Source organism: Acanthaster planci, linkage group LG04 (assembly GCF_054643075.1).
Source record: "Acanthaster planci isolate LZ-2023a linkage group LG04, COTS_SCS, whole genome shotgun sequence".
NCBI classification, from domain to species: Eukaryota; Metazoa; Echinodermata; class Asteroidea; order Valvatida; family Acanthasteridae; genus Acanthaster; species Acanthaster planci.
Genome location: NC_141780.1, coordinates 1,956,407 through 2,240,522, shown reverse-complemented (window position 1 = coordinate 2,240,522; position 284,116 = coordinate 1,956,407). Strand labels below are relative to the sequence as shown.

Sequence of the window (284,116 nt, the reverse complement as noted above, 5' to 3'; positions counted from 1 at the left end):
GGCGAATACAACGAAGCTAAAGAAGAGTGCGTTGCACACAATTTGCCACACATTCCTTATAGAAATTCACATACATATTTTAAGAATTTCTAATAAAAATAATTTCTAATAATTAACGTTTTAACGGTCTTGTCCTTAAGGATCTGTTCATCTCTTTCCTTTTAATGAGGTGTCTTTTGGGATAGGGTAACTTTGTTTCGGTGTAACTGTTTTTGCACCTGTGTGCTTTTTATTCATATTTTCCACGGTTTGTATCGTATATCTTTTTGTAATGGTAGTCTGTAATAGAACCAATAACCTGGCTTAAAGTATAACCTTTAAACTATCTTGAACTAAAGATTTGTGTGTCCTCTGTATTACATCATACCATAATATATAAGCACCATGGTTAGAGCATGGCCATTTAGCTGCCCAGGCCTCACTTAAAAGTAGCGGTAGGTAGTCGGATCGGTGCCTTACCACTCTCATTTTGAAGGAGGTCGTTGATTCATTTCTGTATCTGGTCTAGCTGCAGCTTGACGCCTTCCAAATCCACGGACACACCTACTTTGGTATCCACGGTTGCTTCTAGCTCAGCCAGCCGGTGGGACGTGTCCTGTAGTTCGTGGGAAACAATTCCGCGGATCGTGGAGTAGTTGCAGCCCGCCGTGTGATCATCTAGCGGGTTGTTGATGATTTGTTGCTGGTTGGGGGCTTGGTTTTTCTCCGCTCCTCTTTCAAGGATGGGGTCACCGATGAGCCCGCCGCTGACTAAAACCCCGATCGCAATCAATGTAAGGACGGTTAAAGCTGAACCGATGTCATGTTGGAAGCTGACTTCGCAATTTCTCAAAGGAAACTTGTTGCAAGCCTGAAAATCGTGCCAATGGACAAAGGCCTATGCCGGGCCTCACACCATCCCTCGTTACCTTTAACTCGAAACAGATTAAAAGTGTATACATTGTATAGTCGTGGGCAACCGTCGATCAGAAATGTTTATCTTGATGTATTAATTAATTGGGCCATCCAATCAATATGGACTGTCCACCACGATTAAATGGATGTCTGTCAATCAAAACAAAGCATTTTCATGATGTAATGGCTACCATGCACCAATAGAGGGAGTTACCACGAGTCAGCTCTCAGGCTAGAAGCTCTTTCCAGACCGGATTGCGAGCACTTGCAAGAAACGTTTTTCCAACTGTGCCTGAACTTGTCATTCTCAAAATAAATACAAGCTGAGCAAATTCTGGCCCATTACTATGGAAAATTGGCAGACGAACGGATTAAATTGCTTTTACTTCAATGATGTGTTTGTTTATAAGTTATAACAAGAAGTTTCAATGGGGTTTTCCGAAATAAAACCTTATCTGTTGTTGGAATTATAGTTTACAAAGCCAAACCTTATTCTCTGACAGGAGCAATATGGCAATAACCTGTGGGCAGCGGCGAATCTAGCGTCTGGTGTAGGGGGGGGCAAATTCAAAAGCGAATGCAGCTTCGGGCTCATTCAGCATGATGTTCGGGGAGAAGAGACTATCAAAAACGTTCGACATCCTTGCTTTTGGTTCTAATATGTGATAATTGATATGCCAATTACTTTCTTACCTATGAAGTATACTTTGTAAAAAACAAATAGGGGGGGGGAAGCAATTTTCCGGCGGTCTGGTCCTTGTTGGTTCGACAGATACCGGCGGTGTTTTCAACGAATAGTTTTCCACAGTGTGGCATCATGGCGGCTTTTCTTATTAATTTCTATGAGATTTAAAGTGACTCTCATGTTGTTTATTTGCGTCATATACTGTCAGTAGTAATGTTATATAAAAAACAAAATTTAATGAAAGGTTCATCATGTTACAAATATACATCCTTTGGACAGAGGATTCTTATAATGCTTCACCTAAATTGGCCGAGAGGGGGCGTGCATGAAGTCAAACTCAACAGACTGGGGACCTCTCCTTGGTCCAATGTCTGGTTATACATCATACAAATGCCATGCCCCCTGATTTTCTGTCTTTTGGATTGCGCCGCAGTGCACGCTCGCTCGCTACACTAGGCCTGGTTGGATCTGAATCTCCATTAGTGATCCTTACGCTGGTTCGGACCATCCACTACTTGGTCTTTGTTGTCACGGTAAATCAACGACGGATCGCTGATCGTGATCCAGATCCGGGTTAAACAAACACGGCCATAGCCTATAATATATATAAACATGAAAGGCCTGACCCAGTAGGCTAGGCCGGCTTGTGTACATACCTGCAGATCTTGCAAAATCAAGGCGAAGAGCGACCGCACGCGGCCTAAAAAATATGCAAATCAGCTGAACCAGGACGATCGTATCATGGAGGAAGGCTCTTATCCTTCCTGCATGATCGTGCAAACGCATTTCCGAATCCCCCCCCCCCCCGATAAATTTGATCCAATGGGTATAAAACTAACTTACCGCCGTCACACTAGTCCACACTATAGGTGTGTGCAACATGTCACAAGTTCCCTCGCATGATACACGGCAGAAGGCTCGATACGCAAGGCAGAATTAAATAGATATGAGTATATCACGCAAGTTGGTAATGAGAACATCTACACCACCATGCGTATACGCATCCATAAACAAAAGTTTGCGTAGGGGCCTAGTTCCATATTCTTTGATGCGTATACAAGCCTGGATAGGTTTGTTTGTTTGTTTGTTTGTGTGTTTTTTTAGGTGAATTTTTTTTCTCCTAATATTTCATTCTCATCACCTGAATCAATAGACATAAGCTGCTTGACCTTTAGAAAATGTCGAGTTTTGCTAAGTTACCATCTCGAGGTGTACAATTTTACATTGGAAGTATGAGTAATGCTGTCAGTAACCTTTGCCCGGTTCAGGCCAGTCGGGCAAACCAAAATTAACTGTAGGCCTACTGAGGCAACTTGAATGGATCCAGAGAATTTGGTTTTACTCACGCAACTAACCTTTTGCTTCGTCATTTCTTACGGCAGGTTTGTTTGTCAATATGTTATGGGCCATGAATTGAAAGCCGTCGAGCAAAACTAGGGTCACATTGCTGGATCAATACACGTGTAATGGGCATTTTGGACTTGAAGAGAATATGCGTACGAAATAAACGTGAAAGCCAAAGCGAGCCAAACGTAGGCCATGTTGACGAAACAATGCACGTATACGTTGGATAAAAGGACGAGGCTGGGGAAATGTTGACTACGGAATATGCAATGACGTAACTATGAGGTGGACATTTCTAGGGGGCACACATTTTTCAGGGGCACCAAAATCTGAAAAACTGCGCGACTGAGACCTGTGCATAGGTTGTGTACATTTCCAAAGTTCAAGGGGACACCCAGGTGGTGGGGCAACGACCTGCTTCACATCCTGCCCCATCAGTGCTGCGTCCAGAATTTGAGAGGGTTGCCCATACAACAACTATTTAATGTTATCACTATTGCCTTTCAGGGCCTGAGGACAAACCAACGGCTATTTCCTGACTCTGACATACAATTGATGAGAGCTGGTAAGGCAAGGTTGAGTGATGCCTAACGTGGGTATACACTCTTAATATATGTTGGGGTCGAAGTTGCACCGACCGTTCACCAAGCACGGTTAAAATGCGGCGGCAGGGGCAGACTAAACTCGACCAATCACCGACTTGATCTCTGGGACTGTCATTCCAAACCAGGTGCAAAAGCTGGAGTTTTGCCATCCCTGTACGTACGTTGTCGGCAAGTTACCCACACGAAGGGCCAATTACTGATGAAATGGAGTCGGACAGTGTGACTATAGGGGAACTACAAGGTGACAACCAACCTGACGTGCCTGAGGTACCTCAGCAACACACCAATGCCGCTTTGGATGAGGATGTCTCATCGATCGAGACAGACCAGAGAGGCAAGATAGACACCCCGTCGCCTGTGATCACGGAGGGCGTTGGTTGTAGGTCCAGCCACCGACCTCTCCCGGTCCACGGTCTGGTGTACGCTCTTGAGGACAGGCCGCCCTGGTACACTACCGTTTTCCTCGGTATTCAGGTGTGTTTTACTGCATTTCATTCTCGAAGTGTTCGGAGGGTTTTTAGTTTCTGAGGGGCCTGCAACTTGACTACCGAGTTTGTCATGAATTAGTTGTTTTCAGACAGGCGTAACGTGACCATGCCGCTGACTTAAATAACAAATGAGTATAACTGAGGGTCTTAGTATTAAATTTTCTTCTCTTATCTTTTCCCAAACTAGCATTTTATGACCACTTTTGGGAGTACCATTTCTATTGCGTTTCTGCTGACCCCGAGCCTGTGCATTGCGCACGACGCCGTTACTGTAGGAGAGCTCATTGGTTCCCTCTTTGTGGTTAATGGCTTGGTGACCGTCCTACAAACCACATTCGGCATTAGGTTAGTGAAGCTCACTTCAGCTCCTATCATTTGTAGTTTGAGTGCACTTACTCTCAACAAAACAGTCCAAATCAAGGGCTAAACACTGCCGTTTGTCCTATTGCATTATTCGTTAATTCATCATTTCGCAATCAGTTAACCAATAAAGTCCCAAAGGTGAATGGCTTTGAAAGTCAACACAAGTAGTCCTTTAAATTTTCTTACCTTTTCTTGCCACGTCCACCAATTTCTCTTTTAGTGGCCAACTGTCCATCGGTAATACTTTGACCGACGATTATACCTGCACACAACTTTTAAGCATCTTATCCATTAAATTTCATCATTTCTCATTTTTTTTCACAATTAAGTAGAAGCAGTCAGTATGTCACTCATTGTCTGTGATATTTGGTTCAGACTTCCCATCATCCAGGGGACTTCCTTAGCCTTCCTCGTGCCGTCTTACTCAATCCTCAACCTAAGAGGAGAATGTCCGCCAGCACCAACTGGTATGTCTCGGGGCTGCGTCAAAAACGAACTTAGTGCAATTTTTTCACAATTTTTTTTTCTCACCCGGCGCATGGTTTTTAATGTTTAGAATTCATTCTTTAATTTCCTTTATAGAGAAAGGACTACAAATTACCTGCCAAACAAACAAAAGTAATATGAAATCAATGTCAGTGATATGTCTCTTGTCAAAGTAAACATGTCACTTCTCTTCCACAGTAAAGATATGTTTAGTACAAACATTCGTATTCCCGAGCAGTTTCCTGTGGTTAGAAAACGTTATGATAGAGGCAACCTTCAATTCACCCACACAAGTGTGTAAACGCCTCCAATCGTCGACTCCCTATTGTTCCTCTTTTGTTCATACTTGAACTTTTTCGGAAGACCTCCCATATGTTTTGTACACGTTTTCCAACCGTGGACTGATCGGCAACCGTGGACCCTATTGTCTCCTATTGTTATAGGTCCATAATTGAAGGCGTTTACACACTCAACATAACCCCAATACTATACGAACGCAGTGTTTATTCATTACGCCCCTTTGAAAATGCGTTATTTGTGAATGCAGGGAATTCTACAGCAGAAGAGGTCACTGCCGCTGAAGAGGAGTGGTTGGCAAGAATAAGAGAGGTGGGCAAAGACAGACAGTTATAACAACCAGACGATGGAACTTTTCCGCATTACTTTAATAAAAGGAGCCATGCTGAAGAGGATTAAGTAGATCAAATCGTGTCACTTCGATCCAACTTAAACGATGATTTGAGTGCCAATAACTGATTTTTTTTTCGTCAAGTCTGGTATGTTCAGGGAAGAAAATCTACATCAGTGTCACTTGCGATATGACGAGATGAAGTGGGCGACAGACTCAAACTGTGGCTCCGTTTGCAACACGCACTGACCGATCTGAGAACAAGATCAAGGCGTGCACTTGCGCAGACAGCCCCATAGTGGGAGCACAGTGAACTATAATAGTAGGCTTCTGGTTGGTAGCTGACTTTTCCTTTGTTTCCCCAGATCCAGGGCGCCATCATGGTGGCCTCGTGCGTGCAGGTTTTTATTGGTGCGACGGGCATCGTGGGTATCCTGATGAATTTTATTGGTCCGCTTGCAATCACACCGACCATCACGCTGATTGGTCTATCGCTTCATAAAGCGGCCGCAGCGAAGTCAGGGGCGCACTGGGGTATAGCATTCATGTGAGTATCGGCCAATGACGGGTCCGGGGGAGGGGGTAAGAGGTAAAGAGGCTTTGGGCGCTAATTCAGTTCACTTTGCAGGGGTGTACAAAGACCCCAAATTAAACCTCACTCCTGGGGAAAGCCTGCAAAAAATTGCTTATGAAGAAATCCTGAAAATTTGCCCTTCTGCCTCCCAAACACAAGTGTTCCCCAAAAATGTGTTTTTGAATTTATTTAAATGCCAGCAACACTGCATTCAGGACATTTTCTTCACCTGGATTTCTGTTTTTGTTCTTTCTGATCAGGACAATTGTCTTCATCGTCATATTCTCTCAATATCTTCCCAACGTTGGTGTCCCCCTTTTGAGCTACAACTCTGAAAAGAAGTGTCACGTGAGCAGATTCAAGCTCTTCAAATTATTCCCGGTACGACACAATTTATGGATTGGGGTTTCGTTTTGTTTGGTTTGGTTTGGGTCGGTGCTTTTTGTTCTATTTAATCATTTGTTCTACCTTTTACAAATGTAGCAAGCATTTAAGTACTTTTTGGCATGAGATAATCCTTGTTATAAATTAATCATGTTATACACTTAGGACGAAGATCAAATTAAAAACATAAGGACGAAATCTGTCAAATCATGTAACATGAATAGCGTTACAAAATGTTTAGATTATATCTTATACACACACAGATCATTCTAGGAATCGCTCTTGCTTGGTTACTCTGCTATGTATTCACCGCCACCGGCGTGTTCCCTGACGACCCCAACGTGTATGGATACGCCGCTCGTACCGATCTGAACACCATGGTGCTGGAGCGCGCACTCTGGTTCCGCTTTCCGTATCCAGGTACAGAATTGTAATTTGCAGAATAAGATAAAACTTAAACATTTTTATTTTACGAAAACAGAGGAGCACTCCAGGAGTTCTCCCATCTTAACGTTTGCTTGAAAACAAGTATAAATTGTGTTGCAACCTTGGCTCGCAGTAAACAATACCACACGTGAGGACCGTTGGCATGTTGAAATTTGAACAAAGTAGTAAAAGCAAATTCATTTTCGAACAGGGCAGTGGGGCACGCCCACTGTGAGGCTGTCCAGTGTACTTGGCATCACGGCCGGCGTGTTTGCTTCAATCGTCGAGTCCATCGGTGACTACTACGCATGCGCCAGAATGTCTGGTGCCCCACCCCCTCCCCAACATGCTATCAACCGGGGCGTGCTGATCGAGGGCATTGGGTGCATACTGGCCGGGGCATGGGGATCCGGAAACGGAACTACGTCACACAGTGAAAACATTGGAGCCATCGGACTTACCAAGGTGCCGTCATGGCTTTAATATATAAAGTGAACTGAATCACAACATTCAAATCAAAAGTTACGAATGAATTGTACATGCGGCATGGTTTATCCTGATGATTTTTGTCTTTCCAGGTCGGCAGTCGTGTGGTTGTACAGGCTGCTGGTTGCGTCTTGATAGTCGTCGGTGTTGTTGGTAAGGTTGGTGCCCTTTTGGCCACTATGCCCGACCCTATCGTTGGTGCCATCATTTGCATCGCGTTTGGTGAGTCCTTCCTCGTCTTCACCCAGAAGCTGCATAATCCTGTCCCTGACACGGTGGATATCTGTATGCGACAAGCCATGACTTAGCCATCTGTCGAGAGATTTATCATATGCACACACAAAAGCGTCAATATGGTTGAAATCAACGATCCGAGAGAAATAGTCAGGGCTCCACGTTACCACAGAATATGTTAATACGCTAGGATTTTTGCTGGTCTTTAAGATGTTAGCGCTTTAAAATACAGCTATGTGTCGTTTTCCGTCGTCTTGCCTTGCAAGAGGGCGCAATTAAACAATTTTCACATTGCGAGCTGTGCGCGAAAACGCCCCAAGGCATATGGTTGCCATCTTATATCCTATAACGTTTTTACAAATTGCCCGGTGTGTGAGCGTCGTGGCACCCTGGCAAGCCAGATTGAAAAAAATACGGTTAACGATGGAAAAGCAAAAGAATATGGGAAGAAAATGAAATGGGATGAAGCTTGTCGGTTTTGCTTGGAAAAACCTCGAAATTGCGTCCTTTCACTATTATTTAGTTTAACAGTTCGTTGATGATAAGTGCTTTGACCCTCTCCACCGGAAATCAGCCCCCTGCAAAAAATTAGTTGATTCCCTCCGGATAACCATCGTGGCGACATAGATTTTTCCCGTGTGTCGCTTCTGAAATTAAGGGCTTCTAAATTCGGCGTTCTGTCACTGAACGTCGTATAAATGCGGACCTGATGCTGGTTCGTGTCTTTTTGCACGTAAGCGCTTAAAGCGCACCATGACCTTCCTCTGTGTTGTTGTAACTTGAGCAAGCTCATAACATCATATGCCATATCATGCTTAACCCCAACAGACAACTCAAAGCATTGAATTTCCTTTTTTTTCCAAAGCAGGTGCGTAAAAAACACGGAGACTGTTGAATAATTATCAATCAAACTTGCAATTATGTTGCAACAACGATATTCAACTTTAATTACGGCATGTAAAAAATAATTAAATGCCTGTCAAAGGTTGTGTTTGAAGATTATATTTGCGCGTGGAGCATTATTGTAAGACAATAGTCACAACGAAGGGAAGTTTTGCTACGTTTGTACAATAAGTTATGTCTGCCCATCCTTGAACAAGGTGTTCCATTGTGGCAGCCCTATCAAACCAGTCATTATTCGTTCGCTTGAGCGTATACAATATAAATTAACTAGGATTATTTTCAATGAACGCACTGCTTTATGTAGTAATAGGTTTTCCTCACTTCATTCAAGAATGTGGCATCTCTCTTGTATGTTTGTTTGCAAGTGCTTGTGGGCTATATGATCTACCAGTTTTCAATTATTTCTTCATCAATAGTCAAAGAAATGACACACTTCATTTTACTCATCCATTTGCCAAAACTGATGCTTTCAAACATTCGGTTTTCTTAGATTTTCCCGCACATGGAGTTTGCTCCCCCGTCAAGTTAGAGATGAAATTGCTTAAGCCGGTTTTAGACAGTTTAGTGGTTGTATATTAGTTGTCATTCTGTGGATGGACCATGCAGTCACTGTTGGAGCTGGGGTTCCTTGGTTTGCTTCTCTGCGTGTGTTTGGGTTATTTGTGGTTGGGTGTTTTATCTTCTACCTTCCTTTTTGTATTGTTCGTGTCGTCTATTTCATGGACAGAACTTGAGACCATCTTCAATGGGTTTATAGCCTATTTTAATAATACAGTGTTTCTGCTCCTTTCTTTTTTTCATTTTTTTTTAATTTGTGCTGGAGTCGGATAGCCTCTTGATAAGCCTTAATTCGGCTTTTTAGGCAATCCTACAGGCCTGCATATGGCATATTTTTGTCGATCTGGGTTTGTGCTATTCGAGAGATTTTGTTCGGTTTCCTGTCTTTGCTGTATATATTTACATGATTTTGTGTGCAATCTCCTTTCGTTGGTTTTATCTTATAATTTGTAATTTTTGTAAATGTATTGTCATTTGTCCATGTTTCTTGCCCGAAAATTATTTATATAAAACCAGACCGAAGAATCTGGGCATGTGCATCAAACATTTGTGATGAAAATTATAATATATATAATGAATGTATTTGTTTACAGGTATGGTAACAGCGGTAGGGCTGTCCAACCTCCAGTTTGTGGACCTCAACTCATCCCGTAACCTCTTCATTCTCGGCTTTTCTACCCTGATGGGCCTCGTGGTGCCGTATTATCTTGAACAAAACCCAGGCCTCTTGAAGACCGGTTAGTTGTTAAATTCAACAAGGTACACGAACCAATTGCATTGCTTTGCAATTCAACACGTGATTTTTTTCGGCAAGCAAATAATTTTTTTGTACAAACATTGTCCTGAAAAAGTCCCCGTCAACATTGGATGCCACTGTTGTCTGCTGCTCGTGGGTTGTTGAGAACAAAGTCTGAACTTGTCCCAGTATGAGACAGAACAGTCAAATCCAGAGCACGTTTATTTGGTTACATAGGCCTGCACATCGTGAATCAAGCAAAACACAATTGCAGATAATCTGTGGACGAAGACAAGGGCAGTTCATGTAGCGAATATTAAACTAAGAGGGGCATTGTGGGTTTCAGAATTGATCCATTTGCATAATTCAACTTGAAAAGGAAAGTGCGCCGTCACGGAATGAGACAAAAATCAGGACGGTAAAAATTGGGATTGCGAGTATGGAAGATAAAGGCACCGGCACTGACCCAGAGGGGTGGTTGGGGTCAACCAAGGGTTATTAGGCCTATTTGTACATCTGATTCAGTAACATTGCAATGCAATATGTGTCCAGCTATCCGCAACAATCGAACATAAAAAGGAAATCTGAGGGGCCTAATCTCCGGGAGAAATTCTTGGATGTGCCCTTAAAAATACCACATACTTTCTACCAAAAGTCTTACTACTTTCTTCATAGCCACTCCTGTAAGGGCATCGATGCTGAGTTCTCTTCTGCAAAACCCTAGTTATGCGCACACAAGAAACGTGTACTGTCTGGGTTTTATCTTCCTGCTTACCAACATCAAGAAATTTTCCTGTCTCTATTCAGGATCTTTTGAATTGGATCAAATCTTGACAGTCATGCTCACCACCGGCTTGTTCGTTGGTGGGTCCCTCGGACTCCTGCTTGACAATACCATTCCAGGTAAGACTCGACGTCAATTTAGCTTAATGTTCAGTTCTTAAATTTCGAATTTTTAATGAATTAATTAATATTTTCTTTCAGTATACTTTACTTATTCAATCATGTTAAAAATCTAACCACTCTTGTTTACTACACATATCAAATTAAGCGAAACTTTTAATGATGTATTTTAAATGGCATGAAATTTTACAATTATGCATAGGCGTCACCTAGATATTTTTTCCTATGGGTGAAGAGGTACATTTTCAAGGAAATCGGTGATTCCCCCCCCTGATTGTTTTCCATTTATTTCGCTTTTCTGTTTTAACTTGGTTTACACCTTGCGACGCAAGGAACTGACAAAGAGCGTGGACTCCTGTCCTGGAGACAACAGTTCATGGGCCAAAAAGAAGGGGGAGGAGAGAGCAACGCCGAAAGAAACGACCAAAAAAGACGACAAGATAAAAACGCAGAGACAGAAGACATTCACATGACCGAGATAAACGATTGCACTCACCGAGATGCCGAGGAGATCGTCGCCGGCGGATCGCTGGACTCTTCCCTTCCAGCGAGCTGCTATAACCTGCCGTTTGGGATGAGCGTCATCCGGCGATGGGCATGGTGTCGATATCTACCCTTCAGTCCAACATTCCAAGGATTTCACTGGAGGAAGACATGCAAACGCAATTGTGACAATCCAAGCGAAAACAAGTAAATGTTTTTGGGTTTTTTGACAACACGGGAATAAAACTCCATTTCGTACGACAATAGAACTAGTATGGAATGGGACACGACCTGGACTAAGAGAGGGCGCTATTTTCTTAACAACGGAGGCTCCTTTGGTGCCAACTGTTTATCGCTAGTTCCGACACGAAACGTCTGGGAAGCGTTGCACTATCATCGCTACCCACAAAATGAGTCCCGCCCAACGCGGCTTTTTTCAGCTGATGAGGGGGTGCTTCTGCTCGGGGCGTTATCTGCAATTTATCATAATGACCAGTAACGTATCCAGGGCCAGAGGGTAGTGTCCTCTTTCATTGGAGACGCTTTGCCCGCTTCTGTTCATTTGTTTTTTAGTTTTTAGTCAGTTAATTCAGTCTTTAGGAATTGGATTGCGCCAACATTTTAGAAACGCACCACCTTTCTTTGGACAAGGGATGATTATTTTAATGGGGGGGGGGAATCGGCAGACTAACACTCGTTCTTAAAAAAATTTCCATCTACTTGGGCTATACTTTGATAGGCCACTGACGATGACCCCAGTTTGGTGTTTCAAAAAAGGAAAGTCTTCCGAAAGCAAGGAACCTCACGTCACGCCAGTTTGACTACTTCAGTGCAATGTGAGTTTCCTGCCATACGGCCGTTGTGATTGGGCCGACCTCCAACCATATTGATGGCTTTCATTGTGAGCAAAATGGCTCATTAAATACAGCACTCTTCATGCCATTTAGATTTACATTGTTGCGACTGTGATATTTAATTGCCTTTCTTTTTAATCATTTATCCTGACACTGATGGAATAATGGGTTGTAGATATTGCCAAAATTTATGGTAAGAGTAAAGTGCACATCTAAAATGACTAATTTGCACATTATTATTTTACCTTTACAAATAAATCGAACGACCTTTATAACGCCAAAGGATATGCAATTTATTAAACGTGGAAAAAGTCTGAAGCAACTGAAGAAAGGAAGAAGGCAGTTGAAGTAAACAAACAAACAACAACAACAACAAAGCAGCACCCTCAACGTCGGCATCGCCGCTCACTCGGCGCCCACACATGGAAAAAAAACAGGCCAAAGTTACATTTTTCAACAAGTGAGGGCGCGCTTTCAAAACATTTCGTTCTAGTCTATCTAGTTGAAGTTGAAACCTACCGTAACCACTAAACCACCCACTGGCACTAACATAAGGTAGAGTAGCAGGTCTGAAATGGCAGGAATTCGAGCGGCAAAAGCAGCATCGATTTTGACTAGTCTCTGCCGACAGAAAAGGATAGGGAGATGTTCGTTCACCTCGAAGCGTTTCCGAAGTGACCATGTAAGTCGATTGCTACCAGAACTGTATACAAACCAGGCTCAGTCACAGGAATAAAACACACCCATGGTCACAGCTATGTCAGGTGTAGGTGCAAACTTACAATATAAGTTTACAGAGCTAGAGGCCTAAACATAATTCTGTTTTCGGGTGAATGAATGGACATATCATTGCCGCTCGTTGTCGTCCGGTCATGACGGTGTTGTCACTTTTTTATTTAAATGACAAACTGTAGAACCAAAATTTACTTCTAAATCTGAAAGTTATCTTGAATGCAATCAGCCAAACTACATGATCACCACATTTGCTGACTTGGTCGAGCTTCTTAGTCCTGTGCCCTTTTTTGAAACAATTTTCCACAACCATGAATTAAAAAGGCAAGGCAAGTAGAAGATGGCAGAATTATTGATAAATCATGTTACAAGATAGACTGGTCATGCAATGATAAAGCAAGGCCATAGGTCAACCAATCATACCCAACATGCATACATCATTTAGGCTACAGTGGCTGAGCAGAGCTATATTCTCAAAAAGTAGTTTTAGAAGTAATCGATCACACTGTGCAGTCATCTGTTTCCTGTTGGCATGTTTAGAAATCTTTCAACCATAGTCTTCCCCAGCTGTAAGTTGAAAAGACAAGATTATTAGATGATGGTGGAGAGATTGACATATTGTGCCACAAGATTGACCAATAGTGCAGTAATCAATAATTGATCATAAAGACTGACTGATTGTGCCCAACTACCATAACTGTGTAAATACATGTTTCTGTCTTGCATAGGAGCATCGATCAGACTGAGGTGAATTGTGGTATATTTTTTCAAAAAATTACAAGTACATGTATGTGACTGTGTATGACTCGTTGCAGGCCAATTTGAACAAGACACCTCTCTATGACTTCCACGTTGCTGCCGGGGGCCACATGGTGCCGTTCGCTGGTTGGTCCATGCCTGTCAATTACAAGGAAGGGATTACCAGTGAACACACAAACTGCCGGACTAAAGCTGTCATCTTTGACGTGTCGCACATGCTGCAGAGCAAAATTCACGGCAAAGATCGGACAAAATTTATCGAGAGTCTTACTGTGGGTGGGTTTATGTTTATCTAGATTATATTTCAGGCCTCTTAACAGTTTTTTATATCAATTGTGCAATGATTAAGCTGTTTGGAATCACTTTCCTTTGAGCTGTATCTGTTTTCTACCAAAGTTGGAGGTCGCCCTACAAAGCCCCAAAAGTTTGAGCAATGTCTTAAGATTTCACTTGGATACAACAAAAATTTAGCAATTTGGGAAGTGGTGATTTACCCAGTTTTCTTGGGAATTCAGGATTTTGCATTAAATACTCTGGCATGGTCAATTTTTAATAATTTCTTGGCTTTAAATAACAGAAATTTACCAAATCAATAGTGCTTTGGGTTGATCAAAATTCCTAACTGAAGATCCATTTGAGGAGCAGGATTTTTTTTAATTTTTACCCTTGCGACAGCGGATATCGAGGGCTTGAAGGAAAACTCTGGAACACTCAGCCTCCTGCTGAATGACAAGGGAGGAATTATCGATGATCTGGTGGTCAGTAAGACTGACCAGGGACACATCTACATGGTGACCAATGCTGGGTGCTCTGACAAGGACACGGCTCATATACAGGTCAGTGGGAACCAGCTGACAACCTTTGCTCAGTGGAAGAGTCCACATCCTGCCCAGTCTGCAAAACTTTCTCCTCTGAATGCCGTGTCTTGGTAGTCTTTCCTGTAAGCAAGAAACTTACTGCGCTAACTTTACCAGAATAGGTAGCAGGTTTCACAAGTCTGTAAGAAATTTGGGATGATTAGCTTACGGACAGCTGAGGATTTGGAGTTCTTAGCGAGGCTGTAACCACACAGTACTGATCATAAATACCAAATTCTACAACTGGAAGAGCTGTGAAAGTCCAACCCTGCTTATGACAGAAATTCTGTAATTTCTCATCCCCTGAAAAAGAGAAAAAAATAAAACCAAAATTTGTGCCAATTCTTAGAAAGCCTGCCAAACAAGCAGTGCATTTGTTCTGGGTTGAAAAACATGTTGCATGCAGCAAACAATCCTCTTCTCCTTCCTCAAATCATCGATGTACTTTTTTTTTTCTTGTCACCTGTTCCTGAAAATTATGTGTTTACCCCGCTTAGGGCAAGCTAGAAGAATTCAAGGCTGCTGGTCACGATGTCACTTTTGAACCTCTTCATGACATGGGTCTCCTAGCTTTGCAGGGTAAGATTAAGATTAAGTTTAAATATCACCAGACAATCCCATGTGTTCAACTTGAATCTTTAGTGAATTGAATACCATTTTGCCACCAGCTGAGACGTGAGCAATTTCCCATGTGGTTTGATCAGTGAGTATTTTCTGGATAGTTGGTTCACATTGTGGCATTTTTTGGTGAATAATATGGTGCAACCCATTTCCTAAATGCATAAGAAACTCCACTCAGCTATTTTCTTCTAGGAACTGATCTGTAACACAACTTCAATGCAAACTGTTTTGCTTTTAACATTTTGCTTTGAACTGTATGACCTTTCCAATCTTCAGAAATGTTGTCAAGCATGATTACGTATCTCTGGAAAGACAAATTAGGGAGGGGAATTTAAAAGAAAAATGTAGGTATTCTGGGGTCTTCAAATTTTCGAAATTCTTCTGGAGAACGTTCAGCTGGAAATTGAGAAACTGAAGCATCTTGATTTGTTTAAGTAACCCCCCCCAAAAAAAATAACCCTGCAAACCTGTTTAGCGGCCATGTTTGTTACCTGCATAAGTTCCAGCGTGAAGCCACTCACAAAACAAGACCCGACTTCATTTTGTAGGTCCCCTTTCAGCCAAAGTCCTGCAAGCTGGCATGTCACATGACCTGAGTCAGCTGACCTTCATGACGACAATAACTGCCGACGTCTTCGGTATCCCGTGCCGGGTGACGAGGTGTGGCTACACGGGAGAAGATGGTGTAGAGGTGCGTGTTGGAAATGCGCTGCAATGTGAGATGTGGAGTAGTTTGATACCTCGGTTGCCGTGGCAACTGGGGCATAACCAGGTCCCACATCAATGCAGTAAATTTTAGTTTGGATAAGGAGGTGTTCAGAATGGTTACAGAAAGAACTTCAGTGTATGTCACACTCATTTGTGCACTTGACACAAAAACACTTGTAAACCAAGAAATGTCGTATTCCATCAGAAAAAATGGCTACCGTCTAGAAAAAGTGTTTGATTTCAGGAAGAAGTAGTTACAAATCAGCATACAAAGGAATTACTCACAGATTTATCTGACACTTTAAACGGATTCTGAATTTTCAATTTCTGCATTCCTTGCTGGTGTGAATCAAAGTGTGGTATCTTAACTGTCTAAAGTTAGATCTTACTGCATGTGTTTAGCCTCGGACTCTCCATACTAGCTAAGTCGATGCATTTCTAGTCACAAAACTCTGAACTCTTATCTGGAATTGTTGAACATGTCTTTGTCATCCAATCTACTTTTCTGTTTCTTGTGCTTCAACCGCATTGCACACTTCCTCAAATCCTGGGCTTCCTTTGTAGATTTCCGTTCCAGCCAGTAGGACAGTGGAGCTTACCGAGAGGTTGCTAAGCTCCCAAGAAACCACTGTGAGCATGTGCGGACTCGGAGCAAGAGATTCGCTCAGGCTGGAATCGGGGATGTGTCTCTATGGCAACGACATTGATGAAACCACGACACCGATAGAGGCCACCTTAGCATGGACAATTGGTGAGATGATTAAGAAGATTTTGACTGCGTTTCTACTTTGACTGTTGATCTTGCAGATTTGGAACTCTTGCATTACTAAACCAAAGCGTTTTGCTAGTATAGCTGGCGTTAGTCTGCTCAGAGTAAAACAACAGATGATCGATTGCATCCAAAGCTTTGGCAGCAGCTGACAAAAACACCTCATTCTATCCAAGCCTCTGACTTCCTAGTTAATTATATTCCATAAAACAGTGCTGCGCCTAGCCACAGCCAAGACATTGTGGCTAGACTTTTGTTCACAGCCAGCGTTATTCTCCTTTATAGAGCACAAGATTCCAGACCATCACAGCTTACTCCAAAGCTAATACCAATTCATCTATTGAATCAGTTCATATCATGGAACTGATAAGATGTTGACCTTCTCTTTTTCCCCGTCTTCAACTCCTCACCTGTCCTTTATTCCTTCCTCTCATTATTCACTCTTGACCTTTGTGACCAGCAGTATCTTGGGGTATCTTGTGTCCGTGACTTGAGGTTTTTTCTATTGGCGAGTTTACTTGTAGCTGAAGACAGCAGTGCCTGGCTTGGACACAGCTGTGCAATTCTTAATCTGTTCTGCCGAATTTAAATGATGTGATTTGACTTGCAACTTGTTGTAAATATCCAAATGGCTTGGATCTCATCTCATCTCTTCTTTCTCAGCCAAGAGGAGAAGAGAGCGGAGGGATTTCCCGGCGGCAGATCTCATCTTGAAACAACTCAAGGAGAAACCTGAGAGAAAGAGAGTTGGCCTGATATCAAAAGGAGCCCCACCCAGAGGTATGGTACAAAAACAAATGACATATCAAGGAAACCGTCTGAGTGCTAGCCGTCAGTTGCCGAGATGAACAAAGACAAGAACTGGAGCAGGATTTGGAAACTGCAACATATTGAACAAAAGTTCAATATTCTGGATACTAAGCTAAACACCAGACTGATCTGACCTGCTGTGTGGTCTGCTTTCTCCAGATATATTTATTGTGTGTTAGTACAGGCATGTCAGAATCTGTCAGAAAGTTGGCTGCAGCCCTTCAAATGTAAGAGGACACGTTCTGTTTAATGGCCTTTTAGTTATTTTGACTTTTAGTTGCAGGCGTGTCTAGACTTTGTGCCAAACTTAGCAGCAAACACCAAAAATTTTGTCACCTACTCATTTTGCAACTGTTCATATGTCCTTCCTTGGCCCAAATGAGAGTAAGCCTAACAGTTTTGTGTGCAGCTTATCAAAGAGTTACATTGTTTTGAATTAATCATTATTCTCTTGTCTTTGTAGCGGGTGCCAGCATACTTGACGAGGCAGGCCAGGAAGTAGGCCATGTGACCAGCGGCTGCCCCTCACCGACTCTAAAGGTCAATGTTGCCATGGGTTACATCAAGACGCAGCTCTCCGCAGTAGGAACCGCAGTCAAAGTTCAAGTCCGGAAACGGAGCGTTGACGCTGAAGTTGCTAAGATGCCTTTTGTCCCCTCCAAATACTACACCGGCAAATGAAAACCCTGAGTGGTATAAAAAAATATTTTTGAAACTTAAGATTGGTTTGGATGTAAAAATGTCAAAATCCTGAAGTGCAACAAGTAATAGTCGTACAAAAGGTGGAGACAAGTCTGCAGGTGTTGAACAAAGCTTAAGCGACGGTAATACATATACAAATGTTCAGGTACTGCTGCTCTGTTGGCACAAAGTTCTTTCATGTCTACATAACACAAGAACAGATAACACAGTGCATGTTCCGAGACTTACTGTCATCCATTCAACCTACTAGGAATGGCGGTTATCAATTTTTATGTAGGAAAAATCCAAACTGGATGGAGATTGGAATTTTGGCATTTAGAATACCGCAATAATTACCGATGTGGACAGTCTTTTCGTTTGTCTGTTGGTTCCATTACTCAGTTGTTGCTCTGCAGAAGTCAGCATAGTATTCTGAGGTGCAGGGTTGGAATCTTACTGGAGTGTTCATTAAGCTGGATTTTTAAAAACTTCATATGGAATATGTTACTTAATTTATATTTTTAATGTTATGTTTTATTTTATGCCTCATTTTAAATTCCTTTTCTCGAATGCTTAGAATTTGTTTCACCCCGTTTACATGTCAAATAGATCTCAGTACTTTAGTTTAACTAAAGTAGAGTTGATTGTAAGAGGGAAATTGAAAATTTACATCTAGACAAAGATGTCTAATGCCCGTCAAGGAAGTTGGTTTTTGAAGACTAGGATGCATGTTGATTTGCGTGCCTTGCCTTGGTTAATGTAGCATACAAGACATGAGGCAAGACCACCTTTGAGGTAAACTTGTTTCACGTTTGGTGTTTGTTCCGTATAGTTATACACGTGTCTAAATAGGTTGAACCTCGTTAATAAGAGCAGTTAACACAAGATTCTGCTAATAACAAGGAAAGTTTTGGGTCCCAATCCTTTCTTTTTCATTGTTTTTATTCCTGATAATACAAGGTTCCTGTTATAACAAGGTAATTTGCCAAGTCCGAAGGACCTCCTATTAACGAGGTTCAACTACTTAGTTTGGAGGATCCATTGAATGGGATCGTGGTGTTTAAGAATCGGAGGCAAATGAATGACTTATGTAGCACAGAACTATGCATAAAACATGTCCAGAAGCAGTGCTGCCGTTATCAGTAATGTGCAGTATAATCATCGACAGTTGTACATTGTGTTAACTACATGTAGTTCTGTCGTGTTCTCCTTCTGTCGACCTGTGTGTGTGACAATGAAGTTTGGTTCATACATGCATCAAGTTGATGTAGCCGTGATCCCAGTATTAATCAGTATTGCCCATCATTTTATTACTGGTTATTCTAACTGCCGTTTGCAAATAAAATTTGAATTTTGAGCGAGCACCGTGACCATCATGTAACTACTTTTGAACAATTCTGTCATTACCTGATTTAATATAAAAAAACTTCCCTCCTTTTTTTGATGTTTGCATTTACATTTTACTGAGATCAAGGACAGATCCTATGGAGGACGAAAAGTGGCCATCTGGTTTTCTGTCCTCAATGGGAAGTGAATGGGGTCATGAACCATAGGTTACGACCATTTCCTTTTGGGGGGAGTGAAGACGTATGGAAAGCAGTACGTAACCCGGAACCATGCTCTCTAGGGACCAATCCCATACGGCAGTATCAGTGTCCCTGTGAGGCAGAGAAAACAGCATCTCAAAGGCAATACAGTTTTACAACTATCATCCAATAGAAACACAAGCTTGCTTGGGCCAAGGAAAACGTGAATCTTTCCTCCTAAAAGATAGGGTGGACTGTAGTTATTGGTTTATATGTCTTCAATCCCCAAGAAAGGAAATGGTCATAACCCGAGGTTCACAACCCCATTCACGGCCCTTGGAAGGCAGAAAAGCAGATGGCCACTTTCCGGCCACCTATGTAAAATCTGCTTATCCGGTATTACAAAAGCAGAAAAGCTTAATTCACGGTTGTCGTCAAAATGTTCGATCCAAATTTCTGCCTGCTTGAAAGTAGAAAAGCAGATGGCCGCTTTTCGGCCGCCAGCGAAAGAAGAAAAAGTAAAATCTGCTTTTCTTGAAGCAGAAAAATAGAAAAATGCATAACCAAACAATGTTCGTTCTGCTTTTTGAGTTAGCAGAAAAGTCGAAATTGCGCGTTACCAGAATATAAAATCTGCTTTTCTACCATTCTGATAGCAGAAAAGCAAATGGCCACTTTTCGTCCTCCATACAGATACATTCCTTCCTGCATGGTTGAACCGCCCATGTTTTGGGGGGAGGGGGAGAGGATTTTTTTTTATCCTAGCAGACAGAGGGCGGCAAACAGCATGAACAAGTGTGGAGATGATTCACAGTCACCGGGGGTTGGTTGCTATTGGCATGCCTCGAGTCTAAGAATCTTGGTGCTCCAGCATGCCGTTACAGACACCTCCCAAGCTAACAAAATTCCATTCTGCTCTAGCATGGATGAAGTCTTTTCCTTCATGTCCTTGAGTGTCCTTCTTTCACCGCACTCTGACTCGCTGGCTTCCCGAAATATTTGTGGAGGCTTCAAGCCCCTGAATGGGTCTCCAGTGGTGAACCAGCAAGGCTATTTCTTTCCATCCACAAAACTGCCCATCCATTATGTGCCTGACAACTTGAGTCATGTACAGTATATCTACCCCGGTCTTAGGTCCGCTACGCGCCGGTAGAGGTCCGTGCAGCCCCCTCGCTTGGCCTTGAGGCCTCGTACGCCATGGCCAGAACGTACTGTGCACGTTATCTACATGTACATGTACGTGTACGTGCGACACCCGTGCTGCATGCATTTTGCACGTACGTGCTGCACTGGTGCTGCATGTACATGTACATTACACGTGGGTGTACGTACACGTACTTGTACAGTGCTGCGCACATTGTACATAATCATGTATAGACTGTCGTCTGGGAATCAGACAGAGAGAGGTATCACATTATGAGACATTTAGGCAGGTACCTTCTTAAAATTATTGAAAATAACAATGGGCCAAATTGCTTAAACATTGAATTAAACTATGATCGACAGTGACGGTTAGATTATTATTAAAAATACGTAGTTATATTTATTTTTTAAGGAAACGAATTACTTTTTATAAATGTATTATTTATGTATTATTATGTGTACTTTATCACTCAGTTGTCAGGATGGCCGAGCGGTCTAAGGCGCCAGACTCAAGGTTAATGACCTTCCGCTACACTCAGTGGGAATGGGCGTTCTGGTCCCCGAATGGGGGCGTGGGTTCGAATCCCACTTCTGACAAAGTTTTTTTTGTCTTACATTTTTCGATGGTTCGATCTTGTTGAAGTTGGTAAAATACACCAATTTATGCATTTGTTTCCTCAATAAGGAAACAAAGTTCACTTTCCTTTCCACAAAACTGATATCTTGATAAAAGTTTCAATAATCATATACTTCATTGATGATTCCTACCCAACAAGCATTAGATTCCAAGGGAAAGATCAACCACATTCAAGTCAAATTTGCCGACCCATGATGTTGATTCTTTACTCTCAGTAAGAGAATTATAAGCTCGTAGAAAAGCATTTTCTTAAAAATATGGGGAGGCCGATTCAATGTTCTCTTTCATGATCAAATCCCAAAGCTTTCATGATCATCTCTGCCACACTGACAACTTGCTTAAGAACATCACCAACTGCACTGTGAGAACATCTTTCATTCACAAGTCCTCATAAGAAATTAGCCAGGTGCACTCGATTCCATTTGTCCCCAAGCTCAAAGACAGCAACACCAAGCCACAACCCCACAAAGTATATCAGGCAGCATCACTGACATAAAAACCACTCTTATTTTTGAACATGCTTTAATCTATTTTTGCAAATACATTCAGATTCAAATAAAATGTACCCCTTTTCTCCAAAGCTGCTCTTTCTAATAACAAAATATAAATACAGTAAATATATCAAGTATTTTATACTTGTTAAAAATCTGTCAACTAAATAAAATACAAGTACACATATAAGACAGGATATCATGAAGGTATTTTACACAAAGTGTCTGATAAATTTTTACCCCGTTTATCCAGACAAAACATGTGAAAGGTACTCTTGATACTCTCACACAAAAACGAAATTACCATACTAAATATTCACTCCTCTGTATTCTTATTTTTAAAAGACAAAGATCATTTCATGCTTTTGAATTTTTCCTTGTAGGGTTCGAAAATGTACATGCTCTGTGTTTTGAAATGGTATTTTCTGCAACTATCCTTGTGAAATTCAGATATTTCCTGATTGTGACTACCTCATGCTTCCAATTCAATTTATTTTTACCATAAAATTCTATGCAATTATTGAAGTTGTTATAAATAACACACCTGTTCCTGGCTTTTATCCTGGTTCACATGTGCAGTTCACAAACATGGGCCAGTGAAATCTGCTTCAGTGTGAACTAGACACACATCAAGACCTCAAGTAATTTTCCAATCAGTCACTCTACTCAAATTTTTTGACTGGTTACAGTGCCCTAACATGATGCCAATAGTGACCAGCAACAAAAATTTGAAAACTAAAAGCATTCCATATGACTAAGTAATTAAATCAAAACATATTAATGATAAATTTTGAAAAGTTTCTTTTCAAAAATTTCTGATTTTGGACAGGGGTGTGTACAAAACAATAGGGACTGGCGATATCCAACACCCTTATACATCTACATGTATGCACCCGGAGGGGCTGCAAGTGACCCCCTTTTCGTCAAACTCAGGGTGATTGGACGTGCAAAAGTGACCTCAGGGCCATTCCACTTTTTAGTCTACATATTTACAAACCATGAACTACACATTATATACAGACTGGCTAAGAAAAGCAGAATCATTGCATGCAACATACCAACAATATGTCATTGTTCATGTCAAAATGGGCAGTTCTAAGCAAAACAGCACATAACTTCCAAATTTCAAAATTTCGGTGGTTACAGACCTCTGTGCCCAACATTTAACCCCCACTGTGTGATATACATGAAGCTATTTTTACTGTGTTTAAACCATAATTCATACTTTATGGTTAATAATTTGACATTCTGTGTCGTAATCAAATTATTAAAAAAATAAAACTAATACACCCATCTTCTGGCAATAAAAAGAAATAGTCTACATATGAAAGCAATGTCATACCCTCTATGTGAAGTGAACTCTTTTTTATAATGATTGGAAGTACTCCCCATTCCGTGTAAACACAAAGTAAGATCCTTTTTGCGAGATTTGCTTCAAACAGTTGCTGGGACTATTACGAGGCAAACATAACAAAGTGAAATGGGCAGACAGACACAGCCTATCTTTCTTTCGGAAACACCCTGTCAAGGCACTTTTGATCCACAACTGCAGGGCCTTTCTCTTTGAACTCTTCCTTGGAGATGCACATGTTCTCAAAGTACGACAGAGAGGCAAGAATGGAGCCCCCAATCCAAGCCATGAACTTCCTTTCCGGTGCTGCGATGACCTTGATCTTCATCACTTGCGGCGCTAGGGCCTCCAGCTCTTTCAGCAAACGGTCGGAGAAACCCGGGAACATGGTGGAGCCTCCAGACAACAGCACGTTGCAGTACAAGTCCCTGCGAGTGTCCATGCCACACTCCATGATGCTCTTGTAGACCGCTTCATGGATACCAACAGTCTCCAAACCAATGAGGGAGGGTTGGAACAGCGCCTCGGGGCAGCGGAACATCTCACTGCCGACACTGATCACCCGGCCGTCGGGAAGTGTGTAATTCTTATCCTGGTTCCAACCATACCGAAAATTATACAGCTCCATCTTGAAGTTTTGAGTTGAATAGCAAAGCTTCTCTTTGATGTCACGCACAGTCTCTCGATCACCTTAAACAGAAAGAAAATACATGTAAAATCACCGCAAAGTGCATTCACTTTACCCTATTGATGGCACTTTGTAGCTAACATAATAATGCTATTATCATGCTTTGACAAGTTCACATTAGCTGATGTTGGTTAGATTAGGCGAGTCAACTATGTGGGCCATCCTGCCAAACAAGGTCCCCTCATATTGCACAGAACAGATTAGTGAGTTGTAATAATTGGATTTAAGTTTGGAAACAGGGATTTTCACATTATCGAGCATGTGCAAGAAACGCAAGAAATCAAGCAAGTGCAAGGTACACAACAAATCAAGAATTAGACTTTCCTCAAAATAGCTTGTTTATGCTGACCAAACTTCTATGCTATTTTTCATTCTTTATTTCCCTGCAAGGGCTCACCGGATGATGAGAAATCGAGTGCCCGCTCTGCTAGCATGTCTACAAGGTAGTTGGTGAGGTCTCTGCCGCCAACGTCAAGCCTTTGGATGGGTTTGTTCAGTATAAATCCTTCGTAGACGGGCACAATTTGTAAAACTCCATCACCGCACTCCACAGACAGAGCAGTCCCACGGCCGTACGACAAGACAGACAACACGGCTTGGATCCCAATGTGCAGTGAATACACATCGAACTTCTCAAACATGACCTATAAAATGGTGCAATAAATAAAAGCAGTGTATTACACATTTTACATGATTGTATGAGTCCACTTGTTTGCAACTGTCACTCGGTGTTTTTTCTGTAGTTCATTTGATCACATGGATTGGTGTTGCATTGCAACATTTCCAATTCAACAAAGCAACAGTTTGCATAACGTTCTCCCTTCCAGAACGTTACTAGGGAGTCTCTTTGAAAGTTTTTGTTCACCTTTCAAATGCTGTTCAACGTACATGTATGTAATGTTCCAAACAAGGAACTCTGGAGTTCATCCGTGTAAACTGTGTCAACCGTGTAAACAACGTTTTGGTAATCAACAATAACGAAGCAGTAACCCCCTTTCAAACTACAACATTCAAACACCACTAATTGTTTTGCAAACAATTATGTTTGTTACAATCAAAGATTCCAATCAAATTATTCAAATCATTGAATTCTCTCCTAACATATTTTGAGATTAGTGCTTTTTTACAACTTTATACTCAACTAGCTTAAGTTTAAACAATTTTTGTCAAAGTGGGTCGCAAGTTTGTCTTCCAGTTCAAACTCAGAATCAGGAAAATCAGACAGTTCTCAGGTAAGACTTGAATGGAGTAAATACCCTTCCCAAAGGGGTTATATGGTTAATGAATAATGTTCAGCAGAATTCCACCAAGACATGGGGGAAGAGCTACAAACTCGGATGTTTAACAGTCAACGTTACCTCAGCCATCTTTTCCCTGTTTGCTTTCGGATTGAGAGCAGCATCGGTCAGGAGCAGGGGATGCTCTTCTGGTGCCACACGCAGCTCATGGTAGAAGGTGTGGTTCCAGATCTTCTCCATGTCATCCCAGTTGGTCACAATGCCGTGCTCAATAGGGTGCTTCAAGTCGAGGATTCCTCGCTTCACCTGGGCCTCTTCACCAACATATGAATCTCTGGGCAATCCTGGCATTTGACAACCCAACTAGAAAATATGCATGTGTTCATTTATACTTTCTTTTCATTCTCTGTAAAATCATCCATGACCATGGTAAGGGTCTCCATCAGGCCCTCAATCACTGAGGTCAGGAACCAGTTCCAACTCGTGGGAACCGTGACTGTAACCAACTTGGTAACATTTCAGACAAAAGAAAAAGGTTTCTAAAACCTTGGGGGGGGGGTTTGTTAATAAAAATCAAGCTACTTGGAATACTACTTACGCAAAGGTTGTTAACTTGTTGAGAACCATTTTCGGTACAGTGTAGTTCCACATCAACAGTTTCTTTTTCCTTTTTATCATTGCTTTCAAATAACTTTTTTCTTCGTTTTTATTCTAGTGTTCATTTGCATTTTTTAATTCCTGCTCATTCATTTTAATTGTATTAGGGTCTAGTTACATTTATGACTTGTTTTTGTGTATAATTGTACTGCGCATTTGAACATTGATGGGAATTTGCGCAATATAAATTAATCTTTATTATTATTATTATTTCTTTGAGTTTTGAGGTTAGGTTTATATTCCGCATACCTCGGGACCCATGTTTTACTCCAATGAGCCCAGAGCCAGACCAAGAGAGGGTGCAATTTTCCAAGCAAATGGGGCTCCTTTGGTGGAAAATGCACTTTGGCGATTCACAAACGAATACGAAATACCCATGTTACGGTCGCTTCACCACCAACAAAATGAACATTTCCACCAACATGGAGATATTCACCCAATCAGGGAGTGCTTTTGCTCAAGGCGGCGGATAAACAGCATAGGGTACCCAATTTCAATACTAACTTCAAATGTAAAAAGAAAAGCACAAAATATAATTGAATTCATTTAGTTTTAACTTCTAGGGTTTAGAGCAGTTCTTACATCAGAGCGAGGTCTGCCCATTACTGATGAAAAAACGGACTGTGGTGCATCGTCCCCAGCAAATCCTGCCCTACACATGCCTGAGCCATTGTCAATGACAAGAGCGGACATGTCCTCCATGGTGACACTTGAATTCTGGTCAGGGCTTTGCGACAGTAGGGGGTTATTTATCTGTAGCCAAGAAATGGATAAACGTCAGTCAAAATACTGGACTAAATCTTGAGTGTCATGTTCATGGTGAAGCATGCCATCTACATGTTAGCTCTAAGAAAAAGTAGAAATAGAGAAAAAAAATGAGAAAAACGTCAGAGAACTGTACAATTCTTAACTCAAAAACAAATAACATTTAAAATTTCATACCTTATGTAGGCCTAGGCTACATAAACTTCCACGAATTTTTCATGATTGAATTTGACATAAAAGCGATCGTAAGGGTGTATTTGTGCGTAATAATGAATACTAAGTTCCTCCATGGCTTGAGGAACTCCAAAAATCTTTCCTCTATACTCGAACTTGATACTTGGTGATATCTCCCAATGTCTGATTCCAGTGACACAGCTTGGAGCTAACGTTAGATACTCATCAGGCGAGGCCGCGCCCGCCTGCCTAATTAGGTGATCCCATAGTGATCCACAGTACAATTGTTATGTACATAAAATATAAAGCCAATTACTCTTTCCAGGACCTTTTGTCGCTTTTAGTCTCCACCACAAAACAACATCTAATGTTTTAGCTCAACAATCCCTTACCAACTTGTAATACTGGGGCTCATCTTCTTCACTTGGTAGAGAAAAAGAATCTGTTATGTGATCGATCTGTCTGTGATCCCCTTCCCAGCGCTCAACTGACCCGTCCGAGCTGGCTAGGACCGCGATATGGTAAGCCACACTGCACTGTCGGCGGCCATATGTATTATGTGCGCAGTAAACTGTAGACATGCACAAGTCCCCCACTAGTCGTCTCTATTTTGCACGCCAATGTGGGACTCTTTTGGAAGAACAATGGAATTCTTTATCGAAAAATTGTTCAAGCAACAAATTTTTATCAGAATGCGTAGAAAACAGTACTGTCTGATTCTTCGGACAAGGCTTACAAACAAACAAAATTATAATGACGTTTATCGAGAAATTCTAATATTAAGATAATTCGTTCCTTACAGGTGCGTTGTGTGTAGCCTTCAGAAACTTTGTCTAGACTCATCAAAAGTCTTCATTTGGCATTTAAGTTGGCATACATGGGCGTATAACCCGGAGGAAGGGGGGGGGGTACATCACACACACCCCCCCACACACACTTTCTTTTTTGATGGGGAATATGCCATCTAGGATCATCCTTTTAGCCTCCACTGGCTACGCCGCTGATTGGATCTCCCCAGTCACTTTTAGGCATCATTTTAGGCTCTTTTACACCTGCTTCCAAAATATAGATGCGTATATTCTCCTCTAAAAAAAACTCGCTGGATGTCATTACGTGTTGGGACGTGAAATTGAGAATTCAAATAGGCCTAAACACGAGGACAAACGTTACCCTCAAGTTAAGGATACAGTGCGGCAACATAAAACTTCAGGGCAAGGGAGACGAATAAACCCAGTTGACAAAGATTCTGAGGACGTCTTTAGTTATGCTTTTAACCACCAGATTAATTTATTAGACGGAACGCAAATTGTTTAACTAAAACAAATAAAATAAATAATTAACTAAAAATATGAATACAAAATTGAAATTAAAATGCTAACTTGCATTAACTTTAGCGTGTTCAAAGTAACCCATCACTCCATCCAGCCTGCGGAGTATTTCTTTCGGAAAGAATGCTGAAATGTTTATTTAAGACGTAAACCCGAGAGTGTTGTGAACACAATTGTCTACTTCATTATAAACAGATATAACAAGATAATGAAGTTTAAATTGGGAATCAAGGAAAAACTGGTTTTACAAAAATATTTTCTTCACTATGTGGATGTGGTTACTTATGTGCATTAAATACATTACGCGTCTATAACTAAAAACTACAGTTAAGCTCAATATTACCCTTTTGAAAAATGTGGCCGCTATTTTACTAATAACTTTTGAACTGGACTGATGATCGACACAGGCACACAAAAACTAGCATTGCCTTTGTAAGAGCTATTCGTGTAAAGATCAGGTGTCCGGTCTATGGTCTTTTGGCTTTAAACTTTATGTTACCCGAAGTTGGAATGGGTACGAAGTTAATCATTTTGGGCTTAACTGTAGTATATATAAAATATGACTAATTTTAACGGTGTTTATTATACAGAAAAATGCGAGACAAACAATTGCTATGTTGCCTGTAATTCACATTTGAATTAGACTTCATTTTTAAAACTCGTTGAAAAGTCCCAATGCATATTTAACCAATAATAGTCACATGCGTTTTACTATGTATCAAGATTAGAACTATTTTGTGTTTTATAACAAAACGCTCTTCAGTCAGTCTTGCAACATTAACTAACAACAGTTGAATTTTCGCGCAAAACCTCAACATTTCAGATGAAAATTGATTAGAACATATTTTCTGTAAACACAAAAATTGTTTCATTTGTGTATCATACGCACGCCCAAGACTGTATCTAAACCGAAGAAAGCACATTTCGAGAAAATAAAGTTTTGGACTCCGACTGAAACCGAAAATAGACAAAATTTTCTTCTGTGAACTTTCCAAACTAGAAACATTTCCGATGAACGATACCAGGTCCGTTCTCGTCGTACTCCTGCTTGGAAATCCACATTTGCCCAAAGGTGGAGAGCGAGGCGAGTATAGATCCACCTATCCACACCGAGTACTTCCTCTCCGGGGGTGCAATTATCTTCACCTTGGAACTGGGCGGGACCAGGGCAGTGAGTTCCTTGCTCATCCGATCAGCCGTGCCCGGGAACATGGTGGAACCCCCAGACATCACTACATTGGCGTACATGTCTCTGCGGATGTCCATGTCGCATTTCATGACGCTGTTGTACAGTACCTCGTGGATACCAGCCGACTCCATCCCGATGAGGGAGGGTTGGAACAGTACCTCTGGACAGCGGAACCTCTCGTTGCCGATGGTGATCGTCTGACCATCGGGAAGCTCGTAGCTCTTTTCCACGCTGGAGCTGCTTTGGGCGGTCACCATCTCCTGGTCGAAGTCCAGAGCTAAGTAGCAAAGTTTCTCCTTGATGTCACGGACAATTTCCCTCTCAGCTATTGTGAAAGAGTATCGAGAAATTGACAAGATGGTTTTATATGCAGTACCTGCCGTTGATATCGGGAAGTATGGTTGGTCGGAACAATGCGTGCTGGCTTCGTTTCATGCTGACCATAGCTTACTGGACCCAGCTCCTCAAATTTCATTAGAAAGACAAGCGCAGCTACACGGAAAATATTTCTATTTTGTCTCCAGGTGCGAAATGGCCCGTCAAAATCTTTGATGAGTGCAGACAAGACAAACCCAAAGTCAAACTCTGAATAAAATAATGTTGCAGATTTTGTAACGATCAGTCAGTCAGTGAAACTCTTTCAAGACTCACCTGACGAGGAGAAGGCGTATCCCCGCTCCGACAGAATGACCATGAGGTAATCGGTCAGGTCCCGGCCGGCCAAGTCCAGTCTCTGGATGGCGTGGGGCAGTGAGTAGCCCTCGTAGATGGGCACAACGTGGGACACCCCGTCACCAGAGTCAAAGACCACGCCGGTGGTTCGGCCGGACGAGTACAAGGACAAGACCGCCTGGATGCTGACGTACATGGCAGGGACATTGAACGTCTCGAACATGATCTACCAAAAATGGATGTGCATTGAATTAAAATAAATTAAAATATAACGAACCGTTTCGTCAATAAATACAATTCATCCAAAAATTGAATTACCTCAAAATTTGATCATGAAAATTTGAAAATCGAAATTTCGGACAGTGAAAATATGTTGAAGTTAAAAAAACTGTTTAAACTCATGATAACTTGATTATGTGTCATATAATTTTTAACGTATGCTTGTCAGTATGAAATGAACAAAATATTTTCAATTCTTTAATTTTCCTATGCAAGTGTGGCATCTTAATACCAAAAGAACACTAGGAAAATGGGTTGTGCAAAATATATTATTATTCGGAAGCATTTCAGGAAACATTGTGATCCATTCTGTCTGTTGATAACGTCACAACCGGCAAATTTGAATTGGCATGCATACATCATTGACATCTTGAGGACTGAAATGAAATTGTTAATTGTTGCATTGCCACAATTGTTGAATTTCCCATGAAGTTTTAAAAATTTCAAAACCCTCATGCGCCCGACTTCTACTTACTTGAGTCATCTTTTCTCTGTTGGCTTTTGGATTGAGTGGGGCCTCAGTCAGAAGAACTGGGTGCTCCTCTGGTGCCACGCGGAGCTCGTTGTAGAAGGTGTGATGCCAGATCTTCTCCATGTCGTCCCAGTTGGTCACTATGCCGTGCTCTATGGGATATTTGAGGGTCAGAATTCCTCGCTTGCTCTGGGCTTCGTCACCGATGTAGCTGTCCTTCTTGCCCATTCCCACCATCATTACCTGAGATTTTTAAAAAATAAATGGGAATGTGTCAAAAACTAAATTTAACTCATTTGTGTAAGAATAAATTTAAAGCATGTCTTGCGCGAAAAATATTACAGAATTGCTAACTAAAGAACAGTTGAGGGATAAGGGACAGATCACATAGAACCCCCCCAATTTACAATACACAGGAAATCTTGCGAATTTCTACGTCTCAGTAAGGTGCGCAAGTATTTTGTCTTGACTTGACATCAACTTTAATTTGTCTACTCTGGGCCAAGTGCATTTTTTTCTGGGGGGAGGGGGGAAGCAAAACAAACTCCAGGAATTACAGAACTGGTCAAAATTACCCAAAACACAGAAATTAAGATCTTTGATTACCTCGTGACGAGGTCTGCCCACCACAGCTGGGAAGACGGCTCGAGGGGCATCGTCCCCAGCGAAACCAGCCTTACACATGCCGGAGCCATTATCTACTACCAACGGGCAAATGTCATCGTCTTCGAATGCAGACATGATGCTGTCGATTCTCGTTAGTTAGGAAAGATTAGAATATCACCTGCCAAATAGAAATAACATTAATCACATTTAAAGAATTGAAAGGAAATTGGCCTAGCATTGTGATTTTTTTTTAATTTGAAAAGGTGCTTTCCGCAGACTCGATTTGTATCTTCAAGAATGCAGTACCGAAACTTTACCTTTTTTGAAGGAAAAAGAACATGGTTGTCCAGAAAAAATTATGAGTCTTTCAGCTCTAATTGAATTTTCGCAATCTGCAAGTTAAAGCAGGCTTAACCACGGCGGAGGTCTTGGTAATTTCAACTTTTCGTGTGGAGTTCCAAATAATATTGTACTTGGAGACATCATATATACTTTTATCTTTACTGGATCCCATGTTAACTGGGAAACCTAACAGAAATGTTTTTACCGGAGTTGTAGCAGCTCTGTCGATGTATTGACTTGTGCCGTATATCTCTTGAGGGTTTTATCGAGACGAAAATGTAGCTGTCAGTACGACTGTCGGCTCTTGTTCCGTGCTTCAAATCAGTCAGAAGGTCTCTCTTTCATCGCAGGTGGTTTTCTTGGCTGGAAGGGAGCAAGGTACCCCTATATATACAGTTGGTGGCAGAAATCTTGCCTCCAAATAAGGAAAACTTGAGAGCAAAGTCATTACATCAGTTTCTGAGATTCTCCCCAATGATATTTGTATTTGATGAGTAAGATGTATTATTCATGAGTTTACAGGAAGCCCGTTGACCTGGCAGTCGATGGAGCACGTTAGAACTATTGTTTACATTTACACAAGGTATCTGTGATGCCAGGTTTTATTTTCGGCGATGAGGCTTTGTGCGCAGACGTACTAATTCCAGGGGCAGCTTATTTCAACCTTCGCCAAATAAGGCAATCTTTTTTACTCAGGCCAATCCCCTAGGGTGGGGCCACGAAGCGGTTAGCTTTCAAAATTAATGTGCCCCCCGCACTACTGCACAGCTCACATCGAATAATAGAAGGGGTTCCCATGGGTTTCGAACGTACAGGTGATTCGAAGCTGGCAAGTACGTGGTAGACTCCATCTCCAGTCGTATGAACCAAATTACATGCAGTTAGCATACGAGTCAAACGTCGTACGCGACGCACTGCTCATCAGGCCTACGTATCCCCCGGAGCATGTGGGTGATTCTGTTTTTTGATCTTGAATTAAAAGTACCAGCATTTTACAAACGGTACCAACAACTGATCGGGGGGGATGGATATGGGGAGAATTCTTACTGGTGAAAATGGGACCACAGTTTTGGGGAAAAACACATTTTGCCCCTTGAGACTAGACCTAAAGACACCATTTTTGCAAAGTGTGATAACTGCAGACATTATCTGATGGAGACCACTTAAAATAAAATATCCACCTGAACTGCAAAGAAGATTATGATAACAAAAAGTACTTAATTTTTTTAAATTTCACTATAAGTATAATTTAGTGAAGTATCTTATTACCAAATTATCTTGCATTTGCAGTGAAACACCTTTCCAAGGTGAGCTAGGGACACTTCTTTTGTCTAACACAGTGTTCACTAATGTGGATTCACAGGAGGCAACTTAGGACAAAACCTAGGCCTATGCTTTCAAATTGTACAGAGTGCAAATAGCACAAAATGGCTGAATACACGTCTAAGCGACCAGAGCGCTCTGCAAATCCATATTTGGTAATATGTATAATGCGCATGCGCTCAGTGTGTAAACAGTGTAGAAGTGAGTCAGTGCGACAGGGCTGTGACGGGTTCGTTGAAGGTTATTAAAAAAATCAACGTGAGATGGAATATAGTAAGATTGCATTGGCCAGTCGGTATAAGAAATTGAAATATAAATGCGAAGTTCATTGTTAATGTTTTCATTCTTAAAACAAGTTTGACTTTCTCTAATTACATGTATGTTTATTTTTTTCGGTTTCTGTTTTGGTGTTTCAATGTTTCAATTGCTTTACTAAAAAAAACGGTCGTGGACACGTACGTTTGAGGTGTTTTCATTGGCAAGTGCATTCCATGGAGTGCTTTTTTGGCATGTGGCCAAGATAGAGTATTCAACAGCAGTTCTTGAGATGCTGAAAATAGATCATAAATGCAAATCCGGTAGGTTGTGAATAGGGACCGATATCTTATTTGGTTCATTTTCATGTTTATATATGTATATGCTTTCATATTTGTAATGTTTTATATATATTTGTCTTGGTTTATCATATTTGTTTAATTGTACCTTTCTTGTAAACAGTGATTTTACTTGCTGTTAGAATTACGTGTTTAATAGATAAAAAATGAATAAATGAAAAGGCATTGAGTTAAGTTTTTCACATGGGTGAAGGGAGGGTGAACAATTCCCAAGCCATGCGGCTTTTGGACTTGCCGCGGCGAGCTAGCTTCTGGGCGGCCAAACGGGGGGGGGCATGGACTTATAGGGGAAAGGAACCCGAGTCAAACATTAAGTAATATTTTTCTTCAATGAAACACTGTGTGAAAAGGAGATGTTTCAGTTTAGAGTATTTTGTGAAGTTGGGCAATTCCAACTCAAAAGTGGGGATTATGTTTAATCTTGGGAAAATTAACTTCACACACTCAAATAAAGTATTAAACATAAGACAAAACCCTTTATTTCATTGAGTTGTTGGTGAGTTTTGATATGAGTAAGTACATTTTTCCGTTCAAACTGTTTCTGGGCTAAACGTGTGAAGAATTTTGCAGCATTGGAACCTAGTTTTCCCATTCAAAATGGAAATAATTTAGGAACTTTTAAGGCAGAAGGGAACGACCATGCCAAAAGAGTTCTTTGTTGAAAAAAGAAACTCGTTTAAAACTGAATATCAATGTCGTCAGTGCTCTTTCTAGACACCACCCTTAAAATTTACATGTTATCCATAATATCACAACAGTAATTGTAAACCGTCAAACGAAGTGCACGCAAAGTTTGTTTTATTAACATTGGACTGTAGGGGAAAAAAACACTTTTAAAGTTAAAGCAATGTGAAATTAATTCGCACCCGACAATTTGTAATTATAACATGAAAAAGCACAGAAAAAGTGCCCCCACGAGAGCCTGTTTAGAGTGTAGATCATACAAAAAGTTGTCATAAAATTGAACAAGTTGCCTTGTAAAGTTGCACTGTTTTGAATGACCAAGAAGACAATCTGTAATCATACGGTCTCGACGTAAAGCTTGAAGAAATATTATGGTGGCGCTGTTACTTTCGCTTGTTTGCGCGCGCCTATATGATTGCACATTGGGGGAATCCCCGCGATTTCTCATCGCACAGTGCAGCTCACGGTTCCCGTACGTGCGAAGGCTTGCGCGCTATGGAATAATGTGCCTGTGTTATTTCATGAAAAAAAGTGATACGCACTGCCGATGGTCATCTCTTGGATTGCATTGTTGCAGTACCTTCAAAACACCATTGTCGCAGAAAGTTTGCTGGTTGACATCATTTCGATATGATATTACGGGCGGATGGACGGGACCTAACGTCCTAAAAAGCCGCCTACGTATCGGGCACCATGCCGCCATGACCGCTCCGGGTTCAAACAAGAATAATTCACGATTGTCAGGTACGTATCCAGTGTAAACTTCCGTGCGTGGTATGTGCCAGATCTCAACACTGACACTGTCTAAGCCTTTTTTTAGACCATTCTTTTTTGGCAACATTGGGTTTTAATTTTGCACAGGGTGTCAAATGATGTCCGTGTATCAAACTCTCCAAGAAATTAGCACGAGGAAACAGATTTAGGCTTATGCCTTGTAACTATCCGTTATCAATACTTTTCGGTCTAGCTTGAAGTTGAAACTTAGGCTGCATCGGAATCTCTTGTCTAGAGCTAGGTCTAGGTCTTCGCTCCATTGGAAATGCATGGAGATGCGTAGACAATAGACCTAGCCGTAGCTCTGGAAGCCCGTTTTGGACACGGCCTAAGCTAAGGTGGAAGCTGATGGATCCCGATGCACAAAGAGCAGAAGATTGTATGCTAATAAAAATCTTATGGCCTTCAGAAATTTAGGCCAAGGTAATAATGCCATGAAGTTCATATGGAATAAATTCCTGACTCTAGGGCCGGATATAATCCGAGTAACTCGGACTCTACAGATCACCTGTTTTAACATTTGGACATGGTCGGGCAATCCCATCCAAGTTACTCGGACCAGGTTGGACAGAGCCTGATTACTCCATTCTAGAGGTCAGGATGATGTCACTGATTCTTGATTCTCTCTCTGATTGGTCAGTTGATGGCTATTCCATATTTCACACTCAAAACTGAAAGGGGCAAAAATAGTGTTGCAGTCTAAGGGGAAAAATCTGAATCATTGACTAAACTCTTGACCTTTACATCAAACGTGTCTGAAAATTCACTATTTATGCGCTATAAACATCTCCCACTCTGTACTGAAAAGGTTTCAGTAATTTTTATCATATTGTTGCCAAACAAAAGAAAACATACGAATCCCTGTAGAAAGTGAATGGAGAGTTGTCCCTTTCCCCAGACGTCAAGTGCAATAATGGAACAATCTCCGACCTCAAGAATGAAAGCAAAGTGAGTTTATGGCTGTGTCCGAAACGGGCTTCCTGAACTACGGCAAGGTCTATTGTCCAATGGAGGGAAGACCTAGACCTAGCTTTAGACAAGAGATTCGGATATAGCCTATGCTGCTTCCAAGAGCAGATTCAGAATTAATTTTCGTTGTTGTTTTTAATTTTGGGGAAGGCAGTTTTTATGTCGTGTCTAATTTAAGTTTAGAATTTCATTATGTAGGCTGATTACCTTCCTGCCTCTTTCTTACGGGTGAGACTAAATTCCGGGACTTTTTACACACTTGGGGAAAGATAGGAAGTGAAATTGTTCCAAAAAATCTCCAATCACTATATCTCAAATACAACAAATGGACCTTTTGGGGGCATTCTTGATCCCAGACCCTTGCCCCCTCCTAGGATCTGCCAATGGATACTTTGACGTGATGATTTTTTTGTTTGGTTTGAGTCATAGCTCCCCATCCTGAGCAGCAGAGTTTATTAGTTGAAGGAATCACTTTTGGTTTTTGAAGGACACTTTTGTAATGCATGATGGCGGCTCTGAATCAACAGAAGTTCAAGGGATCTGGAGATCCATCATCAGCCAATAATGGCCTCCTAACTGTTGTCTTCAGGGCTCCGCTTCTGAACCACCTATCAATAGACTCTGGTTTCCTGGGTGCACTGGTGCAATCATGTCTCATTTCAGTTGGTAGGTAGACTTTGTGTTGAACTTGGTTGCTGAACCCAAGCCTGTGTGGTAGCAAATATACATGTATCACTCTGTGGGCATGCTTTATTTTGTTGAAAAAGTAAGAACTTGTCATCAAGCACTGTTGCACAACTATAGTTTCAAATGACTCTTGTAATTCAGGATTCATGGTGTTTGGCCTGTATGTCTATCAGACATTGTATTCTTCAAAAATTGATATTTTCTGTCAAACATGATATCGTCTACAAGTGGTTAATTCCTTGAATGACTGAACTTATGCCCCAGCTTTACACTTGCAGATAGTCATCAAAGACTGCTTAAAAATTGCTGGTTAACAAGTTTACCAGTCCACAGTTAGATCACTACTAATCAAATGAATTATACAGTGATGCAAACAGAAAGTCTTACGTCTTGAAATTGTGAAGCATGTAGACTTGTTTCCAGTTGCTGCTGGTGCGATCTGAAATCTTTCCATTCGTAAATGTACCATATTTATTGTGCAACTGATTCGTTCTTTGGTTCTATCGTAATGATCGTTCTCCTGTTTTTATTTCCACAGACGAGCAAGAAAGCATCTTAAGGAAAGAATCAAGAGAGGACAGGATCCGGTTTTTATTGAGGATAATTGGGTATTATCCATCAGATGTTGTGTCACAGTTCATTTCAGCTTTGAAGCAATCAGGTAGAAATCTAACACCAGGGATCATACACACTCAAAATCGCACATAGTTGTTACTTGGACTATCCGCACATGTTGAATATAGACATTATTTATTGAGACTAAAATGTTACTCTAGCATATGGGGATGAGTTTTTCATTCACTACCTTGGATACAGATATTGATATCCTCTGTGTAATTGGCACAGGAAAATCCCTGGACAAACTTAATTGCTGACATAAATAAATATTTGCGTCTCATAAAAACTGGTTCTTTGTTCTTCAATCTGAATACTCTCATATGCTTTCACTGATGTCAACATCTGTCCGGTTTTAGAGCCATATTGTGATTTTTCCTATTACTTTCCAGACGGCGATACCAACAGGCTACTGGCTGACCACATCGAGGGAGTCCGCAACATCCCCCAATACGACAGAGAGCGTGGACTGATAAAGAAGCATTATCAAAGACTCGCACAGGATATCGATCCTTCTGGCATGATTCCGCACCTCACATACATTCACATTGATGATAGAGAGCGCATTATGGCTACATATGCCAATGGGCACCTTGATCTTGCAAGGTGTGCATTGCTTCATCTGACACTAAGAACGCTTGCTCCAGAGTGGTTTAATGAATTCCTGACTGCGTTGGAAAACACTGGCCAAGGAAACGTCGCAAGGCAAATGCGAGTGGACTTTCAAAATGAAGAAGGTATTTTTTCTTATGGTGTCTTCTGCAGAGATATTTTACAGCATTAGTGCACAGCATGAAGAACAAAGTTTGAGGACTGAAAAAGACCTGGTTAGGGGGATGGAACTCAAGTCCAGAATCTTTGTTTTTGGGTTGTGGCAGCTGGTTTGATAATAAAACAAACTGCCGAAACAGTAGATGGCTGGCTTTGTAAATTCAGAAATAAACATTTAACCACTTGCTGCTGGGTGCTTTTAAAAATGTTTTACACCCACATGAATGACTGTTTGGTGGCTACTCTAACTGACAGGCAACCTCCATTGACTCCTGAGTATTTCAGCGAGGCCTGCCACCCTGTAAAGAGAGCCCAAAATTGTGAGGTGTTGTGTAATTCCTTTGTTCCCAGGGAATGCGAGTGCTGTCTTTTCAAACGCACTGGATTAGCATGCAGCGGTGCTGTGTTGCTCATCAATGGGGCCCTTATCCGTGGGCACACTATGCCCAAAACAGTGGTACATCCTGTTTAAAAACAGTGACTGATTACCTTCAAAAAATGCAAGCCCAAAAATTATGGCGATTCCCAGCAGCAGGGTCTTTTGTTCCAAGTACTATCTTTTGTTACACGCACCAGCTCTTTTGTCTAATTTTGGGCAGCCCGGCTCTGCATATAAACCCATGGTGCTTGACGGAGGGTTTCCTGGCAGCAAGTGGTTAAATGACTTACAGGCAACCTTTGATTATCTCATTTCCTAATTTTAATCTGCTACACTTTTCCTATAACTCGACAAAGAAAATTACCAAGAAATTTTGGAAATATCAATTTTGCTCAGAACGTTTTTAGTACTGTCACTTTTTCAAGTTTCTGGGATGCTGCAAGGGTTAAGAATCAAACTGTCTTGTCAGAAAAGTCACACTTTTTCTTGGATTGCTTTGCCTCTTTGGTAGAAAATGCAATGGAGACACAAGCATTGCGAGCCACGACTGAAGCTAGATTCAGTGAAGAGACCAGTCTTGGCCTTGCTGCTTTGAGCTTGGAGGATTATCGGTGTCCAGACAGGCATAGACCAATGGAACAGAGAGTGTCAGGTAATATATGGTGATCTGACTTACATCACTGTCATTGTCATCGTCACTAACTAAATGACCATGACACAAATGATTGTACTTGGCAAACCATTTAAGGAAGTAACCTGATTATTGATCTGAACGAAGACATCACCAAGTCTGTCTGGTTGCAAGACTCTTGCAAGCTATGGACAGGACAACTCCAGAGTAACGGAATGGTGCTAAACAAATAGATAGCATCATTGCCTTACCAAGCACATTAACATTCATAATTAGCAAAATAATTTTTCTTTTTTAAGTGCTGCAAGTATTAGTTTAGTGGTCCTTTCTTTATTTGTTTATATTCACAATTCACAACGTGTAAGGGGGGTCAAACTATGTCCAAATCATCTCTCTGTTACCATGGAATCGCCCAGTATGTTTACCTTCTCTTTTTGTGTGCTTTAAGGAGAAGGTATGAGCGGAATGCAATACCCTAGTCATCAGCAACCAGAGAGACGCTCGCAATCAATGGGACCGCCTACATCGTAAGCTTCTCCAACCATGCTCTCCGCAAGCAGCAATATACTTTACGGTGTGATGTTTATTCTGGTGTTAAGACTATGACAAGTGTCTGAAAAATTAGAATGAAAATACAAACACATGATGGAGTCTGGATGTGGTTGGTGTTGAGCAAAATAGTGTAACTGATGTTACTTGTGGTAGCGCTGCATGCTGTTGTGTACTCACCACAGAGCTGAATTCAGGTTCATCTCAAGTCTTCATCACAACTCTAGCATAAGTTTCGGCAAATCAAATGCACGTCAGAGCCGAAGGCCCGGCACAAATTATAAGGAGGAACTGAATAGTGACATAGACATGCCTTTGTCGTGGTTCACCGCAAAGCTTAAGATGACTTGAAATCGAAAGAGTTGTAATGGACGTGTGAGGACTTGTTGACTCTTGTGAAGATTTGATTAGGGACTACATTGCCAGGTAATGGCATGTCATGAAAAAAGGCAAAGTGAGGTACTTTGTTCTGAGTTTTTGTCATAAATATTAAATTTGACTTGATCCTTGCATTGTAGAACCTCCCGGACACGGTCACGCTCAGAGAAACGGTCAAGGCCAGCTTCTTCTCGAGAATCCTCCAGAAGCCCTAAGAAACGAAGAACCTTGTGCAAGAGAAATAGAGGTAGACCAAATTTCGGGCCAGGTAAGCAATTATGTCCGATGAGAAGTAATCCACTCTGTAACATTGCAGTGATGGTTCCTCTTGGTGGAAACTCACCTCGTGCTCGGGTTTCAGTGTTGGACGCATAGGTCCATGTGACCATCATACGTTAGATTGTATGGTCTCAACACCTGTGCCGGGCACCCAGATGTAAGGATTCACACCAACATATCTCTCATTTGTTGATAAGGGGGTGCATCAGGTCGGGGGTGGGGATATGACTTTATACCTCACTGGAAAAGAGTTCAGTTATAAATACTTGAATTGCGATGTAGAGAAAGTATATGAATGATTAATTATGGACGAAGTTGGCACAATGTTTATTTTCCTTGTACTTCATGTATCTTGTCTCTTACTCTAAAAACGGGTGTGTTTTTTACTTTAATTGCTGATTCACTCATTTGCATCCGGTTCTTTTCTCTAATTCGTGTGCAGTGTACAATAATATGGTCATACAACAGAATGTCCAGAACATCTATAACAACACCACCAATAACAAAGTGAACATCATCAACAGCCAAAATGTCAAAGCAATGGTTGGTGGCGAAAGGAACACCATGAATATAGGAGAGCAGAGATGCAGACCAAATCAGATGCCAGGCAAGAATGACCAAGCTTTGCTTTTTACATTTTGTGCACCGACCATGTTCGTGCACTGTTCAAGATCTTGAATTTTTTCAAGTGTCATATTATAGGCCACTTTTAATTGATGTTTTTAATGCAGGCACAATGCCAGGAAATGGTGAAAGCCTCATTTGAAAATCTGTTCATTTGTACAGTTTCTTCTTTTTTTCCTTGTAATGTTGCAGTTTGTGCTACTTCAAAAGTCTTTCATTCATAATAAGTCAAAATCTTAAAACCCACTTCCAATTTGGGGATTTTCCCTCAGAAATGTTATAGCCATGTTAAATCTTTCACATAGGATTTTGAGGCAAGTGATGAGATGTCCCCAACTTGCATGATTTTACCGATTTAAATTGGCTCACCTTCGATATCCAAAAGGGTGATTTGTATGGATATCGCTCTCATGGTCAGAGTCCTTTTATCCGATGTGTTCAGACGGAGAAGCAGATTTACAGCAAGATGACCGGTGTAGAGGAGATGATGAGCCTGACCACGCCAAGGTACCCAGGCAGGAGGACGTACGTGATGTGTACGGAACACCATTGAGCAATGTTGATGACACACCACCAGGCATGGGTAAAATCGTTTTGTATAATAGCCTCTTCTATATGCAGAGAAGGTTGAAGAGACTTGTATGGCATTATTATTGTCAAGGAGTGCATTATTAAAAGATATATAAACAATCAAGTATTTCTACCTTGATAAAGTTTAACTCTACCAACAGCAGATGAAGTAAGGAGATACAAAAATATCCTGAATTGTCAGTCATCATTCATTCTTATTGTATTTACACAAGAGGCAATCTTTCTTTTAGTTCTGTCTTACTCTGAATCCCCTGACTCTGATGTAACAAATTCAATTGCAGTTGTTTCAGATGACCACTCGCTACAATTCTTGAAGATGAATGCTGATGATATAGTGTAACCAAATTGTAAAAAAAGATCAAGTGAGAATATAACAACATTGTACTTTCTTCAGGAAAATCAAGCATGGAAGGTATCGAGATAAAGAGACCAAACTTATATGAAGACCAACTGGAGCTTGCTGAAAATGCCGTGGCAGGGAAGAACACTGTCCTGGTAGCCCCTACGGGATCTGGCAAGACTCATGTGGCAGCATACATCATCCATGATCACTTTATTGCTAACCTACCAAAACCTGTAAACAAAAGACGTGCCCTGTTCCTCGTCAACACTGTAAGTGGAAGGTTCTATTTCTAAAGATTTGTCACTGAAAAGCTTCTGTATTTTTATTTACTACAGATAAGTTTAGAACATAATTAAATTCAGCTTTATACAGTCTTTGTAGTAATTGAGCCACACTCTTAAATGTTGGAAAATTTGGTTTCATTGTGGACTATAGCTAGTGCATATATTTTCTGGTGTGAGTCGCAGATTTTTTCTAAATCTTCCATTTTTAAACATTTTCTCGCAGGTCAATCTAGTCGGCCAGCAGCAAGAAAAACTGAAGGAGGTTCTTGAGCCCACAAGCTTTTTCTCCGTCATTGGAATCCATGGGGCTTCAGAGTTGTCCTTGAAGGAAGAGGTAGCCAGCAGGAACGTCATCGTGCTGACGGCGCAGTTGTTAGAAAATGCCGTGAAGCAAATTTCCCTGGAAGAATTCTCTCTGCTGGTGTTTGACGAGTGCCATCTCTGCCAAGTAAGGGTTTTTTAGCTTGAGTCTTACTACAGTGAAAAACACTCAAACTGTTGAGTTGTACTTGATTGTGTCAGTGAGTCTACTTTTTCTCTTTTCCAGTCATGACAGTTTTAAGAAAACTCAAGATGGACGCTTTTTGATATCAAAGGTTTTCTATTGCAATAATGAGTCATTGAGTCTTTAAAGATACATTGTTTCAATCAAACTTGGGTCAACAGCATGCCGTGTGTGCTGTTTTCTAAAGATAAATGTCTGAGTGGTAGGTTTACTTCTGTTCCTGGAAGCCTTAACTGCAATACGACCGTTTCACAATAGGGCGCCTCCAAGAGTTTGCAACACGTTGGCCAATCACAACGCTCGAAATTTGTCGACTTTTTCTAAACGCGCTTTGGGTCAACAACTTTCGCGCATTGTGATTGGCCAATGCGTTGCAAAATCTTGGTGGTGCACTATTGTGAAACGGCCGTATTATTCTGAAAAAAACCCAACATTTTTTCCAGAGAGAGTGGTGCAATTAATAGGTTAGATTCTTTTCCATTGGCTGGTTCCCTCTGTTCTCATAACATAAACAACTGTCAAATTTCTTTAGCAGAGTACCATTTATTTATTACCCAATGATTGACTTTCATATGGTTGCAGAAAGGTCATGCCTACAATACAATTATGGCGCGCTACCTAGATGAAAAACGGCAAGGCAAGACAAACTTACCACAGGTAAGGTCACATTAAGATCTAAAAGTGATCTCTCTGAGGCTGAAGTAAGAATATTCAACACTGCACTGGAGCTTTCATCTTATTGTCCTCGCTGAAGTACAACTTTTTCAGTGTAAACCTGACAGCTAGGATTGCTGCTTTACATTATAAATGATTCATCAGTAGTGGTAACCGTGATCTCTTTGACCGTTCACACAATTGACCTTGAGAAAAGATCATTGACCGATGCTGTACATCACTTTCATGGGGTCTTGCAGATCATTGGTATGACAGCCAGCCTGGGGACTGGCAAAGCCAAGACGCAGGATGATGCTGACAATCACGCCGTCCAGATTTGTGCCAATATGGGTGCTGAGTGCATCTCCATGGTTATCAGAAATGTAGCAGTGTTAGAATTGCGGGTCAACATCCCTCAAGAAGGTCAGTAAGCAGTAAAAATAGGCAGAATTTAGAGTGAATCAGAATGATTGGGAAAAACTTTGATGGAAAGTTTAATTGTGAGTTTTTTTGAAGCATGTCTGTAGCACTTCATACATGCAGATTAACGTGTCATCAATTTGCAGGCAACAATAGTATTGAGAACCTGATAAACGAGTGACAAAATCACTGATTCTAGTTTTCTTTTCATTGGCAGTCGAGCCCATTGAAATAAGATGCAGAGAGAAGGATCCATTTGCTGAAAAGATTAACCAGATCATGGAGAAAATTGAAAAGATGCTTAATGAATCTCCAAGTAAGTTGGATGGGGTTAAATGGTATGGAAAATGTTCGTAGACTGTTTCTAAATGACTGACTACGTATTGATATAGCAAGGTCATGTTTTTGTTTTCTTCCTCTGTGCCAATTTACGACTGGTCTAAAGTTCTTGGTGAATTTTGATTATGTCACCATGAGTCTAATGAAATTACGATAACTCTTGGTTCCTTGACTATCCATTACTTAACAACACAAAAACTAATTACATAAGGTTAGTCTGGGGCTATTGTAATTTAGGATTAAAAAGTAAATCTCTCTCGCTAAAATTGAGAAAATTGTCGTATCACCGCATGGAAGCTGACAATGAGCATTTCATTTGATCGATCTAAAAAAAAAGTATTAGCCAAGAATGTTTGTTTTAGGAATCAAGTGTACGTACGTTTTCCTATAGGTCTGGACGTCCAAAAATTCATTAGGTCTGCGTGCATCCCCAGCCAGCGAGGTAGCCAGGCATATCGTCAGTGGTGTGACCGAATGAAGCGCAGTGCACAAATATTCATCAAGAACGGGCAGGACGCTGTCTACCGCATGCTGCAAACCTGTATTACTCATTTAATGGTATGGGAGAGTGTTCTCTAATTTATGAAAGTATAATGAATTGAGTAGGGAAATATGGAACAAGCAGATGGCACTTAAGGATAAATTTTTGGGAAGTAGAAATGTTCTTTTAATTCCATGCAGTGGTGGATACCTTTTGATAAACTTAGTCTCCATATAAAAGAGTGGTGTAGTAAAGTTTGTGGAGAAAGATTTGTGTGATTTTAATGTTGTGGTTATCGACAGGAGTACAATAAATCTCTGGTAATCAACAAGCAGGTGCGAACTGTGGATGCTTTTGAATATCTGCACAGGATGAAGGATGCCATGAATGATAGAAGTAGCTGTTTCGATGAAACTGACCTTCAACTCTTTAAACTGTTTATCGGTAAGCATGGCCAGATTTAGATCCACAAAGATCAGGAAGGATTAACAACAATTTCAGTGGATGAGGTTTCGCACAGTCCCTCAGAACAAAGTGGGGGTTTTGGGTCTGATTAGTGCAATGCATACAGATTGATAGAACACTTGCTCTTGGCAGTACACTTAAAGTACAGAAAAAATGGATATCGGATGTTGTTTATATACATTTGTGTCCTGTTCAGGAAATATGATTTCATTTTCTTGATGTGTTCCAGATGAAGAGAGAGCGTTGATGGAGGTAAGCGAGGACCCAACCAACCAGAACCCTCTGCTGGAGAAACTCTCTGAGATCATCCAAGAAGAGTACAGAATCCGTCCTGAGTCCAGGGCCATATTGTTTGTCAAAACCATCGACACGACCGAGGCCCTTCACGACTGGCTTACCCAGACGCCAGAGCTGGAGTTTTTGACTCCCGGACGAATCGCTGGGTCAAGAGGTCAGTGCAGTTATTCCTTTTCAAAAGCTGGTGGACTGGAATTTAGATGCTTGGACCAGGTTTTGACTTGTGTTTCATGGTGTGCTACTTTGTTAAATCACTTTAAATTTGTAATCTTGATAAAATGTCTTGATGATAAGTTTTTGACACAGTGCAAAGAGTTTCTGAGCATGGAACTAAAATGTTATACTCGTTGTCATGGCAGTGGTGTGAGTAAATCTTGAGATTTTCTCCAGGATTCATTTCCCCTTAAATTTATTCTGTATTTCATGTTCAAATTTTCAAAATGGTGACCCGTACTCCAGTGTTTGGTGCTCCTATTATGGAAGGTCAGTGTTGTTCTGGATGGTACCTGGACTCCTTTCATACTGAATTGTCTGGATTTACTTCCTTTCTCTCTATTTCAGACATGAACTCAATCCAGCAGAACAAAGTGATTGAACAGTTTCGCAGCGGGGAGCACAAGATGTTGGTGGCGACCAACTTGCTTGAGCAGGGTACCGATGTGCCGGCATGCAACCTTGTCATACGACTTGACTATGTGCCGAGCGACTTTGGCCATGTTCAGATCAAAGGTAATCCTGAGTCATAAGCCTGCCCCCCTGTTGGTATCTTCCCCTTTGTGCTTCCTCCCTCTGTTTGAAATCATGAAATGAACAAAAACATTATACTGCCAAACCAGTTGACTGAATAAAGCAGGTGTAAGTTAGTGGGAAGATTGTACCAGTGTTAGGAAGCAATGTGTATAAGAACTTACGGAGACCCTTGATGTAAAAAAAAAGCAGGAATTAGGAGGGCATATTGAATGGAAAATGTTTCAGCATGGTGTTTTGATGAGGTGTGACATGTACAATTGTGACTTGAAGGTTCATTGATTGAATGGAAGACGAAGAACAGAAACTCCCAAACAATGCAATTTGATAAAAGCTGTGTTGCAGACGAAGTCCATTTCTGACAGACACTCTTCAAAACTAATATGAATTGATTTGGAATTGTGCCTATTTTCTTTTAATGTTTTGCTTGATTTTCAGGCCGCACAAGAGCTAAGGACGGACGGAGCTACCTCATCACGTTAGTTGAATCAAAAGGTGTCGTCCGCGATTCCGCTAACCGCCAGCGAGAGATCATGATGAAGGAAGCAGCGCAGAATCTGATGGCAAAGACGCCGGGCCAGTTTGTCTGTGCAATGGAACGCCAGCAGGACAAAGACAGGCTGGAGAGACAGGCTCGGCAGGAGCAGAAGAGGGATATTCGGCAAGACAACCAGGGGGAGACCTTCGCATTCTGCTGCATCAACTGCAGCATGGTGGCTTTCCATTCGTACCACGTCGGCATCTACGTGGAGTCGCAGTTCCTGATCTTGGACCCTGACTTCGCGGGCCGCATGGAGATCAAGGAGCACCCCAAGCCCAAGAAGGTGGGCAAAGATGTGACAGTCGTTGGCAAGATGTTCTGTAAGAGGTGCGGGCATGACTGGGGAGCGCTGACCCGCATCCAAGATTCCTACTACCCTTCGGTGAGAATCTGCCGCTTCAGCTTGAAGAACGTCAGTACTGGGGAGCCACACACCTACAAGAAGTGGAAAGAGGCACCCTTTGAAGTTGAAAAGGTGGCAAAGCTTCCACCGGAGGCAAAGGTCAAGGTGCCCACTAGTGTCCTCAAGAAATTACGAAAGCTGTGAACTTATAATTGATAGATTTGGCCCAGCATTTTGGCACACTTCCAGTCAAGTTTCTTGGTCTTTGAGAATTTGGTAGTTAAGGATTCGGGGGAGATATGACAGGTTGCTCATACTCTAACTAAAATCAGCTACTGCTCATTAAAATATAAATTATATTACGTTCTTGCTAATATTCAGTTGTACAACATTCCTTCATTGCAACTATACTGAGGTTTATATAACATGTACATGTTTACCCAAAAATGGTATCATTAGTTGTGTCAATCAGTGAAGTCATTGTAATTAATCCAAAGAAAATTGTGAAGTCCATGACCATCAAGTGTTTAAGCCTGCGTCACTGTATCTTGTGAGGTTTGAATACCATTAAATTACTTGTGAAACTATTTCATTTCAGTGCCTGTTTGTAGAGGAAATATTATGGAGCTTTTTTCAAATATGTAAAATGGTTTGTTGTAATTTTAATGTCAAGATGCAACTGAACTGAAAGCTATTTGTAATAGATTGGATTCAGTACTTACTGTAATTATATTACTTATGTAATCATTTGGCAAAGTTTACTTGAATTTCCCAAATACTGTATAAAAGTGTCGGCAAAATGATTATGCACAAGGGTCTGATCATGCTTCCTGACAGAAAATGATACAACAAAATGAAAATCAGGGCATGATGGTCATTTCCTTGTGAATTTTAATTGCTGTAAGCCGCTAAGGGTGGAACATTTACACATTTAAACAAAAAAGTTCCAAAACCGTTTACAGAGTTTCCCAAATGTTCCAAACAGTACCGCCCCTTTAAGAGGTTTGACATTTTGATGGACGCAATCTTGGTATCAGTTTTATTGTAAATGATGATGCCTGTAACATGTAAGCAGATTTTCGAAACACTTTACTGCTCAGTCACATCAGAGGAATAGCATGAATTCATTACCCTGTACACAATTTGTTGTGTTTAAACTTTTCAATGACACTGTGGTAGGGGTGGGACGTTGATACGTTTAACTGTATGGGAAAGTTTCCTAAACGTTTTTCATATTAAACATAAATTCCCACCGTGTTTATGAGCCCCATTAAGTGTGCTTACTTTTACAATACTGTTAGGACTGACTTGACACAGCCTCTAACGTTTAAAGTTCATTTGAAATTCTAGAGGCTTATGAATTAATTGAGCCCCATTGGTCTTTCAAAGACTGCAGACAGTGTAAAAATTTCCAAGGAGGTAGCGTAACATTCAAGGACATGACTCAGCCAGTGTAGTGATAGAATTCCTGGCGACAACCATCTTGTTTAGGTTCACTCCAAATATTTTTTTTCAAGAAAAAAGCCCCCTCCCACAAGAAAAAGATTCAACCTGGCACTGCATTCTCCAACTTGGGCCACACAAACATTGATGCTGCACATATCACTTGATTATCCTCCATTGGGATAAATTTTAATGACACAGTTGCTAAATATGGATAAATCTTGTGCTAGAGTTTTAAATTGTATCAAAAATAGTTATATAGTGCATGTGCAAGTATCTCAGAATCTCTGAACCTCCAAACGGTCATAAACATCAATTTAAAATGTTCATATGACAATTTTGACAAGAATAAGTGGTTACTCAACATTGTAAGCATGCATGTGCCCTAGAAACAATGGATTTTCAACTCCGTCCTCAGGCTTTAAATTTCACGAATGTAATTCCCAGTGTTGAATCTTTTACAACCATCACATCCCCTTTTTTATGGTATAAAAAGAATGTTTATAAGTGCAGTGGTAAAATAGAATAAGTTTACAAGTTGACAGATTTAACAAGGAAAAGCAGAATGGAATGGAACATTGTTATTCATGACATTCACTGAATGAAGCTGTCACCGATTGTCAATTATTCTTTCCATTTCACAAATATGAAATATGGTTTCAGACAATGCTTGAATGAATCTTCATCTGATTGGCAACTTCAGTACTAACCAGTTTCCCTTCTCATTCGGCAGTAAAATTGCTATGAAGGATTCCAATTACTCAGTAACGATTGCTTTAATGGAAGTTACCTATTTATTCAGAAATTCCCTTCACACATTTGATGGTTTGATGAAACATTTCATTTGTCTTTGTTTTAGCAGTGTCAGCATCCCGTACGGCAGAAGTTTCCGCATGTAACGGTGCACACAGCATGCATTAATCATCCAACCAAAATTGGTTTGCATCCTAAATGCCTGATGCAATTGATTCATGGTGCGTGCCCAGTCTGGTGGGACAGATTCATGTCATGTGATCAACAATTCAGCAATCAGATGACAGGGATTCATTCAAATTTTGTATAAAAAGTGTGAAGTGACTAAATGTGAAATGTGAGGACAGTAGGTCTTGAAAAATATTCATGTTCCCACAGTGAATATTTGTAACTTACAATGGAAGAATCCAGACAAAGAATTGAGAACGGCCTGACACTTCCTTATAGACAAACCATTAAATCTAAGTACTTAACATCAACTGGCATCTTCTAGCAAATTTATAAATATATCAAAAATAATTATGAACTGCATCTTATAAAGTACTATAAGTAAATCAACCAATCGTGTCATTCCAAATATTTTGAGAAATTTCCTGGCTGAGGTACAAAAACGAAATTGCAGTATTCAGCAGGAATGATGAAGTTGCCCGAAGTGTTTGGAGAAACTTGTATTGTCCAACAGAGTAATCAGTGGTTGAGTACTTTCAGTAAAACTGTTACGTTTAGACTTGATGAACTTTAAACCAATCCTGTTAATTAATACTCTGCTCATGGTTTCTTGAGTGCATAGAGTTGGTTGCCTGTGTGTATGCGCATAACTCTACCTGCTTCAGCAGGGATATTGGAAATGCTGTCTACATACGTTTGAAACAGTCAAGTTTAACTGAAACAATGACTCGATCAGTTTCAATAAACGAAATATAGGGCTGCTCTTTTAGTAATGGTTTAGTAACGAAACTTCTGTTCATGCATGTAACGCTAAAAGTGCTACAGGTGATGTCGTGACCCGAACCAAAGTAAGACTATATTGTCAATAAAACCAACAGTCTAGGATCATGTACAGGGAGATATCTCAAAGATGGCAGAAAGGTAAACATTGATCATTTATTCAATGTGACCTAAAAGTATTGCGCTGCAACATTTTCCTGCATCTGTGAGTACTGTTGGCAACACTCAAATGCAGCCATTTTTTTTCTGTTGGTAGCATAACTTAAACAGCACTTTAAAGACCATCCCAGCCCGCTGGGAGATGCACAGTGTAGCTTGTGCTTAGTTGACGTAAACACCTGGCTAAAAAAAAAAAACTCAAAAAATTTCCATTCCCTTGTGTGTCGGTATACGTTATCCCCTGGGTGGGGAGACTAATGGCCCTTTTTCTAGGGGGCACACTGTGTATCCCAACACTACTGGATGGACTCCAACTCACAATATGCAGCACACCGTTTGAAGTTTGAGTTGCCAGGCCATGGCAAACATGCAGCGGTAATCAGTGCAATTTGTCACAACAATGTGATCAGTATAACACTTCTAGAAAAGGATAATAATCCCCAGGGAGCCGCTTATTAGAACAAATCAAATCCAGGGATTTTATGGTAGTTGCAGCTGAAAGAAACTCCCAATTGGGTGTCTAAAGCAGTTACTTTCTCCCGTCCCGTTCTGATCCGTGATGGGTGATATCGTTGGGGCTCATGATGGCTCGCATCCATTCCGTCCTCTCCTCTGGGCTGCCTGCCTGCATCACGTACATCTTACCCTTCTCTGTTGTCACACTGAATAGGTTCTGCCGCTGTTTGTTCTTCAGGGAAAGGTCTGCTCGAACAATCAAAAGTACAGGTTAATCGGCCTCTATGATCCCATTAAAAACTATTACTTGTGTGATCTTTAAAGGGCCTGTGCACTCCTTGAAAATGCACCTCTGTGATTCAATTAATCTTGCTTTTAATTTCTTGAATTTTTATATTGTATTTTTAGTACCTTTTTGATTTTATGCTAATGCAAATGTCCATATGCATAAACAAAACTGTGATGTCACCCCAAAGAGAAAACCTCAATGTTCCACTGATTTGCACTAACTACTACTGGCAATTTTTCCTTTGTTCTGAATTTCCTTTTCTATTTTGATCTATTTTTGTTCAAGTACGCAGCAAGAAACCAACGAGCACACTATTCTCAATGAGCAATTTTGGGGTTCACAATTGAAAACTTGAAAAGGATATGGAATAGTTTCATATGGTGTACATTAATAGAGTAAAAATTCAGTTGCACAAAGAAGTGGTTCTATCAAAGCTTCCTGGCCTGGAACCTTTACGACCCTGGAAAACCCTGGACAGGACTGCCAATTGCTAAAATTGGGAGGGATCTGCCGTTACCAGTAGTCAAACCTCGATAACTGGATGCCCCTTTAAGAGGACCATGTATCGGTGCCCCAATGAAAGTCCTGAATGCTTTCCGGCCACCCATGACCTTGGCTCAAAACCGTGTTTCTGCATGTGAGGGCAATGCAGGAAGGAGATACAGACAGATATCACGTGCAAATCTAGTAAGAATGAAAGCAACTCTAACAAATCACTTCCAGCAGCTGAAGTTTGAATGCAGTTTCCTTTTAATTTTTATGAAGTAATATGCAATAAGAGAATGAGTCAAGCTGGAACTGATTCTCAAGCAGTTTTGGCCATGAAGAGACAGCGGAAGTTGTCTTTAAATTGAATAAATTTTTTTTCACAATTCAAAGACAAAAATACTTGTTTACAAATTCTTTTTTCTTCACAATTTTTTTTTATTTCACACCATGCCCTAAAAAATAACCTGAGGTTCAATTAAGCACATTTTGGAATTCTACCTTTTCTTCTCGATCAGTTGCAAAGTAGCATATTAGACAGCTAATGTGCCAAAGATATGTCTTAACAGGACTGAATGTTCAAAACATATCCAGGTCCTAGGAAATGTTTGTTTCAGGGAAACTGAAGACAGCAGAGCCTCAAAACATCCAAAAATGCAGATTTTTGCTTCATCTTTAAATTAGTGTCTGCATGGGTGTATAGATTAGGAAACATCTGTTTGCTTTAAGCAATTCGTTAATAACGAATGGGTGGTAGGGTCAAAGAGATGTAGAGTTTCTACCGGAATGATCCCGACTAGCATCCACGATGTCAACCTTGCACCATCGTAGTGGAATCTCACCCAGAGGTTTCTCATCGCCAGCCTAAATAATAAACATAAACAAAAGAAAACAATTTTTAAAAAAATTGGTATGCTCTTGCTCTAAGTTGGCAACATGATCTGAAGCCGCTTTAAGAAATCATTGTAATTTGCTACACATCTCTCTAAGTTACAAAATTTATGCATAAAAGAGTGAACTTTCTTTTCACCAAGCAACAATCCCCCTTAGGCAATGCAAGGCATGCACATGCTATACTCAAGCACATTTTATGCTGTGTAAGCTCGATTTATTTCACAAGTCTGCAGGAGTGTCAGAGGCACAGTGCCATGGTATTGGCTATTGTTGCCTCATCAACCTCTCCATTTGTGACCAATGAGGGGGTACTTCTGCTCTGAGTGGATAACCCGGGGCAAAGCTAGGTGATCATCTTTTTTTTCTCAAGAAAGTATCATGAACTTGAGCCAACATAAGACGCCATGGTCGGATAACTGCCCTGGTCCATATAAGCACATTCTAAAGTCCTGACGGATGCCTGGTCATTGGTCACCGTAGACACAAAATGTATTCAATCAGAATTCGCAGAAACTAGCTCTGAACAGTACTCTTGACTGTCTGTGCTGGATGGGAAACAAAGGTTCAATCTATCACCACAGTGGGGCTACAGCACTTTTGCTTATTTTCAGTTGCTTTGAGAAACGTTCACATACACGAATGATACCAATATATTTCAAATTTGTAAAATAAAAGCCTGACATCGGGTCATTTGGGCATCATAACTCACATAAGGCAGAGAGATGTCAGTGTACCAGGTACAATGACAACGGAAGAGCATATGAGACCAAGGGCACTGTCCATGAGCTACTTTGACAGGAAAAAACTGTGAAGTAAACACCCAACATCCTACCAATCCAACATCATGTTTCTTCCCCTCAAACACAACTTATCCCCGTCTGTCATTAAACACCGCAACTGAGAAAATGCCTATGAAATGAAGGTTTTACTGAAGTATTTTGGGTTCAACAAGATGTTATTTCAAACCAGATTTTTCCCTTGATTGGCCACATGAAAGGCATATCCATGACAAAGCGCTACATGGCACAACACCCACCACTTCCTACGTTGTCATTCTTTCTCTTCAAACAAAAACAATGAAAGTATCGTTCTACTTTGTTTTTAAAGCTATGGGCATGAGTCCTACATTTTGTGCTCACTGACCTTTGACCCTCTGTAATACATCAGATAAGGTGGTTCGTCCCATAAGACAAACAATCGCGCTTTCCACGTGTGCCTTACATGGCCCTGAGAATGAAAACAAGATCATGGCAGACAAAGGAATAGAACAGATTTAGAAAATCATGTTAGAAAACTGAATCCAGGCAACATTTCTGCAAAAAAACTAATTGCATGGAGGAGCTTGGTCAAATATAGGCCAACTTACTTGGCTGTGGCTTACACACGAGTCTATGTTGGTGGCTGTAGCCATTCCGCATAGAGTGTATAGTTTCAAGGCACAGCAAAGCATTTCGGACATAAAATCTGCAGAGCAAATCTGTTGAGCAGATTAAAGCCAGAAGGGGCAGCAGGAAACCAGTCAACAGCAGTGTACAATCAATGGCTTTTTGACTGATAACCTATCTTGCTTGAGATTTTTTTTCTATATTCAGCACAATTATGCTCTTCCAATTCCCTTTTTTTTTGGAAATGTAAAATACCAAAACTACAGCCGACTGATTTCTGGCCACAGAGACAGGATACACACAACTCGGAAAAGCCAGATGTTTCCATCTCTACAGAATCTTTCTCAAAGGCAAAACAAAAAAACGGACAAAATAAACAAAATTCGTCCAGTTTTAATCTTCAACTTCCCATTGCAGAAGCATGACTATTGTGTTTTCTTACATGCTCACAGGAAATGATTCGACAAAACCAACATGTGATTATTTTGAGAGTGATAGCCACAATGCACCCATCAACTGGTCTCAACATAATTTGGTGACATCCTATCTTGTGCATGCACACACACAGTATAAAACAGGCAAATGACCCTGGGCCAACAGTCCCATCGATCCGTTTGACCTCAAAACAATCGTGTCCCTGGTTCCAGAGCCATGTCCTTGGTAGTGACAGGGCCAAAAGCTACTATTACAAGTTGAGTGCATATGCACTTGCTGGTGTTATTGGTGAGCATTGTGCACATTCCACTGAAAACTAGTTGCTGCCCACAATATAATATCTAATTGCAATCATGAATTAACAAAGAAACTCAGTTTCTAACACACTAATTTAAAATACACATATGTTTAATATAAATCCTGAATGTACTTCAGGTTTTTTTTCTGCAACGACACTTAAAAAGAACCTGGTCAAATCCCCATTGCTTTCCAGTATTTGGTATTCAATATTTGGGTGCCATGCACCAGCAGATAAACTTTAAGGATATCGCATCCTATACCAGAAATTTTCTTTAACTTCACCCATGAACGAGTCTAAGATAGGTAGAGTCGTGTTCTCTTCAGACTTGACAGGAGGTCAAGATTCCTGGTTGATTCCTACCCTTTTCATCATGAATCCTTGCTTGACCGGCTTGCCTCCGCGACCCTTCAAAGATTTGATGGCAGACACAGAGACTGGTCTGGACTTGGCTTCCGTGTCTGAGTCATTGCTGGAATCAGAATCGCTGCTGGATGGTAGAAGGGCCTTGATGGCAGACATGTGGAAAGCTGACTGCAATGCAAACCAACAAGTAGGATATTCATGACAATGTAGTAAAAACATATTAATCCTGCTTTAGTTCTAAAAATGTCATACAAAATGGAGGCAATAACACAATAAATTTAGCCTGGAAAATCTAAGACACAAAAAAATCCATGCTCAGCAGTTGAGAACATAACACATACTTGCAGTTGATTTGACAGTGAATTTGGTCTACATGCATCTACCAAATAAAGGAAGCTGCCATTACTGAAGGAATGTTCAAGACCTCCTTTCAGCTTTCCATAAGAGATTATAAATAAATTAAGAGCAAATGGTTAAGTAGAGTACAGGTACCACTGATTCGTAAGTACAAATGAATTTCAAGTTTTATCTTCTCAGTGGGTAAAATGGTACCCTCTATAATTGTAAAATAAGACATCGCTAATTTACAGAAAATTTCAAAAGGGCTCACGAATTTATAGAATGCCCTGGGTTCATCCAGCAGAGCCTGTCGACAGTTGGCGAGGGTCCGACATCTGACCAAGGGATGCAGATGAGCTGCAATTACCAGATCCGTTGCTATGGCAACAGCATCTTTTCTAGTTTCGGCAAAGGACCATTTCAGCAGCCAATCAACAAGTTCTTGACCTGAGGAAAGAAAAATAACTTACATTGGGGACTAAAAGGGATGCTATATAGTTGTCTGTATCTGCTGCGTACACGCACTTTAACTATACCATGATTCTAATAAAGATTTGTTAAAAAGCAGGATTTGAGATCAAAAGGAGATCCCAGGTAAAGTAATTAAGACCATTTGTGACCCGCTCCGTGAAAAGGGGTATTAAGGGTAACTGTGCTATTTCACACTAGGGGCTTTTGAATGTGGACAGGGTGATTTTTTACTTCTTGGTTACATCAGTAATTTCACAATTCACACAAGAAACCTAACTGTTGCTATGGGTATTAAGAGACTTTCTTCTTGGCTGATTTCTTTTCCCACTTCCTGTGTTTAAAGGGCATTATTTCTGAAAGAAATTCTGTATGTATGATATGATTATGCAAAAATCAATATATCTCCAGATTACAAAATGCCGCCGGGTTCAAACTTACATGTGCACCAAATTAAAGTTTATGATGTAACCAATTCAAATGTGTGTGACTCATTTTGAAAAAAGTCTCATAATACCCATTTTTGTGGAGCTGGTCACATTTGACGAGATGAAACAAACCGTTCAAATGTCAAAAAAACAAGACGATAACAAAAGGAAAGTTTTAATAACAAACCAAAACCCAAATGTTATCTTTAAGGAAAATTATAACAAAATGGATTCATAGTTATCATACATGTAATTCAAATAAAATGAAATGACAAACCAGGTTCCAAGGCTATTGATACAAATGTGAATGGATTATAAACAGTGAATGTCCCACTAACATAAACATAAAAACCTAAAAAGCCACTGGGTAGAACTTAAACAAACAGGCATGACAGGAGCAGTGTTGACTTTTAAATAGCATGAACAGGCAGCTGACTCAAGTTCATCTGCTATTGTTAAACAGTTATAATCCAAATTCAATTTGCCCGGTTTCAACAGGAAGTGGTGCAGGTTTCACCAGCATACACATATCCCAGTTGGAACAGGAAAAAAAGACAGGCGGCAGATGATAACTTTCTGACCTAATATCCTGTAATTGTGTGTAAAACCTGCTGCCCCTCACAGGGAGGAGAGACAAGTGATTCAACAGTGATTCAACTCTTACCACATGCTGAAATTTCCTGTGATAAGTTGGATTATTTTTCTTGAAATGTGGTACAGGAATTATTGTAACAATTTCACCTTCAGCTTAAACAATAGCCGATAAATGTGTGATGTCGATGAATTTAGAAATTGTCACAATACTGTTGGGATTCCAAAAGTCACCTGCCTCATATCCTTTCTAACCTTAAGGTGCACTGACGTCCAGGTCTTTGTCAAGCAATTCTACGCAAGACCGTGGAAGTGAAACAGTGACCGTCATCAAAGCTTTATCAACAAGACATAAATTGTGTGTTCCATATGATGACAGTTTCACATTCGGTTTGTTTACAGGTGAGAACTTGTACAAAATACGCAATACGAAAAATACGTCAGTATATTTGTTGGACTTTGTGATACAAGACAGCTCCTTTGTAAAGATCTGTGGGGTGGGGGGGGGAGATCCGCGGGGGGGGGTTAAAGAGTACCTGAGAAACAGAATTTGTATTCCGTCCCATCCAACGTCTTGGTTTTCAGTTTGATACCTGCTCCTGGATCCTGCATGGCTTGGATGATTTCCTTGCTGTGTTGAAACCAAACCAAAACAAAAATCGAGAAAATGTTTGAGCGGTCTACTCAAACATTTGCTCTATTGTTGAACCAACTGATTCTGTGAAAGTAACTGTTTTACTCAAGGGGAAATTCCATTGCAGGCTTCAAAAAAATGGATTATATTCTGACAGCAACAGGTCTTTTTATCTGTTTCCAGAAATAAAAGGATTAACTTTGATTGCATTAGTAATTTTAGTCATGTGTTTGAAAGGAAGTAGTTAACCTGAATACTTTGGAGAAAGCTAGTTTGTTGAGAGAACAGTTTTTAGAAGAAGCATTTTCAAAATAATCCATCACTTCAATGATACTTGAGAAAAAAAGAAGGCATACTGTAATTTGCCCTTGTTAAGTTTGTTACTTGAATTAAATTCCCTCAAACAGCTGCCTTCTTGTGGTGGAATTAATTGATAATCCAACTAGAGAAACCCACATATTACAATTCTTTGAAAGTGGTATTCAGAGAGAGAACTATTTTGGGAAACATCGGTTTGATCAAGGCAATGTTGCACACTTTCAGTACCGGTACATTATTCTGGATATAGGGACAATGTGTGCTGTGCATTCATTAACCTACATGTAACTGGCACTGAGAAAGATGAAGGCCACAATGGTTCCAGTCTACTGAACATGAAAAAGATGCTACAAATGGAACCCTACTGATAACAGTAAATGCTGCTTTTTGAATGTGTACACATGGCAGCAGCATGCTGAAATTTTTGAGAAAAAAAGGAATTTACTTAGTACATGAATTTCATAATCTGCAACATTACTTAAAGGATAAGCTTGATGCTTTGGTTACTTGCCTATACGAGGAAGGCTCCACTTCTTAAAAAAAAATAAGGATTTCAGAAAGGCTCTCCAGTAGTGGTCTATAAAATCATTTTTCATGTTGTCTGGTTGAGCTTTTCATATGAAAAAGTTCATTTCTAGCATGTCTGAGCCAGTTCATCATTCCAACAGCCCACGCTCAAAATAAAGCGCCTTTGGGATCATTTGGGAACAAAAATATGCACGCACACAAAGTCTGCCCTATTATTGCCGCCATACACTGACTTGCTTTTTGAAATACCCGACTGACTCACTGACAATGAACAGCTCCACCCCTCCTCACCCGCTCCAAAAGGCCACACACTGGACCAAAACAAAAGAAACTGTACGAGTTTTACTACCTGCGTTTAACCTGCGCCTCAGTGAGTTCGGACCTGCGTCCGTTCTGCCCTTCGGCGCTACTGCACGTCCTGATGGCATCTCCAATTGCCTTAGCCCACTCATCACGTTCTGCCTCATTGGATGCCTGCATTAACAACTCCAAGCCATCGAGCGTCGATAGCTGGAATACACCCTCAAATATGGACAAGAAAAATCCAAAACTACAAACACTGCTGCAGACATGCGGTGTTGAGATACATTTTGTGACTCTTTTTCGGTAACTGTCACGTTTTTGCTCTATTTAAAATATGTAAAAATTCAGGATATCATATTTATTCCTGAGATGCAAAGTCAAGTTAATGGCAAAGTATAATACGATGTGCAAGAATTAATTAACTTCAGCCATGGTTGGTTGACCCAACACCCTCCAAAATGAAAAATGAAACGGCGTGCTCAACCTACGTCTGACATGGAGATATGGAAAATGCAGTTCGCACATTAAACTTTCAAACAAGCTACATGTAAGGTCGTCTAAAGCAGATTGAGACAATCTTGCGGCAGCTTCACTTACGGTTTTCTTTGTGTACTGAGGGCACGGCGACAGCACAGAGCAGCCTGCTAAGAGCACAGCACCCGCGGCATATTCGTCATTCTTTTTCTTGTAATAAGCCAGGGCATCGTTAAACAACACAAACCATCTCGTCCGCCAGTTTGTTCGCACATGGCCCTTTAAGTCAAAATTAAATAGAGAAAAAGATCTTCAGATCACAGATTTTCTGGCAGGTACATAGAAAAGGGAGACTTAAAACAAACGATAAATTGCATTTTTTGAAACAGTTTTGTACAAAAATGCAATTACAAATTCAAGAGGGGGTGACAGGTTACAAACACAACAGGAAGTTGATAATATCATCTAACGTCAATGACAGTATAGTCCCCAGGTTCCTTATTTGCCACCTACGTGTACTGAAAACCAATCAGACTTGACAATACATGTAGATAGCGAAATTAGGGGCCTGGCGTCTATACCGTCATTGATGTTGATTACATTAAAAAATGTTTCTTCTAAGAATTCCAGTAATGGGTGAAGCATTATCTAATTAAAAGAAAAAAACAGGCAATAGACCATGACATTATTCATTATTGCCAAAAAATACACTTCTAGGCTAATTATAATGGGCCAATGCCAAAATGATTAACATTGATTAACCTAAACATTAAAATCTGCATGATATGCAATGTGACAAAACCCATCAAAACGGAAAAGTGTTACATGTCTCCACTTTTTTCAGTCAGTTACATGTATTATCTCAGTGAAGGTCACTCATCACAAAAACGTGAATACGGGACTGAAAACTGTTTCAATTGTTCTTAGACAATGCTTCGATAGTGCACAGATTTTGTACACAACCAACAAAGTGGAGCCAGGATGCAGTTTTTCCCTTCAAAACTCCAATCGATAATACATTTAAAAATCATGTAACTCACCTTTTTCACCAAGAAACCTTCTTTTAATCTTGTCGTTTGACTGCTCGGTTCCATAACTTCAGAGTTATCGCCTCGAGACTTTAAAAAAAAATTAATTCCTTCTGGAGCTGGGGCTGATCAGCTGATGACAAGCAGAATTCAACACTTAAAACATACGTAGGAAAATTCCTTTGCAAAGAGGAGTTTTACCACTCATTACGTAAATTACTGTTTCCTTTCAATCGGCCTGTGCCAGTGCCTATTTGTAGCCAACTGTACTCCGAGTCCCACTGGGGAGTCCCAGTCGAAATTCCAAAGTCAACGACTATAGCAACTTCCTGTTTTGTAGCTTGCGATAGCCCCCTTCGTTTCGACGGTGCGGGGCAAGGACGGTACACCCACTCGCGATCGTTTGCTACAAATAAAAAGCTGTAACAAAAGATTACAGACGCGGATAGACGTAGCAGGAACTGATGAAGATTTGCCTAATACTAACCTTGACAAGACGAATAGTCAAATAGTGTGATTAGTACATGGAAAAAAAAAAACAGGTCTGTACCTTCCTTGTTGACATAAGCTAAACCTAACACATGTATGATTAGGTAGGTAACCGAACCGAGTACATTTCCGGGTCTGTCGATACCCTGTCAAAATGTTCGCGAAAACCGGCCGCGAGTGCTACGTTTGCGCCCTCTCTTTGAAAGGCATTTCATTTATTTGCTTGGATTAAATTTCCAAATAAACTTGCGCGCAAGTGGAGGGAACAAAGGGCGAGATTAATATTAGTTTTAAATCAAGGATGGGAGCCTATATCATCATAGGCACAAAATGAAATGGAATAAATTTGTTCAAGAACAAATAATTATTGGCCGTGCAATCTCAGAAGTAAATTTGACTATAAGGACTCATCAATGGATACGTTTATTACGACCTCAACTTCCAGCAGCCAATTTATGTGGCTGTACATTGATTAATAATACAAACTACTTTAACAGAATTTTGCTCACTAAGAATACACAACAAACGGTGAAAACAATTACTCAGAAAACAACCCACAGTTCATACGTGCATGAACAACCTGCCAATGGCGTAGGGGAGGGGGTAAGTTGCCCCGGGACATGGTGCAAATTTTTATTTCAAATTCATATTTTTTTCAAGGCATTGAAGGCACCAGCATGTTAGAGAATGGCAATCTTATCTGAGTTAGGGGAGGGTATCTTTTGTTGGTGAAAAAATTAAATCATTTTTGAAAGAAATGAAATCCGTTTTGCCCCCCTTCAATCCACTGAGACCTAGATACGCCACCACGTCTTAATTATTTATAAAGCCCACAACAAACATATTCTAGTACCTGCAGAAGTTACTCCAACAAGAGAATACAGATGTTACTAGACCAGCAAACAGTGATCAACTCGCCAACCTGTCACGTTAGAGAAAATGACAATTTCTTAGATAGGCTTGGATTATTTTTCCAATCAAGCTACAAGAGATGGATTGGGTTAACTTGAGTTTCACCTTGGCTAAATCCTCACTGAGATGTGGATGCTGTCCACATTGAAAAAAAAAAAGAGGAATCTATTGGTAAAAATGATACACAACTAATAATAAAAGTCAAATTATGCTGAAATTATCTTTCTCGAAACTTTCCACCACTGCTCCTAATCTGAAAATGCTGCCGCAGCATCATGAATTGTACGTATGGCTCATCTTCATTACCATCAACTAGCTGTCTGCAACTTGAAACTAGACTACTAACTTCATTAACTCACCAAGCTAAAATAATTAATAATTAATATTTCCCAAATCCCACATTTTCCCCAAGTATTTATTTACATGGGATAAAAATCTCTTCAAATATCCTTATTCATCAGTGAGTCTGACAAGCTAAGATAATACAATCTTAATTTAATTATCTTCCTTGTCAAGTATGAAATATGTATAAGATATGCATCTTCAAGAAGCTGTGTATAGAAAGCCCACAGTGAATAAACCAAATGACTGTCTTTCCTGTCGAGAACGAACAATGTGTCAAGTTGGCTCTAATAATTAGGAGTCCAAAAGGAATGGGCTGGTCTCACTTTCTTTCAGATAGAACCTATGACTTTAACAAACCTTATTTACTTTGAGACTCAACAATCTTCACTGAATAAGGTGGTTTTTTGTGTCAGGGAATTTCATACTAGGTTCAGCCCTTACACCGGTGTATGATTTTTTTTCACACCTTTTTTCATTTTTTTTCTGAGATTTCCTTTTGCTACTCTCGAACCACGCTGAGAATATACATGTAGTCCGATAAAAGTCAGTGTAAGGGCAAAAATTAAACCTTGTTAAAGAAGTTTATTTTACTGTACATTTGTGCATAAAATTGTACTACATGTAGCAATGTTGGAGTCGTAAGTAGTAAAAAGGCCATATGTTATAGTAGTGCACATGCATAAGGCAAAATCCATTTTTTTACATTGTATCAAGTGGATTAAATGCCTTTGGTTTTGTAGAAGTTTGACTTCTGGGGCAAAATGCAAGTAGTTGAATTTGCACAGTGTAGGAATTGATCACTGCAATGAATATCAGTTGTCTAAGCAGTTGAAATTCAGTACTGCTGAACTGAAAATATGAAATCTAATTCTCCAGAACTCCTTGGTTTTATCCACATCTTTTGTCCTTGTGGTCAAGTTCAAGTGCCTGAATTAAGGCAGGTTGATTTCCAACTTTCTCAAAACATCGGGGGCAACCTCTACCGCAGCATCAGGAGGCAAAGCCACCAAATCTTTTACTTTGAAAGTTGCATCTCTCCACTTTTTGAAGGTGTGAGCTAGACCTGTGTTGTAGCTTCGGAGGGTGAACTGGGAAATTTTTGCCGATGGGTAGTATAGTTGTTTGATATGAGTCAAAGACCCCCAGTCATGCCCGCATTTCTTACAGAACATTTTCCCGATGATGGTTAGGTTGGCCCCCAACTGCTTCGGTTTTGGATGAGGCCTTATTTCCATGTGCTGCGAGAAGCCCACATCTAGGACCAGGTACGTGCAGTTCTTGTACCTGCCAACGTCACGTGACAGGAATGCAGGTTTGCTACAACGGCTGCAGCAGAATACAAATACCTCATCACAGTTGGCTTCCAGGGCAAGTCTCTTCTTTTCTTCTTTGATTTGTCTCTCTGAGCGATTACTCCTCTGCCAGCTCTCCATGTGATTTTTAAAGCTGCTCTGTGTCATGTCTTTGAGATGTTGAGCTGCCTCCATCATCATGATCTCCCGCTGGCGGTTAGCGGAATCGCGGGCGGCACCATTAGAATCAACCAGAGTGATGAGGTAACTCCTCCCACCTTTCGCTCTTGTGCGACCTGAAAGAATAAAAACCAGCAAAACCAAAGCCTCCGGTCAAGGAGAAACATCCTCATCAATTCTGGCCGTGCTCCATTATGCAAACCATCAAAACCTTGGTCTCAGTATCTCAGACTAAATTTGTTCAAACATTATTTTAATTCGTAAAACATGTTTACAGAAATTCAGCAGTCAATGACAAAGAAACTTCATCATGATTTTTTCCTCCCTTAAGTGCAGCATACAGGTACAGTTTACTTTTGAACGTAAATGACGTAGATGTTCTGATCGATCAGTTTACAGAAAAAGGCGTACGTATCAAGTCTTACATGTCAGTGATATTGTTTTCAAAGTGCATGTAAACCTTTCACCCAGCTGTGTATTACTTTAGCAAAATTAATTCAGATTACAAGTAATTACAAACCACAGACCTGTGAATCAGCACTAAATTGATGACTATAAGAGTAATTTATTAGGACTTGCCATGAATCAATTTGAATCAAGACCATAAAAGACCAAAGTACATGTACTCAAGACGCCTTTATCATTTAATCATTCATGAAGACAAATTCACCTTTGATCTGAACGTGGCCAAAATCACTTGGCACATAGTCAAGTCGTATGACAAGGTTGCATTCCGGGACATCGGTGCCCTGCTCAAGCAAGTTGGTCGCCACTAACATCTTGTGTTCACCATTGCGGAACTTTTCAATGACTTTGTTCTGCTGGTTGGATTTCATGTCTGAAATGAGCAAAATTGATCTGACAGCTGTCAAAATGTTGGTGGGGAATGGCTGCCAATCGACACCAGAATTAGTACTAATTAATAATAATAATAATGGCTATGTTTTATAAAGTGAGATACATATCCACCCTGAAGGTGATCAAGGCACTGTTGTTACTATCCCTGCACACTGGACTCACAACATCTGAACATTCCTGAAACCTCAGCGAGTATAGTAGCAGTAGCTGCCGTTAACAGGCACAAACGGGCAGCCATAACCGTATCACAGATACCCATTTACCCCCAATGGAGAGAGGCACACTGATTTCAGCTTCTTGAGTATGCTGCTGTTGCAGGTTCTTTTTTGTGAGCTTAAACTGACCTCTCGACCCTGCTATCCTGCCGGGATTCAAAAATTTCAGTTGCGGTGTCTCAGTTATCCAGTCTTGCAATGCCTGCGTTGTGTCTATGGTCTTCACAAACAGGATGGCCCTGGAATGTGGACGAATACTGTACTCCGCCAGAATGATCTCACACAGCTTCTCCAGCAAAGGATTTTCATTGTTTGGGTCATCCTTAATCCGTTCTAGAATTCTCTCTTCTCCTGTTAACATACCAAAAATGTGTGCAAAACTGGAGGCCTGTATCCTTAAAATGATATTTGGAACACAAAATGATCAATAACTGCAACTCTGGATGCTTTCCAACTTTTTAAATCATTTACAGTTTGCAAAGGGTCCTGAAACTGTTTTGTCTCTTACTTGATGGACAAACTGTCGAGTATTTCCAGAAATAATATCAGGCTTTGCAACTCCAATCTGCTTTTCTTCTACCAGTGGAAATTAGTTAAATGATTTTTTTGGGGGGGGGGAATTTTGACTTAAAAACTGCATTTCAATCCTGGAAATGTCTCAGGAATGACCTGGACACAAACTTAACAACCAAAATACAAACTCTGATCTATGATTCCTAAATAATGTCCAAATCCAGCTTTTAAATATGACGCCAGAGAAGAACAAATACTGGAATTTGAATTCATTTCCCTGATTCTAAGTGAGAAGAGAACAGCAGAGTCTTTAGTTAGATCTGCACATTTTAGGCAACAGAAGTTCCAAAGTTTAGGTATTATCACCAACTTGAACGCGGATTGGTTGTTCTGAAAACACACCAACAAGGTCCAAAGTAGACATCACAATTACGGTATCGTATGGTGGGGGGGGGGAAATCTCTAACTGAAAAATTGTTGATAGAGGCTTATCAGCTTACTGTTATACAGTAGCCAGAGCTCCCTGTCATTATCATCAAATTTCCTCCTCCTGTCGTTCATCTTGTCCATCATGTTAGCAAGGTAATTGAAGGCATCCTTGGTGCGCACCTGCTTGTTGATAAGCAGAGCTGCATTGTACTCCTGTAAGATGTTTCGAAGTTACTTTTCTTGAGACTATGCATATGATACAGAATTTTTTTAATTGTCTGAAAAGTATTACAAGCAATCAGCCGAAGGTGTAACCTGATGAAATATTTTTTAAAAGTGCACGTAAGTAGAGAAGGTGGCTTTTCTCTCCGCAAACCACTGACCCTGTATTTTTGCTCTTGACAGGAACCAAAGTCACAGTCTTACAGCAATCTGACACAGTTTTGAATCAAAATTCAGATAACGTATAGTGCTACTTACCTTTAACTGGCTAATGCAGGCCTGCAGGATGCGGTAAGGGACTCCTTCATAGAGCGTGATGATTTTCTGGCTGCAACGTTTCATCCTGTCGCACCACTGGCGGTAAGCTTGGCTACCCAGCTCGCTGGGAATGGGCTCACTGTTGACAGACATGCGGACTGCCGAGTCTGTCCCAGATAAGTTTGAATGTTTGCATAATGATATTGAGCAAAATCTCATGTCACAAAAGTCAAAGATCAGCCATGCAGTAGGTCAAGATCAATATGTGTGGTTAGACATGCTATATTTTGCATTAATTACTACCATGTGATGAGAACTCAGCCAATCAGATAACAAGGTGGTTCCCTCATTGCATCCCATAAAAACTCAACAGCAAGGAGGCTATTGCCTATTCTCGTATGAAAACAGAGCCCCCAACTAGCTGGAACGTAGAAGTCCAGCGTAAAAACAGCAAGAAATTCAGAGGTCATAAAGACAGTTTCACTCACAAGGGGAATCATTCAGCATGGTCTCAATTCTCTTCATGATTTCCTTGATTTTGTCAGCGAAAGGGTCGATCTTTCTGCAACTGACCTCAATAGGTTTCACTGCAAATAAGAACAGAAATAAAATCATAATGGATACACGCAAGGACAATTTAAATATTAAAGAAATTATAGAGAATATATATTCATTTCTATCAAAAAATGAATGGACAATAAATCTCAAAAGATAGTTTGTTTACCAATTAAGGACACACGTCATGTGGTACACGAATCTTTATTTCTTCTATTGCGTTCCACCATTGCTAATAACAGATGGTGCAAATCACATTAGCATCAATTTGTACACTGCACAAGTTTGCTTTTGCTTGGGCCACTGCCAAAAAAAAAGAACCTTGATGGTATGCCCTTGGCTAAACCAGACATTCTTAAAGTGATTTGGGGGATTCTCTCCGACAAGAGTTCCTTGCCGTGGACATGCCGTTCACTTCCAAAACACACCATACATGACTGTTCACCTTCTTTTGGAATTTGGAAACCAGACTTTCTTAAAGTGATTTGGGGGAAACTCTCCGACAAGAGTTCCTTGCCGTGGACATGCCGTTCACTTCCAAAACACACCATACATGACTGTTCACCTTCTTTTGGAATATTGACCCGTGATTCCAGAGCTGTCCTATTCCTGATAACCAGGGAGATACTCTGAGCATCCATATTGGCGCAAATCTGGATGGCATGGTTGTCAGCATCCACCTGCTCCTTAGCCTTGCCAGTCCCGAGACTGGCAGTCATACCGACAATCTTTGAGGAAAGAGACAATATAGTCTGTAGGTGGATCTTTCTTTGTATGCTGTGGTGTTATTCTCCACCGTCCACCTGTGTGGTCCAGGTTCATATCCCACCCACACATCTGAATTGGTCGGGTTCCCAACCCCTGCTTCATTCTGCAAGTCATTCTTACAGAATCATGCGCCCCCTACTTTTTTGGGAAAGACTGCATCAGACATCTGAGCGGTAAGACCTATGCACGTCTGAGGATCTCATAGTTTTATTACCAGAAAGACTTAAAATGATCAATAAATATCTAGATTCCATGTTTTTTCCTGTCGGGACCACAGTCTTGGTTATTGGATTTCTTGTTTTTTGTTTAACCTTTCTCTCCTTACCTGTGGTAAGTTGAAGTTTCCTCTGTCTTTCTCATCCATATAGCGAGCCATGATAGTATTGTACGCATGGTCCTTCTGCACAGCAAAAAGATGAAACCAGATTCAATTTATTGTCCGGACATTTTGTACACTCTAGGCAGCCAAAAGATTGATCAATAAATAAAGCCTTACTTGATAAGATACTTAAATAACTTTACTACCATATGCATCTTGTTCCAATATGGTCAGGCGCATTCTTGTCGCAAAGCTGTGATGTAGTATTTATTTTTGTGCACATTCAACTGAAAGTGACTGCACTGAAAACTTGCCATTCACAATTATGAATTCAGTGAACTTAGGATATGCCCTCTACAAAGCCATCACTAAATAATGTCAACAATACTGACCTACACTCCGTTCACATGGGCTCTTTCCTATGAGGCTTCAATTTATTGTAGCCCACGCTTACCTCACTACCATGGAAAAGCAAATTTACAAACAAAGTGTGATGATGATATCATTATGTTTAGGTCTATTATGATGTGGATTCTTGTCTTCAAGTTCCCCCTAACCTGGAGCATCTGTCAAATTTGTCGTTGCACCCCCAATTCAATCCCATCTACCAAAATGCTATTAATTCCTTGTTGCCGGCTAGACCATTTTCCAGTCTCACCTGGCAAAGATGGCACTCATCAAACACCAGCAGTGAGAAGTAGTCTAGCGGGATATAGCTGAGGGCATTCTCCAGGAGCTGAGCTGTCACCACAATGACATTTCTCTTCTTCGCTTCTTCTTTCAGTGACAACTCGGAAGTGCCATGGATGCCAACAACGCTGAAAAAGTTGTCACGTTTTAGGAGAAGCTTTAGCTTGTTGCTCTGCTGTTCAACTAGATTGACCTGCAAGAGAAAAATGAACTCCTAAATAAATGTTTTCTTACATAAAAGTTACTAGCACAGGTTGGGTTATTTTTTCAAATGAAACATTTTTGCAAGCTTTAGAGTAACTAACCGAAAAAATAGAAACCACAACATGAGAAAATGTGCCGCTACAATGTGCATTGTACCCAGGGAAAGATAAGAAATAAGGTACAAGTCATGGGGCAAATTTCTTGAGACTTTCAACAATTCACGAGCGGAAAAATGGGGAGGCACAGCAGCAATATATCATACTTTTTCAGGAAGGGAAAAAATCCAGTTCTTTATCAGACTTCAACTTTTCACAAAGTTCTGCAAACCTTTTTGAGTGTGCAAACATTTTGTCTATATCACTGAACCACACAGAAAACAATTCTACTAAAGCAAAGCGAATCGAGTGAAATTAATTTTGACTTAAGAGAAACATGAATCTTGCACAATCTGGACACAGACTTCAAGTCTTACACCACGTTGCACCAATTTTCCTGTGCTTTAAGCTGCACTCAAAGCTATAAGTTCTTACGACCAGAACAACTCACGGTGGTGACGAGGAACAGGGCACGTCGGTCCCGAACAGGTTTTGGTCTCTCAGCAATAAAGTGATCATGGATGATGTACCCTGCCACGTGAGTCTTACCAGATCCCGTGGGGGCGACCAGGACCGTGTTTTTCCCCTTTACTGCATCCTCAGCAAGCTCTAGTTGGTCTAGGAATAACTGCGGCCTTTCTGGACTTGGTGTACATTCAACTTGCTCTGCTGTTAATCAAAAGCAATACATTGTCATTATTTTATTTCTTTGTTAAGCATTATCTTGGATCTAAAGTTGCCAACTGGACTTGAGAAGACAATTACATCGTTTTTTAAAAATTCATTTAGAAAAAAGGTTTTAAGTTATTTTATTATTTGAGAAAAATGAATACCCATTTGTTTATCAAAACTATCAATGAGCCAGTAATTATTTGAACTGCGACACTTTATTGATTAAATTTCTCACCAAAATACAACCAACAATTGGCCTGTTATAAGTTCAAATTATCACACAATTCTTCGGTAAGAAATAAGTTTGAGGGTTCCTCATTAATTCAGCAAACCTTATCACTCAGCTTGAGCACTGCATGTGTTGGCCACTGGAGGTAGTATTTTACTTGTCAAAACTGGAGAAGCATAGCTGATCTGAATGGGCTTATTTTGCATTTCCAATACATGAGATTTATCTGAAATACGCTACCATGCAGTGATGCACTGTCTTCATCAGGAAACTCTTCTATTTGCACTCCACACCCCATCTCTGCTCGGTTAGATGTATGACGGTTTTGCTGTCTGCCATCTTCATTCTGGAGAGGTAAATTTGCTTGTGTTCTCCCTGGTGGAGCAGCTGAATGGAAGCAAGATTTTAAAATGCACAGATCTGGTTTGACTGATAAGAGAAACATTCACAGGGGTGAATGCGATTATTTTCAGTTTTAGAGAACTTTCAAATCAAATTATCTATGCTAAGGAAAACGGAAGACTGCAAAACACTGGTGGGACCTTGGACAAAAATATAGTGGTCAAATAATGTGCAAATCTTTATTACTGTCCATTAATAACAGACATTAATACATGCTGGCAACTATTTTCACTTTTTACCAATTGGGAGTCCAAAGAGTACTACAAGGATCCTAAAAGGGTGAAAGGTAGGGTTGTCTTTGAATATTTAGAGGTGTTGGGATGAAAAAGGGATGGGGGCATGGGGAATAGAATTACCCACGGTGAAAATTTGAGAATTGGATTCACGAAAACAAAAAAAAATAATTACGAGTGCCAAAGGAGGCCCAAGGGGCTAAAATGAATGACAAAAAAATGAAAAAAACCTGAGATAATTAGGCAAAAAAGACGGGGATAAAAATCCCCAGTTTGCTGGAAAATATCGCAGAATTGGCTCCTTCCACCATTACTGGCTAATCAGTTTGCTGTTGACAATTGCCGGAAAATATCGCAGAATTGGCTCCTTCCACCATTACTGGCTAATCAGTTTGCTGTTGACAATTGCCGGAAAATATCGCCCAAGCCTTGAAATAAATCCCGGCGACACCCATGAACATGGACAGATTTACCGGTGGCTCCTGATCCTTGGAAGATGTTGATTGTACCGGCATGAAGTACCATGTTATTGTTGCCACTGATGAAACCGAGTTGCTGCGTATTACTAGTTGATACTTGCAGGGCATTCACTGTACGTGATGAACGATGTGGCACAAGTTCACCAGGCGGTGAGTACGGAACCACACCTTCAAATTGAATCCAATTAAGAAATATTGATTTCCGTAGGCAATGCAACTTAAAGTCCATGAAAGGAGACCAAGTCGTGAATGGTAAAGCTAAAACATGTTGTTTTGTTGTAATCTGGTTCGTTGATCAGATTTGATTACTTAACATTGATTAATCAGATATACAATTAAATTAATTAAAAGCATACACATGTGAATATCGTAAAATTCATTCTCAAGTAACATCTCATGTTACCTTGTGATGTTCTTGGGTCTTGCATCATCCTCTGTGACATCACCGATCTGCCCTCAGGCTGCAGGTGCAGATGCTGCAGTTCACTGGCTGTTGCCATGGTTTCTCCCGCATCCATTGCTGTGAAACAACTCTGAAAAGCTCACTGCCTAAACTCCTATGCAGACCACAAGTTGCTCTAGCCCAAACAAGGCTTTTTAAAAACCCACTTCATCAGCAACCATTTAATAATGTTGCAATCTCAGTTCGTGTGAAAAGAGATAACAAATAGGCAAATTAAAAGAAAAATGTAATTGAAACCAGGAACATCCTCATGTTACTGAAACCATGCTGAAAACAAAGGTCTTTAACAGAGACTTAAAAAATATGCAATGTAATATATTATCAAATGAAAACACATAATTAACTTCACTCATCAGTTTAGGGCATTAACTCACAATCCATTTAGAGTTCTTAACGAATCATTAATTCTGTGGTATTCCCTTGAAGTCAAAGTACATCATCTTTCTTGGCCAAGTTCAACATGTTGCAGTTGGCTATCATGCAAACCCGCTAGTTTATAATTAATGTTAATGCATCAACGTAATGCACCGTCAAACCAGTGACCGTCAACTTGCCGGTTGCGAGGTAGACTTCATTTTCGAGGCCTACTTAAATAAAAATAAGTATCTTGACCAGCACAGAAAGACAAACAATTTGTGGCACAAGGATCCTTGAAGACGGCCTGAAGTCACTCAAGGCTTTTCTTACGGCTCTGACGTCAATGGGCGAGATTTAAGGGAGAAATATCCTTGCGTGTTCGGTGACAGTGATATTTCTCCTTCACGTAGGGAAAACCCCTATTCCGCAATATGCACAAAACCTAGACTTCCTCTAGTCACATTGTTTTGGAATAATTGTTGGCTGTTCGGGTTTAAGAAGTTTACAAACGAGCCCCGAATACTCGAGACATTAAACAAGAATTGGTTACTGGGATTTTTTTAAATTGATTCAGTTGTTTATCGTAAATAAAGGGGTCTACCTGGTCTTGTGTAAAGATGGGGCAAAGCAGGAAGGCTTTACATTAAAAATATTTCCAAAAACAACCAAGGGTCTAACTTCACGTTATGACACACGTAAAATAAAGAACATGCAATTTACCAGATTTTTCCACTCAACTTCATTCAGAACATTTCTGCTTAATACCAAGGTTGACCCTACAAATAAGTGGGGTTAAAATAAAACGCTAAATATCACATTTTAATGATGACAATTATGCTAGAAAAATGATTTTTTTTCCCTACAAAATTAGAGGGTAATTAATGAATACACTAGACTAATTTTGGCCCCATTCTGCAATACAGCAAAATGACTAAAGCAATTACCTTTCAGACATATCCATTTTAGACAATTTCAGACAGTAGACAAAGTTTTCAGTATATGCCTCTGAAAGTAGTTGACATCTTTATTTACATGGACAAGACAACAATTTGGGCTGTTTCACCCACATTTCTTAAACTTTTAAAAACCTCAATATACACTGCTTTTAGAGCTTCTGGTCTACACAAACTCTAAATGTGTCATAAAGTTCTGCTTTTAAACTTGTGTGAAGCATCAACTCAGACCTCAAGTGCCACTGTGTGTGAACTGAACATACAACTTTACTACTGCACATGTTCTCAGGAATTTTAAAAACAGCATTTTCAAAGCTTTTTTTTTTCAAACTTGACGAATCAAGCAAATATGTCAAAACAAAAACTTCAGGTTTAGTAGATAAAAGATCAAATCAGACAGATCTTTTCAACGAGTGGCTTAACGTTGTAATGGGGTATAGTTTGAAGTAAGTCTGGCAAGACATCCTGCTTGAGCTAGTCAGTTGATCATTATCCGCAGCTAGACAACACTGGTGGCTTGAACCAAGTCTAAGCAGATAAACCGAATAGGGGACTTTGGTGGTCAAATGCAACTACTAATAATGCCAAGTGAGGAAAAAAGCTCTCATCCATTGTCGGCCAAGTCTGATTGGTCGAAATACCTCGCTACTAAGGAGATGAGAAGATTGAGAGGGGCCAAGCGCTGATCCTCCTTAGTTTCCTGGAAAAAATAACAAGAACAGAAAAATACGAAAATGGTAAAAGGCCTTGTGATGGTGGAAAAATCCTTCCAGTGACACCTGAAATGCATGCAGTGGAGTCAAAGCATATGGCCGGAGAGCCAAGAACCCTTCTGAATATGATCTTAGGGTGCAATGCAATATCAATCACAAGGTGTCATAGTCTCAGGATGTTCGGACAGGCAATTTATTCCATTTGAAGTACTGGGATTGTTCAACTGCCAGCGTAATTGCGCCCAATTATCTCTATCTGGATGCAGCTTCCATTTTCAACACTGATGTATAAAACTGAATGTCTGCACATTTAGGCTCAAATACCCTTTTCAGACCCAGTCTATGAACACCAGCTCCATCGGCAGACTAGAAAATACTCACTTGTTAATGCATCAATTTTGTTTGAATGTTTACAAAAATGCACATGTAGGCAGTGTAAGTTACATCTTTGACTTATTTACAGCCGTTCAGACTAAAGGAAAGGTAAAGAATTGTCTCAGGGCATATCAACCACTGCAATATCAGAAACTGAGATGTCACTGCTTGTCTTTGTCCAAAGAGGGGAAACTTCCCATCTCCTTGGCTTTGCTTACCAGAGAGGCACGTATTGCTGAGCAGTGCCTGGCTAGGGTTCGCAGCATTGATGCTGCCTCAGGGAGCAATGGTTTCTCAAGGCAAGCCAGCAGAGCAAAGAGCCAACATCCCTGAGAGACACTGAAGCCAAGGTGGTTCAGCCACTCAATGTGGTACTCCAAAAGTTGACAGACTGTGGGCTGAGGGAATGATACATAAGAAACGGGGAAAGGCAAAGTCAGGTCTGTCACAAAAAGCTAGATTTCTTTCAATCCAACCATACAAAATCAACAGTAACTGCAAAAACAATCCTTTCAATCTCTGGCTGTGCTCTGTGGTCAAATATGGGCTTTTTGGCGACCGCTTAATAAGGCTTTAAGTACTTTCAACATGATCATGTTGCAGTTAGGATGAAAAGCCTTCCACTCACATTTAAAAAAAAATAAACTTTACAAAAAAAGTCATTTCAAAAGTATGGTCACAAGATCATTCACAATAGTCTCAAGGAATAGAACGAACATGAGTTCTGCTACCACAGTTCACATGACTATCTTGGATGGCTTACCGTGGACCTGTGATGGACTTGCAGAAATTTGTAAGAACTTGGGATGTTTCATAACAGAAACAGAGACCCTACGGCCTGGTAGCACTTGTTTTCTTAATAGTTCTTCAGTAAGCTAGTAAATAAATTGTTCGTAACACTGTGATCTGTCAATAGAAAGAAACTGCAACATATTCCTACAGATATACAGGCCGTGTCCAGAAACGGGCTTTCAGAGCTACAGCTAGGTCTATTGTCTACGCATCTCCCCGCATTTCCAATGGAGGGAAGACCTAGAGATTGTCTCTAGACAAGAGATTCAGATGCAGCCATAGTGTGCATACCTGTTCCATAGCGGAGACAATGCTCAGTAGGGGAGGAACACCTTTATGTGTTCTCATTTCCTGACCTGGGGTGGCTTCCTCGATATCTTGATCTGCCCTCGTTTCTTTTCCTTTCCGTGACAGCAACCTCTGCCAGAAGTCATTTCCAAAACAGAGGACGCACCAGGCCTCTTCTTCTTGTAGTCTTGGCTGAATTATAGAAAGACAATACCCCAATAATTAAATCATTTTCAAACAATGAAACAACAACATTTGTTAGAGCAAATCTACAGAAGGTGTTTCAAGAGCCATGGATTTTGATGGACAAAACACAGTCTCTCCAAGGATTCAGGAATGTTCCTTGAAAGAATGGGGGGACTTGGAAGCCTACCAAGGTGGGTCTACTGCTCTTGGGTTGGCTTGCAACTTTCGACCGGTGATGTCCTAGCTTCTGCCTCAGCTCTGAGAAGGATGCTGCCTGGTATCTCTGCCACTCAATGGTTGGTGCGTAACCAGCTGGTGCAGGGCTAAAACCTGTGGACTGCATTTTTGACACGAAATCTGCACATTTTTAGAGAAGTTGTCGGTGAGAGTAGGGATTTGGGGGACAAAGACCGGGGGAAAATGGCTGATTATTTAAAGACACTTGACATTGTGCCATTGTAAACATCATCTGCCAAGTTTGTAAAAATCACAGGCCTACAGAATACAATGCCGCTTGAGGTTTTGTATATCGAATACAGAATAGGACATTTTTTTCTTGAAGAGGGCTAGTACACAAATAGCCTCATTAACACTATGCTGCACACTAGAAATAACAAATGCAAACACCTGCACTTGTAAGTCATTTTGAAAAAGTGACAATGATATTTTCTGTTCTAACAATATTGGTCAGATTTACTGACTACCAATTAAATTTCCCTTTGGGATGTTGGAAGTATCAAATTCATTCAATGCTAACATGAATGTACATCAATAGCTGGATTATGTAATTACCAATAAAAACCAAAAGGCAACTTTGCAAGAAGCAAGCCAAGCGACATGAAAAAAAACTTCATCTGAAGTCAGTGGGAAACCAAGAGAGTGAAATTAAATACTTAAAATTAGCCTTACTCAGTTGGTATGGGCCTGAACATGATCAATCCTACATTTTAGGAAGTTGGGTACTCCAGGTAATAATGCTCAGGTACTCAATCCGCACTCTTTGAAAACGCAAACAATAAAATTGAAAAGCCACTAATTTGCGATACTTACGTTGGAAAACATGACAGTCTGCTTTCCTCTGAACATATCTCGGTCCACTTCTGCGACGACAGTGCTTGGGCAACTCTGAGCTTCCAATCTTTGAAAGGAGTATGGTTTCACGAACAAGTCACTTACAAAATTAAATTTCTCAACAGGAAGAATCACACAGTTACACAGCTTCTTACAGAAAGACACAAGACTGAGAAATGAACGTTGCCAACAGATTACGCCAAAGTCTGTTTTATAAAATTAAGTCCTCCAACACGAGCTCACTGTTTTAAAGCAAACAGCAACAATATATTTTCAGGAGAGAAAACTTTTTCATGAGACATGTTTCACAATCACAAACATGTATTTGGTAACAAAACAACCTCACTCTGCGAAGATACTCCTCAGCCGATGTGGGTGGACGCGACATGTCCACCTCCTCATCTGAGCTGTGCACGGAGACAAACAAGGCCGGCCTGCAAAGATCATCCATTGTGGTACATCACAACACAAACAGCTCCCGATCGCATAAGAATATCTACACAAACATGGAAATTTGTTGTTACTGTATGCTGTGCCAACCCAGCTTAATACAATCATGACAAAAGCATCATGATAACGACGTTTCAGGAGAATTACAGATGACTAATCTCTGACTGCCTAGATGTATGTTGCCTGTTATGGGTAACCATAGTAACTACATGCAGGACTCTACATCACCTCTTTTAACATTTCAACATAATCAGGTGATAACCCAACCCATCAAGTCCTAATGTTACTGTTATTGTAATGCATGTGAGGATTGTGTCACTGAGGACCATGCTCCTATTAACAGAACAGAAAACGACTTCTAACTTAGATAAGAATAACAAAGATGCAGGAGTCCACAATATAATTCAAAAAAATGTTTAAGAATTGCATTGGTAGGAGCCCTCTAATATATGTAGGCCAAATCTGACTGGCCCTCCCGTGCCTCTAAAAACAGTCAAACACATGTCACCATGATAACTGACATGAATGACTGACTGCTAGGCCCTAACTTGCCCGTTTTATCTAGTAGGATGACTGGGCAGCTTTCAAAATGCCATAGCGTTCGGAATCATCAAAAAGGTAGAGTGCAGTATTCAGTAGCTTACATGCCAGAAATTGTTCAGGAAGTAAGAACTGTATGGCCTAATGAGTTAGGCCTCCTCCAGAACTGTGAGGTCCAACTTTCGCCCCACTCCCATGAACACCCGCCCCCACTCTGACAAACGTTCTTGGGAGTGGGGAAGACATCGGGGTCTAACCCCACACTTCTGGATGGGTGTCGGTCACTTCGCCCCATTTCCACTTCGCCTCATCCCCACTTCGCCCCATCGATTATCGTTCGCTCTATTCTTTAGTAACAGAGGCATAGGCCTAGAGTGGATGCAACAAGTAAAAACATCGTTTGAATACCCAAATAACGACCACGGAATCCAACTTTCAGATGCTAAAATAATGCTTCCGATTTCTCGACCGACCCAAATTTTCGGTGATACCCTAAAATTTTATTGGCAAGTTAGAAAAAAAAGTGAGCAAATGTAAAGCTTCTGGGGTAGGCCTAGGCATGCTAAGTATCATGCCTATTGTTGTTCGTCCGGAAATTGGACTAGCATTTACTGGACCAGATAATAACACGTTTCTCACAAAGCTAGCGACTCAATGCGTAGCATGCAAACTTAACGAGAACGGGAACATTTGTTTTACTGAACTTTACCCAGGCTCTGCTTTATCTGCAGTTATTTGAATTGCAATAATTGCGTCAAACGTGGATTGCATCGGAACCAAGGAGACAAACGTACCATGGGCGCTGCCATTTTAACTCTGCGTCACAAAATTAACATAATAGATAGCCACATTGCGCATGCTCAGTGTAATCATCGAGGCACATTGTTTTTGTTTGTCCAGCATAAAACATTTAATCGGGTCCTTTGTCTGCGACCCTCAAATCCCGTGTAGTGTTTTATGGGCGCACAGCCCGGAATCAGCTGGTTCCTTGCTCTATATGGTGAACATGTGTGCTTTCTATTGTTTTGTTGAAGGGAATTTGTGAAACCGCAACACGGGCAGTCAACATCCACTATCATGGATGAGAGAGAAGGATAAACTCACAGCTCAGGATATCTCACAGTGCCAGTTTTATTTATTTCCTTGTGCGATATCGTTCATTCAAGGCAAGCTTAGCCGCTGCACCGCACGCGCGGTATACGTGGACTCCTGTACCGGCGTCACGCGTGGACATTCGCCATCGACGAGCTTCAATTAGTGCCGACAATGGAAACATCTCGGTAGCATTTCACTGCTCACCGTGAATTGAATTCAATCGAACAAAAGAATTCACAAATATCAACAGTGATTCTGCAATCGATGGCTCCACGGTGCTGGCATTATTTCTGTGCTTTGAATTAGTCTGTGGTGCAGACCAGCTGACCAGTCTTTTTACGGAAAATATTTCTTTCTACGTGGCTGACAACATGGAAGGCAGTTGCTATCAGGTAGGTATGCAAATTTTGTCAGTTTTACCATGGAGACTGGTCTCATTTCCTTGTTGAGAACAGTTGCATTTTTGATGGCATCGCACCTTCACTGTCCACCCATAGAGCTACATGGTCCACCATATTCAAACAGACAAACATGACATGTATCATGCTGTATTATTATTATCAGAGCTATATATCACACTGAATTTCATTTTTACCATATATACTAATTACTAATACTTAGCGGCTGTAGACCTAGGTATTAAATATGCAGATTCAGACCATCGTACACGATGGGAGAAATCAGGAACTAGATAAACCGTTTCAAATTATTTCGCGCATTACTTTCATGCGTGCTGTTTGCCGGTACATGTTCCATTTTACTGTTTTAGGTTCAAAATCAATGTACTTCACATTATAATTTGGCCGGCAACCGTACGAGGAATACTGGTCGTTCGGTTTTCGTGCCGAGGTATCGAACATTATGCGGGTGGAATTTGACCCAGCAGCCAGCCGGGTCCACAGCTGCTTCGATACTCGCCATGCACTTCTGGGCATACCTGCACTTTCCGCACGGGAATTATGACAGGGAAAAAAAGCGTTTAAGAAGGCGAAAGAAGGGCAAGGCCACTGAAATTGTACTTTATGATGAAAATGCATTTTTAGTTCTTTATAATGGCATAGTTTAGGTTTTTTTATAACAAGGTTATTCTGCAGGAAGGGGAAATGAACGCATTTATGTTTAGTTTTATAGTCCCCTCCCTTTTTGAGTTTATTTTTTGTTTCCTTTATTCTCTACCTCCATCCTTTATTGGGAGGAGGTCCAAATCTATGGCTTTGTAGACATTCTGCCAAGGACCGCGTGAATTCTTTTACGTGATGGACCAAGATAATGCTTTCAGCTTCAAGTTATGATGTGCATTGAATACTGACTACATTGCCGTCAATGCTGAAACGATTTCGCGCTGGGACATTCAGTCTCCGTGGCAATTTGACGATGGCAAGAATTAACATTATGGATTGCTTAATCTTGTTTGCTTACCTCCGTGCCTGGTTTATAATCATGAAAGCACGCGAGGCAGTGGGATGAATAATGGATCGGTGTTCCTCCAGTACAGCAATTGTGCACATCATGATTCTTTCCGAGGGGGGTACGTAGTGCATATGTCTCGGTGTGGGTAAGCGAAAGAGATGCGATAGGGACCACAGTTTTCAACCAAACTGAGGCTCATCGTGCCGTCTCTTGGATCGATGAGCGCCCCACATAGTTCTAGGTGTAAGAATTGCCCATTAGCTGCATCGCTTTAATGTGTCGAGTCATCTGAGGTGATCAAGACGATTATTTATTAACGATCAAAAGAAATCTTGATTTATCGCATAGTTTTCAATATTTGAAGCTATAACTGAATGCATGAAGCCTTTGTCAAGGTTTTGAGCCTGTCTTTTCGTAACCACACTTCCTGTCTTCAGTACATTTGCATCTGTGATAAACCGGCAGCAACCTTGGCCATGTTGTCCCACACCACCACCAAAATCCCCCCCTTCAGTTTCACGGCCACCTTTGTCATGTTCTCACTATCCGAGCAACAGACTGAGCATTGCCAGTCGCTCTCGGACCGCTGAAAAATGCAAACACCCCTTCCCAGCCGTGACAATACATGTATAACGAGATAGCGCTGTATATTTGGGCGTATGTACATGTACGTGTACCTATCTTGTTTATTAAGGCTCTGCCCCAACGGTCCCCAATTAACGGGTGAAGGACCGAGGATTGTTCGCGTTATCATGGATAAGGATAACTGAACAGTTCAAGGCCCAAGCAAAAAATTGCGGCGCGAGGATGTGTAGGATTTGTAGGCCATACTAAGTACAGTCATCTCGAAATGTTCCCATATACCATGCACCATGTGGATGCACCATGTGTTCTGTAGTGTTGAGCACTGCCGACGGGTCAGCGATGCGCGACGGTTCAGCCTCGGCTCTTACACGATCGCCGTCCTCTTACGATTGTGCATGCAACGCCCATCCGCGGCCGCAACGTATCTGCTTGAGAAGTCGAAAGAGGAATTTTGCCGTCCAGTTTCGTTGCATCTTTCATTGATTCTGTGGTTTTCATTGTGCAAATCCACCAGTAATGCTAAACAGAGGCTTAATACTGCCAGATCGTGTGAAATGTAAAATGAATGACCAATATCGGCTGTTCTCTCTTGATCAGGATAAAATCTGCCTATAGATGCAGAAGGAGCCTAGGCCCTCCCAAAAGTAAACTTACGCTTCAAGTACTCAAAAGAACGATACGGGCACTTGATATTGCTTGGTCATGTTGAAATCTGCAAGCTGGAAACAAATTTCCACTTGGGAAGTTATAATGCCCCCACGGATGGTCGGAATGAAATTTCTCTGGGGCATTTCTCCCCTGTCAGTTAGTAATTATTACACGGAGGAACTGCAGTGTTACAGCTGATAAAATTGTAATGTACACTTTCCTGTGATATTTGCTTTGCAATTGTCCTGGGACGTTCCGTGATGCTAACTATCACTTTTTCCCTTGAGCACAAGGCCAGTGCATCATTCGGACTTAAGGTAGCGCCAGTTCGCCATTGGAGATATCCCACTGCTGTACATGCCCCCAATTTCACTGCAATCGAGACTCGCATTTCATGTTAAAGCTAAGGGCTGCACTCTAGCCGGTCTAAAGTCGTAGCTTCAGGATAGCCCAAATTTCCTGTTATCTCCCTCGGAATCAGACAGACAAACTTTACACGTTGATATTCCTTGAACATGTTTTACAGCGATATGCCAGTGTCAGGTATATAAGTTTTCCCAAGCTGGTTTCTGCATGCCAAAGTTTGCAGAAAAATTAAGTTGCTCTCCTCGCGTGTCCTTCTTCGCGAGCCGAATTTCGGAATAGCATCAACATTTTCATCCGTCCATTTCAGCTTCTTCAAAAGTGTCAGCAATGGTATTCAAAATCTGGCTGCGGTATTGCGTAGTGCTTAGAGCCTACCTAGTCTGAGAACAACGGTACCGCTGGCTGATGGAAATCATGAAGTTAAACCTTACCCAGGTTGTGAGAAGAAAGGTATTTTAGTGGATGTTGAAAGTTTCTAGTTAAAGGACACTCAGACTTATTTCTCAGTGGATGTTGGTTGACAGAAGCAAGTCAACAGTCTCACTAATCACTAACGGCGGACGTTACATGTTCCTAATTATGTGAACGTGACGCTTCAATTTAAAAATTATCTCCCCCTGTTATATTCCTTGTTTTCAGTTGTTGAAGACGCGCAAGGTGCGGATCTCTGCCCGAATTTTCAGTCTTCGCAGTCCTTATCCCCACTGCTCCTAGATAGCCTTAAGATATAAGGCATTGATACTTCCGTGCGTGGAGCAAATTGGCTTCCCATATCGCTCCCCGTCCCTGAAATGGGGTCTTTCTTTCTTCACACATTGCCGGCCGTTGTTAACCTGCCTCGTGTTCGTTCCCAAGTGCCTTAACGGAGGCGGGGCAAGGAACACCCCCTTCCCACTACGGGCCCGTGTCACAGGAGGTTTACGATTAATACGTTATAGACAGTTCTCGTGCACCTCAAATTGGATTGTAATCACAGCGCTTACGATGAGCCGTATCCGTCTCCTTTCCTCTCGACTGCATAGGCCTACGTCTTGAGCTCATGTCCTTGTGCATGCGCAGTGGAATATGTAATTTAAGAAGCATGCACAAGGCTGCTAATTATACTAACAATAATGCTCAGTCTAACGTAATATGATACCAAGATTTGGCTAAAATTTTACCTACGTTCTTTCCCTACGGTTACCAATAGGCAATATTGAGGGTATCTCCCACATCATATTACATTACTCATTTATTTGTTATTGGTACCGGCATTTTAGTGCGTTCAGGCGTGGTACAAGGTCCCCGCCTCATATATCACCACACAATAGGCAAACGGTAAGTTTTAGTCGAGGTTCACCTTATTAAATACGCAAGCTGAAGTTTTCATTGTTCGAGGACGCGTCTTTATTTTTCAAGGTTTATTGAGTTGAAGCACGATGTTTACCGAGCACTTGTATGCTGGGAACAAAAAGACCCTTTTTCGGCTGGTTCAAAAGTTACACAATACAATCAAACACCAGTCCTTTACAACAAGGTCGTTGTAATTCCCATTTTAGAAGAGGAAGCTTTTTTATTAGCATAAAGAGAATAAGGAATACAAAGGTTTGGGGCGTCAGATTTTCTTTGTTACAAGCAGGGCGGTGTATTAAAAAGTGCTTTCAATACGTCAGGTTCACTGTATCCTATTGTTCGTTGGTCAAAACTGTTTCAATGTACGAGGAACATATCAGTGGAAACAGTTTGCGGTAGCCGCCATTGCTCAGACAAACACTGAGCAGACGTCATGAATGCGTCGGTACAGAAAGGCAACACCAATAATTAAAATAATTATCAGAGCAGCTGACGTTGTCACGAACTAAGGAAGTTGTGTGACTGGAACAATGGCGACGATTTTGCCTCGTTTTTCCTTCCTCTGGGGAAAGGGGGGGGGTTTGCGCAGGTCATGCGCTAATGTTGTCCATTCTGTCACACAATAACTGATGGTTGGTCTGTTCGTCCATCGATCCTCAAAACTGACAAGCGGCTTTCACTGAACCGACCGTCTATACTATAGCTGTTCGGTCTGTTTTGTCCTCAGCAAATTTTTTCATCGTGCGAAAATCGGCAGTGCAAGCAGAACGATTCCTTCGGTTGTTTTTCTGAAGTAAAGCTTTTTAATCAACCACTAGAAGGTAATCAAATAACCGACTGACATCAAGGCATGCATTATTAAATTGATGCCGCATTTAGAATTGTGAATTTAAAAAAAAAAAAGAAAAAAAGGAGACGTGGACAGATCTAGTATCGCCAGATTAACACACACACTTTTCCGGTTTGCAATGACTCGAGGTTTAGCTGAAAGGGATAATTGTATTCGCTGGCACCCAAAACCAGCTTACTGGGGAGCCTAATGTCTTTCACAAAAAAATTATGATAGAAAAGCAAGGTATATACTTGTGGATGCCTTGTCGCTTTTTATCAGCAAACTTATAACATTATGCGTAGTGACTGACGCCGCGTCACATGCAAACGCAGTACGAAGGGGACGATTTTCATGGAGCTGCTGAGAACACAATTTGCTAAGCGGAGAAATATCTTTGCTCAGAAAAAGTAGGTTGCCAGCCAAGATGCAATTTTTTATATTTCGTGTGACGGGCTCTCGACTTAGTTTTCCCAACACAAACACTTGTTCTGTTTAGAGCAAGTTCGATGGAGGACTATTTGCTAACAACTGGTCGATTTTACTGAGACCTAAAATAGTACCCGCTCGAACTTGACCTAACTTAAGTTGCTCCATGGGCCGGGAGCTGAGTGTGAGAACAAGCAGATTGATTGGTTACCGCCCCTCTTCAGTGGTGGGTCTACGGGACAACGGAGGGCCATGGCCCCCTCCCCAACAGGAACAATTTTTGTTTTCTTTTTGAGAAATAATGAGAGAAAAACGTGTGAAAGCCCCAAAGTTAGTCTCACCTCTCAGAAAGGCCATGAAAGCACATAAACGCATCTCCGCGTTTTTACCCCCATCCACAAATGCCCCAGAAAACTTGGTTCAGGATCCCCCCTCGATTTCCTTTGCTTTTTGACGTCGAATTTGTGTCTCAACATGTCTTCTCTCAATCTCTGATTTTTCACCAGAATGAAGGTTACATGGACAACGAGCCTGGTTGTTCCTCATCGACGACGACCCCTCCTCCAGGTGACCCGTTCCCGCTCGTCACCGTAATCGTGGAGGAGACGGAACCGCCCCCTAAGCCTCCCTCTTCGCCCACCTTCAGCTGTAAGACACAGCTGTCTGTCCTGTCGCTGGACACGCCCACATGTCGAATCTGCCAGGACAGTAAAGGTTGGTGCCCTCCGTTCTTGTGAGGAACCGTTGGTTATAACAGCACGAAAAATATAAAGGGAAGCTTAAGATGGAAAAATAAGAAGAGTGATAAGAAATAAATCGAGAACTTTAAAGACAATCAGGATTTTTTATAGGATTTTGCAAGAATCAGGAATTTGGATCGCAGCCGCAATAGAGTGTGCTTTGAAAGTTGAAGTACAAAACTTGCGTCACCGGTTTCCACTACAACAAGAGATCCTTTTGAAGGCCGATTTCAGAAATATTTATCCCAGAAATGGGGATACTGAAATGGAGGATTAGGGCGACTGACTGTCAAGTTAACCATGTATTATGGCGACTAAAAGCTAAATAAATCAGGGCAATTATAATGACACGATTGTTAGATAAAAACCAATAGGTATGGTATGGTCTAGGGCTAAAGATTCGTTTTGCTCGATTCTCCCAGCACCGTACCGATTAGTATCACCGTGCGGCTGTTCAGGGTCCTCTGAGTTCGTTCATCGGCGATGTCTGCTGAAGTGGATTACACTGAAGGGGGCAGAGGAATGTGAGATATGCCAGAAACCTTACAACAAGAGGATATTGCAGGGGGCGCACTTCACTGTGAGTATCAATGAAAACTCATCGGATTAAGGATGAATTTTAGTTAAGCTGTTCTCTAAAGTCATTCATTTCGACTATCATAGAATCAATTTGCAGTCTCCGCAAATGTATCTCAAACAATGGTTACTGTACCAGTTTTTCATTAACATTGCTTCTGACATATTGTGCACCGCAGTTCAAAAAGCAAGAAATTAGGAATGGATCAGCACTAGTGAGTAACCACACTGCTCGATATAAAATACATGTTTAAGTGATAACTACATCTGGATCGTTTGTAACGGTACGCTCCTCGCTCCCCATTAGAACATCGAAACATCAGCCCAGAAGGGAACTCATTTTGGTCATGGATATATATGTTTTCATTGGCACAGAACACTCGAAAAACCAACATGTTAAATGAAAGTAAAGGTAGGGGACGAGGCTGAATCTCCTGGTTTGTAATTCCAGAACGGGGCCTGAGGTTTCGATCCCAGGGGTATTTTTCTTAACGGCACGGTAACCTGTGATGTGTGTATTCAAGGCCATTGTTATCAGCAAGCAGTTTGCAGCAGTTTTGTGTTCGACATTTCTGATTTGTAAGGATCTCCTCAAAGAAACTCTTTCTTTCCCTCCTATCTTTGCAGCCATCGGAAGAGAACACCATCGCTTCCTCCATCGTAGTCTTTCTCCTGCTCCTTGCCGTAACTGCTGTGGGAATATACCTCCTTGTCGATCACTTCACCTACTACCAGTCCAACCTGTCGGTCAGTATATGGGTACCCATCAGCCTTCTGTGCGTGGGTCTAATGGGACTGTCTGCCTTCGTGCCTTGGGTCTTGCTGTTCTGCTCTCGAATCAACAGACGTCGCGCTCGCTCCCATCAGTTTGAAACGCCCATTCAGCTGCGTCTATGATGCCTCCCCAATGCTTCGTACCCCCTGTGCTCAGATTTCATTATCCCCCTTGTTTGTGTACGCATGCGTACTTTAAGTTGAGGTGAACTCATCATGTCTCTGTCACAGCACAAATCGTGGATTCAGTGGCCATGCACGGATTAAGAGTGGCATGCTTTTTTGGTTGTTTCAAAACTTTTCCAAGAACCAAGAAAAGAAAATTGATTTGGATTTATGTTTTGAAATGGTGTACGATATCGTAAATTGTTTCCCTTGATAATGTGTTTTGCTGTGCTAACATATCTCAGTATTCCGCCGTAGACAATGTCACAGACGCGGAATTCATCGACAATTTCCTTAGCTATTCCAACACAAGTACGTCGGAATCACTAATATCTGAAAAATTATGAGAAATACAATCATTGAGATCCATGTCTTTGAGATATATATGTTATCATTGGAAATATGTGTTTCCAAAAGTCTAGCATCTCGGAATCACATGTTTCCCAGATAGATGATGAAGGCCCTGCTTGTTTCTGAGGTACATTTGTGGTGGCTATGAATTCTGCCTTTCTACGGTAAACCATCTGTTGTCGAATTACCTTCTCAACTTTGAGAAGGTAATTCAATTAAATCGTGAGTGCACGTGTGCGCTTCAGCGTCGTTCTTAGCAGGGATTACAGGCTTACAGCGAATACCGCGAGTAATGGAATAAAACAGAGAACTGTATGGAACTGTATGACGTAAACGACCATCAAGGAGGGAATTACCCGTTATTCTATGTACCAAACCATGGTTAACGATAGCTAAGGATACAGAAACAGCATTTGTAATAAACGATTTACGATACAAGTTCACCAGCAAAGATAATGGTTTATCTATTAAGGGGGGCATGAGGGAAAGCCCCACCCCCACTCGAGAAATGTGCCCCTCCATGTGCCCCGATTCCCCACTCAGAATGTAGAGAAGGAAAAGAAATGGGGATCGCATTGGTGATGTCTTTAAAACTATGACCGAACTCACTGAATGTTCCCTTCAGAAAATGAGGCCCCCAAGTTCATGTCCTGTGCAGTTTTACTCCAGTTACGTTACTGGTTTGAATGCAAAGCGAGACTCGAACTTCAAAGAGTCGGATACAAAATTGCAAAAAAAACAGATGTGGGTTTCACATCCAGGCATTAGATCCAGCGACCTCGAACTTTTCACCTCCAACGGAATAAAAATGACCGTCCGTATCCTGTTGGTTAATGTGTGACACGAACAAAATAATGTCTTACAGGTTGGGATGTCATGTCTGTGGTCGATAATTATGTTTGTGTGACTGTAAAGCCGGTGTAATCGGTAGTTCTCAATGTCAAGTACACACTAAGAAGTGTTGAACTAACTTCACGTGTGTCTCTCTGTGTTTAAAATACGTAGTATTTGACTTTCCATATGCACGTCAACCCTAAAACCAAGCGTTGCGTATCCGTCATAATCACTCCCGGGGAGATTTCGAAGGCCGAACGCAACGCGCACGTGTGTTATGTTCATGGAATCGATTTTTTTGTCCGTGAAAGTCAAACGCATCAACGCCTCGTATAGGCCTACGCAACGCACCTAAAAAATGTACATATGGAAAGGCGCCATTAATCTTGCAGGGTGCATTTAATACGGTACCTATTTTACCATGTAGTGTTATTTTTGCCGCTGATTATAGTTCATGGCAATGTTGATCTCGAGGCTGAGATTGAAAAGTTGGTGTCGTTTTGGCAAAAACATTAACCCTAACACTCCTCAGTCCTCCAACAGGTGAAGGATTGAGGAGGGTTAGGGTTAAGATGCATTTTTTTTCAGTTTTCTGTGATTTCTCTTAATCACATTATTAAGTGTAATTTAACGCTGATGTCACCGAATCGTTGCGTACTTCCATACACTGTAAATACTAAATCTGAAATCCAGAAATTAATATCGTGCAATTATGTTTATTTCCTCACATTTCCTATGCATGCCTATTTCGTGTTATGTCTGGTCGGAGTTGTGCAAGGTTTTCATAACATTAGTAGAGTAATGTGATTTTATTTATTTAATTTATCGGTATCTGATCGCAGATCGGAACTGAAATGTAATATAATAGTCCTAGATACGATCAAAGAAATCAAGTACACCGTGCTTTGACCTTTAATGAGGGCAGAGTTAAGGAGATTCGAAAGAGGGATGATATTACAAGAAAGAGATCAAGGGATAATCAAATTTTTCGCTTGATCCCATGGATAATATCGTGGCGGGAAAACTCATTTTTTTCCCCAAGTGATGTCTGCTGGTTCAGACTGTAATCACCTCGTGACGAAAGTTTTCTCAACCAGAACCTTCCTTCGATTGTTTGAAGTGCATAACTTTGACAAGGGATTCCAAAGGGGGTAATTTTGACCGGGCTCACCGGACCACTGGCCACCGTAGGTAGGGATCGGAGAGGTGCGCCCTCAAAAATCGGCGACGGAATGGGATAAAAGATCAAACCAAATTTCACTAGATCCGACACCACCGATGTTTTGTATTAACCAATCAGATTCACGAAGAAAGTTCGTCACTTGGTTCCAAATGAATGCCCCATAGAAACAGACGGACATTATGACATGACTGGCCACCAAGTGATGTGTTAACATCCAACTGATTATCAATTAGGAGTCCAATTCATGATCAGAATCGGACGTGTGCAAATGATGTTATAATTATACTGTTTAACGAAGCAATGTTCAGAGCTCTCCTGGTGACGGTGAACCGGTCAAATCGGAAGGGTGTGGCTCCGGGGGAAAATTAACTAGAATAGTTTCAAGCAATGCCATCAGTGTATTTTTCATTAATGATGTTGTGATTACCTTGTTCGTAAATGAGACTTTCGTTAATAAATGCACAAAATCTCATTCATTCTTTTCAAATGCGTGCATAGTTGATTTGTTTTGTTGTTTTGTTTTATTTTGACAATCTCCACAGTTATTTTGCAAAGGACAAAGATTGCGTAACACTATCAATTAAAAATATAAAATACACTTAAAGAAACATATTATTATTAGGACATGTATATTCGAGATATTGGTGAGATAGCTCAATGGACAACCGTTTAACTTGAAATTCTCATCACAGACAGCGGATTGAAATTCATTCTATAAAAAGAGTTTTTAAAGTAATTGTAAGAACACAATTACGAAAAACTCGTACATGAAATTTCATCTGACAAAATTCCAGTAAAATACAAAAATTTCACCACATGAAAGAGGTAGGCCTAGTACTCTAAACCACCATATACCCCGTGTCAAATGCTCTGTAGGGGAAGTTTTATATAGTGTTTGCTTGTTTAATTGAAGTTAGTCTCGGCCCAAGACTGGATTTGGAATTTAATTCCCCTATAGCTCGCCGGCGCGCACTAATGATGTACTCCCTGTCAGTGCAAAAGTAAGAAGTTACAAAACGGTAGAGTCACAAAAATGGCCCTACAATTTATGTTTGCGTCTGGGGGTTGGAATGACTATCCACATCTAGTCTTGTGTCAAGACTAGTTGAATTACATTGTGGCAGTATAAGGGTAAATGGGACGTGTCATCGCCCTTCAAGAGACCAGTTTAAAGACAGACTGATTAATTCGTACCCCTATTGTTTCATAAATGGCAATGGGCTTTAGGGTTTTAGCGTAGGGGTGATCATCTTTGGAAAGAAATTTCTCCAGAAGTCATTTACTTACCCACCAAAAATTGAATAGAATATGAAAGGTAATAATAATCATAAGATTTGTGTTTATAATGGTCTGAGGATACTACTCATCAACTTCGGCATTAGTTACAGCGCCATCACTTTGTGCGATCTAGGTACATGTACGGAGCCGTCAAAAAGAAGACAACAGAGGGCGCCTGACTTTCTACACCCGGGGAATTTTTAGGATTATTCTCAGCCGTCGTCAAAGCTAGGGATGAAAAACTTGTTCCGAGGCTTTGTCAAATGTTTCCCTGGGTGGCCTGCCTTCGTGGACCACTAGCCTTTCAGGACACTACCGAGTGCACGAAGTTGCCTTAACAGAGCCACTCCATTATGGTCATTGAATTTTGCAGCAAGGGCCCACATATTAATTTAGAGGCAGAATTTGCCTTAAGTGGTGACGCAACCATCTAAATATAATGCGCTCGTAATCGTTGGCCCTATAGCTTGAGCACGTGGTCGATTTATCAGAAAAGCATATCTGCTACAATTGTGCTAATCGATAAGCAACGCCACGAAATAAATTTGATCATGAGCATGATCAGATTTGTCCAACAGTTTCAATTTTACCATTATAACAGTCAAGTTTGGGGGAATAGTTTTGCCTGACACTCTCGCATGCGTATCATAAGAGGGCGCCTTAAGATCCCATGCAGTTTCCCTTCTGCTGTTGCTAAGTACTTGGATTTGCCAAGACCTTGAAGTCCACCATGACAGAGCTACTATTCACACCCTCCTAAAGGCTGAGAAATATTCTATCGGTGGGTCATCTGAGAATTAAAGCATAGTTATAGTTCATCATAAATGATGGAACGGCATGTATGAATTATAAATGACTACTTCGAAAGGCCCTGTTGAAAAGTCAGATGCGTTTTGATAGTTTGAAGGTCGATGTTTGATAAATTTTTAAAGATATCTTCCCGTGGTCTGCTATTCTACTGTGCTGTGGTATGTAGATGGTGCGTTAATCATGACTAACTGATGAGCGCATGTGGGCGAGGAGCACAAGGTTGAAAAATAAACGCCAGGAATAATGACTTGGAAACCAGCCAACTTTGTCCAGTGAAACTGTATACCAAAGATTCTGCATAGAATTTACAATTACGCTGTGTTTTTGCACAGGATTTGATTGGAGGGTCTGAAGAAGCGCTGTATAACGAGTGGACTGAGGAAGCCCTAGGCCTATGGCGAGGATATATAAGCCTGCAGTTAAAAAATACGAAACTTTGAATAGAGGCTTTGCGTGGCAGCCGTCTTGGAGGGCAGTTGTTTTGTTCCACAGGAAAACCTCCTTTGTGCATACCCTGTGGAATAAAAGCACTGGCCTGCAAGATGGCAGGCATGCAAACCCTCTATTGATAAAAGTTTGGCCCCAGATTGGACGCATTTGAAAGCGAGAAGGACTAACAATTATCGAATAGTCCGGCAACCTTCTACTCACTAAATGTAACCACCGACCATACAAATAAAATGGATTTGAGGAGCATTACCTTACATGCATCATCTCATCTCTTCTCTTTCAATAAGGAGGACAATTTGCCTGCTCTTTCCTGCTTTTTTCTCACTTCGTAAATAGAATTAATGTAATATACAGCCATGTGGATATCTACGACAACTCTGGTTATACACGTTTAGAAAGAAAAGTCAAAGACAGCTGCAACCACAAGGTATTTATTTCACCTCGTCAAAGTTGCCTTGAATCGTTACGCGGGTTGGGTGCATGCACTTTGCCAGTACAGTAGATGCACACAATTCTTGATGAAGGTCATTCAGAAAATCAATCATTAGGCCTTTTCTTCCTCACTTCCGAGTCCCGAGAAAGCACCAAAATTACAATAAAAGCTGACTGTGAAGGCGGGAAATGAAATCTCCCTCGTCCGGACACAGGAAGATTTGCACCGTGACGGAATGGCTGAAAATACATGGGGTGCATGTGTAAATTGCGCGCGGGTCCGCAATCCATTTTGCCGTGAAACCTACCTCGTGTCGATTCCACAGGGACGTATTAATTGATATTCAGCTAGGGCAGGCCGCGTCCCAGTGGGTTGCCACAGTTAATTCTAACCGACTCTGCTTTGACAGCAAAGCATAGCGCTTAAGACAAAGACCATAAAATTCAAGGTGACGATTATGACAGGCGTATCCAGCCGGTTAAAAGTGACCGTCTGGAATCTCCAAGTAATCCTCTCATGCTTTTACCAATACTTGGTAATTTGTAAAATTAACCCGAGTTTGAAATTTGGGACATGATAATTCGTGTTTTCTTCATATTTGTAGCGCATCAGGAGTGTACTGTTGATATTCTTTGCCTGAAGCTTTTGTGTAAATAATTTTCTGTCCTTATGGTGCTGTTTCCAGACAATAAATTAGCAAACTTCTCTTTATTTAATGGGTCACGTATTTTGTGTATTCTAGTGTGTTCGTGCATTTTAGTATTTCAACCTTTCCTTAATCCTACTCGGGCAAGACTAGCTGATTCCACTATAAATGGTTATGCAAATGTTTCAGAACCAGAAAAAAAGGTTTCGTAGGTATTTTGCTACGAGTATTACCCGTTTATTGGGTTTTCATTTTGGAAGCTTATTTTTCTCCTGGTTGGGCAGCTCTTCCACGGCAGCACAAAGGAGGGGCGTTTCTGTGGATAGGATAATTAGACATACGTGTTCAAGTGATGAGCCAAATTCACAGTGGAGCTATAGCGATGTATCGTGCGGGAATACGCAAATCGCATGAATCGGCTAGCGATGGTGACCTGACCGGCCTACTATCCCACGGTGTACTCAGTGGCGCGAGAGAGTAATGTGCTGGACTTTCCTCATTACGATATGATGGACCTTCCTGGGGAGACACCTAATACCGCTGGCCTATAAATATTTCAGTCTCGGCCGTATGCTATCACGAGCGAGAGAGAAATGTCAAGATGGATAAGGTCGAGGGCAGCTGCTCCTGTGGATTAAAGAGATTAGGTTTTCACTAACTCTTAGATAGGTTTACCTTTATCCAAATTTAAGACAGAACAGTGTTGACGTTCACAAGCCATTTAATGTTCCCTCTTTCCCGAATAGCGGATATAAGTGGCGGGAGATTTAAAAACAGACAAGGGGAAAATTGAGTTAGACTTAATCTAATTTCACCTACTGAATTTTTCGGCCGTATACTCCCTTTTGGAATTCGCATCTTACCCCCTCCACGTTCACCGCTTTCTTGGCACCAAATGCTAACCTTTATCTCTAACCCGACCCTAAAAAGAGCAACTTCAAGTGGCCCGTGCAGATATGCCAAAAAAGGAATGAATTCATGTGTTCTGTGAGGCACTAGAGGAACGGTCGCATGCATGCATGACGACCGCTTGAAATGCTCGCCTTGTTGGCGATCCAAAAAATGATTTGGGGTGCCTTCATCGTGGTTTTTCTTATTGGCGTCACAATCTTGTTATATGCCCCTCGCCGGATGATGTTTAATGCGCGTGACTGCCGAGTTTCTGTCTGTTCGTCACTCTACTTTTTGGCTGGTCGGCAGGCTGTCTAGCCGTTTGGTTTCATCTCAGGATATGGTTATTTATTTTAACGCGACTCACGTTGTCGCGAAGACGCAGAAACATCCACATCAACATATCCGCCCTTGCCTCGGTGACAAAAACCCGTCAAAAATATCCCCCAGGCTTGGGCCGCTTGGGGGGGGGGGGTTGAGACGATCACGTGTGTCCCGTTTCCTTAAAAGACGCCAAAGTAAAACAGCCGCTCCATCACTTTTTTTTTTATTTCACCATACACAATTACATTCGTGATTTTCTTTTTATTCTCGACATACCGCACACATTCCCCGCGCTGCGGGCAATGTCTGGCCTGCGATTTCAAGAAAAAATGGTTTGCTTTTCTTAGTCTTTACATATGGTGTTGGAGAGGCAGTCAAAAATAAACATCTCGCACAGTCCTGCTCAATATCCTTTCGTCAACACTCGCCACTGATCAACCAGTTCTAATGTTAAATTAATTTTACAAAAAGCTGAACAGAAACCTGAAATCCACAGCGGGTTGGGTTAATTTCAGCCGTGTTTGCAGTGTAAGATGAACAAACAGGAAGCAATAAGTGAACAACTTGTTTTATCGTCGGTCAAAACATTACCCAAACTGATAACTTCCTGTTTTCCAGGCATTTGTGCAGTTGATCAGTGTTCAGCATGGTTACGTGAGAGACTCTGCGAATGCATCGACAGAAAAATCATTCAGATTGTCCATGTCTGTGTCGAAGAAACTGCCTCCAAAACCACGCAGAATAAATGTTACATTACATCCGTTTAATAAAAGTAGAGCACAAGATTAATTGTCACCGAGTTTCAAATGCCTCAATGCGGGGTGATTAAAGTTGAGGAATTTACACGCAGACGTGATTTATTTCACATTTTTTGTCTGCGGGATCGCATCTGTACTCAACTGATTGTACTCGAGGACATGTTGGCTCTATGATGTGAAGTTCTGGCGAACATCTCGCCTACCATCACCTTGATAAGTAGATTTATGTTGCAATCCATCATATTAAGAACAAATAAGCGTAAAGATTCCCGCCAAGTGAACATACAAGTCAAACGATTTTGCACGATGAATAAAACAACGAATTAAATGGGATTACCATATACTTAGTGAAATAAATTTCAACAAACGTGCTTCTCTTGTCCGCTAAAAGGTTGAATACTAACCGCTTAATGCGACTGTCAAAACCAGTTATACTGACATTGTTACTTTATTAACATAATGAACAAAGAACATAAACAAAACGGAGGTAGAAATGGTGCTTTTATCGTAATCATTTAAATAAAATGGGTTCTGATGACATAATACATATCGCGGACGAGAATTACAGATTTAATTTCAATTGGTAATTATATAAATTCAGTGAATTGCCCTATTCAGATTAAACCACAACAGTAGTTGAATACTATTTTGATTTCAAATGCAAGTTAGTTACGCTGTGCCGTAATCGTTCATGACTACACAATTTCCACATAATTCTGAAAAGTGCACTTAACCCGCACATGGATAAATGCTTGTAGCCTCGACAAAATAGTGGGGTGCATACCACGGATTGTTTTCTGTGAAAGAAATTATCAGAAGGCTTACACAATTTAAAAACAAAAATGATACCTGAACATAATCAACACTCAGAGGCTCCAAAGAGTGAGTGAAATTTAACACCCCCGGTGTTATCAGAGGACTACACCAACACTTTTCATAGGTGTTAAAATTTTTGGTGTTATTTGGTGTTACTTGTAACACCCTCCAGTGCATTGTAACATTCATAGGTGTGTCAAGTAACACCGGCAGTGTTGAAGTAACTCCCTATGGTATGGTCATCTGATAACACCTCAAAGTGTTAATTTTAACACCACAGTTTTTGCAAAGTAGAATTATCATTTTGTTCAATAATAATTGCACATGAAACCTAACAATGACATTCCTGTCAAAACAATTAACGCCCAGTCTTGAACAAAACAACAGCCAAATATCAACTCCAACCTTGCTTAATTGAAAACCAAAAGAAAACAAAAGGAGACAAAACCAACAAAAACACATTCCAAATCCATTTCAAAGTTACAATCGTGTACCATAGCTTCGTTCGAAAATCACCATGGGTGCATTCGGTATATATGCATGCAATCAATACCCTCTTAATTTTCAGTGCCGGTTGTCAGAATTTCAGTGGGGTGTCTTTTTCCACGAGATATCAGAACTTACACATTTAAGAGTAAATTGGAGGGCTTGTGACAAAGACACATCTTTGAGAGAGCATCTCGTCGAAATGGCATTTCGTAAGGAAAGCCTTGCGAGGTCTGAGGTCATATCGACTAAGTGTGCATTTTTTTCTTATCCAGACTTTCTAATGAATCGCCTTTCCCTATTAAAGGGATATTTAGAAAAAGATTCAGTAGTTACAGTTATCACCGGATCAATATCAGTTTCTTTCTTTGGTTGATTATGAAAATTATTAATACTGCTTTGCCTTTTTATGAATATTGTATTAAATTACACATTCATTTACACCAAGTAACAACGATTACCTTATAAGTACATGAATACTGCATGGTATTTCATTATACACTGGCGTTGACATCAAGCAGCAAATCCTATTGCTGAACATTTTGTGAGCAGTTAACTGCACGTGTGACTATCTGCGACAAAAATAATGACTCCTGTAAGTGAGACTACAGGGTGACTTGTCATTCCAATGGTCTCACCAGAGGCCTTTTCAAAGGGGGCTTCATCACATGGAAATATGTTCAAGATGTTTTGTTACTTGCACTTTGCCGTTCTTGGCGTGGTGTACATACACACGCTGTGCCCTTAGGCTATGCATGAAACGATGCTGGTGCATTAGTTTTATAGCTCACGTCCAGTGAATAAAAATAATACAGTCTTGGTTCGCCTTCACACAATCTGCAGTGTGACTTTACAAACCGTTCGGGATGGAGAAAAAGGCTCGAATCAAATGAATAAGTCGACCCCATCCAGCGTGGTGGATTGCTGTCACAAGGCACATGAGCCTTCGCGCGTGTATGCTAATTCATGAATGAACGGCACATAACACACCGTGGCCAGCCTCGGGTTACACCAGTCGTCAAGGACGTTTGAGCGTTTTGATAAAATACTTCTGAAATTCACACGTCCAAAAGAGCGGAAAAACACCGCTTTAGGATTTTGCTCGTCGGTCAACCTCCATGGTCTGTCCTTCTGTTAGAGATGCCTGGTCTGTCTCTCTGCATGTCGGTCGGGTTGTTCGTCCGTCCGTCCGACTTTGTTCGAAAGAGTGCTCGTTTTTCTGGCAAAGATCACAGATCAAAGAAGTCTGGCCGTCTGTCCAGAGTTCTGTCCAAGCAATTTTTCTTGAGCTTTAGCCCATGTCTACAATGGTCGAGTTTTACATGTTTGTCGATAACTTATAAATTAAGCTTTAGGCCTATATATGCTTCGTCTTTTCATTAGTTGGTCCGCTCGTCTGGACTTTTTTTTTCAATTCGAATTTCTGTCCGTCCGTTCGTCCATTTTTCAGTCCATATACAGTCATACCTAGATCTCACTTGGAGAGAACACCCGAAGAGATATAAAAAGAGACCACTTTCTCCCTTGCTACAAAGGAAGACTATATTTGTAGAACTGGTGCTCTGGGTCACTAGTAACCATGCGCTGCATGTCGTCGTGATGTGCAAATGTTTATAAATTTCATTTTCAAGAGAAAAAAAATTCTGGACGCAATATTTCCTCACATTACTACCGACTTTTTTTTTTGAAGAACGCCTCCTCGGTACAAAATTTACGACTGTGTTACGCGCTATGAAATTCCAGAAATTGTTTCATATCACAAATATGTCAGTCAGAATCGGCTTGTGCTCCACCGACGGAGCGCAGTTTTAGAAACATGAAAATATTCAGCAACACATCAGAATCTTGGTCCATCCTTCGGCAGAAGGTATCATAAATCCAAGGAATTTTTGTCGCGAGAGTCAGACTGAGAGGCTACTTGAAGTGACTGAAATCCCTACTTTAATTTGGCCTCAGCTTGGCTGAGGACCGGACCAACAAATTTCACAGAAAGTTCAGTTGGGTGAAGTTTCCCGCTCATATAAATGATTTTGCCCGTTCTCATCGAGAGTCGGATTCCGTGGGTGCGGTATATTCAGGCTAATTTCTGATACATAATATTTTCATGCTGGGCTCTGGACAATACTTCTAATTGCGAGCCGATTAGAAATCAGTAACAATGATGACTTCGTGAGCGGTTATAAACTTCAGAATCGATCCCTAGCATCTAAATTTCATCGGATGCAAATCAATGAAGTATAAATCAGTGGTGGACCACTATAAATAGAGAAAATGGCGTGTAATCGATTTCCTTCTACTGTTATTTTTGAAATTATTGTAAAGGCCATTTACAACATTTGCGAGCAGACTCAGTTAATTGATGGTGCTGTGTAAATGGTTTTGTTCAGAGAATGTAACAAGAAAACAGTAAAAAGAGTTGTTTAACGCGAATTCAGCAACAAATGTCAGCGGTATCTTTTTCACTAAGACTTAGGTTTGTTCATGACAATTTGAAGATTTGGTCTGAGAGATCGTTGAGAATCGCATATGTTGTGATTTGCCTTTACGTCCTTAAATCATAGATGGCGGTACAACTGGGATACCCCGGGGGGTCTCCTCCCGTGAACGACACGGGAACAGGTTTCGCTTACAAGCGCGTTGGAACCTTGGATTGAACAAGGCGAAGAGGATGGGGTTACATAGCGAATGGGTGTAACCTAGAAAGACAGCAATAGTCATGGCAGTGACGTCACCACATTCGGAACAGAAGGCATAGATAAGAACCTGTAGGAAGTAAGGTGTCCAGCAAGCGACCAGACAGGCGAGGATGAAGCCAAGCTGTTTGGCCGCTTTGTCTTGCTTCTTGAGCAACGTGAGGGCCTTGGTGCCACGCCCACTGATGGCACTGAAGGAGTTACTGACAGATGTCCTGACCCTAGACGTCAGTGCCCCCATGGTGACGCTATCTATGGGGAAAGAAAGAGATGCCCTGCGCTCTTTCTTGGTGACAGTAACGCCCAGGCTACCGGGACGGCGGAATCCGCAATCACTGGCGTAGCCGCTGTCGCTGCGAGGGCCTGTGATCACGTCCAGGGAGTAGGAGGCTCGGGTGTTCTGGCGCCTCTGGTTCAGCAGGCGGTTGCTCTGGAAGCTGTCCCGGTAGAACGAGCCAGCGCTCCCGGACGTCTTGCGCTGTACGGTGAGCAGGCTCTCTGTGTCGCCCGCTTCCTCCTTGCGGGCCAAGCGAGGAGAGGCGCGGCGAATCATCTCGCTGGAGTTGGCCCGCAGTCGTGCCAGGGCGCCCTCCCCCGAATCGGCTCTCTTCCGCTTTACCGCCGCTGCCAGGTCCTGTAGCGGGTCCATGTCGTTGTCGTCGTCGTCCTCGTTCTCCTCAGCAGCTATGGCGTCCTCCGGCGTCTGGTCGGTGTCGTCTGGCTCTGACCCTGGCTCGTCTACACAGATCGGCGGTGAGCTCCATCTCTTCTGGACATCTATTGGCACGTCTGGAGACAGAACCTGCAGAAAGTTGTTGATGGGATCCGCCGCACCGCCGATACTGAGATGGTTTGAGCCCGTGGGGCTCCGCTCCTTGGGTGAGGAACTCATCAGACCTAAGGTAGGAGAGCTGTTCTTTCGTCTAGGCGATACGGTGCCTATCATTTCTTGGGAGTGAGATGACCCGTTGTCCGCGGCTTTCTTGTCTTCGCTCGCCAGTGATTTGTTAGACTTTGAGCTGCACCAGCTTCCGTCTCGCTCGCGGATGACGTCCATGCTTGCCTCGATCCCGGCCAGAATACGCGGCACCTTAATCTTTGGCAGCACGCCCAGGCCTTCGAAGGGGCTAGCAGGGCTCTTGGTGATCCTACCGTGGAAGATATCGTCGGCGGACCGGGCGACATGAAGTGTGTTGACCATGTTGGTCACTCCTACCTTGGTTTGGTGGTGGGGCCGACTGTTAAACGTGCCTTGGCTGTCTCCAGTCTCTGAACTGAAAGGATCGTTTTCACACGACTCGTTGACTCCTTCCTTCTCTTCGTCGATGCTCTCGTACCGTTTCAGGTGAGTACCGGGGGAGTACCCTTTCTTCTTCCTCACCATGGCGGTCAAGTGTCTCTCGCCTCGTTCCCGGCATATCGCCTTCTCGTAGATGTTCCTCAGTCGTTGTAACTCCTGCTCGCTGATGAAGCCGTGCTGGTTCATGTCGCTGCCGCGTTTGGAGCCACCGAACCGGTTCGACATGTTGCTGGCGATGCTGGACCGGCCCAGGTCCATTTTGTGTCGCCGGTGTATGGCCCTAAATATCCGCGAATAAATTGCACATAGGAGGGTGAGCGGAATGAAGTATATGCAGACGGCACTGGCTGCCATTAGCCAGCCACTCGAGCCGAAACAGACGAAGCGAGTCTTGGTGGGCACCAAGACGTCTTTGAAGGCGTAAGGCCAGATAGCGACGGGGACCATGGTCAGGACGATGGCCAAACCCCAGACCAGGGCGATGAGGAGTAGAGCCCGTCTCTTAGTCCGCTGTCGCATGTACTTCATGGGTGAGGTGATGGACCAGAAGCGATCCAGGTTCAGCAAGACCAGGTTGAGAATGCTCGACGAAGTCAAAAGGAAGTCCAGTGTCACCCATACACTATGTGCTGGAATGTGTTCGTGCCAGCGGTCAGACACGTGGACGTCCAGCGCGTAGAACGGCACCACCAGCAGGCCGACGAGAAGATCGGCCGTGGCCAAGCTCATGGCAAAGCAGTTGCTGACCGTGTGCAGCGTGCGATCGGCCCGTATGACATGGATGATCAGTGCGTTGCTCAGCACCGTGCCGAAACTCAGTAGGGCCACCAGGAACGACAGCGAGATGACGACAGGTGTATACCCGTCCGTGTCCGGGTCAATCTGCAGGATACTGACACCGTTGCCCGACAGGCCACTGCCACACGACAAGGACACCGCTGTCGCGAGACTCAAGTTGTAGCCGTCAGCGTTTACCGACGCTCCAATGGCTAATTCAAAATTTGACGGAACGGAGTCATTGGCGATGATCTCTCCTGCCATTGTGTGTGTGTATCAATCCCTCACACAGTCCTGCGTACTCTTGAGAACAAACTCAGGCGAAGAGTGGACTCACAGCATAAACGGACAGGCAGTCCCATGGTCCTTAGTGGTTAAATGTTCCCGTCGAGTTCATCTCTATTTAAGCCTCATCCGGAGGACTGTGGGGACGCGCTCACATCTCGGGAATACGAGTCTGCAGGTGCAGTTGAGGTATTTGTAGATATATATTGTATCTCCCAGGTTCCATTTACTACAGGAAGACGCTGCGACCGTCGCTACAGCCGACTTGCAGTCAGCTCGCTGCAGTGATGTCTGGTTGGCTGGCTCGCCGGGGAGTGGGCGGGATTCAAACTGACAACTCGAGGCACGCTCAGATCACTCACGGTGCGACGCGGTACGGAGTTAGCACGGACGAAAAAAAAATGCTACTCTGGAGGAAGTGCCTCGATAATGCGTGCCTAGGTGCATAGTGTGCAGTGGCGGAGACCTGCGCGCGCCGACCTCAACCCGCGCGCATCTATAATGAGTGACATTATTAGGAGCTAAAAATAACCCCGACTTGCCGAAAAGAGAGACGGTGAAGGAGAGATGTAGCGGCAGCTAGCTCATAGCAAAGGCCGGCATTGAATATCACTCACGAGATAGGCGGGTCTATTGTCCGGGCTTGGAGGCTGTGTTTCAATGAGGGCAATGCTAGCAATTTCTCACTGGTTGCTTTGAATGTTAACCGTCTGCTTCTGTGGATGACCAAATGACCGCTGAAATATTTCGCGCGTTTTTTCCCCGCTGTCATTTATCAAGAGAACAGTTGCACTTGCACTTGCTACGTATAATGCGAAAGAGCTAAGGAAGCGATCAGATCAGAGTTGGAAATAATTAAAGGCCTCCTGGCATCATTTAGGATTACCAACTGAAACTGGACTGTGAATAGGAAATCGCTCCCGTGTGGATGTCTGCACGTTTGCCCAGCGATTTAATTTCATTAAATTTCGCTTTGTCATCCAGATTCTACCAGCCTGACTTAAAGTGATTGTACTGAATTACATGGCATATAGGTATTAACAAAATTATGCTTAACCGCAAGCGGTGCTTAAGTTGCCGTATCCACTTTTTTTCAGATAATAAATCAGTCACTTATTAATAAAATATAAGAAGCAGACAAAATAGTTGGTTTGGAGACCAATGCAACATTGTGTTACATGTACATCAAGATAGTTGAACATCACCTAGTCACAAGGCATTATCAGCTAAGCATTCAAGGCATTTTGTGAATCACTCGTCGCACGATCACACATGACTAATACGCCTCCGTGGGATCTTTCACCTGTGTTAACTAACGTATCTCGTGCTCTTGAATTATTATATTCCATGTTAACAATTTGTCATGCAATGAGGACTTCAGTTAATTTCGGTGCAAAATCGCGGGGAAGCGCCCATGACCAAAATGAATTTTGGCATCTGTTCCAGATATTTTAAGAGGTATGTGAATGAATAACAAAGTGAATGTGTCTGTAGATTTCCAGGCTCTCAGGTTTGTGTAGAACAAACACAACGTTCCTTCGACTTTCCCCGGCAGTTACCTATAAATTATCTACAATAGCCTTGCTATACTTCTGAAACCAGAAAACGATATTGTGGCGTCAATGTGGGCACTTACCATACAAAATAATTAGAGATGCGTTCTGTATGTTGTTGGATTATCAACTTAAACATTGTCGTTTACACATTGATTGCTAAGCTTAGGATGAACAAAGACATGCAACACATTTCTTGTATCTTCACAGAGAGGCTGGATTGGCAGCTCAGAATGTTACTTAATAGCTTGGTAACTTACATATAAGACTGCGTGTGCTTCTCTCAGCACATTTATTTATCTATTTTCATATCTGTTCACTCAACAGCGCATATAGCGCCAATTACACGAAGTGATAATTAAGCAGAAAACGAAGAAAAATGTTCAGTTTTAGAGGTGGGAGGAAAACTCCACATAAATATTCAGGGAAAACCCCACGGAATCAGGCAGGGACTGAAAATTCAATCCACTTGCTGGCCTAGGTGGGATTCGAACCTGGGTCGCAGTCGCAAAGGTGAGGAAAGAGCCACTACACCAACCTGACTCCCCAGTAGAAAATGTTGCGTGCGCATTACCCTTGGAAACCTTTTTCTGTCATCTTGAAATAGCCACCGTGATATGACGGAGTACAGACCATGCCCCTTTGATCTTGGGCTGTGCTGACTCCTTGTGTTTTATAGCTTCATGGACAGACCATGGAGCTATAAATCGAAGTCTCCGATGACATCGTCTTCCGTCCCGATAGCGGCCATGTTGAACACGTCAAACTTTACGGACACGCATGTGCAGTACCCATAATCCTTTGCAAATGCGACTCCCAGCATTCCTCGAAATTCGCGAGCGGCGCATAATTTGATTCGCACCACGAGCCACCAGTGTTTATTTTAACTTCCCTTGCGGTCGTAAAAGTGCTGGCGGTGGCCATCATTGCCCCCTTTGATCTTGGGCTGTGCTTACTCCTTGTGTTTTATAGCTCCCTGTATAGACCAACCGGATCGAGAGCACACTCTCGCTTATACTAGCGGGTCGCAATCTTGTTCGCGCCCACAGGAGTATAGTTGTGTTAACAAAAACAATACGCCCGAACGAACCCGGAGACACAAGGAGTGCTTGTTGCGCAAGCGCAGTCGTTACAGTTTGGTAAATACTTGCAAAGGCAAAAAAAAAATCAAACAGATCTCAGCCTTGGTTCTTAATTCATGAAAATGTGGATTGTTTGGGGGAAAAACACGAAAGGTGAAAATTAGGGTACTTTTGACACTCACAATCTTGTTAGAAATTTACAACAAACGTTGTACGCTGCAAGCCCTTTGCAAAGCCCGCTCATAGTCTGCCCATTGAAAAATACTGTTTACAGAAGTTATTGCTTGCATTACGCATAGATGGGGCGGGGAGTAAATGACATTCGAAATACAATATCGACGAGAAGCTTGTTTAATTCAGAAATTGATGCGGTAGATCTCTTCAGGTATAGGCAGTAAAATTTGTCATAGTCCGGAGGCCGGACTGCCCCTTTAAAAACTGGAATACCCCAATTACTAATTACCCGCTCCACCTCCAGAAACTTGCTAAATATTTTGCCTCATAAATGCCTTATACGCTTATCAATACATAACTTGTTTTTGCGGTAGTATTCTACCCCGGTGCCTTTCAGGCCCTTGTGCACCTTTGCACCCGAGAGCTCCCGGCGGGTAAATACAGAGAATCCGGGGCTAGGTCCTTAATTTCATTTGGTGGCCGCAATAACGCACCATGATTGCAGCTGTGAGGCACGTCACACATGCAAACCTTATTTCCATCTGACCAAGGTATCCCGTACTTCAGCTGCTGCCTGTATAGGGTCGAAGATGTGCCCCAGCACTCTGCAAAAATATTTCCAACGAATGCATATCTATGCTATGAGAGTTATTGTCGTGCGTGCCATAGCATTTAGAGAGATGTTCATCACTTTACCCTCCACCTAAACTTTTTTAACACTGTGCACTTATTTCCAGCAAAGGTAAGGTAAATCTTTAGTTTGTTTTCCCAAGAAATCGGCACTATTTCTTGCAGTTCAGACGACAAGGAATGTCGATTGACTTCAACCGCTTAAAAACTTCGGATACAGAAACGACCCGACCCTTCATAAAACTACTGTGCATCAAAGCGACTGAACACAACGACATTTCGTCATAAACGAAGTGACATCTTAACCGATGTTATGCCTCGTTATTAGATACAATTTTCCAGGTTTTGTGGACAACAACTCAGCGTACATTACAAATGGTTGGAAGTGCATCCTGCAAGATAAAGGAAAGTTATTTTTCAATACCAGTTATGAAATACAATCAATGAAAATGATAGCCTTGGTACAACTTTAGATATTCTTTTTACAAGGGTTGAATGAATAAGGGTGTGCGAGTTCTCGATGGGTAATTTTGAATTTCAAAAGATCCCGCACGAGACAGAGAACTTGAAATAAGCCGATGCAGGCTTTTTTTCCTTAGGAATACGTGGCCTCAGGCTGTCATTCCAACTCCCTAGGAGTCAACGACCGCACTCTATTGGAGAAGATGCCGATGATATCGTCTGGATGCCTCCCAAAATGTGTAAAGGGACAAAAGAGCTTCGATGTCATTTTCAGAATATCACCGGGATCTTAGTTACAGCTACGATGTGGAAGGCTGAAAGCTAATTGTACCATTATGGGGCCCGGTTGATACCTGGATGTCGCGCGGGAGTCGACAGAGAGACGAAAGTGCAAGTTGGTATTCGAACTGGTCTGCTGGATTCGGTAAATTTAGAAAAATAGTCAGTATTTGGACAATGTTAATACTACATGTAATAATGGTTTAAACTGAATCTATTTCTTTGGGGAGGGGCGGCGGCTTCAATTTTGCAGGAGGTCAATACAGGATCATCTTTTTCCAGAGTTGAAATCTACAAAAATGATCTGAGTTCAACAAATGGAGTATGGATTCCTTAAACTGTCTGTAGTGTCTTTGTGGCAAAAAGGCTCAACGAACATATTTAAAATACGTGTAATGAGTTGACACACGAGTAGATAATCCAGCTGGTTAGTCGTGGCAGAATTGGGCTGCATTAAACTGAACACACAACTTACGCACCCCGTCGTTTAATGAAACACCGACCCAACACAGCTGGTGAAAGACCCATCGATCTGTTTCAGACAGCCAAATAAACAACGTTGTATATCCGTGCGTTCTCGCCTCTTCCGACTTCTGTGCGAACTCACAAAAGCGTGTAAAATGTCTACCAACCGTCTCATTATTTAATTATTCCGGTGGGATCGCTGATTTCACGCGGTTTTTCTTTCTGCCTGTAATAGCAGAATTGTCGTCGCGTCCTTGCTTTATTATAATCCGTTATATTCAGCGAGACTATATAGGATAAGACGCCGTGTCATGTGAAGACGATGGATTTGGAGACGGAATATTGACACCAGTAGGGTGTCTCCCCTAATTCATGCAACTTGAAGGAACTCGAACTGAGGTGTGAAGTCAGTGCATCGGTGTCTGTCCTTTTTGCAGTCCAAAAGCCTCGTTTAAGTAGCCTTGCTGCCTCGCGGGCGGGGTGCGATGCTTTGACTTGAGCCTCAAAAGACGGCCTCCGCGTGATGCACGTTTCTTCCCTTGTATTAATTTCACTGTGTTGAACAAGACCTCATGCACATCAGCCTTGCTTGTGTACGTTATGTGTATTTTGACTAAGTCAGGACCACAGGCTGTGTTTACAAACGTAAACACCAAGTGGGGGTCATTTGAATAGAAGCTGTAAGAAAAAACAAACAAACAAAACAAAACTGATAGCTTATTGAGTATTCAATTACATCTGTGGAGCAGATATAGAAGACTTAACAGTCTTGTCTCGGTTACTCTTTGACCTAATGTGAGTGCAGCTGGTAGGTTTCAAGGTTCTCTAAAGGTTCAGGTTGGATAAGTCAAGTGCGACATACCATTGCGACACTGGCGCATCACTTGACCGTACTAGATCAGAACATGGAGCCTATAGTACACCAACTCGCTGGAAAATCGGTCAAATTACATTGACAACAGAAGACACTATCGCACCCGAGACCTCCGAGTACAGGCCTTCACCTTTGCTGAACGAGAAATCACAGCTTGGATGACTCAGGTTGTGTTAACCTTACCTCGGTTGTGTGACATGAACGGGGATTTTTATAAATTAGCTGACGAGACGGATTTTTGAGATTACTTTCGGAGAATTCTGCTATTGGCGATAGAGCTGCTGTCGTGTTCATGCCAATTTTGCCTTGTCACGTCGTCAGTCTCCTAACAATGCCATGCCATTTCTACAATTGAAATTATTCCCCGATCGAAGGTGATTACTTAAATTCATTCTTGATTCATCAACATTTGTTAGTATAGTATCTGAAATAATTGTTATCAGGAATACTTATCCTTTCTATCAAGAGGACACAATGAATATGCAGTTCATCACATCGTCAACTGTTGGTAATCCTTAACCATCACGATGCTCTTGTACAAAAAAAAATCCACAGCCGGATGGAAATTTTTTTCACAAGGATTCTGCATGCAACGAGTGAAGCATCCATGCCACTCGAGTTTCTATGGGCCGTTAGTGTGACTCTATCTCGCATAATACATGTACATTTTCCCGGGAAACATTTCGCGCCAAAAAGGCTGTGCAACCAGCAGAGGACAAATCGTTGCGGCCCCGGGATACTCATTTGAAACACTCACTGTTGCGTTAATGAATCCATATGCCAGCGTATTCCTCAATTTTATTGCTTGATTGCTCAATTTTTCATTTTTATCCATATAAAGAAATGGTCGGCTTTGTGTACGAGTACAGATGAAAAGGAACTTAAGTAGTTTTGTGAGAGCTCAACAATAAAATCAAGAATAGGCATTCTTGTAGGACTCCTTCGGGATGAACAATAAATCAGAGAGCACTGATTAATTATTTGGGATTATATCGACACACAACAGACTCTGTGCATAATTTCATTCGCTTATCGAGAATCCAAATTGGTGGCTGTCATACCTGGTGCTTGATTAGTTTTCATTTGAGTGAATTGTGATTGTGCTCACCACAATCAGACTTTATTTCAGGAAAGGACTGGGTTTGTTTCGGGAAATAATTACGTTTCAATTTAATACTGCGTAACATCCGAACGGTCAATGACACGAGCGTACACAGCGCTTATTTCAGGGTAGCTGTTATCCACTCGAGGAACTTTAGCAGTGAGCTCTCTCGAAATCCCAGGATAGTGTTTTTTTCTCTCTGTCACGGTGTGGCGTCTCAAGGCAACGGTAGTCCTCTCCAGTTTTAAGGGCAGGTAAGGGTGTTTTCTCCGACCTTACACCTGCAGAAAACGTCGACCTGATGTCTGTGTCGTTGGTGTGCCATGCACAATCTAAGAAACAGAAAGAGAAATCAAAACAAGTATTGGAAAGTAACAGAGTGTAGGGCGATGCCCGCCGAAGACTGATTGGCCGCTTCCCGTCCCCGAGTAGTAATTGTATATACCGGTATGGAAGGGCCAACCACGCCTGGGGCTATTCGCTCTGCAGTGCGGACGAAGTAGATGACGATTTCGCCTCGTGGTGACACTTGTCGTGTATCTGGTGTTAAACGTGAGTTTCGAAAACGTGACTTCGAATCGAGGTCGCTTGTCAACCTCAAAGCGAAATCTTCTTTGTATGGTTTTAAAAAGCCAAAGAAACTGTTTGGATGAGCGGAAGGCTGTTTGTAGAACTCTCTGAGGGAAGGATATAAACTTTCCAGAGAAAATGAGGCGATAATTAAGCGGCCCTCGGAAGGAACCATTTTAGTTTACTGCTTTTTTTCCAACTCTGCTGCTCATATGGCTACAAATTTTATTTGTCTCACAAATCCCCATTGACAGCTATGGATCTTCCAACATTGTGATAAGCGGTGCCCCATTTTAATTGAAATCAATCAGTCTTATTTAAGACTAGAAGCATACGTCTTGGTGCCGAAGAAAGGTAAATTGATAAAGAGGTAATATTGATATTTTGGACCTTTATATCCGATCAGTTGGTCATATTTATTGCTATTTAGCTAATTCGGCCAGTCTGTGAAACCAACACCTGATCTAACCTGTCCCATTGAGGAGACTTGTACGTAGTCACGCAGCTACCTCCCTACTATTCAAATTCATTACGGCTCGGGATCAATGGTTTCGCACGGATTAAGCCTGTGACTTGACCTGATTTCTCACGACACTGTTTACAGCTGCTCTCGAGGGTCTTAAGCCTAAGTGCTCTTGCTTGAGTGCTTCTGATAGCACTTTGAGATTTCAAAAGTTGTAGTGGATCATGGTCTAGATATGTGTCCTGGTTTATGAAATCCACCTGTAGGAAAAGGCCGGTGGATTTCGACGAGTGAAATTGGTTTTACCACAATCTAGGCCATGTGTCCATTGCCTTTTCCGCTAGTCTATACTTTCTTGTGATTCGACACCCGACGTTTTTTTCCTATCGTTTCCTTTCTTTCAGTTTCGGAGGTACTTCCATTTTTAGCTTGTATACGGTGAAATTTCTCCAAAACGCCAAATCATACTTTGTGGACCAAGAAATGCTATGGATATTTCATTAATTTACAAGAAACAAGAAATTCATATTAATCCAATAGAAATCGAACTCACGAGCAATGTAATGGATTCGGAGGAGGAATGTGACTTGGTAGTTTTGGCGGGAAAAAAGTCGACTGAACCGTCTCAGTGCAGAGGCTTCGCACAGTTTCTGGAGGGAGAGCTTACTATGTCTGCGTGTGGCGGTAACTTTGGTAACAGTGTTTGTTGAGCGCCATTCGGGCGGAGCTATGTGCACAGGCCCGATCAATTTGCAATTTTCATATTATTATTTAATTTATTAAGAGCGGGAGAGACCTGGGGAAACGACATCAGGGTGCCTGGGCGAGCAGACGATGTTGGCGAGCCAGCGAGCCGTCGGTATCGAGCACTTTGCAGTTCCGGCCCCACTTTAAATCGGTCAGTTCCGGCACTGCGAATCATATTCAAAGCCGTGGAAATGTTGACACAGGGACGATGCCGTATATAGAAGCAGGTTATTTAGCATCCAAGCAACTCTTTTGGGTTATAAAGCGTTAACGGTATCGTAAAAAAAAAACGATGAGCGCAGCGGCTATGAAATTAACCAAACGGGAAGAGGAACGGCGCGTTTGATAGAGGTAAAATGAAGACTCGCGGGGCCCTGTTCAAACAAAACCCGGGCAAACTCTGTCGAACATTAGTGCTCCTCCACTCTGTCAAGGTTTGGTTTTTTTTTATTTCCCGGATGGCAGGGGACACTTGAATTCTTGGCAAGGTCAGATCCGAAGCGATGGGCTCGCTGAGAGATTGAAGGCCGGCCGTATCGGCAGGCCAAAGCCTAAACCTGCATTTGATTGGGGTCGGCAAAATGACTTCGAGGATCCTGAGCTAAGCAGGGGCAGAGTTTATTTGTCAGAAAGCCCGGGCGTGCGACTTTCCATTTTACTGCGGATCGGCAACCTTTTACAGCATTTTAAATCAGGAATGGTTTCTGTTTATTGGGCTGGAGTTAGGTCTCAACTACAAAGTCACTTATGCATTTGCGCGACAGCCTGAGTGAGCAATCATTAAAGAGTCAGTAACATGGGAAATCACCCCCTCATTAGTTCAGTATTGTAATTCTTTCTCTTTTACAGCTTACGGTGTTAGTATAAATTAACCAGTACATGTATACGTGTGAACGAATACCGGGTATTACATGTGTTCCAAGAAGTCTGCCCCCCTACGGACCTGCCCCATCCGGACAATACTTGGGTGTGTCTGACCAGGACGCATGCGCAAGCTATCGGCGCGAAACCAACACTGGACATTCATCTTCGGCAAGCATGTGCATCATCAATCAAGCACATTGCCAGGGCCGGCAACTTAAATAAGCAATGGCAGCGCAGCGGCACACACTGTGTACATTATCCCCAGTATAGCTCAGTGGTCATCAGATTGAAGACCGATTTTGCCCGGCGGTTGCAAAACTGCAGGACCCACGGCTCATTATTCATCATTCAAGTTGGGGAAAAAATAATACTGAAGCGCCATCGGTGGAATTCAGCCAATATTGGCCGAATTTAAATTGGTTTGCTATTTAAGGAGAGCAGTTCTAACCGAACCATACATTTCCAAGTTTCTTCTTAGCTAATCTGGCCAAATAAAGCGGAGAGGGAAACCCTGATATGTAGTGCGGGGGGAGAAGGACCTCCTATTAATGGGACAGCTGGGGCCAGGAAGGAAGCAACGGATTTAGGCTGTAGAATCAGTCTGCATCGCGTTGGTTGAATCACTCGCAGTTTTCTAGAGGAATGTTTTAGGAATGGTGGGGTCCACCAGAAAGAATGGGAGGCCTTTGGTGGGTCCCTGTGGAATATTTATTTCTGGTTTATGAAAGGAAGGACGACAAATCATGGAAGTAACTGTCAAATGAAGGCCCAATGGATGCTTCTATTTGTAAAGATAAAACCCATGAGACTGGGAACAGATCCAGTTCAAGCTCTCTATGAATAAATTTGAGCCCCCAACTGCCTCCCTTGATCCCAAATAAAACTCATAAATATGGAAAACCTGAAACAATCCGCGTAAGTTTCGAATCGATGCGCGTGTTCCCACGGTCAGTGATCGCGGCATACTAGGTCCTCGTAGTCCTGACGAAGCCTCGCTGACCATCTTGTGCCTGCACACCGGAGAAGCGATTACCTCACGTAGCATGCGATACATCGCATGAATTAAAACACAGGCAGACGGGTGGAAATTATAGACCCCTGTCCTTCCGCTCAGACGTACAAATTACGCTGGAGAGTATTCAAGTCAAAAAGTCGTCAGTCGAGTGGGTTATGTTTCAATTTCATATTGGGTGAGGCCGTTGTGTTTGCAATTGAATCCGTGAGCAGTCCGTAGACTAATTGTCAAGCGGTGTTCGTAGGCTGAACTTTTGACCTGGGAAAGGCAAACCGTCCATCTTGGAAATAACCATTTCACGAAAGATGGGCCCAGTCACCCCAGTTCTCCTTCTTAGAATTTAAACTTTTCACGATGAATTACCTTATGTCAAAATATACTGGTGCCTAGTGCATCAAGCAGACACGGTTTGGGAACATAATAAGCGACGTTCATGACGTCGCGACGGCAGGGAACCAACGAAACTGAACAAACCTTGAATGTGAATTATCTATGATATCAAGTCTACTCTCCCTAGTCTGTCACATCGATAAAGTCATTGCTTGGCATTAATTTAATATCTCTGTGTGAAATTTTAAACAGCACTACAAAAGTTTGGCAGATGTCATTCTATGCACATTGTGTAAATGTTTCCATGGCCGTTAGATCAGCCGCGTGGTTTAGTTCCTAACACCAGGAATTATCTTGTTGGCCTACTTGATTCCTAGTGACCGAGTTTTATGTGCTACGTATATGGAAAACCGAACGAAGAACCGGGAATTAATTACCAAGTTATCAGCCTGCTGCCTCGGCAAAGCTATTTTTATCTTTAACTCGAGTGATGTATTGGCTTGTGTGTATTATGAGCTAATTAACGCGTATGGTTTGCTGCATGCCGAAACAACTCTGGGACTGGTTCACGGAATCTAAATGATGCTGAGTTTGTACCTCGTCGAGGCGGTGAACAGACGTGCTGTATCAAGGGGGGGGGGTCGATTTTCCAGGGGGCCCAGACACATCTTGCAGGCTTGTCAAGAGACGACTGTCATACCTCGAAATATTCTCTTAACAGAATGCGGGTCTTCATTAAGACCATGATGAAGGGTCAACCATTTCCTTGCAAAGCAAAAGCTGCAAAGACGATTCATTCGAGCTTGCGGATATAAGAGAGAGAATTGTTGGAATCTCGAAACTGTGAGAGATCTTGACTTGTGCATTGCGAGTGGCATCCAGCATGTCCGCTCATGCTGCTATTCCGATCAATTTACGCGCTGCTTGAGATATGGTTGTCATGGCAATAAGATGAGAGGACATCATAGGCAGCAGACGAGGGGCCAGTCTGGTCTGATCCCTCCTCCCCGAGCGGGAAACCATGCGGAAAATTTTCTTTACACCGCATGTTTCAATACCCGGTATGTTAATATTTTTCTGAAAGCCGCTCGGCGGGCAGCGCTGGTAAATTTCCATGGCAACAATTGGACTCGTACATCGGAATATTATGGTTCTTACCACGTTATACAAGGCTCACGTGAGTTGCTACACTATGATTAAACCCATATTAATATGCCGAATTGATGATGCTGGCATAGCCACTCGCTTGTTGAAATAATTCATATTCGATTTCCAGATTGATCGATTACTTTCTGAGTACGTGTTCCAAGTAACGTGATGTGCTATTCCGTGAAAGATATAATGTCTGAATTTTTCACTGAAAATGCTACAACTTTCACGTAAACCTGAATTCGGTTCGCAGTGCTTTGTCAGTGTGAATTTGCAGGCGGAAAACATGACAAGAATTTCTTTCATTTCTGGGTTAAGTTTGCAGCAAATGCGGTGTCGATGCTCAGGCATGGACGGTGTCATATTAGGTAATGAACAAAATACTGTCATATTTCAGAATGGCATTATAAACTAAGTGTGGATAAATTTTTAGCATTCATCAGGGGTGGCGGTGTGGCACATGATGTCTCTATGTACAACTGCAATCCCAAGAGTCTGTTTCGGTGAATGAAACAGCTTTTATAAGGCCACGTGACTACATATTTCATCCCGCCCAGTATAAGGGCGACTTGGACCTGAACTTTTCCAAGTGAAATCAAAATAATCTTTTTGTCAAATTCGCCTCGCTTTGTTGTATCCACAAAAGCCCCCCTCCTCCATACCTCAGATCCGTCCTCAATGTCGCAGCAAATCGGTACGTACGTGCAAACAATTTAACATTTACCTCGGTACCATCGTTTTACCCAACCATTGCTCGTCGATAATAATCTATGTGAGAATTTGACGTTTCGGTACCCGTTTGACCCTCAACAATGTGGTATTATAATGGGAAAAAAGGCAGTGCAATCCACCTTTATTGTCAGTGGGCCAGAGCTCGTGACAGCAGACAATAGCACTCTCACAGTGCACAGGATTTTGTAGTAATGTTCTTATCTGGACAATTCCAAGCTGTTCTGAAAGGACGTGGAACCTTGATGTTTTACTTTACTTTTCGTGTCTGATGCGCGAAGTCTGCTAGTGAGCAGTCGGAAATATCGGCCATCCGGTGAATATATCATATGTCCCAGATGACAGGCTGTTTTGAACTGCATGCATCTGTGGACCGACCCAGAAATAGGGATCTCAAGGTTAATAGTGATGTGCTGAACGAAATGATGGACGTTTTGCAGTGCAAAGAACCTGAAATGATGAAAGTGGAAGCCAGCCAAGCAACCCACTGGCTAGCAAGCCAACCACCCTGAGGGGCCAGCCAACTTCCGGGTCAACTATTAAAACCAGCTAGCCACCCAGCCTGCTAGTCGCTAATTCAGCCAGCCAGTCATTTAATCAGTCACTCTCTCCGAAGCTTGTCAACCAACCAACTAGCCATACACCCAGCCATCCGACCAGCACGCCGGACAACCAGCCTGGAAGCCAGGTCACCTTTGTCCTCAAATGATAAAGAAGCGTCAACCAAAGTTTCAGCTAACTAACCAACAGTAAGACAGGAGATCGTACTCTTTTTATCAGTGCGATATTTAATTGACTGAACCTGACGGGGAGCTTTGAATTTCCGAAACATAAAGTTAATGAACATGTTGGCAAATGAGAAATTGAACTGCAGATCAAAAGACATACAAAAAATGAATCACGTGAGCATACAAAATCACTTCTCAGTTTTGATTGATTGATTCTGTGGATGGCCACAAAATTCTCTCCCTAACAAGTTGTTCAGTCGTCTGCGCATTATTTGATTCGCCTTGACCAAAGTGCGGTCATCTCTTCGACAGATCATCAATGTCGAAGCACTATTCATAAATTTAAAACACAGCAGTGCAACGACTACATTAAAATTGTTTAAATATCGGAACGCTGTCATAATTTGCTCAAGAATACCACTTCAAATGCCGAACGTCTCGAGGAACCGACAACGATAACTTTACGATCATAGTTTTGACTGTCTGAACGCGAGCATGCATCTCGGCGGCATCATTATGTCCCGCATCCACAAGGAATAAATCACCGATTTTTTAGGTTCTTCGCCAGCCGCGTCCTTGGCGTTGGGCCGAGCCGGGCGTTCTTAGCCTTGCTAGGCGGGTTCATGCCCCCTTGCCGGACAGCTCGTCCGCTGAGGACACGGTCGCTGAATCTTGAACTCCGTTTACTCGATTAACGTGACCCAAATGCTTGGCATATTATTCTGTCCGTTCTCGGACGCTGCGAGATGATCGATCAAGTAAGTTTTCCTGTTGTACTATTCTGCGATTGCAAATGCAACGATATAGTTCGTGAAGTAAATACAGTTTTGGAGAGAGAGTGCTGAGCGGGCTTGGAATTAATGCTACTATTCGAGAGTGTAATGGCTCCCCAAAGGAGAAGAGATTCACAATGCAAATTGCTGCCATTAACTGTTTAATTAATCAAGTTTAGGTCCTCTGCGCCAAAACTACCCACCTTATTATCGGCCTCACTCACAGAAAGAAATCAAGATGAAAGCTTCTTGAAGCTAGTTGCGTGTGCATGGATTCTATCGGACTGAGTAATGATGTGGATGTGGCTTGCAATGTGACAAAAATAATTTTACACCGTCAGCTGCAGATGATACGACGAAAGCTGTCTCGCTGTTATACAGCGTTGACGCCAAGATGCGTCGTCTCTCTCTAACTGTAACATTACAGATTGATAACGACCTTTGCATGCGGGAAATGCTTGGAATTGGGCAACCATCTATCTTTCTTACGATCCGAAGTGTCTCTCTTTCCACGGAATAATTTTATGTTAATATTCGCCTTGGGCCTTCTAAACCTTTATATACCTCCGTTACTGCCACTCGGGGAGCATGAATGTTTTGCTCATTCTTGCGGTGAATGTCGTGCGAGGGGTGGAACAGGTGTGAATGCTTCAGAATTCGCTGGTCACATACGGGGCACAAGTAGCGTTCGTATTAAAGTGACTAACCTGACACTTTCCTTAGATTGACCAACGTGTAGTCAACGATGCATCCTGGAGTTGAATCTGGGGAGCAATTTTTTTTCTTGTTTTTTCCTGGAACGATTGTCTTTTTTACTCCCACAATAAACCCACTCCTCCCCCCAAAAGGCTTTCAATAAACAAAATCGTCAGCAGATCCAGGGGCGTCTTACGTTACTGAGTGCATAAATCAGCATGTAAGAACCAAAAGGGTTATATAGAGCCTGAAAGAAAAAGGCCACTCAGTGAGCTTCCAGAACCCTGGCGCGGTCCGCCTTGCGGGATTTTACGAGGCCGTCCTATCACGTACGAAAAATTTGGGGAAGAATGATTCCTAACTGAAACCACCCCAAAAAATACTCATGTCGGAATTTTCACTTTGTCCCCCTCGAGTAATATTAAGGAAAAGTCACCTGGATGTAGGTTAGAAAGGAATTTCATTAACGATCTGTCACTTCCGCTCTGCCAGTATCGTTCCCAGGTCTCCTTGTTCATGCACGCTTGTTTTCATTCCCTGTGCTTACGTGGAAACGAGATTGTACAACGTTGCAAAGACCTACCTGCAGTCGATGGACTGTAGATTCAGTCGAGTTGACGTGACACAGTTCTCGCCAGTAAAGGATAATTATACAGAATCTTTCGATAAAAGCAGGGTATTGCTTTAAGTTTATTTTCTTATAAATTACGAAATCCTCAAGATGTTTTGGTCTGTTTTTATTTTGGCCTTTACCAAAAGACTACCTTGAAGTATAATTCCGTAACTGTTCATCTGCCTACGAGATGTTCTTCATGTATTTAAAATTTTCGGAGTGATAGGTCAATTTTCGGCACGATATTTCTCTTTCAGGTTAGGTACTTTTTTCAATTTCCATAAATTGATGTGCTAGCAAATATTATACAAAAAGCCTCTTCATGAGTAGAGTAAAGAGGTAACTGAACGAAAACATATTACAAATTCTAAAACTTTTGGCACTTTCTTTTCCTATGGGTTCCGGAAGCGCGCTTTCAGGGGTAAACTTTCAGGCTCTATTGAACTTCATATAAGAGTCATTCCATGAGGTTGGGCACAATTTGTGTCCTTGTTACATCCAAAACTTTCACCGCCTGTCATGACCTGTAGAGTAAGTCATTTACTCTGCAGAAATAACAAGCACCTCTGTATCTAGCCTTGCCAGACAACGATGTCAATTTGGAATCCACATGCAGGAAAATAACTGTTCATTTTTACGGAACCCATGTAACAATGGACACCGTCACAAATTGTGCCCCAACCTCATGGAATGACCCATAAGCGTTTAATGGAAAACCCCTGTCCACCTTGAGCAGAAGCACCCCCTCGTCGGTTGAAAAGAGCCATGCTGGTGGGGAGTGTTCATTTTGTTGGTATAGCAACGCAACCGTAACGCGTGCATTTCTTTGTCGTTTTTGAACAAGCAAAGTGCAGTTCCCACTAAAGGAACTTCCGTTGCTGGGAAAATTGCGCCCTCTTTTGATACCGCTCAGGGTGGACAGAGAATATTCCAAAAAGCAGACGTTCTGTAGTTCGTCAGTGAGAGGAGGATTTAATGTTGTGATGTCCCGTACAATACTGCAAAACATGGCTTAGACTTGCACATAAAGCGCCTACAATATGCGATGGCGTAAAAATCATGAAGTCTGTCGCGGAGCTGTACTATACAAGTGACCTTTTATTTGAAGGCACTGTCCTTTCATGCGCCTTTACATGCGCAGAGGCAAATTGATTGCCGTAGTACACAGCCGTTTGGCCCACCAAGGTGAGTTTTTTTTTTAATCAGACACGGCTGGCGCATTGGTTGATGATATACCCCATCATCAGGACTGATGCAGGTTTGTTGATTTTACAGAATCCCCACGACGCGCCTAGAATCGCCGCACGGATCCGCCGTGTTGGTGATGTTTACGCTGGCCACCGTCAAAAATTGCCAAGAGTGAGTGCACGGTGAACCGTGGAAAAACACCGCCAAATAGCGGATCGGAGTCCGTTCCTCATCAACCCGGGGCCCTTGATACGGCGTCCCCTGTCGTCTCGGAAGCTCACGACGCGGAGGGTCTCTTCTCCACTCGCCGGAAGTGCCCCTAGTCTTCCAAAACATACCAGAGCCGATCGTCCTCAAGTAAACGCTTCACGGTGTTTTAAGACGCTTATCCCCTTGCGAAGGCCGATATTTCCGACGCGCGCTCTTCGTTTTGATTAATTTATTGGGACCACTTTCGGGAGACTGGGTAAGCCTAAAACTCACAACACAAAAGTTCAAGAGAAACAGGTAAAAATTTGAAATAGAGTTACGACCGTTTTTTTTTAAACAATTGATGGAAATACACCACGTTTCAATTGTCCATTCATCCCACTTTTCACCTTGACTACATCCTCCGCGTTCTCGATCTCCTTGTCCCTTGGACCGCCTCTGTCTCATTTCCTTCTCGCCGATGTCAAAGACGACAATGCTGGCACCACATTGCCCCTGGTCTTCCTTCACAACACTGTCTAATTAACGCAACCTTACCGTGACCCCACTCATTCGACGGACGACTTGAAACAGCTTGTCTTCCCCCGCGAATAAATTGTTTTCAGTGGGCGTGAAAGGGGTGACAGTGAGCGGGCAGGTATTAACGCGTGTGGGCAGGCCGCGGTGACACCACGTAGACCGCAACGGTGTGATGTATTGAACCAGTCTTCAGTGAGCAAAGACAGACAAAAATAACCTGCTCTTAAAAACTATAATTAGTATCGCTACCAACGTTGGGGCTTGTTTAGCGAAGGTATTTAAAAGGTGTACTAGTGTCCCCTTCCTTCCTCCACGGTTCGAGTTTGAAGTGATGTATTTGAAGTTGGACTGATGTGTTTGAAGTTGACAGTCTGGCATTTGAGTTGAAAGTGCTGTGGTTGTGATTCTTGGAAAATCGAACGAGTTGAACAGTAAGTAGACCCCACTCGCACGCAAAGGCTCAGTTGAAGTTACACACTTGTCGGGCAGAAAAGTGAAGAGTGTCCTGTTATGACGTCATGGCGACAGCGCCCTCATCTGTTACAAAAAACATGAAAAAAAATTGAGGTTTGCCTAGTATTTTTCGATGACAGTATGCAAAAAGAGACGTAACTTGCTGTCTTACATTTTCAAAAACTGTTGCTCAAAACATGTTCTCAAGTAAATTTCACATCGTATAGCCCCATTTAAATTGGCTATGTGAGGATGACGGTCTGGCACGCAAACTTCGAGAAATATATTTGAAAAAAAATTAATCTAATGGGATTTCGGTCATGATTCCACTATCATTTATTTTCAATGTAATACAATAACTGGCATTCCATACTTGGTAAGAACCCGTCTGATGGCTTAAGGGAACGGGGACTGCCCGCCATGTGCTACTGCGGTCGGGTTCCTCCATCCCAGTGAATTATCGCAGTCAGTCATGATGTAAGTTTTTTTGTGCACCACCTTGATGTGGTGACCGAGCGGCGCACCTCAACATAATCTTCGGCATGCAGACAGTGAAATACCCGCTTCGGGGCGGCACCATTTCATCTTGTAGACGATCCAGTAGCTTTATACCCTGTAATGAATCCCAGATTGAGATCCATGTACTTCTCTATACCCCAGTGGGCCGTCTTGTGGGTGAACTGGAAATGAGTGAATTGCAGTTATTACAGACGTCGCATAAAAAATCACCTGGGTACGAGTCTGTGCAGTGTGTAGGCATGTACAAAGATGGGTAAAAGTGGAGCAGCGTGTATGTCTAGACTTGATTCAAGTCGGATATGGAGTTTAACTTTTGCCAACTGCAAGAGACAAATGTTTTTGCTCTGGGCAAGAAATAGAATTAACTCAGTATCCACTTTCTCAGAGTCCACGTTATGCGCAACACGTAATTATAGGACAATTTATCTCAGTGCAAGTGTGCTGTAGCGTATCAAACCCTGAGATAGGAATGTTCAATTAAGGAGAGGGAATTCTGTCAACCATCTTGCTAACAACCGACACTATACAGTAATGACAGGCCAGCCGAGACGACAGGCGATGAAACAGTTATTAAAGTCACCGTGCGAGGGCAGTGTTGTGCCCAAGTCGGATAAAAAAGTCTAGCAACATCTGCTTCCCTCACGACTGCCTATGAGTCGTTCACTGCGCTTCGAATCACGGCTGAGCAATACCATATATGGTAAAGGCAGGACGCCAGTTTGCAGCGGTCATCTCAGGGTCATACTCCGAATGGCAGACGTCCTTGCCAGATACAATGCCGGATTCGGAACTAGCCTTCCTCATTTTCTGCCGAGTGTCTCCGACTTGGGAACTTGTCCTGGTTTTGGGGGTCCAGTCATTCCCCCGGAATTAGTATCGACCATCGTTCCAGTGACTTTAGAGAAAAACAGGAAAACCCCTTATTTGTATTGGTTACATGCAGCTGCGCGTGCTAGTATTTTAGTTGCTATAGTGCATTGCTGACGTGGCTTACTACTATTGGTCAATGTGCAGTCCACGTGACAGACTCCGTTTTGCATTTATCATGCAATGCCAACTCTTCAATGGCATCTAATTCGACAGGGTGGCGTGCGGGCATGATTTGTTCAAATACGAACCCTTCAAACAGTGAATTTGAAATAGGAAATCTTGATCGTAATGATTATTTTGTTGCCTGGTGTTCCCGAGGTAGTTCATTTTATGCACCTTGCTTCGATCTTTTGACGTAGGCCTACTACTTGCCTTTTAAATTTTAAAGGGCGGCCGTGAACTCCTGGCCTCTGTCATGTGACATGCTGGCCGATGATGCCGCGTTAACATACTGAGGAAATAGTGACTAGACATTTGGAAGAGTTTTTCAAAGGTGTCTTTCTTCGCAATCTGAGTCTTAGCCGTGATGTGTGATGGGTATAAAGGACGGGGGTATCTTTCCAGATAAGATTTAAAGATACGTTTCGTGAACGGCGCATCTGCGTTAATCCCCCCGGACGTAGAATGAGATCGAGGCCGGGTCGGCGGGTGACGCTGAAGTCATTAGATTTATTTCGAATCCAGGTCGGTGCTGCTTTCTCGATAATCGTCTTACTACTCAAGGTGCCGTTGCTCTATCACCAACACCAACCCCACCCCCCAACTTCCTTGGACTATTTTTCTCGTTCGGGCCGGGCCTTCGCAATGCATTAACGAGACTTTTCCAGGAACGTGTGATCCCGCAAAAGGCGCGCGGACGGCGAAGGTAATCTTCTCCTTCGTCGCCATGACGCCTTGTGATCCTCGGCGTTAGGCCGTGGGCACGCGCCACGGAAGGGAACGATGAACGTGTGCCTCAACCGAGCAGCCATCAAGGAGCTATTTCAGGATGTCCCCCGGAGCAAGCGTGGTAGATTCGGTTCCAGACTTGTGAAGTGCTGCTGGCTCCAGAAGCTAAGGACTTCAAACTCTTAAATATCCAGCACTGTGACAAAATCCCCAAATATTGACAACAAGTAACTTAGCGCGCACAACGAAACGCAAGCAATGGCACCAAACGCCTTATCATAAGGCAATCAGATCGAGGCTGACTCCTCCGTGTCTATGTCATTACGGAACCAGTTCAACGAATGAAAATGAGACGAGTTATTTGACGCAACACATTTCCCCATGGTGGTGGAGTCAACTGATATCCCCAATCGTCCACAAATCGGGATGTGCAACCCAATAAGCCTTCATCGGATTCATGCACGATCCCGCTGTTTCGCTGTTTAAATATAATGTAATCACCAACTGGAATATTGGGGTTGTGAAAAGAAAATACTTGTAACCTGTAAGCAGAATATAAACTGGAGCAAGGATTTCTCCTTAAAGAATGCATTTCGATTGGGATTTCCATTTACGTTAATATGAGTTGAAGCCGTACATCCGGACTGCTGAAAGCATTTTGACCAACCCAATTTGCACTTAATCATATTCCAGATCTTTCAAATAGTCATCATAATCAGGAAGTGAAGTCCGAAACACGCAATTGAGTGTGTCATTACAGTCTGCAGAAATTAGCACAGAGGTTACCCTGTTCGAAAAACAAACAAACGCATGCCACTTTTTGTTTGTCTCCTAGTCTGTGGAGCGAGTGTTGTTGCTGTGCCCAAAACGCGTCCGAGTCTGGTGCAAGCTCCCACAGAGGATGGGATGAATATCAATGCATTGCCGTCTTCAAGATCGCAGGCTAGCCCAGGGGCTTCTCAGTGACAAACTTAATTCCAGGGCGTTGCAGCTTCTCTAATCTCTGAATGAATGGGGACTGATGAGGTTGGCCAGCTTGCAGAATCCATCTTCATTAACTAAAGAAGACGGAGGAAGGGCGAGCGAGGCTGAGACTAAGAGGTGAAGGTCGGCAATCAACGCCTTCATTAACTGAATGCCTGATCGCCATGAACGGCTTACAGCTGTGTCAATTGCCGGGATGAAACGGAACGTCTACCCCCCGTCCCAGGGCAGTGTGTTTGCATTGCTAGCCTGTTTGTTTGTGGTGATGTATGCTTAGGGTGCTAGCTGGTTTAAATAAAAAAGTTGGTTGGCTGGTTGGTTGGGTAATGGCTCGTTGCTTGTCTGGTTTGCCCTTGGCTTGGTCTATGTGTGTCTCACTTAATAGATGAGACTTTGGTTGATGTTTAATTTGTATTTGAAGACAAGGTGACTGAGTGTAGTACCTGACTGGCTAAGTCAGTTTACGAGTTTTAATATTTTTTTGCTTTTAATATTCGCTGGATCAGTGAATCGGCTAGCTGACTGACTGCTAGCCCCTGCCTAGAACGAGGTATACCCAAGGGAAAACCCGACACGGTTCCTTTTGATGGCACACGTATTACGAAAGCAGCCCAGTGGCGTAGCCGGGGGGGGGGCTGGGGGCACGTGCCCCCCCCACTAACACGGATGAATGGATATTGAACAAGGCTAACAAAATCTTTCCCTCACTGCACCTCACTGAAAGCTGGTGCCCCCTATAAAATGCTGGTTTCCCCTTTGTGCCCCCACTAGTAAAATCCTATTTACGCCACTGTAGCAGCCTAAATGCCATTCTGAAAGTTCGCCTTTCCTGATGTGTTTCGGGCTTCAAATGATAGCACCCGAACAACACACCCGGCAACTATCGCATCATCTTAGAATAATGCGTAGAACAACACGTCAGCCCGTCTGGATTCAAGGTCATTCCTGTTGTACCAATTTGGTATATTTTTAGACTCAGGAAGGGTCGTCCTCTGATCAGATGTGTTGGGTGGAATGCTTCATCATTGGGTTCGTAGGAGGTTGTTTTACTCGTCTCCAAGTCAGCCTCATCATTTCATTTACAGCCGGCAGCTAATTAGATTACTTGTCAACGATTGCTTCTGGTACTGGAGACACGACTAACATTCAGAGAATTCGGAAGTTAACCGTTTTTGATGGGGGAAAAATCATCCGGCTGAGTTGACGAAAAAGACCTTGACGTTTGGCGACGATTTTGGCAGAGATTTATCGAGGAAACATCAGATCAATGTATAATTGGGGAGTACGTAGCTGACTAGAAATCTACGACTACAAGTCGTCTCTCCTTCAGATGAGAACAAAATGAATGAGGAGACAAATCCAAACGCTACGAGGCAGGTCTTAGACATTATGTCATACACGAGTTACCAATGCGATATTCACTGATGTAATACAGCAAACTTAAGATCTCTAAAACGGAGAATTACCTCTGATTCAAACTACGTCGTTCCCAATATTGTGTTTTTTACAAATAATCTTGTGGCTATTTTGGTGGCTGCGATCTCTCAATGTAATTAAGCAACGATTTGCTCTTTGTTTAGTCGTTTTGGAGTGAGACATTCTCAGACAGTTTCCTCTCGCGTTGCAGAGTCCGCAATTGCTGTTCTGTCTTTATTTTTGGCCATGTAACATTTCATTAACTGCAAGTGTGATTCCCTACGTACACTCCCTAATGTTGCTTTGTGTTGTCCTCGTAGAATGAGTGTTTTCCGGCAGCGACGCAAGCGATCGACACCTCCCAAATTGCTATTGCACCCCGGCGTGGTAGTTTTGTCGGTAATGGTGCTCCATTTCCGACATCGCAATCTGCCCACGGAATAACTGCCTGGACTTAACTTCTCCGCATCCTCCCTCCACTCATCCTAGAAAACAACATATTACGCAATTGAAAGTAAAATCATGATGCTGTTAATCCTTAATGATGTCCCATAAACTGGTACAAGAAGATCCACACTCGCAGGTTCACGTTGGATTTGTACGAGGACATCGACCAGCAAAATTTCAGAAACACAACCTCTGCACAAACCGCCAACAGACCATAAGGAGCATAAAAATTAATGCTGCATAAATCTGTTCACCTATCGCCAAGATCTGGGCCAACTTTGGGATATTTTATCAGTATTTAACCAGCATGACTTCAAAACTCTTACATTTCACTCTCGGTCGTAAAAAACATGCGGTCAAGCACCCCCACACTCACGTGCATGATACAAGCACTTTAAGAAATTCACCCAGACAGTTGCAGCTGTGACCATAGCGCGTGGGACGCCATAACGACCCAGCGCCCTGCCGCACAGCTAGCTGTGCAAACATGGCGGCGCGTGATGTCCTCGAAAGGCGGCCGTTCTTTGCATTTTTAACCGGGAAAATTTGTAAGCGGGTAACTGCAGCGTGCTACCCATCCGGAGCACTGTAGCGCAGGGGGAGAGCTGACGTCCCTGTTTTCGAATGGGTCTATTTGACCCAATTTCGTTGTAGCAGAAACTTGTGCTCAGCTTAAATTTATTCCTGAGTGTGGATTAGAAACGGGTTCAAAATGATAAGAATGCATCACTTAAAACAGACGATCCCGGGTTTAATTTGTTATGCACAACGACCTGGTGCAATTTCCTTTCCTTGAAATAAAATAGACTCTGGAAAAATCAATTGGAAACACATTTCACCAGTGAAAAAATAATACCACAGCCTGGCTGCATTTTGCCTACGAAGTGTAAGAGTTCCACAAGTATCGATCATTGGCGCCACTCCAAAGACATTTTGTACTTTTGCCTACTCGGTAGGTGTGGGTTTAATATCATATACATGTATAAGGAAACTTTTGGTGTAATGTGGTTATGAAGATAAGGTGTTCTAAAAAAAAGAAGGCCAGGATCGAAGAGTTGATGCACTACCAGTATAACTTCATTTTCTTTCAAAAGTGACTTTTATATCGAAGACCGTTTTGTCCTTTTCCATTTATTAGATACCAGCAAGATGGTATTTGGGACACACTCTTGACTGATCAAGGACAGCTGCAATTACTGTCGATGCCACAGTTGGCTTTGTAGGACAATGGTGGGTGTTTCCTACTTCTTGGCTTAAAGTGAAGCAAAAGTGCGTCAAAACATCAGTCTTCAATATCTGCGCACATTTTCACCTGGGAAGGAACACAAACGTCGCCAAAGAAAGTGTTCAAAATTAGATCCAGTATCTCGCAGCTTGTCTACTATTTCTCTCTCTTTAACAAACTTCTCGTTGTTCCCTCTGCACCTCCGATAAAGTTCCTCTGCTTCCGTCCAATTTTGTTTGCTTGATTCATCAAGTTTTAGAGGAGAGATGCAAGCCTTCGTTTTTGGACGGCCCCATCCCACAATCAACAACACGGAAATCTTATGGGGAGAGGTCCAGTGTCCTGGTTTGGCCGCTCAGTGACGATGAGGCGAGGACGCGCCCTGACAATCACACTTTTAAAGGGTCCGCGGTTGTACAAGTGAGGGCGCTGGTGATGTGATGTCATGAAAGGGAGGCACTGTTCAGTTTATACGTTATTCTGCTGATGTACTGAGCCGAAAATGTGCTCACTGAAAATATTTCTGAGAGGGGGTTGCTCTTTGGCTCAATGTCGTGTCCTTTACATCAATAAATTAAAAAGGAAAGCAAAATGTAACATCAATATATAGCAGCTTTGTGTGTGCACAATTCAATGCAACTCTCTTTTTTTCCCCCGGGATTACATCCCAGTTTTGCCTTGAAATTTGCATTAGCATAAAAACCAAAAGGCGCCGAAAGACTTCTTTAGAATAGCAAAATAATAATAAATAATAACATTCATTGACAGTGCATTTTCAAGACTGCACTGCACTACGCGGCCCCTTTAAACTCTACTTTCTACCCGAATTCAGACTGTGCCTAATCGGTAATGTGTAACCAATGCATTATTTGGTTGGAATAAATATAACAAAAAAAAGGAGGCAAAAATGAGCAATCAAAAAAAAAAGACTTCGTATACACTTAACGTTGAAAAAAAGTGTCTTTCCGAGCAATTAATCGTGAAATCTGGGTTTTTCCAAGACACCCTTTACAGACATACACTTTGGTGTCGGGTACTAGTTCAGTATCCAAATAATTATGGGAAACAGAATAACAACGTCACTCTTTCAATGTTATTATTTTTGAGGAAAACTTTGCACAGATTGTGACACTTGATTTAATGTTCGGCCTAAACTCAGTAGTCGTTTAAACGCTGACATTATTCCATGCTCTTTACCTCTCATCTTGAATACAGCTTATCACGTCTGTGGGTTAATAATCCACGTATACCTTCCAACAAACCATACCGGAAGTATACATCGTAAATCGCCAAGTAATTACCTGGGCGAGCAGATACTAGGTCGCAGCTGTATGCCGTGTTTGGATCGCCAGCCTAACACGAACCCTGCCAGGCACGGAAAATCACTCCAAATTCAATTTGGGGAACATGTCTTAGCCTGCCAGAGTACACCCGTTGAATTCAGATGGGGAAGGGCGCGCTAGGGACACACTTGGAGACACTTGGCTTCATTAATTCGAAACTGCAACGTCAGAATCTCCCAGCTCGAGCACTGTGTGTGGGGCCCCCAGGGTCGGGAGGCAGCATACCCGTTGCCACAGCAACCCTTCATTTAAAAAGGGAAACAAAACCGCGCCCTTCACTGCATGGGATTAGGCCCCGCGAGACTCTCGTGCCTGTAGCTTGGTCAAAATCTCGCGGTTTTGTTTTTATCTTAATAATTTGGAAAGTTGATTTCATCAAACGACAGGGATCGAAATGGTCACAATGCAGACGCATCTCATCACCAGTGTTAGATCATTTTCCCCCCAACTAATTAAAGCTGCTATTACACACGATATCTGAGAGTCATGAGGCTGATGCTGAGGCCTCCCTACACCATCAAGCAGCGAACATCCTCGAGATTTGGGAATCCAGTTTCATGATTTCTACACCTGCATGCCTAATCAGCCAAACTATTTCGATTAGGACTTAAATTGAACAGTGTTAGATAACCTTACGATCTCTTATACTGACGCACAAAGTCAAATAGGAAAATAGAAGGACCGGTCTGAAATAAGAAAGTCGTTCGTCGGCTTCCTGTTTATGCAACTTCCTGCGTGATTCCAGGGTCGCTTACTAGTGTTTAGCTTTCATGCTTCTCATTCCCTTGTCCGCTCGAGCTCTCTGACGGGCTCAGATTGGCTTAAATACACGTCCAAATCCGTCCATCGATTGATTCAACTGCTTAATCCCCGGAACTGTCCGGATTTTGACTGCACATACACGGCGCGGCGAGGCCAGCAATTGGCAGATGCCGGGCTCCGTGGGCTGATTGTTAAGGGGGACCCCGGATCACTTCAGGCGTAAGAGGAGGGCATACCATCGGGGGCCTCTTCTAGGGTCTCGCCGCTGAGCTTGCACGCAGCCTCGGCCAGGAATTAAAACGGCAGGTTCCCTGGGTATGATTTGGTACAATCTAACATTTCAAAGAGATTGTTTTCGGCTTATATTAGCTGAAGGCAGAATGAAAGTGCAAAGCAGAATAACTAATCTTATAAAAGAGAGCAGAGTTTTTTAATCTTTACAGATTTCAATATAAATTTTAGTCTACTGTAAGCTGGACGAATCACATTACACATTATTTAAAGTAAGGAGGCAAGGGATTAACAAAGGAGGGATTTTACATAAATATATGGACAAGTTCGGCAATAAAAACTGCTGATCTCGTTCGACGTTGTAATTGGTAATACTCGAAGCAAAATATTCTCTAAGTACGATTTACGTTAAATATCTCTACGATTTTATTCAATGTCTATTGAAGCACCAGCATTTCTGCTGCCCAGGTACAGCAATTTCAAGGATGCAATCTCGATAATAGATCATCTTAAGACCTTGTGATAACGTCTCCATGACAACACGATGAACCTTGGACACAAGGAGACGCCTGCTGGCAAACCCAATCTATATCACGGAGGTGCTGTCAATATCGTTCCGTTTTGACAGATAAGCCTTTTAACCATTCTCGTTCGGGGCTTGCGATCTACTGCAGACTGATTTTTGTCATTTTGCCAAGAGCGTGGACCCTGGCCCTATAGATAATGATAGCCACATCTAAATTTGCACAACATTCGACGGGAAAAAAATCCAACATAATTCTCTGGTGACGGCGAGTATGTAACGACACAATGTAGCATGATGATACAGACGATTACGGCATCTTGCTATACTGCATTACACATGGACTTGGCTTGCTAATGCAAGGCGTACACATCAGCTCAAATAGTACAGAACCAACGTGGATCGCCAGGTGAGGGCGCTGTGGGCAATCGATTCAACATAAAGCAGCATACCGTGACAGTGAATGAAAAATACCACAATTTATAAATATGTCGATATATGCAAGTTTATGCTGTCGCCCAAACGTCACTAAAACTGGTAGATAGAGTTGACTTTTGGGCCGTGGTTATGAAGCGGGAATTTTCGTCCCCAGCTTTTGGTAGATTTTCAGGATCCAATTATTCAGGGAGGTTCGCGTGACTCCAGTGATGTCCCCACAACGACGGCTCATCTTTCTTTCGTGCTTGCCGCCACAGCCCTTTAAAAGTGCGAATTTCCTACGGGGCAAGTTGGCATTCAATGGAGTTGTGTGCCCCATGCATAGCCTGGTGATGGGTGTACAATGTACTTCCTGTGCAAATGACACATGTGCATGGAATGTATGTGCGATACCTGTTCGTGGCAAGCTATACGGTTCGCAGTCTGCGCTACCAACCTGCCAGTGGCGTAAGACGGGAGGGGGCGCACACAGAGGGCTGCATCCTCCCCCCCCTCGCTGTTTGAAATGAACATAAACAGTATGTATGAACCGAGTTTCCTTTTGACTCCCCTTTGCTATTTTTACAACACAGATGATTCCTCCCCCAAATTTTCAATCCAGTCATGCCCATGCTTCCTGCCAGAGAGGCTTGTGGCTAGCGAGTATGCAAGCAGTCGCAGGAAACCAAATCAAACCGTAGATAGCTTTTTATATTGGGCATAAATCAGGTTATTAATCAGATCAAATAGTCGTTTATACATTAACTACTGAGGGCGCACTGTTCTGTTCTCTTATTTTGCTTGTCACTCACCTCCCTTTCAGGAAGCTGGAAAGCAATTTTTTTTAAACAGTACCCCAGGGAAACTCGACTTGAACAGAGGCTATGATCGTAGCTTTGGAAGGTTTCTAAAGCCTGGGAAAGTTAAGTCAAACATTTCAACAGGGAAACCTCCGGAAGGCGTGAAGACCAGTCTCCTCTTAAGACAGGAAATAAAGGTATTTTCCCACACAAAACGACATGGTGTATCCCTAGACAGTTGTGCAGTAAAACACTGGGAAGAGAAAGAGCTTGTCCATAGCTGTATTTCCGTCACAAAAAAAACCGCATTAACCCTTCCCAGCGCCCTTTGGGGGTGGATGTGACGAGCGGATTCGCTAATTTGTTACGTCGCCCTGACAGCTGTCCGAAAGGGTAAGTTTAGTATGTTGAACTTTACAGCTTTGTCAGGCACGGATCCGTGGGGGGGGGGGTCGACCCCCCAGCTCTGAAAAATGAGGTGAGGGAAAAGATGGGAAACTAATAAAACATACCTAAAGTAAATATGCCAATACCACTGCTAACAATCCATATGTAATATCATCATCGTTTCTGCTTGTCCGCGAAAAATGAGATATTAAAAAAAAAATCTCCGGCCTAACCCCCCGGAAAAATTCCTGGATCCGCCCCTGTTTGTACTTGCCAATGCGCCGATTCGTCCCTTTGTTTCCAATCACGGCAACTATGTGCATTAAGAGTAGCAGACTACGGAAGTGGAGCAATCGAATAGGCCTACGCCAAATCCTTTTTTCTTTCTCAACAAGCAGACTGTGCTACCTCCCCCTTCCTGCTTGCACTGACCTGGATATCAACCCGTACTTTTCTTTCTGCCAAGTGTCATTACTGGTCGGGCACAGTTATCGATGTGGCTCCCAAAAGAGACGGGAAATGAACATGGCGTTTTTATCGATGGATGCGCGATGCAGGGCGAGTTCCCTATTCATCAAGGTCCTTCAGACGAGAAACTCCTTCATTTGGCAAAGTCACGTCTGGATTTCGCCTGTCTGACTCCTCGTCCGTGTGCCGTCTTGTATAATGAGAAGTATCTTTTTGCTGTCATTGAGCAATGTTGGTACCATGTACCAACTGCAGAGGGCGATATGTAGCCCTGCAACGATAACGAGGCTGTCCAGAGACCCGGATCCTTCATTACATTGCAGCCTGCGCGCAGATTTCTTGGAGAGGCTTGATATTTCACACCAGTCTGCAGCAGCTGCAGTTATTTTCTATCAAGTCTCGTGTAATTTCAAGTCACAGCCACGTAATTAGGACACAGCCTCAGACACGAAATGGAGCTGTAACTAGACGTGGGAACACTGATCGCAGATCAGTGCGTCTGCTTTACGTGCTTGATAGGAAATCATAATTTTAGGCCTATGAAGCGTGTGGCCCCGAGTAAAAGACCTTTTACTAGGGGCTGTTCCTGGGTTAAAAGTAGCGTAGTTACCTTTGTGGACATTGCTGGAAGTAAAGGAAGTCCTGCGATGAAAACACAAGTCCTAGGCCTACCTGGGATCATAATATTATCAGTCGGAGGGTGCAGTTAAAAAATGAATATTTGATTAAATCTATACAATATGGCCACTAGTCTTTTGTCGGAGAATTTCCTCGTTCCCTGGCCCTGCAGACGTCCTGCGACACTTCTGCGTTTAAACCAGCTAAAACGAAACCACAAGCACAACTCACAGAGAAAAATGTTAGCAAGATTGACACGTGCACTCTCCAAAGCAAGACAAATGTACAAAATTTACAAGGGCCAACGTTGCGTGAGATAAGATAGTACTTTTCAGCCTGAGTAGCACTGAACAACCCTCAGAAAATAGAAAGAAATGTAGACTTTGAATCTTGAAAATTAAGGCAGCTACTGATGCAATCATTTTAGAAAATGGGGCAGATGGATAGTCGAAATTGGGATGGTAATAAAGGATCCCGTGGCCTTTCTGTCACAAAAATACATGTATCTCATTTCCGGGGGGAGTCCAGCTGTGGAATGCCATTTTTGCATGATACAAGTAAACATAGGCCTACTCCTTTGGTACAATGAATGGGACATTATCTTTGATTAAAGCTATATTTCATGGCATGAAACGGTACCAAAAACTCGCTTGCTCTTCTTAAATCAAAGGACTGAACATTCCTCACACACTGATGCGACATTCAGCAGATCAAGACGTCTCTTCAAGTCCACAATGTACGGATATATATCTTGTTTTATCTTGAAAATATTTGTGTTATTATCTGCAGTATCGTGTGCCACGTTCCAAGCAGATGATTAACAATTGTGCCCAGGCAGAGCACACTGCTTGCAGACACTCAAGTATGCTCTGTTGGAGGTGAAGACCCAAGTTCAAATTGTTCGTTTTACCTCGTCTTCCGGTTGGGTTGGGTTCATCGGGGAAGTGGGACGGTCATCGAGGGAAACAGTGAGTTTACCTAACAAGACTGGAAAGTGGAGAGATAATAGAGGTGAAGATGAGGCCACTGATGAAAGGCGACACAGGGAACAGATACCCAAACAGACAATTTAGATGGGGATGCGGGCCCAACTGAGTTGACAGGACGACCCCGCGTCTGTAAAATGGTGGCTGGATAGATTTCAGCATAATCGGTCAGTCAGGACAAAGGCTATAGTCTGTCTCCATGAGTGGCGGGCAGGATGGGGGTTAGACTTCAACCATCGAAGTATAGACTGCCTAGACGCCTGGCTGAGAGACAAGTATTAGTTTTGGTTGCCAATGACCGCAGACTTACCTAACCCCTGCATCAGTGGTTGGTCCATAAATGAACTGGTGAACCAAGCAACCGACAAAAAAATTAAGGCATCGGCCCAAAACTCGAAACTGATTTGAAGAATTAAAACATCAGTCAGAAGGACCGTGCAAGCGTTCTGCGGTGTACTTTATTAAACAAAACTGCCCCCGGAATTTGTGATCCAAAAGTACTCCGGATAAGGTGGGAGAACGTAAAAGAAGTAGGCCTATGGGCCCCGAGTTGGGCCAAGAGAGGACGCAATTTTCCTAGCAACGGAGGCTCCTTTGGTCGGAACTGCACTTCGCTGGTTCACGAAAGATTATGAAACGCGCGCGTTACGGTAGCGCACTAGCAGCAAACTGAACAGTCCCGACCAACGTGGCTCTATAGAGGGATTTCACAGTAGCGCCGTCTGCGCATATCTGCATCGAAACCGAGGCTCTCTGTGTTGAACTTCGTCGCGCGCGCCCGCGGAGTCCACACAGTACGTAGAGTATCCGGTTCGTAAGTGTGACGCCACTTCAGTTTAAACCACGCCCACTGCACAAGATACACGACCATCGCAGGTACGTTAGTTCGCGGTCAATTGTCGTTATTTTTGATATTGATTTTACGTGTCAAGTTATCCTGAATGACCACAAAACTTTTCAGCCTGAAAAGTCTGAATTTAACATACTTCACGTATTTTGTGTCTTGACTCCTTACTTTCAATCGTCTGATCGTATTAAGAATTGAAACTGACACATACAGCCTCGTTTTCAAACGCAGAAGTGCGCAGATCGACGCTAAAAGCGTCGTATTGGGATCCCTCTATTCAACCGATGAGGGGTGTTCCTTCTCAAGGCGGATTATTCAATTTACAAACAAATGGACGATTTGCCCCGGGAAGTTTTGCCAGCGCTATGCGTGCGCGCAAGCCGACCTTGCCTCGTCTGCCTCCAGTAGTACTGTTACCATAACGCTATACTGAAAATTGTAACGATAATTTATACAATGAGTCTAGGGCCGTTTTCCAATGCTCAACTTCGTCTCCGTCTCAGGCTTTGTGTAGGAAACCAATCCTCGATTGTGGGCCTGAAGCGTTCAACTTAAATTGAAATACTGTAATGTTTCACTCTTTTGCATCTTACTTGATGTTTTGTGGCACTCTCAGACTTACAATTGCGCTTATAACCTCAAAGTCAGCAAGTAAAAAACAGTTGAAGCCTGAAACGGAGCCCAAGTCGAGTATTGGAAACGGCCTATGTTTCGATATTTCCAATGATACACACACTTGGTTATTTTCACACAAGAGAAGTCCACGCGACGTGACAAAAACACTTAGGCCTGTAAGATTTCAAATGACTCCTCACATTTCTTGTCTTTATGTTGTGGTCCACCATTTTTTGTCTATACCCCAGCGCAACACATCACAACATAACGCTCTACAAAAAGGTTTACAGACAGTGAACTAATTACTCCTGGGGTTCTTGTCTTACCTTGTCGGACCGAAACCATGAAAAGTGATGATACATTTCCGGTGACCGAGTTTTTCTCGACCCCAGTATACAACACCTGAACTAGATTGCGAACTGTGAGACCTTTCGTCGAGCGTTATTTGAGACAGCAGCATGCCTTGGGTGCACGTCTTTTCAATGGTGACGTTTTTGGCGTCACGTCGTGCATGCTGTGAAAAGCTTAAGTCTTTAGATATCCAAGCCAAGTTAAATGCCATTCATGGATCGTGCACGTTGGAGCTAAGCCGTGTGCTGTATTTAAAGAGAATTATGAAACATCGTGCCGCAAAGCATGCCTCGAATCACGCGCTGAAAATCTCTGGCACGTGCATGTATTATGATAGGGAGTGATGACGTTTCTCTACATGGAGGTGCATGCTGGAACATAGCAACTGCTGTTCATTTTGACCAACGTTCCGACCTTTACCCTAACCTGAAGGTGGGTCAGAGGTCATCGAAAGGTACGCACTGCAACGAACATGGACTTTATTTTCTTTTAGGAAGAAAACATGTTCCATGTTACGTCTAGACAATATTGCAAAATATTGCCGCATCTAAAACAGCGCTTTGGGGAATTAATACAATAGGGATTTTGCATCCTGAAAAAAGAAGACAAACGACATCCCTTCTTTTTAGCCTGTAAACATCGACCAACCTTGGATTATATCCCACAAGATGTCTCAGAATCTGAGGATTCCAACTGGTAATCTGCCATTACACCCGATCCGACTGCCCACCGCTACTTATAGGCTAAGTGAGGCCTGTACAGCAGAATAGCCATGCTCTAACTGTGATGTTAATATATTATCGTATGATGCAATACAATACGCAAACTTATGAGTGAGACTTGTTCTAGCCTTCTGCTTACCAATTTTCGTGACGCTGACTAGCCTCACTAATAAGTATGCCTGCTGTATTGAAACCACGTTCTGTTAATTTGCTTTGGCATGCATAACTCGTTACATTTTTGCTTAATAAAATCACACGAAGAAAATTACCAGAACTAGCTCCTAGTAGAAAAACATTTTAAAGCCTTATACAAAATGGAGCTATAAAGATACGGACGGTTGCGGCCTAGGATACCATAACCTCCTCTCGCGAACACCACCCTCACAGGGAGCATGGAAGGGCAGCTATTTCACGGTGTATGACGAATTTTTTTTCGCCCGCTATTGGACAGATTTCACTGAATCAGTCATGCTCTACGCAAGCCAGCACTTCCGTGAGCGCTTGGTAACTATGTGCGCACTGAATTAAAAGTCATTAACTATATAGGGTACAATCTCCGTATCATGAACATCACTTTCTATGGTGTCAGAATCCCCTTCCCCCGCGCTTAAAAATTTCCATGGCCCTCCCACAACGCCCCACCCCCTAGTTCCCGTCACAAATTAACGTCAATGATGCCTTCATTGTGTGGTTGTAAGATGGTCGTACGGATGTTCATTGTGCCTTGTTGACGATTAATTGGAAACCTTCGAAGTCAAAAACACAAGGGTCAACGAATGAAAACTGAAGCGGTGGTCGGGCCTTTGTAAAGGTTTGCTCGTTCATCATGTCCGCTGCATTCACAGATGTTCTTGAAAAACATCGATATAGCATGTAATAGACACAGGAAACATTATTCATGGCACAACAAAGCCATAAAATGCTGCAGACTTTTAAAACGGTGGCTTCCAGAAATCACATAACGGACCCACGGGCAAGGGATGATACATCGACACGAGCAATTAGTGATGGGATTTTTGTCTTGTTACATTAATTAAATTGTGGTCCCTGCGACTCTAATGTTTCATGCTATTTGAGTCGCTTTCTGCTGTATATCAGTCCAATTTCCACTAGTAGCAAGTTTCCTAAACCCCCGGAGGCGGAACTATAATTAGAGTTCTTTTTAGAGGGCGGTACTGGGGGACTTTTTGTCACTGAATCAGTGGGTATTTTAAGAAGAAAATATGACATGCGTGGGCGCTGGCTTCCTAATTTTATACAAGCGATATTTCGGTAAACCAATTATTATAATAAATTTGCTAATAAAACTTTGATTTTATGCGGCTGTAGACGAATTCCGTGTAACGTGTCACTGGATATTCCGGATGGCCCCTTTTAACGGCAGAAAACATTGCGAGTTTGTACGGCGGGACAGTGGCTCCATGCAATATAATACAGTAATGGTTACCGCCATTGGCAGGGGCCACCGCAAATCAAAAGTTGATTACAATGTTTTTCGTCTTCGAAGAGGAACCACGATGTCGTGAACTTGTAGCGTGTTCGTGGGGCGCAGGTGTCAAGGCTTTCTACTTGTTCTTATCAATGAGAGGGGGTACTTGATCACGAAGGGGATAGCAGAAAATGTGTTGGGCCCTGCAGACGGCACCGAATACCGTACACCATCTATTCTTATGCTTGACGAAGCCTCCACAAATTGGCATCTCTTCCATCGACAGGCCCCTTAATGCATGTATTGTTCTAATGCAGCGGTGGAAAAAACATAGCTGTTGGCGTTAGAAATAATAACCAAGCGCCGAGTCATCCATTCATTTTTGCGCTGTGCAGGACTGAAGATACAAAGATAGACATAGTCGATGCATGTATCGGAGTCACAAGCCCCCAGTAATCCCTTAAAAATGTATGTTGAAGTAAAACATGAAACATCCGTTGACGGGGTAGAGAAGCAAAAATCAGGAAGCCTTGTATCTCCTTGCGTCCGACCTGAATGTAGCTCACGGCACAACCCTCGTGAAGTATTCATCCGCAGTGGGCCCGCAGGCGCTATCAAGTCCCCCTACCGCCAGATTCACCTCTCTGCCTCGGACAGGCGAGAATACGTGGAATGCCTGTTTAATAAGATTTTTAGGGAGAAGTGAAGGAACTCTATACCAATCTCCCTCTGGGGGTGTCTCAGTGACTGGAATTATTCTGGAGGAGAGTTGATATAGAGGGTATGAGGCCTGGGTATCTTATCTTAAGCGCGTCACCGGCGCTGCTCATCTTCAATAAATTTTTCGTGTTGGCGTATTTTGTAAAACCCGAAAACAGGACTTACTCTAAATTAAGAAAAAACCTTGAAAATGACGTCAACAGTTTTCTAAAATCTACCGGTCCCCGCCCCATATAAACACACTTCTCATTGCCTTGACACTTTCACAGCGGACAACATTTTGGTTTCAAAAAGTTCGCACTTTTTTAAGCTCGACATACAAACTGTTCTCTACAGAAGGGCATCCCAACGTGCACTCTGAATCCAACCCAGATCATTATCCAAAATTCACCATGCCTTAAACCGCGATTCGATCGTTGCTGCTTGAATAAAGACCAGGAGAAGGGCAGAAAGCGTAAGTGGAGGGTCCACTATGCATGAGTTCCTGGAACGGCGCAAACCGAGTCTAACCCGAGTGACCGAAAATTCGCCGGGCCTGCCGGATGGCTGAACACACTGCGGATGTGGTGGGATAATGTACACGCCCGGATGTACGGTGTGTAGCGAGCCTCTCGTATCCAGATCGAACGGATGTGACGGTAAATTGCCCCATTTTTTTTCGTAGGAATATTTGCATTCTGTTAAAAGAGCACTTTGAACGGGAAGGAGGTCGTCTACAGGTCACTGGGATGTACCATTGCTATGCAGGTCACCAAATGCTATTGCTAACCGGCCCTCCCGCATGATTCAAGGGCATGTAACTCTAACACACGACATAATTATTTTCCCAAGGAGTGGAACTTCTTAGGCACGGCCTGGAAATATTATTCCTTACTGCTCGTTATCTGGACGAAAATCTATCCAACACTGAAAATATTCAAAAAGGGCAAAAGGCATTGACACGGTAAAAGGTTTGCATGGCTATCATTATTTTGAAGGCCAGTGCTTTTGTTTAACGGAGTATGCACACATTTGGAGGTTTCCGTGTGAAACAAACGAACTGTCCTGCAAGATGGCTACCACGCAAAACCTCCATACGAGCCTGTAACTCGTTCGTATTTATAGCCCTAGAGGTAAAAAGAGGCACACAGAAACTTAATCACAAATCTCTTAGCCTTTCAAATACTATTCTCAAGAAATCTGATAGGAAAACAACAGTGTCCGGGTGCTGCGAAGTGGTGCAGCTGATAGCGTGTCCGCTCCCCGGATGCAGCGGGTGAATCGTCCTCATATCCCCGCTGGCCGCCTGCAGCTAGCTTGGTGGCTCATCAGCGGGGCTCGGCACTCGGGGGCATCGACCCGGGATAGGCATTGATTATCCATCGTCAACGCTCCGCTTAACTTGTCCCCGGGTAATAATGTAGGGTGGCCTGGTAACTCCAGGGTAGCGTGTTGCGCACTTCGGTGGCTGCTGGCGTGACTAGACTCACATCCGAACCCCAAAAGACAGAAGAAAGGATAGGAAAAAAGATAAAAATGGAGCCTCTCCAATACCTCCGACGTGATCACTCGGACTATCATCCACACTGTTACATCAGTGTGCTATGTCTCCGTATTTCTCACGAGACTTGTGTCGTTTTGACACTGCGTAAGTGCTAAGTGTTAGATAAACACTTCATCTATCACGCGGTTTTGTTGGTACTCTATATCGCATTCACGTGTCAAATCATGCAAACTGGTCCAATGTGATATGAGTAACCTTAAAGGGTATAGAGTTGACCTATACTTCAAATGAGCTGACACACGTATTTTCTTGTGCAGCGGCCTCGCTCCATACTTCGCCAAATGTCTTAACCGCGCCAGTAGCTGCGTGAGATGGTGAAGTGATGAGCCAGCCATATTGCACTTGAATTGCTTTTTGGTTCATCAGCTATAAAAACAGGTTCACGCGACCTTTAATTTCTTCTTGCGCCAATTGCCGCGTGGCCGTGCAGTGATGAGCTACTGACGTAAGACGCATCCGCGTTGTGTCGAAGTTTCACTCGAATGAAAAGAGGAAGAAAAAAAACCCGCATCGTTCATTCGGACGTTCCATTTAATGCAAGTAAAATAACCGGAACACGAGTCTTTCACTAGGGGATAGTTTAACGACTTTTATCAAGTCGTTTACTTTGTTTTTTATTATCTTCCTCCCTTTCCATTGACGACCCGCAATCGATCTTTGCGTGTTGAGTCTATCATCTCGACGGACGTATCGTGATAAAGTACCGGTCGTAAAAAAAACTAAGAAAACTCACAGGAGAATTGACGTGACGCGGGCCGGCGAATGACGTCATTGGTGGTCGTTGGAGCGAGTGCGATTTGGGAAATGAAGGTCGTTTGCCCATGAATCATTTTAAATGTTTTACCAGAACAAGATATCCTCTTAAAGTTTAAGAGTGGGACACGGGTGGTACACGGAGACGAGGCCGGGTGTGAAGCTAGGAATCGATGTTTCGTTTTGTTCAAACTATCCATGTTGAAAGCATCGTTAAGTCTGTTCAGAAACTTAGCCAGTCCATTTTGACCAGGCGGGGGACTTGCTACGATAGGGCAGACTGAGATTTGACGGCCAAATGTCCAATGTTCATTCTTGTAAGACTCAATGGGACAAAAATAAAGTTACGCATGCTGTTGAAATTTCACTACACTTGTGATCTGGCCACCAAAAGGTCAGTTTTCGTTCCAGTTCAAGTTGCCTTTGGTTTATTGGCTCATAATCGAAAGCTGTAACTGCAGTTCAAAAATCGAAACTTCTCGAGAAAAAACAAAACTGTTATATGAGTTGAGTGGATGAATCAGAATTTGACTCACTGTGTAGACTCTACATCCAGACTTCAGAACTCAACAAACGGATCAAAATGTGCTTTCTTTTTACAATAGAAATTCGCGGTTGAGAAAAAATAAAAAAAAAAGTAAACAGACTTTATGAACACATCGAGAATTTAAATACAGTCCCGCTAGACGCTTGCGCATCTTGGCAGTAGCGTATCAAAGCAGGTAGACACTTCTTGCGGAACACGTGAGGTGCAAACGTCATTTTCAAAGGGCACTACAGACATTTCATCTTTGGGTTTATGTATAGTTTATTCATTTCGGAATTTGAAGGGATGGACGCACGGGAGAAAACCATCGGGAGTACTTGCCCCGAGTGCACACCGTACCGTTGATATGCCACTGCACTGCAGCTTTGAGACCGTACGAAATGGCTTTTCATGACGGTTCCAAAGTAACGATTCTCTCAGCGAACACTGCTTCCATTAACACCCCCCCCACACACAAAGGTATTTCAACCGAACCACTTTTCCCGGTTTATCCTTCCCTGAGGTGACGAAAAGGAAGTTCATTTGCAGTATAGCGGGATGAACAGAGTAAAATACGAATTCACCACATTACTTGTGCTTCCAAACACTGCCCGGCATTAAGGGCCTAACGGAAATATGATGTGATCAGTTTGAAGAAATCGTTCACGGTTGAAAGCATCCCTAGTCTAAAAAAGGGAGGTACATGTATTTTCGTTTAGTATTGGGCTGTACAGTATTTATTTTTAGTACTTAAAAGAGGTGTGAAATTGAATATTTTGTAAATATTATTCCATTGTGGCACCAAAACCCACGCCAATAACAGCTTCGTAAAAACTATGACTGGGCTTCGACTATTCTTTGCCTTTTAAGTTCCAGCTAGCTTTGGGGAGGGGTATATGCAAGCAAGGACGTAGAGCTGATTTTCTGAGATTAGATGATGATTACGATGATTACTTACAGCTTGACCTGTTCTTATAAGTAAGGAATTGGAATTGACTGTAAGTGATGAAAACGCTTGAAAACCAAGAAGTATGTCAAAGTTGGCTTAAATTTACCCATAAAAAAATCCCTATTACCAAATAAATCCTTTTAAAGATTTTCCTCGTCAGATATCCTGCACAAAAGGAGAATTTTTGGTACAAGTTTGACTGAAACAAAGCCGTAAAATACGCCACGTTTAGATGATGCGCTACGTCATCCTCTGTGTAATGAAGACCTATCAATTACACATGAAATACACTGATATAAAGTGATGAAAATAATCATGTCATCGTATGTAATAAAATGGATGCAAAATGAAAAAAGACACCTCAGCTGGAAATGTCATGGAGGAAAAAAATACAGAACTACATAACTTTTTATAGCGTTTTACAAGGACATGAAAATTATGGGTATAAATCAATGAATACTGCATGAAATAAAACATAAAATTGTCAGAAAGGTTGAACTTGAGTGTCTATTAACAAGTCCCTATTTCAATTTTCCTCAGTCAGATGAACACTGACGGACATGTCTTAGTATTACACAGCGGCACAAGAATTTTGGCAACCTCATGTCACAATTGAGACACCATAGGTTTGAGACTGGCATACTTCATACAATAATGCTTCTTTCAATATAACTCGTCACAATGCAAATAATTTCTTGGCAAGTTTGAATTAGACCGCAAATTTGAGAGGCAGAGAAAGTTCAAGATTCGAAACAGTTTAACCTTTGGTGGCAACTTCACTAAAAATTCAAAAATCAATGGAAAAAATATTCATGGCAAACCTTCACACAAATAATGTCATTCTAAACTTGGCAAAAGAATTTCACGATTTTCTCTTTTCCTTTTGGGCAATAATAATGCGGTGATAATGAGTTGTTAAAAGAAAGACTTAAATACCTTGATATGCAAATTGCACAAATATACATCATAATTATGTATAATTCAGGAATAAACAGATGACTTTAATATTGCACAAAAAGTGGGGCACTACCAGTTCTCATTTTAACAATTGTAATTAAGTATTTTTGGTATAAAGAAACCAAAGATTCCCCAAAGTGCCTTAGGCACTTTAGCTCGAAAGCCTGAAGAAACTTGGAGTGATGGGAACATGTGGCCAAGTGGTTAGGGTTTTCAGCTTCCGATTAGACGGTCATCGGTTTGAATTCTAGCAGATGGTTGCATGTTGTGACCCCTACGTGCCTCCCCTCAGCCAGGAATTAATGGGTACTCACGAGGGCTAGAATATTTCCAACGAAGCTGAGACGGTCTAAGGAATGTTATAGCAGCCATAATAAAACATGTATATTAACCCCCTTGATCGACAATACTGTGTACCTCATTAATGCTCTGATATCAGTATTATTAGAGCTAGAGATGAGGCAGTGACAAGCAGTTACATTTCCAGAGGTGCCAGAAAAAAAAATCCAGAAAAACATTCTGGGTAAAACACTTGGGATTCAGGGACTAAAAACCAATCCATATGTTGGCTTCAGCAGGATTTGAACTCGGGCTGCAGAGGTGATTGACAAGGAAGATGTACCACTACACCAGTATGGCTCCCCAAACAGGCTAGCAAGAACAAAAACTGCTAACAGAAAGCACTGATCGGCAACAAAAGGAGTTAGGAAGGACTTTCAGCTGATAGTAGGCTTTGGCTAAGCAACTACCTGCTTGGCAGATTCTGCAGCTTAGCAGCTACATGGTGTCAAGTGTACTTTAATTGCTTCTATGAGGCATCGACTGTAGCCACCACCATCAGATGGTCAGATGGGTTCAGCTCCTCAGGCAAGATGGCGTAAACAACACGCAGGGACTCCTCAAATAAATGGAGGCACAGAATAAACAGGAGCACACAGCACAAGCAGCAGACGAAAAGCTGGTAGACGGGTCGCAAGGACAACACAGGCCAGACAAATCTCAACAAGCGCAGGATGCTGAGTCTAGAATGTGGTACTTTGGGTGATGCTGACTGTCGGTCACTTAACGAGCACCAAGACCTGACCGACGAACACCTGGAGGAGGGTGCACGTACAAGTACGTGTTTCCACCTGGTTCTCCACTGTAACACAAAAAGCACGAGAGAGACTAAGAATTGTCCAGCTATGCACAAAAACAGTGCTTTGACTATCAGGTAGTTACGGTAGACATCAGCTGAACACTCCGGGCAGTTTGGGGTCTCACAGCGGTTCTTGTCACCGCCCGCAACGCACACGCCGCATCTGCAGGAACCGTGGGGCCCGCAGTCATGCAGGCAGCTCCGGGATCTGGAGGCAGAGTAGAAGGCATCCTCAGCGGCCGCCAAGAGAGCGAGCAACCGGGTCCAGGTGATGTGTAAAGTGTACGAGGAGGCGTACTCCTCGCCACGGCCGACCAGCCAGCAGGAGTGTACTCGCCAGGACTTGGAGAAGAGGATTCGATCCGGCCGACTCTGGAAGCCGGGCTGTGGCTGTTGAAATTTGCCAAGGAAAACGATTATTAGTCACTTAACATGGACAAAATGATGGGAAGAAGATTATGTGACCATACAAAACACATCTGTGACATGTAATTTAACAGACTTCTCAAACAGTTTCAGTATTTTGACATTTGTGATACATACAGTTGGCGTACATGTACAAGCATTAGACAACTTCCACTTAACAGAAGAACTCACCATATTACTGAAGGTGTACCCATTCTTGTTTGGGTTTACCTCCGCCCACGCGTCCGTGTACGAGACAAGATCCGCCTCCAGGGTGGGATTCTTTTGCGCAGCGTATTTTGGGCATTTGTTGCTGGTAGAAAAGTACCCGTGAAGGAGGCCCCCCAGAGGCCATGGATAGTCAGCGTAGGTATTAAAGTCCCCAATAATGATGGAATTTCTGGGCCTGGCTGCTGTATAAAACATAATTATAGATTTACCATGTTACTAGGACAGAAAGGGATGTGGCTAAGGAACTACCCATTTGAAAATGGCTATTCACTTTCCAACATCGCCTTTTTGAGTCCAGGATTGTTAGCTAACAGCCCACTGGTCTGGAACATGGGCAGGGTAGTTTTATTTCAAATTGGGCTCTTGATTTGGAGACTTGCAATAAAACACCGTAACTCAACCACTCTCAGATATTTTTGAAGGAAGATATAAGTGATAGGTTTGAGCTGCTGTGCCACTTTGAGTAATGTTTTTTAAATACAGTCTGATGACATGCATTTATGTTACTAACATCAATCCAAAAACACAGCAAGTGTCCTTCCACTATGGGTGATTATGTACGAATTTTCCTTCTTTTCCTTCATTTGCCTTTGTTCATGTAAGTTGGGTTCAGTTCTGTGCTTGCCTACAGCCAAAACTTTAAGACTCTTAGTTCCGATGAGATCCCACTGAAGCACCCTGTTAAGGGACTGTAATCCTGCTGTAGGCATGCAGTTGGAAATTCAGGAAAAGAGAAGAAATGGCAAGTTACACAAGACTTCAAAACATGAGGAAGTCAGTGGTTCTGGTGAAGAAGTTTAATGCCTGCTGCTAGTGTTTCCACTTTCAACTGTCATGACTGTAAAGTTAATCCGTTGTACAATTGTGCTCCCAACATTCTGTGGCTCCTTATTCCTGAAGAATTCTGTCTGAAGTTATGCCATTCCTGGGGCCATGATTTGCTAGCAATAAACAGGAACCCCCCTGGCATATTTTGAGAAGTGGCACGTTCTGAAATATCTCAACTGAGACATTACGAGGAAAAAACTACCCTCCCCTCCCAGCAAAAGTTGGTGGAGAGACACCATGAAATGACATATGTGCCGCACTGATAAACAGCAAGTCTTGCCGCCCTCCCTGGAATGTCCTAGTGCCCCAGACGTAAGATTTCCCCTGGTTTTTTAATACCCAAGCATGCCTCCTGCTGGTAATTCCCACAAGTCCCCATCGGGTTAATTCTGGCGAGAATGTCTCTTTCACTAAATCAAACCAGACAAATTATCACATGCCCCAGTTACAAACGACCCTTTCAACACTTCCACAGGCCAGCATGAGGCCTTGGAAGCTGGTGTTTACTATGTCTTTCAGTGTAACATTTTAAGATGCCACATCAAATGCGTACATGCGCCTCTGAATGTTCGTACACTATATTCACTTGTACGCATCGTCTCTTTATACCAGCCAACTGTGACTGCAGATCAGCGGTACTTGGATGTTGGAACAGCTTTCAACATGCTTTCAACTGATTTTTCTAGTTTCGTTTTATTTAAAGCATCATTCACATCAAGGCCGATATCATCCTTTCATACTGGTACCTGCATGTCTTGTTATGGTTCTATGGAGAGCGCAAAATAAATAAACTTGGGAGTTCGAATTGGTTACTCAGGAAACTGCCCATACATGTGCTGTATCTACATGTAAATATAAACCTATACTGATGTAACAAACAGCCGAGCAGGCTTCTTGCTGAGATGCGGCATCGCTGTGGAAACCTTATCATCCACTTTCCTGTGAGAGAAACCTCATCTCCATTCATCAGAACTTGTAACCTTTCTCTTTGTTTTTTTCTCTCTCTGGTTCCTCTGTTTCATGGCCTTTGATCTCTAGTGGCTTTTACCTTTTAATGAGTGCATTTCGACAACAGGAACAAAGAAAGGAGTCTGCCTAACCGCATTGATCAGTTGTATAAGCCATGATGGGCGAGCTTCTGAAAATGATCAATCTTTAATTTAACCCAATTATTCAACGGAGATGCTTATCACAGCCCGACAACAGCACAGGCTCTGAGAGAGGGCGGGGATTACGCTATTTACAAGTTTACCATGTTAGATCTAATCTGCTCTTTAGCTGTTCCTACTGCTTACCGGTATTTAGAAAACCATTAAGTGTATTTGCTGTTACACGTATTCATCAATATTACATGCACATGTAGATCTATGCATGCATGAAAGATCAAAAGACACATAGCAGCATGTCTGTAGGTAAAGGTCAACCCATGGCATACAGTTGAGATTTACCCAAAGTGGAAATGTGTAAATCCAGTGTCCATATCTTATTTGTACTAAAGGTGCTATTTTAGTGAGGTAATAAGAGTAGGATACTCTTTCATCTGAAAATATTGTATAAATATTTAGTCCCAATGACGCAGTGTATGGAAAATCTATTACAGGACTTGGGTAACGACCCTTACACAGATGCTAAATCATTTATTGCTAGATGAGTTAGGACACAAAAGTTGGTGATTATAATCAGTGTGCAGTTTACATCGTGAGCCCAGACCCAAACTGCTCCGGCAACAAAGTAATAAATCATCAATGTGTTCACAAAAACATACGTATATTTTTAAGATACGCCATATTTTCACGCACATCCATGAGTTATTGCTAATCACGGTTCACAATGTACATGCCCGTCCAGACAATGTATTTGGGATGGAATACCAGCAGCTTGGCAAGACTTGATCAATTTAACGCGGCCACGCTTGGACAGAAATATGCACAAAGAAAACAGCTGCGGACTCGCAGATGGCCCCTTAACACGCCTGCATTTCAACTGATCAATTTGGTGACACTCTCAGCTCTGTTTCAGTGTGGCAACTCTTATATTTAGATCTCAAATAGCTGGCCTGGCCTGGCGGTACAGACGCTATTTGCTTGCATAGCTGAGATGGCAGGAATGATACAGTGTACCGTAGTGTCTCAGTGCTTCTGTGGTAAACAAAAAATTCTGCTAAACAAGGTCTGTACAAACTTTCTACAACCGCAAACAAATTGAAAACTCTCCAGTAAGGGAAACCTTCTAATTTCAACAAGGGTTTCAACAAGGGTTTCATCCATGATTAAATATCCGTTTATCCGTTCCTGTTAAAAAGAGGAAAAAAGCTGCCTGTCAGTTCCAAGCCCTTTTAGTGACATCTCCTGGTGATATGACGCTGAGCTTCCACTGCTCCCCATATGTTTTTGGAAAACATACAGTTGTTAAAGATTCATTCATCATGTTAAGTATTTATATTAAGAGGGAGGCTGTACATTTCTATACGCAAACACTGTCTGGGCAAGCCTGCAGACGATTTGATAAATGCTACTATGTCCCCAAAACAACCCAGGTTTTACCCTTGAAGACATTCATGGATTCTAGTGTTTTTCATTCTCCTAACGGAAATTTGGATGGAGAATAACCACAAGATTTTGTATAATTAAACCACTAGTCTTTATGATGATTGTTTAAACAAAGAAAACATGACATTGTGGAAAAAAGGGGACCTTTTCAAGGACTTATCCGTCTGGAAAAGGTTCTTTTTGCCTGTCCTCTGGACAAGAGGACAGTTGGCTAGATAAGAGACTGAACTGGAAACAAGCAATTAACGGTGTTTCAGAGGACAATCATGTACGTACATGTAGGTTCCAATCCAACTGTAGTTGACCTCATTGTTCAATCACGCATAGACAAAAAGAGTTCATACACATGAGGATTTACATTGGGTCCAAATCAGCAAGCTGCAGTTTGGACAAACACATGTACACCATGTACATGTATATGTCTGTATACCTATGGGGAGCTAGCCAGTGGCTTTCCACAGGTGCCCCAGTGATTTCAAGCCCCAGCCATAGCCACTTCATTCAGTTGCAGCCCAGGTCCTCAACGACTAACTATCCCTAGGCATATAACTTTGCTGGGAAGCTCAATGAATCCAGTAAAATCGCCGGTTAACCAATAGCACATTCTTTGCACTTGGAGGGCCCAAGCTAGTGAAATTATAACACATGAGTAAATCAGGACGAAAAGACGACCAAACTGCTGACCAAAGGCACTTCAACCTGTCCATAAAATAGATTTTTTTCCCCTTCATCACGCCCCGATGTCAATTTACATTAAAACACCTTCAGGGGAACACCTGCTTCAGAGATAAAGGTAGACGTTGGCAGGTCATCAATATAACAAACACTGAGGCTAAAGAAATAGACACATAGTGAACTGAGGTATTAGAGGTGGATTGTCTTGATGACAAAGTACCTTACGTCCGTATCAAATGTCAGATTGACTTGACTCTTAGTACTTTAATGAATTTAAAGCCCTGAAGTGGCAAAACCCTGAATTTTCTTTGGTGGTTTGAAATGTTTCATGGACAAGATAGCCTCAACTACTGACTTTGTCATATCAGGTGTGCATAGGCATGGAAGTCCATTTGGAATTGAGTGATAAATCATTCATGGGAGCTACACATCACTCAATAATTGGACTCGGGGCTCGGTTTCAGTGGGGGTTATAACAGCTTGGAATGATGCCGAAAGGGTGGGCTTTTCTGTTCACAAACCAAATTTGGTTGACCTGCACTACTTATGTGTCTTGTCCACACTTGTCGACACGTCTCCACCACAGCAAGCACCTTATGGCTCACACTTTAACACACACACACAAGTGTGTATTTGCCTGCAACTGGGGACCCCCTATTGTTCCTCTTTTGTTTGTACTTTAACTTTTTTAGAAGACCACCCATATGTTTTGTACACAGTTGTCAATCGGGGACCTTCTGTCAATCGGGGACCTTATTGTCCTCTTTTGTTCAGGGTCCCCAACTGAATGCAGAAACAAACTCACACACACAGCACTTTGACACACAAAACTGGAGAGACAGTTGATTACATGTGACTGCACCGGTACCCCCTCAATGGCAAAGATGACAGGGGGTGGTGAAAACCATCTCATGGGAGCAACTGGTGCCTAAGTGAAGACCAACATTCCAGTAGAAATCGCTTGTATGCAAACAAAACTATGTAAACATGTGCACAAGTTTGTATTAATAATAATAATAAACACTTGTAAAGCACCATTTATCTAATGTGAGGCGCTAGAAAAGATAGTGAACTCAGGTTGATGTCACTTGTGAACTACCAAAATAAGAACACTTGAACAAAAAAGTTTTCAAGTTTGATTTTATGTTACCTACATTCTACCTAGTGAGGACATTTGCTTCTTTTTATCTGGGAAAGAAAACCTGGTGAAAATATTGTTCTCCAAAGAGGGGGTAGCCTTGTGTGGACCTGGCTCAGTCCTCACAAGGTTTGCACAGCTTGCATGACGTAAATACTGGTACATGTACATGTGTCATTTCTCTTTTATACATGTATGTCAAACAGGTCTTCATTTTATAAAAGTTAACCAAATCAGGTCCTTGAATTCTACTAGTTCTTAATGTGCTAAACTTCAAACCACATGCTGAATGTGGGGCAGCATGGCAAGTGTCAAGTCCTTCATCTGTCATGCTGAGAAAGTATCCATATGTAGGGAGATTCTTGAAATGTACATGTACATTTACCTATTGTGTCCAACCAGATCAATTGATCAATTATCTTGTGTTTGATGATACATGGCTGAATCTTGTCCATGTACATGTACATATACAAGTACTTTGTAGTCGTGAAAAAAACAAAACCAACCAAACAAACAAAAACCCCACAAAATTTGGTTGCTCCTTTTGGTAATATAATGGGGGGTAAAGGCTAAAGCCAAGATACCAAGTTGGATTTTGTTTCGGAAATGTATGTAAACCACAGAAACTGCTTCAAACTGCTTGTTACTGTCAATTATAGTGAATAAAGCAAATCCAAGGATGCTTTGACCTTGAGGACTGTTGGGACTGAAATGACAGACCTTCTAAGTTTATAGATTTTGATAACTTGCTGATTTTGCTCAATTATGGTAAAAGATCTAAACTCCCAATAAAAAACTTTTGTACTGGCAATTGGTAATATGGTGGTTATTGCCTCTATGTGACTGGAAAAAGAAATGAGATCAAGAGTGGCCAGCCCCAACTGGCATTTCAATGTGAGCAGTTCAATGTTTCTACTGCACGCACATAGCCACGGTTAGTCAACGCTTCTAGTCAAAGTACATGTACATGTAGCATATACTGGCACTTGCCCAGATCCCAATGGACCTTTGGGCCATTGATGAGATTCTGTTACAAACTTTGGCAGGAGAATGGAGAAAGGTTGACGGAGGGCAAGACGGGCAAATTGGTAATTGAGGCTGATTTTTTTTTTCTGGAGAGAAAGCAGAATGATCGATGGCGACATTTGGGTTCACTGACTTGGCGAGGGCGGAATCAATGAGGTGTGACGCCCACAGACTCCAAAAATACACATGAAGATCGACTGCCCCTATAAACATAACACCAAACATATAATTCTTTCATGATTTCGATCGGCTTGACGTACTGTCATTGCTGATGGCCTACACAAACTAACATCTCCGGCGCATACAAACCGGAGAGCGATAAAGAGTTACAAGTTCGGTGACTTAAACCTCAACCCAAACCACCAGGGCATTTTACCCATAAGTCCTCCAACACTGTCATATACATGCATATCAATGAAAGAGCGACAGTGCAGTAACAGAGGCTGGGCGCTTACTGTCCTAAATCTTTGCAATCTGACTATGACAGTGCCGTGAATCGGTGGCACGTCGAATGCACATTCTGACACAAGGAGCACGGCTGCGCAGTGCTGCATACAACCATCAAAATAACCGCATAATCATATGTCGGATCTCGACAAAGTTAGGGTACCTACAGGGAGCAAGCTGGGTGTTCAAACAGTGCATGCTCAAAATGAGCCACAATATAAATCATTGGGGGTCATTAATAGGAACGAGAGGTTGGCGGTATCAGCCAGGCTGACCCCACGCCCACTCACACGCACTGTGTTCCTGCATCGCCTTGCCTTCAAACTGATTCATCAAACTGAATGCCAAACCGTTTCAGCAATATTAATAAAGGATGGACCATACTAGTAAAAGCCTCGGTGGTGCGAGTACACGTTTGTGATCATGTGAACCCCACATTTATGTGAATTCACACTGTTTTGACTGCTGTGGTGCCATCCTCTAGCGAGAAATGTGAGTTTATTTCTGCACGACTGCGGGATCGTAGTTGAGTCTTTCACAAATCTGCTGGACATCCTAGCACAAGTCCAGTCACAAGTAACAGGATGAACGACACAGGACTCTTGAAACAAGTTCAATCTAATAGCCTGTGGCTTGGTCAGACACTGGACGACTAGTGATGGACATGTGGGAACCTGTGAGGATTTTTTAGAGACTCAACTGCATCCCTAATGCCATTGCAGCCAGCCAGCAAAAACGGGCCGGAGGGCAGCATCTCATTTTCATGGTGCAGATCTGTGTTCAATTATGAAGACATTTGAGTCACACGAATGCTCTTACCCCGTACATGTTTCATGATTTCAGCCACGTTGACACACTGCTGCCAGCGGTCATATGACAGGTGGGCCACGGCGAGGCTCACGTTCAGGCCGGAGTGGAGGTGCAGCGAGGCGTGCAGGACGGTGCGCTGGTTCTTGTCCTTGGGCGATTGGTGCGTGAGAGGTTGTGGGTTGGTGGCAGTGATGGGGTGACGGCTCAGGATACCCAGACCTTCAAGATGCAAGGAAGAAAAGCAAGTACGCTGATGAATTACAGGCAACTCTGGTGCCCATATGGTAATGCTATCACAGGCCATTAGAAGTGGCCCCCAACAATGGCAGTTGGCATTGGAACTACCATTTAATGACAGTTGCTCTGTAAAAATGCAAAGCAGAGCTTTCCGCCATGAACCCCAGCCCCCGAGGGTGTGTGTAAAATCGTATAGAAATTGGAGGATTTGGGACTCGTAGGGTTAACCACTTCCTGCCGGGGACTCCGGGATCGGAGACATATGGTTTATATGGGTGGCTGGGGTGTCCGAACTCGGACAAAGAAAACAGGGCCCTGTGACAAAAGACCGTACTCTGAACAAAAGACCAGGCTGCTGGGCATTACCGACATATTTCGCTCTCAAAAGTGGTGATAATCCAGCCTTGTTTTGAAACCAGGGTTTGGGGCATTGAGAGCGAGCGGCTTACCACCAGGGACAAAAGCGTTCCACCACCGCAGCGATGAGCCGCACAGCACTGCTGCACCTTAATCTAGCACCTATTGAAAAGAGGTCAGCAGTGCACTATGCCAGGTTCGTGAACAAAAGACAGTTATACAGCACCGCACAATCTGGGCTCTGTTTACAAGGCTACTGGCCTGGCTGAAATACTCGGGCGTCAATGAAGGCCACCTGTCAACTTAGAATAGTGCCTAAAGATTACTTGGTGCGGCTATAAATGACCGTTAAATGAAATGATGAATTTTTGAAGGATTTTGAAAACAGGAAAAATGAGTCATGCCGTCCCAGCATTATCAACATTGAAAAATGCCCTGGCAAGAAGTGGTTAAAGGGGACCATTGGGAATGCCCAGTGAAATGTTGCTGGATATATCTATAGAAAATGGAATGTGGCTGTATCATCCAACCATGACAAATTTCATGGAGCTGCTTGTCAGAGGGCAATGCTTAGCAAATCTTTCTTGCTATGCAAAAGCCACATAGGAATCAGTCGCCGGTACCAGACATCTTTGTTGCAAAGCAACCCTTCTCTGTGCTTACTGGCCTCAGAACAGAGAAGGACATACATGTAATATATATCTTTTGCTAGTGACAAATGAAAGTTGCTTCTGCAATAACAATGCAGTTAAATGATGTTGCATACAATTTGGTAGGGGTGGTGGACCATTGGCTGATGTACAAGTACATGTAGTTACCTTATGACACTACACATCTATGTGGACCTCGTGATTTAAGAACAGAGCACCCTTTAAATCGGCCCAGTGAGGCAGACACATTTTCATGTGTGGGAAAGTTCATATGCACATGGCATGGAATATGAACAAGTACATTAGGAGCCCATACTTGGAATTTTCGTTCTTCAGAGCAAAAAATAAAAAAAAAAACCCTGAATGATCCAAGACCGGAATTCAAAAAACCTGCCACTACAGCGGCACCCCACTTGCATGTAGGCTGTACACTCGCTGAATGCCTCTTCAACCAACAGAGTGTTTACAACTTGCCAACTTAAACATTTACATGATGTGCATGAACGAGCACTTCCAAGATAAACAAAACAATGAATGTGACAAGCACATAAGTGGGGTTGCACCCCGGCAATGGCGTCTCCTCAGATAAAATAGACTACACTGCGCAGCACCCGTGGAACTCAAGTATGGGCACTCGGTTAATAATGACCCTTTATATTTCAATTCTAAACACTGCCTACAATTAGGTATGGACTGACACAGTTTGGCTCAGACTTGGCTGGTAAGGGCTTATTTATAAAAGTACACATATGTCCCACTTTAATTGACGGGGAAGTTAATTTCGTTAGTATAAAGTACCAGTAATAGCATTCATCACTGAGTGTTCCAATAGCTGTGAGAAATCTTTTATTTCTTTGGGAATTTTGAACAGATGGCAGGCCATACTTTTGCCTGTCTCTTGTTCTGGTTGGCACAAACTGCCTACGTGACATGGCAAGGGATGGGTCGAATTGGCCAACCCAAATACACACCTTCCAGTTCCCATCCTGCAGGAGCTCCTTTGAATGGAATGACCTTCTGCACTGGCAGGTAGACGTGCCACTTGTACAATGGAAGCAACGCCTTCAGCTCTGACAGCTGGGTTCGCTGCTCATCTCTGTCGGCACGCACCTCCTGAAATCCGACAACATCCACGTCAGCTGCATGAATCTTAAAGAGGACAGAAAAGTATCTCAGTAGAAATTACATATAATTAATTGTGGTAAAATGTACACATGATGTGAAGGGGCAAGCTTGAGTGTTGGCCATACGGTATACAGGTAAAGTTGTTTCTCATTTCCACAAAATTTTTTTTTCAAATTTCCCCCAACAGCAAATCTTCAACCTTTTTTCTGAGTACCAGGTATGGTACTCAGACCTGTGCTACTGAAAAAAGGGTTGTGATTCATCTTTTGAAAAAAGCTATTTTCTTGCTTGCTGTATGGTATTGAGAATACAATATCTCAGAGTACGAACTAATCCAAATAGATGTCATTCATCTGGGAACATCACACGCCCAGGAGTCCCTAATTTTGAGCATGTGCATTTTGGCACGGCACAAAACCTTACTGGTCAAAGAAAATATAATGCACATGGGATCATGATGCAATACATGTAGTTAACATGGTTACGGCTTCTAAATCCGATACTTAAATGTACATATGAGTAGGCATTCACAGGGTTCAGGGGACAAATTCTTTTGTTAGGCAAATTTGAACCGAGTTGTGGGGACATTTCTTGAGTCCCCACAACATTTCTGGTCCCCACAAAATACATGTAGGTCGAGTGTATGTCCACACAAGTGCAGTGCTTGAGAGTACACGTACACGTGTATGTTCTTTGCTTCTTTGCCTTTTTAAAATCACCACATTCATACTACATGTATACTCATCAAGGAAAGAAAGCGAAACTTGTCGTTGGGTCACGACTTTCTGTAAGGGGACAAATGCCATTCACTGATGGTAACCACAAACTCACATCAGTGCACGAGAGCAGAGTAAACGATGGAATTAAATCCTGCATGGGTAATTCCAGAAATTAGGGGTCCATTTTTTGTGTGTCCCTGTCACATCTAACTTATGATTTTGTAAGTTCAGAACACATTTTCTAATTTTCGAGCGAGGAATCAATGCAAATTACCTGCTAGACATAGTAATACCGGTAGTTTGAAAACAATTCCAGTGATAATTCTATGTCAAACAACAAAGGTCAGATGTAACAGGGACACAAAAATGTAACACTTTTGGACTCCTAATTTCTGGAACAAACATCTATTTTTTTTCTATACAGAAAACAAGAACACATACACGAACAAGGTTATGACAGACTTCATGTAGGCTGTATTTTGAGGAATGCGAAACCACTGAAGTAACTGAACCTTTGGACAAGAAGGATATAGTTAACAACTTCTGTAACTAAAAGAAGCGTCAGACCACACGCCATTGGTTTCTGGAAGTCACTGATTTTAAAGTTCTATTCTTGTTGGAACAGAAGGTTGTGGGACCCATTACCTACATGTATTTCATGTACATTAATAGGATTAGCAATGAAATTTTCTGGTCGTTTTTTAACAAGGGTCAGTTTTAAAATTAATGGTAAGGCATGCTTAGATCAACCCAAAAAATACATGAATGAATAAACAATATCATACAACACAAACTTTCAAACTGAGAGTTGTACATATGTAATTTGATACAAGGTTGGCGACCGAGAAAAGTAGCATCAGATGAAAACAAATCTTGGAGGAGTTTATTGCTCTTTCTGAAGTTGGAACCTAAAGCATTTTCAGACTTCAATTGTAAAGCCCTCAATCCTGTACCCACATGTGCCCACAAAAATCCCCAAACATGTGTAAAAGCAAACCGCTGATTGTCAATGCAAATATCTGTGGGGGACCAGTCAATTTGAGACTATGATCACCAACTCATACATGTAGATGCGGATCACCAACGTCAATAAATCATCAATCCGTCTGCTCTCGGAAAACACCCAGACATCCCAGTGATGCTAGCTATTTCGTGTTTACATTCGGGGTGTTTATAATGCTGATGAGCAGCGACTCTATTATTGGCCCTAACCAAGCAAATTAATAAATCGTTGACCCGCAACTATTTCAAATCTGTTCATCGTATCAAGTTCTGATTAATCCTTCCTTTTCCAAAAGGGGGAGGAGTCGATAGACATTAAGTATTAAGACAAGACTAGAATATTTCTTACTGGTGACAAATTGTAACGCATTCATCTCTATCAAGGCTAAAAATTCCACGAGGTGAACTGTACAAATTCCACCTCGAAAAAATTGGCAAAGGAGTAGAAACAGACAATACAATTATACATAAAGACTACGAGTAAAAATAAACCTGGCTAGTCAAAATAAACCAACTAGATACAAAACACACATACTGTATTTGGATGCACTACGTCATTGCTATTAATGAACAGAAATTTGCATATGAATAAAACATGTACCTTTAATTTTGTAAGTACTAAAAACCTCCCTCTCTATCCTCTACATTTCTTGATACAAAATCGAAACATCACATCATCCTCCAGCTTCAGTGACAAAATCATGCAATTGATGGAATGAAAAAAATAACAATAAAAAGCACTCAGGTGATGTTGAATTTACATGTATGGATCTGATTATGTTCAGCATGCTTTCCGGAATGTCAAGAATACAAAATTTAAACATTATTAGTAAGCATGAACATTGTACATTCGATCTCAAATGAATACTTTCAACCTTCACAATCATTTGTTGATACGTGAGCTATATATGTCAGGTTTTTTGAACTGTTGAATGGTTAATTTGATGACAAGACCTGACAAACAAACCTTGTTTAGATTGTATTTGGTACCTTGTACATCTATGTGACAGAGAAATAGGTGGAAGCAAGTACGTGTAGCTGGTATTCTAGACAATTTACATGTACATTTCACACAGGTACCGGTGCTGTGACTTCAAACCACTTAACTTCTAGTTCAACCACTGCAGAGGTTTGGGTAGTCATACCAGGAAGTGACAATTCTGAAATGTGGTAAAGGTTCTCCCGCCCCCTTCCCCTGACCGAATGGGGAACCGGCTCAATTAATCAGATGGGGCTATGCGAGAAACCCGCCGAGAATTCGCCCCAAAACAACAAACCGCGTCGAGAGTAATGAATGGTGCGTCTCGTGGAAAAATAAAGCAGTCGGTTCCATTACAAGGAAGAGCTGGCCACTGACCCCAGTGCTATCACTCTTTACCATGATTTGGGGCTACAAAGATTAATGGCCTTCTGGGAAGTAGACTGCCCCGCCGTCAGGAAGAAGTTAACTTTGAAAAATCGGCGGGACGACAGATCACGGGCATGATTAGCCAAATTCAAACAGCGTCAAGATTGGAGGGGAACTGATTCTGTGGCACCCGCTGTTCAGGAATGCTGTTGACAATGTGAAATTAAAAAACTCAAGTGAGGTGATTTTCGTGGAAGAGCAAGTCTCTGGTGAAGTGCCCGATAGCAACAAAATGACACCAGCAAATGAGGCATGGTGCGATAAATTGCACCGTTTGCCAGAAATTGCTACTTTAATGTACGTGCAACGAATGTACATGTACAGTAACACGGCCATTTGTGTACACATGTGTACGTCATACCTTGAACAACATTTTAGCCAGCATCTAAAAAACTGAGTTTCCATGGTTACATGCTTTTAACTGGAAACCTTGTCCATGTTGCAAAAGTTATATGAGTTGACATGCCGTTCCAGCTAAAAAATTTTCCTCGATGCAGGAAATAACGGGCTGCTCAAGCAAGTTACTGATGACTTCATTGTACATATACCGGTACAGTACATGGACAGATATATCCATCCTTTAGTTCCCCCCAAATCACAGCTGTCGTACGTGTAAATACTTTTATACGCTGTGAATAAAGACAAATGTGACTTGTCACCACAAAATGAGCTGCAAGTTGGAATTTTCAAAAACTGAGATGTTGGTATTTTTTCATTCAGCAGAAAAAGAGCTCTCCAATGGCGTGTACATGGAACACTGGGTAAAAGTATAACGTGACAATGAGACATTATGCTGGCAGCTTTGCGTCAAGGTTCTCGACATTGTTTCAACATTTCAGACCGGGCATGAATAATGCCATCGTCAAAATTGCTAAGAAAATGACATTTAAACAAATGTGATTCTGCAAAATATTTGGAATTAAATAGGAGAGGGGTCACTCTTTCCAACTATTACAAAACCCCAAAATTGACCTCCACTTCAATATGGCTTTGAACCGACAAAACAGGAAAGAGTGTGTGCGACTTTACTCTCATTTTGTCATGACAGGTCACAAATTTGCAAGTTGCCACTTCTTACGTTGCTATTCCACTCAGCCTGTACCCGTTCACCCACCTCCCCAGCACTCAAATTATACATGCAGATGCATAATTATGACTTTCCAAGGCCACTGTGCCGATTTGAGAAGCGATACAGGTGAGCCCTTACTGAAAGCCATGCCATGAGTGAACAGGACTACACGCGAATGTACTAGTCGGCGAGTTGTACTGTGCCATGAATTGATTGCTGCCCAGACCTTGAGTGAAGGGATTTCAATGAAGATACCATACTTCGTGTGCGTGGCCTAAAATACTTTCTGTTGAAAAAAAAAATGCTGGCAGGTGATTTGATGAGTACATACTGTAGATGAGCGATGAGTGGTTATGGTGATGGAGGATTATGACCCAAGTTGAATCAAGGTCATTTAGCGTTCATGTACATGTATGTAGAACAGACCAACTGTGCAGGGTTCTTATTTTCTCCATGGGGGATGTCACAGAGCCACCAACGGACGGAGTTGGTGAAAAGGCAAACCAAAGCTTTTCTCCCTGAAATCAGGCTGAATCTGGCAGCACCACTCATGGTATACTGTTTTTTTGACATTTCCTTCTTCTGGCATTTTCCCAACCATCCTGCCGCCAAGCTTGGGCTGTCACCGCATCACTCCCACTCCTCTTTGGCAAGACATGTACCTCTGGTAAAGGGTGTGCTATGACTGAAGTCTGGTTGCATATTAATACCGCCCACATGCACAATATTATGTACTTGTACGCAGCAGGTTGGATGTGAAGAAGTGATGATTGAAGTCTTGAGGTGCATGGCCTTAGGCATTAATACACCTCGTCTAACTCAGACCAAGTGACTTGACTCCTGCACTGTACACAGCTACGTGTACCCACGACAAAAATGTCCGGCTAAAGAAGCCGGCAAGCTATATATGCCATATGAGTAGAAAGGAAGCCAATTCAACATCAAACCCAACAGACATACTTTCTATATCCAGGACAGTACATTATTCAGAGTTGTAAAAAAAAAAAATTTCTTTTGGCTTGGAGAGAATTTTGAAAATCTACATATAAATGTACATGTACATGTATGTACCGGTATGCACATTGTACATGTACCGGTATGCCGACTTCACATCCAATCAAACCTAGTATGAAAATGAGCATGAATAATAATGAATAGGACAACATGAATATGCACTTTAAATATGAATAAAAATTGAAATTTTCAAATCTTTAGGCTATCTATGTAAGTTTACATGTATCTACCCCATGTCCCCTTCACCATCTGCTGGACTATTTACAGCTGTGGGTAGTTATAAATTTTCTTTATATCAATTTCGATGAGAAGGAAGCAATTAGAGTCATTATCAACAACTCAGCTCTGGTATTCTTGTTATGAGGAATGAGAAATTTGTCATCCGATTTTTAAAAAATTTTCTCGCGTGAAATATCCACTAAAAATGAAAAAAAAAATGCATACATGTAAGTATGAGGAAACTTACATGCACATGTCCAGCACAAACCTGACAGAAAAAATATACGTAATTGAATGCAACTGCTACCTTATATGGCCATGTATAAAACATCTCATCTGCTGTCATAAGTCCTGACAAACTCAATGAATAAATCTTTTTATTGTTCTTACTGTGCCAGAAATGAAACAGCTGGGGTTATTGCAATAAACGGCAAAACATGTAATCAAATCCATGTAATTACGACTCCCTAAAAAGTACCATGCTCTCAAATTGTTGATGACATGTGGGTACCTGTAGAAACTCTTTTATGAGTACATGTAGATCGTAACGAGCACGTGCAGAACGAAACGTTGAGTATAAATTGTAACGAAGCAGCTGCCTTGACAACAGAGGGGGCTATTTCAATTTCATGCTGTCAGCTCTTGGCTGAACTTGATCGTGACTTGATCTTGTCAGCATATGCCTGGAAGGCTTCTATTACGCAAAAAGAGACTGCACATGACGTACCTATTATCACTTTGGGCTTCAACCACAAACACATTTGTATCATCAACACCAAGATTGTCCGGTCCTAAAATAGCATAAAGATTATTCCTGTCGTTGGAAGACATCCAAAAAAAAAAAACCTCTCTAGTATGCACAGACTCCAAAATTCCACTTGAGCAAGGAATCTCTAGCCTGGAAAAGGGTGAGTGGTCGCCTGACTTGAACCTGTCCAAATAACTTAAGTGTCCATCTTCTCAAGTAAAGTTGATGATTTACAAGTGCGGAGACTACTGCCACAAAGCTGCCAGATAGAGCGATTGACAAAGATCAAGGTCTCCATCCAGGGCAGTAATTAAAACGCCAACTCCCCTTCAAAAAACAAAAAAGTATATTTGTATTTTTGCAAAGTGAATCAACGCTAATTTACATTGCATCATCTTGTTTCTCCTGCAGAATGTTATGTTAAGTCATTAATTTTGTATCTTTTTTTCACTTTGGCAAGATTTTTAATCACATTTCTCTCAAACAGAGTGATGACATTTTTATTAGCAACTGTCATATTTATGACATTCTGTCATTGGAACTTGATTTCCATGAATTATTCACTTCTGAAAGACCAGACCTTGTGAATATTTGAAAAGAAAACCCCCCCCACCCAAAAGCCCAAACAAAATGAACAAACAAACCCATGTGCAATGCACATCTTTCACTCAATGTTGGATCTGCTACCGTGCTAAAAGATCTTTACACGTTATCACAACCAAATGTTGATGTTACTATTTATCGACGTACATGTAATCGATAACCAGTTATGCACTGGCTTTAGTGATTTCTTTGAAAAACAAATGCCGTCTGCTTAGCTGAAATTTCAAAAGTGTTTTGATTACACCCCATGTGGTTACCTCTTCTCACCCCTTACTTGTCATGAAATTTTGTGGCTTCTTTTTCCTCACAATTAGCAGCTAAGCCTTGATTTCCTATAAAGGAACCAGATTATCATTGTGATACCCAAACGGTGATGGTCAAACATTAAAACACGTTACAGAGTGCAATGAATACCATTTTACCCACCGACCTTGATAATGCAAGCATCAAGGCACTTTAAAAATTCCCAGGAAAAAAGCACTGAGATTTTCAATTATCCCACAGATTCATCAAACTGCCTGCAGATGCAATAACAAATGGGCACGCCGGCGGCAGGCTTTGGCAATGCACTTTTGAGGCATGCTTAAAGAAGCAGTTATTTCCCTCAATTACCGGAGGAAATTTGGTTCTTCCTTTTACAGACATGTATACATGTACATCCCAGTTCAGCACTGGCACTGGCTTCTTCTTTTCTCCTAGAATCAGGCTCGCATCAACTGAGACAACTGCAACACCTTTATTCTAGTCTTAGTAATCTGTGACAAAGCACTTTATTTTCACTAAACATTCAGACCACTTTCTGCCCGACCTACAGTACACTGTGCATGCAGTAAAGTCTGTCTAAAAGCAGCACCTGTTTTTGTACAGTATCTTTCTTTCTTTTTTTTAGAATGTTTGTCAAGAAACCACAAAACCTGTGTACGTACATGTATGGCATATGGCATCATGTACAAATGAAGTCACAACGACATGCTACAAATTTCGGAAATGAAAGTCGGAGATCAACTGATTTTTGAATCAAATTTACAGCTGGAAATTAAAGGGCATCTAATTTTGACATCCTTTCAAACTTTAAATTGGTTAGTGCTGGGGTCAACAGTAACAGTGACACTTGCAATTACTCGGCAATCTACTGTGCCCATAATTGGTATACATGTATTTAAGAAAAGATATTTTACTAAAGGCTGTTTTCTTTCTGATCACTGTTGTTAAAAATACACTGTAAAATATATTTTCTTTGTTCTGTACATTTGTACATTTTGCATACCGGTAACTGAAGGATTGGGTTAAACTTCATGAAATGAAAGAAATGAGAAATGTAATAAGCAAGAAATAAATTTATTGATGCATATTACAATTTGATAAAAACGGTACCTCCTTGAAAAAACTGACATGGTTTCCCACTTCCCTTTAACCCTAACCATGCTGAATCCAACAAGGCTATGCAGGATTTCAATGGTCCCTATGGGGATTAGGGCCAGAACCATGCTGAACCCAACAAGGTTGTGCAGGATTTCAATGGTCCCTAGGGGGTTAGGGATACATTTAGTACATTGTGTAACTTCTGTTTGCAAACCACAATCTACACTAGCCTTTGAATTCAGGCTACATTTGTTTTCTTTAATGTGTGTGCGTGAGTGCTTCGTTGAGGAAAATTATTTCCCACATGTCATGAACAGAGTACTGCATCTTGCCAAAGTCACCCAGGAGCTTCCGACCAGCACAATCCCCAGGCCTGTCAACAGCCTGGGACATACCGACACATAGATAAACACCGGCAGATGGTTTGCGTAAGAATGCTTTGCTTTTACTGCAGTCCTGGTTTGGATGAGGGTGACAGTGAACTTGAAAGGTTATCTGCTTGACAGCAAACACACTCACTGAAAAACACTGCTCAGGATCAGTGCCAAAAAAAATAACAATTCCAAAGGGCCGTCATTAAAATTATCTGTTTTTTTGAAGATGCTGTAAAATCTCTACTATTTTTGAGAATAAAAATTGGATCTCATTCAACTGAGGATGGTTATCCAAACTTGTGTTTGTGATGGTGTACACTGAGCATCAAGGAAAAAAAAAACCATTGAAATTGACTGCATTGCTCATCACGCATGCACCGCATGTTGACTATACAGACCAATTTCAGGGAGCTTGTAGTGAGCAAATACGGAACTGTGCCGCGACGCTGGACAAATTTGCTCTGTAAAACATGGTTTACAGCCAAAATGCTGTGCGACGCATATTACTATTGACTTATTCTCAGATTTTCTTCAGCGTCCACGGCACAATTTGCGGGTAACATTGTCTACTTACGTCTAGCGGCCCTTGTGCCAATTGGAAGAAAAGCAAAAGGGGGGTTTGGGTAGATAATCTAATAACATTCCTCACCTCTGATCCCTGCCTTACGAAAAAATGCCCCAAAGGTGCATGTACACCCCTACCCAATATTAATATTTACACACCAGAGAAAAGCACCAATACCGAGAAGTGCCAAATTTAGGTACTGGCAGTGGGACTTTTTTTCTGCTTAAATCCAGAAAGAAACGTCATGAATTAAGAAGCAGGATCAAGGGACCTCTACAGCTAGGCAAAGTGCCCTGTGAAAGTCCCTCTGAATCCTGTACTACACAAAATGGCACGAGTGATTCAAACTGGTTTTTACAAAGGGGGAACAACAATGGTGGGTTTTGTGTAAGCCTCCTGACGGCGGTAGAGCATATGGTGTGCAGGATGGAATCCCCCCCCTTTTTTTTTTCAAAACCCCACTCGCAAAAGAGATGTATACATGTGCATGGTGCAGACCTTCAAACCATATCTGAGCATACATCAGCTGGGACAATTGTGTGAAGTAGCCCATACATGTGTTCTATACGCCCTCCTTGAAAATCAATTTTGATTAAGAAATTCCCAGTATGATCAAGAGACATCAACTTATGTACCGGTATTTCTGCTCAGATATTGGTTATGAGATATTAAAAACATGAACATAAATGTAGACCAAAGTGTCTTTTCTATTGCCAGACTGGGCCAAAAAAATCCTTTAAAGTCACCTAAATGAAGGCTAGCTTAAAACATGAGCCACAACCAGTACATGGACATACATGCACGTAATTCCAAAGGGGCACGCCAGTGTACCATGTACATGTATGTACATAATTGCATTTCCTCCGGTGCCTTACATGTATTGACAAATTTGGAGGTAGACAGAAACAGAGCAAGCCGGTACACTTTTGCAGGGAAATGAGCCATGAGCCCCCTTAGAGACGATACAGAGAAAAAAATATTCACCCAATCGCTATCCCAGGGTACTCATTGATTTCAGATCTCCGATTATTTGTCTTCAACTTGGTATCCGGGTCAAGCACATGTGCTATCACATCCACCCCTACATTCCGATTTGTCATTAAACCTCTTGGCAATATTAATTGCTCTCCCAAACAACAAATGGAAGTGAAGGCAGAGAGAGGGAGTGAGGGATTCCGCCAGGAATGTCGGAACGGAAACCGCAAAACAGCCCGGCCACTCGACTCAAAGGGTGTGTACATACCAAGGCTGCAATGTGATGTTTCCTGACCTCCCAGTTGAACATGACGTTCCATATGTTGTATGTTGCCACCCTGAGCGTGTGACGACGTTGGTGGCGGTCCCTGGTCGAGGAGGTAGGCGCAACCAGCAGCAATGCTAACAATGTCACCACCACCGCTGCAGCGATGTGGCCTGGCCTGGCTGGCATGGCTGACAACAGAGGGCACTGTTCATAATTCTGGTGGTACATGTAATAAAATAGAGAATTAACACTTTTCACAAACCATTTTCTGACAAGAAAATAACCTTACAGTACATGTACATGTTGGTTTAGAAGCATGAAGATGTATTGTTTCAAAAAAGGTCACTGCCATCTTTTACAGTACGTATTTCTACCTCCAAGTTTAGCCCCACAACATTTCAAATCAACTAATTTTTTCGGAACTCAGACATCTTAGCCAAGATAAAGAAATTTCTTTTCATTTCAATTACTTGCACACTCTATCACCAGCCATTTAATTGTAACGTACCAGTAACCTTTTGGCTGTTTGACAGAAAAAGAAACATTAATTAATAATTACAATGTATCTTCCCTGATGTTATCTAGTTTTAACATTATCACCTTCTGTAAATGTGCATGTGTACACATCTTGATAAAAAAATGGAAAATTTACACTTCGGAGTTAAAAACTGATGCAAATTGATTGCCCACCAACTGGAGTGCATGTACAAATCATAAAACCACCAGAATATAAATTGTAGACGGATTTGGACTTACATAGGCTACAGGGAATGTAAATCTTGACATTTCAATATTTCTTTACTAGATCTGCCTTATGCTTGATTTCTTCCTCAACACCTCTCAAGAACACGGACCACATGACTAATATACAGTACGTGTAAATCATCCCTGCACAAATGTCTTTACAAATGTGTAGCTATTCCAGGTGAGACATTGCGACCACAGGCACCCGCACATGTACATGTATCTACAGTATCCTGTTCACTGTCGACAGGCACACAGTAAATCCTGTACATCTTCTAAGGCATGTCAATGAGGTGGGGCTAGGCATGCCAACCACATACTTCATCATTAGCCCAGCCGCTGACAAAATTATTTAGCACAATTTGTGTCCGGCTGCTACAGTAATTCACTTACAACATGAGGCAAAGGTGCACTAAATTCAGGCACTGAAAATAAACTGACTGGAATTTACAGGTGCCCATTTTAATGGCCACATAGGCAGGGAACGTGACAGGGAGTTTTTATAGGCACCAAGTTGACAGAATGCGTGGCACCAGATGGCTTTTAATCTCATTTTGTCATGACGTTAATTGGTAGCATCACACCAAAATGTGCTTTTATAGCATACCTGTGTGCTGCACTTTTTTACGAGCGTGATGAAAAAGAGAGTAAAGGCGATCCCAAAAAGGTGTGACTGGTGATCACCAAGAATGGGGGAGAAAGGTGGGGCCGGGTCTGAGGGAGGGGAGGAAAAATTTCCGCCAGAATTTTCGACGACGTTATTTCAACCTTATTTACACCAAATCCATCATGAGTGTTCATTTTGGGATGAACGCAGTGAGTAGCACTGGTTAAAAAAAAAGGCAGGAGATGATCACAGGAAAAGGGCGGGCATATTGGAGGCTAAAACCTGCCCCCTAACAGCACAGTGCTATCATACACATGCATACATGCTGGGAGCGGGAAGACCACGAAGGACGTGGGTAGGGGCGCAGCGTCTCTGCTCAGGGTAAGGTATCCAAGGACGTGAACAAATTAAGGACAGGAAATAGGGTAATAAAGAAAGGAAGAGATGACATACATACGATGCAGTAAACAACCGGGAAAAGGGATGGGAAACTATAGGGGTACAGGCCAACGTTTCAAACTTACCAAAATCAATTCAGAATTTTTGGAGCATCTGGGTATTGAATTTTTTTTGGAAAAACCACAATCTATTGGTTTGTTAAAAACCTATCGGTATGAATTCATGAATTCTCCGAAGTATCACTAGTGTCTACACCGTCATCATTTACAAGCTGTATGGCAACGGACAAACATACATGTACATGTACATGTAGTTTTGATTAACATGTTCTCTATTTGCTATTCACTATGCAAAAAGCTGACCTGCTATTCAGTTTTGTAATATCACTCTAGACTAAAGAAAAATGTTAATAGGCCCACAGAATTTGCATATAAAGGATACTTACATGTACATTCAAATGTAGCAGTTGACCCAATGTATGCATGTGTACACATGAACATATAGCTTCACACAACACACTTGGCTACATGTAACATAGTTCTCCGTGCTCTCTTGCAAAAACTGCAGGTTGTTTCCCACAAAATGTAAGCATCGTGACTAGCAATGCGCTCTGGCAGGTGTATGGCTCATCAGTTTTTGTCCAGTTATATGTAGTTCAATGAGCCAGCCAAGCATGCCCAAGTGATGCACCATCTCCCAACCAGAACAGACTCTGCGGATTCACATCCTAGTAGAAGGGTGTTATTTCTTCTGCCTGCAAAGAAGCAAAAACCAAGGGCCATGAAACTGTGGCCTCGCTTGCATTAGGGCCGGTTGAGGGGAAAATCTAAGCGCAGACACCAGACAGGCAACTATCCTCCACTCCCAGGGGCACGAACACCTGGTACCTTTGAGAAAAAAGCCACTTGGGCTGCTTGACAAGTTTCATGGCAGCTTTGAAAATCTTGAATCATCGATGTTTCACTTACCTTTACTGCAAGCAAGAAAGAAGCAACTTGTCAATTTAATTAGGTTAAGTTGTGACCGCACGTAAATACAGAAACTATTTTTATAATGTGTATAACTGATAAATAGTGCCAACGTACAAGTAGGTTTTAGACACAAAGAACTAAAGTAGCGGCAGGCTTTGTTGTACAGTTGAACAGTACTGCAGATACAACTGTAGTTGAAACGTCTGTGGACCAAGCTACAATGTACAGTAGGGTATGATGCCACGAAACCCAACAAGGGATGGTTCTTATCTGAGCAATGCATGACGTTAATATGCCTCCCCAGAGTTCCCGGTTCTTAACTGTAGACTAGAGACAGTTTAGACTTGGCAGCTAGGAGAGTAAGGAAGTTGGCAAATTTGGGCGAAACTGGGATGAGATATCAAAAGCCACAGGCTGTCCTAAAATGATCAAAACCATAGATTCTGAGTAATTTGATTGTGAACAAAAAAAAAAGGCCCCAGCGGTAAATCAAAGAACTGCACCTATAATCCTGTGAAAATAATATCCAATAAATAAATATCATACAATATAATATATTATATAATATAATAAAAGGCTAAGCAGAACATGCATTTCACCAGAAATTTGGCTACTGTTAGAAATTTACTCCCTGGAACCCTGGAAAAACTTATTACAGTGACTGGCTGCAGATGAACATTTACAACATCAGTTGGGGCATACATGTAAATCATGGGGTGATAGGGTACATAACTGTATCCCCTCCCACTATTTGACCAGAGAGGAGATGGGCTATTGGATCATCCCAATAGCCTAACTAAGTGTTCCAAATAACCCCTATCTCCCTGACACATGTCTTAAATCAAGGCCCATCTGGTTTCCATAAAGACTGGCTAAAACTGCACTCAACAGCTAAACTCAATAAACTACGCAGTGGTTGATAAGGAGTTTGGAAGGTAGCCAAGTATGCAAAATGAACCAGGATATGGGATAGTGTTATCCAAGACAGGCAGAGGCATAATTGTACATGTACATGTATGAGCACAAATATCTATAGGGTGAAGATGTAACAAGCAATTGTACAGTATCAACTCACACAAACATTTAAATGTGCGTCTCCCAATTTGTACCCAAATGATACGACCGTGACGTGTACATGTGCATAACTACATGTATCGGTACACTGTATACTGTACATGATGGACATACTACTCTAAATTCTCATGGCCTTATTTTAACAAAGTGTACATGTATATTGAATGTGATGACTTGATCTGTGCAATCACTTGATCTTTGCATGATTAATTAGTCAATCTGAATGCATGATTTGTCGATTCTGCCATCAGTCAATTGACTTGTTTCTAATTCTCGGTTTCAAAAAAGGGAAGTGAAGTCAGGGATTTCATACACGCTCAACTGATGCTGATAGTGCCATGCGATTGAGCGGTCATGCTGATCGACTGATCGTGCCCAACATACATGTATGTACTTTGCAGTTGCAAAATTTCCTACAAAATACGTTGTCCGCGGATGTATTTTGTAATTTAACAAAGTGTTTATGGAATTTGGAATACAAGGCACTTGTGAAGGTCATTCGAGCTGTCTTCGCCAGGAAAAAATGTGAGAAAATATGTTGAAAAACTTTGCATTGTAGGACTACCTGGATGTCAGTCATAGTGTACATAAAGACAACGTCCAACCTTGGCTACCGTACATGTACATGTAGCTCTCTCAGTGCCTTGAATCTTGAGCAAATTTATTGTGTTCTATCCAGCATGTCCAGAGTTGGGAAAAGGGACAACACTTGATGGCCCTACGCACAAACGTGAGACATGTCTGAAAAAACCTAAGCGTTTTCAAAGTAAATGCTTCAGAATTTTCTTGGCTAAATTTCACTTTTTTATAGGACATGTTATCACTTTCTCATGGCTGTTATTATTAGTGTTAAGGGAAAATTAGTGCTTTCCGCACGTGGAACCATGGGAACTATTCCCCACTCACGTAAGATCCATAATTAACTCTGGAGGAAATAAACGTATACCTAGTGCAAAAAGTAGAAGTAGGAGGCGGACTCGGTAGCCAACTGACTGAGTCAACATGACGCCTGTTTGTTCACACATATCTGGCCATCTGGATCGCGATCAGTGACCTTAGCTGGCTGGTTCGCGCGATCATCCATTCGGTGGGTAGATTGCGCTGAACAACTCTCCAGCCAACCGGCAATGACCTAGCAAACCCTAGAACCTGCCTGTGAAATCAATATCGTAATCTCTGCTATCAATAAATTTATAACAGAAACTGTTGAAAAAAATAAAAATGCTCAAAAAAGGGTTTTACGTACGTCACGCTGCAAGCAAGGACTCCTCTTGCACGTTTTCACTTTACCTTGTTTTTATTCTGGCCCGTCTTTAATCCAGACGTCCAAACGGACCTTCACTCAGTGGTTATTTATTGCATGGAGATACCATACTACAGTGGGTCTGTCAACCGCCTCAAAACATTAAATCGTGGGTGATACGTAAACGGAAACAGCTCGCAAGGGGCTTAGACTAATTTACGCACTTCGTTATTCTTGTCATTGTCGTCTGCATGGTGGCACTCTTGTGGAGTTATTCATTCATCAAAATGTTATTTCCACAACTCTGAGGAACTCCAACTTCGACCAAAATGGATTTACTTAAAGCCGAGATTGCCAAGAAGAGGAAACAACTGGAAGCGAGCAAGGTCGTTGCTCCTGTAAGCAGAAATTGCCATGAGCTTTCAGCATGTTTTCAGCGCGTACACACACGCAACGTACATGTACGTGCACAACGTGTAATCTACCTGCCATGCATGGGCTGTACATCATTACATGATGTACATATCTACGCGCAGGCTACGTCATTAATAATCATGATAATGACATTATCATGATCATGCAGTGCCAGTGGCCATTATTAAACCAAACTACGATCATGACAATCTAGCGACGTTCCTACTACATCACCCTCGACTCCATGAGCTTCGTCTGCATCCTCTGTCATGTCTCTGTGGTTGTGTAGTAAAGGCCCCCTAATATGAAAATGACACTGACTGGCTATTCTTTAGTATTCAGGATGAATATTCGCGGACACGACCTTGCTTGATCTCGGCCTTGGGCATGTCGGGTCAGTGCATGGTGAAAACAAATGCATTTTACATTGCTTTGAGTGGCAAAAATGCAATCACTTTGGGCATGTTGGGTTGTATTCACTGCGCTGTCCGCAAGTTATGCACAGGTCACATCCTAGGGGGTCTGGACAACTCGACCGTTTGCCAACTCGACCGTTTGCCAACTCGACTTTGGACAACTCGACCGTTGAGACAACTCGACCATCCGTGCATAAAAGGGAGAGACAAGTCGTCCGTTGAGACAAGTCGTCCGTTGGACACTGTCCGCTCAGCCCAGTCGTCTGCTGAGGCCACGGTGTGAAATACCATGGAGGATACATGGCCTTAACGATGGGATAGAATTTCATGTAGTAGATAGACAAGCCTAATTTCTGAGGTACATGGTGGCTATATTAAGTCAATCTTTGCGCAATCAATCTAGCCTTGCATCTAGAATGAGAAAAAGTGTCACCACTTTCATCGATCCTCTACGTCCGAATTAAAAGTTTAAAATTTGAAACTGATTTGGTGGTAACCGTGGTATCTCTATCACACAAGGTGGACGGTGACCACATTTCACTGGAATTCAAGGATTTTTGTAGAGTTGCAATCTGACTGAACAATTTTTCGCGATCTTGAACTGGGAAATGACTGTATTATGTGAAGATCGAGCACTGGTCGAGTTGTCTCTCTGTCAAAGTGGAGTTGTCCTAACAGACGACTTGGCAAATGGTTGAGTTGTCTCGACAGTCGAGTTGTCCGACAACCCGTCCTAGCCTACATACCTGTAGGCTCAGCATGTCGCATGCGTATTTCAAAGGCTGCACGCTCGCGCCTACGTATTCTGTTGCACGTCTTGCATGTGTAAATCTCCTCTGTTGTATACTGGGCAGTGTCCCCAGAAGGATGCATAGGAATTCTTTCGAAAAAACATTCTGTGGTATACCTGTGGGCATCCACTTCATTTTATGAGCTGAAATTGCACTAGTATGTTCACTACTTACGGGATAAACTATGTGCTAGGTTGCTAATTGTAGAAAACTCGCCTTTTCCTCATTTGGAGGATAAAATGTTTTGCAGCATTTGCATACATGTTGTCTGGCGTTGTCACTAAACTGTGGTTTGGTCCCAGGACTGATGAATGAGTAACCATCTCCTTTGCTAATACGTACATGTACTGTCTGGTGGGATTTGCCTACCCATAATTTGCGCATGGGTTTGACTGAGGTGATGTGGGATGTGATAGGGACTAGTGCCCAAGGCTTGCTAAGGCCCTTGGCCCAATTTCATGGCTCTGCTAAGCCGACAACCTCTGTTAAACAGAGGCTTCAAGTACACGTACATTTATGTACATGGTACATCATGGTACATAGCGTATTTTATAGACTGTAAGCAGTAAATACAGCAAACAGCGCAGTACGCTAACCGCAGAGGAAAAAAATGCTTAAATAATGATGCAACAACATGAACAATGGACATCTCTGTCTACCAGCATGACCTGTTATGCGCACCCATCATGTCCATGCAATTTCTGTGTTAAGCACAGCAACAATGACATGGTCATTGTGAAATGTATACACTTTTTAATAACGTTAAGCAAATTTTGGAAAGAGTTCCATATACATGTACATGTATGGACATCGCTTGTCACCCTGTGCACAAGCCCTATGAGACTGGTCTGAAAAATCCTTAGTTTTTTTCTTAGTAAACAATTTGGTTTTTGTCCCTCCTAAATTGAATTTTTCTGGACATGTTTTTGCTTTCTGATGGCTAATAGGTCACTGTAAGGAATAATTACTGGTGTCCGTATATATGGAACTCTTCCCCAAATTTTTGTGCTGGGTTATAAAAAAATTGCTTAACAGTATTAGTAGCATTGTGAAATTGGGCCTTGGACTTGTGCTTTTCACAATTCCAGTTTGCTTCATTTGATTCTAGCTCAAGAGTTGTCCAAGCCTCATTGGTATCAGCTGGTAGTTTGCCTACAGACTCAGTATAAATACATAATAATGCACTGGGTTTGTTTGCTGTTTGCCAGGAGTCAGGCAAGAAATTTTTCAAACGGGAAGACTTGATCAAACGACAGGAGGAAGAATATTGGAAAAAACACCGAAAGGTTTGTGTCAATTGTTCATATGCCATAAACTTTCTTTATCTGAAAGGACTGTAAAATTTAATAAAAAAATACGCTTTCATATTGTCAGTATATTTCAAGATACTGACCAACAGGTTAGTTTCTTGTTTAAGTAAACATTGTATCGACCATCGATGAGTCTTGTTAAAATTCAAAATTGTAAAAATACAAAAACTGCTGCCAACTGTTCAGTTGGCAACAGTGACCTAAAATGTATGAATTCAAAAAGCTAGAGGGCTTTTTCACGAGAATGATTTGGTCAGGACTGAAACGTCAGGTCCTTTAAATATTTTGATGTTTAAAGTTAAGACAAAAAACAAATGAATGTACTTATTTTGGATATTTTTTTTAAATTTTGGACTGGTGTTTTTTTTTTGCTTAGGATGACAGTACTCATTCAAAGGAGACAAAAGAAGAAAGTAAGCGAAGAGAATCCACAGAGACAATGGATCCCAATCTGGTGACTTTGTCAAGACAGGAGGTGAGAAGAAGATGCTGACATTTGTTTGTAATCTGGAAAATGAATCGTGGAAACTGAAACCACGGAATACTCAGTACGGTGTACATGTATACTGACTGATATGTTGATCTTATAATTGGTGAATCAGAAAATTAGGCTGGAACTATTCTGCCCTCGTCACTTTTATTTTAAGAATACGATATTCAGAAGCTCCTGTAGTTCTTATACAGCGCCCTGATCACATTCACCTGCAGTATGTTTCAGTAAGATCAAGATTTTGGGGAGCTAAAGTCACTTTTGTGTCTTGTTTAAATGTAATGCCGCAGATGGCTGTGTCCATCGACGTAGATAGCCTCAGGCGGTTTCGTATCAGTCCCCCGTTAACAGGAATAGTACATCCCCATACTGTGGCTCAGGCAGCAGGGTTGTCGTTGAGTACTCGACCGCCAGTTAGTAGGGTGTTTGGATGGGGACAAACCTGAATGACAAAGACATTGAACAGAAAATACTAAAAGAAAAGAAAGAGTTTGAATAATAAGAAGCTTGTAAATAATAAAAAAAAATTAGACTCTAAGACAAAATAACTTCCCCAGTATGTGCTGAGCATTTTTCAGTTCTTCTTTACTGATGCTTCATTTTAAAGTATTGTTTACATGTACATGTGTGTTATCCACACCCCAAGTCCCATCAATAAATTCACTTGCTGTGTACGGTCAATATCTCTTCTGTGTTCACAACAAACAGCTCAGTACTTGGCAGTGGAAAAAGCACGCTGTATTGCATGACTACACTCTTGTTGGGTAATCGGGTGGAGATCTGACTGACTTACAAAGCTGACTCTTTTGTCTTGTGATCGCCAGGTCATCAAACGGCTGAGGGAGAGGCAGGAACCGATCAGATTGTTTGGCGAGACAGACGCCGAGGCATTCTTCCGGCTACGTCGTTATGAAATGTTGGCACCTGAAATCAACAAGGTTAGATTGTCAAATATGATAAAAGTGTCAGAGTCAGTGCTAATAAGAACTGGAAAAAATTAAATATTCATTCTCATCATTCCTATCTTAATAACTTAGGGGCCTGGTTCTTTGCCTTTCTGCTGTGGGCACGTGGTTGTACGTCATCAGTGTCATGGCAAAACTGTGGGATTGGGTAGTTGAATTGCAAATGACTACTTAAGAAAAATCAAGAGAAAAGTGACAAGAGGAAGGAAAAAAGTATTTCAATTTTCTAGAAAAAAAATACCCGTATTTATTCCTACACCCCCTCTGAGGGTGGGTGAGGAAGATTAAAATTGGAAGATATGAAGACTCGGGGTTGCTGGGCATGGCGTGTTCTAAACAGGGATATATGTATCAAGTTTGAAAAGAATCAGTTGTTGTCTAATGCGTCACCACATGGAAAACTTCTGGCTGTGCTGCTGGATACTATGCAAACCTAAGCTTTCGCCCAGCTCTGAATATCACACAAGAGTGGATACTCCTGCTGGCTACTACATGCATGTACTGCTAATCCTGTTGGGACCAGTCTCAAGTTCCTCCTCGTATTTGCCCGTCTCCACTCCTACAGGGTTTGAGGAATGACTTCAAGGAGGCGATGGACAAAGTGGACCAGCAGTACCTGGAGGAGATGGTAAAGCTGCAGGGGGAGGACGTCCCCAACAGGGCCTACGACATCAAGTACGAGGATGACGGCTCCACCATCGATGACATCATCGAGATGTCAGCCGGGATGGGGCAAGGAGATGAACAGCTGGACGGCAGAGTTATCACGTGGTTCATCAAGGTATTGACAGCCACCATATGATGTCGCCTTCCCTTTGTGTGTAACATGTGATTTGTTGCTGAAGGGTTTTGGAATACTTTGCACTGGGAACATTTCAAATTTTATAAGTAAATCTGAGATATGGAATACCACAAACATTACCAGCAATAATTCATCTCTTGCATAAAAAAGTGAATACAAATATGCACTGGATAAACAATCAATATTTGCTTTATCCGCTCTGAGTGGAACAAAAGAGGGCGTGGTTTTTTTGGGTATTAACCCATAGGCACGCCATGAGGCACGCAAGTGTATGTGCATTTGACGTAGAGCACGCTGAGTATGCGTAACTAATTTACTCCGGCATGTATGGTCGTTGCGTACATGCAGAACGCGTGCAAGAATCCGCTTGTAACCACCTGTCTTTCTTTTCGCCGATTGGGGAGTAATATCACTCTCTTAGATTCTGCTGTTGTTAAGAAATAATATTTGAATTTAATCTAAATACAATTAAAGTAAGTTTCTGTTTGAATACAAAATTTGTTGAAAATTTTTCTAAACAACCTCTTCTCAAAGTGTATGAACCCAGTTCTGTAGCACTTGCACTTTGGACTGTATGCGTTTTGGACACAGTACCAGTTGTTTTGTGTATGTAATATTGGTTGCTATGAGTATCGTATTTTGGTTACTACAGATTCTTGTGGTCATGCACAGCAACACAGCCCAAAATAGAAAAATGCTGCGTGACCAGCTCTCGGCCAGTTAATTAAGATACAGAATCTGTGGATGAGGTGTTAAAAATTGAAATTATTCCAAGTATTAATTTGGTGCTTGAGTAAAGACTCTTATCAGTGTGCCTGGATGCCCTTGTGTTGTCTGTAGCCATCATCGTTTTTCCGATCTAGGGCCCTCCCTACCCTCCCAACATAAACCCAGCGAGTGCAGCGTCTGATAACTAGCAGCCCCTAAACCCTCCCTAAGAAGAAAATTTGACATGACAGCTCTCAGGAAGTTGACCGCTGGACGGCTCAAAGTTATTTCCTGCTAATTACTTCAGCTTTTCTACCGTAACACCCAGTAGATGTTTAAGAAATATTTTTCGGAGCATGCACAGGCCAAGCTGACACAAGCACAGGACTTGTTCCCTGGTATATATCATACACACACACACACAATTATGTAAAATTTTTGCCCTTTGTTGTAAATTAGAAGTTTAGAAAATCTTGACTCTTCTGATGAATGAAATATCTTTTAAGAGCATGTTTTTGTTGTTGCATATATAGATTGTGTCATTTAATATTTAACCCTAATCACAGCAAATCCAAGATTATTCTTTTAATAAACAGTGAAGTGGTCATTACTATATTACCCTCGTTATAATTTGATAGACCTAATTCTCAAGTAAATTCACATGTAGCAAAACCATTGTCGTTCATCCACACGTGGATATTTTAGTACGCTACACCTACACGTTTGTTTATGTCAGATATATACATATTGTTGACGTGCTGTGTTATTGACTTGCTGTACATTGTCAAGCTCTCAGTCGAGTAGAGATATTTAGGAATGAGACTTCTATCATAGTGTGATTTTGTTGTAATCTGCAGTTCTTGCTGAAGATGTGGGCCCAAGAGCTGAACCGGCGAGAAGAACACGTGAAGCGCAGTAACAGGGGCAAATTGGAGAGCGCCACCTACAGTCAGACAAAAGCCTACCTCCAGCCGCTCCTTAGAAAGCTCAAGAAACAGGTCAGAAGAATCTAATCAAATGGTAGTGCATATTGCTTGAGATGTAGGAGTCTTTTTCTTATTAACCCCTTGACGACGGGAATTTCTTTCCGAAAGCCAACTCCAAGAATTCCAGCCTCGCTTGGCCACGAAGGCCACCTGCCAAACCGCAAATTCTTGGTTTGTGGCCCTACGTGCTCTGCACGCTTTGAATTACGCAGTGAAAAGGCTGATTGTTTGGTGGCATGCAGCTCTACTCATGCTTCCACATTCCCGTTGCCTCCTTTCAAAGTGGGGACTATTGTGAAGCTGGTGATTATGATGCAAATTCGGTCTTTACATTTCTGGGCTACACACAAAGGCCAATCACCATATATACAAGAGCCAGGGTCTGCCTTCTTTCACTGTGTTCGCTCGAGCGTGGGCCGAGAATAATAGCTGAAAAGCGGGCTGAGGATCTCAATTTTTACGGCGCGAAGGGGTTAATGTATTCAGAATTTGAGTAGATCTTGTTGCAGACACATACGGTATGGACTGCCTCTTGAGCAGTCTAAAAGTTGGAATGTTTTTAACCAAAACATTGCTTGTATAATTCAGCATTACCTGCCTTCCTACTGCGAACAACAAGGGAACAACAGGTATAACCCGAATGCTTTACTTGGGAATGGCCTGTACCCATTTAGAACACTCCCAGTAACACAGCCAATATGCATTGGAAACTCATAAATGTTCCATAAAGGAGCATTCCAGTGGGAACAGGAGTGTTCTGACTTTGGAGATGCTTTTGAAGTAAACCCAACAACAGTAGTGCTTGGCAAGCTTAGACTCCACTCTAGTCTGTATTTACTGAGGGATGAATCTTCTGTGAAAAAGGTCTAACATTACCCAATGTCTGTGTTACAGTCTTTAGCTCCTGACCTGCTGGAGAGCTTGGTGAACATTATCAGATACATGCTGGACAGAGACTATGTCAAGGTATGTCATATTTGCCCAGCCAAACACCTGTCAATCGCTTCTCTGTGATTTTCAGGTTAACAACACTCTCAGCGGTGAGAACTGTCTTTATTAGCATGACATAGACAGCCCCTAACAACAAACTCATACTCTGTACTTACTCAAAATTACAACAGGTGTGTTAGAATTGTTATAGGGTTACATTGAAAAACAAAATGCAAGAATTTACAGTTGTAGTGATATTCCACAGTGGAAAGGAGGTATATGCATGTGTGTGAAATATTATATTATATTAATATTAGGTTTGTTCTTATGCCGACGGAGCTTGTGGTCAAGCAGATCATTTTAAAACTGACCCAGTCATGTTTTCCCTCCCAGGCCAGTGACACGTACCTTCAGATGGCTATTGGTAATGCCCCTTGGCCCATCGGAGTGACCATGGTGGGAATCCATGCCCGTACAGGCAGAGAGAAGATCTTCTCCAAGAACGTGGCTCGTATCCTTCGAAATTGTTTTAATCAATCCGGGAGGGGGGGTTCAGATGGATATGGAGAAATACTGAAGCTGTTCTTCACCTGCTGTTTTATCTGTTGAAATAGGAGGGTGTGGCTAGGACTTGGCAAGTGCATGGTAGGAGCTGTTCTGAGAGTTTTCTAGTTTTAATTGTGGCCGGAACACTGGATGGCATGCTAGACTTGCCGCTGTTCCAACACTTGGCGGCAGACACTGTTTAATTTTGCTGTCAGTTTCTATTATCTTTATCATTCTCTTTCCTTAAGTCGTTGACCACAGATGTGCTTAATGATGAAACGCAAAGAAAGTTTATTCAGGTAGGTGTATCCTGTGTAGTTTGTTCACATCAAGTTCAGGCATGTCGACATATTGCCCAAAGTCTTGAATCTTTAGAAACAGTCCACTGCGGATGTTCACAGCTTTGTCGAGTCAGTCAGTAACCTTTGCTATTGCCAAAGAAAAATAGCCGAGGACGACCAGTCTTTACTATTTGTAAAACTTGTTGACCATGCTAATGGGTAGTAGCTTGTTGCTATGAGATATCTGATGTTCATTTCATGTATTGCCTTCTCGCAATGTACTGTGTTTGATAGTATTCCAAATGGTACAGGAACGGTCAAAGTTTCCAGGTCTTTTCAGTGTTTTTGCCATCAGTTTCAAGTAGCCTGACCCACATGGGAGTGATCATGTTTGCTTGACAAGTGCTCTGTTTGGATTCTGTGATCTCTTTACCTCCAGGCACTGAAGAGATTGATGACCCAGTGCCAGAGGCATTTTCCGACAGACCCATCCAAAAGCGTGGAGTACGTCAAGAGCGATATCATTGAACACTGACAATGTCTCCTTCAGTGAAGGGACGATGTTTCAAGTAAAGCAATGCTGTCGTCATCTTGGCATTTGGAATTAGGCAGTAAAGTTTTTCTGTTGAGAGGGTTCTATGAAACTGTGCACGTACATTTGAAGGATGCAAGAGGTGAACATCTGTACTACAGTGATATGTGGTTCTTCTGCAGTCCAATCTTTTGCATGTCACCTCAACATTAAATCTTCATTTAAAAATCGACCCACTGCATGCACAAATATGCAGTCCCCAGCAGTGGAAAGTCTCTTCTTATGGAAACTACAGGTTTTTGAACTGGTGCATGTGTATGGAACACTCAGTGCAGGCTGTCTACAGGCATGGAACTTTTGCTCGGATCAGCTCATTTCTTTGGTTTTTTTCATTTTGCACTCATGCCATTGAAAATTGAAGAAACACTCTACAAAGTCTTGCAAAAATTGGAATTTCTTACATGTCCAAGTCTAATTCATTGGGTCTGATCTGCTCCTATTGCCATTATTTTGAAGTGTGCACTGAATGTGCATTGAGACATTACTCACTTTGAGTGAATTACAGTAAATTCCCCACTCTATAAGTTTCCAGGGTTGAAGTATGGTAATCCAGTACATAGAACGTTCCACAGGTTGGTGGGAATTGTTTCGACAAGGTGCTGGGCTCACATACTAAGCTCTTACATTTCAACAGAAATCGGTCGTGCGTGCTCAGCGTGTCCTGTACCAAAATCCAAATTAACCTGTATGCGAGGGAATTTCCCATCAAAAGACTGTCTTTGCCAAGTAAAAGTATGGTTCTACAGAGCAGATTGTCCAAATATTATTTCTAGTAGAAGTAGAAACTTGCTCGATTCAAGCATAGTATTGCGTTTTCATTTACCTTCCCTCTGAGGTAGACAATTGGTACAGGGTCTTAAAAATTTCTCATGGCGAAACAAACTTCACGGTTTTTCCCAAGTTTAGGGTATTTCATCCTCTGGAAAAAATGCTAGGGACGTAGGCCCAAAGCTTGTATTTTGAATCACATTTTCCAGCTGTCTTTTTCCTAAATCTGCATATATGTATGTAAAATATGATTTAGATCTTCACACTGAATTTGTTGTACATGTAGATGTTTTCCGTCAACTGTTTTCGAATCTCAGAAATTTCTTTCCGTAAATAATGCAGATTCACAGACAAAGACTTCTTTCAAATATTACTTTGCTTTGTATTTTACAAAGACAATAGTGTATGGTATTTTTAACCCCTCCCCCCCAAAAAGCCCTGTTGATGTGCAGCTTAACATGCACTTCATGCACATTGTGGTTTGTACATACATTTTACAGGATAATTGTATGATGAGCTGTTATCAGAAAGTCTCCTGAAGAAAGGTATCTGTATTTGATCATGTTTAAAGCTTTGCAAGGTGCACCATGAAGGAATACGAATGATCGTGCAGTTTGCAGTGTGAAAAATATCAAATCAAAGGTTGTACAGTAACATGATGCTTTTTTTTTACCTTGGGACAAAATTATGATGCCAGGCTCTTAAGTACAGTCCTTCCTGTCCAAACTAGACAAAATACCTCAAATAATGTTAATTTTTCACATCTGGGTTGGTAAGGATTAGTTTTCATTTCTGGTTATTGTGATATATTCTATGAATAACAAAGGACATATCTAATGATGTAAAGCCTACAATGAATAAAGATGACTGTAAATTCATTCATAAAAGTGCTCTTTATTCGTAAACACAATGTGGCCTGTTCATGCCATCAGTTTGTTGCTGCAAGAAATGACCAGAGATTTCACTGATAATGCTGTCATTGCCACGCAAAAGCAATGCTGTCCCGTTCTCACCTTGAGCAGATTACAGCTAATGGGGACAAGTAAAGTTCAACTTTTTTTTACCACTGCTTTGCAAAGCATGCATCAGCAAAATATGCACCAGGAAACAATTCTTTTTGACAGCAAAATAAAAGACGGCATACACATCATCATTGAACAATGGTCCAAATCTTCCTTGAAATAAATTGAATAAAATAAATCTTGAAATAATTAGTTGCTGTTTGTGAATGCCTATTTCAACGTCCTAAAATTTCAATGTTTCTGAAGCATACATGATATTTAAATAGCATTAAATGAGGCATTGAAAACCTTTTATCAAATGACGAAGATGTGATGAATGCAAAAATCAAGAAACAGGTTGACACTTCAATTGATAACTGGCAGGAAAACACTGAGGCATGATCACATAAGACATGCATAATGTTTTCAAGTTGGAAAAACTGAGCGTCTGGGTTTTCTCATGATAAATGCACGTGTCGTTCACAATGCACACTCCCTGCACAGGGATTGGTAGTGACACTTAAGCCATTGCTGCCAAGTAAAGCATGTCCCTAGTACTCAATGACTCTTGTAGGTTACCAGCTGATGAGAGAGCAAGTGAACCAGTATGGTCCACATTACTTCTGGGCAGGTGCTCGCACTGTCTTTTGATTCTAGAACATAATAAAGAGACTTGGAACCAATCTCATTTCACTCACTGTGTGGCTAATCTCTTCCCAAGTGAGCATTAAGTCAATTGTTCATTAATAAACAGCATGTATGAATCCTTTGACCACACCCTTTGCCCCCCCCCATTATACTACACAGACTGCCCTCGTTAGTTCACGTACGAAGCCATTAGGCACTGGCATGAGTGTAAACAATGTGCCTGTTGAAACATCCGCCTACTTAACAGTCTTTCTTTCTCTCTTACTACGTCTCAACACGGTGTCCCCGTCTCCAAATGAGCTGCCGCTGTCGCTGGCATTGCTACCACAGTCTTGCTTCTTCCGTTTACGGCGCCTTGTCTCAGCCACGACAGACAAAGGGCTGTCGAAAGAGAGAAAAGTTGAGATGAACTCTCGTGATCTCTTCACATCAAGTTCATCTTGAGGGCTTCAGAAAGAATGGTATTAGGGTAATTCCAGAAATAAGGGGTCCATTCTTTTTTGTGTCCCTGTCACATCTGACATACGATTTTGTAAGTTCAGAACACATTTTCTGATTTCCAAGAGTGATGAATTAACGCAAATCCCCTGCCAAACAAAGAGTTCTAGTTTGAAATCGATTCCCGTGATATTTTCATGTCAAATAACAAAGGTCAGATGTAACGGACATGAAAATGTCACACTTTTGGATCCCTAATTTCTGGAATTACCTATTATCAGTCTTTCTTTCCTTGAAAATGAAGCGTTTAATACTAACTTTTGTCCATGCTTGGGCTCGTTTGAAATTGCCTGTAGTGTTTAAGTTGAGACCATCAAAAGAAATACCCATCACAAGACCTCCAGTCTAAATTCAAGTTACAAGCTCTTCAAATGAGCTGCAACAAAGGTATTCCTTTGCCACTGTTAACCCGGAACCCAGTTACTTGTAACTGGTCTTATGATGGTCTTGACTACAACAATGATCATCAGATATTTTGAAATGACCCATACTTTGAAATGATTCCAGTTCTTGTGTATGTTTACAACAGTGGCCACATTTTAATAAACCACCAAGGGCAGACTGAATTTAACGCTGTGAATTCAACAAGTTCACAAAATCGATGGGGTCATCACTACCTTTCAGGAATACACAGAAGGTCTTGAGAATCAGGCGCAGGGTCACTACTCAGGCTAGAGGTTTCACTCTTGTTCTAATGATGGTGACACAAAAGAAAGTTAACAGTCATCACTCAGATGAAAAATCTTTTGATTCATGGCACCACAATGTTTTCCGTGGTCTGGGTTTACACACTTTTGGAACAATCAATATGGCAGTCTACACTTTCAGTAAATGATTGTCAGTTGTGATTTATTTCTGGTAATGACACCAAGGATTCCTTAAAAGTACCCTAGGTACTATAGCTTGCAAGCCTGAAGAAACCTGTAGAGAGGAGAAGCAGTTAGTTTTCAGAGATGGGGGGAAAACCCTAGAGGAATATTCTGGGAAAAACCCACAGAATCAGGTAGGGACTGAAAACCCAATCCACATGTGGATTCGAACCCAAGCCCTCAGAGGTGGAAGGTGAGGAAAGAATCACTATGCCAACCACTATGCCAAGCGGGACAAAAAATAGGAATTGTGAGAAAGAGCCCAGAAAAGCTCAAGCTGTGGTCAAATACCAGGCTACGACCGGAAACAGCGAAAGTATCTAAGGAAGCCATGGTTTTTTTGCCTTAAGCCACTTCCCATAGATGCGTGTAATTACCATCCACAGCCAGATAGTTCACGTGGCCTTACCTCCCTTGCTGATATGCTCTGCGACTGACTTTCATTTGTCCCGTCCTTTGATGCAACGCTTGGCGAGGATGGAACCAAAATTTTACAGTCAGACTGCTGGTGAATACCAGACCCAGAGAAACCAGCTACTAAATCTGTGTCACCATCAAAAAAATGCAAGGCAGAAACGGGTTGTGTAAGTTTTCTCAAAGAATGTTATTTATGAATGCCAGAAACCAAGCGTGATAGAGAAGTTTGAGACTGTTGATGAGGAAATCCCACAGAAATTGGATAATTAGGCGTTTATTAACTGCTTATAATCCCATACTCACAATTCTGAACCTTATATTTCATTTTTTCCACATCCTTGATGTTTAGCATTGTTATACCCTGACTAAAGAAGCTTTGCATGGTAGCCATCTTGCAGGGCAGTTCCCTTGTATCATACACTATTGTCTTTCGTACGTACCTTTTGAACAAAAGAACTGTCCTATAAGATGGCTGTCACGCAAAGCCTCTACAGCACGGTGAATACTTTGAGCAAGAGTGTGCTAAACAAGCCTCTGATTACTTGTTAAATCCAAACCTCTAGAAAATGCACCTTCAGCAATTCCATTGTGGACAGCTGCTGTGTCTGAATCCAAAAGGCCTCCACTCATTGGATGGCTGCTCTCTACTTTATTTGGCTCTTCAGCAAGCACCACGTCAGAATCTAAAATCAGCAAGTTTTTCAGTCATGACATGTTTTTTCCTACGATACAAAGAAATCCCAAACTGTGTAGCAACCCACTGTGAAAACCTGCATATTTATATCAGTGATATCTGGCACCATGCGGAATAGCAAGAGGTGGTCTCGAGTCCACAGAAATATGAAAAGTTTACCTAAGAGTTGATTTTAGCATAGGAGAGGTTGTTGGATTTAGGCAAAAGACAGGCAAATGGTGGTGTTGATAAATTATTTGTATTAACACACAATTACAATTTTACACGCTCTAAATTCATAATGTGATGAGAAATCACCTTGCTTGACATAAGGATTATTCTCTGGCGTTTCGGTATCACAGTTGCTGATTCTCCCGTTGCTTCCATGCTCATTCTCCTCTCCATCTGAGAACAAACATTCAGTTCTGTTCAACTCTGCGCCATCATTATTTATGATTTCAGAGCATTCTGACGTTCTGCTATCATCGCCCCTATTCTCGACCTCATCCTCCAAGATGACCACAACGTCGAGTTCTTGAATGGCCGAGTTTTCAACCAGAGTGGAAGCTGGACCGCTCTTGGTCGTAACCTCTTTGAGACCAGAGGTAGACGTCTTGGTGGAAGTCGAGGCTTGAGCAGCGTCTTTTTTGCCGGACTTCTTTTTGACTGCGTTCATCTGTGCCCGTGCAGCGGCGACTAACTCACGGAACTGATCCTTGTTGGCTGACACTTAATGGACGGAGAGAACAAGTCAAACCATACTTCATAGTGACTCTTAAAATCTCATATCAGCACTCTCCCTTTTGGAAACACTAGACTTGAAATATGGCTCATTCAGATAAGTAAGAACAACCTTATAAAGTTGGAATGCCACTTCTAACACATAAGAGCGGGCAGTTGACCCAAGTATGACTTTCCAAACTTTACATTTTGTATAAATCCTTAAGCATACACCAGAACATCTAACTGGTATATATACATTTGGTATAAATATGAACCCTCCTGGGATGGATAAAGTTGCCTTTGTAGCATTCTGGGCAGTCAAATCCAGTGTTGCTGCTCGTAGGTTGCACAATTATGAGGGGGGGGGGTGTTTGGAAGGGCCAGATAATGTTGACATCATATTCCACACTAGGTCAAGGAGACTCACAATATTCTTGCCGTGCCTTCTGCATCTGTTCTTCTGTCTGTCCTTTCTCTACCTTCAGATTCTGAAAAATATAAAAAAATCACGTAATATCTGTGTAGCTTTGTTTTAACATGAAAGGCCTGATTATTGTAAACAGAAAAAGGAGCTAGTCTGTGATAAAGCAAAGAGAACTAGGCAAGCAAAAATTTTGAGATAAACATTTGTGTTAGGAAGGGTTATTATTCACACTTAAAGCTGGTACACAATATGTTAGTAATTCATTATGTAAAAAGTGTAACAGTTACGGGGAAATCTTAGCGCTGCACTGAATGCTTACACCAGATCTGTTTCACAAAAATGCAAACGCCTCAATGTTAGCAGTCTGATATTTGGAAGTAAAGACAAGCCACGACAGTGGAACCTACATTGACTGTCATGTCATTGAGTTGTTGTTGGTTCTTGAGCTGCTCAAGTCTCTCAACTTCCCTGGCAATTTCCTCGGCTGGGAATACAAACAAGATGACATGAAACAATCAGTCAGGGACAGGTGCCATTACCAAGGTTACATAATGTGTCTATTAATCTGCTCAAAGTTTCCCTTTTTGTCCTTTTTTCTTGGAGGCTGACTCCCCACTGCCTGCAATTATGTCATTTCTTGAGAGAGAAATGAATTCTGAAGTTGCTGATAACAAGCTGATTTGTAAATGGACAAAGTAACTTATCGTGACCTGCGGCCAAATACTAAGATGCATTGAGTTGTTCTCACTTCTTGATAGTTATTACAACTTGCGATTCTGCACTCCAAAGCATGTCTTAAAAGAACAAGATCTAAGAAACAAGATTGTTCAACATGTTAAAGGCTTTTGGCACCGGCAAGAAAAACCCAATAGAATAAAGAAAGCAAATTTCTAGCAATTCAATTTAGAAGCAGAGAGGAGTTGGTTTTTAGCTTGCTGTACCTGATTTAGGGTTGACCGCATCACACTGGGCATTGTACATCAGTATAAACTCCTCTAATCTCTTGATTACCTCCTGCAAGAAGGCAGACAGGCCAGATCATTCATAAATTAACGAAGACATAATGTCTCAGCATTTGCTTACATCATTAACTTGCTGATTCTTTTAGAGTGCCGAATTTTGAACTCAACTCTTCAGTGTTCTGAGTTTAAATGCTGTATCTGAGGGAAATGCTTCTACCTTGGAACAAAATATTAGGATTTTGCCCTTTGGCAACTTAATTTCATAAACATGTTGCACTGACTGCAGTCAGCAAGTCTGCAAGCTTACTTGGGTGGATTCGAACCCATGACCTCCTGCTCACTAGTGCCGACATCCAACCACTTGACCACTGAGCTTACCAGGGTCAACTGACCATTCAAATGCCGTGAATTCAAACATCTTGCACTTAATTTCATTCCCAGTAGGACCAAAATTTAGTCCCAATTAAAACACACTGTAATCCCGATGAAATGGTCTGAGCATATGTTGGCTGTAGTCAAGACCTCTTCAAACTGCCACAAGACAACCACAAGACCCCACAAGACCAGCACAAGACCTCCAGTCTGAATTCAAGTCACAAGCTATTCAAATGAATTGCAACAAAAGCAATCCTTCCGTCGATGTTCACCCGTAAAGTAAGACTGGTTTTACGAATGCTCTTGTATTGTGCCTGGTCTTGTGTCTGATCTTGTAGGTGGTCTTGACAACCAGATTGGTAAAGAATTCTTCCAACATCCTTGCCCAAAGGAGATAAACAAGGACGCTATGTTGATCGTCTCGGTCTTCCTGCTACTCACATGGCGTTTTCCCTTGGTAGACAAGTTATACTCTCTCATCTTCTTCTTGAGGTCTTTATCTGGCACTAGCTTCCATACCATAGCAGGTATTCGCTTTCTCTTGGTCACTCTGATCAAATAAGAGTAAAACAGAGGAAGTCACTTTTCCGATAACTCTTCTGACACGAGTACAGCAAAACAGATGACAAATACTGAAGTCTGACGTTGTTGCTCTATTAGTTTTTCCCATTAAGTTGAAATGTGTTGGCAGGATCTGATTAAAAGACATCCAAGTACTGATTACCGAGATTAGATTCCTACTGTAAACTTGACAGTAGGGCTCATTACCACACAAAAAAAGTTGATTCTCTATCCTATGGCATAATGGTTACCACTCATGCCACGTTCAGTAATTGTTCCAATCCACTACTGCATGTTGGCTCTGCATTTTTCTGACACTTTTTGCTACATATGAAGCTTTGGCGGAGTGCCTACTATGCATATACAGCGCATGGTGCCACGGTCTTTGCTCATGATAATGGCCAGTGTCTGCTGGATTCCATGGGTCGGTGAGTGTGCCCTATAGACTGTTTACAGTAAATCTTTTTTCTTTCACAGGTTTAAAATACATTGACCAGAAATAGGACGACACAGTTTGTCAGCACGCCTATACAATGCATTTTTCAGAAATCCTGGAGTCTTGTAAGAGTTTGGAGGACGGTCATTTGTCCACTTCATGTAACCCAGGATTTTTGAGGCCACAAGCTCCAGGATGGGAGTTCGATGGCAATTCACACAAATGCCTCAGGTTTGAGTGGGCACTCACCTCTTGTTTGTTTCTTGTTGCTCGGTCCTTCTCAAGCAAGCATCTAGATGGGTGTTGATGTATTTGGTGGGCACTGGTACGCTGCAAACCGGACATTCCGCTTCAGAAAGAAGAGGAAATATGAAAACTCACAACGAGGTGGCTATAAAGGTTACAAACAACTAACAAAAGCTGTGTCAGTCGGCACAGGAAACATCTAATGATATTCAAAATAACCTAGGCATGACAATTTCCGAAAGAAGGAAGAGGACACATATTCAAACTACTAAGCTTTGTCTTTTCTCAAGCCACACTTTTCCTTAAAATGAACACCTGAATCTTGAAAGGAAAAACAGGTGGGTTAAAATGAAAGTTAATTTTAGATCACTTCTGTCACTACTTCCAATAAGACTAAATATCCAAACAACAGGAATTTCACTTGCCTGCATCTAACCAACATTTCAGATTGTTTTGTGAGGGGAGAGGGTTGAAAATTTCTGCTTTTAGGAATTACGAAGAGTCTCCACGAAAACATGTTACTTTGGATCCCCAACAAATAATTTTAATTTTGGTAGTATTTTGGCAATTTTGAAGTTAAAAGAATCGCATTCAACCCTCGGATGACAGGTCAACCAAATATGGACGTACCTTTATCCCTGCTACCACTGGGCGTGGTCTGGCTGCCACTGGGTGTGGTCTGGCTGCCACTGGGCATGGCCTGACTACTACTGGGCGTGGTATGCCTACGGACGGGCGTGGCCTGACCAGCAGCTGGACTACTGCCAGTCGATGCAGTAGGCTGGACTGTCTCAAAGTCCTCTGAGATGTCAATGACATCACCGTCGTCTGGATCAACCAGTGAATGGGTGGAGTGTCTGTTGCAAGACTGTGTCTGAAGCCAATCACTTTCTTGGTCAGTCTTGATTGTAACATCTGACCTATGCGCAATGTCTGAAGACGTGTGTCCAAGGGAGTGTTCTGAGGCACGGACTGAGGCAGTTTTGGAGGGCTTGAAAGCAGTGAAATGACCAGTCAGGGTCGAGGAAGATTTCTTTGGGCTCGATTTGGGGACAGAAAGCTGTAATATGGTGAGAAATGCCAGTAAAAATGTTTCAGTTGGCTGTTTTGAGGAAGTGAAATGATATGATACCAAAGTCCATGGAAAATTATCCTTCAGTTTCAAACAACACATCAGCCATAACTTTCAAAGTTGTTGATGCAATGATGGAATAGAATGAATTCTTCCATGAAGATTTTACCTGTTTTTGCGCAGGACTGGCTGACTTTTTTGATGTCTTCTCCTCGTCCGGAGGAGGGCAACCAGCCTGTTCCTCTGCTTCAGACTTTTTACACAACTTCAAAATGTGCGGTCTGATACATACACAAAAAGAAAGCAAAAAAACCAAATAAGGGGGCAAAATACTAAGTGTTAAGATCCTTCTAAGCATCTGTAACCTTCGGACAAGAAGGATGCCAGGCTCTCCAGATGACATAACTTATCAACTTCCTTACTTGTTTGCAGCAGCAATGTTCCAGCAGCGCAGCTATTAATGTTCAGTGCAATCTGGACTCTTGCCAACATTTATCGTAATCCCTATTGAGCTAATTATCCTATGAATGGATTTCACTTCAATCAACTCAGGATGAAGTACGATGAAGTTACATAGTGTGAGATTCAAAATTGCCCTGAATGACAACGAGTGCAGATGGGATTAAGTTACACTTTCCAGTGTCAGTCTAGATTTGACCGGGCTAATGCACAGGCTGGGTACACGCTGAAATGTAATCATCAAAGCCTTTTTGCCCATTCCTTTCCCAATTTTCTGCCCACCTGACGGCTATGAACGTCTTGACCAATTCGTCCAGGGTTCTGTTGTTGCAGAGTTCCGAGGCGCTGACCTCGATGTTGCAGGACGGACATTGCCTCTTGTATTTCATGTACCTCCTGATGCATAGTGAGCAGTCTGCACGAGACAACGGCACAGAGGAAAAATTTACAAAGCTGGATCTGGGCCAAAATTGTAAAATGTGGCCAAAGAAAATAAACTAATGAAGCAGTGTTTGATGCTTGCCCACTGCCTTCTTCTCTGCATTTTTTAAAATTTATCTTTTACTTTTATCTTTATTCTGTTAGACTGTGAGCGTGCTGCCTGTTCATTTATTCATAATGAATTTCTCAGCTTTTTAGCTGATTTCAGCTTTTTTGTTTTGGATTTCAGCTTTTTTTCCTCACTTGCTGTGTACAAAAGTATAGGAGATTTTTACAGTTCAGCTTCTTTATGCCTTTTTCAGCTGTTTTGAGCTATTTTTATTATTAGTTAACCTCACTCCTGTATAAAGAAAGCTCTATAATTGCAAATTCATAATAAGTTACATGGATGACAAACTCATTAGTTTTACCCAAAAGAATCAGCAAAAGAGATCAGAAAATTTAACCACCGGCTTGAAAAACATATGCTAAGGTTAATAAATTAAAACAGCCTTTATCTCCCTTTTCTCAACATGTCCAACATATCCAAATGAGAAACTTTTCTATTTTTTACTCATACCTTAAATGGTGCTTCTGAATGAAGAATAAATCTGAGACAAGGATCATATTAGTCCAACTCTGCAACTGAAATTACTTATCTGAGAGCGAAGGCAGTCAGGGCCAATGTTTGTGTCCTGTCTATTTAGACAAGGAGAAATTTGAATAAACAGGCTGACCTGGGGAGGTTTCCTCATTTCTGACATACATTACTTACAGTTATGTGAGCATGATGGTATAATCATGGCCACATTCAAATATTCAAAGCAGATGGAGCATCGTAGCAGATTGTCGATTGTCTATAAACAAAAATGACACGAAAAATATCAATTGAGACGTGAACTGAAGAGAGTAATCTCCAATTTACACATTCAGTCTATTCAGTTCCTTGACCTGGCATGAATGAAGGAATGTCAAGGCAAAAGAAGAAACTCATGACAAGCATGATCAGCCATGGTTTGTAAACGCTGACATGACTGACCAGATGTTTATTCATTAAGGTTCATTGCTTAGGCGCTGCACTGCACTTAAAAGGAATGTCCTAAATGTAGGGTAGACCCAAGTTACACGTTCACGTACGGAATTAATGCTAGTGCTTTGTCGTGGTCTTCATTTTAATTTACGCGAACAAATATCTTCAATATCTGAACATGATCATTAAACATGAAATTAAATGTCATCATTATCATGATCATATCAATTTTCCTACATCATTCATAGGACCTACCGTCAGGCACTTACCCGAAGATCAGGCATTGATCCAGGCCAGTCAGATGGATCTGTCAGTGCCATAAACTCTTCAATGTCTACCTTAAAAGGAAACAATAGTTACAATTTTTCCAGTCTGTACAGCGGCAGAGTGGCACGACACGACACACACTTAATCGTCACGTTGTAGCATTTAGACTAGTTATCAAATCACTTGGCGCGCCTGTCGAATCGAGTCTAGTCGCGCCAGTTGAGTTCTGCAAGTAGCGCCCTCTAGTAACTAAAATCGCAAACAGCCGGTGAACATTTTTTTGTTCCTTGCTTTAAAAAGCACTACTAGACTAAAATTTGGAGCACGCAAGGAATGATCATCCCAAAATGACTATATAACAATTCTTCCCCAGCCGGTAAGTTAAAATTCATTACATACATCATGAGCAAGGACTCATAATCGTGCATACGTCTTTCATTGCTTTATTTAAATTTGGACCTCCCTCTTTCTCATTCTGTAGCGCCCTCAATAATTATTAGTCGGCAGTTTATTCCAATCATTGAGGGCGCTAAACAATCTATAATCAGCAATCCGAAAAATGGAAGAATACGCACGTGAACCATGGTGAGTTTTCGTCAAACTTAGACTTCCTTAAAAATGCTCTAGAGGGATGAATTTCACACATAAGTAAATGAGAAGAAACATTGTAAGTTGTCACAGCAAGATGTGATTGATTAACAACGTATCTGTCGGTATTTTTGGTGTTTGTAATTCATAAAATGTGGATTGACATTGATGCACCGGCATGACTGGTGGTCGTAACTCGTGTTACATCATTCTTTCTTGCATTACCTGATCACGGGCATGACGGGTTGTACATGTACAAATCATTTACCGTCAACGTGGTCAACAACTCCAAAAGAACTTTTAAATCGACAAAAGGAGCACAGAACTGTAATGTCTGGACTGAAGAAGAGTTTCCATTCGTTTTTGGTTTTACTGTAAATTTGAGAAAAATCGATTGAATTTGAAGATTTTTACTTGCTTGGAAAGAGTTCCATATATGGACAACATTAATTTTCCCTTAAATGTTATTGCAACCCTCAGAAATTGATAACATGTCCTAAAAATTGAAAGTTAGCTGAAAAAATTCCAAAGCACTTAGAAAACACTTCATTTTTTCATACAAGTCTCATAGGTTTGTGCACAGGGGCATCGAGTGTTGTCTACATGTATATGTTACGTCCCAACTATAGCATCTGTCCCAACTATACCGGCCCAAGTTTAGTTGGGACAGAGACCATAGTTGAGGTGTAACATCCCTACCAAAATCAATTTGGAACAGCAAAATCTTCCAAAATAACTAACCAGTTGTGTTCAGATGATATAAATGTTCTGCACAACCTTCAATTTGAAGACTTTCATCAGGAAATCTTCATGCAGTACATGGGAAAACAATTGTGGTTTTCTGTGCTTGATGTTGTTGGCACTCTGTGTGGTGACTCAATACTTCCAGACCTGTCAAGTTTTACAAACCGATCAGGTAGCAGTGTTACATGGTGTAAAACTGAAGTTTTGCTGTTTTGATCGTATGGAATGTCTCTGCTGTCACGAATATTTATGCCCAAAGAATTCACAATTGCTTTCTTGATATGGTTTGATGTTGGATGTTGGGAGGGGTTCGTTTACCTTGTAGCAGATTAATATGATGAAATTTGAAACATTTTTGCTTACTGACACCGTGCAACTCACCGTAGATCGCAGCAAATGCTCAAGTAAGTTGTAAGGTCATCATTGCATTAAAGCAGCTTGACCAATTACAATGAGGCTCCTATCTCAATCTTTTTATTTTCTGTTCAACCCCTATGAAAGCTGCATTGGGATTGGAGGAATTGCACTGAAGTTGGTCGCTGTCACCGAGATGCAATTCGACCAATTAAAATACAGTTCTACAGCTCATCTACAGTCATAAAGATGTTATAGCCCTTTGACTTTATCTTGTGGTTGATTTGTCCATTAGTCCATGGAGAATAGTGGACGACTGCGGTGGTGCCTTCTCCATGGGTTGCATCGGTGGAGGTGTGGTCCACTCAATACTGGGAGCTAGGAATGCACCTGCTGTGAGTATGGCTGACCACAGACATTCTCTTCAAAAAGGGAGACATGTATCACTCTTTCCACAACCCAGCTTCTGAGTATTGGCAAGGTCCACAGATAGAGTGAGGTGGACGGTTGTCATTTGTTAATCACAGGACTGGCTGTCACAGGGTTTCCCCTGCGTGTTCAACTGTGAGGCGGCCCACCTCACTGATTTTAATGACCACCTCAGGCCTTTTCTGTTGAATTTTACCACTTCAAACTTAAAATAGACAAAGATGGGAGGGAGAAGCAAAATAACTGAGACATTTTGAAGAACATCAGTTTCAAATAATTCAGAATGGTCAAGAGGGACACAGAATACAAGGTCAATTTATTTTAGAGGGGAAATATGGAGCAAATGCACTACGAGACTGTATAGAATTTCCATGTATTTAAGGCCTTTTTGAACATGCTCTTTTTTTAGGTGCTAGAATTTTGGCCAAATTTGTTTGACCACCTCAAACATATCAGTACCCCAGGGGAAACCCTGGCTTGGCATTCCTCCAAGTGGGTGGCTGCCCACCCACTATGTTGATATCCATAAGAGAAGCATGACATTTTTGAAGACAAATGTCATGTTGTCTTGGCTTGTTAAAAAAGGCTCATAGGTAGTTTTGGTCGTTGATAACAGGCTAATTGATAGCGCTGGGTATGTTGAGTAAAGAATTCTATATTTGACCATCACCATCTTTGGAGTATCATAAATACCAACGAGTGTACCCTACTTTCCAAACCTGCTTGCTCCAAATATAGAACCACCTTTCTTCTTCAAAACCCCTCTTATCTTACAAGTAGCAGGTGTCTCTTTTTAACGTCAGCAGTAATGGCAACTCTTCAAATATTGCGGTGATCCAGTGTGGAATACTTTCTTGCACTGACCTGTCCCAAGGACTCCCAACTAAAGTTCGTTGGCACTCGTTAGTGAAATGTTTTGTGGAGGACAGTGCACACAGTCTAAACAACTGATTATTGTCTTTAACTTTTCCCTGACTAATTAATTAAGGACCTTCAAACAAGGTGAAGCATTTCTTCTGTTGTTTTCATTGCAGGGTTTTAGACAGAGGCTTGTAGGCAGCTTCTTAGCAGTCAAACACAAAGCACCTATCGTTGGGGGTAAGTGATAGCTGGACTCGTGAAGGGAATTGACTTGATACGAGTGTTGAGTATTCCACGCTGATTTGTTAAAAGATTAAGAACTCAATTTACTCTGCTTGAACGTCATCAGAAAATTAAAGGCTTCAAATTTTTACTTTGGAAATTTAAGCTGACATTTAGAAAGAAAAATTGTCTGATTTTGTGACAATCTGACATAAGTTTCATTTGAACTGCCCGGTGAGTGGATGATAGGAATTCACCACAGCATTTTCAGAAAGAGACAAAGTTTCAGTATTATGAGACGATCAGTTCTACGCCTGAGCAAATGGAATCAAGAACAGAAAGTGTTGATGAGTTTCAGATGCGGGTCTTTGCAAATCTGCATGGCTAAATGTTTAAATGAATGACAACTGGTAGAATAGTTTGAGGATATGCTCAAAATGAAGCGCGCCACGGCTGAGATGCCGTGACCCACTCGCACCAAACATGTTCAAACTGCAGTCACATCAGGTGCTTTTTTTTTTCAAATGACTGTGCCATCTTTGAATACTCAAGTTGCTCATTGTCTGAACCTTTGCTTGTATTTACCAGGCAATTTTGCAGTATGGGGCGGACTGTTTTCCACGTTTGACTGTGCCCTGGTCCACATACGCAAGAAGGAAGATCCTTGGAACTCAATCACAAGTGGGGCGTTGACAGGGGCAGTTTTGGCTGCAAGAAGTAAGTGCCAACATTGAATCTTTGTGCTGTCAACCCTGAAAGAGCCCCAAACATCGCTGATGTACTCGCAAATGTGTTTACATGCCTACCAGATTTAAAAAAGATTGGTCATGTGGCTGTCGCAGTTTTGTCGCGAGGGGCAAATCTCCCCCTCCTTCAAGCCAGAGAAGGTCCGAAAAATGTGATTCCTTTTGAGAGCATGAATGAGTAAGAGTTTTGTTGAATTGTTTGCAGATGGAGCTGTTGCTATGGGAACTTCAGCTATGATCGGTGAGTCCCAAGAGGTCCCTTGTTTTACCAAGTTTATCAAATTAAGTTTGCAGAGTTTTTTGGCCTGATATAGTACACAGGACTCATGGCTAAATGTACTCTCCAATAAGGTGTTTAATCCCCCGGGATGAGCGTGGGGAGGAGGTTGGACTCCCCTGACTAGGATGCCTTAATTTCAGCCATATATGTATCTATATAGTATACAGGACTCATGGCTGAATGTACTCTCCAATAAGGTGTTCAATCCCCAGGGATGAGCGTGGTGAGGATGTTGGATTCCCCTGACTAGGATGTTTTAATTTCAGCCAGCTATGTATCTATTCCAGCTTGATGCTGTTACCAAACTGTTTATCCCACTTACAACTGTGAAACACATTACCATATGCTGTAGTATTTGTGGGGGCATAATTTATGCGCATAATTTATGCGCTTGAAGTACATTTGAAGTGCTTTTGTTCGTGCCTTGTATCCATAGTAACAAGACCCGTGTATGATGGACCATGTAAGTTGAAACATGTTGTGGTAACAACGGCAACAGGTTGGATGTCCTGAATTGCACCCCTCTGAAACAATGTCTGATCTGTTGGTTTGTGCAGGTGGTATTTTATTGGCCATGATTGAAGGCATCGGTATCTTGATGACGAGAATGTCTGCTGACCAGTTCAGACCAGGTACGGTAGTTTTGTAACTTGTGGCCTCTGAGAAACGGAAGTTAGGGGTTGGCACCTGGGTTTAGGCTAGTTTACAATCATAGATTTATTGTTTGACAAAACCAAATAAAATTTTCTAAACACCTGTAGCTTTCCATATATCACACCCTGTTCTTCCTTCTTGCTGTCCGCAGTGAATCCCCAAATGGAAGATCCCTCCCAGCTTGGGCCCAAAGCTCCGCCCCCCTTCGGAAATGCTCAGTATCAATGATAGCAGCCAAAACGTGTGCATCTGTGACTGTACATTTTGTAATTTGATGGTCTTATTCTACAAGGCCTTCCAGACATAGAACAGCCGTAGACCGACAGTCACCACATAGTCCTGGCTGTATCTGCCCTGCAGCTGTTTTATGTTTAGTGCTGATTATTGGTTCCTAGTATGATTTGATTTGTAGCCATATTTATGATGTTATTCTGTGCTTTCTGTGCTTTTCAGACTTTCCAACTTTACTTGGATAATGTCTCAGACAGTGGAAGGTTAAATTTCTGACTCATTAGGGTACTATTGCGGTGATGATATTAAGCCATATTATTGTCACAACACATACATTGTATAAGGAATTTCTGTGAGGAAAAGAACCTTAAATGTAGGTCTTGTATTTTATACTTGTCATGCATTATGCAACATTTACAAAAGCCCATTGTGAAGTCACTATTTAGCTCATGAATATGGATATTTATATTTGCATAAAACTGTGGAGATTACCTGAAGATAAGGTCATGGGGCTCCTGTAGGCCAAACAACGACACACTGGTGCATTACCTTCTAAAGAATCTCCATTGCATGTGGCCCTTTCAAATCAGAAGACTTGAGGTTGGGAGACTTGCGACGGTCCTCACTGCCACAAAACTTCAGACCCAGAATTTTATGTGCTAGTTGATCAATATTTTCATAGAAAGTTTCTGCAATTCAGGACAAGGAGCAGACTAAAGCCACTGTGCATATTAGGCCTTCAACTCTAGTAGTGTGTAAGCTGTGCAAATACAGTGTATTTGAATCTAGTTCACTCAGCAAGAAGCAAAAGAACATTTTAAAGACAGCGGTGACTTTTGAATAACACTTGTGTCCTCTTCTGTACGGGACAGTGTCTCTTAATTGTGTAAACGATTTTTTAACAAATTATTCAATTTGTGAATTTTAAATGACATCTTTTCACTCTAAAATTACTGAAGATTGGTCTAGTTGGATGGGAAAAATTTGAAAGATAAACCCTAATTATTGTTATGTACATGTACATCCAGAATTTTTTCTTTTCCAAACATGTAAGGACACTTTCACATTATTGTGAATCATTTTGAAGTTTTTCTGTGTTACTTTATGACTACAAATCGCAAGCATTTTTCGATCAGGGATTTTTAAAATTTCACTTGCATTGTTGAGTGGATCTGTTTAAAAATGTGATGTTTTGGGGCTGGGGCCCAGATTTGGGCTGATGGCTCAGACACCTGTCTTTGTCGAGTCACACAAACGAAATGGATGCCAGTCGCAGCAAGAAAATAGTACGCTTGAAGATGTAGACTTATGTTGTCAAAGTTTTTGTCAGTGCCAGGACAGTTGGCAGTGTGAGGCATCCATGCAGATCAGCGGCCATTAGATGTACATGTACATATGCCATTGCTTGCTGTGTTGCATCCTGGGAACAAGACTGGGGTTTCCTTCTCAGGTTATGTCCGTCGTGTAGTGCATATTCATCACCTACAAGTATGGAGTTTGGGATCATTCAGATTGGTGTGTTGCGTTTTGTGGGCTGATGGGATTGCTTGACAACTTCTCATTTTTGGATATCCCAGCAAAGCAGTGACAAGGTTCGGGTTATTCAAACTGAAGGTTGTTGAGGCCTCCCACAAACATGGTTGTTCATGACATTTGTCCAATAGATTGAACTATTTGAAGGAGTTTGGGCCAGTGTCACCTCAGATCCGCGTGTGAATGTACATGTTTGTGAAAATGAGATTGTAATAAAGGCTTGTGTACATGTAAAGAGTAGATGCATTTCCCGTGATGCAGTTGATTTTGTCGTTCTAGCAGAGAGGTACCCATTTGGTATGCGTTATCTGTTGGTCCATGTAATCACTTGGTATTGCAGTATATTCTATTGATAATTTCACCGCAACGTGACTGCAGTTTCCTTCAGCTCACCGTTGATTGCTTCCAAAAAGGGGAATTAGGTTGGATTTGATATAAAATCAACTAATAGGGCAATGTCGTCACAACCAACGTAAATTCATGTACTATTTTGCAAACTTAGGTGATCCTAAAGTCCTCATCTACGCGTCCGTATCTTGGGGTTTCACATGCTTAGGCCATATCCATGGTAACTGAATTTTTCTATGGCCCTAGGGAAATTATGATGCCCAAAATCAATAGATACAAAAATTGATCAGTGTACCCGAATGGAGTGAACCCAGAATTATGCCCCATTCTCAGGCTACAATGCACATATAGAATATTTAGTTATCCGCTTCAGCTGTTTTTCTCTCCAAAATACAACCTATTCATCAGTGACACATAATGCATCTGAGACAAAAATAAATCTCACAAAGTAGACCGGTGTCAGACATATACTGGTGTCAATTTATTAATATCATCCTTGCCAATATTACTGGTATTTGATCACACAAACGAGCAGGTCTTTCAAAAGCCCTGAGGCTCAAGGTTTAGATGTAGCAAAAAGCAAAGAACAAGACCCACACTCCGGTGTACGTGTTTGGTTTGATAGACATGACCTTTGGGTTTAGCATAGACTTGCTGATGAATGAAATTATTAAGCTGTTGAATCTTGTTAGGATGGTTCTTATTCTGTAGGTTGTCATTGGCAGACTGGACTGGATGGTTTAACTCTAAGGTTCTATGATCGTGGCCGCTCCTTCTTCTCTTTGTAGAGGGCCCAGAGGGAGACGTTGGCGACCTTTACCACCTTGAAACGGACACCCGGGATGTCGCCCACGGCGTGACCTTTACGGCCGAATCCAGCCACCAACACCTCATCGTTTTCCTAAGAGGGAAAAGATGACCGAATGACTAGACTATTTGCAACACACAATGGAGAACAAAACAATGGAGAATGGGCCTCCCACCACTTCTATTCAGTTACAGGACCTTTACAAGACTGTCACCATGGAAACCAATAGCAGTTCTCATTGATTTTTATCCATATTAAATCTCTATTCATCATGACGTCAAATTGAGTGATACCTCACACAAGAAGCGCCAAATACGGTCTTTCTTATGTAGGTGGAACGTGGATAAGTGAAATAACTGTCTACAAGACTCATTTTGTCAGATTTTGTGAGATTTAAAATTTTGGAATCAAGACTTCATTCAGGCTTACATGTCGTAAATAATAATAATAATAGTAACAATAACAATAATAATAATAATAATAATAATAATAATAATAATAATAATAATAATAATAATAATAATAATAATAATAATAATAATAATAATAATAATAATAATAATAATAATAATAATAACAATAATAATAAAGCATTTATAAGGTGCACTATATCTGCAAAGCATTCAGAGGCGCCGGTCTAGGTGGAAAAATGAAAAACTCAATTGTGCATTCATAGTGAAAAAGCTTGTGAGAAGAAGAATGTTTTGAGATGATGCTGAAATTGTTTGATATCATGTTCTTGTCTTAGATGATCCGGGAGTGAGTTCCATAAGTGTGGTGCAATTGTAGAAAAAGCCCTGTCTCCGGCACTGGCCAGCCGAGTCCGAAGAACAACTAGGGTATTACTTGTTGACCTCAGACCCGGCCTGACAGAGCGGAGTTGCAGCATGTTTGCAAGATAAAGGGGACTAGAGCCGTGGAGTGTCTTGAATGTGAGAAGGAGGATCTTGAACTGAATTCTGTATTTGATGGGTAACCAATGTAGTTTGTTGAGAATGGGAGTTATGTGAGCTGTTCTTTTGGTGCTCGTTAGAAGACGTGCGGCAGCGTTCTGTACAAGTTGCAAACGATGAATTGTACCGTGCGGAAGACCGGTGAGCAGGCTATTGCAAAAATCAAGTTTAGCAGTGATAAAGGCATGAATGAGTTGCTCTGCTGCGTTCTGAGAAAGTAAGTGTCTGATACTTGCTATTCTTCTTAGATGCATGTATGATGTTTGACAAATCTTGGACACGTTTTTCAAAGTTTAAGAACCGGTCAAACACCACACCAAGATTGCGGGCATCCGTACTGGGTACCAGAACAGCATCGCCTATTTGTAGGTTTTGGATTTTGATTTTGTGTTGAAGTTGTGGCGAAGAAATAATCATGAACTTTGTCTTATGTGGGTTGAACCTCAGGAAATTGTCCAGCATCCACTTCTGGATGTCGAGCAAGCATGTGATGAGAGAATCGAGCATCTTTGTATCATCATCCTCAAGGTTGGGACTGAATGAAGTATACAGCTGGGTATCGTCTGCGTAAAAATGTGACTGGATGTTGTGTTGCCGAGCGACTCATCTTGGCCCGACAAAGACATTCTGACAACTGTGGTAGAGCGACGTAAACTACTCTGAAACTGTGTGGAATTGATTTTATTGTTTCATTTTTTGTGCTCTACATCTGCCCGGAACCATTACTGTCTTTGAAAAGGGTGGAAGTCATATCTATGAAGGGGTAATACCTCAATGTAGTTGAGGCAGCCGTCGCGAGGCACAAATGCTGTGATCTTCTTGCCATTCTTGATCAACTGGACCCTGACGCACTTCCTGATGGCCGAATTAGGCTGCTTGGCTTCAACGCCGCTGTTTACGGAAGTGAACAGTAATAATGAGTTTTAATAAATTGCGCTGTCTGATCATTTCAATGTTTGTTTTGAACATTTCGGCGTTAACATTAACAGAACATCAGGTGGAATAATGCAGGCCAATAAAATCTTTAAGCAACTTCATCCAAACAAAGATATCCGAATTTAAAACAGCTTTATTTGCATTTGATATGGACACCCTGAAATGTGTGAATGTATCAAAACCATCTCACAAAAATGATGCAGCCACACGTAAACACCAACATTTGTATTGACAACATAGCACAAAGTCAAAGTCAATTTTTTGAGTGGATTCAGACAATGGATCTCATGAGCAAATCCTCTCAAAAATCTGCAGAGCAAACTCACATCTTCTCGAGCACAATGCCCTTGGCGTGAGAGGCACCACCAAAGGGGTTGGCCTTCAGGGCCGTTCCCAAGTGAGCCTTCTTGTAGCCTTTGTCGCTCCATCGCTGATCGCGGCGATGGATGCGCAGTTTACGAGCTGTACGCAGTCCTCTAGGCTTGCCACTTCCTGAGTAAAAAATAGGAATTAAACACAACCATTGCTTGTCAAGACATTCGAATACACATGTATGCTCAACACTGACTCACGTATCAAACACTGAAGGTCGATACTTAAAGAAAAAAATATGCCACAACTGTTTGTCCAGAAATTACGTGTACTTTCATATCATTTCTCTTTGAATTCTGCTTGTTCATTGGTTAATTTGATTTTACTGTCAGACCTATTGTTAGCTTAATTAAACTGGACTTAAATCAGGTCACAGATCACAAAGAAATATGTCATGAAGATTAGGTTTGATAGCTGCAACTTTCAATAGATTGCACGTTTTTTAAATTAGATCACAATGTCAATTTCTCCTTCTTGTTTCATCAATGTCATTACTGGGGTGCAATCACACAATCAGTGCAATCGCTGGATCTCTGTGACAGGTGTGACTGATTGATCGGCAAGGTTGCTTGATCTATGCGTGATCCGTAAATCTTACTGCATGACTTGTCAATAATTGCACCATTGGCCAATCATATTTTCTTCCTAATTCACAGTTGCTTTGAAAAAGAGAAGTTAAGTTCAAAATTTCCTATAGGATTGACCAATCCCATGTAATTAAGTTATGATGCTGTTTCTGAAATCGCATGTAACATCTGAGCGTGCTCGATCAGCTGACCTTGCTGACATGGCTGAGCAATAAGTCCGTAATTTCACCTTCTGACAACTTCCAGAACTGTACGGTTTATACATCCTTACAGATGATTGGCCCAATCTGTGCTAAGTCTACATGATCGATTGTGCTGATCATATACCAACCAACACTGACCGATATTCCAACGCAACAGCCTGTGTCTCTTTAATCACACATTTTGTTGGCCCAGTCACTCATTTAGAAAGACACACGGTGTCTATGCACCCTCTGTTCCGCAAACATTTAAACAAACTTCAAATGCTCTATGCAAAAAATATTCCTTAATTTCAAGTGTCCGGAAACTGGGCAAACTTCATGAACACGGGCATGGCATGCTGGGAGTGGAAATGAAATATTCGGTACCGTTTTGCCGGTACCACTCCACATTCTGACCAATTAGTTTCAACGTTATGATTACCAAAAGGAGCAAAACATAGTCAAACGTTATTCACTACGGTCTAAAGATTATAACACATGAGTGTTCATTCACAAATTTTCTACGGTTAAGACGAATTATTAAGTTGAAATTCGGGCACGTGTCTCACTCACCCATCGTTGTGGATTGCAAAGGAACGAAAAGGCCTTGCTAAAGGAAAGTGGCAATCACAAGAGGGCGCATAATTGTAACGCATTGGCAACGGCTATTGTCTGTTTCATCAAAAACATTTTGACTCCCTTTTATTGAGATAAACGCCCCTCAGAGGCTTTCAACTCTAGTGCATTTTAAATATGTTGTTCTTTTAATAATACTGTCAAACAAAAAGTTTGAACAAAAGTGGTAGCCATTTATTAGTTGTCAATTTTCCATCCATAGCCTCAGCGTCCCTCTGCTGATCCAACAGCAGAAATTGCACACATCATATGATGGAAGGTCAGTGCACTTCTCCTGATCATCATATGCATTTTGTGGAGTTCAGCCGTCATGGAAGGATCGATACAGTTTGTGCTTTACATTTTGGCGATATTTTCGCCCGTTTTTTGCTTTGGTGAGCAAGCAGTCCCACTCATAGCATGGTCCAATACAAGGTAAATATGAAAACCTTATATCTAGTATGTTCTGGAATTATGAAAAATGTTTCTGTCATTTATCATGTTTAGTCCGTAGTGTTCATGTCAGTCAATGTGTGGAATGACATCATCTTTTTTCATTTTGAATGACAAAATTTCAACATTTAGGCCTGCTGAATGATTTAGGCCTACCCCGTTAGTATCTTAAAAGTTGTAGATAGATTGCATATAACTGTGTACCTTTTCCTGCATTTTGTGAGGATAGGCCCTTTGTATTACAACGCAACGTGTAGTTTTTATGTACTTGTTCGGACTGGGGGAGTGACTGTTGCCTTGAAAATGTTGGTGCAATTGGTCAATCTGGGCAACACGTCAATCTTTGCCTAATCCGTCAATCTACAACCGGTACATTACTGCGTGATTTGGCAATAATTTTGCGATCAGTGCAGTTTTTGTCTAACTCGTGGTTGTTTGCACGGTTGTGGAAGATAATAATGCACCATGGTCATGCTGATTGACTAACTGTGCTCAACATATAGGCCTAGGCCTAGGCCCTATACACATTTGTCCTCTCCAATTTTACTTGGAGGTCTACATCATTTTTTCTGTTGGCCATATATTGCAGATCCTTTACCAACAAACCTAGAATTTCTGCTGGGAAGGTTATTACCAGGGAAGAGCTGAGTACCAACTATTTGAGCAGCATCCTACATACAAAGCCCCAGAATATTTTCCTTTTTGTCTTTGATGAGGTGAGTGTGCAAGTATGACCCTACATCCTCTGCTCAGATTTGAACCATAAGCACGGCTAATTATTGGTAATAACCACTGTCCAAGTCTGACCCCATTTTGAGTTCCATTGGTAATATTTGATAATGGTCAGGAAAGTGTATTAAATCGAAAATATTGGAGATATGTAGCAATGTCTTTACAAGTGATGTAGTTACTGAGATGCATCCCATTTGATGATTGACGGCTGAAGTTTCCAGCATTAGATGCCTGTTATGGACATTCTTCCGTTTACGTGTACTGTACATGTGGTTGAAAAATCGGGGGAGAAAAATTATTTTATCCACAGCATGAACTCTCTTTCAACTTGGAGTTTTGATAAAAAATAGTAATGTTTATCATTTAGTAAGGAATAACTGTATCTCGTAAATTCCTCTAACACTGTCTTTCAAGAAGTAGAAACCTTGGCAAGTCCACATGATGTCTTCACTGCCTGCATTCTGTGGGCATACTTTTTCCTCCGGTTCACACAAGGAACACATTCACTTGTCCATGTATACATGTACATCTAAACCCTGCCTGCGTGTTATCATATGCACCGAGGATGACTTGCTACACCATTCTGTTTAACTCCTGGAACCTCTTGGATAATTCTGCCAAGAACTGTTGCCAAGCCTTAGAATTCCTCCGTGTACATGAAACCAGTAGCATTCTTACATGTAAACTACCCAGATTAATTTAACTCTGAACACAGTTCCCCATTTTACAGTATGACTCAAAAATTTTAATAAGACTTTGATTCAAAATTTAACATTGTCACTAAATTTGTACATTTAACATGAATACTTTTTTATGCTTTAAGGAGAAACCAATCATTACCTGAATTTGTGTTTCTGTTGTTTGGCTATGAGTGTCTGTCTGTGGAAATGACTCCATTTCCTGTGTTATGCATACGACTTCTACTGGTGACAGGTTACAGTGTGCACACCGAAACAGGATGGGGCTTGTAGTTGAGTAATTTTCAAAGGCTGTTGTCAGGACGGAAGACCTTGTAGTGACCTACATGTACATGCAGCATGCTTTTCATTCCATTTTCATTCATTATTAAGCTAGCTAATAACTCTTTGCCAACAGAGGGCTAAATGTTAACTCGGAATGTCCTCGCCAGAGACCAAAAGTCCTTTGCATGGATTTAAAAACTTTAAAATTTGTTCCGTCCAGGACCACTCATCATGTGGACAAAAAAGAAAAAACATTCTTCTCAATTTTAATGGTTTTCCTTGAAATTGTAGTGAAAAGAAATGTGACTTGGAAAATGGGAGCTTATTATTCATATTGAACAAAATGTGTAACCAGCCTCCCTTCCACATCAGTTCTATTTCATGTATCCATACACGTACATGTACATACATGAAGGTCTGATGAAAGCATCCTGCATGGTGGTTAGGGTAAAGTGGCCTGCTTGGGGACACAACTTATTGCTTTTCAATATGTGGGATATAAGATCGTGTGCTTCTTATTCTGTGTGGCGTGGAAGAAACTGTCAGTGGTGTGCAGTGTCCGGCAAGTTAATAGTTGATCTGTCTAAATTCCACAAATCATTCATAAAATTTGGCCTTGCTGGCAGACAGCGGTAGACTAGTCAAGTGCTAAATACCCGGGAAGGTCATTTCTCTCAGAACAAAGATTCACCGAAAGTTTTGTGTCAGGTATGAGATTTTGTACAGTTCAAAAGGGTAAGCATCTGCAAGATGCTCTCTATTTGTTAAAATTTCCGAAAGCAAAGTGTAACTGGTTTTTCAAATTCTCTTCTCAGTTGAGCATTGATGATGTTACCCGCTACAGCGATGCTTACAATTCAGATGGACAAGGTGGTGCCTTGAGTCACCTCAAAGTAAGACATGACCATGTGCATGTGTAATCTGGAACTTGCACAATCTGAGTTGTTAATGCACCTTTTGTGAAAATGTGTAAAAGGAAGATTTGAAATTCACCATACCTCATAAAAGTATTCACGCACAAGGTTTCCCAGCTCTTGAAATCTCGTCCTTATAATGTCTAAGGAAATTGAGTTGCTTATGTGAATCTTTGTCATGCAAACTACCCGCACTAGGTGTCAAAGGTATTCAGTAAGTGTTTGGCCACATCAAACAATGCATGTGTCTCTTTAATCCACCCAACCAAACCTACATGTAGGGATGGTGTAAATATTGTCATTAGTTACAAATAAATGAAAGGAAAAGATTGAAACCCGTCCTCTTTGACCTACTCTGTACGCAATGGCATTAGAGTGTACATGTACATAGTAAATTTCATTGTGAATTAATTTTCTGTGTTTAAAGTAATTTAAGTACTGTTTAAAATGAAATTGCAAATTTCAATAGTGAAACAAATCACATTAAAGCAGTAAATCTTTCACCGTACTGATAATTTTCCCAATTTTTGTCTCTGCAGAAGGCAATGACTGAATCCCTCTCAAGTCTAGTACTGCCCTCTGTTGAGCTGGGTGACCTTCAGAAGGAGCTGAGTTCAAAGGTCAGCGGTGCCACAGTTGACCTGCATAACCCTATCATGGGTAGTGGGACCCTGGACACAACCAAGACCAATCTGGTGGTGATGCACTTTGATGTGGCCTCAAGGTAAGTGGGAAAAAAGCCCCTGTGTCCCAAACTGTAGTGAGCATTGTTCTTGCTTATTAGAAACCTGGTTTGTTTTTTTGACCATGAATGTGTCTGCACTGGCTATTGGTTGGTTGTTTTTGTGACATCAGTAATGGCCCTATGATGTCATTGTACCGACAAAACAAGAAACAAAGACAGGAGTTGGTTCATTGCTGGTTCAAGTAGAGGAAATAAGCAGACAGTTTTGATTTCTTCAAACCTAATTGTTAATTGGCGTGTTTTCCTTTCAGTGATTCAAAAGAGGAGGCCTTTTCCAATGCTGATAACATCATGAACTCCATGGTTCGGGGACAAAGGAATTCCTTCACAGCAATCCTGACAGCAACTCAGAAATCAGTGGTAAAATAATTCAAAATTCTCTTTGGTAGATTTATTAAGTAGTATTAAATGTTGCAGATAGGAACATGTATGTGTAGCCAGGTGTGATTCTAACACCAGAGGTCATTTTAGTAACAACCATGGTTTCGCTTTGCGTATCTGGGCTTAACTTTCGATGCAAGAAGTAAAAAGGTTTGGTTTATTTATTTAATTAGAAATATTAGGTTGAGGTCCAGTCACAACCCAGACAAAGCAAATTTTATCTTGGTCGGTTACCTGCCTTTGCTGAGTAGTAAAGACTGTGCTTATGAGCTTTGTGACATTGGCCCCAGGAATTAAAGTCCGTAGGTAGCTCTCCTGGCCTCGTGCCCAGCACATAATCTCTATGTGAGCGTGACACGATTCCAAGGTTTTGTCAAACCTGTCCATGTTCATGGCATGTACATGTATGGAGTAGCCTCTATAGGATTACCTGTGAGCCAGTGTGTGCATATGTGACCGCCTCATGCCACCACAGGTTACTTGACTGATCATGCCTAGTGATTAGTTATTAGTTGGTACAGTTTTGAAGTATCTTTGTAAAACTTGCCTGACGAGTTGAGATTATCAATTAAACATCAGATTGTGTGGTAGGTGCTACTGAATACATCACGAGCTGTTCAAATGCTTCAGAATACATTGATGTATATTGAACTGTCCCAATTCCTCCCTAGCCGAAGCCACCACCTAGCGACCGACTGACCATCAGCCGGCATCTCCTCCAAACTGACGAGTCGTCTTTCATTGCCTTCTACAACAGCAAGACTCCAGAATGCAGTGTCTACATGACAGCCAATGCCCTCAGCCTAACCATGGGCTCGGCCAAGCCGATCACTTTGCCCAATTCCGGTTGGTCATTTTCCAACTCCTCTTGTCGGACCGATGGAGATGAGCAAGTGATCGTTAAGTAAGTTCAGTTTATGCTTTGTATAATTTATAATTCATTAGCTGCACACGAATGATCAGTAAAAATGGAAAGAAGACGAAAAATTGTTTTTGTTAACTCACCTCTGACTCAGTTTCCCTGATAATTGAAATAGCTTGTGTGACGTACCTGAAAGAGGATAGAGCGTTTTTGTAATGCGAGTTTGAAATAGTTGAAAATGTTTCCCAAGTTCAGTGCCTGCATTCAAGTTCTGTTCATTTGACAGTTTGGAAATGAAGCTGGATAAGGATCTTACCGATCTGAAGGACTTCAAAATGAGGTGAGTTACCGTACTTAAGTCCTGGATATTTTTAACGAGACGACTAATCAGTATTTCTTAGTCTACCAACAAGGGATTGTTGGCCAACTCACACCATTCTCTGTAAATTTAAAAGGCTTATTTTGTTGTCGCCATACACTAGCAAAAATGACAAGAATTTCACTTCTCAATAGTGCTTGTTTACATTCTGTCACAATTATCTGTCCGTGCATCCACACTTGGATATAACTCGCAACCCATAGGAAGTTCCTTGGTCACTGAAAACTTTGCATGGGTATGTTGTCAAGCCGTCCATTATGCCGTCGCCAATGCCCTATGTGCATATATAGGGCATTGGCAGGGCCGAGGGTGAACAAAGAAGCCGTTATGTAACAGTCTAATAAACGTAACAATGGCATTTTTTTAAAGCGCCCAGCCACGATTCATATAAAAGCATGGTGAATACGAATGTCAAAATCAAAATCATAAAACACCGCCCAGCAGGTTGTAATTCAAGGGAACTTTTTACCCAGCTTGAAGGGGTTAATAGAGAGATTGGTGCTCATTCACAAATGTTTCTTCATACATCTACCATTTTGCAGTTTGACCTTCATAACAACACCAAAGAAAGCCAATAGTTTCTGGACAGTATCGTCAGCTAGCTTTGTTGAGTTTGCAGAGGGCAGTGAGACGACCAAAACGTACGACCTCCAAACCGGAATCACTGAAACCCCCACCAGTTTCTCCTACCACTGCTCAGACGGCGTCTTTACCCTCTCACCCCGGCAGGGTCGCAAAGGTGTTACCTCAGGACAACTCATGATCACTGAGTTGCAGGTGGGTTGGCTTTGGAGTCAGTAGGATCCAGCATGGTGTGACCTTGAGCATTGTTGCCATCATTTTAAGTGGCAGTGCAGGATACAAACAAGTCACTCAAGATAACCATTCTTAATTGAATTTGCTTATTCTTGAAGTTTACAGTTTCATAATAGCTCCATTTTGTCATCTTTGATATTTCCAAATAGGTCACTTGGGAGACATTTCAATGTCTCCCTTATGCTCCAACTACCAAAAGGGGGAAAATTTTCAGTGTCCACATTTTGAGAGATGATAGATTAGGGTCTGAAAGGAAAACATGCAAAGTTTGGTTAAGATCGGATTAGGGAATATTGAATTATGGGACGATAAAGTTTGAAAAAATTTTGTGCACGTTCCTATGGGAATGTCTCCCAAGTGACCCATTTCGGTAATTAACATAACCACAAATATTTCTAATTCATAAGTTCCTGTCTCCCACAGGTCTGTCTAGTGCTGTAAATTGTTGACGGGTCGACGCGTATGGTTCTCACAGCCAAAATCTTATCCTGAAAAGGCACCTGACTAAATTTTGTTTTTGTTTGGTATTTTTGTTCAGGTTCAACCGTCGGGAATCACAAAGAAGGGGGAGGTACCACAGTTTGGTCCAGCTAACGATTGTGTAGGCTTCTTTACCGAAGGCATATGGATGGGTCTCTTCATGGGTCTTATCTTACTTCTCATCTTCTCCTTTGGTTTAGGTATGATGTCCAGCCTTAGGGTTATGGATAAATTTGACGATCCGAAGGGAAAAACTATTACTGTCAACACGTCTGCTGACTAGTCTGGTGTAATTTGTATGGGTTTTAAAGTATGCAGTAAAAACAGCTTTTGAGAGAGAATTGTAGATTGCTTTCGAATTAGTGTTTTATGTGGAAAGTGACTAGTGAGATTGCTGATTGTTAAATTTTAAACCAATCAGGGTTTGAGTTTGAAGCGGTTTGACCAATCAAAGGACAATTGTCAACAGACATGTCAATTAGAACATGGGCAAATATTCTCTTTCAAAGCTGTGCTGATTGTCATAAGTTGTAATACATGTACATGTAGGTATTACTTTTCAGTCTGGTTTAACCGTGTTGGAAATGTTTGTTATACTTGATTATATTGAGTCTAGCATTATGGGAACCATCTGTAACTATATGCAATGTAATAGTGTTACCATGTGGTAGTAAGTGGGAGTCCATTAATATTATGAAGTATGCCATTGTGTATCATAACCCTGTGGCACTTAGAACCAAGAACCTGAGAACTTGGAACCAAGAACTCTGCACAAGAGAACCCCATCTTGGAATCCATTTTCTTGTGATTGATTCACAATTGAAAGCCGTGCAATTTCTTTTATGGACGAGGTAAAAGTATTGGGAGACCCTGCAGACAAAACTTCAACAAATCTTGTAGAATTAAGCTGACATAAAGGTGCAGTCAGGTGATTTTTCTGTTGGAGAATGAGCCAATTCATTATTTCAAAAAGGCAAGTCGTTCAACCACAAGGCACCCAATTCAAACTGTTCAGCAGGTGTGAGTTGGCATGCGCGATACCTCGTGGTGGCTCTTGCTCTTCCCAAATGACCTCTGACATTCTTATCCTGGCATGGGTAGTTGGAATAGTGAAATGGTTGATTCAGAGTTCAAAGTTATCAACTCTAAGCAGCAGGAACCAGGATCCGATTGGAGGTATTGCCACTGAATGCAAGGCTTGTGTTGCATGTGTTCGTGTACTTCTATGAGCTGTTCTGGTAACGAGATGATGGATGAGGGGAAATCTTTTGAAGGGTTGTAGCTGAGAAGAATATTGGTGGGGAATTAAAGCAGTGTCTGTAATCAGAGCTTAGAACAGTTTGGTAAAAAAAGTGAAACAAGAAAAGGACTACCTATTAATTTGTCTAATCATGTGAATTGTGTTAAAAATTCTGAAAGTCGTAATTCTCACAATTTCCCTTGTTGGTCACTTGACTTCCAACTTTTTTTCTCTCTCAGAGGTTCTACTTGTTTGCCTTTTTCTTTTGATACAAATTTTTAAGGAATAAACTATATTCCTTCTCAGAATGGCCTCTTAGCAAAGTTATTTTCTTCGGGGCAAATTATGAATGTGGGGAATTCAAAATTCAAATTGTGTATCATGATTAGCAGATATGATCTCGTCAATTAGTAAAAATAAATTCCGGGAAAATGAAGCTGGACATACCACGTCAATCCTTTGTTATTGCTTTCACACAGTACAAATGGAATGTACACATTCTTTTAATATCAAGGTGCGACTTCAATACAAAGAATATACAAAGTTTGGATTTTTGGACGGAAGTTTTTCCTTTTTAAAATGCTTCAAAAAGAGGACGGAATGTTAATTGAACAATATTAACTCAATGTCAACTTCTTTAAATTCTATATTCATTTACTTTAAAAATATACATTTTCAAATACTTTTCCACAAGTCAGAGTTCCGACACTGAAAGATACAACTATTTATAGTATGTTTAAAGATTCAACAGAAATTCATCTTCATCTAGCACTTAATGGCGATATCATTTGGACATTTTCAAAGAAAAAAAATGTCGGATGTTTTGAACGGTATTAAACTTCACTTTAACCTGGATAATTGAAGAAAATTCAAGGGTTTAAATTTGCTTTCCATTTCTCTTCATCATAAGTGAACACTCCAATTGGTGACTGCAAATACAGGTTCATCACGCCAGTTCCTTCCTCGGACTTGTGTCACCAACAAAACTCAAACGCCAGGTTTGGAAAAACCAATGAAATCAAGACACCTCTGCCAGGCCATTGTTAGTTCCAATGTTACAATGTACCCAGTGCAGTAGTTAGTGCTATGAATACACCACTGTTTTACTGTCCAGTGTTTGATTTGGAAGGAATTTTACATATCCTAGTCGCAATGCCCAAGGTGTTTTTTGAGGCAGAAGAATCCACCCATAAAGATATTCCAGAAATCCTTAGGGTGAGAAACCCTTCCACGATGTGTGTTGTAAGTCATAAATGTCGGTAACATTCCTAATTTTTCTTTTATGCAAGTATTCCATTGCTGTCAACTCACACTGCTGCTTTCAAAGTAAGCCACACATCAGAATATCATTTGTACAGTATATACACATGTAATATGACCGGCTTATTTTGGTATTACAAAGGCACTCTCTTTGACTGTATTAAGGCCAAAGGTACTCATTTTTAGCAATTAATAACTAGATCAGACTTCAGTTTTTCCCTCCAGGAAAAGATCATTTTATGATATATATCTTGGCTAAAACCAAAGAAAATTCAACAAAAGATTGAAATAACAAATGAACACAAGAAAAACTCCTCTGCCTGCAATGTGCGCTGGGACAAAAGTACCAAGGAATCTGTATATTTCCCAAGGCTGCAATATCCACAATAGAAATACACTCCATGAACTATCAAAATCCAAACAATGTATGTACAAATAAGTAACACAAACCAAATATTTACAACCTTTAACTCAACGTTGTAACTTAAAAGATAACCGGGGAGTATCTTACCCAATGAACCTTAACCAGGGTAATCAGCAATTTTCTTTTTGAACCCAGTGTTGCAATCACTATATCAAACAGATTATCCTGTTTATAAATGTATGTACAAGACATCCACCAATAGTTAATATCAAACCACTGCTTATGGATTAACCAGTTTATCAACCCTAGTCATCCAATTGGCAGAGCAGAGCTACACCTCTCTTGATCCAGTGCTGGACCGGTTTATCAGTTGGCAACTCCATGGGCAGGACAAAGTTAGTGGAGTGTCCAGTTGTTGACAGCGTGCCTCTACGTTCGCTGGTCTTGTACAAGGGGCACACATAGTCAGCTTTGGGCTTGAATTCGGCTTTCTTCCCTGAATAAGCAATTCATGACAAATTCAAGGAATTGAAATACATGTTTGCTGACAGCAAAGATGTCTCCAAATATATCTGGTAATTACAGTTCTGTATTAGAATGTCCATAAGTCAGTCTTATGATAAGGCCACCTGACCGACAAGGGACCAAAATCAAATCGTGGTTTTAAAATTCAAACAGCAAAGAAGTACAAGTCTATTCATTCATTGGACGCTCTTGGAAGGATATTTTTCTGTGTTTTCATTTCCACTTTTTCACAGCTTTTTCTCCTTCGAAGTGTACCATTTGCTTTGGCCTCTACTATAAAGCCACATCTACAATCATGACCTTGTACTTCAACTTACCAGGCTTGATCCAGATCACAGGAACAGGGTCGAACAGAACTTTGGGCATTGACTCCGCAAGAATTCCCCTGCAAGAAAAAGAAAAGCCAAATATAAACACTTTGGTATTAGAATATCATTAACAAAAGAATTTCCCCACCACTGCCATCACCTCCATCATAACCCATGTGAAGAGTTGGCTTTTGCTTCTGACGAAACACGGCGGGTCACATGTTACTGAGGGTGAGGCCTATACTCACTTCTTTCGGTCCCAGCGAGCTCCGTCTAAGAACAGACCGTTCACATACACGCCATCCTCGGGAGGCTTGTCCACTGTCTCACAAGGTAAGACCTGTTTGAGAGGAAAAATGAAGCTGGACTTGAATTTTTCAGGGCCTCACATTAACCGAAAATTTGCAAACGGCAAAGTAACTGTGCATGTAACAACACAAGGTGTTCTTCAAAAGTTTTCTGAAGAATACGCGTGAAACACATTCTTATTTGCCTTACAAAAGAGGGATTTTCTTCCCGATACAAATAAGTGTGCTCTGATCATGCAAATACAAATTAAGGACATATGAAAAGCAATGCTATCTGAGGTATCTCATGAAAAATCACTACGCTTTGGATGAAGCATCTCTATAAAACCGGCCAGAGCCAACAACTCCTCCAAGCCTACCTCAAACTCAAAGCCGCACTTGTCGATGGGAATGGTGTACTTGCGGGCGTAGTTCTGCATGGCGCCCGTCAGGAAAGCCTGGGTGAAGAAGAAACCCGATAGCCAGAAGATGTCCGGCTTCTGGTTGTCGTACCAGTCCTGCAGGAACTTGAGCCGGCCCAGGAAGTCGGTGATGTAGCTGCCGAGAGGCTTGAGGGTGGAGTAGGATCGCTTGGCCCACATCTCGGGCACCTGTGGATAGACACGTCGAAAGCTGACTTACGCCAACGTAACTTTGCACATCATGTCGTGCCACATTTCCCCGTAAGCATTGCCTTCTGGAAGCAAACTGTGAATGCTGGAGCAACGCATAGGATTCCTGATCGGGCACAGTGCACTGGACGGATACAGGCATTCAAATGGGCACAACTTGATGCAATAGATGACTAAAAGAGGAAGGAAAGGCGAGGGAGTGGTGGTGGGTAGGGGTGGAGACGAGAACAGGTTACACGTCATAGGAGTGACAGGCCTACCTTGCCAATGAGGAGGCTACTGCCCACGGCTTCCAGCTCCGAGGACATGACCACCAGGCCCTTGATGGCTTTCTGCAGGTTCTGCAGGCTGCTTCGGATGGTCCGCATCAGACTGACAAGCAACAATGAAAAAGAACAAGGCCAGGTGAACAATCAAAATACAAAAGTACACCCAAGTACAATGGCTGATAATGGGTGTAAATGGCTCCAAAGACGCCAAGGACCAGTGCTTAGCCAGTCTCGATACCTGACTGTTAAGACTGTGAGTTCTGCTTCTTTGGGCAAATAATTCTCAACTTGCAGACATCCTCCGACTTGACAAATGAGCTGGACAGTTCATTTTGCAAGCTAAGTGATAATTGTTACACACCCTTCGAAAAAGGTACCACACAGAGAAAATGACTGTTTATTTGGAAAAAAACCCTGCTTGGACCCCCATTTCTTGAGATATGGACAAAACACGAATATATTAATCTTACTTGTTGAATCGTTCCATTTCCTGCACCAATACAGTGTTCATGCTCTCGTTGTACACTACTGGGAACTTCTTTAGAGCTGCCTCCAAATCATAGTCCTTGGGCAACTGGAGCAAAAAAAATAAAAAAAAATAAATAAATAAACAAAAACAAACTACAGTCAGTAATTTCAATGTTTCCAGTAAAAGGTTGTTTCAACAGTGACTGAATTTAGACAGGACATATCAATGAAACTGCACGTCATGATGACGGAACGGTGCACCGATTTACAACACTTCCCTCAAGGGTGGCATAATCAGTAAAGTTTTTAATTTTAAACCGTTCAGGTTTCAACATCAGAATCAGATTTTGTCTAGAGTTTGTGTCAGGTTTTCAGTGCTCTACGAAGGGAGAGGTTACCACTGAACTGTTACCACTTAAAATGACAAATTAAAGACTGTCTGTGGGATCCCACCTTGGACAGGATGTCATGGGCGATTTCATATAGCACGTCGTCCGTTTTGCCTCCCCCGGCGCTGGCCCGGCCTCCCTGGGTCAGCAGGATGGAATCAAAGATCTGCCTTGTCTCCTGCAGTGACTTGGAGATGTCCACGTTCTCGTGCATGCCAAAGATCTCGGGCTCTTGGGATAGAGGAAGGCCCTGATGACACACGATGAGATGAAGACAAGACACTTGATATGACATACTGGTTGGCCAGAGAAATGTTTTAACATCTCTCCTTTCAGGCAAATTCCCAGTCATTTAGTTTCGATCCTCAAAAGTCTGAATAGTAAATTTCTCCTACTATCTGTCTTTACCGTCCACCATCTCAGGTCCATTTAGACCGAAAAGGAACTTTGGGAGACTTTTACAGGATTTGGAAAGCTGGAGCTCACCGCTAGTACTCCACATGGGGCTTGGTATCCTTTGAATGTTTACCAGCAAAAATGAGCAATCAGTTTCCTACACAGGGGTATGAAAATGTAGGTAGCCCCTGGATGTCTTGGCAGTGCAGGTTTTGGGACTCTACGTTGGTAGTTCCACTTCACTGATCTCGGAATCTCTTTAAATGTAAAGTTACAAAAATCCCTAGGCAGACCCTTCATCAAAGGCAACATGGAACCTTCTAAAAAATGTGATTCGGAGCAAAAGTGCTACTACTTAACCAGACTGAGAAAAAATTAGGCCATCGGTCTACTTATCTTGATGTTTGTTTTGGAAGGGAAGTTTTCACCCACCTTGATGAATTCCAAGTACTCCTCGTAAGAGCTCTTGGGTGGGGCATAGTAGATGCCGCTGGGGGAGAACTTGTACTTGGGGTCGGAGACAATCTGGGGATTGATGAAATCAGCCAGGATGGTCAGCAGGCAGCGTCGGTCTCGGTCATCCGTCACGCGGCCACCGTAGTTGCACTCACCCGTCAGGTAGGAGACGGCATCGTACTGCACCTCATTGTAGTCATTAACAAACATCTGCATGGATGAATGGGGAGGAAGGAATGTCATGAATATGCATACAGACTACTGAATATTCAGTAACACGACATCAATCGTTCTTTCTCTATTGCCTTTCTGAAGAAAGCAGGCACCGTGATCTGAATGGGCGATGAAATAAACATAAGCTTGCTTCGCAACTCAATTTGAGCAAAAATGATAAACCTGGACGATGATTAGCGGTATGATTGCCGTCTTACCTGTAACTGTCTGATGCTAATGCGGAGATCTGACTCGTTGAAACCGTAAGGAATGTTCCAGCCTAGAGGGCCAAACTTTCGGCGTTCTTGTACCAGGGCGTGGAAAAAACACATTCCAAACAGCAACTTTTCCCAAGCCTTGAAATGAAACAGCAATTAGGAATTTTTTAATATACACAAATAAATTCTTATGCTGAAAATAAGGGGGTTAACTTACTGTTTTTGCCAAGTTCACTTCTGAATATAAAATATAAGAGCTTAAGAAATGAATACTGACCCCCTCCTTCCCAGGGCACGATGCGAAGAATTCCTCGTCACTTATTGGATCGCTGAGGTATGACTGTAGTAGGTTCATACGCAAACCTGTTGGTGGTTCGTTTGTCATCTTCACACCGTTCTGGAGAACAGTGACTGGGAACTGATTGAGGAAAAGCAAGAAAAGTAGGCGTTCTTGAGCAATGGGATACACTTCTGATTGTCCACAAGAAGCTGCACTAACTTTGGGCAATGTTTTGTGTGAATCAGAAAGGTGCTCAACAAACAAGGTTAGGAAAAACTGATGACCGGCCAAAATGCTGTGTCTGGTACCGTGCCAATTTTGGCCGAGTAGGGACATTTGATTTTTAAAAACCACATTTCCTGTGTAGAAATAGTCCTTTACATTATAGATATGAATTTGGTCGGGTACCTTGTCTGATGGATAGCTGGTCAGCCACAGCCTGAAGTCTGGATTGACTGTCTCTGGGGTAAAATCCTCACAGATCTTCTCCAGCGCCGTCATCCAGGAGACCGCCAGGTGGCAGTTCTGCAGCACCACCCAGGTGCCATCCTGCTTGGCTGCCTCAATCAGCTTGGCTGCCACAGGACCCTAGGTTAAAAAAAACAAGGCGGAAGCAATGCTTTAGTCTACACGTGCTTGAAAAGGTTGTCTTCTTTAGAAGATTCAAGCATACTGATATTAAAAGAACATCATATGTTTGCAGATTGTTATCAAGATTAACTTCAAGGAATTGACTGGTTTTCTACTCTACTCATTTTAATACAACTCTCTCTTACAACTTATAGCCTTACATGTTGAACTAGCATTTGTAAGTTGTCAAAGTAAGTAAAGGTAACGCTGCACTACTATTGTTTAATTATGATTGAACACATTCTTCAGAATTAGTTTTGCTGAGAGTAGAACACTTGGTACCATCAGGACTTCATTAAGAAAGACCGCTATTGTTTACTTGACAAGTTTAGAGATTGATGTTAAATTGTTCCTAACTTGATGATAAAATAACACATGTGAATATTTCTAGTCTGAAAACTCGAGCAAACTCTGACCTGTCCCTGTCCCAGTGATATGGCGTTGAATTTCTCCCCGCTGAACCCCTTGTCGCCGGCAAACTTCAGCAGGGCGGCCATGGGGTCGGCGCCGGGGGACAGGACAAAGATGAGTGGGGCGCAGGAGTGGGAGTCGGTGAAACTCTTGGCCAGGTCAAAGGGGGGAGGCTGGACAAACTTCTGGCCCAGCTTGCTGATGACAAAGTCGGTGACCAGTGGCCCCACCTACAGGAATAAAGGCAGGAGTTTTAATGTAGGTTATCGGCTGGGTTGCCAGACAAAAACGAGAAGAAAAGTCCAAACGGCACAGAAAACAAAGTAAAAACTTTACTCTGACACCTAACGAACTTTTCTTCATCTGAGAAATTTCAAATTGCCATGATGTCACACCAAAGTTAGATAACACATACCAAATCAAAAAAAGGCATTTTAAGAAGTACATTTATATGAAAGGTGTTGGAAAACCAAGCGTCTCCTGCTCTCAATTATGGTTTGAACTTTGAAATGAGTCTTTTGAAATACGACATGATAATCAATGGTACAACTCTCAAAGAAAGGCGACGAACATGTTAACTCTGACAAGACAGGGAGATTTTCTAAAAGTGTGCACAACAAAAAATGCCAGTTTCTAACCTTGTCCGGTCTGAGACACCTGATGACAATTGCCTTCTGGAAGTCGGAGAGCTTCTCACTCCAGGGGGCGGGGAAAGTCTCTCTGTGGGGCTCCTTGCTGTTGTACAGAGCTCTCCAATCCTCCAAGTGGTCCTGGAAGTGATCCCTATGGAATGGGAAGGGCAACAAATCAAGAGGCACAAAGTCAGCATATCTGCAATGATCTCATGTTCAATGGAGCAAATGATTATCCAGAGTTGTCATCTTGTATGGACTCTCACACAAGGTGTCCATTTTTGTTTACGAACAAAATCTGGTGTGCAGATCAAGCTTGTTGTAAGTTTATAAAAAGACAGAAAGTCCAAGCAGCAGAAGTTTTTGTTGGTTTTGAAATCCTTCGCAGAACACATGGGAAGTAAGATCCATGACTTCAGATGTCATTTTTTCCACTCGTATAAAACTCACAATAATCACTTGACTGTACTACCTGAATCCTTTGAAGGCCTGCCGGTCACACATGCGACAGATCTCGTCCCAGCTCCTGTCCGAGAGCCAGGAGGGGTCAGGATTTTCCAGCTTGTTCTCTAGCCCTACGCCGCCCGTCAGGAAGAACATGAACTCCTCCTGGTCCATCTCCTTCTTGTCCCTGTCAACCAGGATGAAGGGAAGAGGTGTAAGAAGGGAAGTCAAAGAGCTGTACATGAGAGTATGATGTCAAGAGTGAGGAAGACAAAGCTAGGGATTTTGCCCGTCTTCCTTGACTTGAATAAAAATGTGATGGAACTGATGAAAATGTACTTGACGTGTCCACGACTTGAAACTAGAAACAGTGACCTATGATGGCTGCATTGTGAATCTCACAACCAAGGGCTTTATTGTCACTGGTCAAATTAACTTATCAAGGGAAGTCTTTAAATAAACCATCACGGATCAATTCACACAACAAGGCAAAGTCTGTCTTCAACTTGACAGAGATATTCAAATAACCCTAACTCTTGGAAATCTGAAATATCTTCGAAGAAATGATTTCACTTCACTAAACTATGACAATCACTGTCCATGTAAATGGGAGTTTGTCTTGTTTAAAATTGTTTCTGGTTCCTTGTGAAACAACCATGTTGGCACTAATGAAGTGGTCTCTTCGTTAAAAGGATTACTGTAAATCTCATGACACTGATCCAATGCAACAGTAGGGCGGCACCAAAATGTGAAGACATTATTTGCTTGTGACAACGTACCTTACAATTCAAAATTTAAATAATCACCATTGCCCTGTAATCTGAGATGACCATTCAATTTTGGAAGTCTGGGTTTGTGAAATTTTTCAACTAAATTGTTTGCTTTGTTTTCTGAAAATATTGGAGCCTTTCTGTTGCAACGGTCAAGCGATAAAACAACCAGAACGAACATTCACCCACGATTCAAATGTTATTGAAAACGAACAACTTTGAGAAAAATACAGCACAACACAGCTGCAAAGTGCTGTTCTAAAATTCCTAAAAGATCATTTTTCCAAAAACTGGGATGGAATATCAACACATCAATGGCCAACACATGAGCTATCATTGGTTTAAAAACATCTCACAACATGAAATAATAACTGCTCTCTTCAATTTTTTTGGGATAACACATTTCAGGAAGTCCTTGAACAAAAAAATGAACTGATATTCAATAGCCATTATATTATCAATGGAGTACAGTAATGCATTAAAAATCAAAATTATAGCTGAATGTAAAACAATTAAAGATCAAATTAAGTACATGAAATTGTACAATGTGAAATGTCAAATTTGAAATAAATATATGATTTACAATTAGTAAACTGAAAAAAATGATAAAGACTGTGGGGGTAACTTACGCATGCTGGTCGCCCTCCGCACTGTGTGGATGATAGGAATGGTTGTAAGAAAAAATGAAACATGCATAGAGGAAAAATAATTGGTGAGATGTTTAAATTGCACATGCTCATGAATATTCAGAAAGCAGGTGGGAGATGTTTGGATACGCAGGATTAAGCTTGATCTAGAGTCAAGCAAGGGGTATAATATCTAAATTTGCATATCTATGCAAATGTGGTGCTAGAAAAATGAATGAATATATACTGCAATGATGCACTGGCCTCAGATAGGAGCTATGTTTGCAGAATGTTTTGGCCAATGATAGTAAGCAGGTCATGCATATTCATTAGAAGGTCAATGGGAATCCTACACACATGCAATTACTGGAATACTGAATGTTAAATTAAGGGAATCTGAATGATGCAGGGTGGGCTGGGGCTGATGTTGGGGGGAGGGGTGTGAACAAAAGGTTACATCAAGCATTATCTACGTTGATGGTGATAAAATCCGAGCAGCCTCCTGACAAGCAGGTCCCGAGCTCTCATCAGACTTATTCTTTTCTGATACAAGTGGTGGCTTATACACGCCACTATGATATTCCGACAGCGCACGTCCCTGTGGAAAGTGCCCAGGGTCATTCGGGAACAGCAATACGTATGCACGATGTCTGCCCTATTAAGCATGGATGTACACCGACTGGTACACGTGCTTTATTCCTGAGTGGCCATTTTGAAATATTGAAGTGGATTATTGAAACCAACTCACAGTAAAAGCCTTCTCCACATTTTTTAATCTGTATACCATTTAACAAGAATGGTCATAGCATTTTCACTCATGGCATGAACTCTGGCCAGCCCACAAGGGTCACCTGGTCAACTGAATCTAATAAAGCACTTGCAGGCAGAAGGTTGAGGGTTCGATTCCCACCTGATTCAACTTTTTCTATTTTTCTGCTACGCTCTCATTATCAGAAAGCACTGAGGAAAGAGTTGCCACGACGAATGACAGGTGAATGCCTTGAATCCAAAACTGTTTAGGAGAGTAATCTTGATGAGACCTTAAGGTGTCCGTAACCTGAATGGTATCAGGAGAAGAGATGCCTCTAACGAGTGGCTGCCTACTTCTGTTTGTACTTACATGAGGATGTTTGTGCAGAGTATGAAGGAGAAAAGAAGCTTATCCTTCTCAAAGAGCGACCGGCAGACGTTGCAATACAGGTTGTAGGTGAAGTGGTCTGACAGATACCGCAGTCGCTTCTCAAGGATCTTGGACTTGTTGCTATAGAAACGGAAACAGTAAAATTATCATCACCTTAGAAACAAATACTGCAGGTGTTTTTTTTTTATTAAGAGCAACCATCTTAAGGTTGCTGTGTTCCCTAGGGTACAAGCTGAGTCCGTATGGCTGCTACTACAAGAGAGGAAAGAAGTACAAGACATGTGGGACCAACGACTCCAAGCCTAAGCTATTAACAAAGGTGAATTCGGTTTTTCAGATTTGTTTCACTAGCAAGTTGTCTTAAGCAATTCACACAGTTGAAAATTTGCTCTTAAATATAAAAATCCAGGATAGTGTGGGAAAACAAATCAGATGTGTGAGATTTACATGTCCATATGAGCAATGACTTAAAGACAGCTCATAACAATAAAACTAAAAGATTCATCCAAATTTTTCATTCTGGTGTTGAGATGAGTCAAAAGCTTTGGGTGGAAAAATATGCATTTTCACTTAGCATAGCCTTCGACACTGACTGTCTCCTAAAAGTTACAAACTCTACTGAATTTCTCAAACACTGAATCATAGCATGGAAAAAAAGGGAAAAGGTCCACATCATCACTAAGCCACGTGCCATCACTGCTCTTTCCAAATAAAAAGAGTCTACAGGCCATGCCTCCCCTCACCTGTCATGGATGGAGTTGATGTAGAGATTGACAAACCACATCAGTGAGTACTGGTACATGGGGTCGATGTTGGGCAGGTCGGCGATGCTGAAGAACAAGACACTGGAGTGCTTGGCGATGGGCCGGTAGCCGGCCCGTGACTCATTCAACTTCATCTCCGTCTCCTCGGCGATCTTCTGCTTCTTGGAGATCTCATCCGAGAGAACCTTGAAGGAAGAGGGAGGAGAATGGGCTATTTTGAAGTCACCTCGCAGAGAAAATTAAAGCCACCGTTACAGATCAGCAGCTGCTGTGCTATCAGAGTTGGATGATTTCAACAACCACTTCTTTGGTGTTTTGGTGAGGAAACGTCATGAATACAGCCAAAGTTTTTAGAGTGTAGTGACCACACGGCAGTGTTTCATGTATTTTCGTTTTTCCCTATTCCAGAATATCAGTTGAGGAAAAAAATAGCACAGTGGAGTCTTGATAGACTGAACTTCTATGTACTAAGTAAGTCTTGCTGGAAAGAGGGCGCTATTGTTTGGATCCAAGAGATTCTGTGTGTTCTTGTACGTGATCTGAACCAACTTCTTGATGATCTTGGGCGTACCTTGGAGGAGTCTAGGATGCGGATGGCTGTCTCATCTTCCAGGATGTTCCCCTCAGAGGAGGAGAGGGTCTCCAGGATCTTGTCTTCAATCTCCTTGAGCTGTCTCTTGTTAGCTGCACTCTGGAGGACCATGGCCTGCCGTTCTTCTTCAAGCTCCGGTCTGCAATGAGAGGAATTGGTAATTGATGTTGCACAATCTTACTGATGCTTTATTCTCCAAGATGAAAGAGACAGCATGATTAAAACAGTGATTTCCATTTGTATTGCGTGGCAAGCACAAAACAAGCAGTTTACAAGTCTGGAAGCTTTCAGAGCCATAGTTCATAATCCTCAAAACATTGCTCAATGAGGTTATTAGCAAAACAACCTGACAACCATTTGTACGCCCCGCACATCCGATGGAAATTTAGCAGACATGTCTTTCTGCAAAGCAAACCTTGTCTATTTCCGGCAAATGGAACTGACATGTAAACTTACAAATGAAACATACAGCCCTTCAATGATTCCACAACTTAAGGCTCAAGGAAAACCTGTTTTCTTGTTTGTTCTTTGTGTTTTTCCACTTGACGCACCTTTCTTTGGCCACCACGATACCCAGGAGCTGGTCCTCCAGACCATCCGGCGTGATCATGAAGTTCAGCAGGGAGACCTTGGTGGCCACCTCAGGCAGGTAGTGGGGATTGCGCAGCTTGGTGGTGATGTAGAAGCGGAAATCCTGTGAGTATTCAATCACGTTCTCGCCCAGACGGATGCACTCCACGCCACCTGCTCAAGTCAAGTTGAAAGGAGCGGGGGCTGTGAATTTTAGGTTGTTGAAAAATGCAGCACAACAATTGCTGACTTGCTACGGGTAAACGACTGAGTATTGACCAATCACAGCGTGTGAAATCTGTCCACTCTTTCCAAACACGCACTGGGTCAACAGATATCGCGCACTGCGATTGGTCAATGCATTGCAAACTCTTGGAGGCAGGCTACTGAGAAACACCTGTATTGAATAGATTCCTCACTCAAAGCAGGCGATACTTTCAAAGGAGACGTTAGCAAAGTGGTGCACCTTTGAGAAACAGCCAACAGCTTGCACAGTGTACAACCATTGACAGCCAAATGGCATGAATCTACACCATCTCTGTTTGAGAGCAGCATACCTAGATATCGTACTAAGCTTTGGATTACTGGTAATATCTAAATTTTCAATGCTATGGGTACAGTAACAGTCAAATCTCACACCAGTACATAACTCTCTTTGAATTTTGATAGGCTGCATAAATACAACATGTCAATGGTTTCTTGTTTTTTCCGATATGGCAAGGTGAAAAAAAAGAATGAATTCAACTCACCTTGTTTGAAGGTCTGCTTGAGCAGCAGGGGTTCCAGTGACGGGTCCAGCTCCTCTCCAACGTTCTCCAGCAGCAACGGCGTGCCAAATTGCAGGCAATTCTCCAGGATGCGCATGTAGTCGTTGTCCGTCAGCTTGATGACTGACAGGTTGTTGTCCTTCTCAGAGTTCTTGACCCACTTGTTGGCCTGGCCCTGGGGGTCGATCATCAGCGGCCTGAAGGGGGATCGAAGCAAATTGATGTATGGATTGACTACGTGGAGTGAGGACAGAGAACAGTTTGTAAACAGCAGCAGTGGAGCATCTTGCAGAAGTTGGGAGGGAAGATTTTATGATGTGGAATCTAACAACTGGGAAAAGGGAAGTGAGATAGAATTTTCAAAAAGGGTAAGGAAACGTTTTAAAATGGAGAGAGACAAAGACGACTCTGTGACCCCTTCTGTCACCTGTGTTTTGTAATTGATTGTTATAACTCTTGCATCTGCCAACATCACAACATAACTTTTGAATGTCAACCAATGCTCCCCAACACGAGAAAAGAAAGATTTCCAAGAGGAGTAGATCTACGGGCCTCCCTGTCAAACAACAGAAATGTTCCTGAATAAAGTTGTTGGTTAACACAAACGAGCACAGGGTTTCCTACCATCTCCTGGAGTTGTCAACGATGACACCGTTGTCCACGGAGAAGGCATCTGTGGGCAACCCAGCGATGTTCCAAGCTCGGATCTTGATGGGCTCACCGAGGGTCTTGCTCAGGGAGAACTCATCCGAAGAAGGGATCTTCTTCATCTAAAGACATGAGATAGCAACATAAGGTCATTCAACTCTCATTTGTCATTGCAATTTAACAGTTTATGAATAATAACTTTAAATTATGATAACGTTCACATTTTCATAGAGCTTATATGAAAGAATTAAAGCCACAAAACTGGCATTTTTTATGGTACGTTCCAGTTGTTCAAATATCCATAGCTGTTTGTGGCCTTGCTTCTTTTTTTTTTCAATTCCACCTTAAAAGACTGGAAACCTACCGTGCATAATTTGGTCCAGTCACTTGTACACCTTTGCCTGAACGCTGAGGTGAAGGCGCCCAGATAAGCAATGACACCTGACGAGATCAAGACATCCCCCATCAAGTTGTCGTAGATATTCTGCAGGTTGGCTGCAGCCGTGGTCCACCTGTCAGAGAGAAAAATGATAATTTGAGGATCACTTTGGAAAGGTGGGGACTCCCTGAACGTGACAAAAAATAAAGCATGTCATATAATTTAAACAAGATTTCTTTGGCTCTACAAAGCGCTGTTGAAGCCTTCACCGTCACCCAATTTACTTCCTTTTGACCAGTTTTCAGAGGCAGGGGCTTTCTTCAACCTTTATATGCATGGATCCAAACAATCTGGGACACTTGATTTTTTGTAGTAAACCGTGTCACTTCAATATTTGATTTAACAGTTGAACAGACCTTTCTAAGGTATATTGGGAGTCTTCAGTGATGTTATCGTGTATAAAATGACAAAATAATCCAAGGCACATTACCCAGGGACACCCTCTTTTCCCGAAACTAACCCATTCTTTTTTCAATGTCTCTCAAACGTTTGGACAAATGTAACACTACTTCAAAACTAAACAAGGGAGAACAAGTATGTTTGGAATCCCGGCATTGTAAATAATTGTAAGCTAGACTATCAATCTAGAATCCCCCAGCCCCGACCTGTCTTTTTCTCCACCCAGACCACCGATTAGCTTCTCGGCTCGGTCCAGCTTCTTGGCACACAGGTCTACTTGCTGTTCCAACTGTTCCTTCTTGTCCGTCATGTCTTTGAATTGCTGCTTCAGGTTGGCCAAGCGCTCCTCTACCGCACGCAACTCCGATCTCTTGGCTGGAAGGAAACAAGAGGAAAGAATGTTGAAACACTACTGGGAGGGTTCCCTGTAAAAGTAAGCCCCTCTATGGATACAGTATTGAATGAGTTTCTGTACTCATTACTCATCAGAACGAGTCCATCCCTAAACTAGCACTGCTCCAGTTTTAAAGTAAGAACCAAAAAGCTTACCATTGAGCAGAGTCATAGTCTCACTGAGGTCAGCCTCAGCCTCTCGGAGTTTCTCCTTCTTTGGGGCTACCACCTTGGCTACCCTGTCATAGACTTCCATGGCTAGCACCCATTTACACAGACCTTCAGCTGCTGAGGAGGCTTTGGCTACCTTGACTGGGTCGAACTCAGGGTTGGGGATGTACTCAGTGCGGATTTTTTTCATGATGTGGGCCTGATTGGAAAAAATTGTAAACCAAACAATGTGAGTACATCATTAAACGTCAATCAGATTGAACAGAAAGTGTATTACATAATGCCTAAGATGCAGTGAAATAAAACTTGTCTACCGGCATTTCTTAAAATGAGATAACAAAAACAATGGCAGTGACAAGCGTGTACTCATGCCTATAAAAGAGGACTAAAGACGTGTCCTCAGATGAACAGTCACCAGTTCTTGAGATCAATGTTTAAAAATCACAGGCTTATTTTGTCAAACTGAAAAGTTGCTTAAAAATACTTGTTACTGAGGCAAACTTAAACATGGACATGTTGCAACATGCTCATTTTTCATAGAGAATGGTCTTTGATGAACAATTCGCTTGACAGCCTATTTACAAGATGCACCCTATTGTCGAAACCCATGAGGTTAAGCTATTGTGACAACTTGACATCTTCTGGAGCAACGGCAGTGGCTTATGGGCATTTGTGAAGCAAAGTTCAAAGATCGTTCAGTATCACTTACAGGAATGTTGTCCCTGTCGTACGTCTTGAGCAAGTTCAGGAAGTTCATGTCACCGACTAGCTTCTTGGAGGGGCCCCAGTAGTCCAAGATCTTGCCTCCTGTGCCGGCAGGGTCATTGATCTTCTCTGGTTTGATGTCACGCATGACGCAGACGGCAGCCATGACCAGCTTGACGCCAGACGGCGGGTTCTTCATAGTCTTGACTACAGCAATATCTGCAGGCTGCAGATGTGCAGGTGATTGATACACAAAAGCATTAAGGAGGACGTCAAACTGATAAAACATATCCAACGTTGAGAGAAGAGCTTTTGAGCTTCCATAAGCAAGAACAGGCAATTTATAAATGGTTGATATAAAACAAAGACGCAAAAATGTTTCAAGAAAATAGAGTAAGCATATCTAATAATTTCAATAATAAGATTAATGAGCACAAGGCTTTGAGAAACACAACAAGGAAAGGTGTCAGGGTGATTACTCTATCACTTTTGGAAAGGCAAATTTTACAAAACTGCTATGCGCATCAATTTGTCTGCTGTGCACAAAAATCTGGATGGGCTGAAGCAGGTGAAAATTTTACACAATAGTCACAACTTCAGACTGGGACCAGTGACCAATGGTGCTGGACATGCACTGTACCTTAAGTGTGTTGAGAGCAGCGAGAGCTGCTTCCAGGGCAGGGATAGCTTCGGCCAGATCACTCTCACATTCATCCTTCAAGGCTTGCGCTGCGGCCGCCTGGATGTTGGCTGCTTCTTCCTCCTTACGAACCACCTCGCTAGTAGCTGCTACTTCTACCGATTCCTTCTCGATAACCTACAGGCAAGATGTCAGCAAAGGCAAAACTTAATTTCTTGGTCGCGCCTAATATTTCCTGTATTCCTTGCATTATTGCAACCCCAGTTCTTCCTTATTTGGATACAGGTAATCACAGTCAAGTGTCTTACCTATGAACACAAGTACCGTAATTTCTGTCGGTATTTAAACCCTCGCATCGCTGCATTAAAGCGCAATCACTGCATCAAGGCACTCTTAACCAAATCACTGCTAGATATTTTGGTTTTTTTTCTTAGATCCGAAAGTTTAATCATTTATGAAAGGAGGGTTACCTCAAGGTTTAATAAGGTTTAACAGGATTTTAAGAGGTACCTTAAGGTCAAAGTTACCTCATGCTTACTTTGGCATTCTTCCCCAAACAAATGACAGCTTCTTACTGGAAACCAAGCTCCACAGAAAATAACATATACTGGACTGCAGGTTCTGCATCAAGCAAAACTGCAGAGCAACTCGAGAATAGATCTTCTACTTACCACCATCATCTTCTGGTTCTCGTCGGCAGCTACCACCAGCTGGGGCTGCAGCTCCTTCAGCTCTACCTGCATGGTTCCCACCTGGGACTCGGCAAACGCCAGCTTCTCTAACCCTACCACGTAGCGCCGCTTGGCCTTCATGGTCTCATCTCGCTTCTTGCCCAGCAGCGTCTTGAAGGCTGAGATGAGCTCCAGGTAGGAGGTCGGGGTCACGTAGTTGTGACGGCCAAGCTCCTCCATGAAACTGGGACAGATTGAATGGGTCGTAAGCAAATTTAAGTCTACATAGGAAGCTTAAGGACAGCGTTGTAATCTCATGTGTTAGGGAGGGCGAGATTTCACAGCTCGGGATAAATGCCCTGACACTTATATTAAAAAAGACTGATTAACAAATTTGATTTTGTACAAATTATTCGTGAGTGGTTAAAGTCACGTCATGATTTGTTCTCAAGCTTATGTATATCATGAAAGATGAGCAGAGCCAGTGAGTTGTTTTTTTTCTGTTTATGTCCAACTGTCAGCTGATTCCAAAGACAGACTTCCTATATTACCTGACTGAGAGGTTTCTGGCACTGGTGTGGAAGTGTTTACAGATGTCAACCACCTCCTTCCGTTCCTCTTCCTCCATCTCAACTGTCTCTAAGAACTTGTTGGCCACCCTTGTCAAGGCATCCTCTGGCCACGCCTACAAAATGGGCAACACAGAGTCTAACAGTTATGACCAGCTACCCCTAAACCCTCTTGAAGCAGACCACTGTCATGTTTAAAAACTCCTAAATTAACCCGAAGTAAAGAAACTGTCTGGAAAGGGCTTTGATAGTAACAAAGGTCAATGAAATGTATACATTTTGTATTGTTCATATGTATAATGGTAATGTTTTCCAGACAATAGCTCAGAATTTTTCAATCTGGTTTTGGAAAGGTGGGTCACATTTGAAAACTTGATTCAAACGCTGATCACTTCTTAAAGCTGAGGTTGTCTTGAATGTCCTTGGCTACAAAGATCAGAAGTACAAAGTAACACGTCAGGGACACAAAATATTCTGAATGCCAAAAAGGGTTTATCAAGGGGAGAACCACTGACCTGGAACCAGTCAATGGTGCAACAGTTGATGAGTGACGGGAACTGACGGAGACGATTACGGAAGGCGTCACCGATGGGAGAGAAGGCGATGATGATGTGAAGGTTCTCCCGACATCGGTTAACAAAGAAGGCAAACAAGGCCAGGGGACTGAAGTCGGCATTCTTGTCACCGGCCTGGGCAATGGGCCGAACAGCCTGTAACAGGAGACGGGGAGAAACCATGACAGGGGTTGGTCTGCTGTCGAAGCTCACATAGCTCAGCTAGGTAAAGAAAGTGCTAATTGGCATTAGAAAGAAATTGGGAAGTAAAGTAAATGATATCTCGTCCTCACCTCCATGATCTCTTGTTTCTCGTCCACGGCGTAAAGGTTAGGCACCTCTCCAGTGTTCAGGAGATTGTCAATGTCTTCAAGGAAGGATTCCTCTTTGATTTGGGTGTCCGTGATCAGGAAGACGGTGGTCTTGCCAAAGGCACCGGCGTTCTTCAGTAAGGTCTACAAAGTAACCAGTAGATCCATGTGAGAAAGCTGGTAAGCACCAAAACTGGTAAAGCACAACCTTAGCTAGGCTTTGCTAGATCCAACTCAGCAAATAAGAATCTGACCAATAGAAACCAATTTGAGGCCAAAATAATGAAGAAACTATATAAACCTTCGACAAGTTTGACTTTGAGAAATGCAAATGATTGCTCTGACCTTAAGGTCCTCTCTCCACTCATTCTTGCCGTAACTCTTGGAGATCTCTGGCTGGAAGAGATGGAACCCGGCCATGCTGGTGGCCAGTCTAGTCAGGGACTGCCGACCGCTACCACCCACCCCGACCAACATGGCATTCCCGCCGGGCTGTTTCAGGACACGACTGATACGAGACAGATGCTCCAGCACATATCTACATGACAGCAACACAAAAAAACTCAAATATTTGTCCATTCTCAAGCATCAAGAAATAACAGTGCCCTTCACTTGACCTTGTTAAGCAGAGGCCAATAGAGGTCATGTACAAGCTGTATACTTTTCTTTTCTGCACAATTCTAGACAGTTAACTCCTTAAAGTACCCTGATTTCTGTGACATTACAAACATGAACAGCAAATTAACCTGGAGTGGAGTTTTATCATTGGACTTCCTTCATAGACAAAAAGTTACAAAGTAAAGAACAGTGAGAGCTGGCACTCAAACCTGTGAGCTTCTGCTTTACTTAGGCAGACCTCGCTGGTGTAAAATGGCTTATTCAAATCCTTAGCAGGAAATGCTGCAAATCAAGATGCCAGCAAGTCACCATGCACTGTTTGGAAAGCCCTCTTCAAGTTCCATTCACTGGCACAAAGTTTTAACGCTCGATCTCTGGAGACAGGTCTCATCCCGTGAGACTGCCTCACCTGAAGATGACGAGATTCATTCCTGTCTTGTGGGTGTTGTTGTACTCCTCTAGACCCCCTTCCACCACCTGGTTGAACTCCTCCACTGACTTGACCTCCTCGTAGATCTTGTCCTCAGGCTCGGCGTCCACGTTCATGTAGTCACCAAACATCAGGCTGCGCATGTCATCCTCGCAGACCGCCCGGCCATCCTTGGCCAAGTGCTCAAAGACGGCGTCGAAGCTGTCCTTGAAGACATCCTTGACCAGAGTTTTGGCAATGCTGGGATGTGTAACACCCAATGAACACAGTAGTTATAGAGAACAAAACTCATCATTTACACAGCACTTACACAACACAACTGGAGAAATTGGGCAGATATCATTTAGATTAATAATCATTTTAGTTCAGAAATGAACCGCTCAGTTTTTTCAAAGCATATATTCCGTATTTTCACCAACTTTCCGGCGAACATTAAGTCAGTTTATGATATGAATCTCTCAGTGAAAAGTGAGTGGGAAGAGATGGAGACAAGAAAATGTAATTCATTAAACTACAATGTATGATGCAAAGCCACTATACCAGAACTTTGCAAGTTCAAAAATAAGTAACGTTAGAAAATTTGCACTGAGAAGTAAACAATGGATGGAGAGCATACACAGCAACATGTTTATTTCTCAGCAACTTCTTAAGAAGCATCTTTTTTAAGTTCTCAGGTTCTTCAGAAGATAGAGCATACCTCTTTGAAATGGACAGCTTAAAACTACATCCTAACCGCTCAACAGTAAAATACGTTGACAGTGCCGCAACAAATCATGTATATATTGTTTTCTTTTAAGAGGAGTGACTCACTTGAAGAGCCAAAGCCTATCCTTGTCTTCTACCAGCCGATCGTAGAAGACCCTGAAGACCTCGTGGACCCAGAGCCGGGTGAAGGAGCGCTTGTTCTCCACGGCCTGCTTCTTGATCAGCAGCACGCCCATGATGACGCGGGAGAAGTCCCGCAGGTTGAAGGTGTAGTGGGACTTGGCCGGCGTGGGCAGAAGGTTGGCCATGGCCTGCTTGTATACCTCCATGGTGCCCGCCACCACCTGGTTGCCGGCCGTGAAGTAGTCGGGTGCAAACTCGTTGGCCTGGGTCATAACCAGCGACAACAACCGATAACTGAACAGTTGCCGTTTCATATACCAAAGGCTGTGTCCAGTAATTCTGGCAACAACTAGCAATAACATGCACACTAATGCAAACCATTTGCTTGCATTTGATGCCACTCCTAACAAATGTGAGTGTTAATGGTATTAGCCTCAGCTAAGGAAATCAGACGCAGTCTAGTATCTAGGATTCACAGAGTACGCAGTGCACATAAATCTATTGAGGAAGCAGAAGGCAGAGGACACATTGATGATGTTTCCATCCTGACAGAGGTATGACATTAACAGGCAGCAATACACCTATTTGAATTATGCATTAAGACCTTGAATATGCTGAATCAAAGCACAAGGCCACCCAGAAGCCTTTCAGTCATGATAGAAGCACTGTGCTAATTAATGCGAAACAACTGACCCAGAATCTCTGACTGACGGATTCTCTTAAAAACCAGCAAAAATTCTCCAGTCGTTACCAGGGAGAAGACTTTCAAAGTAGTCCACTAAGTAAAAGCTGTTTGGGAAAATTAGGTTTTTTAAGAGCAATTAGAACTGACTTGGAGAATCTCACGAAAGCCCTAGGATGCCACAGAAGTAAACCAAGAGAAATGACTTGCAGACTGAGAAGTTGAAGAATCCAATTGCTGTAACTCACCCTGAGGTAATAGCTGACGATGGTGCTGAAGATGCGCTGCATGGTCTCGTCATTGAACGGAGTGATGCCGATGATGTTGAAATGTCGCAGGAACCTGGAAGTGACAGGATTACGGCCTCCGCCAGGGGGACCCATGGCTGTAAGGAACTGGACATCAGTCAGGACAATCTTGGTGGTGTCTTTCTTGTCGTACCTGAAAGTTGGGAAGACAGACAGAGCTCTAATTAAAAGGCTCAGAAACAGTAATCTCCATTTCAGATAAAATAGGAAAATGTTGAAAATGCTCAGACCACAAACAGGCCGACAATATTACTTTATCTACCATTCCTATTTTTAACAATTTTTTTCTTTTCAAATGTTTACATTTGCCTTAACACTTTTTTTAAAACCTTAAAAGTAGCCATTCTAGCAGCATAAACTTTACCAGACACTTCTGCCACAGCGACAAAACAACTTGAACTACATGTAGCTAAAGAAATGAATTCAATAAAGCAACAACAGTTTACTGGTTTGGGCAGTTTAAAATCTTAAACAATGTCCCTTATCATGGCAACATGTCTCTATAGGTAACAACCCTTCATATTGACGATGAAACCAATAGTGGACCTCGTTTCCATGCAGCACTATCCTAAGACAGGGATGACTTGATATCGTTGGATCCTTTTTTTGATTTTTCTGCATGATGTATGGATTAAAGCGACTAACCAATTTCCATGATCAAAGAACTGTCTAAGGAGCTCGATGGGTGGCTGGGCACCGTATACCTCCCTCGCCGGCATGTTGAGGTCATCCACAAAGATGACGGAGCGCTTGCCCATGGGAGGGCCGAAGACTCCTTTACGCCGCTTGTCCAGCTTGGACATGATGATATCCTGTCGCAGAGAGATCGAAAGTGGAAACTGTTCATGGACAGAACTAATCCTAGAGTCTTTGTCAAGGAGTTCCTGTTTGACATTAAAACCCCACAGGATCGCTAACGGAACGTCAGTGCACAAATTATAGACGAGCCTCAAACATATCTATCAAGCAGGGCATACATCGGCAGAGTTCACAACTGGTGATTTCATACCTGAGTCTGGCCAGCGCTGGTCTGGGCCGAGAAGTTGATAAAGAGGGGTAGGAACTCCTCCTTGGAGAGGTTGTTCATCAGTTTGTCCTTGACGTACACACTCTTGCCTGTACCGGTGGGCCCCACGAACAGAATGGCCCTTCAATGGAACAACACAGAGGAAATATATACCCTCTAAATTTGCCCAAGCTTTGTAGGCACAAAGAAATAATTACACATTGTAGCAAATTTACAAGTTCCTTTTAAAAGAATGTCCAAAATCAATTCTACACTACAAATTTTACTTTAAAGAGAAAAAAAATTACTTTAGGCACAAATTCAGTTGTACTGCTTGTGTATAATCGATATAACTGAGATTCATTTAATAAATGCTGTTGGAGAGTAGCCTAATGTCATTGTCTTTAATAGTTAATGGACACAGGAGCTTGAAGTTGGTGGAAATCTACTGCTGATAATGAGGGTTTTCATTTCCGCGGCTAAATACTTTTCACAACTGGAAAAAGGGCTATGCCCACAGACGCTTGGAAAATGGCCTCTCGGGCACGACCAATTTGACAAGGAATGTAGACATGCATTTAATTTGCCTATTTTTGTTCTACCCACCTCTTGTGCCTAATGGCTATGTCCATGAGGTATGTGTAACGAGCTGTGTCCATGGTAGGTACGATAATCTCCTGCACCTTGCGACCTTCACCGATGCTAGCTCCTTTGATGGTGTCATTCCAATGAACCCACTTGCCTCGAGCTTTGAACTACAAGGAATCAATGGGGAACAAATAAACAGGAGGTAATTTCACTCAATATTTATTCCTCGAAAGAAGCGAAGTATCGGGAGTAAGTAGACAATTTACATGGAGGCATGATCACACAAAGTGACAAACAGTAGAAATGTTGGACTACAAACAACAAGGCAAAATTCAAGAATTGGAATCAGTCAATCGCAAGTTCAAATCACAAGTCCAATCGCAGGTCAGGTCAAAGATGTCAAATCAATTACAGAAAAGTCTTTGTAACAATCCATTTAAATTGCTTGTGACTTGAACCAAGACTAGTTGACTTGCAATTGAACAGTGATTTTTACTTACAATGGTTTGAGATGACTTACGATGACCTGATGATAAATCTGCTAAACCAAAACTAATAATTCTGTCTGCCTCCCGTTTTATGCAGATTATTTTAAAGTTTGATACTTTTCTTTTATAGGAATCAACCTTAAACATTTTCACAGTATTTTCACGACAAGACATTTTACTTTTCACTCACATCATACATGTAGTCATACACTAGCCCCTCGGTGGGGAAAGGCACATCTAGCTTAGTGCCCACTTCCCCTGGGTAGGGGTGCTGCTCATTCTTCCCTGACAAGATGTCTCGTAAGAACTCGTCAAACTTGGCTCTGCCGTCCGTGTCTCCCACGGCACCCACCGACCACACCAAGGAGAAAAAGACAGTGGACTGAAAACAAGGGCAAAGATAATAAAACGAATATCGGAATCAAGAAACTTGTGCATTCCAACAAGAGTTCCAGAGTTATCAGTTCCAGAGAAGGCTTTCTGGAAACTCACACCAATTTGGAAAAACTACACACTCAAACCTGATGCCATTATATTCAAGTCTGCTTCCTTCAATTTTCTCAGTCCAAGTATTCAAATTAATATATATCTATTGAAACTTACAAATGAGTTTCTAGGTTTAAAGATCTTGTTTCCTACAATTAATTCCTACAATCAAAAGTCAAGTGTCATGTCACATGAGAACTTGCTACACGAGACAAACTTACAATAATCCAAGGTCTGATATGCTTCAGGTCGGTCTCTGGCTTGATGTTGTCTGCCAAGAACATGTTGACGAAGTACATCAAAGACCTGGCAAAATTGTTAGTGCTTGTGGGCACATATTCCTGTCAATGCAATCATAGAAAGAAAAGTCATGGGATATTCAAGCCAACACAAAAAGGTCAAACAGGTTGACGTGCCAAGACCTTGCTGCTAACGTTTTTTTTTGGATTAGCAGGGGTCTTAGCCAGGAAAATGCTCACAACTGTGGAGGGGAGACTGAAGAAATAAAATTGTTAAAGAGGAAGATAACAGACAAATGGAAGCCTCGCAAAAATGTGAAGAATTCCAGATTTCTGCTTGTTAATATTTACTTGAAGTATAACAAATTCATTTTGAAATGCAACTAGAGTACCAAAACTGGCAAGTGGAGAGAGAGGCTGGATGAAGTAGAAGGAAACCACAGTTAATAAGCTTACTAAAAGATTTCTAGTGTAACCAGCTATATTTTAAAGCATCACAACAACTCTTTCAAAGTCTGAGTTACTTCTGTTTTGAAGTTGGGGTTGCAACCCTACCTTTGTATTTCGATGTACAAAGTCAATAGCCGGTTCCAGCAACCACTCAAACAGTGCGATGAACAAAGGCTCCTCTTTCTTCAACGTCTCTGGGAGGTTGTTGAGCCAAGATCGGAAGACTGGACGCCAGCCGAGGTTGGACGGCTCCAGGTAGATCATGCCACAGCGACTGACAGTCGCAGGCTGGGACACGGAAAGAACAGAGAGAGCAAAATGAAAAACAGAGATTAATCAGCGACGCACGACCCCTGGCAATGCTTTATTAGAGTAAAACATAAAAGAGGGGGCAAGCCAGAACTCACCGAGGCCTGAGACAGGTCCATGCACTCAAAGATAAGACTCATGCTGTTGGACATCTGGATGATCTCACCGCTCATCAGACATAGCTTCTTGTTGTCATCCAACACGGTGTTCATGCTCTCGATCCACAAGGTGTCGATGGGACCGTCAAAGATCACCCACTTGCGGTCGGGGGTCTCGGTGGAGGCAAACTCACGGAAGGTGTTGGCAACCACTCCGTCTGTCCACTAGAGGGTGAGACAGGTTGAAATCTTTTCTAATATTTAATAAATTAATTAGGAATGTGGACACTTAAGCTGGCTTAACGTCCTCCCACATTCCAGCTTAATGATACAACATTCACTGAAAAGTGAGAGACGAATTCCAAGAAACAAAAGAATGCACTTCACTTAAACCTTTTCTCAGATTTATCTTTTCTGGCCGTGAGGAACTGATATTAATTTCATTTTGTCCTTTCAAATGTTCACTCTGTGACCCTGCAGCACAGTTTAATATATAAGACTGGTGAGAAACAACTTCTTACATAAAACATATCCCGCCTACAAAGATTTGAAATGCTCATGACGGTTCAATAAATTAACAAAACCTGACAATTACTGTGCAAACAGAACATGAACCCTGTTTAAATCGCAAAGAATCTTGTTGGGTTTGGCTTTGTTGGGGCTACTGGTCACTTTATGGAACATCAAAGTCTCACATATCAGTCCCTTTCAACAAGCAACCTGATTATATTCAAGTCAGGTGACAAAGCACCAGTGTTGTATTTGTCCTTGTAAGTCCATCACAAGTCATTCAGTCTTAAGCCAATTCACAAGCTATTCAAATGACCTGTGGCAAAAGCATTCTTTTGTCATTGTTCACCCTCTTACTTATGACTGGCCTTGTGAAGGGACTTGTGACTGGCCTTGTGAAGGGACTTGTGATTGGACTTGTGAAGGGACTTGTGACTGGACTCGTGAAGGGACTTGTGACTGAACTTGTGACTGGACTTGTGACTGGACTTGTGAAGGGACTTGTGGTGGACTGGAATATAACACTGCGAAGCACGTTACACTACCTCATGTGAGACCGGGTCAAACTGTCCAAAGAGCTGACCCATGGTGATAGCCTTAGGGTTGACAGTGCGGTATAAGGCCTTCTCTTCCTCGTTCAGGCCTCTCTCGTTCAGAAGGGTCAAGGTGTCCGCCAGGACGTGCAGGACCTCTGTCTTCCCAGCAAAGGGTTCCCCAACCAACATGAAACTGCACAACCACACATACAAAAAGAGATCTATGAGGACTTGGGCAGGCTCAAATTTTCTCAAAGTCTGTCATAAATCTCAAGTTCTTATTAGATTATAAAGATGAGCAAAGAAATTGACTGGAGCTGGACTTGAACCCGTGACCTCCGGAACACCACACCGGTGCTCTACCAACTGAGCTATCCAGCCCTATGTTGGTGGCTCTTCCTATCTGTCAACATTTCCGTTCAGGGAGTTCTTATTAGGAAAGATTTTTTTTCATGCATACAAAGAAAGCAACTGAACACATCTATCAAAGGTTTTCAATGCAATTATCACGTTACACTTCAAAAGCTACATTCACTGGAAACTGGAGAATTCCTGAATTCCATCCAACTTCTGCTGATGTGAAACCCCACAACCCTACAGGTCCTAAACCTACCCGTGTCTGACGATCATCATCTCATACGTCTGGATGATCTTCTCCCGGAAGGCATCCACACACTGCAGGTTTCTCTTGGCGCATACCTCCTCCACGGCATTCAAGAACACCTGGTAGTCAGCCTTGGGCAGGACTACACCAGGGAAGAGATCGGAGATGATGCCCTCAAACAGAGGGATGTCGTGGGACAGGAACTTGGGTAGGTTGACGTCGATGATGGAACGCAGCAACTGTTAAAGACAAAATACAAATCCCAAACAGCTGCCATTATGACTGCTGGTTACTTCTCAAATATTTGACCTCATTCAGAAAGTTTCATATCAATGAACAAGAATTATCTATTCCAAGTTCAGCTTCTTGTTAAGAATTTCATGCTTTCAGAAGCGTACTGTAAAACTGCTTCTCTTTAAATATAATTAAGAGAATCTTGAGGTCTGCAATTAAATCTTCAGTAGACATTCAACTGCCAGTTAACCGCTGCACAGGCACACTCCTTGCCTTTGGCCTCTGTGACCAAGGTTTGAATACCACCAAGGTTCAAATCCCACCCGGGACTTACATGTAGATTTGATCTTCATTCTCTTCCTGATTGCAAGGCTTGTCTCTAAAATTATCTTTGCATTTTTTTCCATCTCAAATTATATAGCTTTCACAACTCTGTGCCAATCCTCGATTTCATTACTAGCTTTATCACAAATTCATATAGACTTATTTGAAAAGAAAAAATCCTGAAATACTCACCAGGATATCCTCACTCTCATCAGGGAATTTGAGTTTCAAGTTACCAGCAGCAGCGAGCACTGCCTTGACGGCACGCATCCCGTAGTCGTAGTGGAACTGGGAGGACAGCTGCTCTGAGCAGAGACGGTACGTGGTGACGATCTTGACGGAGAGGTTTCGGGCGTCCACAAAGCCGTAGGAATACAGCATGATCTCGCCAATCATGGCATAGTCTGGCACCATCATGGCGACTGTGCGGAATAGCACCTTTGAGAGAATGGGAACAAGACACAGACTGGGTTGATTTATGAAATGCTGGACAGATAAGATATCATTGCATAGAAACCACTGTTCAAAGATGCATCAAGTGATCCTGAGCTAGTGATGTAATTGAGTGCAGCACAAGTCTAGTAGCAAGTCCAGTCATTAAAACTGAATCAATGTACATGTTCACATAACAAGATGAATAAAGAACAGAGAAATTGCCTAGTTACGGATTATTCAAATAAAATGCAACTTGACCTGAGACCATATGACCAGTAATGAATGCGTCGAGACTGTTTGAGTCATCACGAGTGACTTGATTGCAACTGTGGCTTCAAGCTACATCTACCAGGGTGAAAAGTACAAAATGATAACAGTGATGAGAATTTTAAAAAGTCTAAACCTTGAGGTTGTCAGGAAGCTCTGAGCGCCCAGCATAGCCAGGGTTCATGGTGATAGCCACAAAACAGGTGTCCCTCAGCACCAGCTCTGTCCCCTCAAAGATGAAGGTCTCTTGATGGGTCATGACGGCCCGCTGGATGCAGAGGATCTGCTGGGCCACCACCGACAGCACCTCCAGCTCAATGCGGTTGAACTCATCAAAGCAGGCCCAGGCCCCCGAGGAGGCTAACCCCTTAAAGAACTTGCCCATGGCCAGGTAGTCCAGGCCGTCTGAGCAGTTGAAGACCACGCACTGGACGGCCAGTGCCTTGGCCAGGTCCTTGGTGGTCTCCGTCTTGCCCGTGCCGGCGGGGCCCTCGGGGGCACCACCCAGGTTGAGATGGTAGGCGCCCACCAGGGTGCGATAGCAGCGATCAGTCAAGGGCGTGATGACCAACCTATGGGTGCCATCAACACATAAACAAAGGTATGCTTACAATGGATGGTCTGTGACAACACCCTGTGAACGCCTCTTCCCAAGTCATGGTTTCTGACATACTCTTGCATTCTCACAAGAGGAACAGAGCACAGCACTTGTCACAGAATGAACAGTTGGTTTTCTACACATGTTTAGAACCACAAATTTAAAACTTCCAACCTCAGACCTTCCTCTAAGATGTTCTCCATCATATGAAATTGGGAATCTTAATTCTTTCAAGGTGTAAAGAAGTGGTTTGGGAGAATTCAAAGCAAACTGATTGAAACACCAAGTTGATCACCAATCGACTCTTCTCAGAACACCTTTATGGCTCCTAATCTAATCGCTCTTAATTTTAACCTTAAGTTAAATCTCCACCAGCTTCTAACCTTTAATCCTCACACTATTCATATCTAAGAAATACTTTGGCGTAGACTTCCATTCAGCCAGTGAAGAGTCACTGTAAGGCAGTCTCTTTTCCCTCAAATAAATATTGCATAAATAAGTTTGTTCTTGTAAGGTGCATGTTAGACTTACCTGAATGAATTGCCCAGGTATTCATATGCATACTTGACCAAGGAGTTGGTGATACGCACCATGACAGTGTTATTTTCCCAGTAATATCGTAACTGGGCAAGCCAGTTGAAATCATTCTCATTCTCCACACCTGAAATCAACAAGATAATAATAAAAACCACTTGAAAAATCTATATTTAGATCATATACATGTAGATCACGTGGATATGTCTTGATGTCAGTCATACTGCCCAACAGGGTTAGTGTACCAAATTGATGATTGATGTTTTGATAGGAATGATGTGATTTTTAACAACTTTTTTACACCTTACAAGTGTAACTACTATACCTGAGAGTCTCTAAGAAAACTGCACAAGCTTCCTTAAATGTAGGTTGACCCCAAACTCATATCCCTTGGCTTCATCGTTGCCAGAACGATGTCTTACCATCGACGGGGCAAACTGGTTAGTTAAAATCTGTTTACAGAAGTGGACCTTGCGGCACTGCTTTATAGGCTAATATTTAATACAACCCATACCACTGGCATAGTAAGTATTTTCCCCCATACCCTTTTCTGCCATATCCAAGACCACGTCCCGGGCGTGCACATCGATGGTAACCAGTGCCCCCATGGTGATGCGCGTCTGCTTGGACAGCTTGCCGCGCACCAGGGCCACAATGTCCTGTAGCTGGCTCTCCAGCTTGTCGTGGTAGTCCCGCAGGCCCTGGGGCCCACCACGGATGGCCTCGTGGACCTCGGCTGTCCAGTAGATCTGGGAGACGCACAGCACTACCTGGCCCGGCCACTCCTGCACCCAGTCCTCCCGGGCTTCGATGGCGTAGGCCTTCAATGGGTGGGAAACAGCAATGGCAGATGCTTAGAAAAATCACGAATGTATTAGTCTATGGGTAATGGCTACTGCCACTTCTCATGGAGTCATGTGAAATATTAAGCCCCCCCCAGCAAGTAATTTAGACACAGCCTCATCATGAAGCTGTTGAGCCAAGAAAATGTTTAACCCAAAAATCTTTGCTCAGTAAAAACAGATTACCGGCCAACACTTCATGTCATCCATATTGTGTCCAGCTGGTTCCCTTCTGACTACTGCTTAGTAAGTAAATTTGGCTTAGCAGATTTTCTGCTGGAAAACTCCACATGGGTAAGCCCAGAATGAAATGAAATTTCTGGCCTACCTGCACACTCCACCCTCCTCAAATTGTCTTTTTATACATTCATTCACTCCAAATTTCTGTGAGTCACTGAAATGGCGATTAATCTTGCTAGGCAGGAGTTTAAGGAACATATTGTTATCTCCCCTTCCTCACGAGTAATACTTTGCCCTCTTTTTCTTCTGAGGAAAGCCAAAATACCTGATGTGATTTCTCAATGACGTCCTTGACGCTGACCAACATGACATCCTGGACCTGTAGCAGCCACTTCTCCACGGCGCCTCGGGCCTCAGTGGTGGAGATGACCGAGGTCATCTTGACCTTCTCCCCCTCGCTGCTGAACATGGCCACGATGTCCAGGTTAGGCAGGAACTCCAGCTTGGCGATGCCCTCGAAGCACTTCTTGAGGTGAGGCTGGACCCGCAGGGGGTCCTTGGTCTCTGACAGGATCTCCAGCATCTCATCATTGGACAAGAAGAAGAACCTGTGGAGAAGGCAAACGTATGGAAGAGGAATCAATAAGACGTCTCCACCAAGCTTAAATGCCTGTTTTGTGTCTGAATCACGAAAGAAAAATAATTTGCAAATACCTCACACAGTTGACACATGCCTGATGTACAGTTGTCGCGGGACTACAAACCGGTTGAAACAGAGATGTTGTGGGAACCAAAAAAAATTAGAGACAAACTTGTGTCCCCACAACTCGGTTCCAAGTTTTTCTTCACAAAAGAAATTGTCTCCTCATTGTAATGAAGGCCTATCCACCCACTCCTACTGGTTGGGTGCCTAGCTGTCACATGGGTGGTTTTTAACTTTTGATAAAATTACACGTAACAACCAATTTCAGACTCTTTATTTGGTAAATACAAAATTTTGATTCCAACTGGTAGATTTAAGACTCTGACCTTAGTGCCTGAAACTCACAATTGTCAAGTGGACATGTGGAACGCTACCAATGAGTCGGTATTTCACAGAACCCAAATTGAACTCTACACTGTCTAAGTAAGGCTGCATCCAAATCCCTTGTGTTGAACTACATGTACGTCTAGGTCTTTGCTCCATTGGAAATGCGCAGAGACACATAGACAACAGACCTAACCATGCCACACATGTATGTTCTACATTGGCTTATGTTCTGTGCTACATTGCAAGGTATGCACCACATCAACGGATTTCCTAACCAAGGAGACTTCACACATTTCCAGAGGTTTACGGCAGATAGAGTTTCTGTTGAATGGAAGCATGATGGAATTTGGCTGACAGATGTTAGGGAAATAACTTGATCACATTACTAAAGGTAGCTATGCCTCTTTGCAAGATCTACAGGTAGTCATGCCTCTGTGCAAGATCTACTGCTGTTTCTATATACATGTATGCGATGATATACCATCACAAAAAACTGTCTTCTCCAAAAGCAAAATGGACAATTAGTGTAATTTAAGTGCCCTCCATCCATCCTCACTCCATGGTTACAAAAGCCTCCTCTCTGGTAATGGAGAATACATCCCATGATTGTATTTCAACATCACATCGCATCTACAGCTATAGAAAATTAACTGCACAGATAAAAGTATAAAGTGAAGTGGAGCGTACTAACTGAACTCGTCCTTGTGAAAAAGTTGCAGGTAGTTTGTTTCTGGCTGGTTGCGTAGCTTTAGCATATGATGACATTAGGTTCTTCTATAAAGCCATCTCATACATGTGGTCTACTTTGTGGAAATAGCTCTATTTTTTTCTTCTTAAAGTAACAAATCTACACAGCCTAATTACTTGTATTGAACGATCAGATGAGAACTGCGAGCTGAAGTGGAAACAAAACACCAAAGAAGAGATCTGTAACACACACCACTGCTCAGAGGTGGCGTCATCAAAATGACCACAATAAATTGCCTTGCGGTATTCAGATACAAAGCTGTAATTTGGAAGGTAACCAGATCTGCCAGGTCTAAAGGAGTGTTGAAAAGGGCATCACTGACAACAAGTTAGCGGCATTAGAAAGCCTTCAATGGCATCAAACGAGGCAATAAAGTGGCTTTTGACGTGAACTGAGAGTGACTGTGGACCTTGGACTTCCTGGACTAATGAAGATTGAGCAGTCTGTCTCATAAAAACCCTGCATATCCAAATCATCGGTGTGTAATCTCACAGGCTCTGTGGAGACCAGTCTGCACTATACACGCCAATAGAGGCATAAACCAACGTAAGATGCACTGAACACTAATTTGCTGTACAGTTTTCCAACGACGGACTCTTTTAAAAGAATTTTGCCGGAGAAGACATTTTCACAATGGAAAACTGTGGCCTAGTGATCAATAACCACTGAATTTCAAGTTAAACACCGTACATGTATTCCTTTCTGGGAAATTTCCGAAGGACTCTTTCCATCTGAAACTTCTTTGTGCCAGTCTTTTATCACTAATTTCGATCAACTGCCTATCGGCCTCCAGAGAAGGTTTTCATGATAATCCAAACAATTATTCATAAAGGAAGTTTAACAAAAAGGCATCTCACAAAATATGAGATACCTATACCTTTTTAAATGTATCCTTTTTGAATAATGTACTGTATAAGATCAAGGTCTAAGTGTACGCTGGTCTGCTCTGGAAGATATTACAGGCTGGGAAGGAAATTAAAAAAAACGTGCTCTGCCAATCAAAGCAAGGACACAAAATCAGAAATCCAGCCTGAGCTATGTCACAGGTACAATGTAGCTAGTCAAGGCCAGGCCCTTCAGGCTAAGAGGGACCACTGAGAAGGCATTCTGTGAGATCCACAGGTAAATGTAATTGCTTTTCAGCATCTCATCAAGCACAAGAAAAACAGGCTACACGTAACTGACATCATGTGCTCGGTCCTGTGACGTCTCACAATCTACTTGTAGTCAGGTTTGGTTTCTGCCATGGTTTGGTGCGGTCGACAGGCAACAGCAACAACGTGGTCAGCAAATATAATGACGGATACTGAAAAGCGGAGTGGATTTCAGGAAGTTACAAAGTAGTGGTTGATGACAGCATTCCTTTGTGTTCTATAACAGTTCTCAACTTATGTCAACCAACTATGAATGGAACAGGACTTAATGAACTACTGGATAAGACCACGGAAGCATCGATGCCTCAAGAGACCCTCAGTGTTTTTGCCAATGTAGTTCTGGTGCTGAACATCGCCCTGACTGCCGTGCTGAATCCATTGTGTATTCTTGCCCTACGCCGGACAAGCAATTTGCAAGAAACAACCAAGATGTTCATGGCTTCACTCACCGCATCCGACCTCTGCATTGGGCTTTTCTGCGGCATTCCACTCTGGACCACAAACGTCTCGGGCAAATGGATCCTGGGAGATTTCCTGTGTACTCTGTTGGGAATTCTGTACCCGACATTCAACACTCTGAACACCCTCTCTCTCCTCTTCTTAACAATCGATCGCTTCATTGCTATTGTCCGTCCGCTGCGTTATCCAACATTAGTGACACCTCGAACATCCAGGCTCACAATTGCATTCACGACGGCATCAACTGTAATCATTTATGTCATTATACTTGGCATTTTTAGGAGAGCGAGTCTCCAAGAAAGCCAGTGCGTGCCTTCTTGTGACTTTTGTTTGTATATTTACATCGGTCTGTTGGTGATTCCCCTCATGGTCATCCTGATGTTGTACGCCAGCATTCTGAAAAATGCTCGACGTCAAGCAAGGCGCATTGCGGCTCAAATCACCATCGGCGACACACACCTCGTGCCAAATGCCCAAAGACGAATCAGCACCAAGTCGGCCACGACCGTCTTCATTATTGCCGGTGCCCTGTGCATCTGCTGGACACCACATGTAATGTTGTTGTTGCTGCTATCGCAGGGAGTTGTTCAGCCACACAGCGGTGTGTACAACGTCACACAATGCATTGTGTATGCCAACAACTGGCTGAATGTGGTGATTTATTACTGGAGAAACAGGGAGCTTCGACAAGCACTGCACGCTTTGTTCTCATGTTGTTGACAAGTTGAAGTAAATACTGTACCAAAAAAATGGGTTCACCGATCCTCGAATTCTGAGCCAATGACAGCCGTGATTCTACAGCCAAAACTTGTAAAGAAGGAACTCTTGCAGTGATGAAGTCTGATTGCGAGATTAAGCAAAGACTATGCAAGACTTTGACGGTGAACTGTAGATACACTTTCATGTATCCTTTCAATAATGTTAAATCAAAAAAGCCATTCAAATGTGAACCTAGCTAGTAATACATGTACATAATATTAATAATTAATATAAGTTAAATTTGTTAAAAGGTTGCAAAAACCTGTACATGTGCATTTTCATTTTCAATTAACTTGGCACATATTTAAATGAATAATCAAGAATCAAATCAATGAAGTAATCATTCAGAATCGGCATTCAGTAACCTGAGTCAGTATTCTACACCTTTCAAACGGAAATATGACACAAAATACAGTCAAGAGGGCCATTCATGTAGTTGTCAACATTTCTCTGTAATGGTTACAAAACTCTGTAAAGTTTCAACACTTATTTAAATATTTGAACTTATGAATAAGCATGCAGGTTGTAGTTTTGAATGAAACAGTAAAGCACTTAACCACTTGCTGCCAGGGAACCCCGTTACGAGCACCATGGGTTTATACACAGAGTCAGGGTGCCCGAAATGGGACAAAAGAGCTGGTCCGTGTAACAAAAGACTGTACTCAGAACAAAAGACCTGCTACTGGGAATTGCCATCATTTTTCGGCTTGCATTTTTCGAAGGTAATGCATCACTGTTTTCAAACAGTATACCACTGTTTTGGGCATAGCGTGCCCACAGATCAGCACCACGGACAAAAGTGCTCCAGGGCCCCATTGATGAGCAACACAGCACTGCTGCATGCTAATTCAGACGTGTTTGAAAAGATACCACTCGCATTCACTGGGGACAAAGGAAATTACGCAACACCTCACAATTCTCGGCTCTCTTTAAAAGATGGCAGGCCTAACTGAAATATATAATTCAGGAGTCAATGAACGTCACCTGTCAGCATGGAGTAGAAACCAAACAGTCACTCATGTGGGTGTAAACGTCCATTAAATGAAATGATGAATTTTTGAAGAATTTTGAAAAATAAAAATCTGGAAAATCGCCCATATATGTGCACTGCATTTTTAAAAGCACCCGGCAGCATGTGGTTAATGTTCCTGCAAACTTGTTGCAAATATGGATGGAACAAAATTTCCCTGTCGGTGTTGGCATTCCCTAAGAGGTGCCACCACAGGCTATTTTATTGTCCTTTTCATCCTGATTTTGTCAATTGTACTGTCTAGACTTAATTCAATATTTTGCTTGCTTGCTCAATAGTATCTGCTTTGCTAATATTTGAAAAAGTGCATAATGTTATTCCCTGATTTTCCTTGTGATAAATGAAATTAAATGAAAATAACTCAAACCAAACACACACCAGCAAACAAAGAGATGACAAAGGAGTTGTGTTCTCACAGAGGTATGACAACCCAAGGTAATACCCTGGAAAGACCATTCCATTCTCTTACACAAATGCGAAGTGTTTAGAACCTTGGCGCATCGGCTGAACTGCGAAAGAGGAGATCTTTGAGGGAGAGCAACTTACCTTGGGAAAAAGAGCCTTTTCTTCTCCAAGTAGGCGTTCAGACCCTTCAGGATGTTGTCCAGATTCTTGTTGCTGTCAATTAGCTTCTCTAAGATGCCAGTCAATGAGGTAGCTGCCAGAACCTGCAACAGGTAGACCATTCCTCATGGAAATCTTCTCTCAATACCCCGTCCCATCTACCAAATTCATCCCTGGTCTGTCAGGATACTAACACAAAGAATGGCCTCCGCTTCCAAAAAAAAAAACCCCTGGATCAAAACTATTATGACTAGATGTTCAGCCAGTGGATTTTCGAACTGAATGCTAACTGTTGGCCAATCCCTGTACATTTTCCTGCAAATCCAAACCTGGATGACTTCAGACCATTTTGGGTGTCGCATTGCAAATTTTAAATGCTATTAAAAGCAGTGCTGACGATGACTTCACAAGACGACTAACGGAATGTTCCATTCAGGGAGACACAAATGGAACAGTCACCTCAAACTATTCCTTCCATGGCACAAAGGTGACTTGTTAAATATTTGTTTTACACAATGCCTGAATAATTCCTGAACAACTCACTACATTTCAAGATAATTGCTAAACAAATCCTTGCTGGAATACATCCCTGCATCGCGTCTGCAGAAATTTCTTGGGACCCTGCAACAGACCATCCGTTCACCAGTGGAACAGAACTTTTGGCTGTTTTTGCAGTCAGCCCTGTCGCGCATTTCAGACAAATCATTCAATGACATACGATGAACGACTTTCCAATCAAATAACAGAAATTCTTCACGCACTGTATCACGCATCAATCTTGGCATCGTGGCCCTGACCTAACCTCTGTCCTCTTCCAAGTGAACGGCCTCTGACCCCATTCCCTCCCCTCCCAGCGATCAAGAAGCCATACCTTAGGATCCTTGACAGTGTGCTTCATGATGTCCTTCCAGTTACGATCTACGATCTGGAACAGCCGGCCTTCCTCAGGCATCTGTTGCATGATGTCCTCCGAACTGAAGATGGGCTCCAGGTACAGCCACTGTGATTGCACCTTCAGCCACTCGTCGATGGTCTCCTGGACACGTAGAAGCTTCTCTTCCCATTCCTGCAATGCAAATGATGGAGAAGTCTTCGATAAAATACAATCTGTTACGAGCTTTTATGAGCTCCTCTTTGCAGTTAGTATCAGGTTTTACTCTACTAATATTTGTGAGAAAGCACTTCTTGTCCATATCCTTTCTGAGAGACGGAACTTGATGAAGCTTTTACAAGATGGCTACGACAAGATTGGAACCCATGACTTCTGCACAACTGGGCACAGGGTTGTTTGTTTTAGACTGATTCCAAACAAGTTATGAAGACTGTCAAACTAGCTGTCAGAAAGCACAGACCACAATGCACATCATAATGCAGCCTCAGTTTCAAGTTTGCAGCCAGGCAAGAAATATCCTAAAGATCCCATCTCTATGAGACTGTAACCTTTTTTCCCGATCAACAGGACGTCAACATGTTATAGCTCACTGATACTAAATTCCTCATAAATACAACATATTGTATACTCTCAGCCCAAAATGTCAGCTCTTTCTAAACTTACCCTGATTTCTTTATCGAAAGGCTTGATGAACGGCGAGCCACGCATGGTCTGAGTCTTGACAATCTGGTCATCCAGCATGGTCTGTATGTCATCCACGGAGGCCAGGATCTTGACACCTGTGTCTCGGTACGTGGTCAGATTGAACTGGACCTGGTCCCATTCTTCCACCATCTTATTCATGGCCTTCTCCAGGGAGTATTCCTGGGGAATTCAAAGCAGTTTCAAAATTATTGTGGCCTTGGGAAATCGCTTTTTTGAGAAAGAGAAAGCCAGTCCAGAGCAGTCACTGGCCTCGAAGATGGAGGCTATTTAAACAAAAACTTCTCAAGGTTATGGGAATTTGTTCTCTAGGTATTTGTTGCCCGTGTTTAAGGCAGAGCAGAGGATGAGTTTAGTGTTAGCGTCTAATGCAGTCAGTTACGGATGTGTCCAAAAAACTAAAAAAAAAAAAAAATTGACACAATCTACTTGGAATATCCCCTTTCCGGAGTTCACCCCATGTACCAAGATGAAAACAGCTTGTAATCATCAGTTATAGTCTTTATAAGACCCCCCTTCTATGTCCTCCCGGCCACTACAGTTAAAGCAGAATATAGCATAGAGTACTGAAGTAAATACGTCACACACACAATTAGTGTGTAAAAGGCATTAGCGCGAGGACCAGCGCGTGAACCAACACGCGTGCCTACTCCATTCGTTTGTGCTGCACTTTCTGGTTCACAGTGACGTCACACTTGGGTACTCTATAGGAGATGGTGAAAATTTCTACAGAAAAGGCTTTGTACCTTGGAGGCTGCTGCACTGATGGAGTCAAACTTCTCCATATACGGATCTAGGTTCAGCTTGAGCACTTTACGCAGGGTTGTTCCCGAGTCAGGCGTCAGGTCAAAGCCAGCGATGTCTGACATCTGGCTCCAGTGACGGGTCCGGATGCCTGGGTTGCACATGATGGCGATGGTGGGGATGTATTCCTGTGGGCAATGACAAAGATTTATTCACCATGCCAATCAGAAAAGATCAGCACAATTATTTTGCCTTCTTTTTTCTTGGTCACTAATTCCTTTTGTGCCCAGGACACCCCAAAACAAAATGGCTCAGGTGCATTTTGAATTCTAAAGATAACAAACATTGATCCTTGGCATATACTATGAAAGGGGAAACTGAATTTTAGACCTAATGAATATGTTGTTTTTATTCATAAGCAATTCATTTTTTTTTACACCTTGCTACAGTGGACACCCTAAGGGTATCTATGTCATGCGCCAACACATGGGTATGCTACTGAATATGCCATAACGGTTTGTGCACATTCTAACGAAAATATATCACCCATCCTCAGTGCAATTTGCGAGCATGAAGAAGTGTAAAGGAGATTTTGCAAAGTAAGAGTAATCTCCATATCTAATTCAGGCTTCATACCTAGGGTCACATTATAGGGTTCGATTAAATGACAAGTTCTGTTAGAGACACACTTGACTGTCCAATTTGAAGTTAACGTTTGTAGTATCTTCATTTGGTTCCAACAGTTCAATCAGTTACCTGAAATTCCTTGATCTGTGCCTGCACTGTGTTGCACACCTTGAGGCCAGCCCCGCCCTCCTCTTCCTCCTCCTTCTTCTCAGCTGGCTCCTCCCCTTCCTCCGCACCGATCCTCTTCTTCTTGGGCGGGGCTGCCTTGGCTTTCTCGGCATCCCGTTTCTTCTTCTGGGCGAGGAAGGTCTTGGTAATCTTGTAGATGTCTCTCCAGTACTCGTCCGCCTCGTTGCCGATGGACTCAGAGTCCAGCTCCATGAAGGCACCATCCATCCATCTGTTACCACAGATCACAGGACAACAGTCAATCCCTGTAACTTTCCCTGAAGTTAAACCACAATGCGTCAGCAGGAGGCTCAAAATAACTGCCTAAGTTTTACTGAACCATTCCTATGAACGATCTCAGCTCCTTTGGGAGTAAACAACTATCGGTGCCGCCATTGCAGAAACTACCTGGTTGATATACTGCAATAGCCCTCTCTGTCCCTACTGGTACCCATGAAAACTCCTGCATGGAGCTTCAGGACTCACTTTTTCTCGGCTCTCTGCCATTTGACCACCAGACTGAAGAGCTTCATGTATGGCTCAATGGCCACTGTGATTTCTTCAACCTCTGGGTATGTGGTGGCGTCCCATTTGAAAAGCTTCTCCTCCTATAAAACAATTAAGAAATGTAACCATAGCAACTGCAGACAGCGCATATTCATCAGGGAATCCCAGATAAACCATCAGGTACAAAATTGAGAAATTGTCTGGCACAGTTGTAACTCAAAGCTTGAGAACTCAAATTGATTTTCTTCTCTTCCGAGTTTCAGTTTAGTACAAAACGTCTGAGATATGCACAGGAATTTTTAGCACAAGTTTACTAAATGAAGAAATTCCATGTAAAGTATTGTATTTCATATTTCACTTTATTGAGAGGAAATGGATACTATATGAAATGTTTGAAATGTACTCCATTATCTTTTCCACGGTGGAATTTTGCCTGGCGCATGTGAACTGCTGAAAACTTCCCATGCTTTTGTATGGATATGGAGTGCTCCAAACAACAAAGTTTGATCATCTTGCCAAGTACCAGTGAAAGTTTTGTCAAGAGATGACATTGACCGAATCCCTGTGCTTTGACAAACCACACTAACCTTATTGATGAAGCCAATGGTCTCTGTTGCCTCGGCGATGCGCTTCTGCACGGCCCGCACATCGTTGACGTACTGCACCATCATGTCCAGCTCGCCGTACTCTGCAAACTCAGCCGCCCGCTTGCGGATCTTCTCCAGCTCCACCATGACCTTCTCTCGTTTCTCCAGTAACTCACGCTCACCCTTCCTCTTTGAGGCTTCCACAAGCTACAAGATTGGACAAAACCCCCAAAAGGATGAGTCTGAGTACACAAGACAATGTGTTTGTGAGGACAAACTTTTCTCCTTTGACAGTCAGTGAGAACAAACCAATACATTATTTGGAATACTGGTACTTAGAATGAAGTACCAACTCTCCTGCTTCACACAGTGTTTAGTGGACAGAGGACCAACCAGACACGAGGCACGTTACTCACTTCACCCATCGGTGATTACAGTGCCGCCTGATGTTAGTCAAAAATGTTACTGCAGTAACATTGGGTAAAACCAAAGGAACAGAGGAAGCAAATTGAATACTCTAATACAACACTTGCTTAAGGCAATTCTATAATTACAAATAATTTTTAAGAGGTTTATTCCAAGAGCAGCGCTTTGAAATAATGAGCTACACATGTACACACACAAGATGTGCTGGAAAATTGATTCAACTCTCCACCCACCTCGTCGTTCTCGTCAAACACAGGCTGGATGTTCTTGGGCCAGAGCAGGACCGTGCAATTGAGATCGATGTGCTCCTGACTGAAGAAATAGACATCCAGGAGGTAGTTCATCCTCTGCTTGCTGACGCCGATGCGCTCGTTCAGCGCCTTGATGCCCTCTACACGTGCCTTCTCGATGTAGGCAATCATGTCCATCATCTCGCCCGAGTCCTCCGGGACCTTGAGGGCCCGTTCCTTGATGGTCTCAAACTCATTGCAAATGCTGTTATGGAAAAAAACAGTATCAGTTTTTATGAAATAAGTAATCGGGGTTGTAGCTGGAGAAATTGTAGCACCGACTGTTTCAGGGCTAGACGGTGTACTATCAGCTGCAAATATAAACAGTGCCTACCTGCAGGCCAACTGCCACACATATGTATATGACATATTTTTACTGATTTTTTTTTTAACCCTAACCCTCCTCAATCCTTCACCTGTTGGAGGATTGAGGAGGGTTAGGGTTAATCAAACAGGAAGAAACAGAAAGAAAGAATTCTAAATATTTTCTGAGTCTTTTCAAGTTCACACTGACCACATAATGCCAAAATCTGAGTGGGCTAGCTCACTTCATTTGCACCCCAAGTGCCAGGCAGTGATTTGGAATGCCTGCCAGCATTGGCTAGTGAAGTTGAAATCCACTAAACCAGCATTTAAACCAAACCTATACCAAAGCAGTGCACTAGCAAAATCCCCACATATATCATCTAGGCAATTTCACCATAAACTCTCCGGCTACTGAGCACGTATCCAATTGCAGGTCTTAACCGCTAACCTTTCATTTTCCTTCCTGTGGTCAGAGGCCATTCTGTCCAGCAGCATGTCAGCAAAGCTCCTAGACTTTTCAGCTAGTCCACGTTTGAGATCCTCACAGTCAAGACGCACCATGTCAAAGTGTACAATGCTATCCTGGAGGATAATCTCCCTGGCTTTGCTGCGGAACTCCTCAATCAACTACAAAGAACAACAAGTGGGCATTCCTCTATTTCACACCCCACAATGCAATGAATTTCCTTCATTCTTACTCAAATTTCAAAATCAAAATCACTTGAAATCTACTAAACCAGCATTCAAACCAAACCTATTCAAAATTACGCTCACAGGATGCTGAGAATTAAAGATGACCCATGCAGAGCAAGACGAGTAACTCATTATGTGACTCACAAGACTGAATACTCTTTGATGAAAATTGTTCACAGCGCATACAGGAAGAACATTCCCATCCTTCTCAATGCTGTTGTCTTCCACATTCAATGATACAAGTTCAAACTGGAGAGTCGACCAATTGTATTCTTTGATTCCCAGCTCCTGACTGATCCACTGATATCCGTTTTCATTACCTTGCAGTACTCATCAAATGTGTGGTCTTCGGCCATGAAAGCTTGGACTTTACTCAGTGCCTCACCATTGCATAAGTACTCATATCTGTCCACTGAAACAAAAAAGAGAAAACAAAAACATTTGGTTTTATTCAGTACTGATTCTGCAGTAACATCTTTTAAAACTCTCAGCTTACAGGGAATACCTTGCAAAATGTAAAAACTTCTAAGGAGGAATTTTGATGGCACCTCATTTAAAACTTGTTGATAGGTTATATGGTGACTTGAAGGAACCCTGTCATGGACCAGACTTTCTCCTGGGCTAATCTAATTCATAAGGTTTCCTAATGATTTCTTTATATGAATAGGACAGAAGATTGTTTTGTGAAACTCACGGTAGGACTGAAGATGCTCTGTTGGCCCCTCAAAGTTCAGCTTACAGGCCTCTTTCAGTTTCCTCTTGGCTTCGGCCACGATGTGATCGGCAATGGCCACGTCAATGTTGCTGAGATCGTTAGTGCCGGAGAGCCAGGATTGGACGGTGGGCACACCCTGCATGGTCTTGGTCAGCTGGCCGATTACAAACAAAAGGCAGTCCTCCAGGTCCGAGTAGTAGGGGTAGAACTCCATCTTGTCGTTGTCGTAGGTCAGCTCCATCTTGAAGATGGGGAGGCGGGACTTGTCGGCTGGGTCAAAGAGGTCCACCCAGGCATCGATGGACCGGACTATGAGATCTTTCAACTATACGATGAGTGGGGTGGGGGATAATGATACATCATGAGTGTGTTGCTATTTTAGCCTGGACTATTCTATAAACTGCTCACATTTCACAGTCTGCCATCATAAATGACAATACAATCATTGTCGTTTTATGGAGAAGCCCTTTGAAATTCCCTTGCGTCTTTTACTAGGCACTGGACAAATTCCATCCAAATTCAACACTGCCTGTGCAGTCCACATTGCTTGTGGTAAAGTCCACCACTGAAGCGAAGATCTGTGTTGATGGATTTCCTTGATGTCAGCCAAAATGCACTGAATGCCTCAGGACTGCTTCAGGCCTCCTGGACTAAGTCCATCATACCCTATCAACAAGTGGTCACCTTAGACCTCAACCTAGTCCATCCAAACCACATAAATCAGTGGTATGGATTTTGATGGAGTTGGGGTGATTGGGGTTAAGTGTAAACAACTAGATCACAGATGACAAGACATTGTTTCTCATTTTTCCCTTACAGACTAAGCACAGGCACTTATCACCAAGAACAGAATTGAACAATGGACTGACCAGGAGGCAAATACTTTCCTTCCATCGAGTACAGGCCCTCTTTGGTAAAGGTAAAAGATGCACACTATGGCATGTTGATCAATGACCAAAACCCCAATTTTTTTTCCGAGGAGAAGGGGTTGCTGCAGGTTAACAGCCTTGTGGGTGAGTACAGACCTGGTTTGATATGAGAGTGGATGTGCAGTTGTAGAACGACTCTAGTTCCTCTGGGTGGACGTCGGCAAAGTTCTTCCTGTCAACGAAGACGTTGAGGACCTCTGGCCACCAACTGTGCATCTGCTTCTCCTCCATCTTCTCACACTCTAAGATGACGTTATTCTGTTGGGAAGAAATAACAGTCGTAAGAGAAGCTCAAAAAAAGGAAGCAAACACTGTTTTAAGGGAGGGTCTGTATGAGACGTCAAACGTAGGTGAAACATGCAATATCACCCACTTTGGAGGATACATCCTGTCTAAAGCACCTGAAGGAGATCAAACATTAGAATACTTTATCTTACTGGTACTCAGATATGTAAAAAAAGACCTCTGCAAACTGCTTGCGGACTAAAGCAACCTGAAATGTACATAAACATCAGATGGTCTGATGTTTGGATGCTGGCAGAATCATCGACAAAACAATCAAGCACAACAGCATCTGGATTCCACCAAACCTTGATAATATGCATCTTTGAATAACTGGTTTTCCGAAAAGAGCTGACCCTTATTCAAAGGGAGATTTTCAGTGAGGCTTACTTCAGATATGACATTACCTTGAGGTGTTCGCATTCCACTGGTCCTTGGGACCTCAGGTTGCTGAGGTCCACCAAGATCAGTCGGCCCAGGCTGTTCTGGCAAAGTCGTAGCACCGTCTGCATGGATGGATGTGTGATGTGCAAGGACCTGGTCATGAGCTCCCGAGCTTCCACAAAGCTCTCATGCCATGGTCTGGAGTAGTCCAGCCCTCTGAAATATCAATAAAACACTTGTCTTTACAATAAAAAGATTACGTCATGGCTCCTTTATGTAAATCACAAATCCGCACATTGTACTTATGTAGACCAATCAGAAGTAGTGTGCAAGCTGCTGTACAAAATGACCATTCCTTGATGGTTTTCTGAACTTCTCTAATAAAGGGAAGCCTTGTAATAGGGTCTATATTCATAACTAGCACCTCCTTGCTGAAAAAGAAGAGTCAAGGTGGTAGGTAAAATTCCAACTTGGTGCAAGGCACATGCACTATTTAAAGGTCAACAGAGATTGGTCGCTACAGTCTAATCAGACACAATGTCACAGTTACTGTTCAAAATACCGTAATTGTTATCGATGCAACAGAGACCTACGGATCCTAACAAATACACAATTTGAATGAAAATGGCTTTTTCCATTGGAGACAAACTCAAGAACAAATTGGGACGGAAAACCAGCAGGACTAAAAAGGGATTCAGTCAACTGGATTTGGGAAGAGATGACTCACACTGGTTCCTCTGGCAGTTCGCCAATGTTGATATTTTCCAAGCCTTTGATGTCTGGTTTGATGAGCACGTGTTGAACTGGAGAAATAAAAAGTGTCAAGGAACTTCTAAGAATATCTTTCAAGTTGTTATGGCACAGGCTCTAATCCATTTATGCCAACGAGAAGAGTGGTAATCCTGTCAATCACAATCCCGTTCACAAGAATTAGACCATCATTAACGACAAAATGAGACTTTTACTGCATAAATAGCAGGAGACAGAATATGCTGAGATAATTAGTGGTTACTGTGTTTCAAAACTTAGCATACAGCTTGGTGCATTTGCAGGCATTACCCATCAAATTCTTTTTGGAGTGTTTCATAGCCAACATTGAGGAAACTTTATGAAATGCAAACGGTACTTGGAACAAGCACATCCCTCTAACAACAAAGGAACCGGCATACCCATAGACTTCTTCATACTACTGGTCCAATTCTCCTTCACTTCTTGGAAGAGCTCCTCGATGAACTCCTGCATCTTGGGATTCTGGGTGAGGTGGTCTGGGATCAGACTCAGTATGTCCTGGAACCAGTGCGGCTCCATGGTGGTCACCGGACTACTCTCCACGCACTGCTTCATGAAGAGATAATTTTGCTGCGGGCACAGAGGTTCATAACAGCCATTGTTAATATACACAAAGCAAACAAACACAAAATACAGTCTAAACAAGCAATTAACGTGGAATGCTTTTTTCATATAAGTGAGGAGGTTTGCAAATTTCACAAATTAACCTGATGATTTGTGATGTTATCTTGGAGGTGTCTTTAATGGGGGCATGGGCGAGCAGTAAGGTTAAGTTAACACATCAAATGTTTTCTTGCAATAACAGCCTTAAATTTATTTCGAACAAATTTGTAATCATTGCATCAATTTAGATCACTGCAATTTTGGTAAAGATGGCTCTTTCCTGTAAACGCAGAGTGTCTTAGCTCTCTCAAAAATTATACATTTCATTTTCCACTATGAAACCTGGGCGATGGCTAGCTTGTAGATGGGGAAGCCTTTATTTCAACTTACCCTGTGCATACGATCCTTGCTCATCATCTGTATGTTAGTGAGTGATAATAACGGGGAGGGATGGAATTGACACCAAAATGGAGAATTACAGGGGAGATGTACAAAGTTGGAAGTTTGAGACGAAAAGGAGTTGGATTTGAGTTGGCGTTAGTGATGGGTTTGGCATTTGGAAGAATTGAGTAAAGTGGCAGAGGTTGAAATCAAGGTATAATGTCAAAAAGTGGGGATGGGAGGAAAACAGCAAGAACAAAACATATGTTAGACAACAGAACTTGAAACTGGCAAAACGTAAAACATTTCACAAATCCAAAAAAATCTTCCGTTTTTATAATAGGAATGAAGGTAATTAGAAACTGAGAAACCAACAAATTCAACAAATGTGGTCACTGAACAAATATCCAACATGCAAACATGCAGAAACACAAAGCACATTTTAAAATACCATTTGGCAAAATTCTGCTTTGATAAACAGCCTATTAAGCAAAATTTGCAAAGCTACTTAGCACTAAACCTTTGGTAAGCCATGAAAATATTACACCAAACCACATGTTCAATGTTATATATTTGAGTTGTGACTAGTTCCGACCTTTTCAGGTTTAGCACGTACAAGTGACAAGCTTAGAAACCCTATGAAATTACCAGTAGTCCCTAATCTCAGTTGCAAAACCAAAGTTGAAAAACAAATTGAGAAATCTCAAGGAGAAGGGAATGGAAGTCTCCTTACAGATGTCGGGTAAGATGGATTCTGCGCCGTGGGTGGCCTCTTTCGGTTGCTGTCTCCAATGTCCAGCTCCACCTCCTTAGCATTCTTGTACAGGATGTCTGTCAACAGGCCTTGCATCTCTTTGGCTCGCCGGTGCTTCATCAGCTTGCTCTGGCTGTAGTCTTTGTTGCTGGAGGACAGCACACTGGCTGGGGTGTTAATTGGGGGCAGGCGGGGCACACCATTGGCAAGGGGCTTGGTGCCATTCTGGGTTCCCCTGGATCCCGCTTGGTGGCCATTGACACGAGCTGCCATCTGAAATACAAATCACGAATTAGGGCGAAGGGTCTGCATGTACGTGCTTGTAAATGTTACATGTATACATCAGGACAGTTGATTCATCAGGTGGTTTGCATTGATAAATAAAAAACTGATGAATGATTCAACAGATTTTTGCAACACAAAGGATAATTTCCTGGATTGACTTTACGTTCAAATTCCATGAGCTTTATGACAAACCAAAGCCAAGTGGAATGGCCCATTCAGCATCTCAAAACCACTCTTACCAATGCACATATGTGCATTACATGTATTTGTATGACTAGGCTTCTGAAGCTGGTATCCAAAACAGTACAGTTGACAACATACAGAAACACTTTTGTAAAGACCTGGACACTGTCAAACTACAGAACTTACAAAAGTTACCTCTTGATGAAGAGGTGGCAACAGGTACATGTACAAAACACAAAAAGTGACCTTTCCCAGGAAGCCATTGTGATTGTGTTCCCTGAATTTTAAATGTAATCTGTTAAATTAGGTGATGCCAGACTGTTTGGGCTTCCAATCCTCACTTTTAATTTGTTTTTCTTAAATGTGACTCAACACATTTAAATATATTTCATCACAAATTTTGAATTATTCAAAATGTAAAACTGGCATTAATTTGAAATTAACTCTGATTTTGTTACTTTTACTGTGAGGTTCCAAAAATCAAGTTAACCTCACTTTCGATTCAAGATGACCACACACAAATGCAGTCTATTCTTTCATAGGAAAAACTACTGAATGGGACAATGGGAGTTATCCTAAAGTACTGGCTAGCAAAAAATGGCATCAAGAACCACAAGATAAGTAATTTTACATGACTATTAGGTCCTACTAGTAGGCCCTCGCCAAGATAGTCTTGCAGAGGCTACATGCATGCTTTCAGGGTGACTTCAACACCTAAAACTTCTCATCTTACAATCTTTATACATTTGTACAGTTATAACATGTTTACAGTTTAAAAGGGTACTTTAGATTTAGGACTATTAACGTTAGTATTCTCATATGGGAGCAGTCCAACATGAAATACGATCAATTCTAAGTAGAGAGACTATTCTTGTGAGAAATAAAGTTACAATAGCGTCATGATCTCGAAGGAAAGGCACTTTATAAATCCTATGGGAAACCATTACATTAAAGAAAATGCAGACTTGTGGACATAGCCTAGCCTAAGTCAGTAAAATTACACGTACACATTGTTGGGTAGCTTTAAGGTCAGAAGGTACGTGTACTTAGGCCTATTTGGGGGAAATGAAATCCTTCAACACCTAAAACTTCTCATCTTGCAATCTTTATACTACATGGTAGTCCACCCTGAGGCCTGAGTTCTGACACACCATGGAGGTAGGAAACCTCCATCATCCATGCAATGACAGACACTGACAGACTAGTCTGTCATTGTCTATGTGTCAACCTAATTCTATTCATCATTAACACTATAGCATGCATATACAAAAGTAATAAAGCAAGGCAAGCATCTGTATCATTGATGTTTGGACGAACAAGCCCGATGATAAACTTGGGTAACATTAATAGTTCATTGTTGTTCACGTATCACATCGGCCTCGGCAAAACAAGATTGTTTACAAAATGGCGACTTCCATGAACCCCAAATTCTGAACTTAAACCCACTACACAATGACCGACAAATTTGTACTGGCGAGATGTCACTTACCTTTTCTACGTGTGATCAAGTAAAGGGATCTCCCTTGTAGATTCTGTAGCACTACTTTCGATTCATGGCTGAAACTGCAATAAAAGAAAAGATTTTCAAACTATCTGAATTCTCCAACTCATTCAGCCCGACTTTTCAATCATTTATCTCGTCGCCAGGGTGAATTCCGAACTTTACCGAACAGGGCACAAGTTATGTTCGGTAACTCCCGTGAATGAGGTCAAAGGCCAGAGAATGAAGGTCATCATCATAACGCGAGCGCTAAGCAACGTGACGTCACCATAATAATGCATGCAGCAGCACAGCAGTGCTAGTGGTGCATTGCATTGGCGGACAAGATCTGTCTTCTCTTAACTAACGTGAACAATTTTGTGATTTTCTCAAAGGAACATCTGGGAAAAAGTTTTTGTGTTGTGTTCTCAGTGGCATAACCTTCAGACAGGTATGTTTTAACGAAGTCACAATCGGGAAAATCCGTTGAATTACGATTCCAATCCAAGTTAGATTGACCGGTGCAACTCAACATGCTCAAGTCAAGTACATTTAGGCCTACTATCGGGACATCTCGTACTAGGCCTACCCGAGACAACTCGTGTCCAGGACATCTCGTACCCAAAATTTCACAACTGGGACAACTCGTACCCGAGACATCTCATACCCAGGGCATGTCATACCCAGGACATGTTGTACCTGGGACACTTCGCACCTGGAAAAAATGTGATCTGCTGAGGCTAAATGAGGTTGGGGAGATCGAAACATAGAGGGTGCGTTTGTGCAGTTAGCCTACTCCTGTTAACACGACTAGGATGCGTGCGCATTACACTCGGGTACAGGAGTATATTCCCCCTCTAGCGAGAGTATGCTCTCGCTGACCCTTGGGGTGTAATCCAGCCGTTTGAGCACCAAGGTTTCTGGTGGCCTTCAAGTACCTGACCGGACCTGTGTCCTGAATAAACTAAACTTCTCTTTTCAGAGCCGCATATTCCCCAAAGAGATTGATTAAATGTCTGCAATTAATTGGCCTACACAAAACAGGTGGCTCTTTTTAGAGCGACAAATGTTTAATTATTAAAAGAGAGCGAAATTAGGCCTACGTGGAATGCTTTTCCATGTTTCGTTTTCTTTCTCAATTGATTTACGAGTTGTCCCAGGTACGAATTGTCTCGGGTACGACATGTCCAACATTCTTACAAAAGTACATGTAGGCATATAAGAGTGAACACGATGAAACGACTGTACCACCAGAGCTGTGTAAAGTTTGTAAAAGCGTCATAGGCGTACACCAGTTCTGGAAGTAGGCCTAATAGTTTGTGTTTGGCCTTAACTATTTCAAATCGATTTTCGGGAAAAGAGGCTCACATATTTTTCAACTATTTTTTCTTTGTACTTTTTGAAGTGATCTTGAAGAGGATGTCATATTAAGAGACATTTTTATATAGCCTAAGTTTGAATTCCATCGGACTCTGCAAAGCAAAGAAATACTGATTTAAATCAGGGATATTTTGAGGTATTTTGATATGTTTTTGTACTTGTAATGGAGAGCAAAATAATTTTTTGTACACAAAAATGAGTGTGGATTTTGACTAAAAAGCTTAAAATTTACATTTCTACATTTCCCTAAAATGTTTGTTCTTATTCGTGCCTTATTTCAATGAATGAAATGCTGGCTTTGCTTGAAATTGAAATTTGAAATTAAACATGTTAAATAGAGGAGCTAGAGCCTATGGAAAAGACAAATTTAAATCACAATTTCCTATTTAAGAAAATGAGTTCCCAATAAACAGTGGCAGTGCCCTCGCTCATTTTTGCATGTCCATACCTACCCAGAAACGGAACTTGGTGGCTTACCAATCATGGCAGACGATAACAGCCAGGTACCAACAGAGCCGACAGAGGTGGATAAGGAACAACAAACAGACGAACCCAGTGAAGTCACAGAGAGTGCAGCCCAAGAGCCAGGGAGTGCTGCAGACGTAGAAACAACAGCAGAAAATGAGACAGCACAGGAAGGTGAACCAGTTAGTCAGGATAAACCTCCTGAAATTGGAGATGACGCATCCACTGAACAACCAGCTCCAGCCCCACAGGAGGTGAAACAACCAGAGGAAGAAACAACACAGAATGAGACAATGGGTGAACAGGAGGTTGGAGGTGAGGAGGAAGAGGTCAAGGGTCAAGACCAAGCTGTTGCTGACCAGGACCAAGAAGCTTCCAGGGCAGAACTTGAGACAGAGGGACAAGATCTGGCCACCGATAAGGAGGTAGCAGGTCAAGATCAGGATGTCGCAGTGGCTGGACAGGATCAAGAGGACGAAAGGCAAAACCAAGAGGTCAAAGGTCAGGAGGAGGATAAGGAGGGTGAGACCGCAGGAGAGACAGCCGTCGTCTCAGCCCAGGAGGAAAGTAAAGAAGCAAGTTCGGAGAAGGAGAAACCACAGGAGGCTTTTGAGGAGGCGGTTGATGTGCAGCAAGAACCAGGGCAAGATGAATCAAGAGATGCTGAGAGGACCGCATCCCAAGTGGAGCGGGAAACGGTTGGCATGGAGACTGAGCAGACAGATGAGCAACACGAAGTTGACCCTCACGCTGCCTCACCCATGCCCGATCCTCTCAATGCTACGGCAACAGGTAACTTGTCAAAACCTTCAAACTATTCATTAACTGCTGTAATCAGGCTTGTCTAGCAACTTAGTTTTGTGAAAGAAATCGTATAGGGAAACTGACTAGGTGCTTAGGAATGATTAGAAAGACGCACAAAGAAATTGGCTGGAGCAGCGGCCTCTGGAATACCGTACCAGTGCTCTACCAACTAAGCTACCCAGCCCTATGTTGGTGGCTCTTCCCATTTGTCAATATCTCTGTTCGGGGGGTGCTAGCCAGAAGCCATTAACCCCGACACATGGAATAATGCGCCCAATAGCCAAGTTTTGTTTTTCAGGATGTTGTTACATTCAGTTTTCAGTGCTTTATCCACATATCTTTTTGTTCTGTGTTTTTCCAGTGAAATTTGTGTTGATGCCTAGCGGGCAGGTGACTACAATGGCGTGCGCTCTGAGTCAGACTATGCAGCAGCTACGCGCTCACTTTGCCAGTGAGCTACGCATGCTGGCGGACCATCTGGTCTTCATGTATGACGGTACGTATGTGTCCAAAATGTACATATTTGCTCTAAACATATGTCAATCTCTATTACTCAATGGTTGGTTTTTGCTTCATGCCCAAAACAAAAGTAAAGCAGTCTTGATGTCATCAGTTGTTGCATCGGTAGGATTTTTGGGTTAAATTTGGTGCCCAAAATCTCAACCAAATGTGCAAGGAATACATGTATTCATTCTAAAGAATTAAAAAATCATGAAAATAGCATTTTGTTGGCTGTACACACAACAGTCATTGCCTCTGTTGGCACATACTAAACAAGGTTTTGTTTATATCCAACTGACAAAACCCCCTCTTTTCCATTTTTAGGGTCAAATGTCAAGGATGAATTGACCCTTCATGATCTTGGCGTTGGACCGAATGGTGCTGTCCAGATGGAGATCTCGTCGGCTGACCCAGAGAATAATCCCCTGAAAGCCCTCAAACCAAAGCCCTCATACATCATGCCCGACGTCATTACGGTTAAAGTTCAAAGAGGTGTGTACAAGTTCATGTACAACGAAATCTCTAAATTAGTTTTTACAACAACTTTAGGCGTCAAGAAGATAGAAGAATTGATCATTTCCTAAAATAGATTTTAATACAAACGCATACAAACACAAAGAGCCCTCAATATTTTTTTCATTATGATTTTTCTTTATCCTATTTTGTTAGAGTTCATTTTTTTTCTTTTCCGGAATGCTTGCAAGGTTTTCTCTATAAAATTGCACCCAATCTTGACTTTCACCTCGGATGGTTGGTTTGTTAGTCTAGTACAGGTTTTAAAAAATTTATGTCAATTTTTCACATTTTAAGAGGGATAGGACAACCTTTGATGACTGTGGTGAGATTCTGACGTTTTGAATTTGCCTTTGAGATATTTGCAGCTCATTTTAGAAGTTGATTATTTTTCTCACAGATGGTGTGCAGGAAGACATTGTCGTTGAGATCGAGCGTTCCATGCGGCATAAGCCATTCCTAGGTGGATTCCGCCATCGCAACACGGGGACAGAATACCACAATGCCTCGGCCCAGACCCGGCCCAAGACACGCAAGGATAACGGCATTGAGAAGTTCTGTCGCGACACCCAGACGGTCAAGCAGAAGAACATACGCCAACAAACCATGATCAACACGGCCACCCAGATGACCATGATCGGGTGCTATGTCTCAAACATGACCGATAAGCTGGTGGTGCCCGGTAGGTACCAGACCGCCGAGGAGTATCATGCCATCCGACTGAAAAAGGTGAGATGTTGCCTTTTTCTTGTGAGGAGGAAAGTCTTGACAAACAGTGTAATTGAACTATCGTGAGATTGGACAAAACTTAGTTGACATTCTTGGTTTGTAATTTATGTAATGATGTTTGACGCATATGACCGCAATCCTGAATCTGCAAAAATTCCTAAAAGCTCCAATTTCAATTGTGTCTCTTTATCTTACTGCCTACAGGTCATCATCCTGCAGTCCTACTTCCGTCGCTGGCAGGCCAAACGGCACGTGGCCAAGCTACGGGTGGACCTGGCCAAGCGGTTGGAGTGGGAGAGGCAAGAGGCCATCCGTAAGGTCAAGGAGAAGGAGGATCGCATCCGGCGGGAGTTTGAGAAACGCATGAACCCTCGCAGCAAAGAAGACTTTGACTTGCTCTACCACGCTCTGGAAAGTAAGCAGTGTCGTCAAGAGCTCTTAAGACCTTCACAAGACCAGCCCAAGACTTCCAGTCTGAATTCAAATTGCATGTTATGTCAGTGAACTTCAACAAAAGCATTCCTTTGTCATTCCTCATCCTGTTACTTGTGTGCGCCCTCGCGAATGGTCTTATGTGCCATCTCGTGTGTGGTCTTCTGATGATCTCGACTTAGACTCAGAAAATTAGCAAGGTTAAACTTCTGCAGATTAAGATGTCATCATGAGCTAATCTTAAGGTCCAATCAAGTTGCAAGCTGTTCAAATAAACTGTGACGTTGTAGGCTTTGCTTTTATTTTTTGTTGTTTCTCATCTCCTGTTGGGCCTGCCGACACGGAAGGATGGCAACAAACGTCAGGAGAGAAAACAGTAGTAACAAGTAGGGTGCATTGACACGTCAGGTGGTGTGCTCTGGGCGAATTATGTGAACGACTTTCCATGATAACATCTGCCCATCCGTGTAAAGTTAATTGCAGAACGAATTAACCGATAAAAAGATTAGCATTTACAACTTGTTGCCAACTAGTAGTGCGTCCCGCAATGGCTGTGACGTTTTGCTTGGTCATCAGTGTTTTGAGATTTGCTAACTCCTTTCTTCTGTATCTACCAGAATGGCGTAAAGAGGAGCTGGATCAGATCAACGCCACCCTCACAGGAGCCAAGCGCAAGGCCGCGCTCTGCCACCTGTTGGATCAAGAGACACAGCTGATTGCATCCATCGGTAGACACAAGCTGGAAGCTGACACCGTGAACAAACAGCAGGCCATACAAAACTTCCTGGATAAGGTAAACCCTCCAACTATTAATGCCAAAAACTCATGTTTACATCAAGGATGCCTATACACTGCTTCAAGACTGCTTCTTTTTTCAAATTCATACTCGGTATACAAAGACTGGATGTTGCTATGTTTTAAAACAAGAGCCTCTGCAGCAGGAAAGTGGTGTGCAAATCCTATTGGAGCTCTTTGGAGAGGGGTCATTCCATGAGGTTGGGCTACAATTTGTGACAATGTCCTTTGTTACATGGGTTCCGTAAAAATGAACAGCTACTTCCCTGCATGTGGATTCCAAATTATACATCTTGCAAGGCTGAATACAGAGATATGTGTGTTTCTTCCTCCATGCTTTTACGGAGCAAATGACCTATTCTACGGGTCATGACAAGTGGTACAAGTTACCCATGTAACAAGGGCACCGTCACAAATTGTGCTCCAACCTCATGGAATGACCCCGAGAAGTATGAATGGTAGGATGACAAATAGGTCCACAATTGAAGGTATTCACAAACAGGGGTGCTTACAGTAACAATGTTAATGGCCATTAATGAAATTGAATTCTGACAGGCGGCAGCACCCAAGAAGTGGCGTTCAGCTGACGGCAAGTTCACAGAGATGGACACAGCCTACACCATTAGGGCACGCGAACTACGTGATATCTACAAAAGTCTCAACATGAAGTACTTGACGCAAGATGAAAGACTAGATGTTCTACTGACGCTCAAACACACCGTGAAGGTAAACACAGCTGAAAAAAGCCTGTTTTAACGAGGCACGATACCTCTCAAAATCGAGTCTTCATATCAGAGCATATTGTGAAGAGCACAGCATCCTCCAGACATTCAAAGATGCTATATTTAACCGTCATCTGTGCTCGTCCGACTCATGACATCTGAATATTCCAGAAAGTGTCTCAGCTCCTTTGGTTGAACACAGCTCACTGCTGCAATTTTCAAACGAACACAACTAAAGACATAAACCCTCCCCAAAGAAAGAGTGTCATAGGAGCAGAATTGTGCATTCATCTTTTACTCTTGCCACTTTTGTAACTGTTTATGCAGGAGCATGACTGCAAACTGACCCAGGAGATCATAGAGTTGATTGATCGGGAGGCTGACCTCTTGATGCGAGGAGTCAAGGAGAGTAATCTTGAAGGTCTGCGTAAACGGATCGCCACTCTCTTCCTACAGTACATCAAGACGCCCACGTTCAATGCAGAAGCTGCCAGGCTGCTCAAAGTAAGTCGTGCCCAACCTCAGAGCTTTAGAGTCTTGTGACAAACAAAATCTTATTAATATCCTGACCACTTGCAGTTGTGTATTTCAATAAAGCTCTCTGGAGAAAAATCAGATCTAGCAAGTAAAAATTCTTTACTTCACTCCTTTGTGTCTTTGATGACTGACAAATAAGTTCAGGTATTGAGGAAACGGGCTGCTTGTGGAAACTTTTTTTTTTGGTATGATGTGCCCCTTGTCACTTGATGTTAAAAACATTAAATGCTAAGTTGCCCTCAGCCTCTGTTTGAGTAAAGAAAAAATTTCAAAGTCTTTCTGAGGCAGAACACAGGACCTGTCTTGTATTTCAGGAAGTCGTGTTTTTAGACATCTGTGATTTTTTGGACTGAAAGTTTCGAAAGAAATGTAAGCCCAGGAGTCATGTTGCATTTTTAATGACTTCCTAATTTTTCATTATCTCTTTTTTATACCCGTCACTGTCAGAAGTACTTCACTGTCAACGAATATGTCTTGTTGACTAGGCAAAAAGTATGCTTTTCCCTATAGACCTCTAACGAGCTAATCTTGATTCTGTCCAAGTCTTATTTCACCTGTCTCTCTTTTTCCACTGCAGGTCCCCCAGGATCCGTCCAGCCTCCGCAAGAACATCTACTTCTGCCCTAGCTGCAACAGCTACCTGCCGTCCACCGAGTTCCAGCTGGCCTCCAACTCCCGCATGGTGGGTCGCTGCCGGCGCTGCCAGAAGCTGGACAACGACGCCCGGGCCCGCCAGGATTACAGCCACTACCGCTACCTACTCAGGGCGCTGCGCAAGTCGGAGGAGGCCATGCAGGATGGCTCGCGCATCGCTTTCCTCATGCAGGTAGGAAAACGAATCTGTGTACCATCTGAAAAGGGTTCGTTGGAATTGCTGTTCTCACAGACACTTTGTTCTAAACAAATTCTTCAAGAGCTTTTTGCTTGAAAAATTTGTAGTTTGTCAGGTAATACATGTACTTTCAGTTTATATTTTTGTCAGACTTCTGAAGTTTAAGATACCAGACTGCATCACATGTTAGGTTACCCTCTGGCAAATAAAAAATCATTGGCAGTTTGGCAGTACTATTTTTTTAGGCAGCACTGCTGTCAGAATACAGTGAATGCGCTCTTGACTTCTATGGGAAAAAAAAACAGTTTGAAAAGTATCCTAACATCCTTCCAAGATTTCACCTACATTGAGTCTGGTTTGATCCTCCCCAGGAGGGTGACCTGAGATACCTGGTGGAGAACATCTGGAGCTCACAGAGCGCGCTCAGTGCCTGGAACGACCTGTACGACCTGGTGCTGGTGCGTTGGGACAAGGATGAGGAGTGGTCGCCATGGAACTGCATCCTTCTCACCAAGGATGAAGCCACCACGCATGTACAGATTGAGGAATTGGAGAAGGTAGGCACTGAGGTTAATCAAATCACGGTGGAGGGAGGGACTGAAGTTGACGGGGGCGTAGATTGATGCATTCATTACTTTATTGAATCGGTATTGTGAAATTAATGTGGAAGTTAGGTACAGTCATAGACTGAAGTCTGCCAGGAGTCTGCATTAGTCATTCAGTCCGATGTCGTGCACCAAGGTGTTTTTTGATGATGATGTGACTCTTGAATACTGGTCAAAGACTTCAAGAAGTATTCACTCTGTGGCAACTGACAAGTACACAATTAGTCAAATTCATTATTCCAATCACGTTTTTGGAGTTGCTTGTACCTTTTGTCTTTTTTTCATGCAGGGCTACGGTCGAGTTTTCTGCCACAAGGTCAATACCAAGCACACCTTGGCACGGAATTACTTCTCTCGTCTTCCGGGCATGGCAGAGCACATGAGGCAGAAGGCCGGCCAACCCAAACCGGGCACTTCTATCGTGACCCAGCCCGTGGTGCCGACCAAAGCATAGATAAACAGACCCATCAGCCTGGAGATGTTGGTGACAGCTGTCAGCTTTCACCAGGTTCAGGAATAGGGTGGAAGCGTGACCAGGATCCGAGCAAGACGGTGGACTTTGGAAATCTTCAGATTCGAGGACAGCCAGAGACACTGAGATATTGTCAAATTACATGTAACATAATCATATTCATCCTTGAGAAATTTAAACCTTCTGTCTGATCTAGAACGTACATGTACTTCCACCTCGTTTGCTTCAAAACTTTCCTCATGATGATAATTCCAGCCCTTTTCAGCTCTTGCAAAGGATCCTGGATACAGTTCACATTATGCGACAAGAAAAAGTATTTTCGTTGCATTCATTATTGGGTTTGTAGAAAACTTCCCAGATGCTGTAACATCTAAGACTTTGAATTTAACCAATGACACTTTATTGTGCTTCAAGAAAGCAGGTGCACAGTAACTGGGCTGTAAAAGCTGGTGATAAATTTTTATTTGGGTTAGGATAGGCAAGTTGTAAGTTTATTTCTACATAATGTGCTTGTCTAACAGTAAATGTAGCCATGATGTAATATGTATGCTTTCACCAAGTCCTCCAGTACTGACAGGTTATTCAGAGTCAAGGAACCGGACAGTCCAGTTTCCGTTACTTGGTAGGAGTCATTAGTTGGGACATTCAGCTAAGGTGGTGCCCCTAGATGGTGCTGTTCTGTTTACATCAACCATTTTATTGACTTTTTAACTAAAGAGGGAGTGTTTTCATTCTAATGAATGCTGCCCTCACATGTCCAGAGAATACATGAGATCTACAGTAAAAATGATTTACAGAGATTAATCCTCCTGGCATTACTTTCCATGTCAAAATAGATTGTATGATAAGTTCTTTACGTGAAGTAATACACCTGTCAAATTTATTGGAAGATGGAAAGGCCTTCGACGAAAAGTTTGTATTTTTGGTAGCACTGATATGCCTCATCTGGTTCCACTTCACGTAAAACAGCATTTTTATCTTGTTGCAAAGAAGTTTGACATAATTTTTAATTTTCTCTGACTTCATGTTCTAGTTTTATCTTCGAAGTGTACTTGTTACTAGCACAGTTTTGACGGGTCACCTTTTGAATATAAATCTGGCCCTCTGTAAATAAAATATGTAAAATACATGTAACTCAAAATTTAAGTTTGGGAACAGAGGTTAGAGTGTGCGCCGAATATTGGAACAGTCAGCTCAATAAACCAAAGTTGAGCTATTGTCTTGTATTTTTTGAACTTCGTGAAGTTAGACGATTTTAAATTGTCTTTCATGCTGGTTTGAGTGTTACCGGTTGGCAGCATTTACAATAAAAACCGTTAAGTACATGATATTTCTAGTTTCACCTCAAAAGATTGATTGTCATGGATAAATCTGTCACTGCTCTAGCATCTCCAGCCTACCCCATCCCACCTCAGAGCACTGACACTTTAAGCCCCTCCTGAAGAGGGGCCTCGAAGACAGTGTATAACCAAACCTAAAAGTTTCCCGAAAAGCCCCTTCATACATACAGGAGGCGTATTTGCAGTTGTGCGAATACGTGCTGGGAACTACTGAGGATAGGGGATTGTTGAGGGATGTTGAGCCCGGCCGTGGAAATTTAAAAAGCGCGGACATTATACTCAATGTTGACAGATTTCTTTTCTTTTCTATAATCTTTGAACTGTCTGATTTTCTTTTAATTTATTAATAATAACAATAGTCTGTTCTTATATAGCGCATATCACGGAATGTCTGTACGCGCTTAGTATCATTATCCCTGCTCATAATGTTCTTTCTACTGATATTGTTCACTCCACATGCCATTTTAGTGTGTTTATATTACCGGCAATGTTGATAGTTTTCACTGAAATGGATAATATATTAAAGAAAAGGGTGTGACCTAGGCCGCAGATCCCTGCTGTATTACGGACAAAAGAGGATAAATTTGATCTCTCCGTAAGTGCATCCCTGCCTTCGGTGATAAAAAAATCCACCCACGCACTTGGGGCTCTGTTTATTCCACATTAAAGCGCTCATGATTAAATATATTTTGTGTCATGGCCTGAACACAGCGTCATAGTCATTAAATTTGAAAAGAAATGATATACAGTGTGAGCTTTGGGTATAACTCATCAGAACGCAGTACGACATTGTACTGTGACGAACACAGAGCAACGTCCATCCTGCATGGTGATACGAGAACGAACTGTTGGATATTCTGGAAGGAAAGCAACTCAGGACTTATATTAACCAAAAGTTGTTCGCAGTAACTGCAGGAGTCAGCGCTCATCAGGATGCGGCCTCTAGCCCGGTGGTCACTTGTTGCTGTCTCCCTGGGTGAGTCAAAATTTGTTTCACCCAGCGGCATATCCAGCTTTTGGCGTAGGGGATTCAAAAGCGATTGCGGCTTCCGGCTCTTTAAATATGATGTCGGGGAGAAAACATATCAAAAGCCTTGCTCCCAACATTCTTGATTTTTCGGTGTTGTTTTCCTAGGATGTTAGTGCTAATAATTGATAAAAAAAACTATACCGATTACTTTCTAACCTATGAAGATTAAGTATTCTGTGCGGGAAAAAAAATCCGTTAGGGGGCAAGTTCCCCCCGGCTGGATAGGCCACTGGTTTCACCCCTTCCCCTTATTTTCCGGCAATTATAGCTGTGATTTCAGTGGTCAAGTACCAACGGATCCAGAACCATTCTCCGGAGACCAGAATTCACAATTTCTCTATAAAATCTGTATAACCTTTATGAGGGATGAAGCTAAATTTGGTCTATGGGCAAGGAGAAAGAATGAAGGTTCCCACTAAGTACACAACGTAATTTCAACGTTGAAGTCTGGTGGAACCTACAACGTGATCTCAACGTCACATTTGTAACGTAATCTTGACGTCGCAGTAAGACTTTGGTTAAACGGAAGTATATGGTTAAAATTGGTTGGGATATTAGTGACCTACACTAAACATTTTCCCAACGTTGGTGAGCCAACGCTTTATCAATGTACATTTTATTCATTGTTGAATTATCGTAGAAATTGTGTGGCGATATTAACAACCTAAATTTAAGGATTAACCAACTTCAAGTCGCAAACGTTGTTTCAACTTCTGTATTTCCACAATTACCCAGTGTTGATTAATTGTTGAAATAAAGTCGCAATTTCAACAACCTAAAATTGTTTTTACTCAACATTAAGCTGACAACGTTAAAATCGTGTCTAGACGATAACTACAATTTAATCTCATCCAACATAATGTTGTTAACGTTATTTCAAAGTACTTTTTTTCCACATTATAGGCAATTTTGAATTTCTTGTCGATGTTATGTCGCACTTTCAACAACCTCAATTCGATGCTTTCAATCAACGTTAAGCCGGTGACGTTGAATCAGTGTACGAACGTGGACTGTATTATCTGACGTTAATTCACTAATTGTCCACATTGTGTCACGATATTATCAGCCTTAATGTAATGTTTACCCATCGTCAGGTGATGAAAATTGTTCCAACACACACATTTCAACACAATAATCAAATTTTCAATTTTTTTTCGCAAATGCGTCGCAATTGTGGCAACCTAACTTCGATAAGCACGGGACGTTGATTCGGCGGTGTACATTTGCTTGTACCAAATCTGTTTAGATCTTTGAACAGGCAATCACCGACTGTTGGGCTCTTTTTTTACTTTCTTTCGCAAGTTCCTTGTGTAATATAGTTTAGTTCCTCTTTTAGTGCTTGTTTATGGCTCGAGTCTTACTCAGCGACTCAAGTTAACAACACTGAATGGCAGCGTCTTTTTTATCAACGCACTATAACCCAAACTCCTTCCATCTGACATGAAACCTTGTACGTATTGATAATATTTAACAACGACCCCCGGGCCAAGGAGCTCGGCAAGGCATAACCGGTATCTTTAGTTGATACTCTTAATCCGGTTTAGTTCTGTTACATTTCCATGAGCCCATAAATAACGTTGCAGGCTACAGGCGATTTTATGACTTTATGTGCAAGGTGTCACTGGTATTTTAGTTCGTCTAAGAAACTGAAATTTCACACCCACAAATTATATCTTATGACATCTCAATTTACGACCTCAACTTCGTTGACAATTTTACCCTTCCAGCGCAAAGATGATTACGTCTCAGGTCTTTCATAGTGACACTCTGTTAATTTATTAATAATGTTGTTGACTAACAAAATCTAAACTTTATAGCATATATAAGATCGGATTATCTCTGAATCAGATCGGATCTAGTACTTTTCGTCAGTTTTGGGTATGATTTTGGATTTCGCCTATAGGGCTTTCGGACTGGATTAACCAATAATTCTTTGATCAAATCCGACACACATGTTTACCTCTTGCCGGAAAAGAGGCTCTTGGGCGAACTAAGGGACCTTAGCTAATGACACATGTCACTTCGTTCCCTCCCCCCGGGGTTGGACCTTTGAGTTGTAATGGATGGGCAAATATGTACAGTGGCCCGCGAGGAACCTTAATAGGGACAGAAGTCGGTATGTCACCCCTGCGACGTTGTAAAGCGTACATCTTTACTTGTGTACTAAACTAAGGTTAATATATCGCCAAGTCTGCTTAGTGAAGTCCAAGGGACTGCCTATCTTGCCATGTCGACTTTGACAAAACGAAAAAAGTTAAAATGACGACTAACTGAGAAATAACTTGCCAATGTGACGAAGGCCATTTACCAGTGAATAAGGACGAGGCGCCATCACTTTACAGCGTCAGCCGGGCAAGAGAACGTAGAATTATTATCAGGCTTTGTTGAGTAGACTTGACGAGATAATAGATGTAGGCAAGTTGTTATGTCGACTGCAGGAAGTCGACTTTGCCAAATAATGCATATCGGCAAGTCGTCATCCAGACTTTAAGAAGACTTGAGCATAGCAGATGTGGATAACAGTGCTCAAGTCGTAGACTTGGCAAGACAAGTCGATTTCGTTAACTAGACGTGGCAAGACAAGAATATGCACAAGTCCGTACCACTTCGGAGATCGACTTGACGAGAAAATACAGCAGCATAAGTCGTCATTTAGACTTCACTAAGCAGACTTGACGAGATAATTTTGGAAGTCGATTTGGAGAGATTTGTTTGGTTAGAAGTCGCCTTACTCTCCGCTATATGTGGACATTACATATTGTCGAAGTATATACAAGTAAGTGGATGGCACTCATGAAGCACCTCAGATTATAACCGCTATTGGGTCTGTTTGTATGTAACTGCCAACCTAATCGTTTACGGCAAGTGTCTGGAAGTCCAAAAGAACTTGAGGCGTTCTTTATTACTCCTTTCAGTTTCACAAGCCAGTCCGAACATGTAGAGGATTGGCCCAAAAATGTCCGGAAGGTTGGAAGTGATTAAGAACCTGATGTTAATTAATGAACAGTGATCTGACAATTATCGTAAACTTTAACCCAAATGTGGCTGTTATCCGTCACATCCGTAAGTTCTGAGGCAATAAGCCTACCGATCACAAATAAGGAACACGATTCCTAAATTTTGGCTTTTGGTTTGGAAGTTTTCTTTTTCTTTTACTGCCTTAATTCTGTCCTTGTTTTACTCAACTGTAATCAATTCGGCTCAAATTAAGCAAAAGGTTTGAAAATTTCCTGAGCTTGTGCCTTTACTTGTTTCCAAATTAAACTGTTTTCACTGGTGTTACCAACAGTTGTGTAAGAGAACTGCGGTATTTTGTCTAAACCCCCCCAGCCACTCTAGAGGCAGAGATACACGAACAAAAAGGAAAAAATGCAAACAAAAATCCGTTCTTCAGAACGTAGAAACTGATGATATTGTATTTACTGTCTTAAACATCAGTCGACTGCAGTCGTTAAAAATTATGTCCTATAATCAAGCCTATGTTAATTAAGTGTCACCAGCCGAATTGGCCTTTCATATCCTGAATATTTTATGGCATGAATGTGCTGGACAATTGGCGAATAGTCATTAATTATCAACGAACTGCAATCCATTTTTTTGTAAGAACTGAGCAATATTTTATGTACCATGTGGTATAGTTCATTTTTTTGGTGGGGGGGTCGCTTGAGTCGTTGCAAGCTGCATTGCATAAGTTAAAACGCTTGAACTTGCAAAAATTCTTTACATCTACAAGAGTTCTATGGCTGTTTTTAGAATACTTAACTTCATAGCATCTGCTCTTGTGACGTTGAAAAAAGTTGTTTTGTCTTTTGTGAGGTTTCCTTGTCTTGTGTTCGTCTTTAGTAAGACTCAGTGGCGTAAATCTGAGCTGGAACTTGGATGAGGGGTGGGGATGGGGAAAGGTGGGGGGAGATGAGGGGTGGGGATTGGGAAAGGTGGGGGAGATGCCTTGCCTGGCCATGGAAATTTGAAAAATAGGAGGGGGGGCTAAACTATATAGGCCTATATTTTATAGGGGGCGATGTTCATGATAAGGATGTACATCTGTAATGTGTATCAAAATAATTCATTCAGAATCTTATATTAGAATGGAAGATTAATGGGTTTATAAAGTGGTTTTCCTTTTTAGCGATTTTGTCAAAATTGTAGTCGTTGGGAAATGCTAAAAGTTCTTCATAACCCGCTTTAATTTTGTCATTAAAGTGGGGGAAGGGGATAATTCAATAGCCCCACCTCAAAAAGTGGGGGATATATATATCCCCACCCCTCAGGATTTACACCCATAGTAAGATTGTGATGAATTGTGTTTCGGAATGGGCCTGGGTGGTGACACCATCCTCTTTCATCCAAGAAATGACTAAGAACATTAAAAATGGGCCTCCTTGGAAAGATGGCTACTCTAGTCTGGGGTTGTTGATTAATCTTTTCATGGTTAGTTTGACGTCTGTTTTGTAATTTATATTTTTTTATGGTTTGGGTTACAATTCGTGAGGATCACAATGTGTCAAAAACGCTAGTTTGTTTCCCGAGTTCCGGATTATTTTCCCATTCCGTCGCTAACGGTCTTAATGACCATCCACAACATTGCCATGGTAACCCGGCAGCTCTTTTCTTTAAAGCAAGAATACCAATTCAGCTAAATTTGCGCAATGACAAACCATCATCATTATAATGTAAAGTCAAGCCAAAAACGTTTCTGGTGCGGTGTCCTAAATTTGAAAGAATTTCTGTACCACCGCGGATGAAGTGGGGTCATTCTATAAATTCGGGGTTCAAAAGTGTGACATTTTTGCGTCCCTGTTACACCTGACCTGCATAATTTGATATGGAAATATCTCCGAAATTGATCTCAAACTGTTTATATTTTCTTGGCAGGTAATTTGCATTATTTCGTCAGTCTTGAAAATTTGAGAATAGGTTTTGAACTAACAAAAGCATATGGTTTAGATGTGACAGGGACACGAAAAAAAATGGACTCTAATTTATAAAATGACCCAATGATTATGGCGTACTCAACGAGAAAAGAAATGAGCGAAAAATTTAATTTATTACAAGCAGCAGGATGTAAAGGTAACAGTATGGTAAAAAAATCTTGTCGGTACCCTGACTTGAGGGGGTCAGAATAATCATTAGGTATTTTATACGGGTGCAATTAAGCGCGTAGCCCGAGTTTTGCTTGAAAGTGGCATATTCATCGTATTTACATTACAGTAGAGAATGCCGCTAAGTCAATTTTTTGTCCCCATAACGCAGTTTCGTACGTACGGAAGCGTATAAGGGCCCCTTGAAAAAAAATTCCGATCTCACCAGAGCAAAATACCGGTACTAACTCGCTGCAGCGAGATAGTAACTCTTCCCGACCGCTTCCGTAGTTTCGACTTTACTAGAGTCAGTAATTGTCCCCTGAACGCGAGGAAGGCCTACCCACAGGTTGGTAGTGTACCAAGGCATTGTCCAATGTAGCTGCCTCTTTTCACCGAGGTTGACTGAACCCAGTCAGTTCAGGAAAATCACATTTCCTGTGTGGAATTTCAAGCATAGCCTACTGTTTGCTTTCTTTGCGAAAGTGACCCTCTTGGGTGTGGTTCGGGCTGAGAAGGTGTGCTACTTTAGCCAAGAACCCGACCGACGCCAGAATGGTCGTCTTCGCTGGGTCTTGCCTGGGAGTAAGAGCGATCACTGTCGGTGTACCAGCATCTGGCCGGGTCCCTTGTATACCAAGCCGCTCCAGAGATCACAGGAACCGTTCTACACTGATACTCCAATCTTTACCAGCGACCAAGAGGAGATTCATCACTTCTTTGAATGCCATGGTTTGTGCATGTATACCCGAATCCTATTTGTTCTCGGTTCTAATGAGGGAATTAAGATGTGTTGGATCTGTTTTAAACTTGTAGGCCTAGGTGTTTGAAACAGACGGTACATTGCAAGGTCCATTGTTGGCGCCAATTTTAAACTAAAACAGCTCAATAATGAACTTCCCATCATAAATACATGTCTTGTCAAAGGGTGTTTATGAGACCATTGTTTATATAAAATTAACAAAAATGGTAGTTTAATCTCACATTTTATAAACCATCGACCTGATAGGCTCTCAACCGCTTGGAAAGCGTAAACTGTCTAACTTGAGTCTGCACAGAGTTTCCCAGTGTTTCAGGAGGCTTTGAATTCGCATCTTTACTCGTCTCTGTCCGCCACTCCCCAGAACATTAGTTAATTGATTCCTCTGTTTACCCTGCTTTCTATTTGTGTTGTCAAGATCCTTGCAGTCCAAACCCTTGTCAAAACGGAGGAACATGCTTACAATCTGGCGAGTCTTTCCTTTGTCAATGTGCACCCGGATTCAAGGGTAATCATTGCGATCAAAAGCCTTTGGGTAAGTCTTCAGCTAATTTTAAAAAGTGTTTACTCCTACCTTTGTTGCTCTAGCTTATTCATGGCCCAAAATTAACTCCGGGATGTTGAACGTTCAAGTGTTTGTCTCACGAGACTACCTGGCCGAATATAAGGCAAATTACCCATGTAGTTGGCTTAAATATAGTTAACAGCAGTGGTATTTGTGATGGAAGGATATAACGGAATAATTGCAGTGGAAGTAGGATGCAACAACATGTAGTTTTGACCCAAACATGGCCGCCGTTCATAAACCTTGGTCCAAAATCTATATAGTTCTTGTTCATAGATTTATTTCATTTTACTTTGAATAGAGTCATTCCTGACACAGATCTAGAAACAAACGATGGCGCATTTTCCAATCCTAAAGTTTTCTTGTTTTCAGATTGTGCTGCCTTGTATTCTCATGGTATCCGCCAGAGCGGTGTATACACCATCTACCCGTCAAAATACCCTGACGGCCTGGAGGTCTACTGTGATATGAAGCCTGGATACCCACGTGGCTGGATTGTGAGTCTGTCTTCGCGAATTCGAAGAGAAAAGCCATTGCATTGACTTGAGAACTTTTTAAAAAAGATTTGCCTGCTTCTCCTTTCCTGTTAAGCACAATAAACGAAATAAATCTGTGGAAAATACAACAGAGCTGACAATATTCTAACTGTACGAAAGGAAGAAGAATATAGAAAAGTGAGTTAATTCCGCCCTTGGAGGATCTTGCGCAGGATGAACGGTCAATACCAGGAAGGAAAGGAGGGGTAGACAGGGTTAAACCTTAATTCTTAGATAAACCTGGTCTAAACTTTCATCAAGATGCTAAAAGATATGAAATTTGCTAAATATGTGAGACAATATGTTACCACAAATCTAGACAAAAAAAGAACCAATTAAGTCGAATTTTAATCTTTTACATATGTATAATATGTTTGATTAAGGAGAATAATTCCTCAATATAAACAAAGCAAATTCTGTGGTCTTAGGTATTTCAGAGGCGGCTTGACGGGTCAGTGAATTTCACTCACAATTGGTCACAGTACATGGACGGATTCGGCAATCTGACGGGCGAGTTCTGGTTAGGAAACGAGAAACTTCGTCAGCTGACATCAAACTATAAATGGTTACTACAGATTAATCTGACATTTGACGATCAGATCAATGGGGCGAATTTTATAAGTTACCGATGGCCATTCCGTATTGAGGGCGACAACTACACCCTCTTGGAGGGATCAATAGGTATGGTTATTCACAATAACATTTCCCTTTTAGGCAACAATGACACCAGAATGCATACTAGCACGTTGTTTTGTGGCCCAAGGGTCAACCAAACTTTGCCATATTATTTTGGGTGAATTTTTGTGGAAGTGTATTCACGACAAGTCATATGACATAATAATACAGAACTTCCCGACACCTACCTATATCGTGCACACAAACTTCAAGTGTTATTTTATTTATTTTTGAAGCAGATTTTTCACAGGGTTTAAACCTAAAGAATTTTAACGGTTCGATACTTGGCGCTAATGACGACAACGATTTTGGATCTACTGACCACAAGAAGAACTCTTGCGTTTTTCTATGTAGGCAGTTCACCCTTGCCATTAAGCCAGACACCACGGCCATTCTCCACCTACGATAAAGACAACGACGGTGAGGACCATCTCAACTGTGCTGCTCTGACGAGAGGAGGTTGGTGGTTTGACCAGTGTGAGTCTCCGCAGGATTCTTGGGGCAATCTGAACGGCGAATATTTCCTTCCTGAGAATTCAACCGATGGGAATTACTTTGGTATTAGATGGCCTGACGGAGAGAGCTTTGCAGTTGTTCGGAGTAGTGAAATGAAGCTGCGTCGCTTCCACCCGTACGGTAAGTCATATGGGCTTTGAAATATCGCAACAGCAGTAATCAAATTTATGTCTCAGTGCCACACATTTTTATTCTTACAACACTAACAATTAAAAAAAATGAATTGAATCTGAAAATTTCTTTAGCTGTGACTTCAAGGGCGCAACCAGGACTTCTTTTATGGAGATTCTCATTAGCAACAAACTGACAAATCAATAACGGTGGAAGATGGTCAATTACAAAGTATTTAAGATTATTGGTGATTTGTATACGGTTTTCTTCTGTTTTTAGTTCTTTTCATTTTTTCCGCGGGGTGGAGGAGAGCGCCACCTCGCCCCCATCTCTATTGCGACGTCCATGCGTAACTGTTGATGGGGAGGACCTCCTCCGAAGTATTGACTCAGATATCTTCGCAACGCATCTCGTTTCCTTCCCTTGCCGAGCCTTCATGAGTTTTCTTACAGTCATTTTAAACCGATGTAGTAAACTAGACAAAGTGCTGACACAAAACCTCAATTTTTCCAAAAGAGGTATATACTAATGTAACCTTTTCACTGATCTTAGCCAGTGGAAAAGTTAACACTTTTTTTCTACCTCTTTAGCGTGTAAGACCTATACGCTCGCGAACAATAATTATAATGCCATGCTGTTGGGTTAAACGGATACCTTAATTAGTACGTCATGTTTCAAGGCAAGCAGTTATTGGAGAAATGGTATCGCTACAGACGGAATTTCCCCGACTGTAGATAATAAAAAGCATCTTTTAGGGTTCAGGACCATTGATAATATTTGCTTTTATTTTTATGTTAAAAATGGCCTTTAAATTCAGAGCTATAGCAGAAGGTGGGGCTACTGGACCACTTAAGCACATTCTTGATTCTAACCATATTCAATAATCCAGGAAAAGGGTAAAACTACCCTCAAAACATGACCAAAACACTTGTTTGCTTTTTGCAAACAGCTGAAATCAATTACATTAATAAAACTTAGGCTATGAATATTAACTCCCTAAAATTTCATGCAAAAGTGGACCACTAGCCCCACACCTGGGGCAAGTGGACCATATCCTTAAAACCTTAAAATTTGCCACCAAAAGAGTACAAAATGAATGTTGGAATTAGTAATAAAAACACTGAAATTGGCAATTGTAATTATCTCAGAAGCACCAGAGTTCAATTTAAAATATTAAGTAGAAAATTCCTATACCTTTCCTCCAGTTAGGTGACTTCTGGTTTTTGGGATGTTAAGCTAAGTATGGAGTTGGTTGGTTTGGCCATTTATTTATATTTTTCATTACGGCCTCAATTTATGTTCGGCTTAATCTCTGAAAAAAATAAATATAGTTGTTTAAACGCATGTGGTCAGTATTATAATCTTTTAATTTAATTTGGTCTAAGAGTGGGCCAGTTGCCCCGATGACCCACTTGCCTCACACTCCCCTAAATGAGTTATATTATTATTTCTTGTCTGTTATATCGTTAACCTACCATAGACCTCTACATCAATTCACAGCACAATGTTCATTCCAGACATCTTTTCTTTTCAGATTGCCTTTCCTTGTTTAATATTGGTATCACCACGAGTGGTGTGTACACCATCTACGCGTCGAAATACTCTGACAGCCTTGAGGTCTACTGCGATATGGATGCTAAATACGGAGGCTGGAATGTAAGTTTGTTTTGATAAATTGGCAGGAGTAATGGCAACTTTCTCCTTAGCGAACGGAAATTTCACGCTTAAAACGACTCGCCTTTGATTTTCAAAGGTTGAGTGAATGCTATCTCCCGCCCCCCCCGAAAAAAAACGTATGCCCAATTTGGTATTGTTAATAAACTATTTTACAAATGAAACAAACCAGACAACCTAAATCTTGCCCTCATTAGAATGTACTTTTGATGGACATTGATTTAAATTGCTTGTTACGAAAGTTGTTTCCCACAAGCACAATGGTTCAACACCAACACGGTTGTTTTCATTCTAGGTGTTTCAGAGGCGGTTTAACGGGTCTGTAAATTTCAATCGCAACTGGGCCGAGTATCGGGACGGATTCGGCGATCTGACGGGGGAGTTCTGGCTGGGAAACAAGAAACTTCGTCAGCTAACATCGCAGAAAGAATGGTTGCTACAGATTGATGTGACGTTTGACCATCAGATCAATAAGACGTACCGATGGCCATTCCGTGTAGAGGGCGACGACTATACCCTGTTTGTTAACGGATCTACAGGTATGGTCTTTCTTCGGTGTTTGGAAGGTGGGAACATTACCTTGACCAAAGCCGTCCACTTGTCCCCTGAGCGACCAATTTCATTTTGAATAAGAGAATTTACCTTTGAAAGTTGTATCCCACTTTTGAAGTCTGAAGGCTTATTCAGAGCATCTAAAAGAATAGAAGAAATTTATCTAGATGAAAACAGTTGTGTCCAGGGAGGCAGACGGGGCAAACGGTGCTATGAATGCAGTCAAACTCCATAAACGGTCGAGCTGGAAATTTCAATTAAGAAAAAGTCTACGGAGCCGAAAGATTATGTGTCGCATTACAGCCTAAGCACGACGAAAGGGAAGGCATGACGTCACCCACAGCAAAATTATGTCTGCCTTCTAAACGTGTTTTCACGATCTCAGCTGGTTATAGTAGGCTGCTCCCTACTTGGCGCTCAACCAGAGTCCTCTACTTGGCTGACGGACATTTTGGCCTTGTTCTAAAGGTTGCGGTTGGCTAGGACGCAGACGTCTAAAGGAAAAAATTGTAGCCGCTGGCAAGTAGGGCTAGCTAGTATCCAGTGGTAGTTCAGACTCTGCAATTTCATTTACCATGTTCCCCCTCCCATCTTCTCCCAAGCGCTGTTATTGTTTTAAGTATACTTGACTGCATTGTTTTCGTATTATGAAGCATCAAAAATCTCAAATATCAAGTCAGCTAAATAAATCTCTTGGAATCTTACGAAAAAAAATAGAAAAGGTCTTAAAAGAGTGTTTCCCAATACAAGGTATCCCATTTTGAGTTACATGTATTCAAGGTTTAGTGAGTTTAGAGTTTGAAAACCGCGACATTTTGATCTCTGTCGAACACAAAAACAATGTTTGCATTTTCCTAACTTTTTTTTTGGACTGTACAGGTGATTCCCCCTTGCCATCAAGCCAGACACCACGCCCATTCTCCACCTACGATAAAGACAACGACGGCGAGGACCATCTCAACTGTGCTGCTCTGACGAGAGGAGGTTGGTGGTTTGGCCAGTGTGAGTCTCCGCAGGATTCTTGGAGCAATCTGAACGGCGAATATTTCCTTCCTGAGAATTCCACGAATTCCACTGACTTGGAATACCGTGGTATTAGATGGGTGGATGGACGGAACGTTTCAGTAGTTCTTGGTGTTGAAATGAAGCTGCATCGCTTCCGCCCCTATGGTAAGTCATTAAGACTCAGAATCTTTTTGACACAACCAAATCTCATTAGAACGTGCTTGTTACCTTACAGGTCTTATTTCCATTCACGTTTTACCGATAAAATGCCAATAATTAGGATATCAAGTTAATTAGAGCGCCTTATTAATTTTGACTTTGGCACAACTGCAGAACATCGGCCGAGCCTTTTTTTTTTGGGGGGGGGGGGAACGCACTCTCTGGCGAGAGGAGGTTGGTGGTTTGACCAGTGTGAGTCTCCGCAGGAATCTTAGAGCAATCTGAACGGCAAATATCTCCTTCCTGAGAATTCGACCGACGGGATTACCGCAGTATTAGATGGGCTGATCGGGGGAACCTTGCGTTAGCGTGGAGTCGCGAAATGAAGCTGTGTCGCTTCAAGATAAAAGGGTAAATCCTGAAGCTCGACACAGCATAGCTAAATTGAAGTAAATAGGATACCAGATTATTCCTTTTAATAAAACATCTAATAAGTTCTCAATACAATAGGTTAAAAAATACAACAATCAACTGACAGAAGTTTGTAAATTTAAGTAATTGGAGCCCGCCGCTCTTATGAGATTTCTTCTCAGCAAAGAAGGCATTTGTTACTGTTTACTCTGCACGTACCTCACCGTGTGCGGTTGGTGCTCAGATTTCTCTTTTGAGAGGTTGCGAGGCAAATATCCGGTGAGTTTTACCTGAGCTACGAGCTTGGCAAACCAAACCAAACCACAAGAAAAAAAAAACACACACACCCCAAAAAATCAAAGTTTTGGCTTAGCGGACTTTGCTTGAGTACTGCATGCGTCGTTGAGGGGCTTGAGAAGTTGTAGGAGCTCACGGTTGATTCAAAGGGTTGATCGCCTCAAATGGCCCGGAAAGTCCCATACGGGCGTCCGTACCTCACCCCGAGCACAGCCTTGAATAGAGAGAATTTTGCCATGGGTGTGACGATTGTTGAAAACAAACTGACAGGTGTATGCGGCAGTGCACACGGACGTGCCGTGCAATAGGCGCACGCTCTACTGCACTCATAAGGATCAACCATTTTGCTCTAAAATCTGAAGCCGGCGCCAGTTTCTCTATACACAGCTCTGGCCCCAAGTATAGGAGGGCGCAGTTGTCCAAACCGTCGCCACTGGAGGCGTGACGTCACAAGATTTTGCACCTCTCAAAGACCATCAATAATGAGGTGTTATGTCGTGCATGCAAATTTCAGAGAATTTCTTTAATTTTTCAGATTGCTACACTTTTTACTACCGTGGTATCCGTCAGAGTGGTGTGTACACCATCTACCCGACGAAGTACCCTGACGGTCTAGAGGTCTACTGTGATATGGATGCTACACCTGTCGGCTGGACCGTAAGTTTGTTACACCGCTTTGATATTTTCAAGTGGCCAGGTGGCGGATTATCCTGAATGGAACTGATTTAATCAAGCGATTAGTTAGTTCTACCTCCATTAGATGTTTACACCCTGTCTCAAGCATTAAAAATGATTCTATTGTGTTTGAAAAGTTGTTGAAGAAAAGTCGCCAGTTAATACGAACAGCTCGACTGAATCCAGTCACAGTATGGGTCGTTCAGTAGACTGACTGTGCGCACAATTATGTCGAGATGTCATAGATTATGGTTTTGGAATGCCTGGTACTTACAGATTGTTCAATACAAGTTAATTAAATTATTTTGTTACAGTTGTTTCAGAGGCGATTTAACGGGTCGGTGAATTTTACTCGCAACTGGACCGAGTACCAGGACGGATTCGGCGATCTGACGGGCGAGTTCTGGCTTGGAAACGAAAAACTTCGTCAACTGACTTCGGATTGGAGGTGGAGACTACGGATAGATCTGAAGGATCATACGGGAAAGCACAAGACCTTCCACGCAGAGCATTTTCGCATAGAGGGCAACGATTACAAACTGACTTTTGATGAATCAGTTCGGTCAAGTATGTGATGCCACAGATAGCCCGGTCGATACAGCATGGCAATAACTGACAAAAACTTGTCTTGTTTTGTTCGTGCATTTTGCAAAATGATGGAGGCAAAGTCACATAAGGAGAGGTAGATCCTCCCTCTGATTTCCCATCTCCCTCTCCTATCTGGACTTCCAGATTCAAAATTTTACAATACAGCTGGCTTTACCAAAGTTGTGAGATAAATAAAGCGAACACTGAATAAAGGATACATGACCCAGACCCAACTCCTTAACTCAGAAATCTTAGCCCAAAGGCAGCCCTTCATCATTCCTTATGGCGTCATTTGTCTCCCACTTTTACAGCTTAAAGAAAAACTTACCCAATAATTACAAATAGTCAATTGCTTATATTGTCACCTACTTGTATTTTTCTCTTCAATTTTATGCTGACTAAAGTTTGTTACAAATGGAAACATCGGATGACTTTCCCGTCTTTCGTCTTTGTCATTATCAGATTATTTTCCATGTAGACAAAAGTTCTTCATCTACCACATGGAGGACTTTGGGATGTAGTAAATTCTTGAGAGGTTTTTAAGTCCGAACCAACATACTTTTAAGTTCGTTTAAGCACAGAACCCCAACACTAAGTCTGAAAATCTGAGCCCACGGTTAGCCCTAGTCTCACCGGCAACATTGCTCCATTATAACAATGCAATGGCGGCATACTCTTTCTCAATTTACTCGTTTTTCTCAGAGTTACAATTTTCAGTTGGAATTGATTGTCAAATGATTTCTTTCTTATGTCTGCATCAGATCCCCTCCCTCAACATCTCAGTGGTCGAAGCTTCTCTACATACGACATGGACAATGATGAGGATACCAATTCTAATTGTGCAGCTGAGCTGAAGGGAGGCTGGTGGCTTGACACATGCAATGGTACCTCTGGTGCTCCGTACGGCCTTAATGGAGAATATCAACAAGGTCCAAATGATCGCGGTATAACATCGGATGGATGGGCAGGCCATCGAATAGTAAAAAGTGAAATGAAGCTGCGTCGTAGCTGGTCATAAAACTCATCGGAGACCCCCAGTGAAAACCATACACAGGGATAACGTGTCAAAACAAACCGGCATCATGTTGATCTTTCATAGCCTTCGAGCTGACTACTCATGTTAATTGAAGTTTAACTGCTTTTAGACACCAGAGGTGTAACTTTCTGTCGTTTATTACACTGCTTCAGTTTTACTTGTCATCATTTACATGTATACATGTTTTTCCTTTTTCAGGTGGGCCTTTTCGTGCGTAGCGCCATTTTTGGGAAATTGGGGAGGGGGGTCTTTTTTGGTGAATTGATTTGGTTAAGTTACCATCATTCACGCATAGTAAATGCCGGGATACAATTACCGAACAAAGAGCACCAGTTCTGAAGATTATAGGCACCAGCTAGTCTATTAGATTTTGATCTTGAATGTGAGTTGAGAAATCATACATTTTAAGAAGGCGATTATATGCTTATTTTTGACTGAACGTATGTTTAACGTTACATATATTTGGCATTAATGAATCTGAATATAAAAGAGGTAATATGCTGAAAGAAAAATGAAAAAGGATTATGTATAAAACAGGTGAACATGAACATTTATACATACATAAAATGTCATATCAAACATTCAATAACTTTTCACAAATGATACTTTTTAGGATTTATTAAAAAAATGTTAAATCGACAATTAGTGTATTAGATAATGAGCATGTCTTGTGAATAGCGCACCATAATTGTGCAACTAAGTAATTGATGTAAAACACAGCTTTTAGTTCCAGTGTTAAGACCGAGTACAAGCTTTATGCTGGTAAAAAATGAAGCAATGAAAAAATGTGTTTCTGTCATTCTTTCATTTCGTCAAATAACATTTTTTGCGACAGCGCATGCTCAGTATTCCGAGGTACAAATCTGTCATGCCTACGCTCTAAAAAGTTGCTAACTAATTTAGAAACACCTTTTTGTGCCCACTTTTTAAAACATGTTTAACCACGATATAAATATAAAACTGCTGCAAACTGCTTGCTGACTAGAGTGACCTAAAATACAAATCAATTTGGAGGGCCTGACGTTTCGATCCTAGCAGAATCTTTCTCAACGGCAAAAGTGCACAGAACAAACAAGCAAACGGAGAATCAACCAAGCATAGATGAATGCAAGAGGATAAAAGGAAAGGTCAAGAAAGCTGCAGGTGGATAAAGGGGCAAGGGGTAAAGGGGACTGCATGAAAGGCATGGTTGAACAACAAAGGAATATAAGGTGGGAAGAGATCAAAGAAAAAATACAACAGATTGAAATGGACCCCAAGTTGGAGGGGGATATCATTTGCAGACAAAAGAGGGAAGGAAAATAGTGTTAATTAGTAGTTTCCCTTAGCGATGTTCAGGCTATGGGTAACGTTGTATGGTGCGGAGGCGTTTGATCCAAAGCTTCGCCCTGTTGAAGCGAACATGCATCTTTACGGTGCCCAAGTGATTCTGAACAGATTGCAGGCACTCGCCGAACGCGTCTACCGAGCAGCGCAGTGAAGATTCAGGGTTGGCATATCAACAATCGACATCGTTTGCTCACTGCGACAACTGCAAGAAAAGTAGTAGCAGGAGCGGAGACGCTCACTTTACATTGCCTTCGTAGACCTAACAAAGGCCTATGACTTCGTCAGCAGGAAGGGTCTTTTCACACTGCTTCAACGGATTGGATGTCCCCCCCAGCTCCTGAAGACATGGAGGGCACTGTCCAGTATGATGGCTCATCCTCGAACCCTTTCCCAATAACGAACAGAGGGACACAAGGCCGTGTACCCGCCCAGCACTCTTCGGCGTCTTCTTCTCCTTGCTGCTATCCAATGCCTTCACATCCGCAGCAACGGAAACCTCTTTAATCTTGCTCCGATTTAATCGTAAAGGCGAGACTGGTTTAGATACGGCAATCTCGTGCGCACAGGAAAACTCACGATTGTGAAGTCTTTTTGCAGCCTGTGCACTAAAAACTCGGTTTAGATTAGAAACTAATAGCAAAAAGGATTTAATGGGATTTTCTGAAGAAGGAAAAAAACTGAGCAAAGCCTGAAAACCTTAGAGAAAATTATCAAAATCGCACCCGTGTACATTTTCAATGGCCCGCTCACACTTTGTGCCCCAAGGCCATTTGTGCCCGTGTGTCCATAACTATTTATTTATTAGTGGAAAGGTCTTTTATGCCAGACTATTCGCTCAAAAATGATCCCATTGGTACTGTGGTCGAAATTTGCATACGAAGGAGCTGTTATCAATATCAAGAAAGCCACCGATCGTGTAAACCTGCGTGCT

At 41.9% G+C, this 284,116-nt stretch overlaps 19 protein-coding genes, 2 long non-coding RNA genes and 2 other non-coding genes across 39 annotated transcripts in view; 10 read left to right on the top strand and 13 right to left on the bottom strand.

Annotated features, from left to right (window-relative positions):
• Positions 1-859, bottom strand: part of LOC147799292 (uncharacterized) — a 1,988-nt gene extending 1,129 nt beyond the window's left edge. Inside the window, exon 1 of the long non-coding RNA XR_015424974.1 lies at positions 460-859. This is a non-coding gene — a long non-coding RNA (uncharacterized LOC147799292). The remainder of the gene's footprint in view (positions 1-459) is intronic.
• Positions 860-3,556: 2,697 nt separating this feature from the next.
• On the top strand, positions 3,557-12,292 carry LOC147799291 (solute carrier family 23 member 1-like). The gene is made up of 12 exons (XM_087135298.1): positions 3,557-4,002; positions 4,204-4,361; positions 4,755-4,846; positions 5,413-5,474; positions 5,859-6,040; positions 6,328-6,448; positions 6,715-6,871; positions 7,089-7,342; positions 7,456-7,585; positions 9,652-9,795; positions 10,602-10,697; positions 11,030-12,292. Exons 1-12 carry the CDS (start codon positions 3,733-3,735, stop codon positions 11,389-11,391), a joined length of 2,028 nt encoding a protein of 675 aa, XP_086991424.1. The 5' UTR covers positions 3,557-3,732; the 3' UTR covers positions 11,392-12,292.
• Positions 12,293-12,511: 219 nt separating this feature from the next.
• LOC147799290 (aminomethyltransferase, mitochondrial-like) lies at positions 12,512-19,341 on the top strand. Its single transcript, XM_087135314.1, has 8 exons — positions 12,512-12,716; positions 13,582-13,801; positions 14,201-14,361; positions 14,880-14,961; positions 15,552-15,694; positions 16,276-16,462; positions 17,144-17,260; positions 17,754-19,341. Exons 1-8 carry the CDS (start codon positions 12,609-12,611, stop codon positions 17,969-17,971), a joined length of 1,236 nt encoding a protein of 411 aa, XP_086991440.1. The 5' UTR covers positions 12,512-12,608; the 3' UTR covers positions 17,972-19,341.
• Positions 19,342-21,116: 1,775 nt separating this feature from the next.
• Trnal-caa (transfer RNA leucine (anticodon CAA)) lies at positions 21,117-21,237 on the top strand. Its single transcript has 2 exons — positions 21,117-21,154; positions 21,192-21,237. It is a non-coding gene; the product is annotated as a tRNA-Leu (tRNA).
• A 545-nt stretch (positions 21,238-21,782) lies between these two features.
• On the bottom strand, positions 21,783-27,192 carry LOC110986388 (actin-5-like). Its single transcript, XM_022248217.2, has 5 exons — positions 27,034-27,192; positions 26,285-26,455; positions 25,166-25,408; positions 24,205-24,451; positions 21,783-23,809 (listed from the first exon to the last, which is right to left on the bottom strand). Exons 2-5 carry the CDS (start codon positions 26,402-26,404, stop codon positions 23,268-23,270), a joined length of 1,152 nt encoding a protein of 383 aa, XP_022103909.2. The 5' UTR covers positions 26,405-26,455; positions 27,034-27,192; the 3' UTR covers positions 21,783-23,267.
• A 706-nt stretch (positions 27,193-27,898) lies between these two features.
• LOC147799289 (actin, cytoplasmic-like) lies at positions 27,899-31,942 on the bottom strand. The gene is made up of 5 exons (XM_087135316.1): positions 31,735-31,942; positions 31,188-31,365; positions 30,585-30,824; positions 29,810-30,056; positions 27,899-29,483 (listed from the first exon to the last, which is right to left on the bottom strand). Exons 2-5 carry the CDS (start codon positions 31,320-31,322, stop codon positions 28,966-28,968), a joined length of 1,140 nt encoding a protein of 379 aa, XP_086991442.1. The 5' UTR covers positions 31,323-31,365; positions 31,735-31,942; the 3' UTR covers positions 27,899-28,965.
• A 2,669-nt stretch (positions 31,943-34,611) lies between these two features.
• On the top strand, positions 34,612-48,073 carry LOC110986383 (ATP-dependent RNA helicase DHX58-like). Of its 2 annotated transcripts, XM_022248207.2 has the most exons (19): positions 34,612-34,894; positions 36,381-36,559; positions 37,119-37,241; positions 37,588-37,932; positions 38,857-38,997; positions 39,425-39,503; positions 40,044-40,171; positions 40,625-40,789; positions 41,249-41,389; positions 41,792-42,009; positions 42,248-42,472; positions 43,112-43,186; positions 43,444-43,606; positions 43,821-43,919; positions 44,334-44,500; positions 44,726-44,867; positions 45,118-45,339; positions 45,747-45,914; positions 46,371-48,073. In XM_022248207.2, the coding sequence occupies exons 2-19, from the start codon at positions 36,397-36,399 to the stop codon at positions 47,018-47,020; spliced, it is 3,414 nt and encodes a 1,137-aa protein (XP_022103899.2). In that variant the 5' UTR covers positions 34,612-34,894; positions 36,381-36,396; the 3' UTR covers positions 47,021-48,073. The 2 variants fall into 2 exon arrangements, with proteins under 2 accessions (XP_022103899.2, XP_086991413.1); XM_087135287.1 differs by lacking the exons at positions 36,381-36,559; positions 37,119-37,241; positions 37,588-37,932; positions 38,857-38,997.
• A 349-nt stretch (positions 48,074-48,422) lies between these two features.
• On the bottom strand, positions 48,423-60,510 carry LOC110986384 (pleckstrin-like). 2 transcript variants are annotated; one of them, XM_022248210.2, is made up of 10 exons: positions 60,390-60,510; positions 59,852-59,972; positions 58,935-59,090; positions 58,384-58,556; positions 57,091-57,185; positions 55,339-55,514; positions 54,726-54,896; positions 53,388-53,471; positions 52,133-52,214; positions 48,423-50,821 (listed from the first exon to the last, which is right to left on the bottom strand). In XM_022248210.2, exons 2-10 carry the CDS (start codon positions 59,903-59,905, stop codon positions 50,649-50,651), a joined length of 1,164 nt encoding a protein of 387 aa, XP_022103902.1. In that variant the 5' UTR covers positions 59,906-59,972; positions 60,390-60,510; the 3' UTR covers positions 48,423-50,648. The 2 variants fall into 2 exon arrangements, with proteins under 2 accessions (XP_022103902.1, XP_022103901.1); XM_022248209.2 differs by having other exon boundaries at positions 60,327-60,485.
• A 206-nt stretch (positions 60,511-60,716) lies between these two features.
• LOC110986394 (antiviral innate immune response receptor RIG-I-like) lies at positions 60,717-71,863 on the bottom strand. Of its 4 annotated transcripts, none has more exons than XM_087135291.1 (14): positions 71,036-71,863; positions 70,602-70,718; positions 70,193-70,366; positions 69,325-69,471; positions 68,635-68,852; positions 67,853-68,077; positions 67,201-67,275; positions 66,673-66,835; positions 66,041-66,139; positions 65,553-65,719; positions 65,144-65,285; positions 64,260-64,481; positions 63,728-63,895; positions 60,717-63,173 (listed from the first exon to the last, which is right to left on the bottom strand). In XM_087135291.1, the coding sequence occupies exons 1-14, from the start codon at positions 71,040-71,042 to the stop codon at positions 62,518-62,520; spliced, it is 2,580 nt and encodes an 859-aa protein (XP_086991417.1). In that variant the 5' UTR covers positions 71,043-71,863; the 3' UTR covers positions 60,717-62,517. The 4 variants fall into 4 exon arrangements, with proteins under 4 accessions (XP_086991417.1, XP_022103927.2, XP_086991418.1 ...); XM_022248235.2 differs by having other exon boundaries at positions 68,635-68,849; XM_087135292.1 differs by having other exon boundaries at positions 70,602-71,863.
• A 144-nt stretch (positions 71,864-72,007) lies between these two features.
• Positions 72,008-77,623, bottom strand: gemin2 (gem nuclear organelle associated protein 2). 5 transcript variants are annotated; one of them, XM_022248240.2, is made up of 7 exons: positions 77,491-77,623; positions 75,738-75,892; positions 75,376-75,463; positions 74,513-74,662; positions 74,143-74,331; positions 73,278-73,457; positions 72,008-72,671 (listed from the first exon to the last, which is right to left on the bottom strand). In XM_022248240.2, exons 2-7 carry the CDS (start codon positions 75,845-75,847, stop codon positions 72,576-72,578), a joined length of 813 nt encoding a protein of 270 aa, XP_022103932.2. In that variant the 5' UTR covers positions 75,848-75,892; positions 77,491-77,623; the 3' UTR covers positions 72,008-72,575. The 5 variants fall into 5 exon arrangements, with proteins under 5 accessions (XP_022103932.2, XP_022103928.2, XP_022103929.2 ...); XM_022248236.2 differs by lacking the exon at positions 77,491-77,623 and adding an exon at positions 77,181-77,277; XM_022248237.2 differs by lacking the exon at positions 77,491-77,623 and adding an exon at positions 77,096-77,207.
• A 42-nt stretch (positions 77,624-77,665) lies between these two features.
• On the top strand, positions 77,666-88,179 carry LOC110986396 (E3 ubiquitin-protein ligase MARCHF9-like). The gene is made up of 4 exons (XM_022248242.2): positions 77,666-77,873; positions 83,587-83,794; positions 84,243-84,400; positions 85,024-88,179. The coding sequence occupies exons 1-4, from the start codon at positions 77,853-77,855 to the stop codon at positions 85,291-85,293; spliced, it is 657 nt and encodes a 218-aa protein (XP_022103934.1). The 5' UTR covers positions 77,666-77,852; the 3' UTR covers positions 85,294-88,179.
• A 5,543-nt stretch (positions 88,180-93,722) lies between these two features.
• LOC110986428 (uncharacterized) lies at positions 93,723-100,113 on the bottom strand. The gene has a single exon (XM_022248277.2). It carries the CDS (start codon positions 99,627-99,629, stop codon positions 97,146-97,148), a length of 2,484 nt encoding a protein of 827 aa, XP_022103969.1. The 5' UTR covers positions 99,630-100,113; the 3' UTR covers positions 93,723-97,145.
• Positions 100,114-116,296: 16,183 nt separating this feature from the next.
• Positions 116,297-118,876, bottom strand: LOC147799288 (uncharacterized). Its single transcript, XR_015424973.1, has 3 exons — positions 118,530-118,876; positions 117,692-117,931; positions 116,297-117,402 (listed from the first exon to the last, which is right to left on the bottom strand). It is a non-coding gene; the product is annotated as an uncharacterized LOC147799288 (long non-coding RNA).
• An 18,674-nt stretch (positions 118,877-137,550) lies between these two features.
• Positions 137,551-166,717, bottom strand: LOC110986391 (uncharacterized). 4 transcript variants are annotated; one of them, XM_087135307.1, is made up of 8 exons: positions 166,598-166,637; positions 166,298-166,504; positions 163,752-164,060; positions 161,557-161,772; positions 151,077-151,254; positions 148,871-149,080; positions 141,350-141,570; positions 137,551-141,142 (listed from the first exon to the last, which is right to left on the bottom strand). In XM_087135307.1, the coding sequence occupies exons 3-8, from the start codon at positions 163,788-163,790 to the stop codon at positions 140,423-140,425; spliced, it is 1,584 nt and encodes a 527-aa protein (XP_086991433.1). In that variant the 5' UTR covers positions 163,791-164,060; positions 166,298-166,504; positions 166,598-166,637; the 3' UTR covers positions 137,551-140,422. The 4 variants fall into 4 exon arrangements, with proteins under 4 accessions (XP_086991433.1, XP_022103918.2, XP_022103915.2 ...); XM_022248226.2 differs by lacking the exon at positions 166,298-166,504 and having other exon boundaries at positions 141,350-141,567; positions 166,598-166,717; XM_022248223.2 differs by lacking the exon at positions 166,298-166,504 and having other exon boundaries at positions 166,598-166,716.
• A 97-nt stretch (positions 166,718-166,814) lies between these two features.
• On the top strand, positions 166,815-177,480 carry prpf18 (pre-mRNA processing factor 18). Of its 2 annotated transcripts, none has more exons than XM_022248228.2 (10): positions 166,815-166,992; positions 169,424-169,501; positions 169,902-170,000; positions 170,840-170,953; positions 171,546-171,761; positions 173,348-173,488; positions 174,371-174,442; positions 174,800-174,917; positions 175,214-175,251; positions 175,673-177,480. In XM_022248228.2, the coding sequence occupies exons 1-10, from the start codon at positions 166,924-166,926 to the stop codon at positions 175,766-175,768; spliced, it is 1,041 nt and encodes a 346-aa protein (XP_022103920.1). In that variant the 5' UTR covers positions 166,815-166,923; the 3' UTR covers positions 175,769-177,480. The 2 variants fall into 2 exon arrangements, with proteins under 2 accessions (XP_022103920.1, XP_086991443.1); XM_087135317.1 differs by having other exon boundaries at positions 166,815-167,055.
• On the bottom strand, positions 177,452-188,102 carry LOC110986390 (E3 ubiquitin-protein ligase RAD18-like). Of its 2 annotated transcripts, none has more exons than XM_022248219.2 (15): positions 187,677-188,102; positions 187,153-187,234; positions 186,240-186,372; positions 185,668-185,779; positions 185,057-185,486; positions 184,430-184,529; positions 183,625-183,733; positions 182,788-182,860; positions 182,254-182,330; positions 181,850-181,910; positions 181,018-181,428; positions 180,584-180,709; positions 180,019-180,152; positions 179,358-179,431; positions 177,452-178,623 (listed from the first exon to the last, which is right to left on the bottom strand). In XM_022248219.2, exons 1-15 carry the CDS (start codon positions 187,725-187,727, stop codon positions 178,479-178,481), a joined length of 2,118 nt encoding a protein of 705 aa, XP_022103911.2. In that variant the 5' UTR covers positions 187,728-188,102; the 3' UTR covers positions 177,452-178,478. The 2 variants fall into 2 exon arrangements, with proteins under 2 accessions (XP_022103911.2, XP_022103913.2); XM_022248221.2 differs by having other exon boundaries at positions 180,599-180,709; positions 187,677-188,101.
• Positions 188,103-188,180: 78 nt separating this feature from the next.
• Positions 188,181-194,556, top strand: LOC110986430 (mitochondrial import inner membrane translocase subunit Tim17-B-like). Its single transcript, XM_022248279.2, has 7 exons — positions 188,181-188,259; positions 189,656-189,755; positions 190,824-190,887; positions 191,461-191,589; positions 191,824-191,859; positions 192,456-192,530; positions 192,704-194,556. Exons 1-7 carry the CDS (start codon positions 188,234-188,236, stop codon positions 192,778-192,780), a joined length of 507 nt encoding a protein of 168 aa, XP_022103971.1. The 5' UTR covers positions 188,181-188,233; the 3' UTR covers positions 192,781-194,556.
• Positions 194,557-195,123: 567 nt separating this feature from the next.
• Positions 195,124-199,154, bottom strand: LOC147799287 (small ribosomal subunit protein uS12). Its single transcript, XM_087135322.1, has 4 exons — positions 199,076-199,154; positions 197,688-197,853; positions 197,196-197,316; positions 195,124-195,565 (listed from the first exon to the last, which is right to left on the bottom strand). The coding sequence occupies exons 1-4, from the start codon at positions 199,077-199,079 to the stop codon at positions 195,419-195,421; spliced, it is 438 nt and encodes a 145-aa protein (XP_086991448.1). The 5' UTR covers positions 199,080-199,154; the 3' UTR covers positions 195,124-195,418.
• A 250-nt stretch (positions 199,155-199,404) lies between these two features.
• LOC110986429 (V-type proton ATPase subunit S1-like) lies at positions 199,405-207,523 on the top strand. The gene is made up of 9 exons (XM_022248278.2): positions 199,405-199,552; positions 200,160-200,286; positions 202,080-202,157; positions 202,718-202,902; positions 203,175-203,283; positions 203,976-204,208; positions 204,453-204,506; positions 205,088-205,322; positions 205,900-207,523. Exons 1-9 carry the CDS (start codon positions 199,449-199,451, stop codon positions 206,122-206,124), a joined length of 1,350 nt encoding a protein of 449 aa, XP_022103970.2. The 5' UTR covers positions 199,405-199,448; the 3' UTR covers positions 206,125-207,523.
• LOC110986432 (dynein axonemal heavy chain 12-like) lies at positions 207,520-256,230 on the bottom strand. 3 transcript variants are annotated; one of them, XM_087135284.1, is made up of 66 exons: positions 256,068-256,230; positions 254,090-254,383; positions 253,366-253,392; positions 252,753-252,942; positions 252,311-252,386; positions 251,607-251,799; positions 251,014-251,175; positions 249,968-250,313; positions 249,594-249,685; positions 249,029-249,207; positions 248,218-248,479; positions 247,559-247,765; positions 246,951-247,072; positions 246,426-246,696; positions 245,672-245,857; positions 244,887-245,087; positions 244,203-244,397; positions 243,314-243,435; positions 237,913-238,195; positions 237,110-237,386; positions 236,563-236,692; positions 235,570-236,005; positions 234,924-235,169; positions 234,183-234,412; positions 233,579-233,762; positions 232,524-232,748; positions 232,222-232,404; positions 231,649-231,768; positions 231,132-231,323; positions 230,472-230,620; positions 229,869-230,007; positions 229,505-229,671; positions 228,800-228,992; positions 227,852-228,132; positions 227,021-227,281; positions 226,339-226,531; positions 225,976-226,137; positions 225,644-225,838; positions 225,111-225,244; positions 224,560-224,803; positions 223,889-224,065; positions 223,253-223,474; positions 222,529-222,742; positions 222,186-222,354; positions 221,506-221,653; positions 221,118-221,263; positions 220,476-220,690; positions 219,708-219,900; positions 219,136-219,295; positions 218,544-218,749; positions 217,780-217,920; positions 216,663-216,683; positions 215,292-215,450; positions 214,826-214,970; positions 214,193-214,417; positions 213,555-213,734; positions 213,144-213,284; positions 212,867-213,004; positions 212,412-212,645; positions 211,648-211,833; positions 211,197-211,300; positions 210,718-210,829; positions 210,206-210,436; positions 209,787-209,878; positions 209,548-209,615; positions 207,520-209,201 (listed from the first exon to the last, which is right to left on the bottom strand). In XM_087135284.1, the coding sequence occupies exons 2-66, from the start codon at positions 254,381-254,383 to the stop codon at positions 209,011-209,013; spliced, it is 11,967 nt and encodes a 3,988-aa protein (XP_086991410.1). In that variant the 5' UTR covers positions 256,068-256,230; the 3' UTR covers positions 207,520-209,010. The 3 variants fall into 3 exon arrangements, with proteins under 3 accessions (XP_086991410.1, XP_086991411.1, XP_086991412.1); XM_087135285.1 differs by lacking the exon at positions 216,663-216,683; XM_087135286.1 differs by lacking the exon at positions 253,366-253,392.
• Positions 233,878-233,950, bottom strand: Trnat-ggu (transfer RNA threonine (anticodon GGU)). Its single transcript has one exon. It is a non-coding gene; the product is annotated as a tRNA-Thr (tRNA).
• A 123-nt stretch (positions 256,231-256,353) lies between the features above and the next one.
• LOC147799285 (IQ motif and ubiquitin-like domain-containing protein) lies at positions 256,354-266,175 on the top strand. The gene is made up of 12 exons (XM_087135288.1): positions 256,354-256,509; positions 257,895-258,695; positions 259,069-259,203; positions 259,533-259,700; positions 260,122-260,450; positions 260,655-260,865; positions 261,500-261,675; positions 262,233-262,403; positions 262,727-262,903; positions 263,514-263,762; positions 264,140-264,325; positions 264,663-266,175. The coding sequence occupies exons 2-12, from the start codon at positions 257,921-257,923 to the stop codon at positions 264,825-264,827; spliced, it is 2,742 nt and encodes a 913-aa protein (XP_086991414.1). The 5' UTR covers positions 256,354-256,509; positions 257,895-257,920; the 3' UTR covers positions 264,828-266,175.
• A 155-nt stretch (positions 266,176-266,330) lies between these two features.
• Positions 266,331-282,610, top strand: LOC147799284 (uncharacterized). Its single transcript, XM_087135429.1, has 12 exons — positions 266,331-267,161; positions 272,783-273,028; positions 273,475-273,591; positions 273,994-274,118; positions 274,586-274,838; positions 275,187-275,468; positions 276,994-277,115; positions 277,429-277,672; positions 278,565-278,855; positions 280,093-280,214; positions 280,547-280,799; positions 281,582-282,610. The coding sequence occupies exons 1-12, from the start codon at positions 267,119-267,121 to the stop codon at positions 281,836-281,838; spliced, it is 2,355 nt and encodes a 784-aa protein (XP_086991555.1). The 5' UTR covers positions 266,331-267,118; the 3' UTR covers positions 281,839-282,610.
• Positions 282,611-284,116: the final 1,506 nt, after the last annotated feature.

Coding starts and splice junctions, on each gene's coding strand:
- LOC110986391 (XM_022248223.2), bottom strand. CDS start 163,790: ATGCATACATTGGGTCAACTGCTACATTTGAATGTACAT. Junction 151,255..161,556: donor AACATCACATTGCAGCCTTG/GTATGTACACAC, acceptor GTCCTCTTTAAG/ATTCATGCAGCTGACGTGGA. Junction 141,143..141,349: donor GGTACACCTTCAGTAATATG/GTGAGTTCTTCT, acceptor AAATTTCAACAG/CCACAGCCCGGCTTCCAGAG.
- gemin2 (XM_022248240.2), bottom strand. CDS start 75,847: ATGGATGATCTTTGCAGGCCGGCCTTGTTTGTCTCCGTGCACAGCTCA. Junction 75,464..75,737: donor GAGTATCTTCGCAGAGTGAG/GTTGTTTTGTTA, acceptor CTCCTTTCAAAG/ATTGGAAGCTCAGAGTTGCC. Junction 74,663..75,375: donor AGACTGTCATGTTTTCCAAC/GTAAGTATCGCA, acceptor TCAAAAATGCAG/TCCACAGGTTTTAGCCCTGC.
- LOC110986383 (XM_022248207.2), top strand. CDS start 36,397: ATGATGGCGGCTCTGAATCAACAGAAGTTCAAGGGATCTGGAGATCCA. Junction 38,998..39,424: donor AATGGAACAGAGAGTGTCAG/GTAATATATGGT, acceptor GTGTGCTTTAAG/GAGAAGGTATGAGCGGAATG. Junction 39,504..40,043: donor TCAATGGGACCGCCTACATC/GTAAGCTTCTCC, acceptor CTTGCATTGTAG/AACCTCCCGGACACGGTCAC.
- prpf18 (XM_087135317.1), top strand. CDS start 166,924: ATGGATTTACTTAAAGCCGAGATTGCCAAGAAGAGGAAACAACTGGAA. Junction 169,502..169,901: donor ATTGGAAAAAACACCGAAAG/GTTTGTGTCAAT, acceptor TTTTTTGCTTAG/GATGACAGTACTCATTCAAA. Junction 174,918..175,213: donor CTTCTCCAAGAACGTGGCTC/GTATCCTTCGAA, acceptor CGTTGACCACAG/ATGTGCTTAATGATGAAACG.
- LOC110986388 (XM_022248217.2), bottom strand. CDS start 26,404: ATGGAGGACATGTCCGCTCTTGTCATTGACAATGGCTCAGGCATGTGT. Junction 25,409..26,284: donor TGGGCAGACCTCGCTCTGAT/GTAAGAACTGCT, acceptor CATATTTTCTAG/TTGGGTTGTCAAATGCCAGG. Junction 23,810..24,204: donor ACTCGATTTCTCATCATCCG/GTGAGCCCTTGC, acceptor TTTCTGTTTAAG/GTGATCGAGAGACTGTGCGT.
- LOC147799287 (XM_087135322.1), bottom strand. Junction 197,317..197,687: donor GGCATTGTGCTCGAGAAGAT/GTGAGTTTGCTC, acceptor TTCCGTAAACAG/CGGCGTTGAAGCCAAGCAGC. Junction 195,566..197,195: donor GCTGCCTCAACTACATTGAG/GTATTACCCCTT, acceptor TTTCCCTCTTAG/GAAAACGATGAGGTGTTGGT.
- LOC110986428 (XM_022248277.2), bottom strand. CDS start 99,629: ATGGCAGGAGAGATCATCGCCAATGACTCCGTTCCGTCAAATTTTGAA.
- LOC147799290 (XM_087135314.1), top strand. CDS start 12,609: ATGGCAGGAATTCGAGCGGCAAAAGCAGCATCGATTTTGACTAGTCTC. Junction 14,362..14,879: donor AGGACACGGCTCATATACAG/GTCAGTGGGAAC, acceptor TACCCCGCTTAG/GGCAAGCTAGAAGAATTCAA. Junction 14,962..15,551: donor GGGTCTCCTAGCTTTGCAGG/GTAAGATTAAGA, acceptor TTCATTTTGTAG/GTCCCCTTTCAGCCAAAGTC.
- LOC110986396 (XM_022248242.2), top strand. CDS start 77,853: ATGGAAGGCAGTTGCTATCAG. Junction 77,874..83,586: donor TGGAAGGCAGTTGCTATCAG/GTAGGTATGCAA, acceptor ATTTTTCACCAG/AATGAAGGTTACATGGACAA. Junction 84,401..85,023: donor TGCAGGGGGCGCACTTCACT/GTGAGTATCAAT, acceptor CTATCTTTGCAG/CCATCGGAAGAGAACACCAT.
- LOC110986390 (XM_022248219.2), bottom strand. CDS start 187,727: ATGGCACTGACAGATCCATCTGACTGGCCTGGATCAATGCCTGATCTT. Junction 183,734..184,429: donor CAACAAGAAACAAACAAGAG/GTGAGTGCCCAC, acceptor TTATTTGATCAG/AGTGACCAAGAGAAAGCGAA. Junction 179,432..180,018: donor AGAGCATATCAGCAAGGGAG/GTAAGGCCACGT, acceptor CACCATCATTAG/AACAAGAGTGAAACCTCTAG.
- LOC110986430 (XM_022248279.2), top strand. CDS start 188,234: ATGGAAGAATACGCACGTGAACCATG. Junction 190,888..191,460: donor CAAAGCACCTATCGTTGGGG/GTAAGTGATAGC, acceptor TGTATTTACCAG/GCAATTTTGCAGTATGGGGC. Junction 191,860..192,455: donor GGGAACTTCAGCTATGATCG/GTGAGTCCCAAG, acceptor TGGTTTGTGCAG/GTGGTATTTTATTGGCCATG.
- LOC110986429 (XM_022248278.2), top strand. CDS start 199,449: ATGGAAGGATCGATACAGTTTGTGCTTTACATTTTGGCGATATTTTCG. Junction 202,903..203,174: donor CACTTTGATGTGGCCTCAAG/GTAAGTGGGAAA, acceptor TTTTCCTTTCAG/TGATTCAAAAGAGGAGGCCT. Junction 205,323..205,899: donor TCATGATCACTGAGTTGCAG/GTGGGTTGGCTT, acceptor ATTTTTGTTCAG/GTTCAACCGTCGGGAATCAC.
- LOC110986432 (XM_087135284.1), bottom strand. CDS start 254,383: ATGGCAGCTCGTGTCAATGGCCACCAAGCGGGATCCAGGGGAACCCAG. Junction 248,480..249,028: donor CACAGGAAGGAAAATGAAAG/GTTAGCGGTTAA, acceptor TTTCCATAACAG/CATTTGCAATGAGTTTGAGA. Junction 238,196..243,313: donor AAAAGGCTCTTTTTCCCAAG/GTAAGTTGCTCT, acceptor CCTTCTCCACAG/GTTCTTCTTCTTGTCCAATG.
- LOC147799291 (XM_087135298.1), top strand. CDS start 3,733: ATGGAGTCGGACAGTGTGACTATAGGGGAACTACAAGGTGACAACCAA. Junction 4,847..5,412: donor ATGTCCGCCAGCACCAACTG/GTATGTCTCGGG, acceptor TTGTGAATGCAG/GGAATTCTACAGCAGAAGAG. Junction 6,041..6,327: donor CACTGGGGTATAGCATTCAT/GTGAGTATCGGC, acceptor CTTTCTGATCAG/GACAATTGTCTTCATCGTCA.
- LOC110986384 (XM_022248210.2), bottom strand. CDS start 59,905: ATGGAACCGAGCAGTCAAACGACAAGATTAAAAGAAGGTTTCTTGGTG. Junction 57,186..58,383: donor GAGGCGCAGGTTAAACGCAG/GTAGTAAAACTC, acceptor GTTTCAACACAG/CAAGGAAATCATCCAAGCCA. Junction 52,215..53,387: donor TGTATTACAGAGGGTCAAAG/GTCAGTGAGCAC, acceptor TTTATTATTTAG/GCTGGCGATGAGAAACCTCT.
- LOC147799285 (XM_087135288.1), top strand. CDS start 257,921: ATGGCAGACGATAACAGCCAGGTACCAACAGAGCCGACAGAGGTGGAT. Junction 258,696..259,068: donor TCTCAATGCTACGGCAACAG/GTAACTTGTCAA, acceptor GTGTTTTTCCAG/TGAAATTTGTGTTGATGCCT. Junction 264,326..264,662: donor AGATTGAGGAATTGGAGAAG/GTAGGCACTGAG, acceptor TTTTTCATGCAG/GGCTACGGTCGAGTTTTCTG.
- LOC110986394 (XM_087135291.1), bottom strand. Junction 66,836..67,200: donor GAAACTTCAACTTACCACAG/GTAAGGAGAGAA, acceptor CTTTCCTCAAAG/ATTGTCGGTATGACTGCCAG. Junction 64,482..65,143: donor GCTCTGGCTACTGTATAACA/GTAAGCTGATAA, acceptor GTATGTTAACAG/GAGAAGAGAGAATTCTAGAA.
- LOC147799284 (XM_087135429.1), top strand. CDS start 267,119: ATGCGGCCTCTAGCCCGGTGGTCACTTGTTGCTGTCTCCCTGG. Junction 267,162..272,782: donor ACTTGTTGCTGTCTCCCTGG/GTGAGTCAAAAT, acceptor TCTTTGCGAAAG/TGACCCTCTTGGGTGTGGTT. Junction 273,029..273,474: donor TCACTTCTTTGAATGCCATG/GTTTGTGCATGT, acceptor TGTGTTGTCAAG/ATCCTTGCAGTCCAAACCCT.
- LOC147799289 (XM_087135316.1), bottom strand. CDS start 31,322: ATGTCTGCATTCGAAGACGATGACATTTGCCCGTTGGTAGTAGATAAT. Junction 30,825..31,187: donor TGGGCAGACCTCGTCACGAG/GTAATCAAAGAT, acceptor TAAAAATCTCAG/GTAATGATGGTGGGAATGGG. Junction 30,057..30,584: donor ACAGAGAAAAGATGACTCAA/GTAAGTAGAAGT, acceptor CATTTTTGGTAG/ATCATGTTCGAGACGTTCAA.